General features: G+C 41.1%; 14 protein-coding genes and 1 long non-coding RNA gene across 32 annotated transcripts; 8 read left to right on the forward strand and 7 right to left on the reverse strand.

Moving 5' to 3' along the window:
- Positions 1–14,240: 14,240 nt before the first annotated feature.
- Positions 14,241–55,620, forward strand: l1cama (L1 cell adhesion molecule, paralog a). Of its 3 annotated transcripts, XM_044210879.1 has the most exons (29): positions 14,241–14,411; positions 36,342–36,722; positions 38,092–38,106; positions 39,781–39,883; positions 40,392–40,594; positions 41,643–41,765; positions 42,234–42,404; positions 43,565–43,679; positions 43,986–44,170; positions 44,969–45,100; positions 45,186–45,332; positions 45,420–45,531; positions 45,866–46,026; positions 46,142–46,301; positions 46,697–46,821; positions 47,047–47,148; positions 47,632–47,829; positions 47,919–47,989; positions 48,088–48,313; positions 48,453–48,568; positions 48,913–49,129; positions 49,480–49,602; positions 49,889–50,065; positions 50,171–50,284; positions 50,422–50,571; positions 50,992–51,123; positions 52,102–52,174; positions 52,348–52,359; positions 52,674–55,620. In XM_044210879.1, exons 2-29 carry the CDS (start codon positions 36,593–36,595, stop codon positions 52,933–52,935), a joined length of 3,855 nt encoding a protein of 1,284 aa, XP_044066814.1. In that variant the 5' UTR covers positions 14,241–14,411; positions 36,342–36,592; the 3' UTR covers positions 52,936–55,620. The 3 variants fall into 3 exon arrangements, with proteins under 3 accessions (XP_044066814.1, XP_044066815.1, XP_044066816.1); XM_044210880.1 differs by lacking the exon at positions 52,348–52,359; XM_044210881.1 differs by lacking the exon at positions 38,092–38,106.
- On the reverse strand, positions 54,102–59,462 carry ribc1 (RIB43A domain with coiled-coils 1). 9 transcript variants are annotated; one of them, XM_044210885.1, is made up of 9 exons: positions 59,109–59,310; positions 58,940–59,003; positions 58,634–58,870; positions 58,248–58,465; positions 58,025–58,139; positions 57,645–57,763; positions 56,802–57,038; positions 56,047–56,213; positions 54,102–55,889 (listed from the first exon to the last, which is right to left on the reverse strand). In XM_044210885.1, the coding sequence occupies exons 2-9, from the start codon at positions 58,947–58,949 to the stop codon at positions 55,808–55,810; spliced, it is 1,185 nt and encodes a 394-aa protein (XP_044066820.1). In that variant the 5' UTR covers positions 58,950–59,003; positions 59,109–59,310; the 3' UTR covers positions 54,102–55,807. The 9 variants fall into 9 exon arrangements, with proteins under 9 accessions (XP_044066820.1, XP_044066827.1, XP_044066826.1 ...); XM_044210892.1 differs by lacking the exons at positions 58,940–59,003; positions 59,109–59,310 and adding an exon at positions 59,355–59,462 and having other exon boundaries at positions 58,634–58,852; XM_044210891.1 differs by lacking the exons at positions 58,940–59,003; positions 59,109–59,310 and adding an exon at positions 59,355–59,454.
- A 15-nt stretch (positions 59,463–59,477) lies between these two features.
- Positions 59,478–70,453, forward strand: smc1a (structural maintenance of chromosomes 1A). Its single transcript, XM_044210882.1, has 26 exons — positions 59,478–59,873; positions 60,544–60,732; positions 61,388–61,500; positions 61,968–62,171; positions 62,580–62,818; positions 62,934–63,192; positions 63,685–63,825; positions 63,921–64,003; positions 64,106–64,205; positions 64,592–64,699; positions 64,848–65,033; positions 65,440–65,619; positions 65,782–65,928; positions 66,101–66,238; positions 66,333–66,449; positions 66,536–66,642; positions 66,731–66,872; positions 66,980–67,125; positions 67,241–67,394; positions 67,486–67,593; positions 67,850–68,006; positions 68,134–68,288; positions 68,462–68,613; positions 68,713–68,782; positions 68,946–69,056; positions 69,541–70,453. The coding sequence occupies exons 1-26, from the start codon at positions 59,765–59,767 to the stop codon at positions 69,619–69,621; spliced, it is 3,696 nt and encodes a 1,231-aa protein (XP_044066817.1). The 5' UTR covers positions 59,478–59,764; the 3' UTR covers positions 69,622–70,453.
- A 421-nt stretch (positions 70,454–70,874) lies between these two features.
- LOC122882919 (dihydropyridine-sensitive L-type skeletal muscle calcium channel subunit alpha-1-like) lies at positions 70,875–93,166 on the reverse strand. Its single transcript, XM_044210878.1, has 45 exons — positions 92,719–93,166; positions 91,164–91,269; positions 88,823–88,962; positions 88,528–88,661; positions 88,231–88,383; positions 87,878–88,083; positions 87,597–87,700; positions 87,342–87,487; positions 87,182–87,263; positions 86,940–87,100; positions 86,623–86,848; positions 86,333–86,540; positions 86,011–86,131; positions 85,531–85,645; positions 85,330–85,429; positions 85,160–85,229; positions 84,593–84,725; positions 84,321–84,450; positions 84,173–84,232; positions 83,178–83,284; positions 82,960–83,047; positions 82,412–82,519; positions 82,256–82,308; positions 82,024–82,170; positions 81,566–81,767; positions 81,271–81,429; positions 78,852–78,962; positions 78,681–78,764; positions 77,979–78,026; positions 77,357–77,383; positions 77,136–77,261; positions 76,979–77,044; positions 76,751–76,842; positions 76,494–76,653; positions 76,245–76,372; positions 76,027–76,123; positions 75,148–75,250; positions 74,923–75,024; positions 74,691–74,824; positions 74,353–74,478; positions 73,929–74,137; positions 73,768–73,832; positions 73,466–73,512; positions 73,300–73,374; positions 70,875–72,506 (listed from the first exon to the last, which is right to left on the reverse strand). The coding sequence occupies exons 1-45, from the start codon at positions 92,901–92,903 to the stop codon at positions 72,195–72,197; spliced, it is 5,556 nt and encodes a 1,851-aa protein (XP_044066813.1). The 5' UTR covers positions 92,904–93,166; the 3' UTR covers positions 70,875–72,194.
- Positions 93,167–94,168: 1,002 nt separating this feature from the next.
- tmem9 (transmembrane protein 9) lies at positions 94,169–98,959 on the reverse strand. 2 transcript variants are annotated; one of them, XM_044210895.1, is made up of 6 exons: positions 98,812–98,959; positions 98,524–98,669; positions 97,326–97,417; positions 96,986–97,094; positions 95,937–96,068; positions 94,169–95,794 (listed from the first exon to the last, which is right to left on the reverse strand). In XM_044210895.1, the coding sequence occupies exons 2-6, from the start codon at positions 98,614–98,616 to the stop codon at positions 95,654–95,656; spliced, it is 567 nt and encodes a 188-aa protein (XP_044066830.1). In that variant the 5' UTR covers positions 98,617–98,669; positions 98,812–98,959; the 3' UTR covers positions 94,169–95,653. The 2 variants fall into 2 exon arrangements, with proteins under 2 accessions (XP_044066830.1, XP_044066831.1); XM_044210896.1 differs by having other exon boundaries at positions 98,826–98,952.
- Positions 98,960–119,628: 20,669 nt separating this feature from the next.
- On the forward strand, positions 119,629–130,202 carry c1ql4a (complement component 1, q subcomponent-like 4). The gene is made up of 3 exons (XM_044210897.1): positions 119,629–120,018; positions 120,293–121,641; positions 128,858–130,202. Exons 2-3 carry the CDS (start codon positions 121,096–121,098, stop codon positions 129,035–129,037), a joined length of 726 nt encoding a protein of 241 aa, XP_044066832.1. The 5' UTR covers positions 119,629–120,018; positions 120,293–121,095; the 3' UTR covers positions 129,038–130,202.
- A 2,503-nt stretch (positions 130,203–132,705) lies between these two features.
- zgc:153867 (uncharacterized protein LOC337226 homolog) lies at positions 132,706–139,152 on the reverse strand. 3 transcript variants are annotated; one of them, XM_044210900.1, is made up of 7 exons: positions 139,022–139,152; positions 138,577–138,604; positions 135,594–135,737; positions 135,172–135,345; positions 134,796–134,873; positions 134,350–134,384; positions 133,112–133,284 (listed from the first exon to the last, which is right to left on the reverse strand). In XM_044210900.1, the coding sequence occupies exons 1-6, from the start codon at positions 139,022–139,024 to the stop codon at positions 134,356–134,358; spliced, it is 456 nt and encodes a 151-aa protein (XP_044066835.1). In that variant the 5' UTR covers positions 139,025–139,152; the 3' UTR covers positions 133,112–133,284; positions 134,350–134,355. The 3 variants fall into 3 exon arrangements, with proteins under 3 accessions (XP_044066833.1, XP_044066835.1, XP_044066834.1); XM_044210899.1 differs by having other exon boundaries at positions 134,337–134,384; XM_044210898.1 differs by lacking the exon at positions 134,350–134,384 and having other exon boundaries at positions 132,706–133,284; positions 139,022–139,151.
- Positions 139,153–149,254: 10,102 nt separating this feature from the next.
- neurod4 (neuronal differentiation 4) lies at positions 149,255–152,169 on the forward strand. Its single transcript, XM_044212210.1, has 2 exons — positions 149,255–149,447; positions 150,299–152,169. Exon 2 carries the CDS (start codon positions 150,305–150,307, stop codon positions 151,370–151,372), a length of 1,068 nt encoding a protein of 355 aa, XP_044068145.1. The 5' UTR covers positions 149,255–149,447; positions 150,299–150,304; the 3' UTR covers positions 151,373–152,169.
- A 6,157-nt stretch (positions 152,170–158,326) lies between these two features.
- Positions 158,327–160,238, reverse strand: birc5b (baculoviral IAP repeat containing 5b). The gene is made up of 4 exons (XM_044211103.1): positions 160,026–160,238; positions 159,169–159,278; positions 158,660–158,777; positions 158,327–158,559 (listed from the first exon to the last, which is right to left on the reverse strand). Exons 1-4 carry the CDS (start codon positions 160,149–160,151, stop codon positions 158,470–158,472), a joined length of 444 nt encoding a protein of 147 aa, XP_044067038.1. The 5' UTR covers positions 160,152–160,238; the 3' UTR covers positions 158,327–158,469.
- Positions 160,239–178,985: 18,747 nt separating this feature from the next.
- On the forward strand, positions 178,986–224,204 carry znf385a (zinc finger protein 385A). Its single transcript, XM_044211393.1, is given in 9 exon segments — positions 178,986–179,085; positions 197,448–197,599; positions 203,668–203,778; positions 208,810–208,984; positions 216,152–216,208; positions 216,211–216,501; positions 219,774–219,958; positions 220,319–220,411; positions 220,740–224,204. Coding segments are annotated over 9 exon segments (1,401 nt in total). The 5' UTR covers positions 178,986–178,997; the 3' UTR covers positions 220,989–224,204.
- A 15,193-nt stretch (positions 224,205–239,397) lies between these two features.
- Positions 239,398–242,139, forward strand: LOC122883268. Its single transcript, XR_006379591.1, has 3 exons — positions 239,398–239,890; positions 240,288–240,389; positions 241,689–242,139. It is a non-coding gene; the product is annotated as an uncharacterized LOC122883268 (long non-coding RNA).
- Positions 242,140–244,740: 2,601 nt separating this feature from the next.
- tac3a (tachykinin precursor 3a) lies at positions 244,741–247,234 on the forward strand. The gene is made up of 7 exons (XM_044211687.1): positions 244,741–244,911; positions 245,304–245,419; positions 245,511–245,610; positions 245,854–245,883; positions 245,989–246,042; positions 246,171–246,237; positions 246,570–247,234. Exons 2-7 carry the CDS (start codon positions 245,318–245,320, stop codon positions 246,586–246,588), a joined length of 372 nt encoding a protein of 123 aa, XP_044067622.1. The 5' UTR covers positions 244,741–244,911; positions 245,304–245,317; the 3' UTR covers positions 246,589–247,234.
- Positions 247,235–247,766: 532 nt separating this feature from the next.
- c1galt1a (core 1 synthase, glycoprotein-N-acetylgalactosamine 3-beta-galactosyltransferase, 1a) lies at positions 247,767–253,543 on the reverse strand. 3 transcript variants are annotated; one of them, XM_044211686.1, is made up of 5 exons: positions 253,231–253,543; positions 252,618–252,672; positions 251,705–251,959; positions 250,229–250,893; positions 247,767–248,207 (listed from the first exon to the last, which is right to left on the reverse strand). In XM_044211686.1, the coding sequence occupies exons 3-5, from the start codon at positions 251,913–251,915 to the stop codon at positions 247,857–247,859; spliced, it is 1,227 nt and encodes a 408-aa protein (XP_044067621.1). In that variant the 5' UTR covers positions 251,916–251,959; positions 252,618–252,672; positions 253,231–253,543; the 3' UTR covers positions 247,767–247,856. The 3 variants fall into 3 exon arrangements, with proteins under 3 accessions (XP_044067621.1, XP_044067619.1, XP_044067618.1); XM_044211684.1 differs by having other exon boundaries at positions 252,618–252,723; XM_044211683.1 differs by having other exon boundaries at positions 252,618–252,735.
- A 5,704-nt stretch (positions 253,544–259,247) lies between these two features.
- Positions 259,248–273,464, forward strand: b4galnt1a (beta-1,4-N-acetyl-galactosaminyl transferase 1a). 3 transcript variants are annotated; one of them, XM_044211276.1, is made up of 12 exons: positions 259,248–259,473; positions 261,213–261,427; positions 261,531–261,713; positions 262,553–262,659; positions 262,815–262,852; positions 262,969–263,149; positions 265,229–265,321; positions 265,429–265,616; positions 265,698–265,838; positions 268,247–268,484; positions 268,662–268,922; positions 272,997–273,464. In XM_044211276.1, exons 2-11 carry the CDS (start codon positions 261,213–261,215, stop codon positions 268,871–268,873), a joined length of 1,596 nt encoding a protein of 531 aa, XP_044067211.1. In that variant the 5' UTR covers positions 259,248–259,473; the 3' UTR covers positions 268,874–268,922; positions 272,997–273,464. The 3 variants fall into 3 exon arrangements, with proteins under 3 accessions (XP_044067211.1, XP_044067210.1, XP_044067209.1); XM_044211275.1 differs by lacking the exon at positions 272,997–273,464 and adding an exon at positions 269,132–269,661; XM_044211274.1 differs by lacking the exon at positions 272,997–273,464 and having other exon boundaries at positions 259,249–259,473; positions 268,662–269,661.
- A 1,016-nt stretch (positions 273,465–274,480) lies between these two features.
- slc26a10 (solute carrier family 26 member 10) lies at positions 274,481–280,685 on the reverse strand. Its single transcript, XM_044211273.1, has 18 exons — positions 280,090–280,685; positions 279,433–279,543; positions 279,074–279,231; positions 278,763–278,927; positions 278,521–278,673; positions 278,343–278,425; positions 278,106–278,253; positions 277,901–278,014; positions 277,428–277,505; positions 277,242–277,337; positions 276,936–277,042; positions 276,575–276,644; positions 276,275–276,457; positions 276,109–276,163; positions 275,793–275,881; positions 275,626–275,680; positions 275,364–275,470; positions 274,481–275,272 (listed from the first exon to the last, which is right to left on the reverse strand). Exons 1-18 carry the CDS (start codon positions 280,352–280,354, stop codon positions 275,234–275,236), a joined length of 2,076 nt encoding a protein of 691 aa, XP_044067208.1. The 5' UTR covers positions 280,355–280,685; the 3' UTR covers positions 274,481–275,233.
- Positions 280,686–288,358: the final 7,673 nt, after the last annotated feature.

Here is a 288,358-nt window from a genome sequence, read left to right on the forward strand (position 1 = left end):
CATCATGTGTAGTGACTGATGCCATCCTACAGCACATTTCTCATGCACTGCCCCAAGCCTTTTGGTTAAAACAATCAGTAGGAGCTCATTGCAGCAGTGCTGTCATTTCCCATGCTGACACTGACTGGATGCCTTCCAGTCTCATTGTCTGTACCCTTGATTATGTCACACGCATCCCCCAGTGTCCCTTCTTTGCTGCCTTTTCATTACTGACTAACTGAAGATGACATAGAGAGGACCAACTTAAATTTCTTGTCATGGTACGGGCCACAAAGAATGTGTTTTGATTAAGGGTGCGGTAACGTATTTCATCTGCTCATGTTCATGCAACACATCATGGATGGAAATAGGCCTCTTGGTTTTGTGCATGCTGGCTCACAGGAACACTAGATGGAACTGAGCCACCCTCAACGAAATTTGTTTCACTCTGCGTTTCCTGCTATAACAAGTCAAAATATCTGCCGTGGAAAAGGTCTATTAATTACCTTGGTTTTGACCAGATGAAGACTGAAAATGAAGGTGTGATTTGCTTCTGTTTCCAGATTTTAAGTCAAACGGATCAAGAGCTCCTGGGTTGGGTTGCATCAGCTAACCTAATCATAAACCCATCACTAAGTTTGTGTGTAAAGTCCTTCCTACGTTATTACTACTAGCTAGCCAAGTTAGTGTCAAACTAGTTACTGAATCGGGTTGGAACTTTGGACCGTTAAGTTAAAACTAGGAAGTTTTAAGGTTTAGTGAAGACTTTAGTAACCTAATGTGTAAAATTATTGCCTGGAAACAACTGTAGCGCTGTCCAATCAAAAGGAATCAACTATTCTGGCTAGCTGAAACACAGTAACATAAACAACTGTTAACTGCCAAAAATAACAGTTTTAGGGAGCCAATCGATTCACTAAGCTTAACGCTAATTGCCAATCCTTTGTAAATGTAGGTATGACTTGTATTTATTTATATATGCATAGATGGATGAATATGTGTTTAAGAGTTTCTAGCATTCATGCAGTTTACAATGAGACGGAAATATCCAATTATAGCAAACCTAGCTCATGCTAGCTAGGTTAGCTAGCAGTCATTTAGTCTGACATTTTGTAATTTGAGATATATTGTGTTATTTTTGTGAAGAGTAATTCACAATCTTTCAAGTTTACATCATTATTAAAAGGAATGGAAAGTGTCAGGTATGTATACCATTTTTCATTTTACCTCTTACTCTTCACTCTAAAGGGGGCATCTTAGCAAGCTAATGTTTGCTTTGTCAGTCAGTGCAGTTATTTAGCTACATAGCTAACAGTTACACCTGGCAGCTACATAAGAACTAGTTAGTTCGTGTGCTGCAACCCATTTTAATTTAGTGATGCGTAAATCTCCACTTAGTGAACGCTTTCATTATACCTATGCTATGCTCAGTGGTGGAATGTAACTAAGTTAAGTACATTTACACTCATGTACTGTACTTAAGTACAAATTTAAGGTATATGTACCTTGAGTCTTTTTTTTTCATGCCACTTTCTACTTCTACTCCACTACATTTCAGATGGAAATATTGTACTTTTTACTCCAATACATTTATTTGACAGCTTTAGTTACTTTACAGATTAAGATTTTGCATACAAAGAGTTTATAAAATATATCTTGTAATAAATTAAACTATCGACAGTATATACAAATACAGCTGAAATGATTAGTCTATTGATAAATTGGTCAGTTGACAGAAAATTCTGAATAGTTTAAAATTCAACTTTTTGATAATCATTGTGTCGTTTTTCATACAAAAACATTTCATGGTTCCAGCTTATTACATGTGAAGGTTTGCTGCTTAACCTTTTAATTATTTTGATTATCTTTTTAATATTTTTGAGGTTTGCACCATTGGTTGGACAAACCAGCATTTAGAAGGTGTCACTTTGGGCTCTGAGAACTTGTGATGGCTTTTCTCACTTTTTTTCTGAATTTTTACAAACCAATCAATAAATTAATCAACAGATTGATCCATTGAAAATAACCAATAGGTGCAATCCGATACAAAATAGTTAAAAATTTGCTCCACCTCAACCAACTACAATAGTAAAGTCCTGCTTTTACATTAATGCGAGTAACAATAAAGGAGTAATAATAATATAATGATGTAGCCCTAATATATAGTCTTACTTTTTCCAACTTTTAACTTTCCTTTTTCTTCCAAACTTGAGTAACTTGTGTGTAAGTGTAATTTAAACTACGCTCTTTACGAAGATGAGAGTAGAAAGTGTTTTGGTACTTTTTTTTCGCCGTGGAACAACTTCTTCTGCTACTCGGTCAGGGCACCGCTGCAGATCAGCTGTTTGGCCGCATTGTTTACACCAGGGAACAGCTGATCGCGCTGAAGCCGAGCAGCATGGTGCCCAGGACTACCGATGTCCCCACTGAGATCTGGAGGAGGACACACCGAGGATGCAGAGGTGGAACGAAGCGGCGAGGGAAGAGAGAGAGGGGTGCAGACAAAAGAGACTTAAGAATAAGAAATTTAAGCCGTGTCTGCCTTCCCTCGTCATGGGCAACGTGAGATCACTGGTGAATAAAGTGGACGAGCTAACGGCATTAGCCCGGAGTCAGACGGAGTTTCGTGAGTGTAGTTTGATGTGCTTTTCAGAGACATGGCTACACCAGGATATCCCGGACCATAACGTTTCCATCGACGGCTTTCAGACTGTTCGGGCCGACAGAGATCACACCGGGAGCGGAAAGGCGGCGGGCTTGCTGTTCTGGTTAACAACAGATTGTGTAACCCTTGTCACGTTGCCAAGCAGAGTATCTGTAGCCCGGACATTGAACTGTTAGCTGTGGGACTCCGGCCATATTATCTGCCACGTGAATTTTCATATGCTATTGTTGTGGCTGTTTACATCCCCCCCTATGCTAACCCAGCATCGGCGTGCAATGCCATTCACACCGCCACAGCACAACTCCAGACTCAACACCCGCGTGCACTCATTTTAATCTCGGGTGACTTCAACCATGTCAGTGTTTCAACAACACTAACTAATTTCACCCAGTATGTGAGCTGTCCTACTAGAGAGGAGAGGACACTGGACCTGCTGTATGCTAACGTTAAGGATGCATACAGCTCTTCCCCCCTCCCCCCTCTGGGTAGGTCAGACCACAACGTGGTTCACCTCAAACCCCGCTATGTGCCTCTGGTTAAAAGGCAGCCTGTGACCACAAGGACAGTGAGGAGATGGTCAGAGGAGGCCTACGAGACACTGCAGGCAAACTGGGACGCACTCTGTGAGCCTCATGGAGAGGACATTGACTGGCTCACTGAGTGCATCACTGGCTACATTAACTTCTGTGTGGACTGCAATGTCCCAACCAAGATGGTCCATTGTTATCCAAATAACAAACCGTGGGTAACACAGGACATCAAGGACATTCTGAATGCCAAGAGGAGGGCGTTTACTGATGGTAATAGGGAGGAGGTGAGGGCTATCCAGGCCGACCTGAAGGTGAAAATCAGGGAAGCCAAGGAGAAGTACAGGAGGAAGCTGGAGCAGAAACTCCAGCAGAACAACATGAGAGAGGTCTGGAGCGGCATGAAGACCATCACTGGCTTCAGATCGACTGGCAGCAGAGGAGTTGAAGGCAGCTTGGACAGGGCCAACAAACTTAATCTGTTCTCAAGCTCCTCTGAGTACTCTGCTCCCCCTCCCCATCAGGCTAACGGCCCTCTCCAGACTGATGACCCCCCCCCCCCCCCCCCCCACCTGTAACTTCTGCTGTGTGCCTGACCGCTGACCAGGTGAGAGGACAGCTGATAAAGCTCCACTCAAACAAGGCTGCAGGCCCCGATGGTGTTAGCCCCGGGGTGCTAAAAGCCTGTGCCCCCCCAGCTATGTGGAGTCCTTCAACATGTCTTCAACCTGAGCCTGAGTCTTCAAAGGGTCCCCATTCTGTGAAAGACATCTTGCTTTGTTCCTGTGCCGAAGACGCCGCGTCCCAGTGGCTCCAAGGACTACAGACCGGTGGCACTGACCTCCCACATAATGAAGACCCTGGAGAGACTAGTGCTGGAACAGCTGCGGCCCATGGTCAGACCCCTCCTGGACCCCCTTCAGTTCGCCTACCAGCCCCAGCTGGGAGTTGAGGACGCCATCATCTTGCTGCTTAACCGCATCCACACCCACCTGGACAGGCCGGCAGGCACGGTGAGGGTCATGTTTTTTGACTTCTCCAGTGCTTTCAACACCACCCGGCCAGCCCTGCTGGGTGAGAAGCTAGCAGTGATGCAGGTGGATGCCCCCCTTGTGTCCTGGATTGTGGACTACCTGACTGGCAGACCACAGCACGTGCACCTGCAGCACTGTGTGTCGGACAGCGTGGTCAGCAACACTGGGGCCCCTCAGGGGACTGTCCTCTCTCCCTTCCTCTTCACCATCTACACCACAGACTTCAGCTACCACACAGAGTCCTGCCACCTTCAGAAGTTTCGCATTGAGGTGACCACAAAGTCTAAGGAGCTGGTTGTGGATCTACGGAGGGCCAAGGCACCAGTGACCCTGGTTTCCATCCAGGGGGTCAGTGTGGACATTGTGGAGAAGTACAAGTACCTGGGAATACACTTGGATAGCAAACTGGACTGGACCAAGAACACTCAAGCTGTTTACAGGAAGGGCCAGAGCCGCCTCTATTTCCTGAGGAGGCTGAGGTCCTTCAACATCTGCCGGACAATGCTGAAGATGTTTTATGAGTCTGTGGTGGCCAGTGCTATCCTGTATGCTGTTGCATGCTGGGGCAGCAGGTTGAAGGTAGCAGACGCCAACAGACTTAACAAACTGATCAGTAAGGCCAGTGACATTGTGGGGGTGGAGCTGGACTCTCTGGCGATGGTGTCAGAGAGGAGGAGGCTCGCCAAACTACACGCCATCTTGGACAGTGTCTCCCACCCACTCCATGACATGCTGGTCAAGCAAAGGAGCACCTTCAGCGGAAGACTCATCCCACCAAAAAGCACCAGAGAGCGCCACAGGAAGTCATTCCTGCCTGTGGCCATCAAACTCTTTAACTCCTCCCTCTAAGGGTTAGTCTGTATGACCCTAGGTCACTAAACTGGACATTGATCATTACATCTCTGCCATAATTGAATAATTGTGCAATATTCTGTGTACTACTCCCGTGCAATATTAGTTTTCCCATGTTTTCTGACCTGTTTATATAGTGTTTTATAGTGTATCATATTGTTTGCTAGTACTTTCTCCTGTGTGCACTGACTAAAGGCGAGCTACTGTAACAAAGAGTTTCCCTACGGGGATCAATAAAGTATTTCTGATTCTGATTCTGATAACAATCACAGGGGCCATTTTTCTTCATTGAGTACTTTTACTTTTAATACTTTAATTATATTTACCTAATTATACTTACATACTTTCAATTAAGTAACATTTTCAATGCAGGATTTTTACTATTGTAATTGAGTATTTTTACAGGGTGGTATTAGTACTTTTATTCAAGTAAAGGGTCTGAATACTTCCTCCACCACTGCCTATGCTAAGTCTGAATTTAGGAAGTGCTGGGGAAACTGGCTTATGGATGTATTAAGTAGAAGTGGCTCCTGGTATTTGTAGTCCTCAAAGTAGACCATGATAGCAGTAATCTCTGGGATTTTTTAACAAAGAAAGACAAAAAAAAATACCTCCATACTGCCAGAGTTTCAACTCAAGGTGGTCTGCTAGATGGTTGAAATGGCCACATACTATAGACTTGGGAATGAACAAACAGTGCGCAGGGTTTTTTTTTTCTTTCAGTACACATAATTACTACACACCACCTGAAAACAATTTGGATGTTCATATGCTTCTTGGAAATAGACTTGAATCCAAGGTTTACTGGAATCCACTCCATGCCAATAGAAAAACGCCCACACCGTGTAACACTTCTTGTTTTCATCAAGAAAATCTTTAATGTCACCAGGGATTTAAAGCTAATTACTTTCTGTTTGTGCTCTGTGTAGCCACAATACCCAGTTAAAGAAATACTTCTGTTTGTTCTGCCTCTCTGGGTTTCCTTCCCCTTTTGGCTCTTTGCTCCTCCACTAAAGCCCTTGCATGTCTGCAGTTTGCACCTGTCGTTCCCTCTTTTTCTCTCAATCCTCCTCTGTGTATCCATCTTCTTTTACCTGCTCTTGCATGCTGAATTTGTTCCACTTGAGGACCCACTACAACAGTGGAAATCAAATCCCCACAACCACTACTGCCTGTGTTCCTTTGCTGCTTCTTTCACCCTCCCCCACTGAAAAGCTATACACTGGTTGCAAAATAGGGAGCGTCCATGTCTGATTTGGTGTGTGCTGAGGCATGATAAATGAAATTACAGTGCTGTCATGCAGGGATTTTAGACCCCACAGTAAGCCCTGGTTTTACGGTACATTGGCTGGTCAGGTCACCCCCCACCCCCAACCCTCCCCTACAGATATGAAGCACAGATGCAATTTTTTATTGGCCACGCCTTACTTATTCTGTAAGCATCTGTTGCTGTGTGGAGGCTTTGATTTGCAATTAAAGAAGAAAAATAATTAATTCATGCAGGGAATTCTCTTGGAAAAAATGTCACAATACATTTCCTCACAAATGGGTTAACTTGTCTGCTACTCAGGGTATTTTAGATTTCCTGTTGAGGAAATTATGTGGCAACTTTGGCTGAATATCTGTCGTGTAACTGTCAGTTAGAAATGGAGATATCTGTGGCGCTGCCAAATGAGCTGTTGCAATGTACTGTGCCGGCCTCTCCACTGGGTGGGGATCATTAGACTACACAGACTGAACAGAATGTTCCCTGTTGGGCGTTCTGCATGTCAGTGTATTTTGGTTTCCAGCAAAGTCACACTGTGATGTTTTCCATTTCATGCTCTGGGAATAATTTAGGGGTGACTGTTGCAAGAACTGAAATTATTTGTGTGTTTGGAGCCACTGATGCATGTGAGTAACACTGTGACAAATTTAGAATTTGTCAGACTATGGTACTTTAGTTTTTTTTCATACTACAATAAGAGAAAAAAAGTGGCCAATGAATTGCTTAAAAGGCAGCAGATATCAACTAGAGCATGTCGCAACTACATTAGAAACAAAAACTTGTTGGTAGTAAACAAAGTGCAACGATAATAGTGATCCATCCTCATCAGTGATAGTGGAGCTGAGGAGGAAATGAAGGCCAGTGGAGTTCATTAATAATGACTACTTTGTGTATGAGCCAGAAAGCTCTCAGCTTAATACATTTTACTGCCGCTGTCTTCAATGTCTCTGGAATAAATCACAACAACAGCACTCACAGAGCAAAATGATAAAAGGCTTCTTTAGCACAGAACCCATACGGCCAAGGGGACAAAATCAGTTCATTAGAGTAATTGGTTTAATGTTTCTAATTAGCTAGAGAGATATTTATACTGAAGAAAATTGATGATAGTGTTTAACCTTTTCTTTGCAGAATTCATCATCCACTTCTCTTCCTTCCCAGTTTCTTGATCCTCCAAAGCACCAGAAGGGAAAAGGTGAGGCTTGATGAGTATTCATAATCAGTTAACACTGTCTTCATTTGCAGCAGAAACCAGTTAGCAGTATTGCTATTTACAGGGTGTGAGCGCCACGCTGACAGCTTGTCATTGTTTCTCCCCATTAATTCAGTGTGGTTTATTCATGATAGATGTTCCAAATATAAAGTATCCCAGTGGAAACTTGCTAATCAGACTCATTCTGTTGTCATGATTTTGTGCTTTTTCACATTTCTCTCCATTCTTAGAATTTCTTGCACCAAATGTGAACCTTGTGTTCCAAATGTATAGACAAAGGAGAAGCCTGACATATCAAGGTGGACAGGAGCAGTGTGACAGGTTAGGGAGAGTGTTATGTGCTGTTGCGAATCTGTCGGGTTTGTCATCACCTCCTGATTAGGCTGCTATCTCTGCTCTGCCTGTGAGGACAAGGACCGAGGAGGAAAGCAGCAGAAATGACTGCTTATTTTCAACAGAGGAGCTGATCCCCACGCAGTGACGAATCTTTTGGCTTCCTATTGTCTTTCAAGTACTGATATATTTGTGCATCTGTGTGCGTTTTGTCCTTTAGAGAGAAGTGAAGGGTCAGCTGTGGAAAAAGTTGGGCTCAGGTGGGTGCAGGTAGGCTGGCCTTTGGTCACAGACACATGCACCAAGACCGCAGAGTCCAGACCCAAACCAGAAGTGACAGTCTGTCTACTGTAAAGGTCATAGTCTTTATTACCTCTGAGCGTCCAAGTATCTGTGGTCGCTATCTGTTTACCACATTGCATCTGCAAACCCCTCCCCTTCAAGCTTCTCCCTCACCTCCCCTCAGTGGCACAGCAGTGAGCACCTTGTGGCATTTTAGAGGAGACAAGCCACTGCATGAAATTCTGCCCTGTCATATTACAGATCATGTAATGCAGTCAACTACTGAAGGTTATCATTTGGAGAAGTAATATTGTTGAGCCACTGAGCAAGATGTAATATAGCAGGAGGCAATAACTGCGGTGGGATTTGATGGCACCATTTGAAATAAACAGCTTATTTATCTGTAGATACAGAATGGAAATGTTCACAGTGCAAAAAAAATCTCTTTTTATGGCTACCTCATTAAACTGCATTAAAAAATGAAAATCGTGGGATGATGTAATTCCTACGTAGCGCATTGTAAGACAAGATAAAGGACAGTAAAGGGTCATTTCTATTTTGGGAGGAAAAAGCCTTGGAAGTGAAAGGCAGTAAGTAAGTGAATGTCATAGTCATTCCTTTGCTTTAACAATATGGCCCACTGTTTGCGCAGTAACAAATTCTATGCAAAACCTCGATTTGAATATCAATGATGAAAATTTGAGTATACATAAGCTGCCATTTCCCCTCTGACTGACTGCCCTCATTTTGATTCTCTGGTAACCACAACAATCATCTCTGATGGTGCTCTAACCTTTGGCGTACAACTGCACATTTGTCTGAGGCGGACTCATAGCTATTTACATGCAGTTAACATGCCTAATGAGATGTGTTCTGTTGAGTGAAGTGCTGGTCATATCTGGCAGCCAGGCCACTCTAAGCATGGCAGGAAACTAAATCAGTGTCATTTCCCTTCAATTAGTGAGTGATTAACGCCAGGTCATAGACGGCTGGCTGACCTTCTGGCCACCTAATGACTTTAACTGGATCAATGGATCTCCAAACGGCAGCCACATCAGCCACCCAGCAACCATGCAGTCAGTGGATGGGCCCTGTAGGAGCAGAGAGTTGTTGAATCTGCCTCTGACTGCCCACTTTTCACTCTTGTTCTATCTTTGGCTCTGTTACCTGTCACCTCTCTCTGTCTCTCTGTAAAATAGTCACATCAGTGCTCTTTTTCCCCCTCTTTTTTCCCTCGTAGTGTGGCTCAAAGCACCTCCTCAACACTCTCAACATGTTCTCACTTTCCTATACTTTCTTTTAACCCTGTGTTATCCAGACAACTACTACTATTTTCAACATTGGTTCATTTTTTATTATATACATTTTCTATTGAATTATTTTATCATTTAAAAAACTGTGAAAATGTCCATCACAATTTCTCAGAGCCAATAGACCTTTTTCACAGCAGACATTTTGACTTGTCATAGTCGGTAAGTAAGTGTGGAAAAGTATGAGGGATCGCCATGTTGGATAATGACATTCTTCCGGTAACACTCGTTGACGTCTTGCTTATTCACATGATATTTTGTGTGTATGCCCCCTAGCCTTGCAACGGACAGTGCGTTGAACAGAAACCCCTCTGCATGCTCGCAGCTTTGCAGAGGCACATGCCACGGTGTCTCGCGCAAGTATAAACAAAGCTTAAGCCATGACAGTGAGCCAGCATGCACAATACCAGTACCCTGAAACTGAAGCAGCTAAATAGAATTCAGCCATCATTCATTTAATTTTTCACACTTTTCCTAACAAACATATAGTACAAATGACATCTATGGTTGTGTTGTGTCTATGTGTCTGTAACTAAAGGATTGATTACTGTATCTGATGTAACACTGGTTGCATGGCCACATCTTTCTATTTTTGTTCTAACTTTCTTTTTCATTAGTTTATCTCGTTAATCTTGTCCATTTTTATTGTGCTTTGTGTGTTTTGTTTGTTTGATTGTATACCTGTTCTCTCTCTCCAACAAGTCAAACAGAAACTGTTCTCCCTCTGACTGTGTGATGGGAGGGGGTCAATCTGATGTTAATTCCTGTGTGCATGTTGTTTTTGTGTTTCGTGCTCTTGTCTCCCAAAAACCAAACAATACAAAAGACATAAGTAAAAAATTAAAAAAAACTGTTTATGAACCCTTGAACCCCATGTTTTTGCCTTTGTTATCGGCCAAGACTTTAATACTGATCTCCGATTGCTCATGAACTAGGAATTTTGTTATTTTTTATCATCTGCCATCTGTGTCCACTCAGATTCCTTACATATTGTCCATCTGCTCAAAGTCCCCATTTATTTCTTTACTGTTACAATACACACAGTACAGATGCTTCCTCTTTTGACTCACATTTCTTAAGATTAAGCGTTAAGATCAAATATGTCATTATTGTCTTTGTTTAACTCTTTCACTTAGCCTGTGAGGCCTTTATTGCAGCCAATTGTCATTCTTCACTCCTACAGCTGTTGCATCAGGTTCTATTGTAGAGTTGGCCTGATGTGGCTTTTCTCTTTTCCCCTTTTTAACATTATCCTCCCGTGTCCATACACCCTGATTTTTCAGGACTGGAGGGCTTTTAGCTTACTTTCTTTTTCCAGAGATCCAATGGGCCTTTGAGGACATGACAACAATGTCCGTTTTTGTAGCTTATTTTGACACCTGTCTGTATATATTTGTGTCCACCACACCTTCCTCTATGACACAGTATCCTTTTATCCCTTTCTGCTTTAATCTGTTGTGCTCTCCATCTCAATACTTCTTTCCCTCTCTCTGAACCTCCACACCCATACTGCAGCCATTTACTATATTGCCTCCATCCCCTCGCTTTTTAAGCTGATGGAAGTGTCTCTCTCTCTCTCTCTCTCTCTCTCTCTCTCTCTCTCTCTCTCTGTGATTTGCTGACTGCATCTGTTTTTCCTGCAACTCTGGACTTTAAGTTGTTCATTCATACCCTTCTCTTTTCCTTCTTTCTCTCTCTCTCTCTCTCTCTCTCTCTCACTCCACGCTCCCATCTTCCTCCTCATATATCATTCCATCTCTCCCGCCAGTCTGCCAGCTGACTCACTTACAGTCGAGTCGGGAGGAAGGAAAATGAGCAGAGAGCTTTTGCAAGGACAAGTAAAAAGTCTCTCACAGATGAATGGTTTTGAGTGAAGGCCCGGCCAGTAGGTACTGTATGAGGGAGTGACAGCTGAGGTAAATGTCTCCTCACAGGACAGGAAGGTGGATTTACTCTTCTGCTTGGGTCTCTTTAACATGAAACTCTGGCTATGAGGAGGTGAAACAATCAGAAAGAGACAGGAGATATCTTTTTATTGATCGGTCTGAGTGAGACTTCCTACAAGCTGGATGCTAATTTTTCTCCACCCTCCACTTGCAACAGCCTTCTCAATATTTGTGATGGTTTTAATTTAATAGTTGAACAGAGGCTGTGGAGATGGTATGACTCAGACAGTGGTTCCGATTGAGAATCACGTTGGCTGTTAAATCCTAAATTCCTGTTGATAAAGTTAAATCCAGTTTTTCATGTTAAAATCACCTTTGTTTCCATACTTATTATTATGTCATACAAATACAAGTGCCCAGCCCACATGGACTATAAGACACCAAAAAAATACAGCTGCAGGGATGAAAATAAATAAAATACAAATAAAATCTGCCAGAAAAAAGGTTTCCTTACTAAAACAAGGTTTTTTATAATTATCCATCCAGAAGAACTCATAGAACATTTTATATTTTATTTTTTAACAAACATTTTACTATAAAGTGTAATCCTTAAATCGTCAAAAATTTTAACAATAGAACATGAAATGGACTTCATCTAAATCACCTAAATCACATAACAGTCTTTTCTCCTCAGGGAGACCAGTAAACCCTTTCTCTTCTTTTCATTCCTGACTCTTCAGGGTCTGTCTCAAAGATGTTATAAAAATTGAACTGATTACTTCTTTAACGTGAAAACCAACTGTATGTGATTCCAAATTAATCTAACATTGTCATGTCTATCCCATGTTTTTCTCCAATCTTCCATCCAGCTTTTGTCTCCGCTCCTGGCGTCCATCCAGCCACAGTTTTGACCCTGAACTCTCAGCCTTTCTTTAGCCATCCAGCCTCTTCTGAGGATAATGGCAGAGGTTCTCACCTATCTAAACTGGCATCATCAATCATTATGCTCCTGTAGCAGCTTTTGTCTGCATGCCTAGCATATCCTCGGGCACCAATAGCAGATGGGCACGCTGGCACCCTCAGGTTGGAAAGGCACAAAGAAAAACTACAGCAGCTCAGTGGGAATGGGGTTTTCTGACTGGACATGGTGCTGCCCCAATTACCTGAATTGTTCTGCAAACTTTATTTTTAGGAACAAGTGTGGAAGGAGTGTGTATGTATCCTCATGTCCGCGTGTTTCTCACCTCAATGTTTGTCTTCCTTTCTCTTCTCTTATTTCAGGAACAGATCAATTGATTAATCTGAATATCAGTGTTTGTGTATTTGTTGGAGGGGTCAGTGCAAGCTACAACAGAGTGAGTATCATGTAATTTAACTCAAATCTATTTATCTCTAAAGCACACACTAGCACACACTAACTTGTAGTTATTTGGTCATAAACCAAAAGTATCAGACAAACAAAAATTTTTACCCGATGATGCCGCTAGATTAGTTTATTCATCCTGAGGGGAACTTGAATGTCTGTACCAAATTTCAGGACAATCTATCCAACAGTTGTTGAGATATTTCAGTCTGGACCAAAGTGGAGGACCGACCGATCATGCTGCTAGTGTGGCTATCTAATAAGAATACCAAAAAGCATAGTAAACAGAAACACTAAATAAAAGCAATCATGTAGTCACAACAACTATGTAAACTCAAAAGCACTGCAGTTAGTATTTATTGTATTACGTAGTAGTTAAATCTGTAACAAATCATATAATTTCTTTGCTTTATATGAATGTTTTTGTACATGGGCCCTCACAAATTTAATAGAATAAAAAAGTAAAGATATAAATATAAAAAAGAGTAATCTTAAGACATTATTTGAAAATGTCCTCCCAACACAGAGAGGTAAACTGTTCAACAGTCTGCAGGCAGCAGTGAGAAAAGCTTTGGATTTTAACTGGGAGCGTGCAATTGAGAGGAGTAATTGTTTAGAGGGTTTTTGGAGGTGGAATAGGGACTTAAAATAAAAACTGGCTTTAAAAGTGAGTAAAAGAAGATTCAGTTTTGTATTGCTGGATTTTGGATGAGCTGGAGGGGAAATAAGACCAACTGACTGACACATGAATTCACAGTAATCAAGATGCAAAGAGATCAAAGCATGTAAAATAAAACATCTGTAGATCTCTATCATCATGTGTGCTGGATCACAGTCGATGACATTTATCTTGTCACAACAACAGCAAACACAGCCAGACAACGCCTGGATTACCCAGCCCTTTATTACCCTGAAATCAGGGCATCTCTGCATCTCCTCGACCTCCCCCAGACTCAGATAAGAGATGGCAGTAATTCCTGACACGTTTTTATTCACCGGCGTTACGTAACATTCATCCCAGTCATGCCTTTGATTATACTATAATGAACTGAAGCCCAGCCGATGTCTTAGTGGCAGAATGAATTAAAAGAGCTTATGAAAATTGAGCCCAGTGGAGTGTAGAGATTACTAACACAAAACCTGATATGGTCATTATTTCACCTTTGTAGTCTATTAACTCCTGGATTAATGCAGGAGGAGAAGGGAGAAGAAGTGCTGAGGGGCCATAGGCTATGTGCTCTATGTACAGAATGCATTATTATGCTTGGCACTGCATGGCTGAATATAAGAGCAGTTATAAGAGCAGCTGGACCTACTAATCCAGACTGTATACAGGGAGGAAGAAGATGACAGAGGGAATAGATAGAGGACAGGAGGGAGGGGGGTGTATAATAAAGGAATGGTCAGAATCCACAGAGAGTGAGGTGAAGAGAGAGCGAGGGAGGGAACAGAGGAGGAGGGAGGGAAGCAGGCAGAGAAGAAGGGTGATGTCACCCCTAACTGGCAGCCAATGAGAGTCAGGGAGGGAGAGAGAGAGCGGCCGAAGGAGGGTGTGTTTTTCTATCACTGCAGCATCAGCAGAGAGGAGAGGGGCACAATCAATTTCATAGAGAAGAGGAAAAAAAGGCACAAGTAGCTAAGGAAGAGAAGGGGGAAAAGGACGCAAGGAGTTTGCAGAGCGAAGGAACATCACTGTGAAGGTAAGAGGATCATTTTGTGAGAGAAGAGCGGGAGAGAGCTGGTGAGCGGATTAATTATGTTGGTAGGTGGAGGTGGCTTGTTATGGAATCGCACCTTTGCCTCATCTTCCACTGGCAGTAAAAGATGATTCATGGTTCATGTAAATCACTTTAACAGCTCCTTATTTAAATGTCTTCTCTTTGGCAATTTGTCTTATCCCCATCAGGTGTGTTGACATTTAGGAAAACTATACAATTCCAGCTATTTCACAGTTTGAAAAAAAAAAAAGATAATTAGACAAATGTCAAAACACTTCTTTATTTCAGTGGTAGTGGGGGTTGTGATTAATTATACTACACTGTAGCATTGCATTACTTTTTTTTTTTTTTTTACTGTTAAAAGAGATTTGGAGTATTAAAGCCAGGTGTCATGGATAACCTGTTGGTGCAGATTACTTTAAGAGAAAATGTTTTTGATTTTGTTTTTGTGGATTTATCTTAACTGATTGAACATTCAGTGCATTGCATGCAACAGGGTCTCCTGTGACATTAATATTGAATATACAGCAGTGCTGTGTGCCATTGTACTGCCTCACTGAACACTTAATTAATCAGATTACAAGATTTTTTTCTCTAAAATTTTACAATATGTTATTATCTGATATGCTTAAAGTTGGGATTTGTCTTTATGGATAACTAGATACAATTTGGATTACTTGTCTAAAGATAAATGTGATCGTTAGTTTGTGTTTTTTTTTGATAACTGCAAAGTGTATTGTACTGTACTTTAAATCTTTTGTCCTACCAAATGTGAAAAATATAAAATGGAAATATACTTTAAATCAGCTAATTTGCAATTCATATTGCATTGTGCATTTTTCTGCAAACTGAGGGTAATTTCTCAGGCAAATTCTATGCTTTGCCTCTCCTTCTGTCTTGTTACTTTAATATGAATATTCGTGTTCTCTCCACATTCCCCTCCCCCAGCTAATAGCTGGGTGGCTTAATGTTAAGTACTGCCCATGATTGCAATGTGCGGCTACGATTTTCACTGATGTCTAGGGATGAAACTCACCTCTATGGTAAACAGCACAGTGGAGCAGACTACAGCAATTTTCTAGTCTACCAATCTTATCTCCTGCAGCTGCAATAGGTCTGTTTTGCCAGGGCAATGACAGAGCTGGGTAACCTGAAACTACAGATCTTGGAGGGAAGAAAGAAGGAATTTAAAAAGAACTGAAAGAGGGAAAGACAGAAAGAGAGATTCAGATATCAACAGGATACAGATAGTGAGAGAGATATCTGTACGGAAGGAGATATCAGGGGAAGTACAAATAAGGGTGGGGCAGCGCTCGCAGCAGACTGTGGAGGTGTGCCCATGAAAAAGAGGCACTCACCTGGCTCTATGCCATACACCTGCCTGCTGCCACCCTCTGCGACCTATTACACATCTGTTCTACCCAACGGCAGAAAATAGACAATGTTCCACCAGTTGTGTTAATGATGTAGAAAACTGCATTGCCAGAAGCAGCTGCTAAAGGCTGTGAGCTTGTTTCGTCTGTAGGTCGTTGGTGCGTGTCTGGTGTTTTGTGGGCAAGTATATCTTTATGCATCTGCTCATGTCATGCACTCCTGTCCTAAAGATATGACCAGATTCACAAAAATATGACCAGACACACAAAGACATATTTGTGTGGATACGTGCATATCTTTGTGCATCTGCTCATATCATGCAAGTGCATGTGTGTGCTAGTGGTGTAGTGAACCTGCTCTCTCTCTCTCCCTCCCGCCATGTCTCAGTAGCCTGCAGCTTGTCCCAGATGACCCCGGTCAAGGGACTGGAGGGGAAGGAAGGCAATGCGCCTGACAATGACTTGTTTCCATCTGTACAACATCCATAAACATACTGCACTGCACACATTCACACAATAGATCAAGATACAGCTGCTGCTGAAGAGGGCGTGTTGGAGTGAATGAGTGTGTGTGTGTGTGTGTGTGTGTTTATGTGTGTGCATGTATGTGCATCCTCTCTATGGCAGCAATGCTCCAGAGACCCACTGCTGGTCACATTATCATACTTTTTAATGCAGTGGGGTTTGAATGGCAGTGGCAGCTGGCTCTCTAGACAGTGTTGGGAGCTGCTGGTGTAGCAGGGATGTTGTTGTAGCTGGCTAGACTTGGAGTGTATGATTACCCTCGCAGAATGTAATCTCCCCTCTGACGCGGGCTGGTTAATTGAGCTGTTCCATCAAAGAGATGGATCGAAACAGGGATTTATGTGAGGAGAGAGGGACAGGCACGGGAGGATGGTGTAAGCAACATAAAAAAGATGGAGAAGAAGGTAGACTTCCTTTTGAAAGGCAAAGAACTTTGCATCCTTTAATGCATGTTCACTGCTATAGGTATTGAAGAGAGTAGAGGGAGAGAAGGAGGGATCAACTAGGATATAGAAAAGGGTAAGGTCACAAGGAAGGATTGACTGTAGCAAAAAAAACAGAAATGAAAGGCGAAAAGATTAAAAGGAGGATATCAAAATATTCTATTTACAGATATAACTCTGATAAGGATTGAAGAAGATTATGAGAGAAAAGCCCTGCAATATATGGTCAGATATTTATGCTTTTGCTGTATTCATTTTTATGGGATGGTAATGTCAGAGACTGGCCTGTTTCCAAATGCCTTTAGTCCTGCAGTTGAAGTGGAGAGCTGGTTTTGTGTAGGAGGAGAGGACTGATCTGCTCTCAATCTGCCAGTTAGGAGTAACTCCAGGGAAGAGCAGTGCTGAACTGGCCCCTTCGTTCCTCAGCAACCTGTTATAGCCCCAGGCCACTTTTGCCAGTCATCCTGCTCACCAAACACAGATAAATCAACACACACTCATAAACACATCTGTACAGGCACAACTTCTGCAACACACACAAAAAACGCTCTGCAAATACACACTGCAGAGATCCTGTTGCAGTGCGCCAAATTAAAGATTCTCTAATGTTGCCTTCCTGGCCTGATTACTTAAGCGTCTGCTACTGATCAAAGACCACACTCACCACTTTCTGGGGATTCAGCCATTAAGGCAGCGACGGGGTAAAATAAGGGTTAAGACAGAGAACTATGTCTTAGACTGAAGTGTCAACAATAACTGTTTCATCTTTGGTTTCCTTTTTATCCTCCTTTGAGAATAATAGTTGTAAAGTAACAAACTCACAAATGCAAATTCAAAGGCTTGTGAGTGAACTCTCTTGAGTTATCATCCAGTGCGTCTTTTCGATGCCCTGCACGTGTGTGTGTGCGCAGTTGCATGTGCCCCCCCCCCACACACACACACAGCACCCGCCCCACCCGGTTGCAGCTTGGAGGCTGTTTGATTTAGACTGCAGATGGGAGTCAGCCTACTGGGTGTCAAGTGGGGGATCATGTAGACATGCTGTCAGGGTTTGGAGGAGAATACGTTGTGGTGATTTAGGGAGCTAAGGGTCAGATGGATTGACAGGCCAACCACGGGTAAATGATTATAGAGAATTGAGGAGGAGGGAAGGAGGCCAGCAAAAGGGGAGAATGAAATTTGCAGAGGCGAAATGAGGCAGGCAGGGAGGAAAACCGAAAGAGGGAAAGGATTGATTTGAAAGGCAGCAGGATGGTATGGAGATGGCAGAAAGATAAAGGCTGTTATGGAAGATGAGACAAAGTGGAAGAGGATTGTCATGGCAATTTCTCTGAACCACCGTGTTCCAGTCATCACTTAAGAGTCATATTCCCTCTTCTTAGACAGCTAGAGAAAAGCTTTCAACCTAGGTAATCCATTTTTCCTTTACTGTCTTTGTATATCTGTTATTTTCTTTACTCTTCCCACTATGCAGTTCTTTGGTTTCACTTGTCATATCAGTATTCATACAGTGGTGGACAGAGAAGCCCACATCGGGGTCTTAATCAAAATAATGACTGAGGCTCCTATTAGCCTTCCCAGAAAGAGGCTCTCAGACAAAGACTCATAAATCCAACCCTATTATACAATTGAACCTGTGATGGAGACTAGGGCACAAATAGAAGCGTCATGTTTGGAAATGAATTTAATTTGGCAGAGTGAATTACCTTATTACAGCTTTCAGAAGTGATGGTATGTGAGAGGAGAAATTGTAGAATTCCCCTGGGTAACAAATATATTGGCGGTTAGAATTACAAAACTGGAACACCAGTGGATATTACTTGAAACCAGGATAGAAATTAATTACTGCCAATAACGAAATTGGAGGCCCCAGATATTCTAGAAAAATATCTTAAAATGAGGGAATAAAAAAAACACATTCTTTATCACTTTATGTTATTATGGTGCTAAAATTTAATTTTAAATTACATTTCTTCAGTGCACAGTTTAAAATAAAGAACCAGGGTGGAAAGCAGCAAAGCAATAATGCTACACATAAGATTGAATATGAATTGGGGGAGATACAAACCTCCTTGTCTGACCTTCTTTTTGTATCATTGATGATCATCCTTTTTCTGTCTCTGACAAAATGATGGCTTTGTCTCAGCATAACAGAGAATTCCCCTTAGCGTCACTCCATCTGGACCACAGTCAGCTCCATTAAAGAGCTTTATTGTCCACATCAGTGACTATAATTGGACTAAACTGACCCTCTGTCCAGTGTGTTTCCCAAATGCATCTATGAAGTGTTCTGTTGATTGTCAAAGATGTTTCTCTGTGTATTCGTGTGCGTGCATGACTCATCATGAACATCTCATGATGATCACATCATGAGATGCCCTCGTGAATGTATTAACTATATATGAAATACCAATGTTGGGTTATTGCCTTTCATTTGTGAAAGATAATATCAACTGTCTGATGGCCACATTGCTGAGATTCAGTAAGTAAGTCTAAGTTTAATGGCTTCTGGGTAAAAATAGCTTAAAAATTAGGTTATGTACTACCTTTTCTGCTTCACAGAAAGTTATTAAAGCTTTTATTTTGCCTCACATTCTTTCCACCATAAAGCTCTTCAATATTTTAATTAAAATACAGAAGCTGTGAGTTAATGCTCATCTTTTTCAAAATCCTTGTAATGATTTACAACTTATCTTAGAGTCCCTAAAGATTTTCAGATCAGAAACTAAATTAGACACTAATTTAACCATAAAAGCAAATTTCATATAATATCATTATTTTTATTATTATTATTATTAGTAGTAGTAGTAGTACAACAAACAGCCTCCTGTTGTATTGTATAATATTTTATAGTTAGCTATGTAAACAGCTATTGGTTAGCCTACAGTAAACTTAATCGAAATTTCTAAGAAGTTAATCTGGTAAACCTGACATAATTATAGAGATTATCTATTATGCTTTATGCTGTATACATAAAATGATGTTATTATATAACGCCAACTTTAAATTTAAGTGTGAGATAGCTTAGCCTGAACTAGCTAGTTAACTAGCTATGAACCAAATAACTTTCAGCAGCTATCTTAACGCTAAATTAACATACTTTTGACGGAAATATTTATTTTGTGGGTTGTTTTATAAATGTATTTGATATGTCCATGGAGGAAAGCGTTGTCTCAGAATCAAAATATTGAGCTTCCATTTTTTTCTTACATCTTTTGCTGTGAGAGAAACAACTGCAGATGGTAGGACTACAGATTAAAGGTTAAAAGTAGCTAAATTAACAGTCAATCTCACCTCCGCTATGCTGTCTTCAGGTGCTTTGGAAATTCCAATATAGCAAATTTTGCGCATATAACATTATAAGCTATTAAAGCTAATACATTTATTTTTTTATATAAGCTGTTAAGGACAATATCTCAGACAACTGTAATCATATTGTGATACTTTGGGGAATTATGTGTGATTGTACCATTCTGGCTTTGATTACATTGCACAGGCTGTTTATTAAGGGGACATGACTGTCGTAAGTGGTGCAGTATGAGGACCCAAATGCAGAAGACCAGGAAGCGGAATGAGGATGAATTAGCCGCATGACTACAGTATTTATTGGGGTGACGTAGCTTATAGGCAGGTACAGGCAGACAGACAGGCAACAAACAGGTAACAGGCAGGTAGGCAAATACAGGTTACCGGCTGGCAGAGGCTAAAACCAGGAAATGAGTCCAACAAGGCTAAACAATTCTGACAGGGGGTGTTCAAAGTTCAGAATACAGACATGATCCAAGGGAGACAAAGAATCCATACAAAAGAACTCACGGAAATAAATGCCGGGAAACTGGACACGGGAATGAGGTACAACAAAAACACAATGATCTGACAATGAACAAAGGAAAAGACCTGGACTAAATACCCTAAGGGAGGTGAGACAACGGTGCAAACAATCAAGGAGGGGCCAACAATCAAAACTGCAGGGAAAGCAAACAAAGACAAGAAGCAAAACCACAAGACACACAAGGGGAGGAGAATACTACAAAATATAACAGGAAATATGACTAAAACTCAAACTATAACAATGACAGCATTGGTTTACTAATTTATTGATTTGTTGCTGAGAGGCCATCTGCATTTTTAATGAAACCTGGGGGCATGATATATCAGTACTGTCGACTATTTCAGCACTGTTGCTTAGCTTTAAGTTACATCATACTGTTCTGCTAAACTTTTGACAGGCTTTTTTTGTACTATTGAAATTTATTCTTCGCCTGTGCTCTGAGTTTCCTCGCGACAATGCTTCTCAATGTCCTTTGCATGACTTTCATCCTAGCCCAGTTTTTTCCTTTGCCAAAACTTAAGCTTAGCAAAAACTATTTATTCTGACAGTCAGTAGCCCATTAATAGACTAGCAGTGGCCACCATTCATACTTTCGAGTGCATCTGTTGCACAGGTAGCATAGTAGTCATGCCTGAATGTTTTATGTGAAGGCTGCAAGTCACTGTTTCACCAAGATTGAGCAAGTTCTCCTGAAAGACTTTTACGTTCTGGTGCTGATGCATTATCACAAGTAATTGACATGTTTGGTCCCTGAAAGCCTGGACTGGATTGCAACATTAGGGTTTATGCCAGAGCATTTGAAGCATCACAGACGCACACCCAAGAGTTGATCAAGATGATGTTCCCTGGAAAATTCAGTCTGGCAACTTTGTGCTTCAGTTGTAGATTAATTAAGTCTATACATTGCACTGATAAGATGGAAAGCAATGTTTGGTATGTTGCATCCAAGAGACTCATAGTCAGGAATGCAAACATAAACTGTGTTTTTTGAGGCATTAGAGTAAGTGTGCTGAATTGAATGTGGCTGCTTGACATTAACTGAGTGGCACTAGTCATTTTCTCACAATGAAACACAGTGAGGTTTGATAGTGTTCTGAATCCATCTAAAGGCTTATTTATTTGGAGTGTTTACATTTAAGTGTATTGATTTTGTGTCACTTGGCTCTTCCCCACTCTATACCTACACTTCATTTGAATTAACCATAACCGAAATAGATGGGGCATGAAACACGAGCATCCACAAACTTAACAGACACAGCTTCCTTAAGTACTGCAGGTGATGTAAGTAAACAGGCTGTCTGTATTTGTCTCCTCTGCATGTCTCGGCGATGTTGTGACTGTAGTTTCTCGCAGGCACTTTATCTGCTGTGTCAGCCATGATATATTCATTAGGGTTGGATTACAGAGAGTGGGAGGGGATCAGGTTTTGAGTGGGTTGTAATCCCCATACACTGGCCTAATTTAATCTCACCTACTGTGCCATCCTATTACACACTACACCCACCGCATGCATCCAGGCGCTGGCTGGAGGAGAGCAGATGAGGGGCATGCAAGGTTAAAACAGGGTAATGTTAGACAAGAGGCATGGAGACAAAGAGGGAGGCTTGTAAGAAAAGAGGTACAGAGAAGGGAAATTGATTATGAGCAACAGGAGAGAGATTCAAGTACAGAGAAAGAAACAGAAAATGTGAAGGAGTAAAGAAATGTCAGAGACAAAACTGGAGACAGATAAGATTTAGAGAAGGGTGCTCTTTAAGTTTGTTTTCATGAATAACAACAGTCGTGTTCGCTTGCTTGCTTTCAGAATGCATATGAGGACATCTCTTTCATGTATCTCATGACTTATACATATGGCCACCAGGATGCCCAACTTTTAAACCTAAAGATCACAAAATTTTCTCAACCCATGCAGGACTGTAGACTGCCTCAGCTGGTGATGAGACATTAAAATAGCCAAAAATTGGGAATTTTCAAAATAAAATATGACATGCAACAAGATTATAATAGCATATAGCTTTCTCATTTACGCCATCATAATCATAATTATTGGCATTGCATGTAGTGTATTTAATTTTACCTGTTTTGTCACATTATATAACACAGTCTGTGCCCTCTATCACACTTATTCATCATTATTGGGTTTAAAAGAATAAACAGTTTCAGTTTGGCAACCTGTCCAGTGTGTCTTCTGCCTAGTGTATTTTGGGATGCCTCCCCATCTCATTATATTTATTTGGCCAAGTTGCAAATAATTTGCATGTCAGGGAGACTTCACACAGTGAAGTAAGGGTTTATATAACCTATTCTGCTGTTTTCTTCACCATTTATGACCTACATCCCTCTCATCATCATCCCTCCTTATCTGCTCATAGCCAGAATAAATTAGGCCATGCTAGCCTGCTACACACTGTCTACCTGAAGAGGTAAATCTGTTCCTGTTAGCCTCTTCTGAATGCAGACTTTGTATTTTTAAATCAGGTTGGTGTTGGAGTTGTTTGAGTTTGCTCTCTGAATTGATCAGGGGTAATTGGGCATGGTGCTACTGAGAGCCTCGCACAGTGCCTGAGCTGCAATAATGAGACTCTATATTTAGCTATAAAACTGTCTGTATACATCAGCCATCATGCTCTGTTGCACAGCGGGAGAAATTAAGCATTTGTGTTTTTGTGGCCAAACTTGCAGGGCCCACCTTTGGGTAGTGATTTTTATAAATCATTTGTTGAAATCTGTGCTGAAGAGAGGACTGACTGATGGAGCAGGAAGCGATAAGGAGACATGGGGTGAGGCTTCCTGTTAATATGAGGAAAAGATGAAAGGCGACAATCCCCAAGAGAAAACACAGGAGCAACAAGAAGGAAAAATTTATATATTCAGGGGTACTGATGTCACATTGGGGGAAGGAGGGAGATGAAGAGAGAAGAGACGAAGAGCAGAAAACAAACCACATGGAGATAAAGAGAGAAACTGGGGAGAATAGACAGAGGGCCTGGACATTGTTAACGAGCTTAACGAGGTAATTATACACATAAGCAAAGACCTCATCCTCCAGGCCTTACACAGTTGGGTGGGGCAGGGAAATCAGGAGAGAAAGTGGAATACTAGGAGAGAAAGAAAGGCCGTTTATTATCAGTAACCTTTTAATAATGTTGATTGCGTCATTAAAGTGTGATCCTGCTCAGGGCGACAAGCAAGAAGTGTGAGAGTGTGGAGGTTAAGATGGGAGGACAATGTGGGAAGATAAAGAGAGAAAGATACCGGGAGCAGAGAGAGATGGGAGGGTAAAGGACAGAGATCCTGTAGCGATTAAAATGTCAGTGTGTGCAGAGGCAGATGCACACCTGCCAAGCACACACACACACGTGCAGCTCACCTGCACCTTCTCAGGCTGTGTACAGAGTGACTCTGGATTTAATTAAATAAGAAGAACACAACCCTTAACACAAATATTAGAACTGCCTACAGCCTGAACTGACAGCTTCAACTGGGATGACTTCATTCTCAATGGGTGCCATATATCAGCCATCTTTATACGCCATCTACGTCCTTTTCTCTCCTTCGCTCACCCCATGCCTTTAGTCCTTCCATTTCTCCTTCTGTCTCTCCTTCATCCAGTGGTCCAGACAGTGTTTTATTTATGACTGTGTAGTGAACGCTGTTTTGACCAGCCTGTGGTTCAGAGGGGTACAAACAATCCAACAGTAAATGTTAGTGACAGGGCTGTTACTAGCCGTTGTACACAATGCTCCCTGTGCTTCAGCCCCTCAGCCTGCCTGCATGGCCCATCCACCTCCAGAAGTGTCAAAAAAGCTGATTTCACCTTTCACTTTGAATAAAGGAAAACGTCTCTGAGGTGTCTGAGAAATGTTGTCATGCAAAAAGCTGTGTTTGTTTGGCTAGTGCTAGCTGGCAGGAGTTGCTGACGTGCTGTGTGGGTGTCCTATATAGGAACCTGCATGATCAGCATGTTTTAGGCAACGCTATCATGGGATTGAGATGATTTAGATAACTGCCACTATAGCAGGGGATTTAGTGTGCTAGAATATTGCCACTGGTCTATTTTCTCCTTGAGAAGGTGTGTATCTGTGTGTGTTATTTTGCTCATATATTTAACTGTGGGAGTATGCACAAGAGTATCAACAGCTGGCCTTGAGCATCTTTGTTTTGCGTGTGTCTATTGAATAGATGTGGATTGTCAGACCTTGTTGGCCTAACTCTCTATGAAACGCTCATCAACTGGTTGTTTAGCCACAGGGAAAGGTCACCACAGCTTCCTCTGCATCTCTGTGGCCTCTTTCTCTGTTTCTATCTGCTTTTCTCTCCCTCTCTCTCGCTGGAATTGGGGCCGAACCCTTTCTGTCATCTCTCATAACTGAAGCAAAACGGGAGGGAAAGAGAGATGAGAGACTGCGGTGGAGTTGTGGCCACAGCTGGGGCTTCAGTGTACAGGGCAATACCCCAGGAGGAAGAGGAGGGGGAATGAAAAGATGATGCAGGAGGAGGGGAGCGAGGAAGGAGAGGAGCCGTGATGCTCTGCAAAACAATATAGAGAAGAAATGAAACAGCATCCTCACTTTTTTTGCTTATTCACTCTGTCTGCCTCCTGGAATAGATAATATAAAACCAGATATACTTGTCACTCCCTTTAACTGTCTGACAGGAGATGACACACACACACACACACACACACACGCACACACACACAGACAAACACAGGCGGGACGGAACAGGTTGTTTTTTTACTCTCTTTCATTTTGCGCCTTGCTGAAAATTGCTGTGCATTCTGGAAAATGTCATGTCCTTGATCTCTTTGCACCACTACACACTGGCGCGCGGAGGGGCTGGAGCTGTGTAGAGACGTGGGGAGGGGGATTTGCAGAGACGGGGGTCTGCAGCAGAGACGTGGCTGTGCGCCTCAGATAACACTGCAGCCTTTGATGGAGCCTGGCCCTCCTCTGCTGGAGAGCACAAGCCACTCCGCCTCAAATAGATCTAGTCCGCCACGGACTCCGTTGGTAATGATTAGATTTAGTTACAGAGCAGAAATGGTTTGCTGATGATAATGATAACAGATGCGATGGGAGTTAGTCATCCACTTAGGGTCGATGGATTGTATCGATGCTGTTCCAGCCTGCAAATTTCCCCTAGACTGGATGGTCTCTCTCAGGCTTGATAAAAGTTGATGGTAGAGGTTGATAGAATGCTACCTGTAATTGCACTGTGTATGATCTTGGCTGGGTGGATGTAATGAATATGTAGTGCAGGACATGTGCACGTCAGTGTTTCATAAGCTTCTTTCTATATGGAAGGAGGAGAAGACTAGGAGGGAGGGGTTGGGTAAAGGAGTTCAGGGAAAGGAAAAGGGAAGTTTCATACTGATATAAGGAGTGAGAGGCAATCAGCAGGGAGCAGAGAATAGAGAAAAGAAGTGAAAGAGATAGAGGAGCGCAAATAACAGACTTCCTGCAAAAACGACAGTCAGGATGGTGGAACTCTTTCAAGTATGGGTAGCATGTAGACATAACAGAGGAATTGGAGAAAGCCAGAGATGGGGAAAGAGCAAGAGATGGAGACACAGGAGACAGGAGATGAAGGTAGAAAGTATAAAGTACAGATAGATGAGAGAGAGAGAGAGAGAGAATGGGGGGATGGGGTGAGGAGGATGAACATGTAGGAGGGGGAGGGGAGAGAAATATTTGCTGTGTGCGGCTGAGCTGGAGTCAGGAGGTTGTCATGGTGATAGCGGGATGAGAAAAGGAAAGGGAGGCAGGGGTATTGACACCTAGGCCTAGACACGCGCACACGCACACACACACACACACACACACAGGGACACATACTACAACAAACAAAATGAGCCAGGCATAACAATACTGACTTGTCACATCCTAAGTAAACACACACTCTCTCACTTTCTCACACAAACGCACACACGCACACAGGTGGTGCGTACAAAAAAAACAAGACCATGTAATGGCAATGGCAATTTTATTTATATAGCACATTTCATTACAAGTAAACTCATGTATGAATTTCAGTAGCCATATCACTATGCAAACTCTGTTTCCCATGTCTTTTATCCTCACTCAGCCCTATTTGAATGGCAGGCAAATCCCCTTAAACTGACTTGTCTTGCCAGACTATTGCCTAAACCAACCCTCAGTCTGCTGCTGTGTGCGTGTGTGTGTGTGTGTGTGTGTGTGTGTGTGTGTGTGTGTGTGTGTGTGTGTGTGTGTGTGTGTGTGTGTGTGTGTGTGTGTGTGTGTGTGTGAGAGAGAATCTTCACATATCTGAGCTTTGCTGTTTGCCTGTGTGTGTTGACGACAGAGAGATGAGAGGCAGAAACAAGCTGATGTAGAGACAAGCAGCAGTTCCAGTGGGGCATGGTTTTCTGAGCCAGTGCACACACTTATATAATAATAATTTGTATTTGTATATTGATCTTTTTTACAACAAAACTTATACAGAATAATACTGCAGTAAAAAAAGCACGTCTCCAAACTGTAGTTGCTTCTGTAGAAATGTAAAACTTCACTTCCTTGCATCAGACGATTGTTTAGAACAGCAGATGTAAAGGTTTATATGAACTGAATATAGTTAAATTACTGTGACCTATTAGTAGAGAGTGTGTTTATAGAGAATAACAATTTACTACGATGAAAATTAAGATTTTTTCCTTGACTTGAATCATGTGAACTTTACTGACGTTAAAAGTTCTGCAAGTGTGACTGAAAATAACTTGAATTCACACAGATAAATCTGAAAGATTGACTTGTCATTGCAGTGTTGCGAGAGAGTGTGATATATAAAAGAAATACAGCGAAGTGCAAACACTGCAGGAGGAAAAAAAGACTTCCATATTGGAAAACAAACAAATTGCTCAGTCAGAATGTTAGCACTTATGAAAGATGTGGTTTTAGTTGAGTGCTGGAAGGTGGAGTTAGGTTAGATACATTGTTCCACAGTTTATCGGACTTTGATAATTTTTTAAATTTTAGTCTGGACTTGGGAGACTAGACTGAAGAGAGCTACAATATTCTGTTATTTTCTCCTAACTCCTCTCATTCTTTCTCATCCATACACACACCATCACCCCCTTTTCTTTCTACTCTGTTTCCACACGATAGATATTTACTAGCTGTTTAGGGGCATTACATCTCCTTCCTCATCCCCAGAAGACCTTGTATTTGATTAGATGAGGAGCACTTAAGGGGAAGTACTGCTTTTGCAACTTTTAACAAAGTTAATGGGATTGCCAAGATGCCAGAAAGCCAGAAGCCGTTATCCGACCTGGTTAATCATTTTGAAGATGCGATTCATCAGGTCCTTTGAGCTGCTTTGCTAAAATTACTGTAGTCAGTTAACTTGTGACATCTGATTGCTCAGGAAATTGTTTATATTTCTCTCTTTTGCATTCCTTTGATTAATGAAACAACGGTGGCAGTGCCGGTGTGTGTTTGTACATTCTGTGCATGGGTCTGATGTATGTTTTTATTCATAGCTTTTGTGTAATTTTTTGTGTGACTCCTTCATGTTTCCACAAGCCCAGTATCAGGCTAGGAAAAAAAAATCCAGCCACTTTCTCAGTCGTTGAGCCACTGGGGCCCTTCCATGCAAATGTGTTAGCAAAGCACTATGTGTGACCTTGCCCTGACAGAAGCTCATTTCCCTGAAGTGGTGGAAAAGACAGGATTACATCCAATCTAAGGAGACCTTGACAATTTTTTCTGGCAAAGTCTAAATCTTAGCAATAAGCTAAGTCTGTAGGGAAGTTTAGGGCCAAAAATTACCTTTTTGAAATATTATGAAAACAGAGTACCTGTTGAAACAACCTGGGAAAGAGAGACAGAGATTTCTTCAAAACAAAGACATGTCATAATTTCATGTTAGGCAAATTTGATATTTTTGTTGTTTCTTCAGTAAGAGTGCTTTTTTCTCTCTGAGACATTAAGCATCTCAAATGTCGAACCTGTTGTGGTGGAGGTCGTAGGTCACATATGCGCACTCTGCTCCTCTTCTCAGGGTGTGGCATGCCTATTCTCCCTGCGGAGGCAGCCACGTGTCCTTGCGTGTCACAAGGGCCTCTGGCAGCTGGTGTCCTCCAGCGGTATATGGGTCACTTATCACCTGACCCGAGGGACCACTCCCTCCTCCTCATCTCTGTCTGCTCAATGACTGACTGCACAGCCCCTCCTCAGACATCTCTACCTGCAACAGCCACCACAAACCTGCCCCCACCTGCACACTTCACTTGATGCAACCCAGACACACACACACACACCCCCACACACACACACACACACACACACACACACACACACACACACACACACACACACACACAGAAGTGCACACATATGCTCCCATTCACACTCATCAGGCTCATCATCTCTTTGAGGCTCATACAGCTTTCTCTTCTACTGCTTTATACTGTATGTATGCATGGCTGACTTGAATAACAATATGACCTGTATGAACCATAAAGACATGTAAATACTAATGTGTTGTGCCTTTATATATATGCCATGGTATGGACATTCAAGCATCTGCTTCGATGGCTGATTTCCCCCTGGTGCTGTTGCATACTGTTTGTGTTGTTGTAGCTGGTTTGTCATCTCCAACGGTGTTAAGCTGCTGTATATGGTTTCAGGGCTAACACTGACAGATACTATACTGATGTCAGCTTCTTTTTACTGGCCTGCCTGGCTCTAGTTTGAGCCCCAAAGGCTTCACTAGTGCACACACATAAAATCTCCTTTTCACCCGTCTGATCTCCTTCTAATTTTTCTCTCGATGAATGGCTGCATACAAACACGTTTACTGAAGGATCTCCACCGAGCTTCACTTCCCAGACAGCATATATCATCACAAAGGTAGAGAAATGAAAAAAAAGAAAAGAAAGTGGCAGTGAAGGTCAAAATGCACATCAAAATAAGAAAAAAACACAAGCGAGGCTGTTGGCTCCAGAGGAACAGGAGAAAAGGGGAGAGGCTGACTGTGAGAGATAAAGAGAGAGAGAGAGAAAGCAGGGGCTGTAGGACAGAGCAGGAGACATAAAAGGAAGCAGGGAGGGGAAAGAGGGAAGGTCACTCCTAATAGCTCTTCCACGTAATTTCATAAGGTCATGATTGCCCCTATTTGCTCTAGCTAACACCATTAACCATCTACTGTATGGATACTAAACCATTCTGCCACAAAAAGGTATCTTCATGAGGTGTATGTGTTCATCACTGCATGTTCCTGCTGCACACAGAGTGCATAACAATGTGCCTATGAGGGTCTGTAGTGTGCACGAGGGGTGTTTGTATGCACCACATTTTATATCTTCTGCATGACACTGAGGGCGTGTTCGTAATTACAGCGCTTTTTGCTGCAGGCATAGAATCTGACTGATGCTGCTGCTAATGAAGCACATGACACCCACAGGCAACATTGCAGCAGTGTAAGGAGTCTTTATGCTTGTTTGTATGTGTGTGCAAACAGTGTGCGTGAGTGTATGTATGTGTGCATACAGAAAACATGTTTCTCATTTAGTGTACAGATTTGTTTACTTGTTGTTGTCTGTGTTTATTTTCCCAATGAGACAGAACAGTCTGTTGTCTTTCCATATTTATTACATGTAAATTACAGGTGAATTGGAAGGAAATGGAAAAAGAGATTCAATATTGCAGCACTGCCCACATGTTGTGCCCATTTAACCCTCCCATACAAAAGTCTACAGTCATGATTGTATCTACCCAAACACACAAACCTACCATTCTGCTCCATTCTGTTTATTTTTTCTTTTTGTTTATTGATACCATACATCTCCATTTCCTGTAACTAACTGACTGACAGGCAAGCCATAAGCAAATTACCTTATCAGTTGTGGATTTAAGTGAGCAGCAGCTAAAATGCTAGAAGAAGAGAGAGCTAGAGGCAGCACTCCATCTGCAACACTGGCTCCATTAGCTGACAAGAGAGATTAGCTGACCTGCTGACACAAAGGCTGATCTTTACTGATACACACAGCAACACACACACAGACTCACGTGCACACAAACACACACACACACACAGGGAATCTGATACACTATTACATTAGGGTAACACCCCTGTTTTTGATCGTTACTGAGCTTTTACTGGTCAGTGATCCCATAACCAGATCTCTCTCTTTTCACATCTGTCATTTACACTTCACTTTTTTTTACCCATTTTTTGTCTTTTTGTTCTTTCCATCCCACTTCTTTCCCTATTTGTTTTCACATTCTATGAATTTTTCAGACTTTTTGTTGCAGACTTTGTTGTCAACCCCCCCTTTGATCTCCCGCCGGTGTTGCCCTTCTTTCTTCTCTCTTTGTCAGTTTTCCTTCCTCCTTCCATCCATCCATCCACCTCACCTCTCTTTCTCTAGCCCTCACGGATGTCTTAATGAGTCCACTCCCTTGTCCTTGAATTATTCACCACTTCTTTTATTCTGCCATTCCCATTGTGTCTTAAGGGGAAAAACATCAATAAATAAATCACGCCAGAGGTAGCGGCTTTGCAATAGGAGGGATGATGGTACGCGTGTTTATTGGTGTACAAAGGAGAGAGAGGGAGAGTAGAGATTTGTAGAGGACTTTGGGAATCTTGTTCTTCCTGTTTTGTATTTTAACTTTCAGTTGGAAAAGTCTGTAAATGATTTCACCTTATAAATCTTTGAGTAACTTCAAGACTTTCTGCCAAGTCGGGGTGTTTTGTGTGTCCACAATTATGTGTGGTTTTCCAGTATTTGTACTTACACATGAATGTGTGTGAATATGTGTGTGTGTGTGTGTGTGTGTGTGAGGGACGGCCTGTCAGTGTGCACCAGCAAATGAGTTAGCGTGTATACGTGTGTGCGCATATATAAGTGATACCGCAAACCTGTTAGTGTCCATGTGTGTGAATAACTGAATTTGTATGTACAAGGGGCGATGCTGTGTGGAGACCCTGTTGTCATGGCAACCAGGATAGAGAGAGTGGGCGGATGCCCTCACCGCTCCTTTGACAACCTTTATTTTCTCCGGCTTTGTGTCAGTCCAATATTAACCCCTAATCCTTGACAGAACGGGAGGGTCTTCAAAAAATAAAATAAGGAAAATATGCCATGCATTCTGTTGCCGCATTTGACACTAGTGGGAGTAGCAAAGTATCTAGCGGCCGAGCTTATGCTAATAGCGGTATTGATAAATGTGCTGTCTGTGTACCCTGATTCCAGATAAGCTGTAGCTCTGTAGCTTTTTTCCGCTGGTAAATTTCTGTTTGAGTTGACCATGGATCATCGGTCTTGAAACATGTGTTACTTGGCCTTTTAAACAGAGTACCGGCATGAGGGAGATATTGGTTTCCCACTGTGTTGTAAAGCCCCTTTTCCATTAAAGTTGCAAATATTGAATTAATCAGTCGCGTTGCCTTTTGTCCAAGCCAGAGTGCTACCGCAGCAGTTTATTAAATTGATGGAGAGAAAAGATTTTGAGGAGGGACTAGGAAATGTACTGTGAAAAGTGATCAGAGGGGAATTGAAGAAAGCTTTTAGTGTCAGGTACCAAGGGGGCTGAGAGGGGGGCACTAGAAGACTGATAAAAAGGTGACAGGAAAATGAGCACTCATCGTTCTTGGACATTTCCTATTATAAGGCTCGACTCCTAAGTAGAAACACTTTGCGAAAACATGAGAAAGGCTTGTAAGAAATGCAATCTTCACTGCGGTGAATGATGAAAGACATGTCTGTGTTACGAAGTGAGTTGTGGAGTGGAGCGGAAACAGGTAGCCAGTATTATTGCACATGATTTGTGGTATTTTTCTGCTGCAGCGACAAAGTGGGTCTGAGACTTGTCTCACTGCAACAGGCTCATGCATTAAGTATGACCCTGTCAGAGAGAGGGAAAGGGGAGGGAGAGAAGGAGAGAATCACACAGCCACACCAAAGACACCAGGTATAGATGGACAGCATCAGTCTAGGACCAAACCAAATGTATGGCGAGGGGTGCAAATGAATTATGAATTTGGGTGAATTTAGGGCAAATTGTGCCTACAGGACGGGGATTTCTATGAATAATTCACTCTGTAGGGGGCCTTATCATCTACCCCCCACCAGCATCACCTTGTTTCTCAGACCCCCCTCATCACTTTTACTATCTGTTGAACCTTATAATCTCTCACTGCCTTTCTCCTGTAATGCCTATCAGTCCATTTGTCTTAATGGGTACTCTCTTTGTTTATGTCTAAATCACTATGTCTAAATCTTCTCCCAGTTCCTTGGTCCGTCTCTTTTCAGCCTGATGTTTTTTCAGACAGACGAACCCTGGGGGAAGAGTAGGGGCTAAAGGGGGGCATGTATTCATTTATTTTTCTCCCCCTTCTTCTGTCCCGCATCCTCTCCCCCTACACATCTTCACAGCTGGAGGTAGTTAATATTTAAAAGCAAGGCATGACAGGACACAAGACCTGCACACATGTTTGAACACGTACACAAACACACACACACACACGCACCCATTACAGCAGCGCATCTGATCAAAGTACAAAGAAGCTTTTGGAATTGATATTTGCATGACTCACTGTGTTGAGATAAAATATACAATATACTACATTTATCAACACAGCAGCTCCTCACACGGATACGTGAGAATATGAAGCAAACAGTAAAAGTCTCTCATGTATATGTGGGTGGTTGGCACAATGGGGATCAATATATGCATGAAACTCAGAACATGATTTGGCTCATGAGGTTTGATTTTGCGTGTGTGTTTGCCCCCCCACAGATAAGAGAGTCTATTCAGCACTGGAAAGTCCTTCGCAATGCCTAACATGTCTACTTAATCCTAATTACTACGTTTTGCAGAGGAAGGAAAGGTGCAATTTTCTATCTAATGGATGACAAGGGGGGTATACACCACAATGGTGTGCAGCAATTAAATTCTACTAATGCTAGCAACACTAACAGCACAATACAAAATGTTTGGGTTATTTGTGTTTTTGTAAGCAAAATGCCTCAAAGCAGGAATTCATGAATAATTGAAGGAGTTGCAAAATTGACTTGGTCGATTTGGCTTGTTTGATACATGGCCTGTTGGTAGCTAATTTTCTGCAGTCTGGCTTTCTTGTGCAAAAAAAAAGAAACGACCACGCCCTCAAATCTCAACACAGCGTTGCTCACTCTATAATCTCTCTTTGATTGAACTTGGACTTCTGATGGCGCCCGTTGACATCCCAGCGGTGATAATAGTTTTTAAAAGCACTCAGAAACACTGTGATAGGTCATCTCAGCTCAGCTGCAAGCAGCCATCGCAGGCGTGACCTTTGACCCTGTCCAATGAAGCAGGTAACGGGTCTGGATTTGGATCGCTGACAGCTGCACAGCGGACACCCTGAAGAAGTGAAATCAGGCATCTGCTTCCATGTCAGTGTCTCTCAACCCTGTGATAATGGAGCACCACGAGGGCGCCATGCCGTGCACACAGCTTGGAACAGTGTCCGTGTGTATGTGTGCGTGCGTTTGTGTGTTAGTGTGTCAGGCCACATCAGCCTGTGCATGTTTGGGTGGTTGGGTTAGCCTCATTATATGGCAACCTCCCATGCCACTTCTCTCTCACTCTCTCTTTCTGTCTGTCTCAGCCTCTCTCTGTCATTCACAGTCCCTCCTTTGCACACCCCTCCCAACCCATTATAGTGTTCCTCTTTACTGCTCCTACTCAACATGACTGGAATATTCTTTGGCAAGGTCTACCTCCTGACTGAAGCCTACTGAACCTTGCCCTTTTGTCTGTCTGATGTCTTCTGTCAGACTACTCGAGGTGTGTGTCTGTCTGTCTGCCTTCCTTTCTGTCGGTCTATCCATGCATTACGAGCTTCTTTGTATGTCTGTTATTCCCCACGAGTGTATCTCTGAGTGTGTGTGCTGGCTTGTGCATGTGCACCACACTCCCTTGGTGAATTGGGATTGGCGGCATGACAAGCTACGACGCTCCACATTGTTAATCGGCGTCCTGCTATGCTCCACTCGGCTCAACCTCGCCATCTCTTTGGAGGGGGCACTGATAGGCAAGCTCCCACCTTAGATCACATTAACACCAGTACTAATTCCCTGACCAGCCCCGCTTCATTCATCTGCCTCTAATAGCATTTTGGAGGCTGGTTTAAGACCGGATCACTGTAATTGGCACCCTGTCTCCAGAGAACAACTAAAGCGGCTGATAGAAGGACAAGAAGAGAAGAAGCACAAGAAGAGGAACAAGAAGAAAGTGAACAAATGATGCACACTGATTGGAAGAGCTTGCACATGTGTGTATGTATGCAAGTGGATGGATAGGATTAGTGTCACAGCTGTCACCCTTTGTCATCTCTCTTCCTCCCCTCCTTCCACATCCCTCCACTCCTCCCATCACCTCTCACCCTCCCTCCTTCACTCTGCCTCTCTCCTCCCTCACCTCCACTTCTCCATCTCCTCTGCTCTCCTCCTCGAACCCACTTTTCCTCTTTATCTTCCTCTGAAGTCCTCCACTCACTTCACCCCTCCTTCTTCTCTGTGTGCTTGATGTGCCATTCTTCTGACAAGGCAAGCAAGTTGGTGTAATGGCTCATTTAATCCTAATGCTGTTAGTTTAAACTGCCTTATTAAGGGCTCAACTCTTGTTTTGGTCTTTAATTTAATCTAATTGGCTCTGTTGATGTGGACAAATCTCATATTCCTGTTTCTCTTTTCATATATTGTTCAATAGATTTTTCAATGAGTGACATGGAAATATCCACAGTAATTAACTGGCCAGAAATTACCCACTAGATAAAAGAAAATGAATGATAATCACCTCTCTCCATCCTCTTCTCAGCCTCCACTCTTCATCATCTTCAACTCCTCTCTGACCTTCCCCCACTCTCCAAGGTCACCCATCACTCCGTTGTGGCATTGCCAACAAACAGCGATATGCGGAGCCAAAACTCTTTCAATCAGGCTGCCATTACTTCAGAGCTGCCAAATAAGCAACCTCTCTCTATTATCACCATTTTCTTTTGTCTCACATCTTCGTCGTAATCATGGTGTGTTATAACAGTTCTTTGTGTGTGATACTGAGTAGTATAAACAGTCAGCGGGCTGCGCCACGTGGTGCCGCGGGGGAGGACAGCCTGCATGGTGTGGCGAGGACTGGATCCAAGGGTACAGATGGAGAACGGATAGACTCCTAGCAGGGGTGGCTTGCCTCACTCACCATGACTGATAGTATCTTTATTGCACACTTATCACAGCACTATCACCAAAGTACACTACGAACTGTTCAGTTCGTGCAACGCAGCCTCAACCAGTCAACCTAATTATCAACTATTTGTTTGTCTGTCTTGCGTATTATCTGATTTGACATTTCATCAATCTGCATTTGTCTGTCCACAGCCCATCTGGGAGCTGGGAGGCTCTGTTCAGCTTCTTGTTGTGGTATTCTGTCCATCTGTCCTGCTGACTGGCCCTTCCATATGGGCCACTGGTCATGTAATTAACCAAATGGAGATTTTTTTTTTGTTGCAGGAACAGGTTCAGAGATAGGCATTATTGGTGTTTTTTTGTTGGGATGTGTATTGTTGAATCTTGATTGGTGTGTTAACTCCATGTCTCAGCCTGTGTATAGGTCTGACCACATGGTGCAGGGTAATTTTTCTCCCATTCTGACACATGGCCCCTCTCTGCCCCTCCCTCTCTCTTCTCCTCTTGTCCTCCCCTCACCTCCCCCCTCTCTTTTATCTTTCGCAGAGGAGACCAGCAGGAGGGCGTGGACCTGACTTAAAGAAGAGAGCGAACGGAGAAAGGGGAAAAAAAAGAGAAAAGACAAGAGGGAGCAAAGACGTACGAGGCAAAGCCGAGGCCTCCTGGAGAAGAAACAAAGCCTCACACTTGCTCTGCACGAGTGTGTGTGTGTGTGTGTGTGTGTGTGAGGTTGCCCTCTGTGTGCATTTTACTGTACGTGTGTGTGAGCAGGTGGGACTTTGATGGGACAGTGAGCAATGCCTCACACGCAGCAACAGCAGGTTGGCAGTAGGGGGCAGTGCTCCTCCCCCCTCCTCCCCCTTCTCCTCTTCCTCCTCTCCCTTGCTGCCCAGCCCAGTCAAGCAGCCATACACATACCCTCCAACTGTGAGTACAGATTCATATCGTACCATTCATAACAACGGTAGCTGAATGAGGTTCAAAGATCTATTTGTTGTGTTAATTACATTGTTGATTCATCAAAGCACGCTAATAATGATCTTTCATCATGATTAATTAGTGCAAATGAGCAGAATGAACATGTGTTTCTCTTTCAGTAACCTCAATATTCAGGGTTGGATTGCGCTATTTATGCTCGAAATACTACACTGTCTGAGGTTTCTTTGGTTAGCACTCATCTGTGCCTGTGGTAGGTCTAATTACTTTGTAATTGATCCCCTCATACTGCATTGATTAGTCCCACTATTGATCTGGTTTCCTTGGTGCAAACCAGAATCTGATTGGGGAGTAATTTAATCAACAATTGAGTTATACAACAAAAATCCTGCAAGGTTTTTCTTCACTCGCTCTCATTTCTTCGTCCTCCTCGATGCAATATGTGGGCATTAGAAATACAGCTGAGCTTGTGGCCCTGCAGGGAAATTGATCTTCATCTCCTCTGCTGCTGCTGGCCTGCCCACAGAGCTCCAATGGAGAGAGAGAGAGAGAGAGAGAGAGAGAGAGAGAGAGAATATTGTTTCCACTGCTGCTTTTGTTTTTCCCTCTTTATCTAAGACTACTTGCAATGAGTCACAGTCCTTCACCACCCACACAGACTTCAAAATTGTGTTTAGAAACAAGCAATCGCACACGCATGGACACACATGCGCTCACACACGCATAACCTGTAAATGTTGATGAAATGTAGTAAATCTCCCAATATAATTCCCGAAGGGGCGAGCTGACACCGAGGTGAGAGGGCCGAGGAGGAAGGAGGAGCGGGTCAAAGATGTAAAAGGTCAAGGTGTCCCCTGCCTTTCAATTAGCGAGCCTCTGGCATGTCAATGAGAGTCACAGAGGCAGTGATCAGGATCAATAAAGGAGATGCGTTAGAATCTGTGTCAAGGAGGCCGAGGTTAAAGGCTGCACTCCATTACAGGAGACATAACACTGCTTTATATTCCATGTATCATAATTGTTGTTCAATTATCAGTGAAACGCTATCTATCTATCTATCTATCTATCTATCTATCTATCTATCTATCTATCTATCTATCTATCTATCTATCTATCTATCTATCTATCTATCTATCTGTCTGTCTGTCTGTCTGTCTGTCTGTCTGTCTGTCTGTCTGTCTGTCTGTCTGTCTGTCTGTCTGTCTGTCTGTCTGTCTGTCTGTCTGTCTGTCTGTCTGTCTGTCTGTCTGTTTTTCAGCCTCTCTATATATTTAACTATCTCTTTCTTGTTCTTGTTTACTGTAACTAAAATGTTTTTTACCTCTTTGCCTTTTCTCTGGCCACCGCTATGGACTAACAGACCACATAAGTGATCGTAAGTGCTTTTAATTTTATTGACGTCTATCTGTCTTAATGCAGGTGCTGGCAAAGCTTATTGTAAACACTTTCATTATGCCAGAGAGGTTATTTTTCATCCAGCACACAGTAAAACTCATGTTGCACTGTGCTGCACTTTAATGAATCTGGCATTAGTGTGCATTTGCAGTATTATGCTTGTGTGTGTATCCGTGTTTATGCATCTGTTTCAGTGCGTGTGTTTGTATGTGAGGATGTGTGTGTTGTATTGTGAACCTGTTTCTGTGTGCCTTTTTCTCTATGTGGGTGTGTGTTTAGCTTCATTGGCTCACAATATGTGAGAGCCCTGTAGGAGCAGGGAGGAGGAAGTGTGAGGAGCTGCTGTCTATAAGGAGGCAGCAGGGCTGTCAGATCAAAGACATGGGGAAATAAAGAAGAGTTAAAGCACTAAGCACCGGCTCCTCTCCTCCTCCTCTGCCAATAATGGAGCAGCGCCCGCAGCCCGAACTTCAATTTGATCAGCTGAGGAAATGGGCTTATTTCCTCTATCAGTGGGAATTCTTTCATTAAATTTCCTCACTCTGTGAGAATCTCTGTGAATCCACACCTTGTTTATTTTTTCCCCTATATCGCCTTCTCCCTTTGCTTAGTTTTTCTTTTTCTCTGCATGTGTTCTCTTCTCTCGTTGCTTCACTTCCATCCCTCTCCCCTGTCCGCTTAGCTCTCCATCGTCTTCTTCTCATCTACTGCCCCCCCGTCCCGTTTCCTCCTTTACCCATTTACCTACATAATGTAAATTCATTTCTGACTCGGGCTCTGTCTCCTTCCCTTAAAGTCAAATTAAAGACTCTACCAACAAGTATCAAGCTGTGACCTCTATTCCACTGCAAATAGCCTATGAGTGTAGTTACTGAAGCTATGTGAAGAAAAAGATTCAAATTTCTGTCAATAAGTAGAACATAAAAACACAACATGGGCCATAAAGCATGTGGGACAATCAAACATGCTGATTCAATACAGTAGTCACACCAAATCCCAGCATGCTGGTTTTTATGAGTCTGTTATCGAGGCTTTGCTTTATGACTGTTGCTTTATGGCTGTTATGGACAATGGTGACAGAGAAAGAGAAACCTCTTCTGGTGGTCATTACTTTTTTCCCTCGGAATCCCTGCTTCATTTCCCCACAGACTCTTTCCCTCTCTCTCCCTGTCTCAGACTTACAGGCAGCACTGTGTGTGCATATATCTCTTTTACATGAACTCTCCCTCCCATTATTCTATATCAATTTCCTCTCATCTCAACCCATTTTCTCTGTCTGCTCTCTTACTCTCACTATTTTCCTCGGCCTACATTTCATCTCTTTCTCTGGGGAGTCTTTTTAAGTGATATTGACTGAATATACTTATTGGCAGCTGTTTAACTATGAAAGTGATTAGTTATTCTGTGCTGTTTGTTAAGCCGTTACAAATATCCATAGAGATGTGTGTGTTGTGATAGGGTGATATATGTGTATATGTCATAGCTGGAGTTATTATAGCAGCATGCAGAATGAAAACAGGTCATGTGAAGACTGCAGCACTATTCTGAGTGTGTTTCTCTATCTAGTTAAACCATATCGGTGTGTAATAGCACATACACGCCTGCTTTATAACTGGTATTGTGACAGCACTGACTCTGTTTTTGTTCCTTTCAGTGAAGAGGCCTCCAATGATCACCACACAGCCGGAGTCTGTCACCGTTTTTAGTGTTGAAGACCTCGTCATGAGCTGTGAAGCCTCCGGCAACCCTCCACCAATGTTAGTCAGCACACACACACATACACACACACACACACACACATCCACACAAACACACAAAGTCTGAAGATGCTATATTAGTCATGGAGGAGTCATCTTTTTAGACAACTGAGAACAGTGACCTTCCCTCTCCTTGCTCAGCTGACATCTACATATTAGTATTACATGAGAGCACAGCTTCTCCAAGTCAGATTTCTCATTTCAACAAGGGATAAATGTCATTAAGCCCTCGAGCAATCTTTTCAGAGTGTCTTAGCTGCTCTGAAGTGGAAAACTGCTCCAATTGCCAAGGAAAAGATGAATATCGCAATTACACAGCACAAGCTCATGAGTCCCACCGGGGCATCTCGTATAAATTTTGCAGCAATTCAAATTCAGTGACATGTAAGGACATCTTGTATGTGTGTTTAAAAAATTGCCTTTTCAAAGGCATGGAAAAGATTTTTTGAATTTGATATTTAAGTGAACAGTGAATCAGTGTTACTGATTATTTTGTTCTTTGCTCAAGTTTCCGATGGACAAAGGATGGAGAGGAGTTTGATCCAGGCAGTGACCCAGAGCTGAAGGTTACTGAGCGCTCTGGCTCATCTGCATTCTACACACTAAGTAATACTATGGACACCCTGAAGCAGTACCAAGGTAAATACGTCTGCTACGCATCCAACGAGCTGGGGACAGCCGTCTCCAACGAGGCCATACTCAACACTGATGGTAAGAACACGCTGATGGCTGATTAATCCTGAAGCAACCATTGACCAGTTATTGAGACAGAGTCAATAAATTGTGACAGTTGATAATTAAAGTATTCAAATTCCATCATGCTCAGTGAGTATTTGCTGATTTGTAATCATTTGGCTTTAGCCTTGCGAGACGAATCACACCATGTGAAATAGTACCAAACTAATCAAACGTCCTCTGATGTTTGATTAGTATGTAATGTGATGCAGTTTGTTTGATGTTTTCAAACAAACTGCATCACACTGGAGGAGTTACATGTCTTTTATAGATGTCAGTTTCAGTGTTAGCGCTCCTGTAAATGCCTTCAAGGTCTATATTAGAAGTGAGCTGTGTTGTTGTTGGTTTTATCAGCAATAACAGAGCGATTTATAAAGCTGTGAGCGGAGCCAGCGTATAAACCTTTTCCTTGCCCTGCTTTATAGAGAGCTCATTTGTTAGCAGATGGAGGCTCACACCGAGTGCTCCCAGTGCCGCCACCCAGAATATAATTACATGCAATAACATTATAATCAGCATATACTCACTTACACACAAGCAGACACACACACACACGGGCCCCTGGGCAAAAGTAAAGAGCACCTCTGTATATCCATCCACCTGTGTGACTGGCTCTCTCCTGGGCGACCTCCTTCCTTCACAGTTTCCCTGACAACGGTTTCCCCAGAAACGCTCTTGAGTTGATGTCATGTGAAGCACTCTTCATTAGCTCCTGTGGGGTTATCAGTAATGAACGGAGGGGAGGAGGGAGAGCAAACACATCGGACTCACAAATCACGTCATTCTACTTCTGTAAGACAAAAGACAACCCGGTGCCTTCTCTGAACAGACTTCTCAAATCCTTAAAGTTCGTTAAATGGGGATTTATAGATAATATTCCTTATCCACTGCGTTGTGTGTTTAAGGTGACTTGTGATGTGGAATTTTTACATGACACAGTAAATGTGTGTACAGGTGGTTGTGTACATGTGTGTATCTACGCAGACTAACAGGTGTGTATTTTTCCCCACTTGCCTCCCTTTAGCTCCCCCGTCCCAGCAGAAAGAAAAAAAGGTTAATGTGAAGTCGGAAGAGGGAAACAGTATTGTTCTTAAGTGTAACCCCCCGCAGAGCTCTATGGAGCCTATCATTCACTGGATGGACTGGAGTGAGTACATTACCTTTCCATCTCTCCTTCCATTACATCCTTCCTGTCTCCTCAGTAAATCTGCCACGTAGATTATCTATCCATCCTTTTGTTGACCACTTTTATCACATCATAGAGAGGTAGTTGATTATTTAATTCTGAAACAATATTATCTGTTTTCTTTCTCAGTGTCCAGTCCTTTCGTGCATTTATCTATCCCTGGATGCTTTTTGAAAATGTCTTCAGTTCCTTTTGTAGGCTGAGCAGAGTCTATTCTTACCCCTATTCTCAGACGTCTCTTTATCATAATTTTTCTATTTCTCTCATCCTATTGTATCTCCATGCCTCCCTTTTCTATTTCCTCTCACTATTTTATTCTGCTGTTAAGCTTCTCTGTCTCTCTCTTGTTTATCATTTTTTTACTGCCTCTATCTGTCATAATTTTCTCTCCTATTCTCTTTCTCATTTCCTCTCTCCCTCTCTCTACAGGACTACACCATATCCAGCTAAGTGAGCGGGTGGTGGTGGGGAAGGATGGGAACCTATATTTTGCCCATTTGACTCCTGAGGACAGCAGGGATGACTACACCTGCAATGTCCAGTACCTGACAACACGCACCATTCTGGCAAAGGAACCCATAACTCTGACTGTCAACCCCTGTGAGTTTTGCTCTGGATAAACTAATCTAAACTGATCTGAACTAAACTGAACTTTTATTTGGATTTTAAAGCAATAAAGTGTGATGGGCTTAGTGACTTATATCAATAACGGTACTGCCATACGAGGAACAAAACTAAATCATTACAGGTGTCCGAACGTTTTTCAAAAATGAAGGTGCAGGCCAATAGGAATCACATTGCATTATATGTAAATGTCATACAAGAGGGTCTCATTTCTTTTCATGGATTCTTAAATAATTTAGACACTGTCACTTAAATGACAAAAAAATATTTTCTTGCCTATACCTCTAGTGGTATCTAGACAAGCAGATAGTTTTAGGTTTCAGGTCAGAGGATCAACATAGTCATTAGGATTCATTGTCTGGGAACCAGGGATGTATGTACGAAAGTTCATGGTAATCCATTCAAAAGTTGTTGAGATATTTCAGTCTGAACCAAAGTGGTGGAACTAAACATATGATTTTTGTAATTTGGGTGAACCGTACCTTTAAGATCAAGTTTACACTGTCCTTTATACCTGCATTTTGTTTTGTAAAGTATATACATTTTTAAAGAGAGCATATATGGATTGACAGTAACATCCTTTAAAAATCTTACTGGTTTTCTTTATTTAAGAGAAATCAGTTGTAGTAAAATACTGTATAGGTCTGTATATCAAATTGGCACACATAATATGATAAATACTCAGCAGGACAATTTGTTGAGAACTACTGAGGCCCCATAGTAAAACCAAAGTCAACTCACCCCCCATATGGTGGCATGTTGTCCTGACCAAAGCAGTACCATGTCCAGTAGATGGTCCCAGAGCCGACAGGGGGCCCATCACCTCCTCAACCCAGTGGTAATGAAATGCAGCTCAAACTGAGATGTGGCTGCCGGCATCTGTGGACAAACTAGAGGTCACATGTTAACATGAGACCTCTGTGTGCGTGTGTGTGTGTGTGTGTAGAAAATCTGTATGATGATGTGCTGTTAGAAAAGTAAATTGTTCTCCACACGATTCCACACCCTGCATCTGTGTGTGTATGTGTGTGTCAGAGCCTCCAAAGTGCCTGCTGTGTCAGCAGCACGGCACTTTGAAAATTAGCCATACATATGTATGAATCTTTGTCTTTGTGTTTCCACCTCTCTTTCTCCAGCCAACTCCGTACTGCGGAACAGGAGGCCTCACATGATGAGACCTTCTGGAAGCCACAGTACTTACCATGCCCTCAGGGGCCAGACCGTGGAGCTTGAGTGCATCGTCCAAGGCCTGTGAGTGTCTGTGTGTGCGTATTTGTGTGTTTCTGCCCCCATCAATCAGAAAACTTGAGCCGCTCCTCTTAACCAATCTACCTGTCTCCATCATTCCATTATCTATATTTTGCTGTCTCCTCTCGACTCTGCTTCTTGCTGCCTTCTCATTTTCATGTATTTCTTCTTTTTTCACCCTGCATGTCTCTTTCTCTCTCTTCTTCATTTTATGTCCATGTTCATCTCACTTTCACTTGCTTGCATCCCACCATCTACATCCTCCCCATTCTTATGATACCTCTTCCTCCCCTCTTTCCTCCTCTTCAGCCCAACTCCCAAAGTGTTGTGGCTGAGGAAAGACGGCGAGCTGTCTGAATCTCGGACCGTTAAAGATCTCTTCGACCGCCGCCTGCGCTTCAGTAATATCTCTGAGAGCGATGGGGGCGAGTACCAGTGTATAGCTGAGAACTCCCAAGGGAAGACCACACACACTTACACTCTGACTGTGGAAGGTATGTCACACACACTCATGCACATATATATGTTATATTGCACGTCAAATAAGGATGATTTGAGCATGTACTGTGATTTTAAAATACAGTATATTGGTAACTACAATAATCCAGATTCACAGTTGATCACATTACTGAATCTTGTATTCATTAAGTTTCGCCAAGCGCAAACTATATAACACAATAAGCAATTGATGCAAAATCATTATCTGTCACCAGTTACGTGGTAAGTGAATTCTTCACCTTTGTTCTTAGATAAAAAGTACTCAATCAATTTAGGATTGCGCTTTCATAAAGTTAGGGCACTAAGCGTCTGATAAAAAAAACATTAGTCAGATGGGATGCTGCAGAGGGAGAGATATTCTGACTTTTAGTCCCTAGTATGGGTCAAGTTCCTGCACTCCCCATAATGCAACCCAACAGCATCTTTCATTAGCTGTTAACATTCACATCAAGCTTTAAAAGAAAGCCTGTGCCCTTGTTTGCAGGCTTTCTGTCAATTGAGTAATGTCCTCTTGACAAAGAGAAGAACACATTATACAACTGTCACAAGCTGTGTAGTACTTCCTGTGACTAGTAAATAGACCTTGACTTGTAAAACTAATGGAGTTAAGTATAACAGAACAGTTTGGCGATCAGTTGTTTCAGTTTTGAACTTGTGGGGTGTGACCTATCAATATCAACTCATCAGTCTCACTGAGTATTGTCTTGTGTAAAGGTTTGGTACTGTGTAACTTAAGAATGTTATATTTTGCTTGTAATGTACTGTATGTAATTAATATATTCTGTCCCTTTTAGCGGCTCCTTACTGGACTAAGGAGCCAGCCAGTCAGTTATATGCCCCAGGTGAGACTGTCAGACTAGACTGCCAGGCGGACGGCATCCCCTCTCCTACCATCAGCTGGACCATCAACGGGACCCCCCTCTCAGGTCAGTGCATAGACCAACCTGCAAATACATACCTCAACGCACAACCTCAAACACTGTGTGTGTGCTTACTGCGTGTTTTTAACAGCAACCGACAAGGACTCCAGACGTACTCTGACAGCAAGCAGATCTCTAATCCTAAAGGATGTCAACTTTGGAGACACCGCCATCTACCAGTGTCGGGCCTCCAACAAGCATGGAACCATCCTCACCAACACTAACGTCTATGTCATTGGTGAATGTTTGTTATGTACATGTCACTTATTTTGTGCGTGTACGTCTGTGGTGTGTCTCATTTCCTTTTGTGTGTGTGTTGTTTCAGAGCTATCTCCCCAGATCCTCACTGAGGATGGAAACACATACACATTTGCAGAGGGCCAGAAGGCTTTACTGGAGTGCGAGACCTTTGGCTCTCCTAAACCTAAAGTCGAATGGTGAGGCACATAACCACCTTATTCTTTTCCATTGTGTTCTATTGCATTGTATTGTATTGTATTGTGTATTGTAGTGTGTTGTCTGGCAGATTTTCATGTTAACAAATTTCACGGAGGTGATATTATTGCGTAGGTAGCTCTTCATATGCATAAATTAACAGCCAAACGCTGTTACATCTGGGCTGTGACTATGATTTTTGTCAGTGTGGCAGGTATCCAACCTGGCTTTGTTCTTTTTGGTGAAATAGGCAAAGTGGCAATTGAACTGGTGAATTATTTCTTACTCTGCTTACCAAGTTTCTAATGGGTGCGTGCGTGTGTGTGTCTTTTCCAGGGAGAGCGGCAGCACCTCCTCCCTTCTGGCGGATCCCAGAGTTAACCTGCTCACCAACGGGGGGCTTGAGATTGCTAATGTCACCCACGATGACGAGGGCTTCTACACCTGCTCTGTGCAGAACACCAACTTGTCTGTCAGTGCCGAGCTGGAAGTGCTCAGTGAGTGAGACACGCACACACAGACACACGCGCACTGTGTCTGGTAGCAGCTGATGTTATTTGCCCCAAATGCAGCTTGTCTCAGCACTGTATGTTTCTTTGCTTTCTCCTCCAGACAGGACAGTGATCCTGTCACCTCCTCAGGCTCTGAAAGTGCAGCCTGGAAACACAGCAGTCTTCACGTGTCTGGCCCTTGTTGACCCCAAACTTGGCTCTCCACTCATTCAGTGGAGAAAAAACGATCAGAAGCTCTTTGAGTCCCACAGTGATGAAAAGTAAGACTAAATTCTATACATTAGAGAACTGACAGTAATGAGGATAATGTTAGAAATTACTGACAGGTACACTTATTATATATTTTTTAAAATATTTTATTATATTATAATTTTTGTTTTATCCCTTTGTTTTACCCTAATTTCAAACAACAAATTAGCTTCAGCTAGACCCTTTATACATTACACATTTCTTGTAATAGTGTTTATCTACAGTATATTATCCCTGTTACATTAACAAACAAACAAATAAGTAAGTTACTATGGTGACAAAAATAGGATGATAGGAGAATGAGATGATGAGGTAGAGGTAAACATGATAATGAATAAATAGAGGTGATCATATAATTAAAAGGAGGAGGAAGATGAGGATAACAATGATGATCATATTTCCTCAGATACACATTTGATGGACCAGACCTGTTAATAGCTAATGTGGAACCAGATGATGAGGGCGTGTACACCTGTCAGGTCATCACTAAGCTGGACATGGCTGAAGCCAGCAACACCCTCACTTTATGTGGTAAGATCACTGATCATATACTGTATGATCGCAAGCCAGCAAGTGTCTCAGACTGAGTATACAACAGGCCTAGACAATATATGCAAAATTGTTCAGTAATGAACTATTGAATTGTATTGAATATTTCTCTCAAAATTAGAGAGACCTATTTGTTTGCACTTGATGTTTTGGAGACATGCAGTGTGCAGGTGATTGTGGTGATGACATTACTGTTGTCCCCCTCAGATCGTCCAGACCCTCCTTTCCTCCTCCAGATCACTGAACCTAAGCGTCGTGCAGTCACCCTCAGCTGGACTCCTGGAGACGACCACAACAGCCCTGTGCTAGGTTTAGTACAGACAAACACACATTCTCACACTTACAAACATATCGATCTGCATCTGTCCCATTCTGCCTCTGTTTTTCTTCTGTTTAATACTAAAACAGCTTTTCTATGGATGGTGATTAGATTTTTGTAATTTCTCCTGCTGTGATCCTTTTCACTTTTTCACTTGTGCCACTAGATGAAGATATGCACTGACACAGACACAGACACACAGAATTTTTGTTTAATTTCATCTTGTCTAACTCTAATACTCAGTGCAACAAACCCATATCATTAATCTTCCCCCTGGCAAAATGAAAGGCTGCTCTATTTTCATTACTTGGACAGGATTATTATTTGATCTGCAGTATCAGACTTTTGTAAAGCTCAAAGTGTCTCAGTAAGACTTTATCGCCGCTGAGTGTTTATTTATGTTTCTATTGCTTCTGTATTGTTTACTGCATGTCTTTCTCCATCCACCCTTGACTCTTTGCCTCTCTCTGCAGAGTATGTGGTTGAATTTGAGGACCAAAGTTCGAAGGAGAGGGGTTGGGAAGAGCTGAAGAGAGAAAGAGCAAATAAGATGCGTGCTGTCCTCCATCTGCAGCCCTACATGTCCTACCGTTTCCGAGTCATTGCCATCAATGATGTAGGCAAGAGCGACCCCAGCAAGCCATCTGAAATCCACAACACACCTGCTGAAGGTTAGAGCCAGTGTTTTGTAACCATAAGATTTAATTCTCAAAGTGAACCCCAAACAACACTACACTGAACTTTTTTTTTCCAATCACAGTTCCAGACAATAACCCCGAAGATGTTAGGAGTGAGTCCACAGACCCAGACACTCTGGTCATTGCCTGGGAGGTACATCTCTTACCTGAATATACAATTATCTGAAGCAGCATCAAGCAAATTTCTAAAAAGGTTTTGTGCCTTATCCGCTGCTCTTCCCGTCACTGCAGGAAATGGACAAACGTAACTTCAATGGACCTAACTTCAAGTACCGGGTGCTGTGGAGGCGAGTGGTGGGCAGCGGACCCAACTGGCACACCAACTACACAACCGCACCACCATTCACAGTCAATGACATTGGCAACTTTTCTGCTTTTGAGATCAAAGTTCAGGCTGTCAATGAAAAGGGGGAGGGACCAGAGCCAGACCCTGTCATTGGCTACTCAGGAGAAGATGGTAAAATATTTTTAAAAACGGTTGCTGAGCGGTTTTTCCACCAATACCCTTTTCTTTTACTGGGAATATTTCTGCTTGGTAAAAGATGGCTTGGTATTCTTTCTCACCTATCCCCCTCCTGTCTGTCATTGTCTCTCAGTTCCATTGGAGGCTCCAATGAATGTGGGTGTTGTACTAATGAACAGCACTACCATCAGAGTGACCTGGGCCGCAGTAGACAGAGAGACGGTCAGAGGGCACCTGCTGGGATACAAGGTACTGATCCTGTATCTCCTCCTAATATATTCAGCCCCCGTTCTCATGAATAATACATACTTAGTGTATCCAGCAGAGGCAGCTAGATCTTAGCTTGGCAAGGGCTTCAGAGTTCTCTTTAGTTTCAAGGTTGCAAAGAATAGTCTTTTTTATTTTAGATGATCTCACTGGTTTTCTTTCTCTCTTTTGAGTCTTTGTTGCATGTTCCATTCAACACCCAAGCCATACTTTATCCTTTTCAAACTGCTTTTAGAAATCCCAGTTTTAATGTTTAAAAATGTCAAATGTAACCCAGAAACTAACCCATAATTTCATAATTTCTCTGACTGATTTTGTGGCTCCAGATCTACTTGAACAGAACGGGATCCAGGGGCCACCACCGACGCCGTAGGGCCAGGGAGCCAGAGAGCACTCTAGTGGTGGAGACTGGGGCCAACGAGGAGAAGAAGGTGATCAGTGATCTGAGGCCATACTCCCACTATGACCTGGCTGTCACTGTATTCAACAGCAGAGGAGAGGGACCCCCATCTGAGACCATGTCCTTCAAGACCGATGAGGGAGGTGAGAGGAAAAATTGAGGGTGGAAGAGGGAAGGGCGACAAGGCTGAAATGGGGGAAGGTGACAGATAAAGTGGGTGAAGAGGTTTAATTACAGGGAGAGACAAAGATGGCAAGATGAGAGGAAGGGAGGGATGGATGGATAATGGGTTACAACTGAGAGAATGACACTGATATCCATAAAATGACTGGGTGGAGGGCAGTGAAGAGAAGGAGGGGTAAAATTGATGCAGGGATAGATATGATTGAGCAGGCAGGTGTTGGGAGAATACAGGTGACAGTAGATCAAAATAGTATAATAATGCCTTTTAAGCCTAGCACATTTTAATCAGGCCTGCTTGTGTTGCTGCTAGTTCCTGGTCCTCCTATGTCCCTGATGCTGGACAGCCCATCAGAGACAGAAATGACCCTCCACTGGACGCCTCCTGGCCATCCCAATGGAGTCCTCATTGGATATCTACTGCAGTACCAACAGAGTGAGCATCGTTTACACCCTTATCCCATAAAATAACCATTGGGCACATAAATCCTTCTGTTTAATAAGTGCTTCTGTGCTTCATCAAAGACATCAGTAGTGCAAATGACACCACACAATACATTTTCAGCTAAATCAATAACACTAGAACAATGTCAAAAGCATAGCCTCCTAATGATGCTCATCAGTCAGTCACGTCACCCAGAACAATGTGTCACCCACAACGATTTGTTGAAGATCAAGTAGTGATCGAATGTTATTGGTTTTTTTTGCTGTGCTGCGGTCAGTTGTGGAGAGTGAAGACAGCCCCATGCAGGTAGAGACAATAGATGACCCCACAGTCACCCACCTCACCCTGAAGGGCCTGGACCGTCACAGCCACTACCGCTTCTACCTGAGGGGGCGCACTGCTGCAGGGGATGGAGAACCCATCATGAGGGAGGGTGCCACCACGCTGGATGGAGGTACAAAGCCAATTTACCGCATTCTCCACCATCACAGATCTGACACATAGAGGATCAGGTTGTACTAGATTGAGAATTTGATTCCACTGCCCGAATGTCTTGCAGCACCTCTTGACAACATCATCCTGTCTGTGGGAGAAAACTCAGTTAACCTCAGCTGGGTGACCAAGAAGAGACACAGGAATGTTAGGTTCCAGATCCACTACCTCAACAAAAATGGTATAATATCTACACTAATAAGTTCCTAAGGAAACCTCATTGCGTTCAACCTTTTAAAGCGATTAGTCCATCATGGGAATAGATTCACAATTCTAAATGAGGAAAAGGAAATCAAGGTTCATGTCATGTCTCTGCAGATGGCAGTAAATGGAAGAAGACGGAGAAGGTGAACTCCTCTCAGTCTTTCTACGAGCTCCAGGGCCTGACTCCTGGCTCTCATTATCATCTACGCGTCACCTACAGCAACATCACCTTCTGGGAGAATGACATTAAGACAAAAGGAACAGGTAGTATGAGCATTCTGCCTTCATTCATCCTCTTTCTTTCATCTTCTCTGCTCTCTCCTCTGGGCTTCCCACATCTAAATATAAAGCCTTATCCTACAGAGAGTGTCTTGCAGTTCTCTCCACTGCCTGTGAAGTGCTTTCAGAGACATATTTGAAAAGAGAGCTTGGTTAGCCATATGAAATGATCCATTACTTGTGTTAGTTTAGTGTATTGTTCTGTGTTCTTTGGTTCCCAAGTGAAATGCCACCCTGTCAGAATGCATAATGCTCTGTCTCTTTTGCTCTAGATTCTGCTCCCTCTTTTATCTTGTTTCTCATCTTTTTCATCCTTTCCACTCCTGTTGTACTTTTATACTGTTTCCCCATTACAAAAAACGTACTCTCTCTTCTTTCCACCTCCCTCTTCTTTTCCCTCTGAAGGAGTGACAGAGGTGCAGCCAAGCTTTGCAACACAGGGCTGGTTCATCGGTCTTGTCAGCGCCATTGTGCTATTGCTGCTGATACTGCTCATCCTCTGCTTCATCAAGAGGAGTAAAGGGGGGAAGTATTCAGGCAAGTGCAGCCCCACCATGATGAGTGCTAAGCATTCATCAGTAGAGATGTTGAACTGTTAGAAAGAATATGTTTGGTGTTGATGAATACAGAATAGTTGAAGCCTTGAGCAACTTTTTTTGAATAATGTAATATATATTCGTTCCTCCTTCTAACTGTGTAAGAACAATACAATGTTAGACAACTGCTGTGTCACGCTCTACATAAGCTTTGTGGGTGACACTGGACACTCTGGAGCCATAAAGCGTTTTTGATGATGAAAATGACACTGCGGTCGAAAAAGAAGCCAAGCAGTTACAGGAATGCACCACAGTAAACAAGATATTCTTATTGGAAAGAAGTAAAAAAAGATTGCACCATGTTTAAAATCCTCCCCAAACAGCTCCCTGTGTGATCCTTATAGTGGCTCCAACTCCAAATAATTGGCCAGTTTTCTCGCTTGCAGCCTTCACATCAAACACAGTGAAACATACCTCTAAGCCTCTATGCCTGCTCTTCCTTACTGTGATAGTAAGGAAGAGGCTCTGCCCTGAAAAGGACTGTGAAATAATAATCACAAACCACAAGAGTAACTGCAACCTGCTGGCAGGCTACTGTCTGACTGGTCAGAGAAAAGCACCAGCCTTTCATCCCTTTCCACACAACGGAGAAACAAGTGGCTGGCTCCTTTTAAGGTAGATTTAATTGTCAATGCTAAAAGCAAGGACTAATTGGAAAATAAATACAACCATTCTAAACAATTAATTATTTAAATTGTTTTGAATTTCTTAACAGTAATATTCAAAGTGGTAGTTATTATAAAAACAACTAAAACAGATTCTGTCTAAATCCTTTTGCTCCTCATACACAAACACTTTTTTTCCCTTGGTGTTATCTTGCTGTGTGACAGAATGTCATTATCGATGTCTGAGACAGTGGCTTAGAGAGAAACATGGTTGAGATCCTACTGATAATGAAATCCAATAATCTCCTTCTCAGTGAAAGATAAAGAAGAGGGTCCGATGGACTCTGAGGCTCGGCCTATGAAGGATGAGACTTTTGGAGAGTACAGGTTTGTCATCTTAATGCACATTGTCTCTTTGAGTGTTACATAATGTTTCTATGGATCATTTAAATTCGAACTCCTAACACAGCCCTGATTCCCTCAGCACTGTTTGTTTTTCCTAACCCTTTGTGTTCCCTTCATTGTCCCTCTTCTCCCTAATGCCTGCCCTTGCTATGCAGATCTCTAGAAAGGTATGCTGTGATGTGATTTGCTATCCCAAACCCTTGTATTTATTAGTCCCTGCCAACACCTTAGTTACCTACTGACTTCCCTGTAACATTTGGTACAATCGTAGTGTAATGTATTATGCAGGGCTGCAACTAACGATTATTTTTGTAATCTATTAATCTGCTTTTTGCTTGAAAAATGGCTTAAAAGATAATCGATGAATCAACTAATCGTTGCAGTTCTATTATGTATTTTCAGCTCGCATGTTGGCGTATAGTAGGCTGTATATAATAACATTTCTTGCTTTTGAGCTCCTCTGTGCTCTCCCATATTGTAGTGACCTTGAGGAAAAGCGCACAGCCAGCCAGCCGTCCCTGTGCGAGGAGAGCAAGCTGTGCAGCGAGGACAACCTGGACTTCAACGGCAGCAGTGCCATAACCATGGAGCTCAACATGGATGAGTCTCTGGCCAGTCAGTTCAGTCGGCCCAGCGAGGGCCCAGAGGCGCTCCATGGCTTGCCAGACAACTCCCCGCTCAACGCCACCACCGTTTCCCCAGCCACCAATGGCATGCCCAACTCAGTCACCATCCTTGATTAACCACCACACATCCACCAGAGACCATCAGACCAAAACATGTCAACACATATGTGCCCATACGCTCCTATTCCCTACTGACTTGCTGATCTGTAGTTTAACGACTAATATACAATCAATATGTTGACTATTCAGATGCACCTGGCAGTCATCTGATCGACTGGACTGTTTTGACCAAAGGAGTGTCCAAAGTAGTGGACAGTGTGATCCATGTCTGACTGACCTGAAGATGTCCTTTGAGCCCCCCCACCCTCTTTATCTGTGTAGTTTACAACATATCTTAATGACTAACATTCATTTCTCTCCCTTTCTTCTCTTTCGTTTCTCTCTGCAGACAACTCTATAGAAAGATAAAGACAGAATGTTGTACAGGTCGAAATATCAGAGGGATTGTAGGTACGGTCCTAGAGATGCAGAGTAGTACATTGAAAGAGGAGGATAATGGTAGAGCCTAGTGTGGAGAAACAGACAGCACATGCTGCTGTAAAAAAAAGTCTTGAATCGTAGACATTTATCATGCCTTATATTATTTTGCACATTTTTTTGTATATCTAACGCCATTTGATGTCTCAGATTGTACTTGCTAGCAACATAAAAAAAAGTGTTTGCATACAAAACATCATTTTTTGTTATCAGCCATTTTTATTTATATCATCACTTTTTCATATTGTTTTCTACACTATTTCTATAAAACTCATGACTTCTCTTTATTGACATATTTCATAGATCAAGATGTTTTCATTGAAACTAAGCCAAGTTTCTTACTATAAATAACATTGGATGCATAAGGGGAACTTGCTGTGAAAATGTTGAGTAGCATCTGGTGTATATAGCTGCATCTACATCTATCTATTTAGCCATAATACAGTATTATAGATATGTACATGCTTCTTATAAGTTCCTGTGCCTGCTGGGTCTGCATAGAGCACCAGATTGATGTCATTACTCTCTCGCCTTCCCACCAGAAGTGTAATGTCATTATTGGAAATGATATTGTAATTTTTTGTGTCAAGACATATGTGTAGCTTTCTGTATCTGTCTTTGTCTCTTTCTACACTGTATTAAAAACATTGTTGTCTCTAATTAACAATCTTTTCATACATGTCCATCTCACACTACGCAAACTGTTTGAGGAGCAGTATTTATGTATATTTACAGATCAGAGATTCTTGTGGGCAATCACTCTCAAGTTTTATTTTCAGACCCTCATCAATGCAAGTTGATATTGCAGACAGGTGTAATGATTGCCAGTTGATGTATAATAAAGGCAAGCAGTTGGTATTTACATCAAACACAGAGAATGTATTCTTTTTAGAACTAGTAAGACATTGTATTTACATGCTACTGAAAATCTAAGGTACTGGAGAAATAACAGTGGTTATGAGAAGACCTGAAAGGACAGCTTTTTCCCCCCACAGAATGTAAATACAACCCTTAAAGATTGTTTTGATTAACCCAACCATGTTTGATATAAAAATGTGCAGGTTTGAAACCACTTAACTTAATTTTAAAATGTTCCAAGTTGTCTTTTTTCTTCTTTGTACTATTGCTATGAATTCAAACTTTCCGTTTTTGACTAATGATTGCAGTGAGATTTGGCTCTTTCAGCAAAAATAGTTCATAGTTGAGGGGAAAAAAAATAAAAAAGGGAAAAAAAACACATTGTTCTGTAGATGTTTGCAAAGATTTCAAAATTTGAAAATCAAAAAATTGTACATTAGTGTCATTTAGTGATAGTAGTAGTTACATTACAATGAAAGCTAAGATTGCATTCATGCCCATAACCATCTATCAATGCATTGCAGCGCAGTGAATATCTGTGGAGGTTTTGTCTGATGCAGTTATTAGAGAAAGGGATGCAGCAAGCCACTTTGTGCATACCATGGGGAGTACCTATATGCAAGGTTGCTGCCTCAGTACTCTCTATTCAAATAAAAGCTTGACACTGGCCAAACATCACTGACAGTCCCTGAGGTAAAGTATACGGGATGTCTAAAAAGTCTAGTGGCACTGAAGGAGGTGTGTGTAAGCTCCCTGTTGTTGATTATTCAGACACACTCAGGACAAATAAAGCTTTTAAAAAAATCTATTTTCATACAGGAGCGGTGAATGACACAAAATATGCCAATATTCTAACTTGACTATCTGCTGCTAAACATCTGTGTTTGTCAGTGTTCAGGGGCAAATGTTAGCTTTGAATGAGGAATGAGTGTACACACACAGATACTCACTCGACTGCCACTCACTCTTTGCTTTTCATGTGTCGAGGGGAAAGCTGAGGACACTGGCCTTTGCTTTTCCACTGTTGTTTTTGAACTTTTTTTTATAGTTAAAAGATAAAAACCTATTAAAAAGTGGATTGGTTTGTTTAGAGAAGCTTCTTCAGAACTCAGACAAGCAAACAGATTTTAAACAACAATGCCTGCGTGGGAGGGAAGGGAAGAGGAGAAGAAGGACGGGTAGGGAGTGTGTGTCACTGCCGGGGTCTAGATGTGCCTCTGTGGTGTGTGGGGTGCACAATTAGCACAATGGGATGGTATCTATATGTATCATGGGTGAACGGCAGGAGTTGGGTGGACTTGTACCACATATGGGGCCAATATAACTGTAACTGCATTATGAATCTACCACTGTAACTGGATATATGACTGAAAAATAAAGTATGTGGAACAATCTGTATTAAAAAAAGGGTCCCTTTTTTGTCATCAATATCAGCCAATAAAATCAATGCATGTGTCACTTAAAAATAAGCAGCAAGTATTGATTAATTAGGATTCAATTCACATTGAGTGGATGTATAACAATCAATATATAATCAATATATTTTGTTAGCACATTGTCACAGGAGGACAAGCCTCGGTATGGTGTGTGGTTGTCAGCGGGAGCTGGTGTTGAATTGATAAAAGTAGTCCTTGGTGGGTTTGTTGGTGTATAGCTTCTTGTTCAGGTACTCCTCACTGGGGCAGACAGAGAGACAAATAAACACAGAGTGAGTAACAAAAATGCTTATGTAAATCTGAATTCTACATTAGAGTACTTCATCACCTACACCCAAAATACATTTGCTGACTGCTGCCTGAATAGTCAGTGTGTGTATGTGTGTGCAGTGCGCACTATGCCTGCTGCTCTCTGGCTAGCTGCATGTTGTAACGGTCTGTCTGAAGCCTCTTCTCTCTCCTCAGCTCTGCTGCTCTCCTCTCCTCCTCCTCTGCTTCTCTCGACAGCTTCAGGAGCTGGAGTTCCCAAGCGGCATCCTGAATCTTCTCAGCATCACGTCGTCTCTAAAGAAATGGCAAGAAATAAGAATCTGATTGCTAAACCTGAGTGGAACTGTAGTCTCTAGAACTGTTCTTATGAAGGAATGGTTCCCAACCTGGTGGTTAGGACTTGACCAAAAGGTTGCAAGATAAATCTGAGAGGTTCCAAGATGGTTTATAGGATACGAAAGCAGAAAAAACATTAATAACATATTTCTGCTACACAAAATTAGGTTTATTTTTCTTCTTCAGACAATTTTTTGAAGCACTAGATATTTTTATCACTTTAGATGCCTCTAAAAAGTTTTTTTTTAAATAAGCTGAGAAGGAATAATACCCCTTCAGTCACAACCTTTAGACACATGCAACCTGTGAACAACACCTTACTAAGACCTTTTATGTTAGTTTTTCCTTTAATTTGTCACCCATCTGTGGTTTAATTTTAAGGGGTCACAAGTCAAAAGGTTGTGAACCATGCATTTGGAGGACTTTTGCATAAAGGTAGAACTGAAGAGGAGCTTGGAGCAGAGTAAGATTTGACTTGATCATGAATTGCTCATGGTGCCCCGTGTGCATTGGGAGTTGCATTGTGTTTTAGAGTGACTCCAGTACCTGTTTCTCAAGACGCTGTTCTTCTCTCTCCCTGTGGATGGCGCTCAGCTGCTCAGGGCTCATCCCCTTCCACTTGTCTATCAGAACCCGGGGTGGCCTCCCTCCTCCCACATCTCTCTCCGCTGCCTCCCCACACTCTGTCATCATGTCGGATCTCAGAGTGTGCCGCAGCTCTGCAAGATTCTCCCTTTCCTCTCTCCTGTGCTGATCCTTCAGTTTCTCTGCCCGCTCTGTAGACTGTGGGGAACAGGACGTGGTGAGGCCTTACCACTTATCCAGTGGGACAGTTGACTGATCATTACCTTGATGATTAACTTTAAAAACCCAACCCCTAATATGTGGTTACTACTAGCATTGAGACAGACGAGAGTCAGCCATATGGCGAATGTCCTCCTGAGAGATCCACTCAGTCAGTTGTATTTCTTGTGCATTGTGCATTTGAGTGGTTATTAGAGAAACCACATAATTGTCATGAAAAATACCATGACCTGAAGGATTTATAACGATGCCTCCCAATGGAGGATTCAGCTGAGTGCATTCAGGCAAATGAGGGGCGAGCTAAATGGGGGCTTTTAAAAACAGACAGGGCCCACGCATACATCAAAGCAGTTTAACCATCCATGTTGCTTGGTACCAACTAATATGATGGCTGCATTCCTGCAGCAAGAGTGTGTATGCATCACTTAACATGTTCAATTAGGAATTTTAATTTCAAAATCCCACCTGAGAACAGCATGTCAGAGCACAAAGCCCCAATGGATTTTGCTTTGAGCATCCACATCAGCGGGTGGTGTGTGTGTGCATCTGTGTGTCCATCTGTGTGTGCACATGCATGTACTGTACCAGAGCTTGATTGTAGTTGTCGAGTGCGATGCGGGCAGCTTTCTTACACTCCTCCTCTAGTGCATGTAGTTGAACCCCCCTAAGGTCCTGATGCACCAGGCTTTTGCTCACGAGCATCTCTGTGACACATACAAGTTGGAAATCACCTACTGTGTGTTTTTCACGCCTGCATTAGCCATTACCCATTGTGCAAAGCTCTTCAACGACACACTCACACATAGATAACGGCTCTCTGGTATAAGCATTCATCAATGCCACCTGGCAGTAAGGGCTGTGCGTAGGAGTGTGTGATTGTTTGTGCAGGAAAGCATAAAGCATGTGTGTGATTTACTAGTGTACAGCATGTTAGCATGTGTGCACTTGTGTTTGTCTCTTTTCACCTCTGTGCTTGTCTGCCATGTGCCTTCTCTCTTTTTCTTCAATCTGTGCTTGAAGATCTCTTTCTCTCTTCTTCATTTGTTCTCTACTCTTTTGCTCCTCTCCGATACCCTCTCCCTGTAAATGAAACAAGGACACAGTTCTTCAGGGGTAGCGTGGTTATTTATTTAACCATTCGCTGGTTTCGTTCCACTGGTCTTTGACGCACACCAAGCACCTGCCTACCTGAAGGATTTGCATACTGGCAGGCCCCAGCTCACCCTCTGGAATGGTGATCCTGAATGCCCCCTTCAGGCCACACTTGAGATCAGCATCGCGAGAGTCCTCTACACGCTGATGAGTGGCCCAATACTGGGTCAGGTCACTGTGCAAAGCTGCTTGCTTCTCTCTTTCATCAATGTCTTGCTGCAACAGTGCTTCATCGTGATACTTTCTCAGCTTATCTGCAATGTAATGAAAATAAATACACCTGTGATCAATGCTCATTAGTGGTGAAAGGTGATTTCATAAACAGAGACTGCCTAAGACAATATTCTTATAGGGGACTCAGTATTCATAGTTATGCCCCTGTGTGAACAATGGTTTTGATTCAACTGATTTAATTAATATACCGAAAGCTTTGTCCCGTTGCATGTCCATGTTTTGCTGATGTTTTTTCTCCTGAACCTGTTGGTTGAGAGCATCAAGGTCGAGGCCCATCACACGGAGCCGGGTGTTGAAGATCCGGGCCTTGCGTGTCGTCTCTGCAGACCTTCGCCTCTCCACAGCCCTTTCTATGGACTGGTCTACAGGCAAATCCACTTTGTACATTTTCTCAGTTTCTAATGAGCCTGGGGGGGCAGGATTAACTACAATGCTGATTATTAAGGCTGATATCTTGCTGGAAATAAATTATTGTGTTAAATGAACTATCATACCCTGTTGCATTCATCCTAAAGCCAAATTTGACCCTATCATGACCTGACAACATCACACCAAAACCTGGAGAGGATTCATTGACTGAATATGGAGTGGATGCAAATTGTTCAATTCAGTTGTATTTTCTTTAAAGATAGGCAATGATCACAGATCTAAAGCAGCACTTACCTCTCACGTTACAGATGTGGCCAAATTATTTCAATTAATTTTGGGATTTTAGACCCTTGTAGCACCTCAGTGAATGAAGCTATCTCGCTGCTCGAATCCTGTTGTGTTTGGATTGGATTGGTAACCATGGTAACATCTCAATTTGCCGCTGCGCGCTTTGTTCTTTATTTGACGTAAATCAGCAGTGAGCACCTATACAAAACATTAAGGCTTTCTGAAATCAACATAATTTATTGTGTAACTTACATGCTTCAACGTTAGTGGTGGCATAAGGGGCACAATCCTGGGGTCGTAACGGGGTCGTAACTCCAACAACTCTATTTGGCCTCGCGATACATTGTGAGGTTTCGTGTCTCGCGCGCTCGAAGGTCTTCCTGTTGGATTGTAAAATGGCGCATTGTTGTCACAACCGCATCGCGTCTATCTGATTAAGATTATGAGTCTGTTTAGATTATTAAACTAAATATGCACTTCATAATGTGATTTATACATAGGCCAGCAATAGATTGAACAGACAGGTTCATTCATTTGCGTGCATGCTTCGTCTCTGAGATAGCTTGCCCGGTAAACATTGGTTGTTAGCATTAGCTAGCTAACATTTTACTAGCTAATATTCACTGCAGTTTTTTCAGAACAGCGGCACAAATATAACGAAGATGGGTTATTTAAAACTGATAGAGATCGAAAACTTCAAGTCTTATAAAGGAAGACAGATCATTGGACCTTTTCATAAATTTACTGCAATCATCGGACCCAATGGATCTGGTATGTTATGATTGCCAAAATTAACTCGCGGCTAATGCAAACTGCTTGCTAGCATTGGCTAACGGTAAACAGTGCAGTAATGCCCCGATGTCTTTAGATATCACAACTTGAAGTTTATGGGTAGAATTTATGTCTGCGTAGCGTCTGACTTGCTCTACAGCAGTTTGACTATCTATCATACTAACTATCCTACTATGTAACGTTACCATTCTGCACTCTGTTGTTTATTTCAATGTTATTTGTGTTATGATTTGTGACTATCAACTTGTACAATGTTGTGTGTGTGCTTATCAATTCATTTGTTGCGTACAAGATAAAAACTTAATGTTTAATGTTATCACGTTTTGTCTTGCAAAATTATAGTTTATCATCACTGTGAACACATATAGGTTGTGTCCAATAAGCTTTACATAGGAGGAGGATGACAACATCTTGTAAAGACCCTCCGTATTACGCCATCCATTGCAACGTCACAACAAAAAAAATAACCAGATTTGAATCAACACCTCTTTGACAAAGAGTAAACACTGAATTGAACACAAAACTGCACATTATAAAGGTCATGAAGATAAACTTAGGTTGTACATTGTACCTATTAAAGTGGTAACTCATTTATTGTACTTTGATATTAGATTTGTATAGGTTACTAAAAATGTGAATGCCGTTGTAGGAAAGTCCAACCTTATGGATGCTATCAGCTTCGTGTTGGCAGAGAAGACCAGTAACCTGCGTGTGAAGACTCTGAAGGATCTAATCCATGGAGCACCCGTAGGAAAGCCAGCTGCCAACAGAGCTTTTGTCAGTATGGTGTACCAGGAGGACAATGGAGAGGAACGCTCCTTCACAAGGGTCATTATTGGTATGAACCACCATTGACAGTCATGTTGGAATGTATGATTCAGTCACTTCATTAATGCTTCTCTGTGTGAAATGAAAAACATCTGTCTAATAACTTTCTTCTGTCACTTATACCAGAAATTAAAAGGTATGAACTCTACTGTTCATGTATTCTGTGTGCTTTCGACTTGACCTAAGTTGAAGAAATTGAATTGAAAGTAACGCAGCGCAGGAAAAACATGAGTGTAATGTTATATCAGTGCTTCTATAAGCACATATGTCCAAATACAGTATTAACTATTTTTAAACATTGCCTTAAAATCTTGCCAGTACCCTTTGCATATAAAAGTGCCTCATTTTCAAATCATTCAGCCAGAGACCTTGTCACACTTTGCCACACTGCTCACATTTAACTTGAATCCATCCTAAAATTCACCCAAGATGCAGTTGAGATATGTAATCAGCCTCTATTGACTGCTTTGCAGAACTTTATTTTTGTCATTACATTATCAAAGCTAGTCAGGCAACACATTATATTATGCCAATATATGTTTATTATTCGACTGTTGTCTTTCCTTGGACAAGTTTAATGAAACATGCATGCAGCCATCTCGTATGTGCTTTTGATAAGCTAATCTTTCTGATGTTTTATCTCCTTTATGTGGCGTGTGTATCAGGTTCCTCCTCTGAGTACCGCATAAACAACAAGGTCGTGAGCCTGCCTGAATACAGTGAAGAGCTAGAAAAACTTGGTATTCTGATCAAGGCTAGGAACTTCTTGGTCTTCCAGGTGAGATTGAAATTCTAAAAATCTTTTCTAAGAGAAATGTATTCATTGGTGTTCTTTCATAATACTTCTGTACTAAGCCACAGGTTTGCTGTCAGACAGCTGTGCTTTGCAGTGTTGTTCATCATGATTTGAAGTTGCTTATTCCATTTGTAAGATGAATATTGTACAAATGTAATAAATTGATTATTTTTGAAAATATTGAATCATTGATAATTAAAGGTAATTCTTCTGACAAACAGCTCTGGATCCAGGCTAGCTTTGTTTTCTTTTATGCCAGTACTCTTTGTGGTGTGGTTAATGTAGCCATACATGTGCCTTCACTGGATATCACAGCTTTGAATGTGACTTGGCCAATTACAGCAGAGGCCCAAAATGTAAATCTTCTGGTTTTAAATTAATATCTGGTAATATGGTGTTGGCAGTTGCTCTTGTTAACCCAATTTTATTCCCTGCTTATTTCCCTCCAGGGAGCTGTGGAGTCGATTGCCATGAAGAACCCCAAGGAGCGTACAGCTCTGTTTGAGGAAATCTCACGTTCTGGAGAGCTGGCTCAGGAGTACGACCGCAGGAAGAAGGAGATGGTGAAAGCAGAGGAGGACACACAATTCAATTACCATCGTAAGAAAAACATTGCTGCGGAACGCAAAGAAGCAAAGCAAGAGAAAGAGGAGGTATGTACTTTGTGTTCTCTCTAAATACATTATCTCTGGAATAACATTTACTTCTATGTATTTGTGTCCTGCTTGAATTGGAAATTAAATGGTTAATATACTTTTGCCCCATCATTTTAAAGTTTATTGTCCTGTGTGAGCAATTTGTCCTGCAATAGGGGTTAGTTTTTAAGATATACTTCTCATTAGTTTCGTAATTTGGTTATGTTGATTTGCTACATATGTTATATGTTATCTGTCTTATGTTATTTGTCTGTACCCACTGTTATTGCTGCCTATTCTGGCCATGACACTCTTGAAAAAGAGATTTTGACGCTTTCCTGGTTAAATAAAGCCATCATTATATAAAACACACAGAATTTACTTCATCACACTGTCTGTCTCTCTTTCCTCCCATCATTCCATCAGGCTGAGCGTTACCAGCGTCTGAAAGATGAAGTGGCCAGGGCTAGTGTTCAGTTGCAGCTCTTCAAGCTGTACCACAACGAGACTGAGATTGAGAAGCTGAACAAAGAGCTGGGCCAGCGAAACAAGGAGATTGATAAGGACCGTAAAAAGATGGACCATGTGGAGGAGGAGCTGAAGGACAAGAAGAAGGAGCTGGGCAGGCTGATGAGGGAGCAGCAGACCATTGAGAAAGAAATCAAGTAAGTGACAATGACAAGATGGCCTTCTCACTTGATGTACTTTTCAGATGACCTACTGTATAACTAATGCCATTTAAAACCTAGGGCTTTGTTAATCACTTGACTCTGCCCACAGAGAGAAAGACTCTGAGTTGAACCAAAAGAGGCCGCAGTACATCAAGGCCAAAGAGAACACTTCACACAAGATCAAGAAGCTCGAGGCGGCGCGCAAATCATTGCAAAATGCCCAGAAGATGTACAAGAAACGTAAGACGGACATGGACGAGCTGGATAAAGAGATGAAGGCGGTGGAGTTGGCCAAGCAAGAGTTTGAGGAACGCATGGAGGAAGAGGCACAGAGCCAGGGCCAGGACCTCACCCTGGAGGAAAACCAGGTCTGATATGTTTGAATGTTGTACAGATTTAAGGGCCCGTCGATTCATTTTGAATAATTTATTATTTACAGGATTTTATATAGTTGATAAAACCGAAATACTGACGCTCACATATTCCTGTAAAGAAAAAATAATAATTTTACCTTATTAACCTATTTGAGTATATTCTTGTAATTCATCAGGGAGTCATTTATACTGTATACTGTACTGATTGCAGTAAAAATATCTGACTAACATACTAACCTATGTCCTAACTGACTGTGTAGTGGTCAAAACATAATTTTTTTTGCATAGGCAGTCTTGGCTTCTCAAAATCCATTCAGTGCTTTAACATTAAGGTGGTACAATTGGACAGCTAGCGCATGCAAATCCCAGGTTTTGGTGTGTGTGAGTTGCATTTCAATTTCATTTTTGTTATTGTTTCATGACATCAGATCGATCTTAAAATATAGAAGACTTTACATGACCCATTGTTTCTCTCTCTCCCCCTAGGTCAAGCAGTACCATCGCCTAAAGGAGGAGGCCAGTAAACGTGCTGCCACCCTGGCGCAGGAGCTGGAGAAGTTCAACCGGGACCAGAAGGCCGACCAAGACCGCCTTGACTTGGAGGAGAGGAAGAAAGTGGAGACAGAGGTAAATAAGATAATGATGGCAGGTTTGCATGTACCAGAATAAATAGATTTGAACTGATTTTGCATATGACCATATATTTTGTTGTTTCTCTCCAGGCCAAAATCAAACAGAAGATCCGTGAAATTGAGGAAAACCAGAAACGTATTGAGAAATTAGAGGATTACATTTCCACCAGCAGGTATGCTGCTTTTATTTTTGTATTGTTTGAACTGTGCTATGTTCAGCTTATTGATTTCATTGTACTCCTTCATTCACACTCTTTTGTCCTGTTACCCCTCAGGCAGTCACTTGATGAGCAGAAGCGCATGGAGGAGGAGCTGACCGAAGAGGTGGAGATGGCCAAGAGGAGAATTGATGAGATTAACATGGAGCTCAACCAGGTGCTCAATACACACACACACGGAAAGAAAAGCAAGTGACTTCAAATTGAGTCATCTTGGCAGACTGTAATGGTTTCAGTGTGCTGTAGTTGTTAGAGACCATTCTCTGGAAGACCTTGAGTTCATTTTACACGTGTTACCGCCACAGTGTCCTTATGCAAGACTTCAAGCTACATCTATAGCTAACCTGTGCCCTGGAAGTGAGCAGCAGAAAAGTACATTTCTCCATGTGAATCAATAGATGTTTCTCACTGTAGACAATTTCACATATCAGGGAAAAGCACATGTGTGGCACTGGCACTCCTATTGTTAATGTTATTAGCTACACCTGTTTTTGAAGTGAAAAGGTCTGTAACAAATCCTATTATTATTGGCTTTCACTGTAGGTAATGGAGCAGCTGGGAGACGCCAGAATCGACAGGCAGGAGAACAGTCGCCAGCAGCGCAAGGCAGAGATCATGGAGAGTATCAAAAGGCTCTACCCTGGCTCTGTGGTAAGGCGGCTCTGTGTTGTGACAGTATTCAGTACAATATTATCTAATTTTCTTATGCTTGCGAGACTACCGTTTTTTTGCTTCCCTGCTACATTTAGTGAAAGCATTGAATAAACATAAAACATGCTGCTCTCCCTTCTTTCTTCAGTATGGTCGTCTAATTGACCTGTGCCAGCCCACTCAGAAGAAGTATCAGATTGCTGTGACCAAAGTGTTGGGCAAGAACATGGACGCCATCATTGTTGACTCAGAGAAGACTGGCAGAGACTGTATTCAATACATCAAGGAGCAGAGAGGAGAACCTGAGACCTTCCTTCCTCTCGACTACCTTGAGGTGAATACTAGAAAGTACAGTACTACTCAAGAGTCTTTGGAGCGGTTACAATATACAGTATCAAAGTCGCAATATTGAATGAAAACATCAAATTTACACAAACTTGAGGAAGAAGAGGTTTATATCAGAAGTGTATAATCCCAATGGCACTACACTTGTCAAATGAAAAAAACCCAGCATAATTAAATTTGCTTTAAAGCATCTTTTATCACTCTGATGCTACTAATTAAAATACTATTCATACGGGTGCATAGTTTACATGCTAAGCTTTTACAGCCATCCATCTTAGGTTATTAATTTCTTGCTCACCATCAGACACTCACACAAAAAAAACCAACTCAATTGGAATTTTAAATAACTTTATTTTTAATATTTTCCAATATGCTTTTCTCTTGTCTTATCATAGGTGAAACCAACAGATGAGAAACTGAGAGAACTTCGAGGAGCCAAACTGGTGATTGATGTGATTCGCTATGAGCCTCCACACATCAAGAAAGCCCTCCAGTATGCATGCGGCAACGCCCTGGTCTGTGAGAACGTAGAGGATGCACGAAGGATCGCTTTTGGAGGGCCATACAGACACAAGGTATCTGACTTCATTTAGGTCACTAACTGAGGTTTTATATATTGTCATTTTCGTGTCATGAAGATGGAAAGATTGGAACGCTATCATGTCTGCCCGATGATTTGGTAGATATGAATTTTGTCTATTCTTCCACCTAACCTCTCCATGTCTCTCTGTGTACAGACGGTAGCCCTCGATGGTACTCTGTTCCAGAAATCTGGAGTCATCTCTGGAGGAGCCAGTGACCTGAAGGCCAAGGCCAGGCGCTGGGATGAAAAGGCAGTGGACAAGCTCAAGGAGAAGAAAGAAAAACTCACAGAAGAGCTGAAGGTAACTTTAATTATTAATACCTCCATCAAGGAGGTTATGGTTTTGGTCCTGTTCGTCTCTTAGTTAGTTTTCAGGATATCTCAAAAAGTGCTTCAGTGTGAAGCAGGGTGTGCTAACTGGAATGCAGTTGACATCCATCCAACCAATTTCTACTTAATGTTTTTCTTTGTAGGAGCAAATGAAAGCCAAGAGGAAGGAGGCAGAGCTGCGTCAGGTGCAGTCTCAGGCACACGGCCTACAGATGAGACTTAAGTACTCCCAGAGTGATCTGGAACAGACGAAAACCCGCCACCTCTCCCTCAACATGCAGGTACAGCCTGGTTATAGCTCAGTATTTTCCTCTCCCTGTTTGTTATTGCTGTAGCGACTGTCGCATTAAAACTTGATTCATTTCATTCATGCAGGAGAAGTCTAAGCTCGAGAGTGAGTTGGCAAACTTTGGCCCTCGCATCAACGACATCAAGAGGATCATCCAGTCCCGTGAGAGGGAGATCACTGACCTGCGGGACCGCATGAACCTGGTGAGACTGATGCAAAGTGAGGTTCATTTAGAAGCCTGTTTATGAATGTGTGTCATTGCAGTAATATAAATGTTTTTGTCGTCTAGGTGGAAGATGAGGTGTTTGTTGAATTCTGTAAGGAGATTGGAGTGAGGAACATCAGAGAGTTTGAGGAGGAGAAGGTGAAGAGGCAGAATGAGATTGCAAAGAAGCGGTGAGTTTAGTAACAAGTCAGTTCAAGTGTAGGTCAGTTCTTTCCACATTGTGTGTGGTCTAACCTGACACGCATTATTTTGCTTCAGTCTTGAGTTTGAGACCCAGAAGACCCGCCTGGGTATCCAGGTAGACTATGAGAAGAATCAGCTGAAGGAGGACCAGGAGAAAGTCATGATGTGGGAGCAGACTGTGAAGAAGGACGAGGCTGAAATAGAGCGACTTAAGAAGGTAAAAACATAAAGTGAAGGATGAAAACGTATCTTAATATCAATCAATTTTGACATCAAGTTAATTCTCACTCGTGTCTTTTTGTCATCTTTCTTATATTCCTGTAGGAGGAGCACAGACACATGAAGATCATTGATGAGACAATGGCCCAACTGCAGGACCTGAAGAACCAGCACCTCACGAAGAAGTCTGAAGTCAATGATAAGAACCATGAGATGGAGGAGATCCGCAAAAAACTGGGTGGCGCCAACAAGTCAGTGGCTGCAAACGCAAACATAATTTTTAATATTTCTTGTCATATGAATATAAATATAAATATTACCTTTTGAGTTGGTTAGTCCTACAAATGTTGTTTTTGTATCTTTCAGGGAGTTGACTCAACTCCAGAAGGAGGTGACAGCCATTGAGACCAAACTGGAGCAGAAGCGCAGCGACCGTCACAACTTGTTGCAAGCCTGCAAAATGCAGGATATCAGGTTGCCTCTTCGTTCTGGAACAATGGATGATATCAGCCAGGGAGAGGTACACAGAAACACGCTCATACAGGTTCTAACTTTTATACCATTGGGATTGAAACAGAAAATGACATCCTTCTTTTGTTTTGCAATTCCAGGGGAGCTCCCAGACAGATGAGTCCAGCAGCCAGAGGACGTCCAGTAGTGTTCTCGCTAAAGAGGCTCTCATAGAGATCGACTACAGCAACCTGTCTGAAGACCTTAAGGTAGCTAGTCCACACGACACCATTCCAACTTGATCTCCTCCCCTCATTTTTTTTAAATGTGACTTCAGATTTGTGTTACTTGGTTTTCTAGGTGACAGTAGTAATAATAATAATGATAATAAAATTGCACTTTTCTCTACACAGTTCCAAAGTTCTTAACAATATACAAAAGAGGAAAAGAGCCATTTGCAGCAAATATGACATCTATAGTTTAAGGTACACTTAAACATATTTACTCCTGTTTGACTTCCTACAGGATGCACTGTCAGAGGAAGAGATCAAGGCGGAGACAAACACACTGCAGCAGCGTCTGAACGAGCAGCAGAGTATCCTACAGAGGATCAGTGCACCCAACATGAAGGCCATGGAGAAGCTTGAGAGTGTCAGGGACAAGTTCCAGGAGACCAGTGATGGTGAGATCGTAGAGGCTGGGATTAAATGAGAGAGAAAGGAAGTGATGCAGGTTTACAGTACCTTTCTAGAGCTCTTAATAACGTTAGCTCTGTGTGATCTTATGGTTTGTTTCTGTCTTTCCCTCAGAGTTTGAGGCTGCTCGTAAGAGAGCCAAGAAGGCCAAGCAAGCCTTTGAGCAGATCAAGAAGGAAAGGTTTGATCGTTTCAATAACTGCTTTGAGTCTGTGGCCACCAACATTGATGAGATCTACAAGGCCCTCTCACGCAACAGCAGTGCCCAGGTGTGCCTTCATTTAAAATTTTTTTTTTTACATTGAAATTCAATGCCACGGTACAAATTGTGGTCAGTGCGCTTTATGCTAGGTAACACACAAATCATAGATCACGTACTTGAACTTTTACGTTATATATGAAAAGCAAAACCTTTTACAATGAGTGTGTCCCTCTTCTATAGGCTTTCCTGGGTCCAGAAAACCCTGAGGAGCCATATCTGGATGGCATCAACTATAACTGTGTGGCTCCAGGGAAGAGGTTCAGACCCATGGACAACCTGTCTGGAGGAGAGAAGACTGTTGCTGCCCTGGCCCTGCTCTTTGCTATTCACAGGTGAAACTGAGGAGTAAAATTTTATTTGAATTGCTGTAAAGCTGATGACGATGTCTGCACCGTTGGAATATTGTTAACATCTCTTCTACTCATCTCTAGCTACAAACCCGCCCCCTTCTTTGTCCTGGATGAGATTGATGCGGCTCTGGACAACACTAACATTGGCAAGGTCTGTTCAGAAATGATATTTGGTTCAGTGAATGGAGCTTTTTAATCAATGCTGCTTGTGATGTAAATAGTGTTTTATTTGTTTTTTTTGTTTGTTTTTTTTTAATGCTGCTCATCACAATAAATACCAACTACAACTCATAATTTCCCTCTTTACCCTCAAGGTGGCCAATTATATCAAAGATCAGTCGGTGCAGAACTTCCAGGCCATCGTCATTTCTCTGAAGGAGGAATTCTACACCAAGGCAGACTCACTCATTGGTGTTTATCCAGAGGTGTGTTTCTCAATATTGTCTATACAAAATACAGTGCAAAATACTAAATAATATACAGCCATGAATCTTTGAAAGTTGCAGGTCTAGAATAGTCTTAAAAAGACAAGACAGTTCCCTCAAAAAAGGCCTTGAAAGGTATTAAAACGTATGAAAAGAAATTATTGTTATATACAGCTGGGAAGTAATGACAAAAATTTAATTATAAATGTCAATAAGTGCATGTACTTTATGAACAATAGGCCTTATTGTCTCTATTGGTTTTTTGTCATTCTTTGACTGGCATGACCTTGAAAAAGGTATTAAATAGTAAATACTGCAGAACACATTTAGTATTATAGATTTGGATTTAGTCATCATAAGCCATATTTGGTACATCTAAAACATATGCCCGATCCTGTCAGAATCCATCGGAAACCTGTCAATAAAAACAAAGCGTCTTGAGCTGATCAGAGTATTAACTGTTTTTCTTCTCTTCCTTTCACAGCAAGGAGATTGTGTCATCAGCAAAGTGCTTACTTTTGACCTCTCTCAGTATCCTGATGCCAACCCAAATCCGAATGAATAGGACGAGCACTCTCAACACTGGCATTTTGGCAAGCTGGATGTTCATTTGCTACCCTCTCTGGATTGTTAACGTATTCTGTAGTCACCGATCATGTATCCATTAGGTCCCACATGTTATTTCCTATTGTTTTTTTTTTAATGTTTATGTATATTTTTTTTTTTGTATATGCTAGAGTAGTGAATTAGTGAGGGTTTTTTTTAGTTGTGGGGGGTTGTTCTTTATATACAGCAACAACCAGGATGTATGTACATTTATACAAGCCAGCCCTTTTTCCATTTGGCCGTACAAGAGTGACTATAATAATCAATAAAAATGAATTCAAATCAAGTGAAAATGAGAGGGATTCAAACCTTTTTAACAGACTGTAGAATTTGTATCACATGGTAAAATGTCGAATATACCTGAAACAAGTTTTTGTTCTCAGCTTTTATACTGTTTATGGCCCTTTTTCATTGGTGTGCTTTAAAGCCTTTGCCTGTCCTCTGTTGTGTGTACTAAAACATGTATTTGCATTTTCATGTGCTACCTTTTTTTAAAGCTTAGTCAGGAAACTGTTGTTACAGTATGGTGGATACATTCCCATGTGTGATAGCTAAATAAAAATCCCTAGTTAGCTGAAACTGGCAGCGCTATAATGAGATCATGGAGCTTTGTCAAAACTGTCATCAAATTATGTCAAAGGAAATGTGCTGAGGTTATATGGCTATATGAATAACGACAGTCTATTCCTTAAGTGATATTCTGAATCAGCTTTAGGTGAAAACTCAACATGAGACTATTCTGTCAGGTCTGTTTTATTGATTGCTTTGCTCAATAAATAAAATTTGAATTATTTAAGCTCCTTTCTTTTACTTTGTAATAATGCAAGCATTCAACTCCTACACAGTTTTCTGATTTCAGGTGCTGCTTTTGACAGCATTGTGCATCAGTTTTTAGGAATTTGTTCCCTTTATTTGAACCTATAATGCAGCATACATCTTGCTACATTAGTTTCCATTCCATAAGGGGGAGTCTGTCTGCTTTGCTAGGCAAAACTATTTATAGAGGCTCTCAGTTTTCACACTGTAACTTCTGCAGGGGGCAGCATGCACCTATCTTCTCATCAAGGCTCTGTATGCACCGTCTCATTAGTTTTGATTATTATTTAGTGGAGTAACTCACCTGTTGTGTAAGGGTTTTTTCCTTCTCCAAATTACAGCCTGTGTTTTAAGATCATCTTTGGCTTGTTTGCATAAAGAAAACTAACACAGAAATTAATGTTTGGATGATTTATTTCTTTTGCCATGGTGAAAACACCAGTGTAACATCAGCCATAATGGCACTGTGAAGGAGACTCGAGGTGAGAGGTTGAGACATAAGGTTCACTCAAACTCACTCAATCTCCAAAACCTTGCAACATAATGTACGTATAACAGCAAAACACATGCTGATCAGAAAATAATGTAAAAAAAAAAAAAAAGTCCTCCGGAAAGCCTGTCACTGTTTGATAAAAACATGAAACAAGCACAATAAATTATGCCCATGCAATTATTAATAAAATGTGTTATAAGCCCAGGTGAGCTATAAAGCTAAATCCACCATACTCCAGGTATGCTGAAGTTACATTATCTGTACGGGTCAAACTAAGTGTCCCTAACTCAAATGTATGACATATTTATGTAAATGAAAACATAAAAGCTGTAGCAGTAGAGTGACTTAAAGTGACTTGGAAAAAGATCACATGCACTGCTTGACTACAGTATGGCTTTAAATTGAACTAATACTTTAATACAACTAAATCTTTGGATCATTATTTAATACATTAAATGTACCTCTATATCCAAAATTTAAAAAAAGATGTTTGCTCTTTAAAATCTACTGACACCAACGTCACACAAGAACTCTGGTGCGCAGGAGAAAACTGAGTAAACCTCAGTAATAAAAGACTAAAAGACAGCAAGTCCTAACTGATCAGAGGACGCTGCTTTACCAACAAAGAAAAAATGCTTTAACTTGCATTGTTATAGTAGCACCAGAACCCTTTTTAAAAGTGTGAACTGAATATTCAGTTCAGTTCTTTTCTGGGCCTGGATGCACAGAAACTCAGTCGTCGTTTCCCCAAAGTGGAGTCCTTTCCCGCTGTCTTCAATGAACTGCTGCACAATAAAGACAGCTGCCTGCTCCCTGTTCAGTGAGTCATTTTAGTCACCGGTCACTATCTAAACCTCCCTCAGTGAGGCTTCAGTAAGACACTCAGCTCACTGACATGGTTGTCCCATAAGTCATATGGAATGGATAACCTCAACAAACAAAAGAAAGAAGTGTGTCAATCTGTTCGCTCTGAGATAAGTTAGTGTTTTTATTAGTTTCAATAAATCTGAAGATTAAGATGTTTCATCATCAGATATATTGTTTCTCCTTGGTTAAGTTTCAACCACATTTGACAATATATTAAACCTGAGCCAACCTGCCTTTAGGCCTTGAGCCAGGCTAGTAGATACAGATTGTCACAGGGGGCAACAAGCTTGGTAAAGTGAGGTGAGGTGGAGTCACCTGCAAGTGTAAAAATCCATGTAAACTAAAGTGACAGCCTCTTAAACTTTGGAGTCAGCCTCAGCCAGCTCCTGTACGGAGGGAATCGTGGGGATCGGACATCTCTTTCTCCTCACAGCTGGATCTGGCTGGCCCGTTCCCTGTGCTGCCACAGCAGCGGCAGGAGGAGGGACGGGGATGGGACGTCTCTTTTTGCCAGAGGTGATGCTGCCAGAGCGTTCGCTGAGGATGCCCTGAGCCACGCTCTCCATGTCATCTACAGTTGTGTGCATGGCATCAGCCATCTCCTTCTTAGTCACAGAGACAAAGTCGGGGTCTTTGGCCAGGGAGGCCAGACCACCCTTTACAAGAGCCTGGAAAAGAAAAAAAAAAAGCAGTGGCCTTATTATTTCTTTATTACTGGTAATGCATCAACCTTAAACCCACAGGTCCTGTTGTATTATATTGTTATTATGCATAATAATGTTAATGATAAGGAGATATTTTATTGAACCCTGCAGATAAAGGCATGCAGGCTCAGCTACATGAAAACATCCATGAAGTGCAGTGAGTATCTTTCTCAAAGACACCTAAAGGAAAAATCCTGCCTAAAGTTCAACTAAATAATTTCTATACCACTTTACAGCTCAGCTATGATGTTGATGTGATGGATTTTAACAAGTCTTTCCTTACACTGAACAGCAGAGATTGAAATTTATTTTGGTTTTGTAAAAATGAATCATCAGTATGATATAAAACTCATAACCCGTATAAAACTCACTTGGATCTAACATCTCAAACAAAAATTCAGTTGTTCACAGATTCAAACACAAAATCTGTGTCCATCTGCTGAGTTTTCCGGCTGATTACACAGGCGGGAATTATGTGACATTGTTGCTCTTGAAGTTAGTGCACTGAGTTCCCAAACAAATGAAAACAAACCTTAACTGTATTTACTTGGAGAAATACAGTAAATGTGGTTCAATCCAGAACTCAGCTTAATTTGTGCCCAGGAAATGAGCCTGGTACTGAAAAAGGAGTTATACTTATTATCATCTATCTATGACAGATCTGACAGTGGATCAGGACATTTCCTGCTGATAGAGGTGGTAATTAATTAGTGTGAGATAAAAAGATGCGGACAGTCAGAGATCCTTCCTCACTTACCTCCTGGACGAGCTGGTCAGCCGCAGTACAGGAGCTCTGACTCTGACTGTCGCCATAGTTAGGGTCATAAGGGAACTGCAAAGAAAAGATATGCATCCATACATTATCTATGTAAGCTGTTAATCATCTTTTACACTGGATGAGTCACCTGTCAATAAAATATTACCTGCGTTTTGTCTGTTCTCACTGTGAAGTTCCAGGAGCGCAGGTTGTCTAAACAAGGGTGAATAAAGAAAAATGTAATGAACAAATATGAAGTACAGAGAAATCCATCCCTTTTTCAGTCTGCAGGGTTCCTACTTATTTGCCAGATTTTATTAAAACATGAATTACTTACTTTTTTATTACGTTTATATTTGTACTGTCTTATTATCAGCTTGTTGGAGCTTGTCTGGAAAGCACTTTGAACTGCACTGACCTGTATGAAAGGTGCTAAACAAATACAACTGGATTGATTGATTGACATACCTGGCTCTGCATCCTCGCTGGGATCGTAAAACTCTACGGGACTGCCGTCTCTTTCGAATGAAAATCTGAAAGACAACACAAATTGTCACCCATCGGACATGTTCACCCTGAGCATATGTCATCTAGTCTCCTTGACAGGTAGGAGTGTGTTTGGTACTCACTCTGCGAAGGCGTTGTTGTTAGTGTTGCTTTTTGGTGCGGTAGTGGGGAAAAATTCGGTAGTGGGCACCAAGGCAGAGGAGTTTGGTGGAGACTCAGGCAGGCTCTCAGAGAACTGGAGGGGCCGCTGGCTGGTCATCTGCTGGGACTGAGTGTTGGCGGGCTCAGAGGAGAATGAGTCCACCCGGTTACCAAACAGACCATGTGTACGCTGGAAATACCGACCAAGACAAGCACACATGCAGGTAGAATCCCGTATTAGTGAACACAGTTAATTGAATAAATATGTATATTAAATAAATCAACATTCACCAAAATTAGAGCTACAAGATTTCCCCCTGACAATGATCATGCAGAATATGTGCATGAATACACTGTATTTCGCCTGTATGTCTGTTCTGCCAAACTGCAGTCAATGTCTCTCACCTGGTAAATGCCTTCTTCTCCAGCCTCCTCCATAGCTCTGTCTATCTCTTCCTCATTCTGTAGGTCTCCTGAAATGGCTCTGTGCATCTCTGGAGCCACCTCTTCATCTATACTCCTCAGGCCCGCCTAGAAAGACATGGAAGATGTGGAAAAATGGAGCAAAGGCAGCGTTATCACAAGGAGAAAATTGATTTAAGTCATAAGAGCCTTAGCATAGCAATAACATGCTATTCTGAAAAATGCTTGATGTGTCTCGAGTGATTTTCAGCAGTAATATCCTGCTGTCATTTTTAACATTATAACAGTGATGTGATTTTGACCCCAAATTTACTACTCACCTGGATCTCTGGGCCCGAGGCGCTCTTCTTAGTGGGCCGGTAGCCATAGTACTCCTCCTGACGCTTTAAGAACTTACGGAAATGGTCCTGAAGCAGGAAGGTGGAGTAGAATTTCCCCACAGTCACCTCATCATCTATAGCCAGACAAATCACAGTGCTGTCAGTGTGACAAATACTGGAGTATTTTGTAAAGGTGAAATGTAACTAATTCTATTTATGTTGATTGACTCACCTCCTATAGGGGGAATGACCTGGTCCAACAGTTTCATACTGGTGCGTTTCCAGATTTGCTTTATAATGGCTCTCAGCTCCTCATTGGCCTGCTCAAAGTTACCTGTTCAGATCAATCCATAAAAAAGTAATGAAAAACAGTATGTACATCAAGTTGAAGGAAGCACATATACTGTAAATGAACTGTAATCAATAATGGTATGAGACAAGTTTTGATGCTCTGTACCTTCTGTTTTGATCTTGAGTGCAGTCCTGACCAGAGCAAACAGGGTGGCATTGAAGGTGACGGTGCCATCACTGTTGAGAGGCATGTTCATGCCAACCAAACGCTGCGGACAGGAAGTTGAGAGAATGTGGGCACCAAAGAGTAATAGAACAATCAAATACAGTACACTTTATTAATACACTGTATTATTCTTTTTATAGTTTTATCAACTCGCATTTTTATTGTTATCGTCATCATCAGTATTATTATTCATTAATATTATTTCAGGTGGAGGGGGGAGGCTTGAGAAGGAGAAGAAGTGAACATGGGAGGGCCTTGATGGGTGGGAGATAGTGTGTATAATTTTTCAAACTTTCTGTCACAATCCTGTGTATTGATATTTTCAATCAAGATAATGTGGAAAACACTTTTTCAAACTACTACTCCACCCACTCCATCTTTTTAAATCATGTATTATCCCATTTAATCATTAATGCTTTACATGAATTAACTTTGACGTGTAATATTTTTTCTTTTAACCATTTTTTTCTCTTCTTTTTTGGAAACTTATTTATTTATTTATTTCATTATCTAAATATAAATCAAATTTTTTACACTTTTATACTACTTTGACTTTAATTTTTAATTTAAATGTAACTTTAATTACATTGTAATACACCTGTACACTATTAATAGTTTTATTTGGGATATTCAATATGTTATGGTCTCTTTTTGTGTGTGTATGTATTGTATGTATTTAGTACAATGTCCATCTACAGTGTTTTTATTGTATTGTTAATGTTATCATTCAACATACATAAAACTGTTCTAACTGCCTGTCTGATGAGTTATATATGCATGCACTACAAGGCCTTTGACACTGTTTATTAGTGAATGTACCTTGCATGCAGCACGATGAGGGCAGAATTTGCCAAAACCCAGTGGAGGCTGGATGCGTCGCAGCAGCGTCACCACGTCCAGATGTTTAATTCTCCCCCTGTTAGATCAGACAAACATCTTATACTCATTTTAAGGGGCACCCACTTAAATATGACCTAGTTCCTGCGTGTTCTGAGCATAAATAAATTAATGGTTTCACAAGTGGTGTTCAGGCTTACGTGGCTTCAGGGTCATATTCAGCCCAGATCTTCTTAAACTCATCTAGATGGTGTGGGCCAAGAAGAGACCAATCACGGGTCAGGTAGTCAAAGTTGTCCATGATGACAGCTACAAACAGGTTGAGGATCTGACGTAGGTAGGAAAAAATACCCTTATATTCTAACATTCATGGGCAAATGATCGTTAAAATACAACAACAGATACTAATGGAGCTAAGAGATCAATTTTGACTTTCTGCTGTTGCTCACCAGGAAAGCACAGAGACAGTAGAAGCTGAGGAAGTAGAAGACAGCGAAGTTGGACCCGCAGGTGTACTCCTCTCCTGGCAGGAAGTCAGACTTGGGGTCGCACTTCTTCCCATACATCGAAGCCATCATGACCTCCTGCCAAGCCTCTCCAGTAGCACATCTGGATACGTAAATTATGAGAGTGAGATCTTGGCCCAGTTTTTGATCTTGCAACAAATTACCTTTTAAAAACCAATGATCCTGGCTTAGAGACTCACCGGAATAACATCAGAACAGCCTGAGGGAATGTCTGGAAGTTGTTGTTGCGGTTGATTTGGGTGCCATCCACTAAGGACACCTTTCCAAAGATCTGAATCCCAGTCAAAATCGGTGCACAAATGACAAATACAGAAAAAGACAACGGCAGGCATTTAATCAGAAACATATTAACAATCCACAGAGGTTTACAATGTTTTCATCCAGAAAATAAATATTGTAGACAGTGCCTGCATCCCGATGACAGCATAGATAAAGAACAGCATCACGATGAGCAGAGCTACGTGAGGGAGAGCCTGTAGACACAAACCGAACAGTCAGCTCATTAAAAGTGTGTTAAAAGTTGAGATAAAAAATGAAAATGATGATGACCACAGCGAGACTGACCTGGAAGGACTTGATGAAGGTCCACAGCAGGTTTCGGATCCCCTCCGAACGGTTCAGCAGCTTGACCAGACGCATGACACGGAAGAGTCGGAAGAACGTGATGGAAACTGAAGCATTTTCAGACGCCTACATACAAAAAGAACCAGAGGATTTGATGAAAAGAAAACATTTAAAAAAAGAAAAACATTAATGGTTTTAATACTGGGAAAGTTTAGGCTTACCGCAATTGCTTGCATAGGATTTGTCTCCTGCACAGAGTAGATGAAGAGATGACATACTGTAGTTACATGAGTTATATTTGATAGAAGTTATTAGCTATCATTAATAAGAGGCACATAGCAGACATAGCACTGATCAACTGTTAAACATTATTAAGGTATGATTTACAATCACAAAATAGGGTTAAAATTAGACATTTTTTCCACCACTGATGAGTTACAAAGCCTCCAGGTCTTAGTTGCTGAAAACTAGATGAACAAATACAATTTATAACTCATGCGAAATAAACAATATAAACACACTTTTTTGTCAAAATATTAACAGTTTTCAGCCAATCCAGCCACCATTAATACTTGCTGTGCTGATATAGTCAGTGCTGAGTTGTAGCCTTGTGTGTATAAACTATTTGAGCCATACTGGAACACAATATAGCAAACACCTTCAGGTCTTATCCTACATTTGCTCTGTAAGATTAGACAGACAGTTGAAATGCAATGTTTCACCAGCAGTTTGAGCCACACACGGTGCAGTACAGTAGTACTACAGTTTAGCAGAGAACATAGTGGAGTGCTCACACAGCAAGGCCCATGCAGCAGTGCAGTGCAGTGCAGATCAGATATTTACAGCACAGCCATGGAGACAGTACAGTCCTCCACTGGAGGCCAGGGCAGTCTGTAGAGGATAGACAGATGAGGAGTGAGGTATGTGGAGGACAGAGGGATTAAGAAGAAGAAAAGGAAGCAAAAGAATAGGAGATAGTGAGAGGAAGTGAAGTCAATTTTGTATGGAGAAAATTGAATTTGCTACAAACTTTATGGATGAAAAAGACGATGACAATGCAGTGCAACAATGACTGTGACTGGCCAGAGAAGACATTGAGTTTGTGTAGCATTACCACATAAATTAACACTAAAATCCTTAATATTGATATTGTGCTCTTTTTAAAGTGCTCGAATAACACAGAAAACATAACATTACTGAAATATTGTTGTGGGAATAATGGAAATGTTGGTGATGGAAATGGCAATGCGCAAGGCACTGAGGAGGGTGGGAGCGGGAGAGTTGGGGTGAGAATGGCCAACAAAAGTACTGACCATGTCCTGTGAGCTAGTTCTGCTGGCACCAATCACCTGTTGGGCCGCGATTATATGCTTCTGGTTCAGAGCATTGAATAAATACATTCAGTCACTTAAATTCAAATCACACTGTTGACTGGGAATGTCTCATTAAGACAACACCAGGGACTTTCATACACTGAACCTGCAATGATAATTTGTGGAATTCATTAGGATTGAAAAAATAAAAAGTTTTATCATATGTACTCACATCGACTTCACTCAGGATGACATCAACGACGCTACCGATGACGATAATGAAGTCAAAAACGTTCCAGGGGTCTCCAAAGTAGCCCTGCACAGAGAGGTAAAGCATTGCTGAGACAGTAGGACACTAGATTGGGTGGATGACCATTCCAACAACAAACATTAGAGTCTTTACTCTCGCTTTGAAGGCCATGAGCTTGAGAATCATCTCCACAGTGAAGAGCACGGTGAAGATCAAGTTCAGAGTGTCCGACAGCTTGGTCACATGGTCCGATTGGTTGCAGTGCTGTTCAAAGTGGAAAGCAAATATTAATCTCAACATGTTACAACTATTAATTTGATGTAGCATTATTAGAAAATTAAGTTTTAGTGAAGATAATTACATATAGCTAAAAAACTGAGCTAATCTGCTTCATCAGGACTGTGTGGGTGTGGTTTGATATGATTTGTTGCTAAATCCTGATTGGTGAGCAGAAATATATGACATCACATTTTCCAACTGAGCCCTGCCCACTTAAAACCAGTGAAAAGAGCACAGATTAAAAAAAATGAAAGAAATACAGAAATCTTTTCATGTGAAATAGCTAAAACTGTTGTAACTTTGACAGAAAATAGTGTTCTCATTTAAGATCCCATCACTCATAGTAAGATCTGATTGAGAAAATGGGTTTTAAGGGCCTTATACAGGGAGACAAAAAATGTGTAAATGAACTGAAAAGGGAGCTGAAGCACAAAACCCAGCTGCCCAAGCTCCGATACAAAATAAGATGGAGGAGAGGTTCACCAGGGGTAATGCCAGGGAGGCGTGGCAGGGTCTTAACACCATGATGGGCAGAGCTCAGAAACCAGCCCAGATACATAGCCCAGACCAAGCCTCCTTCGCAGAGCACCAGAGCACCTTCTATGCCAGGTTCAACAGGACTGACCACGTGGAGGACTGGACCCCGACCAACACCAGCTACGCCCCTGCACCAATCAGTGTGGAGGAGCGAAAGGTTGTTTCCATCCTCTCCAAGTTACATCCGAGGAAAGCTCCTGGACCAGATGGGCTCAAGGGCTGTGTACTGAAGGAGAGCCATCATCCCTGTTCCCAAAAAGCCCCATGCCAAAGCCATGAAAGACTTCAGGCCTGTGGCACTCACCTCCATCCTCTGCAAATGCATGGAGAGGGTGGTCACTGCTTCCAGCCTAACTCTTCTGGATACAGTGGCTAGGCACCTCAACTCTCCAAACTCATATGTCAGGATTTTATTCATGAACTTTTCATCTGCTTTTAATACAGTAAACACAAACACACTTCTGCACCGCCTCCAAGGACAGACCCCAACATGTCAGAGTGAACAGTTTTAAATCCAGCAACATTGTTTTAAATACTGGTGTCCCACAGTGCTGTGTCTTGTCACCCATCCTCTTCTCCATATACACAAACGAAATCACCTGCAATAGCAACGGACTGTCACTTTTTGAATATTCTGATGACATGGCCTAGGTGGCTCGTCTGACAGACGAGCGCTCCCTGTCTACTTGCAGGTGGTGGAACAGGTTGAAATCTTTAAGTACCTGGGAAGTGACATTGACCACCACCTGTACTTCACTCAACATGCGGAAGGGATCTACAAAAAGGCCCAACAGCGCATGTTTCTCTTAAGGAGGCTGAAAGGTTTTAATGTCAGACAGGACATTTTAACAGCAGTATACCGGTCACTCATCAAATCAGTCCTCACATTCAACATTGCATCCGGGTACAACTTCCTCACAAAGAAAAGCAAGAAAAAAACTCACAAGAATCATCAAGCATGCAACCAAAATCACCAGCACCACTCAAACCCAACTCTCAGACCTTTACAGTCATGCAGTAAAAAGAAAGTCAGATTCCATCACTATGAACCCCTCACACCCCCTTCACCACTCCATTCAGCTACTCCCATCAGGCAGCCGCTTCAGAGCACCTTTGGCCAAAAAGAGAAGTTACAAAAACTCTTTCATTCCCACTGCAATATCCATTTTAAACAAAGCCAAATACACTGTCACAAGTTTTTAATGCATCTTTTCACACCTGCTCTTATTTATTTATTTATGGAATTATTTGCATTTTAATGCAATTTTATGTGAGTCTTTCATTTAAGACAAATTTCTATCATCATGTGATACACAATTAAGTTTTTTGAATCTTGAATCTTTAAAGGATAAGTCCTGTATTACAACAGCTTTGGCCAGTCATAATTAAAGTCATAATTAACTTGGTGAGTATCAGCATAATTATTGTCCAGACCTATCTTAGCATAGTTACATAAAAAAAAATGTACATGCAAAGTAAGGTTTTGTAAATTAATTGACAAAAAAATATGTAGGGCACCCTGCATTAATGCGGTCCTAATCCCCCCCCAAAATTAATTAGTCTGGGATTTTACTGGAAAGTTGTCATGTCCCATATTTTAAATACAGTTTCAAAGTTTCCACTTTGTGATTAATTAAATGCACACGGAACACGGAATTCTCTTTCCTCTAAAGATACTGAATATTGACACTGAATATTATCTGCCTCAATACAATCTCAATGTTTTTAGGTTGCAACATGACCTTAATTTACATACCTGCATCCCCAGACATAACGTGTTGAGCATAATTAGGAAGAACATGAGGTACTCAAAGTAGCAGGAGGTGACAATGTACCAGACCCTGTACTGGTAGGGGTTTTTAGGGATGTAGCACCTCAGAGGACGAGCCTTCAGGGCGTACTGCACACACTGACGCTGAAGGGGAGGCAGAAGGTAGGTTAAAAGAAGAATAATGAGTGATTCTATACTTACGTAACATGTTTTAGATTTTACTGGGAATGATTGGACTCTCTCACTGTCCTAAGCATCATCTCTGAGGGTCTTAGCATACCTGGTTCTTATCCAGCTCGCAGTCCTTATACTCCTGCTCGCCCTGCTCCTGGAAAGTGACGATGACGAAGCCCACAAAGATGTTCATCATGAAGAAGGCGATGAGGATGATGTAGATGATGAAGAAGATGGACACATCCACGCGATTGTTGAAGACAGGACCCATGTCTTCTTCGTCTGAATCAATGGCTCTGTATAACAGTCTGGGAAGTGATGGAATGATGTTGAGAGAAGATGGGTAATTGTCAGAAAAAAGGTCAAAGATCAGAGATACAATAAGGCTAATTTGTATAGATGAAATGTATAATTCAGGGGATTAAAGAGGATACATTTCCTCCATTACCATCTCTGGCTCCAGCCAGGTAATGGAATTACTTCCAACTCAATATTCACGTAATAAGATGTCTTCTAACTCAATCAAACAGATAGGATCAAAACATGCCATTTATCCGTGCTTACTTTGGCCAGCCCTCAAATGTGGAAACAGTAAAGAGAGCCAGCATGCCATAGAGCACATTGTCAAAGTTGAAGTCACTGTTGAGCCATTCTCTCTTAGCCAACACTGTGTCCTGTAGGGAATTCTCCATGTGCTTCAAGAAGAATCCCCTGAGAGCAGACACAGAGAACGGTCACTCTAGCATTACAGTTTTGATAGATGAAATCTATGATGTGTGAAAGATGTTTGCCTTACTGGCATTCCTCCCCAGTCATTTTGGACGAGTCTGTGCAGCTGTAGAATTTACCCTATGAGGGAAAGGATTAGTGACACTTTTAATACATCTGGAAATGTGACCTTTACAGTATCATGCTACATAAAAGGTGTCAGCATCTTCTTTTAAAAACTTACCTTGAAGAGTTGCACTCCAATACAGGCAAACATGAAATTCAGCAGCATGGTGACCAGGACGATGTTGCCAATGGTTTTGATGGCCACAAACACGCACTGGACCACATGCTGTCATTAAAGAAACAATGACCACTTAATACTGTTAATACAAGAACTGTACCTAAGTACGAATTTGAGGTATTTGTACTTTACTTGAGTATTTCCATTTTATGCTACTTTATACTTCTACTCCACTACATTTCGGAAATATTGTACTTTTTACTGCACTACATTTATCTAGCAGTTATAACAAACAATTGATAAGCTTATAAAATACAATGCATTGCTAAAGCTACCAGTGGTTTCCAACCTTAATTGCTTGTGACCATTTACAAAAAAGCGATGTCTGGTAGGGCCCCTTGTCAAAAAGCTACTTATACATTAATGCATCAGTATTAACAATCTAATAATGTCATATGAGTCACAGAAAAGAAAAGCACTTTTGATACTTTAATTCAATTTTGCTGATAATACGTTTGTACTTTTGTGTATGTGTGCACGTGTTGTACCTTTAACCCCTTGGCTCTATTGATGGCCCTGAGAGGCCTCAGCACCCTCAGAACCCTGAGAATCTTCACCACAGAGATAGCACTGGATCTGCATACAACACATGGCAAAAAGCAGTCTTGATATGCTCATCTGGGAACACTAAAATTTGTAATTTAGGAAAAAAATAACGACATGGATGTTCTATATCTAATATGGCAATCTCAAAATATTTACTCACTCCATTCCCATGGAAAGAAGGGAGACTCCAACCACAATGAGATCCAGGATGTTGAAGGAGTTACGGCAGAAGGAGCCCTTGTGCATAAATGCTCCATACACTGTCATCTGTCAGTCAGATACATCAGAGTCCAGAATATTGAAACAAACACATTTGCGTTTAAGCTTTTTTTTTTTAGACAGAGGAACAGATGTGTTGCATTGAATGTCAAATAGAGCTGAGAAAATTAGTTGATTAATCAATTAGTCAATAGACAGCAACTTAATCTGAGACTATTGACCTGATAATCATTAATCGTTTAGTTGATGGGCAAAAATGCCCAAAATCCACTGATTCCAGCTTCTGAAATAAGCTGATTTTCTTTGTCTTGTAAAATATTAAACTGAACATCTTTGGTTTTTGAACTGTTGGTTGGACAAAACAAAAAATTGTGACAGAGATATTTTACTTTCTGACATTTTATGGACCAACCGATTAGTCGATTTATCGAGAAAATTACGACTAATCTGTAATGAAAATAATTGCTAATGTCGAAAATGTCTTAAATGTATTTCCACCAGTACTTACACACAGATCACTAAATTTAGTGATCAATTCAGCAGGGAAACAACTACTATCATTGTGAATTAAGTAGGTTCACAGTGATTCTTTCAGGCTCTGATTATATCTCAGTGGAAACATGTAAGACCTGCAAAGCAACCTGCCTCATCCTGCTCCGACATGCTTCTCTCCCACATAAAACAATTTCATTATTACGAGGGAAGACTCTAGTGGCCTGTGATGCTCATGGTGCTGTTTCAGAGGCTTTTTAAAAATCTGCCAATAAATAAATAATAATAAAAAATTATAACATTAAACACTTAGAATAACAGAAATATAGAATATCATCAGCTTCAGAATAAAAATATCAATATCTGTTATCCGGTATCTTGACTTTAAAGAACCACATCAGTCAAACCCACATAAGGCAGAACATGAACTATACAGCTCATTACCTTTAGTACAATCTCAATGGTGAACACAGTTGTGAAGACAATGTCAGCATAGGCCAAGATCTGGCGGAAAAGCACAAAGGGTTGTTATCAAATTTGGCCTTCTTTCAAAAGTTAAGGCTCAGTCTGTAGTGGTAGAAGTGTTTATCACCTTGTTTCTGAAGGACTGGGGATCAATGGGGTCCTCAGCTGCCAGGGAGATGGAGGAGAGCAGGATGAACAGAAGAATTAAGTTGGTGAAGGACGAGGCGTTGATGATCTTGTAGCACAGTTTACGGAACCTGGATACCAATGAATATGAAAAGAGATCCAGTTATCGGTGAGTTCAATCAATTCACTGTTGTGTTATCATGATACAGTATGACAATATACTGTAACCACTCTGTGATCTGTTATTCTCAGTTTGGTATGCCTGGTTCTTACTTGTTCTGAGGGCCAAAAATAAAAAAGGAGCTGGCTTCAGGCAGTGGAACAGCTTCCTCCTTCAGCTGCAGGTCGGCCATTGGTCGGGGACGAGGGCTGATGGGGATTTCAGGCTCTTCCTCCTCGTCATCACCTACCATGTGGAAGAAAACAGACTCAAAGTTCTATAGTGCAATGACAGATCTACTTATTGGTAGTAGTCATGTTACAGCACTACAGAAGAGAAAAGCAAAGATCCAGAAAATTAAATAAAACTAAAATATTTTTGGAAAAAAGGAAATCTCTCTATACTGAATCACGTTGTAGACTTTATATGGTAGTCACCAGAGTACTGTGAAAATAGCCTAACTTTAGACTCTGCTATAAACTCAGCTCAGGGAATCGGTTGAGTCTAATAATAATGGGGGGTTACTATATTTATACTGTAACGTAGCCAAGAGAGCCAAACTCATAAACAGCCAGTAATGAATATGAATTCCTGCAATCTCCTTCTATTACAACTACATCGCTAAGAAATTAGAGTTAGAAATGCAAGAAAAGTAGAGGTTTAGACATTTTTTATGTTACCGGGGAAGTCGTCAGGTGGGAATGGATCTTTCACTTCATTGACATTGGACTCAAACTCGTCAATTTTGAGCTGAAAAAACAATATATATGTATTATAGCTACTTATGCTCCTGAATAATATGAAATTGCCAAGAGTAAATATGTGATATGATACCAGAAACAACGCTAACCTTGGCTGTGGTGGGCATGCCCTCCATCTTAGCTCTCTGCTCTGCCAGTTTCTTAGCTAACCTCTCCCTCTCCTCATCAGTCTTGTCAGGCATTTTGGACCTAGAGGGTAAGAGAGAAAAGGGAATGGAGTAGAGTTTCACTGTGAGAAGACAGAGCAGATTATCTCACTTATGTTAAACTTTTGGTATTCTTTTATTCACCTTCGTAGCTTTCTCCTCAACTTCTCCTCTGCCTTTTCTTTCTGAGCTGAAGTTAAACTCTCAGCCTCTGCCAGGTTGTCGACGGCGATGGCCAAGAAGACATTGAGGAGGATATCTGATATCTGAGCTCAGGAAAACAAACACCTTGATTTTTTAAAATATTATGGCTCTAAGGGTGCCAATGGTCACTTTGGTTTATGACCAAATACCTACAAACCTAATGACATTCCCATCAGCTTCAGCTGCATTGTATTTAGTGCTAATTAGCAAATTTTAGCATTCTAACACGCTAAACTAAGATGGTAAACATGATAAATATTATACCTGCTAAACATCAGCATGTTAGCATTGTCACTGTAAGCATGTTAGCATGATGATGTTAGCTGTGCCTAAGTACAGCTTCACAGAGCCACTAGCATGGCTGTAGACTCTTAGTCTTGTTAAATCCTAGATGACAGTGTGAGTGTATGTGAAGGATACAGTTTCCACAGACAAAGAGGACGATAAAGTAGATGGCAACCAGGATGCCAGGAAAGACAGGCCCTCCGTAGGCCATAATACCATTGTACATGATGGAGGTCCAGTCCTCTCCTGTTAGGATCTGAGAGATAGTAAGTGTTAAAAAGCAGGCAATTATTCATTAATGTCGGGTATGAAAGGATAGGTTAGATGCTGCTACTATAAGTGCACTTCATTTACAGCATGGATCATCAAAATCAGGCAAGAAAGGTTTAACTAAAATCAAAGCAGACATTGCCAAGAGTTTAAAGCAGAGCATCTATGAATCTGTGTCTAGCCTCACCTGAAACACACTGATGAGGGCCTGAGGGAAGTTGTCAAAGTTACTGCGTCTGGGTCTGTGGTCGGAAAAGTTGAATTTCCCCCCAAACACCTGCATGCCCAGGAGTGAGAAAATGACGATGAAGAGGAAGAGAAGAAGGAGCAGGGAGGCGATGGAGCGTACAGAGTTGAGGAGAGAGGCCACAAGATTACTCAAAGAGGTCCAGTACCTGCAAAACAGTTGGAAGAAGAGAGGTGTTAAATTACATTAAATCACATCACAACATGATCCTTTGAGGGGATATGACTTACTTTGTGACTTTAAGGATCCTCAGCAGTCGGATACACCTGAGTACAGAGAAACCCAGAGGAGCCACGGCTCCCGCAGAGAACATGATCATCTCCAGGATACCGCATAGCACCACAAAAAAGTCAAAACGGTTAAACAGGGACATGAAATATCCTCTGGGACCCAGACCATACATCTTCACAAACATCTCTATGACAAACAGCACCAGCAGTACACGACTGGCCACGTCTGTTGAGATAAGAGAGACGAATGAGATGAAGCTGGGAGTGATAGAATTGATGTAAAAACATATTCACAATATTATATGTTAATCACCAACCTTGTAGGGAAGTGAGCCAGTTAGGCTGGTGGTGGTGCTCTGTTGCTATGGTCAGGGTGTTGAGTAAGACGAGAAACATCACTATCCAGTAAAAGCCCTTGGTTTTGACATACACCAGGCACTTCATCCTGAAGAAACGGTTCCAGCGACGAGCCAGTCGGCTAAACACAAAAATAATCCTGGTTTACTGTGCCAAGTCACCTTGAATATTATATACAATATATACAAAACTGCAGACTCACTAGTAGTAGACGATTCGACTCTTGCCTTCCAGGTCGTACAGGCTGTCTGTGTCAGAATCTCCGCTGGTTAAAGGAAGGAGTCCTGACAAGAGAATAACAGTTGTAATTCAACAGTATTTGCATATACACTATATATGCTGAGGTGGTTTATAGTGCTGACCTTTGCCCTCTCGGTCGGCATCCAGGACTTCAGCGTGAGTGATCCACTCCATGTAGCCATGCAGGTCTTCATCCAGCTGCTGACGCTCTCGCAACTTCTGGAACTCTCCACGTGACCTAGCCTTCTCTCGCTCTTTGGTAAACTCCCTTAGTGGAAAGACAAAGAAAAGTAAAACAGAACATTATTTTTTTGTTTGTTCATGTGAAGAGGCAAGATGCAGACAGTAGAAAGGATAGAAGATGATAGTTGTCTTACCCACTGAGCACGCCCAAAACCAGATTGAGCACAAAGAAGGAGCCCAGGAGAATGAGGGGAACAAAGTAGACCCAGGGCCATTCATTTCCTATGGCATCATTAATCTGAAAGACAACTCTGGGTCAGCCACAAACAATGTATCCTGTTAGGTATACTGTATACTTGTATACACAATAAACACCTAAAATGTAGACAAATGTAATGGTTTTGGAGGAAAGAGCACAAATTCCCCAACACTGAAACTGAAAAACAACTGAAACAATGTGCAAGCAGTCACTGACCCAGTAGAGAACTTTGGTCCATCCCTCCATGGTGATACACTGGTAGACTGTAAGCATGGCAAAGCCAATGTTATCAAAGTGGGTGATGCCATTGTTGGGACCTTCCCAGCCTGGCCGACACTCAGAGCCATTGATGTTACAGCGGCGTCCGTTACCAGCCTGAGCACAGGGTGCAGGCAGCTCACCTTCTGCTGTGGCGTAGATATCTGTGGGCCAAAGAGAGGAGATAGTTTGTTTTTATTTTTATTTAGCTTCAAGCAATTATAACTGATAAGATATCAGGTATGACTGTACATGACAACATATATAAAAGCCCAAGTGAAACAATGTCTGATTGTGCCCATTATATATACTTGTGCCAGTGTAATAGCAGGTCTTGTGCATTTTGCACTTGAAGAGCTCCAGTCCCATGATGGCATAGATAGTGACCAGTAGAAAGACCAGCAGGGCGATGTGCAGCAGAGGCAGCATGGCTTTGAGGATGGAGTTCATCACCACCTGCAGGCCTGAATGTGAACAGTAAAACCAAAACATTACAACATCACAAAATCTGGTGTGTCTCCAGAAAGCTTCTTCACACATACAGTATTTCCAAATTAATCAAACAGTGTGACATAGACACAGGCAGTATTAAGAGTATAGGCTCTTACTGGGGACTCCAGAGACAAGACGTAAGGGCCGCAGCACTCTGAAGGCTCTTAGCGCCTTCATGTCAAACCCTCCGCCCTTCTCCATTGGCACACCTGCTATCTTATTGATGGTATCCAAGGCAAAGGTGAAGAGACTGTAGGAAAAGATTATACAACCATAAGTTCCTACCCCTACAAAATGAGTATAAAATTTTCAACTATTAAAATGAAAGTGTCAATGGCTTAGATGTGGTCAAAGAGAAGCTGTGTCCTTTGCTGGTAGAGCTGTCCACCTGCAGCTCAGAGCTCATCTTACCCCATGAAGACGATGACAAAGTCCAATATGTTCCAACAGTTCCGTAAATAGGCGCCTTCATGGAACACGAGCCCATACGCCACTATCTTCAGAAAGCACTCTAACGTGAATATGATCAGGAAGATATACTCCAAACTCTCCTGCAGCAAGACAAACACAAACCACAAAATTACATTTACATATAAAGCTCATAACCTTCAGGTTCAATTCTCTAGTAAAATATGGAATGATTGGAGTGAATGACATTTTTGGCATTTAAGCACCTGCTAGGGGGAATAGCAATGGATGTTGCTGGTATTAGATGAACACATTAGCTTTGATAGCCTCTTAGCTAAATTTGACGCAGATTAAACATGACCTTAGAAGGTTTTAACAGATGAGTGGCCCATGAGTCACATTGTGATTAAAGAAACAAGTTGAGCCACAATTTAAAAAGAAAGGGCTTTGTCAGACATGAAGCAAACTGTCTGCAGAACATTTAAATGCTTAGTTCAAAGGAAGTAAACAGATAAACGCCAGGGTGGTTGAATAAAATCATCTGTTTTCAAATCAGGCCTGTATTTGTGTTTTTATAATCAGTGTTAATATTTTCAGAGACAAAGGAGGTCAACACACAGCAGATGGACACAGAACTGAGTATGGTTTTTCTCAGTAGTGACTGCCACAGACAACAAACAGAGGACAGGGAACGCACACGAGTAGGACTAATATTTCCGCAACGTCAGGGTAGCATTATTTTGTGACCAAAACACTCTATCGCGCATATTTGCTTACAAAAGCAGCTTGAAATTGTCATTATTGAATAGACCACTTCTTCTTTTGCTCTTCATTGCTGATGTAACTACAAATGTTGCAGGAGAAGAAGATGTAATATGAGAACAGTATGATAGAGCTCCCAGGGAATTCAGTCCCAACTTCAGGTATCATCAAAATTCATTCATTTCATTTGAGAAATTACCAAAAATGATATAATTATCTATACGTTGTAGTGTATCAATGTTACAAATCATATTTTATGAATATATGAGTATGAATGTGGTTACAGGAGGCAACATTTGTGGACTCTCCTGTATCCACCTGCGTCAGTGGGGTGACTGCCTTTGCCGACCTACTTCTGACAGCAACAGGGGGGGTGAAGTTGACCAGCTCTTCTTACATGGCTCACCTCTGAGGAATGGCAGAGTAAGAAGTAAGAAGGATTTAGGAGGAGACTGGTGAGTGGGCCAAAGCAAAGATATTAAAGAAATGGGGTCACTTTCAGGTCCAGATACCTGATGACTTGTTGAATCTCTCTGGGTTATATGTCAATCAGTTGGGTACCCACAAGATTAATCGCTTTAACTTAGTGATGTGCAGAGTTTATTGACTGAATGGTGAAAAGCAGGTGATGGCAGGCTATGGGTGTTATATATTGACATTTGAGCTGGATGTCAGGCCTCTCAGAGACAGCGATCCACATATCCAGTCTCTCACACCAGTGTCAATACAAGATCAAATATCTAGACATTGGCAAGATGTGTACACTGCACAAGAGCAAACATATATCTTTTGCTCACTTTGATCATCCCTGGGTTGTGTCGTTCAGTCGCAGACCTATAATACGCTATCGACATCCTCACAGCAGTGTAAACACACACCTATGAGGTTGAAATATAATAACACCTGAAAACAGCAGGATCCAATGGTCAAACACCTGCCACCAGCTAGTTTACATAGTTTACACTACTTTCACATGAGATACTCTGAATCACCTGCCATGTAGAGTGAGAGGAGTCATGAAAGCCTTAATTTTTTGGGGCAGAATACATAACAAATGTTTCCATAATTATTGTCTGTTTAGCAAAAAAAACAAAAACAAACTCCACACACATCATACCCCACGGTAGTTAATTCTCATGCTTTTCTACTATTGTTTTTTTCAATAGCCAGTTTTTGATCAGAGAAGGATAAACTAATAGCACAGTTGTTTGATGACATGTTCCTGTGTGACACAGATGGGACTCCAAATAAAGAACTGAGTTGTGTCTGGAAGAATTTAAACAGGGCTTGGCACTCAGAACAGTGACCAGCTGAAACACTTAGCTATGAAGTGTCTAACTTTGCTGGCTCAAAGCAGTCATATTCATTTGTTGAACACAGCTGTGCAGTCATCTACTGGTAATGGTAAAATACTGATTTCTTGAGATACAAGAGACCACGAATGAGACGTTTTGTTTCTTTTCCATATCTAGCGTACTATGACAAACAAATATCAATACAACATTCACCCATCGGCCAAAGCTCCTCACAGAGTCCTGAGTCATACTTTAAAGAAAGGGTTTGTGCTCGTACTCATACTCACCAAGCTTGAGTTGGTGTTATTACTGTCTTCTTCAGGCATGGGAAGGAACACAGCCAAAGCGATACAGTTTGCAAAGATGGTCAATAAGATGATGATCTCAAAGGTTCTGGATGGGGAAACTTAGGATCACAACAACAATACATGTGGAGTGGTAAATCTCAGTTACCTCCAAAAGGAATATTAACAAAGAGATACAAGTTATTTTTTATTTATTTTAATTCATAATGACAATATTTGAGTTAATCGTGTGCATGTCCAGTAAATACTAACAATGGAAGGGTAAGTAGAAATTTAAGCTAATCTGAGTTACATAAACCCTGCCCTCAGGAGGGAATCTAAATTTTCACAATTTTCACAATAGAGAATGACTTCCGGATGGGAGCCGAAACGTCTTGATTCTGAAAACAGTGTCCAGATGACTACGACTGAAACCTTTTCTACGATAGAACACTCCTGGACGAATGAGGGACTACACCGTCTTAATGGAAGGGTAAGAAACACTTTTAGAAAATAAATTGTCCATTTCTTTATCTGTATGAGTTGTTCTGTATTTCTTGTGATGTATTGTAGCAAAACACATCAAATAAACAGCTCTACAACTCTGTTAACACTGATCAGTGCCCCTAAATGCTGCCTGAAACATCATCCCTATAACAGCCCATTGGGTAGCCAGCAAAGCGGTCACAGTAAATGTAATCTTGTCTGCTGTGCTGCTTCATTCTTGTCCATAGGGGGCTCTGTAAGAGAATTCCCCTGCCAGGTCAGCATCATGTCTCTCTGTGATGCCATGGGACAGCTGCACAGCCCAAGAATATGACCAAACCATTTAAACACAGACTACTCATCAGGATTATGTGAAATATTTATTTATTCTTAAATCTGTAAGCATTGATAGAATTGTATATACTTATTTTATATAATAAGAAGGATTTAAGGGGTTCAGTCCATTTCGGTAATTTTGCCACTGGATAGACAGCATTCTATTTTCGATGTAAAATATGTATTATCCAGGAATGGAGATCAGGCTAAAAGCAGGAAACCCCCTATAGGGGCCATAACATCACTCAGCAGCCTGCCTTGTGTTTGTGCTTCAAGCCTCAGTGCCAGCATTTCAGAGCGGCTATTTCCACATCAAAAGTAGAATGTCAGCTATCAGGACAATAAGAGGCAGCTTCATTAATTGCTTCTGTCTGCCAGATGTAAATAGATCAGCTTAAGAAGGTCTCCAGGTGAAAATATGAAGACTGCAAACGTGACTTTGACAGAGGGCTGCCAGATACATAACAAAAGTCTTAACACTTCAAGGATCGCCTTAACACAGAATTAAGAGAGACTTTGCTTGTCCGTGCTTACCACAGATGAACTACAAGGCTGATAATTCATTGGCCTGCAGACACCTAATTTCTGTATACCCTAGCTGTCAGTATAAGAGTAAAATACTTCTGTTTAAATGGCACATTTTTTAAGTCAATGTCTACTTAATATTACAAACACAAAAGTCTGTGTGTAATGTAGGTAGGTGTGTGTTTGTGTTTGTGTAAGATATAAAGGATACTTCCACTCCACAATGTTGATGCAGGCCTTGCGGAAGGGATTTTTGAGGGTGAAGAGGAAGAGGGATCTCGCTGGTCGAGGGTTTCCCCCCGTGGCCTGTAGCTTCTTCAGCTTCTCCCTCTGCTTCCTCTTCAGCTCCTCTTCATTCATGATGACCGGCTTGGCCGCCTCTCCGTTGGCTGCCATCTTTATGCTTCCACCTGAGACAAGCTCCCAGTCCTCTCACTGAATAATCCCAAACTTGTATAATCCCAAACTGAGGCCCCGTTTAACTCCCTGTTGCGAAAGGCCCCCTGGTTTCCAGACCTGCCGATCCTGCGTGCGCTCCTCCGCGACCCTCTCTTCCCTCTTCTCTTCTCCCTCTGACTCAGTCTCCCTCACGCAGAGCCACAGGCCTCTCCTCCTGTCTGAGGGCCTCTGACAGAAAAAGCCCCCTCGGCAGGGAAAAATAACAGGAGCCCAGAGTGGCTGGAGGGGCAGTTGGCCCTGCTGTAGTTTAATTTTAGACTGTGAACCACTGACAGGCCATGCTTGGGGATGGTTAAGAGGGTGGAAGGTGGAAGTAGATGGGATCAAGGGGGGGGTTGGGGCAGGACAGCAGAGGCAGACGAGAGCACAAAGAAGGGGAGAGATACAGTTTGGGGGGTCTTGCAGTAGCAGAATGTCACCACTAGGCCCAGCTGGGTCTGTTTTGAAAGAGAGGGCAGGTTCAGGGTCCTAGCAAAAGATATATGTTTGCTCTTGTTGAACCCTCAACTGTGAAAAAAATTGTGAGCAGAGATGGGGGGAAAGACGCATGGATGTTTTTGCCTCCAGTGTGACATTGTGCAGGTGGAAATATTTCTTGTTTTCCAATGTGGGTCACAATATAGAAAAGGCAAGCAAAAATAACATACAAACTAATCAAACTGACATTCAATGAAATAAACTGTGTTGCACTGTTATGCTACACATCCCATCACAGACAAGAACTTCAGCACCTCATTTTGTGAATGTATGATTAAAATGTGCTCAGAATCATTCATTTGGACCACAAAATATGCACATATCATCACAACACAATTTAAATTAAAGTTGATAAATGATAATATCTATCTTTATCGCCCACCTCTAAAGAAATTAATCTGGATAGTGCTACATGTGATTTTGGTAATTAAATACTATACAGACGTAGGATACAACAGCTTATGACTTTTCAAACTGACAATATCATCTTCGATATGACAGAGTTGAAATTCTTTAAAGTTTTCCCAAAGGCTGAACACCACACCAAATGTGAGGATTCATTTGATGATAAAGCAGTATCTCTGTACAGTACATAAGTAGGATGAAAGCTGAGAGCCCACATATCGTGTACTCTGTTGCCCCCTAGTGCCAATAATCAGCAGCAGTAACTTCTGCAGCAACCAAAAGAATATTCCCAAACATCCAGTGGAATGAAAAAAAGAATCTTACACGCAACCAGAGTATTTTTATTTTTTTAAATTTCACATAAAGCCGAATGTACAGACATGAGCAGTGTAATATTCCAGTTAGGCTAGAGATAAATATAAATACAAAACACTGATACCAGTGATATGAAATTCTACTTAAATCAATCAATCAAAATCACTTCAGTGATAAAACAAACCATTACAGACAAATAAACAGTAGTTCACATTGTGCATGAGGTAATGTGAGTCAGTGTGCCTTTCCTTGTCGCATAAAAAATTCCCCAACAGGGAGCTTCAGTAGTGCGAGGGGGAATTCACGGACACACAATGATGCACACGAGGACCCTTCAAAGCCATGAGGCATCCTGATTCTGCCACACATAACCGCATTATCAGCAGCTTTACTGATTTAGGACATTCTCCAGTGGCAGAGATTTGATTCAACTGAGGGTGGCTTTGAAGCTCTGTTAAATGCCCCGTTCTCCATTTCTCTCTTTGCGTGGGAAAGTATGTTCCATCAAACCTGACAGCAAAATACAGGAAAAAAATGTGGCCTTGTGCCTCCCTCATTGAAATGTTTACCAATCAGGTTCCCTGGTAAATTCAAGATAAAATATTTAATTTATACTACTTGGAGGACGATATACCTGCCAAAATTTATTGGTAGACTTTACCATCTGTCATGTTTTAAAAGCTGTGAACTGCTAACATTTAAGAGCCAAGTTTTGCACCGGGGTTTGCTGTCACACATTCACCCACACAAGGAGAGAAACAGAAAAAGGCACATATTGGGGCTATCTTAAAAGGTAGCAATTTCAAAGCTTTAAAATTACAAAGCCCTAAATTGAAGATGCTAAACATGCCCAGGTTACTATGCACAGCAATGGGGGACAAATAAATGATAATAATAATAATTATTATTATTATAAATAAATTATTATTAGTGCTAAACTAGGACATGTGCAATGCTTGGCAGTAGCACAGGTAGGGTACTCTTTCTACCAAAATAGCTAAATTGACCATTCACATACATAAAGCTTACCTGTTCTGAGGTAACTTGATAAATTATGCTACAAGAAAAACAGCTTGATTTCATACCAAATAAGCAAGTAGCCAGCAAGAAAACTTTTCATGAAGAAGCTTAAAAGCTATTCAGTCTGGCTAAATAGACGAAAAAGGTTCTTACTTTATCAAGACATTCAAAAGCTGTTGCATTGCAAATTGCTAAAATGATTGAGATGATTTCTAGCTGTTAAGAGTGTGAAAACATGCAGTTTTTTCACAACTGCAACTTAGCCTAAAGTGTTACATATAATAAATAAAAAATATATGCTTCTTAGACCAGTGTGTTTAAATGTTTCTTAGTAAGGAAATACTTATTCAGAGGGTGCAGTGCACAGCAATGACAAACAGGTTAGTAATAGTGGAGCTGGTGACAGTGTAATAGTGCTGAGCCCAGGGAAGTTATCTACTCTAAACCTGGTTTAAGGTCAGCTGTAGGGTTTAACTAAGCATCTTGTGGCGGTCAAAAACAGTCTTGCGCTGTTCCTGGACCTGCTTTTTCCAGCGCTGCTGTGCTCCCTCAACCCGCTCCAGCACTGTGTTTCCTCTGGCCTGGGCATTGTCCACCTGCGGACGCATCTCCTGAACACACACACACACACACACACACACACACAGAAAACAAGAATAAATGAAATCAAGGACTTCACATTCAACTGAAATGAAATAAATGCACGTACTGCATGTGTTTGAGCACACGTGTGTTGTTTCTTTGAATGGTTACCTCAGAGTCCTCCTCGTTGTGCAGTGGCTGGGTATAGGGGTCATGTTTGCGAATAAGAGGATCTACCAGGAGCAGGAACAGCATGTAGAGCAGCAGTGCACCCACAACAGACAGGTAAATGATGATGGTTACCTTGGACAGACAGAATGGAAAACTAAATACTAACATAATTTGAAGTTACCAAGCTGGCATCAACCCCTAACAACACTGCTTCCTGCTTGTCACCTGGGGCGGCTGTGGCTTAGTGGTGTGTGAGCGTGTGTAAATGATTAGTTAGTTTCATCTGATCTTAAAAAGGTACAGTTCACAGACCGTATCCCTGCGCAGAAGGAAGCGCGCAGCGATACTGCTAGGTCACCTAGCACCACTGAGCTAGCTAACATTACAGCTCAGCCGAGGAGGATGCCATTAATGTTTACATCCTGTGCTGTCCCGAGCCTCTCGTCCATTGAGTAGATGCACGTTTCCTTCTGCGCTGTGATACGGTTGGCGTGTGTAGTTCGGTAGAAAGAAAGTAGTTCCTACATGGAACTGCCCACAACAAAGTCTGTGGATTATCTTGAGTAACCGGGTCATGATTTATGGAAAGAGACATTGCTGTTGAGTTTTTCAAATGTATTTTATTTGCCGCATTGAGCACCACAAGCCGAGTGCCATCAAGTTATTATATTATTACATTATATTCGAGAGAAGGCAGACATCTCTACGGCCGATATCTCCAAAACTTGGCAACTTACACCAAACCAATCTAGATGGATAACTAGCACTACAGGTAAGAGGAAAAATATGTATTTTTGATTTTGGGGTGAACTGTCCCTTTAGGTCAGCTTTTTCATAACACTGACACTATTGCACAATTTCTCATAATTAAGTTTTCTTTTGATTAAGCAGACAAACTAAAGAGACTTCATACGGTTTTAAATGACTCATGTTGTGTGGCATACAATCACACCAACCCTGTTAATCTTGGATAGTGTGACTCAAGATTAAAGAGTGAATGAGGTATGTTTCCAAAAGTCAGAGTAAAATCCAAAGAAAGCCAGTGGTACCTTGATGGTGTTGCTACTTCGTTCCTCATACTTGCATTCACACAACAGGCAGTAAGCTTCCACATCATGGCCAGGCACTGGCATGGGCTCCACTACATGGAGGCAGTTACTGTAAAACACATCAAAATGTCCATGTGTTAGACATTTCTACACAGTACCAGATGGGTGGGGGTCTGTCCAAGGTGTGCCCAGACTCTCGCCCAATCAGCTGGGATTGACTCCAGCCCCTGTGACCCTCAAGGATAAGCAGGTATAACTAATGGATGGACATTTATACTGTACAGGGCAAAACAAGATGAGTGTGTTATGACTGAAAGTCTAAATAAAGGGTTTCTCTTACCAATCCTTCTGGGAGACGTTTCTGTTATATATGTGGCCAGTGATGTTTCTGTATGGTGGGCAGATGCACTTGCAACGAACATCCTCAAAGTTCTGTAATTGTCAAGAAAATTAGGTCAAAGAGGCCCCAAACTTAGCTAACTGCTTACTTAATGTTATAGCACAGCTATCTATTTCCCATAGCACTTTCTTTTCCTTATTAACAAAACTGAGTTGTACAAAATGGTGGGCATGTATACTAGGAGTGTGCCATATCATATCATTCACAATAATACCGGTATAATGTTTTACCTTTATGCACAGCAACAACAAGCATGGCTGAAAGCGAAAGTAACATTGCTATCGAGCCCACGGTGGAGGAGTTGATTCCAAAAAGGGGAACTACTTCAATAGTGGAAGTGATATGGGTACAAAAAACAAGCAGTGTTTCCCACACATAGACTTTACTTGGTCAGGCCGCACAGGTATATTAACTGCGTCATCCGCTATCGATTATCCAGTGGACAATCTCCCCTCGCTCTACCCCGCCTGTGCAATGGCACATGCTCTGCAGAGAGACACACAGAGACAGAGTCTCCTACTTATGCCGTTGTTTAGTAAAAGCTTGTAAGTGCACCTGTTGGTGCCGATGTCATTCGGTACCACGGTGGTTTTGATCATTTCACGCAAGAAGCCAAACTTTTCTAAAATGATTATCTATGTCAAACAACACATTTCATCTACAGCTGAATGTATCAACAAAAAAAGCTGCTAAAACATGTAACACATGTGCGCTTGACAAGGTTTTCATCTCATGTATACATACAGTACACTACTTATATTGTTTAATTGCTGTAAACTTGTTAGAGCTGTCTCTATTACGTTTACTGAAAGAAGACAAGGTGGGCACACATAGAAGGTTACTGAGCATCTTTACATAAACAAAATAATAACAATTTATGAGACTACTGTATATACATTACAAAATGACAAGACGTTTGTTTTTGTTTTTTACACGTTCCTGTACTTACATTGCAGATAAAATGTATAGGGATGTAAACAAAGGGATTTAGTTTTAGGAAAACTGCCCCAAGTAAAGTGACCAAAAATAACATTATCTCTACTACCGAACGGGAAGGGAACATATTTGTCACCAGCCAGTTTATGAATGTCACTACTGAGAGTTTCTGAAAGTATCTTTCAGGTGCTGAATATTTTACCTTCGCCTGTGCAAAACCAACAACATCCAGCAGAAATAAAGTCACTATTGCGGCTACAGCAAATGTCCAGGTTCCTTCCCTGCCAGACGACATTTTCCCACAGGCAAGACGATTTGCACGACGGCTGCAGAATCACCAGCAGCGCTCTGTCAAAACACAACAGGCAGGTTAACAGATACAGCGTTAGCTTGCTAGCTAGCTAGCAAGGAAACCAGCGAAACAAAGGACTTCACTGCGGTAACACTGGAGTTAAGTGCAACCTTATGACTAGCAATACAGTTAACTTACGTTGTAATACTAACTTAAGTATTTGTTTTTGCTATGCATTCAGGATGTAGCGACACACTAGCTAGCTTGAAGAAAGATCGCCCAAATGTATTTTGGGCTTCCTTTTTCCGGGTTGTCGTCACGCATGAGGCAAGATGAAACATGCAGCGACGCTGCCACCTACTGGACAGAAATACAGAAATAGAGTTTAGAAAATGAAATTACATAAACTGAAATAAAAATTGTGGTTACAGCGGTGGAATGTAACTAAGTATATTCACCCAAGTATTTGAGGATTCACTCTACTTGAGGACTTACATTTTAATGTTATTTTCTACTTCTACTCCACTACATTTCAGAGTTAAATATTGCAGCCTATTTTTTACTCCTAGTTATTTCACAGTTTTAGTTACACGTTAATTTAAAGACTAATAGTTTACATGTAAAACATATGATCATCTAATAAAATATATTCAGGGGCATAGTAGTGAGGGGTATATTGGGACTAACTACCCAGGGCCCCAACATAGGTAGGGCTCTTAAAAAGCCTGGAATTAAAAGTTTGTTTTTATATGCAGTTTTGAAATTTTATGTTATTAGCATTATAAGTGAACAAGTAGTGTTGGGCCAAATAAATAGTTTGACAGATTATTTCTTGTTTCCAAACAATATATATCTATATATATATATATATATAGATATATATATATATCTGGAGTAATCACCTGTTTAATGCTTACTATAATTATTTCTAATATCATAACATTAATATTCTGTTTTTTGACATGACCGAGGAATTTGTGACTAATCAGAATATTTTCCCATATCTTACAGTCAACACTGTTGTTATGTCAAATCCTTTCTCCATGGTGGAATTTAAAATCTAAGCCCCAGCTTCTTGACCCAATCAATACCTCTATTTCCTGGTAATCCTACTTTCACATCTCTCTGTATAGTAAGATACTCATACCTTTAATAAGCCATAGAAATCAATGGCTCACAAATTCAGCCTGAACCACTTGAGCTTGTGGTCACAGAGATCAATTGAGACCATGGTTATTTCTTTAATGAGCTATGACATCAGTGTGAACAGCACAACCCCATCCTCTGTGTAACCTCAATCATTCATGTGACCCTTGATTCAATTCCATTTGAAACAACTGCAGTGTTGCCAACAACTTGTTTACTGCGTGTATAGTGTAAGGTATTGGGATTTCAAGTTTACAAAGGGCGTAAACAGATTCAGTTCAGGTCTATAACATGTTTGTTGGTTGAAACAAACTGTAAATGTAAGTAAATTGGGCTATTTGTACGAGTAGACAGTGGCATAAGTTAGTGAGTATGAATGATACATACTACATAAGAAGCTACTCATCATGAACGATTCAACTTTCAAGAATCTTGAAGGAAAACATCAATATTGACGTGATTAGAGATTTGTTTTTTTTAGTGGTTTACTTTAAAAGAAAAATGGCCTATTCGTGCCAAGCTCAGGTGAAGGATATTGCTGTTACATCTGGAAAGCAGATATTTGTATTGAAAGGCTCTGCCATATGCACAGTAAAAAAACCTGAAAATTAGATGCATGTTTTGTATCATATTAGAAGAAATTAGTCATTTAAAAAGCCCTTAACAAGCATCCCATTGTTTGTGCACAAGCCTGAAAAATAAATGACATACTCAAAATAAAATGGTTACTGTTCTTTAACATTTTTGATAATAGTCATGATCCTGGTCTCTTCTGAAAGGTACCTTTTTGAAGTTTACTATCAAGCCATCAAGTCATAAAGTGATACTTTACATAGGCACAAATATAGTAACACAATTTTGCATTTTTAGTTACATTTTGAATGTTACTTTTCTGTTTTGTATGCACTCCTCTTAAAAACTACGCAGCTGTTGTTGCAGTAACATTGGGATCTTAAAATGGTTTGTAGATATACAATTGTGAGACTCTGTGAAAAGGACACTGCTGCTTGTTATGAGGTTTTAGTAAGATTAAGAAAAAAAAAAGATTGTGATTATTTAATTGCCAGTAGAGATTTAAATAAAGAATTTGTACATTTTTTTGCATTCAGAGTATTTTGTGAGATTAAGAAAAATATGTTGTATAGGTTGTTTTTTATGTTGTCAGTTTGTAGGTTCTACTGTATGCTATTAACGGTAGGCATAAAACAGATATTTTCTTTTTTTTCTTTGTGTATGGTATACTATGATGCTTTGTTGGTCAATTTATTTTCTTTCTTTTGAATGTGAGTGCTGAATGCTAAAAGTATGTTTAGATGTCAATGTGTCCCTTGTGGAATAGCACTTTGATGGTGTGACAAAAAAAAACACAAATTCATTCATTCAATCAATCATGCATGCATTTATTCATCTGTATAATAAGCACCATGTCTTTTTTGTAGCCATGATGCATGATGTATCATAAACCAGCTCATAAACCCTCTTCAGTTTGTCACTTATGCAAGCCCTCTACTTGTATTTCGTTCTCTCAGTCCTGTCATTGTAAGCCACTTAGTTCTCTGTCTTCTCTGATGCATGGCTGCCCTTTACACCCTTAGGCCAATTACAGCATAAATGACACTGACCAGAGCTCAGTGCCAGGTCTCATTATCGGTTCAGAGCTCTCATGAAGAAGAAAAGGGGATTCAGTTCCTTTTTAGCTAGATGTAACAAAAATTATTTATTTGAAAAAGAAAAGAAATCTAGTTTCCTTATGTACAAATGTTTTGACAAAGTCTGTGGGAAGTGGACTGCGCACACACTCTGACTATAAAACAGCAAAGGAAAATGATCCATAATGGAAACACTGCAGAGAAATCCACTTTATAAACAAGCCCAGAAGATGTCAAGTTCTCTTATTTGTCAAGGTACCTGAAGGTATTGACTGAATCACATTATTCAAAGCATTCATTTTCACAGGACTGAAAACAGCGGGCAGTTTGCCCACTAGGAGATGCTATAAGGCCCAAGGCAAAGAAAACCGAATCCAGACCAGCAGACTTTAGTCAAAGCAGAGTGGTCGGTAGGGATACAGATAAGATGTAGGGGGGACATGTAATGTAAAACAACACTGGATATGTTGTGAAATCCACAGGCGCAGCTACATAAAAAGCACATAAAAACAACCTTGATGTTGTTTAAATTATTAGCTAAATTACATTAATGGCAGGTCTGCAGGATTACAGAATACAAAGAGGCCAAACAGCTTTTAGTGTGAAGGATTGTGGATATATACTGTAGCTGAAATTTTATGTGGTTTATAGCATCCAAATAAAGTCATACATGTCCTACTGTAGGAAGATACCTGTGTCTGTCCTTATTCTCCCCCTTTCAATACACCCCTCAACCTCAGCATTGTTCTTTTTGACCTTTATCACATCATCTGCAGTGTGTTTTTTTCTCTCCACTCTTCCTGTGTATCATGCTTTTGTAGAGAACACTGTTTGAATAACAAGGCTACCTCTGGAAAGTGTTAACTCTGCTCTCCTCTTGGCTGAGGTGATACATTGTGGGCAGCAGGACTATTCTAATAGACACACATGGTAATTACAGCAGTGGGAGGCAGCAGACAGTGGTGGTCTAGGGACAGCACAAAACTATAAATCACAACTCCTGGTTCCGCCCTCCTGAGCGTAGCCGATCACGCTCAACCAAAAAGCAATTCTGCCAACATGTGTTTGCACATTTGTCTTCATCAGCCACTGGCTTGTTTTGGGCCCCTGCGACGGAATTTTCCTTCCCGTGATAATCAAACAGGGACTACTTTTCAAGTGTTTGAGTCAAAGTCTGCTATATTAGGCTCAACAATTAGCAACACTTGAGATGTGGTGAGCAGAATTATTCTACGTTAGCAAAAAGCAGCGACATGAAAGGGTGAGGAGGTTATTCTGTGTTTACTTTGGACATTATGAGCTGCTGAAGTAAAAAAACAAAACAAAAGAAGAATGAAACTACAAAAACAAAAACTAAAAAACATAACCTGCATAACCTTCAACCAAACCTGAATAAAAACAAAGAAAAACATCACCTGAAAGGTACAGTTTTATTTTTGAGGTAGCGAGAGATGCATCCAGGAGAAGTGTCTAAACCAAAGAGGTGGCAATAGCAAAGGTGTTAGAAAAGGAGGCAGTGATGGTGACTGCCTACTACAGTGTGTGTCCTCTTCTGCTTTATCTGTACGGACAGCTGCCTGTCAGCCAGCTGAGCCCATGCAGGGAAGAGGTGTCTGCTGAGGAGCTAGTGTCAGCAAGGTGAGAGCAGAGCCCAGCTACGCTGAGCTGAGCTGAAATGGATGCAGAGGAGAGAGTGTCTCCTCCCTCTGAGGGACAAAGATTTGCAGCGAGGAAACAGAGACTGCTGGAGCAGGAGACTCAGCCAGACAGAACATGAAAGCCAAGAGCGGCCATGACACATGATGGACACAAACGCAGGAAGAGAAGCTGCCTCCTCCTCCTCCCCTTTTCCCTGCTGCTCGCTATTCTTCTCCTTCAGCAGCACTGCTCAGAAACAGGACCCTTGAAGAAGATGGGAAAAGGGAAAAGGAGAGACAATGCTTGATCGCAGTGGCTCCCGGCTGAACTCTGGCCCCCGGTAATGCGTGGTCTTTGATGTTGCCCAAGATGTTTAGAGAGATGCAGGGAAGCTTCAAAGAGAGCTTCATAGGCCAATCAGAGAATCGTGGTATGTTGGTAGGAAAGAAAACCCCAGCAAGCTGCCAGAAATCCACATGCATCTTCAACAGAGACCAGGGGTCATGCAAGAAGACAGCTGAAAACAATAGCGAGAAATGAAAGGTGACATGAATTGAAAGGTAGATAAATAGCTCCAGGGAAGGAAGGAAGTTTGTTGTTGGTATAAAAGGATGCGATGTAGGCTTTAGTCTCGGAAAAGCTGCCAGTTGGTTTAACATGTCTTGGCAGGCCAGTCAATAGACTGTCAGCCATTAATGACCACATTTCAGTGACACCAGCACCCAGTGTAAGACTGATTTATACATCCAGTGATGCATAGAATCCTTAAGGATAAAAATGCCACACACCTGGTTGATCAAGACAGTGTGCACAACAAAACATTCATGTTTGTCGCCTATGTACCAAAACAGACCCATATAGAAATCATATGTGACACTTCTTTCTATGTCAGCTGCCTCACAGAATAATGGGGGAGAACAAGCTAAGTGGTCAAAGGTCACACAGAGTCAGGGTTTTTTCTGACAAAATGGTGACAGATCAGAAAACGTTGTCAAGTCTAATCCTTTCGAGAGGGACCTCACCCATAGTTTCTCCTGTCTGTGGTGGCGGTGGGGGTCTTTCTGTGGTAGAGGGGCTTTCCCATGATGGGACTGTGTTGAGTTGCAGTGATCTAGTCGATGCCACCCCCTTACTCCATCTCAAGCGATTCCCTTGTTGTGGCAGTTTGTGATCCACCTGCCAGCTGCAGGCCACATCTGCAGGCATAATGAATTTCGTCTGCAGGGGCCTCCTACTCTAAATGCCACTGTGACTCACCTTCTTCTGTTTCGGCATTTACTACAATCTGACCTGGCAGCTCAGTGGTATGCCACAATGGACTAGCCCCTGGCAGCTTCACAAACACAAACCTAAATAATAGTACACTTAAGACATAGATGATATAGAGTATACATTCCTGTACATGCAGCATGACAGGTAACCATCCTCTTTAGACAAGGGAAATATTGATGCGTTTTCTCTCTTATTCCCTACTGTCTCCCTTTCTCTGAGACCACAAGCGGCTTGCAGTGAGTCAGATGTAAACAGGGGGATCTGAGACCAAACATGTCATCTCACAGCTTCAGAAATCAATAGAGCCCCACGTTCTCCCTCTAATCTTGGTGCACGAGTGAGCTTGGGCTGACTGGGCCTGAAAAGGAGGCAGGGAAGCAGAAAGAGGAGTAAAGGAGGCAGGGAGAGAAGAAGAGAGGTGAGGATGGAGGAAGGGGATGTCTGCCAGGGAGAAAGTGAGGGTTAATCAATTCAGATTGGGAAATGAGAGGCTGAAGTTAAGGGGTTGTTTTAGCCAAATTATGAAAAACAACATATTATCTCACTTTCCTGTATTTGTCCAGGATTTTAGATATCCATGTCTGAGATTTCTGCCTCCCCCCTAATATAGTGGTAGTGAAATACATTTTGTTTGTGGTGCTCACAGCATTGAAAAGTTACAGTAATACAATTAATCAGTAATGTGTCTTCCCAAAAAGTAGTTCCCATTACTCTGGATAAACAATTTTCCTTAGAATTACTTTGTACTGAAGAAATAGTCCTTGTGAAACCTGTTGACAGTAAGGTCTTGTGGCTTATCCAGAGTAACATGACACTGTTTCTGGGAAGAGATATTGCTGTCATTTTTCAATGCTGTGAGCACCACAAACAAAATTCCATTCACCTCCAATGTATTGGGGTAGCAGCATAAATCTCAAAGACAGATATCTCAGAACCTGGGAAAACTAGAATTACCACCTCGCAGTTGTATGCCTCCGTCATGTCTTTCCGGACTCATAATATATGTTATGAATACTTGGAAGGAATTGAATAAAAGGTATAAAGTGTATTTTTTGGGTAAATGGAAGTTATCACTTAGATACAAAGCCTCTCTATGAGCTTGTAGGTTAAACTCACTCACTCACAGGATCATGATTAGCTAGGCGCACTCCAATACGTTGTTTTCAGTCACGTGATTCCGATGATGCTCGAAATTCAGAATTAGGCAGGAAGTAAAAGGCAGAATGGACGAAATGGAGGAAAGCCCGTACTGTGCTAGTTATTGTTTACTCATTGTGTCGTCCCAGTCAACATGTGTGTGAAATCTGGAATTGCCAAATTCATTCTTAAATTATGGCTTAAAACCTATTTTGAGGTCACAGTGACCTTTGACCTTTGAGTAAAACGTGTCACCTATTCAGTGTCCAACCAACTGTGAAATATTGTTACGATCTCCCCTTCTGTCCCTGAGTTATAGTGTTGAATAATGGCCAAAAAAGTGTTTTGCCAGGACATTATGATGTCACAGAGAAAATGACCTTTGACCTTTTGGTTAAAAAATGTCATCACTTCATCGTTGTATCCCATTAAACATTGTGAAATTTTGTCATAATTACTGCATCAGTACTTAAGTTAAGTTTGTCAAGGTCATTTTGAGGTCACAGTGACCTTTGGCGTTTGAGTCAAAAGTGTCACCAATTCATTGTCTGACCAATTCTGAAATGTGATCATCAATTCTTGAGTTATGGCCAAAAACGTGTTTCGTGAGGTCACAGTGACCTTGACCTTTGACCACCAAATTCTAATCAGTTCAATGGACGAAATTTCCTCAAGGCGTTCCTGAGATATCGCGTTCATGAGAATGGGATGGACCGAAAACCCGAAAACATAATGCCTCAAGCCACGGCTATCGCCGGCATACTAAAACCAAAACTATCTGCATGGCAAAATACCACTGGGGTAAATATGAAAATCTGTTTCCAACATCAAAGAACCAGACCAGAGATGTTGTCTTTTTTATTCCATGCATTCTTCTTCCTTGTGAAAAACCTAGTGCCTACATTACCTACAATGTAACTCAACTGTCGACAGTTCAATCAGAGATTTGTTTGTGTTATGCTAGTGGCGGCTAATGTAGCTCTCTGGCCTTTATTGACTTTATCAATAGGCTTCCCCTTAAAGATACAGTATGTAGGATTTAGTGACATCTAGCGGTGAAATTGCAGTTTGCAACCATTTGAATGCCGCTCGCATTACCCTCCCCTTCCAAACATGTAGGTAAAACTACGGTGGCTGCGAAAGTCCAGAAAAAAGCGAACGGACCTATCTAGAGGCAATGTTTGGTTTGTCCATTCTGGGCTACTGTAGAAACATGGCGGTGCAACATGGCGACCTCCGTGGAAGGAGACCTGCTCCCTTGTAGATAAAAACGGCTTATCCTAAGGTAATGAAAACACAACAATTCTTATTTTCAGATGTTTATACACAAATTAAAACATACTTTTAATTATTATATTCCATTTCTGCAAATAGCTCCTCCTAAATGTTACATACTGGACCATTAAAGGAGGAGAAAAGAGCCTGTTTAACAGACTTGAAGAAAGCAAGAAACAGGGATTGTGAAAAGACAAGGGAAACAGAGCAAGAGAGAGAGGTGAATGTTTAGAGAGAGAGAGAGAGAGAGAGAGAGAGAGAGAGAGAGAGAGAGAGAGAGAAAACGAGAAAGAAAAGGGGTTTAGACAGAAAACCAGGAGGAGGTGGGGTTAGAGGGAGACGCTCCACTGCCTGGCTGACAAACAGAGGGTCCCTCCAGAGCCAGGCAGATGAGAAGGAGAGGAGGAGAAAGGGAGAGGGGTGAGAGAAAAGGAGGGGAGTTTGATGTGGGCAGTCAACCCCACCACCCTCCAATAGCCTTCCCTCTCTTCCTCCACCCCCCAGCAGAAAATCTATGCCTGCTCTCTTAGTATTCCTCCCATCACTCGTGAAGGCTCTGCGGAGGGGAGAGCAGACAAGTGGACTGCTAGTGAGGCCCTGGCCAGCCGTGTGTGATGCTAGCTAGGAGTTTTTTTCCCCTTCTTCCTTTTTAGGATGGGGTGTTTGCTCAGGGCTGACAGGACAGACAGAGCGCCCAGCCACTTGAAAACCTCCACCAGGGACCTGAACTGGACATATCTGCCCAGTACACCTCCTTTTCCTCTTCCCTCCCTCTGTTTTTTAAAACCGGTAGATCATTGGGTGTGGACCGCCTATTTCCAGACTGGACCTGAGAGTACAGATGACCAGGGAGGGCGCTGTGATGAAACAATCAGTGCAATTAAGATGTCTTCTTGATGGAAGCTGAAGTATTAATTTTTTGTAGTTACTCAATAGTCATATGCTGATCTAAGTATGACCTAGGCCTGCTGATGTGAGTCCTCCATGACTTGTGGAATGACCAAATACAAGAGGACCACCTGTGTTTTTTTTGTTTCAGCCCATCAACTACAAATTGCATAGTTTACATAAATGCTGACCATTTTCAAATTTCCTACATTACAGGTTGCTATTGGGTTTCATTTATTTCAGTACAGTATGAAAATCAACATACAAAAAGTTACTTATCCTGGAGAAGAGTCGTCAGACTAATTTAATCTAACGTAATTTTAATGGACTTCACACTGATCTGCCCCTTGCTGTGCGTTCGCAAACTTTGAAAATTTACATATTTTCACATGCAGGTGGAACCAGTTTGAAACTGAAATTTAAAACTTGGTCTAATTCAGGGGACAAATAAAAAGCAAACATGGATAGTGTGTAAAGGAAAATGTAAATTTGGTCCTGTTCTCTATCAAAGGTTTGCTTCTCAGCTGGCAACTCCCAAGAAACAAATGTTGGTTGGTGTTTTTAGTCATGCTAGCAGCATGGCTCTAGGGATGGCAATGACAGTCTGATGACAGATTGGTTGGTGGTTGGTCCACCACTTTGGTCTAGATGAAATGTCTCAACAGCTATTGGATGGATTGCCATGATATTTTGTACAGACATTCATGGTCCCCAGAGGATGAATCCTAATGACTTTCATGATCCCCTAACTTTTTCTGTAGTGCCACCATGAGGTTTGGTCCAAATGTAATGTCTCAACAACTATTAGATGAATTGCCATGAAATTTGGTACAGATAAATGTAATAAGACAAAATAATAAGATGAACTTTTAGAACTCTGGTGATCCTCTGGCTTTTCATCTAGCTCCATCATCAGGTCAAAAGTTCTATTTGTCCAATACTGTGTACTGTACTCTGTACTTTGTGTTTAGCAAATGTTAGCATGCTAACACACTGAACTAAGATGGTGAACATGAGACTTGCTTTGCATCAGCATGTTAGCATTGTCATTGTGAGCATGTTAGCATGCTGACATTAGCATTTAGCTCAAAGCACTGCTGTGCCAAAGTACAGTTTCGCAGAGCCACTAGCATGGCTGTAGACTCCTTGCATGCAAATGCATCACTACATAACAATACCTCTGGCAAAAAGAAGGGTGACAAATGATCCACAGTGATGGATTTCCTGTCTTCACCACATTGATATTTTCATATAATAACGATATTTATGTAAAACTATGGCTGCCTGGAAAGTAAGTAGGAAATCTTTAGAAAATTGTCAGCAAATTGTAAACTAGGCTACATGCAATCGGCAGGTTGTGGGCACATTGGAAAATATATTTGGTGAAAATGATTGACAAATCCTCTTCTGCTTTGCCGACTGCTGTCAAGGTACCCTTCAGCAAGGCACACAATTCCCAAGCACCTCAGTAGCAAACAGAAAAAGAGTGCGTGTGTAAGCGTGTGTGAATAGCGGGCTGTATTTCCAGTAATGTGAAGTAACGTGTGTGTGCACATTTGACTTTCCCTGGATAAATAAAGGTTAAAAAGGTAAATATTGTTACTGCTTTCCCACACAGTTGCCCTGTATGAGTGAGCATATTATCTTGAATTTACACACAGTTAACCATTGTTCTCTGACAAAAATTACAGTGTTATTAAACACTTGTGTACCTATAATCTCCATTACCACTACTGCACCATGATGGCTAAACCACAGACACACAAAGCTTTGTTGTCCTTAACATCCTCTTCCAAAGTAGCCCGTTTCTCTGTCACCTTGAGCCTGGTTCGTCATGCTCGTCTGATTGCTCTAAAGGTCACAGCTTGTAGCTACTGTCATTAGCTGTCACTCTCCCAAACTTCCTCCCACTCCCTGCCTCTCTCCTTCTTCAAGTTGCTTTCTGTCACGCATTTCTTTCTTCGGCTCTAGAACACAGATCTAAGTGCCATCCTTAGTTGGACTTTGAAGGTTAAGAGAAGTGAGAAGCGATCCCAATGAAGAATGAGCCTGCTATTTGTCTGTGTGTTGATTTGTCTGATGTGCAAATGTGCAGTGAGTGGAGACAAGTTGCTCAAGGTAGTTTTGCTGGGAGCACAGTATCTCTGTTACGTGTTACAGCGTATCAGACAGTATGCCTGTTGCAATTACAGTTGTGTTTGAGACAGAGTCTATGGCTATCTGAGGATCCACTGCCTGAGGGGAGAATAGGAGAAGAAATGTTTTTCAGCACTTCAACAACAGCTAATCAAGGTCTAATATTTGGAATAGCAGTTAGAACATAGATTAATTGCATTTTTCATCAGGGACATGGAGAACAGTAGCACAATACTGTTTTCTGAATACAAAACACAGCATTTAATGAACTGAATTTTGCTTGAGCATGCCTAAGAATGCACATGAAAGAGAGGAAAGTCATCTTGTTGCTGGAAATCCAACTGACAAAGGGAAACAGCAGCAATACTGAAGTCTCTTACGTTCCACCACACATAGTGTGACCGCATGTGGTTAATTGAAGCATGTTTGAGTGAGAGGAAGGAGAGAAAGGGGACAATAAGTAAAGAGACAGCAAACACAGGTGTGGCGTTTTATCTGTTGGGGAGGTGAGGGGTAATCACGGCAAATTTTAATCAGTTCAGATCAATTATTCATGGTCAGGGGCCTAGCGAGCTGATTTCTAAAATGCCCCTTCTCTTTCTCTCTGACAGCCCTGTATGAATTATTCAGACTGCATTTACACAAAGAACTCCATCTCTGATACCTGATCAGTCAGTTAGAAACATTATGCAACAGGGAATGTCAATTAGAAATGGGTCTCCTGGTATGTACACAATAAAAAGGAAAACAAAGCCACTCAAGGAGAAGCAAGTCTTGAAGAATCCCAAACTTATGGTTATGGGAGATTAGCATTCATTGAGAGAGGACTTCAAAGCTTTAATGGGCTCAAAAAAAGTCAAGATTGTCCCTGCACCGTGTGTCCAGTCATCATCCATCAGTTTATCTATTCGCAAAGTGAACTCCACCTACAATGTGCGCTGCATCAGACTCAGGACTCAACACAGCTCCATGTTCAAGCTTTAATCATGTCTCTTGCAACTCCCTCCTCCTACTCCCTCCAAAACACTTCTTTCAGCCCCGTGGCTCATTCAGAATGATGCTGCTGCCTCATTTTCATCCTCACCAAATCACCCTTGTCCCCTTCCTCTTGCAGTTTCTACACTGGCTGCCGCAGGCTGTTTGTAGTTGGATTAAAAACCTGGTGCTGGTCTGCAAGCCCACACACCCGTCGTACCTCAAGGCCAGGTCTGTACGCACCGGCCACCTCCAGCCATTTAGCTCTCCTTTCCCTGGTCACCTTTCCACATGGTCACCACTCTTCTCCCTGCTGGAATGTGGCCAAAAGTGGAATGACCTTCCCTCTCTGGTCTGAAAAACAGAGTCACACCCCATCATCCATCATTTACTGAAAACTCATGTTTTTAAGCATCTCCATATCCGCACTGAAACATTTTGTCTCTGATTTCTCAAAAAATTACTTTTTTAGTTTTTATCTCACCTCTTAGCTTGTATTTTGTTCACTTTCCAGACTCTTGCCCAGTTTCTTGGCTCTTCTAGACAGTATTGTCGGGGCACATTGGTCCTAATTCTTGCTTTCCTTGTAATGATGACGGTGGTTCTGGATGAGATTGTCAGCCAAATGCTTCAGTTGTAAGTGAAAAGAAAACTAGACTAAGAGTCTACGGCCCTGCTAGCAGCTCTGTGAGGCTGTAGGCTTTTAGCTAAATGCTAATACTAGAGTGAAAAGAAACTCACAATGACAATGCTAACATGCTGATGTTAAGCAGGTATAATGTTTACCATGTTCACCATGTTAGCATATTAGCATTCAAATTTTTTGCTAACACAAAATAAACACAAAGTACATTTGTACATTAGTTTTGCAAGAATTTAGTCATGAACCAAAGTGCTGGACAAATTCTAATTTAAACCTGATGGTGGCGCCATCAATCATGACAAAAGTTATGACAAATCCAGAGGGGGACATAAATGTCTGAACCAAATTTCATGGCAATCCATTCAATAGTTGTCGAGACATTTCACTCAAAACCACAAGTATCAACATCAAAGTGAAAGGATCACCATAGTCAGTAGGATACATTCTCTGGAAACCATGAATGTCAGTACCAACATTTGTGTCAGTCCATCCAGTAGATGTTGAGCTATTTCACAGGATAAGTGAACACTTTGACCTGCTGCTACCACTAGAGGAAGGGTCATTAGGATTAATCCCCAGGGCACCCTGGACATCTGTACCAAATTTCATGGCAATCCATCTCATAGTTGTCAAGAAATTTCACTAAAAAACAAAAATAGACGTAGGATGGCGCTAGATAAAAAGTCAGGGGATCACCAAAGTCATTAAGATTTATCCTCTGGTGATCATGGATATGTGTACTAAATTTTGTGGCAATCCATCCAATAGTTGTTGAGATATTTCAATGTGGCCCAAAGTGGTGGACTGATCGACCGACCAACTGACAGATCAACATTGCCATCCATAGTCACGCGTGGCTAAAAAACACTACACTCATCATATATGCTGCTTCATTACAGGACGTTTGAGGACACACTGCCCCAAATGTCAGTCTGGGAATTTACTAGCACAAGGATAGAGGAGGTAGAGGGATGAATGTACGGTAGAGAAGGGGTGGTCAGGCAGAGAAAGGCAGATAAATAGACAGCTGAGAAATGAGAAAGTGTAATTCTTGCTTGGCACAATTTATCATGCAGTACCTGACAGCCACCAACCATAAGTCACCAAATAATCGCTCTCAATAATTCAGAGGGATCTCTTGTGTCCTCCCTTCCCCTCTACCTGCCCTTGTAACGCATGCCCATGACACGAGGTCAAACCACATACCCATTGACACTCTTCATAAATGCAGTTTGACTAGACCAGGTTTGACTCCACTGACTGTATTGCTGCGGTGCATGACAACAGGTTAGAGGGACGGGTGGAGGGAAAAGCAGGATGTGTCATTCATTCCTTCCAGTGTTTCTTAGCGATTCTGCATCCTCCCGGCTGGACTAATACGCTATCGGAATGGACATCTCCATGGGAACGTTCCACTGCATCACTAATACACAATACACTGCTATTTCCTTACATTCCAATAATATCCTCCTGTACTGTGGAGATACTCAGAGTCAGCCAATACTGTTTTTTCTGTTTCCACTGGTGCCGTTTTATAAACACCACAGATCGATGCCAATTTTGTCAGGGGATATGAATTCTGCAGGATTAAAAGATGTCACAATATGGGGGTAATTGTTATATATAGGTGAAATTAGAAATACATGTTCTTGATTGCATGATGTCTGACCCCAAAATACTGTACATGTGTACAAGAACTGAAGAATAATTGAACACAGGAACTGAAGTACTTGATCATGACTGAAAGAAATTATGAGGCAGATAAATGTATCATTTCTCCAACAGCATGTGTCTTGGTTGGGATAGCTGGCCAGTCCATTCATCCTCGTCATGTTGCTGTCAGAGCCCCGCTGCAGACGAGTGATGACCACCCTTGTCAGACCAAGTGCTGTCTGTCTCCCTCTGAATGATAGAAATGTAGAGTGTGTCTGTACGCAAGGACGGATCAATTTCTTTCACTCTGTCCTCTACGTCTCTGTGCTTTCCCTTGTCATACCTTGAAAATCATTGTAATCTCTTCTCCTCTGAAATAGAAGATTTGGATGTTTTTTTCCATCACTATCTGAATCTTAATCCACACCTTTCATACATCGGTAGGGTTTTCACTCTGACATCTGTCCCTGCTGTGTGTCACTTCTCGACCTTTTCTCTGTGTGTGTGTCCATCATCTCTTTTGTCTGTGACTGCTGGCTTGGCTGATCATGTGTGCGGAGTGTGTTTATTTCACAGCATGGGACAGGAGGGAATCGCCATCGACTTGGGGATGCTGTGAAAATGTCATTGTTTGGTTGTGCTCTGCTTTATGACGCAGTTTATACAGCAGCGATGATTTTTCTTCCCCAGCGTGGCCTTCTGCTTTGTCTGCCTGGAATCAGGAACAGTAAATAAGTGGTAATGGGAGTGAATGGGAGGGGAAGTCGGCCAACGTCTTTCTGTCATCACTTTAGAAGGTTGCGACCCTAAAGCACGGTGGCACAGAGCTGCTAAATTATTCAGGCTGTGTCTCAAGCCCCGATCTCTGGAGAAGACGGGCCTGTGATTGCTGGGAGCGGACTGACTGACATTTGCACATGAAAATCGCCTCTGTTTCCCCCAAACACCCGTTCTGCTCAAAGAAAACAGTAGAGAGACCCTGGTTCTGTATGATGGGGGCTGTGATTTGTGGTGGGTTGTGGGAGGGTTGGTGGCAGAGGAAGCATTGCTTTTTAGATATGCTGCTGAGCAGTGAACAATCAGACTCACTCAACATGTTAGTAACTTCTGGAGAAACAAACTAGGAGAAAAGTTCTGCTGTGAGGTGAAATTGCAGTTCAGGGTAAATGACTAATATAAACTAAGACAGCCTGCCTGCAGGTCTCCTCTGTAGGGACGCTTCTGGCGTAGGCTCCGCTCTCAGGGCAGCTCCACTGTCAGGACAAGAAATGCACGCAAAAATCGCGTAGACACTTCCGGTGGAAGCGAGTTTGTTGTTGATTTATATTTAATTAATTAGTCAACATTGTAACGTGAAAACTTTTAATTCCTATATGTATTGATTTTGCCTATTCTGTCTACGTAGCATGTAACGTGGGTATCTATGTCAGTGTAGCAACATATATCAATTCAATAATTCTAATAGTAACGGTATCTTATTTACACATGCTATTGTTGTGAGTTGCTGAGTTTTGGAGATATCGGCCATAGAGATGTCTGCCTTCCCTCAAATATAATGAAACTAGATGGCACTCAGCTTGTGGTGCTCAAACGCCAAAAAAACCCAACAAAAAACATTTGAAAAACTCAACAGCAATGTCTCTTTACAGAAATCATGATCTGGTTACTCAAGATAATCCACAGATGTTGTTGTTTCAGTTTCATGTATTTTCTCTCTATCGTTCCTACATGAAACTGCTCACACCTGATTTGGTGTGAATACAGCTTAACAAGCATAAACGCATCTTGAAAATTGAAGTGGCAGAGCAGGACCTAGGGGACTAGCTGACTCATAAATCATCTTTCTGAGTGGGGTCAAGGGCCATTTGACTGAGACATGAGCAGAAATATGATTTTAGTTATGGGAATATTTTCTCACCAATAATGCAATAATACAGTGTGCATATCCCAGCATACATATTGATTAAATGCCAGCATTTTGTGTACATATAAATTCCAGATGGTTGGGATTAATGCAAAAGAAGAGAAAAGAATCAATTGTGCGCCACTGCATGCTATCTCAGTGAATGGTTGCACATCTCTATAATGAAGAATTACATTGTACAAGTTTTATATGTGTTGCAAGGCCAGCAAAGAGAATAACTGCAAATCCATAATATAACAATTTATTATAATAAATCTATAGTTTACAGACTGCTAGTACTGCCTTGTACCGCTCTAAGTATACTTGTGTCTTTAATGAGCATAGTGCCTCTAAATTCATCTCTTCATGACCTGGCTCCAAATTATATTTTAGACCTTTTAATCCTTTATGAACCTTTACGTAGTTTGAGATCTTTGGGCAGGGGTTTTCTGTCTCTTCCAGAATCCAGGCTGAAAACTATAGGGGACAGAGCTTTTGCCATCAGGGCCCCGAGACTCTAGAAATTAGGCTGTTTGAGTCAGTGTCTTCTAAAAACTTTCTTTTATTGGAAAGCATGTACTGATTTTATCTGAACTTCTTGTTTATTTTATTGGTTTTTAATTTCTTGTTTTATTTTTTTGGCCTTCATGTATTTTATCATTCACCGTGGTATTTAATTTAATCTTTCTCTCTGTGAAGCACTTTGTACTTTGTTTTAACAAGTGCTCTATAAATAAAATGTATTATTATTATTATTATTATAGATTGTTCCCAAAACAGTCCAAAAAAACTTGTTAACTGTTATTTAGCCAATTAAAGCTGGAGAGCTTTTGATTAATCAGGCTCCTTCCAGAGTGCAGTTAAAGTGAGCGAGCAGGAGAGTGTGTGTGAAGGAGGAGAGTGAGAACATCCCTCTGTATGCTGGACCATGTCTCTGAGCTGAAGGCGAATGGAGCTGGGGTGAGGGGTGGGAGGAGGTGGGGATGGGGAGGTGCAGAAGATAACTGGCCCTGCTGGGAGGGAGGAGGAGGAGAACACAGCTAAAGAGAGGGAGGGTGAAGGGGAGAAGGAGAGGGTGGAGCATCGGACAGATGACAAATTGTGATTAATAAATGTGGTTCAGGACAGCAGTGTGGAGGGTTGTTATTAATAGAGAGAATTAGAGTGGCTGTGCAACTCAATCTGCACACTGTCACTCTGCATCAGGCCCCATAATCAGAGCCTAATGAAACAGCACAGCACCAGGATGTAGACACATCCACACCTGTGCACTCTGCTTACAAATCTACACTTACTCTACAGTAACCACACATGCTCAGTTAAGTCAGGGAGAAAATAATGCATTTCATGTCAGAGTGCAAGAACAATGTGACGCACGGACTAGTGGGCCTGAATAAACAAACTTCATATTCATTATCTTGCTAAAAATATAAAATTTTCTGTGACACAAGACCTCCATTTCGTTTCCTTTTTACTCCATGATATATCCCACAGCAGCCATATTTTCAAGGGTCAAACCAAATACAAGCATCAGATGATCTTCATGTTAATCTTCATGTACAGACATAACTGTAAATACAGCAGTGTGGATGGCTTTTCCAGCATATTTTTCCTCAACTGTACAGTTCTCATAGATTCCCTGGTTTCAGACTTGCACCTAAATCACCTCTTTATATCCCTAATGACCTCTAAATTGATTTACAAGAGAGTAATCTACATGGCAAAGAATGGGAGCATGATGGCTGGATTCCTGTTAGTGTTAACTGTGGAAGATGTGAGCAGTGGTCCCCTGGGAGTGACGGCCCTCTGGCAGCTACATGCCTCTTGGGGACTATATATCATCATCCCTCAGAGCAGATGCTCAGTATGTGTTGGTCACACTCCCTGCGCTGGTGTGGATTGTGTGCGGTGCCACTATCCTAAAACAAAAGACAATATTTAACATATACCTTAACATGATATGTGGCATACAATATAGCATATATGACTGAGATAGATGGGATTGTTCCACCCATTACTACTCTGCTTGCAAGAAACATTTGGTTTGTTTTGTGCCATGCATTTCATAAATTTAAAAAAAGTTAAGTATGGAGTTATTTAAAAGTTACTGTCAATGGTGTTGTGGAATTTTCTGTAATAAAGACTCACAAGAAAGAAGACAGTCACAGAAAGCTGTCTCAGGCAAAGCATTCAAATTCACTCTTAGCAGTCACTTTTCATACATTCAGCAGTCCGATACACCCCGTTCATTGGGATATTCTGATTCTGTTATGATAAGTCATGCTACTGAACAGAAAACAAGTTACATGATACTTTGTGGGAGGTCAATCGCCTGTATAGATTGGAAGAAACACATCACCTCATTTGTTCTGTATACATCTATATGATTGTTCATTTACAGTGGTGTGAAAAAGTGTTTGCCCCCTTCCAGAACAAAATGAAGACTTTGGAGTGGCCTAGTCAAAGTCCTGACCTGAATCCTATTGAGATTATTAGGTTTAGGGGGCAATCACTATTTCACACAGGGCCATGTTAATAATAACAACCTTAATTTAAAAACTACATTTTGTGTTTACTTGTGTTATCTTTGACTAATGTTTAAATTTGTTTGATGATCTGAAACATTTAAGTGTGACAAACATGCAAAAAAATAAGAAATCAGGAAGGGGGCAAACACTTTTTCACACCACTGTACGTAGTGTCAGTGTGCTCTCTGCTGACAATGCCAGCATGTCCCAAATTGCTCCACGTCTCAAATCTGTATTTGTCTCAAATCTGTATTTTTCCACTACAAATGGCTGAAATGAAGAATTAGTATGTCTTTAAGAAACTATGTCGACAAACCAGTCATAGCAGAAGAGAAATATAGCATGAGTAATGTAGCCGTAAATAAGTTCCTGCTCCTCTCTTACTTGTTTACACAGAACAGAAGAGAGAAAAGCTAGAGCTCGAATTATGCAGGCGTGTGCACAAAAGACAGAGATTTATTCTTGGTGTATCACAATATATGAAATTAATTATTAAACAAACTAATAACTCAAACAGCCCAGTACTGATTCTCCTATGGCCCATTTTCTCTTGGTGACAGTGGAGACTGTGTGAGTCACAGTGAAGTCAGAGCAAGTGACATGATAAAGCAATTGCACAAAATAGAAAAATGACACATTTCATCAACATAATGTATAATGCTGAAATCTTAGGTGAGTGTCAGTTCTAAGGGGAACAAATCAAGAAGAGAATAGGGAGATAGGGAGACAGACAGCTGAAAGACATGCGCATATTTCAATATTAATCACCTCAGTAATATTTTAACAGGCTTTAATAATCCAATCCTGAGCATACTGCCTGTGACTGTTGGCAATGAATATCTGCCCCATGCTGCTTAGAACCTCTGAGCACTGTTCTAGTGGGCCAGACTGACTGACCCGCAAACTGGGACTGACACAGCATTTAACTCGTCCCTGCTCAGCTATACCAACATTTCCCAATGGAAATATTACAGCCCATCGCCTCACGTCCTCCACCTCAGTTTCTCACAAAATCCAACCCATCCTTGGAAAACCACCTTAAAACTTGATGATTACCCACCTCTCCATGTCTGGTGGGATCAAGTCGGATGATCCCTACATTGCCAGACAGGGGTCATCATATCAGAGGAGAGAGAGGTCGAAGAGGTGGTGGTTGATGAAAAGGGAGTCATCAATACTGTATGTAGACCTATTCCCCTTGCTCCCACTGCTTCGGCCATTAAACTTTAAACACGCAGATCTGCGATTGTGCCTGTCAGACAGGTGACACAAGACTCCAAGGAAATGAAGGTATGAGCTAAGGATGTTTCTGAAATGGAAGGTGATTACCAGTGAATGTGACTTGGTGGTAACTTAAATTGTAGGAAGCATATTTTAGCCCACATGGCATCACGTTATTTCCCTACTGTCATTGCAACAGTGAGAAATGTTGAATACAAAACATGGCCTTCCATTACTAATGGCGTAAAAACTTGTCTATGTATACCTGCATATGTCTATGTGTGTGCATGTGTGTTTGTGTGTGTAGACCAGAGTGAAGGCATTGTAAAGGAAGAAGAGCAGCACAATGTGTGGGGCAGGGTGTCTCACTAATGAGGCTTTATAGCTGTGGGATGCGAGTCACACACACATACGATGGTCTGGGGAACATTTAGTGTCTCCTCTCCATTCCTCACACATCATGCTGAGGCAGCTTTTACTTAGTCACCCTCCTCTGTCCTCCCTTTCCCGGCACACAGAAGATGAAAACATCTTCCTTCGTTTTGCAACACTTTATCAAACATTTTGCTTGCAAAGAGTGTGCCTCTAACAACAGGTGAATGTCAGGCTACCAAGCCACAGAAGGGAGACTTCAGTGTGGTCTAGCCCACATTTGTATCAGTGTTCAATGAAATACATTTACCATTTGATTTTGGCTCACAAATAATAATAATAATAATAATTTAAAAATAGAATAACAAATCAGGAGTGGATGTTAGCCCTCACTATAAGCTGCCAATACATTTCTATATCCGTAAACATGGCTGTGGACTACAGTTTTTTATTAGAGACAGAAGAGCAAAATAAAAATGCTGGTATGATGTAAAGGAGTAAGGGAGAGCGAGAGGAGAGCGAGAGAGAGAGAGAGAGAGAGAGAGAAAGAGAGAGAGAGAGAGATCGATCTAACAGGTGTCGACTAGGACTGCCCATGGACCAAATACTGCGATAAGCGATACAGTGGACAGCCACTCTGAATAGGAGCGTCAGATTGCCGTGCGTCCCTCATTTGGACTTGCGTCAAAAAGTGTTCTAGCAGGTTTTTTTTTCTGGGCTTCATTTCCTCCGAAGTTAGCGGTATTTACACTTGATTTTCTACCTGGAAAGAAAAGAGGGGATTAAGCGCTGATTAAGAAACTCTCGTCACTTTCCTGGCATCTCCTGCGCGCCCGTCGGCTCTCTCGCTCTCCATTTGGCACTCCAGCGGTCCAAAGTCTTTCAGTCATTTTGGTGGGACGGCGGACTGAACTGATGCACAGAGAATTTCATCCTCCAAAAACATTTTTGGATTATAAAGAGCAGATGGTGAGTATTTCAGGTTCTTTTAACAGTTTTGTGAACAAAAAACATGGCGCATTGTATCATGTTTTATGTAAAACAAATGTTTTCTAAAAAAATAATTTAATTATTTTTTTAGAAAATATTATTTTGATATTTATCTTTATCATTTCATTTTAAACAATTGTTGAATTAAAGCAGATATATTACAGTTAAATTATGTAGGCTATATAACAGTAGTAGTAGGAAATAAGGAGTAAATAAGGACAAATCAGTTATTAAGTATCTTTGCTCTTTCCAGATGCAGACATAGCCAGAGGAGGAATCTATCAAAAGCACACCCAGGTTGACAAAAGTGTCACTGGTTTCCTGAAAACGGGCACCTTTTTAATGTGGACAGTGGAAACGAGACAAAAGTGAAGATTCATAAGATGATTGTGTCAGGAAAACATCTGTGATGAACTTTAGACACTTACGGCCATGGCATTAAGTGAGATTGTCCACATGAAGTGAAATCCTGTGCTTTGCAGGGGGGGCTTGAAAGAAGATTCTTCTTCTTTAAGAAAACTGTAAATCATACTTCATCCAAGAAAACAAACAATACCTCCACTCCCTCCTCAATGAGCTGAATTTGGCACCAGCCCTGGTTTCTGTTTGATGCTGAAAATTAAATAGAGGACAACAGATCAAGTCAAAAAAGGTGAACCAGACTTCATTAGATAATGTTTTTTGTACTGTGTCACCACAAATCTGAGACATCCAGATTTTTGTGTTTATTTCCTTAAACACAGTGGTGTGTAAAGGTTTCATCTTTTTAACCACAGGCTTTTAAATATCTTGTACCTGGTCCCTTGGACATCTTTATCATTTCCCTCCTGGCTGTCTGCCATTTTGCGTTTTCTCTCATACTTAGCCCAGTGATACACTGTTTTCCCCGCACTCCCCTCCACACCCTTCTTCACCTTTTCATACCATACTGGTTCTCTGAGAGGTTTCATCCTGGCCGGCACTATTCCAGCCAAGGGGGAAGAGGACTTCCTGACGCTGGCCGCTTCGCGGCTCAGCCGCAGGAAACGTGTCATTGGAGCTGCTGTAGGTGTGGCTATGGTTCTAATACTGTTGGTGGCAATTCCCTTGCTGGTCCACACAACCAAAGGGAGAAACACCGGAAATGCAGGAAGCCATTATGAAATGCTTGGAAGCTGCAGGATGGTATGTGACCCCTACACTACATCTCAGCCTGGCCAGGAGCTGACAGCTGTGTCTCCACCGCCCCAGGATTACTCTGGGAAGAAGATAAAGTCTGGGTTTCGTGGGTCTCCAGGGATCCCAGGCCCTCCAGGAGCGCGTGGACCCCCTGGAGAGCCAGGCAAACCAGGGCCACAGGGGCCCCCAGGTCCAGGTCCTGGTGGCTATTCTCCCTCGCTCTACACTCCCAAAATCGCCTTTTATGCAGGCCTACGCAAGCAGCATGAGGGGAGTGAAATATTGAAATTTGATGATGTGGTGACCAATGTAGGTAACTACTATGAGCCCAGCACCGGCAAATTCACCTGTCCTCTGCCTGGCATCTACTTCTTCACCTACCATGTTCTAATGAGAGGTGGTGATGGGACCAGCATGTGGGCAGACCTGAAGAAGAACGGACTGGTTAGTAAATGTGTCTGTGTGTGTGTGTGTGTGTGTTTGTATGTATGCACACACACGACCATGCAACAGATTTTTTCTCACTGTTGACCATCCTGTGCCTCCATTGACTCGCATTCACCTTTGTAACATTAAGCTCTTCAGATTCAGGGCACATTCCACTTAGCAGGTGGCAACATGACAGCCGAAGAATGAAATAGCAATCTTTCTCCTCATTAAGGGGAATTCATGCTATACAGTCTAAAATCACAGCTACAGATATTTGCATTCCCACATGTACTGTGGCTAAATGACAAGTGGCAGAATGCAGCCGCCACTGCCAAAAGGAACAGTCTAATTAGTAAGTATCATACACAGAGCTTGATTATCACCTAAACAGAAGTGCAAAAGAGCACAGGAGAAATGTCTGTCAGTACGTGGACCAGTCAGTTTACACCTCAGCTAAATAAATAATGAATGTAAAATTGACAGTCCACTCATCCACTCCCTCATTCCCCAGACACTAATTAAAGACAGAGGGGCTGATGGGGGGAAGAGGAGAGGAGAGGTGGGATAAATCACAGGGATTTCATCAGAGGACTCCAAATTCAGGAAACATTCTTCAAGTGGCTTTTTACATTCATTCATTCATCAAGGACTTTAAATGCAAATACTTTCTTCTCAGGCCTCCTTCTCCAGACATGCAGTGTACCAAGGACTGCTTAAACAAGTACACACGGGCTAATGTAGGTTCATACATACTGTATGGTTCATCACCACAGTTGTTAATAGTTAGTATAGCTCATTTAGACTTGATTTGGTGAGATGTAAAACTGAATGTTTAAAATCGTTCATCATTAACCACTGTTTGACTGTACTGTATATGCTTGAGACCACAAAGGTGAATATGTGTTTAAGACTGCCTGCCTAATGTCCAATATTGTCATTCAAGTCATCTTAGCCTGCTTAATAATTTACACATCTTAGATTAGATCCCTGTACACCTGCTATACTTTTCTCTGACCCCTCCCCAGCTTCTTCATTGATTCTCCATTAATTATCTTTTCACTCAACTCAATCATTTAACCTCACCCAGGTCCATCTGACACTCATGTGGCCTCCTTAAACAGTTCTGTTAAATAGAGCACTCACCTAACAGGGATACCCAAACAGAGCTGCTGGTAGATTAAAATGGAGTGTAAATGAAGTGCTGCAGAATGCCTGATCATGTTTGGAGTTATTGAAGCCCCGAGGCAGGCGGGTAGTCAGTGGCTAGGGTTTACTAAATGGGCGCTATGTCTGACAGGTTGCATTTCTGACTGTAGAATCACACAGGTTTTTTTACCATGGCCGTACGTGCCAAGGTTTTATTGAATATTTTGTCTGCCCATTGGGGATTTCTATAATCCAAAGAAAAAACAATAAAAGGATTGCCATAGCCACAAATTTGCTACCTTCCCTTTCGGCTTGTGTTGTAACAGATAAGGTCATTTGTAAGCTTAGGTTTGTGAGGCAGCCACTCCAACAGATTCAGTACTCAGACAGATTCAGCGAGAATGAATGAAACACAAGAGACTCGACATGACAGGGACATGCTAAGATGTCCACTTGGAGACAGTGAAAGGGGGAGCAAAACAAGACAAGTGGGTTGATGGAAAGATCAGGGGTGGAGCAGAGGAAGATAGATGACTTAATGGAAGTGTGGAGACAGTGGGCTGCTAGACGAGGCATCAGGGAGGCTGGTAGTGAAGGCCAGGATGAGATCAGGCATGATGACCAATGGACACCCACTCAACACGTCTCGGCTTGACAAGTGATCAAGGCCGGCCAGAGAAAGAGAAAAAATTGGTTTACAAACTATGTTTATGCACCGATTGCAGATAGAGACGGTTTGAAAGCAGTGAATTAATTAATTTTGCATACCAATAGATTTCCTCTAGGAATTTTTGATGTATGACTCAAATAATCTTTGCTAATCATGTTTAAATAGGCACACTGCATTGGCTGTTGGACTTGTGTCATGTGACATGAGTGTGGTATATTGCGATGCCAGTATCTCAGGAGGATGTGCTGACTGTGGCAGGGCTTCCATGGGATTCCTATAGATCCAATACCTATTACAAATCCCCACTCTGTAAATCTCTGTAAAGATTTGTGATTGAAGGGGATCACACTTCAGTTGCTTCGCCATTTGTAATGTGATGGTAATCGACTCACAGTACATTTCCAATGTATGATGTGGATGTTTGCACACCTATTCACCTATTTTTGTTCAGCTGATCAGCCCCAGTTAAGTTATTTGCACAGTAGGGAAACCAAATTTGATAACCCAGTTTGAAAAATGGTGGATCCATATTATATATTTATGATACTTAATGATTGAATATTGATTTATTCTTGCTCAAAAAAAATAGTTATGAATGCACTTCTCATTGGTGCCACCGCTATTATAAACACGTTTAATCACTCTATTCCTTAAATCACTGTCAAGGATATATGAGTTGAATGCTACTTAATATTCCAGCTTGATAGCAAATGTTATTAAGACAGTCAATGCTAATGTTGGCATGCTTTATGCTGTGAAGGGTGGAAATACGTCATGCATTCCTTCTCAACAGAACTTCTCCCTTTCCCCTCATTAACTGGTAGGTGAGCGGTTCACCTACTCATTTATATTCCCACAGTGCACCGCTGTATATGTATATTAAATATTCTTAATACAATGTGCAATGTAGACAAATAGATTCTGGCTCAGCTCCCATTTAATCTCTCCCTTGTTTTTCACCTGTCATAGACTCTTTTAATAGCTCAGTTAAAGGTCAAGTTATTTCACACAGTAGTGTTAAAATGTCATCACTTGCTGTAATGGCCAGTACCTGTAATAACTTTGCCAGTACAGAGACATAGATATGCTACAGGTGAAATATAATTAGCCTCAGAGCGGGTGGCAAGAAAGAGTTAGATACATAGCAGAATTTGTTCTATGAAGACAAGTTGTCAAAAGAAAAAAATAAAACAAATGTTGTCTTTTTAGTCCATAAGAGATCTAAATAAAACATATAAAAGGTGCCTCTGATGAAACACAGTAATTAAAATAAGTCAGTGCCTTTCACACTGTGCACAGCTTTGACCATTATAGTGCAGCAGACTACACTGAATGAGAGGCAATAGCAATCTAAGGTATGTTTCAATGCTTCAGTCGCTTGTCACCATGTAATCCCTTGGCTCCCAGAGGAGAGGGAAAACCTATTCAATAAATATCATATTTCCTCAACATAGCCCCCCCACTCATCCCCAACCCTCCTGCCATGTGCTGGAGTCCCTTAGGTAAGTTTAACAGCTACTTTTCTATTGTCTCCACTCTAAGAGGTCAGTATATCACAGTGAATGAATCCTGTCAGTTTTATTACCAGTGGAGCGCAGCACCACAGATAAAAACAAGACTTCATATACCCCCACATCTCCCTGGTCTCACAAAATAGCCTCGCTTGATCAGTTTGTAACTCTAGCCCCCCTCCCTCCTCTTTCCTCAACCCTGTGGCCCTTGTTTTTTTTTTTCTCCCTCTCCCTTCTTTTTGTCTATCCTTGTCTGTCTTCTGCGCTGCGGCTTCACTTGTATAGAAAATGACACCACAGCTGCTCCCCAACACCACCGCCCCTCCCTCCTCCTTCCTCCTCGCCTGTGGCCCCCTCTGCTCCCAGGCATGTTTACTGGAGGCCCTATAATGAAAGGGCTAGGCGGAGACAGAGACAGCTACAGGCAAGCCCTGGGGGCCCCTGCCTCAAGGCTCACAACCCTTCGAGCTCCAGGATCAGCACAGTGTGCAGCCTGGTTCACACGGATCAGTCTGTGTCCTCCAGCCGTATCCATCTCCTCTGTCGGCTTCCTGTCCTAATCCTACCACGACTCCCCCATGCCTCTCTGTCTGGTCTGTCGTAATGGATGGCTTGCATTATTCCTTCACGCACAAGCTGAAGAACCAATTCATATATCATATATTGGCAAAATGATTTCTATGCTGAGTGATACTATTATTCTGTTGTACAGAAATCAACTGCACTTCCATGCATTAAGTCAAGAGAATCTGAGAAGATCTAAGGGGGAAAGATCTCACTACATCGCCCTCCGTCACACTGTTTGGCCAAAATAATGAGCAGGATGACATATGCCTGGTGTCGATAGGAAGTCACAACAACTCTCAGCTGCAGCCAAAGATGCAAATGTGATATTGGCTGTCACTACACATGTCAAGCAGAACAACAATATAACCTTTACAGATGACAATAGATTGGTGTCATTATTTGCGAGATGGTCTTATGAGGGCCTAAAAAAGGGTAGATTATCTTCAGTGTTTAATTATACTAAAACTTCTACCAACAATTTATATGGGTCTGGTCATATAAAAAACTAATTAGATTTAAATGCTAAATATACATTTTGTACATTCTATAAATGCTGTTAAATATGTATTGATAACTGGTAACATACAATTTACGTGCCTGCCACCTATGAGTAAGAGAAATTAGTTTTTTCGAATTTGCTCTGAATAACATAACATAAATAGATAAAAATGTAAAAGATGTCAGATTACATTAGAATATTTGTATCTCTCCATTTGCACCATATTTTCATGAAGGGATCAAATAATTTAACCAGTTAGCTAGATTTGTTAACCTTTTGCAATACATTTTATAGTGTTTACAGACAGGATTGTTTTTGACCATTTTGGTGCTCTAGGCCAGATTACCACCCGTGCCCCTCAGTGCTCTGATCTTTTCAAAACCAAATGACTAATGATGTTTTAGTTTCAATCAATGTTATTTGACTTCACTCATTTCAAAACATAGTGGATGTAGCAAATCAGTAGTATATAAACAGTTTCTAGGAGACAGGGTTACAGTGAGCATGCACACCATATATGAGCCTCATACTGGTTCTATTTATACTCAATACATTATGTTTATATGAAACATACAGTAACCTGGTTATTCAGGTTATTTAAGATTTTATTGATCCCTGGGAGGAAATTCACATGTTACAACCACACAGACAGGCAAAGAGGTGAATGAAATAAAAGATGTGAATGAAATTAAAGAAATTAGAGCAACATTAAAAAGCTATATAGAATATATACATTACAATACCTTAGACTATATAAGTGAATTAAATATGTGATTTTAGTAATATACAGGTTTCTGGATGTCTGTGGAGGCATGTCTTTCACTAATTCTATTTTTGTTTAACTTTTTCTACATGATGCGGCTTACAGTGCACACTTATTCTACATATAATAGCTCTGCAGTGAGAAATATAGCTGTTTAAAACACCCATGAGGACTACAGAATCTGAAATCTAATGAAACAAGACTGTTGGAGTAGAGCAACAATAGCCGTGGTTGATTTTACTGTGTGGTGGTTGAGCTGTGAAGCCTCAGGAGATATCTTCTTCTCTGCTCCCTTAATCATTCTGGTTTAGAGTGGACAGGGACATGCTTTCACTGGTCACCAACATGCTGTATGTTGGATGCAGAATCCATGACCTGCATCTCATGTAAGCAGCCCTACAGATAGTGTCCAGGAAATTGAACACAACTCCAGGATTGATAGATGATGTGCTCAGACGAAGGCAAAATGGATTGGTGCAAGGCGAAGAGAGTGTATTTTTTTAGTTACAGTAATTCAGGCTCTGTTGCTCAGCAATTGACTGTCTTCAAATTGATGCATGCTGGTTGGGGAGAAAGGGGCCCCAGTGATGGGAATGACATGATGGTAGTTGAGTTGCAGATCATATTCTGTGGCTGTCATGGAGATGTGCGTGGCTTGTCTGGCTTCTGACACAGATGGAGTGCTCCCATCGTAGATGGACACTGAGCCAGACACAAGGCCACTGATGGCTGACATATGTCTGTTGATTGGAGCTGCTTCACCAGAATTATTGATATATGCTACTTGGGAGGTTTTTAGGAATGCAACCTAGTGTATTATCTATCTATCTATCTATCTATCTATCTATCTATTTAGACTACAATCTGAAAGGGTTGTGCAGCAAAAAAAATATTATTTTAGATCACACTTTTTTAAAATTGTTGTTCAATCATATAATACATGAAGGGCCTCATGAATCTACCTATGTATACTATTTATAGTATATACTTTAAGCCCCTGTTATGCCCCACCCTTAGGCGGGTTTGGGGCAAACAACATTCCACCACTGACCCATAACAACCAAATCCATGGGATTTATTAACATAAACACATACCCAGGCTGAGAGGCAGTAAGACAAACAGTCTCCATCCCACTAGCCTCGCTCTTCTGATACTGGCACAGGAGCTTTTAAGCACTTCATTCCCAGGCCAGGTGCACCTCATTGAGCAATCAGATGTAGCACACGTGTGCAGAACTAGAGAAGACAGAAGAGGAAAAGGGACAAACAGCACAGGAAAAATCATACAGCCGTAACACCCCTTACATGTACATGCCAGTTTAAAAAAAAGTAATGCAGCAATATATGCTTGGTATGTTGCCTATAAGATTAAAAGTACAATAATAAATAGACAACTCCTTTTTCCTCTACAACTGTAACTCAATCTAGGCACGTGTATTTAAGTGTCTACAATAAGTAAACCCAATTAAATGTGTTAACAAACAAGTAAAGATCCACTGCTGCTGGGTCAATAAGACCGAACTCACACAGCATGCGAATGTGAAACTGTCTGGCTTCGACATAGCCACTCAATATCATGCATATTGAGCTGGCCCAGGATCATAAGCAACAGGTCAATAGCTGGTGTGGATAGTGATGCTGTTTCTCAGCTGAGTTAGTTTCCCCATAGAAAACCTGTTGTCCCCAGTGAGTCCGCTTATTTCCACAACCCAATCAGATCTCCATTCTCCGCCCCGGAGCCCCAGCCACAGCTGATCAATATGAGGCAGAGTGGCTGTGTTCTCAGTCAACCTCTGGGGTCACAGGTCACAGTTCCATCCATCTGTTTATCCAGCATGAATGTGGAGGTGATGCCATACTCATGAGTGTCTCATTTGAAAGCTGTTAATTGATCATGACCCAGCCTAAAAAAAAATCAAATGTGATAAAGGAATAGAACGAGATATGGTAGTTTTAGTTTTAAAGAGCTGCAGAGTTCCTGGAGCTGTTGAGTAAGTGGCGGTGACATTTGCAAGTGTTTGTTCAGTTTCGTCCATGTTCTAATTGTCAATGCGTATGTCCTCTGTGGGTGACAGGTAAGAGCCAGCGCCATCGCTCAGGACGCTGATCAAAATTACGACTACGCCTCCAACAGTGTGATCCTGCATTTGGACGTGGGCGATGAGGTGTGTGTGCAGCTGGACGGAGGGAAGGTCCACGGAGGGAACACAAACAAGTACAGCACCTTTTCCGGCTTCCTCATCTACCCAGACTGAATCGAATCCTTACTCATGGGGAATGGACACAAACATACACATAGATGCATTCACACTTACACAGGCATGTACGTATGCAAATTAATGCACATACACAGACATGCACACGCACAAAAATATATACACACAAATGCAAGCAAACACACACAAAGACACACATACAGACGACCTGAGATTACAAGAGACTACAGACGCGTGGATTGAGTGAAAATCAGAGATAAGTGGAATTAAGTTGAGTTATATGATTTTGAGCCAATCATCATGAGCAAGTGCATTTATTGGTGCCCTTTGTGTGCAAATATGAATTTCAGAATCTGTACAGTATAGGTGCGCATAACAATTGCACGTTGTGGCTCTGAAATATCTAAAATACTTTAATGTGTTCCATATTAACTGACATTGTGAGAACTAGAATATAACAAACACCATCAGTCTAATTGTTTTTTAATGCAATAATGGTGTTGAGGGTGCCATTAATCAAGATGACTAAGCTGATGCAAATGCACACCTACTGTATTCCAGTCTTTACCTATACAGTATTTACCTTATACATTTCTGCTCACCATTCCAGTGACCTTTGATCGATTGGCCTGCACATATTTTGCAACTCATCATTGTAAAATATTTTTTCCTAAAGTGAAATACGCCAGATGAAATGAATTAAACCCCTGTTGTGATCCACCCTGCATTGGGGCAGTACTGATTAAAATAAGGCCATCTGAATAAACACAGATGTTTGACCTTTCGTTCCTGTTTCCATCACAACACAGGATATCAAACAACAAAATAAAACAAAACATATTACAAGGCAACACATTTTATGGATGGTACTTGTGTGTGATGAAGTTTTAATTGCCAAGTGCATTAATGACAATATTGTATGTTTGGGGGGGGGTTGTATGCCAGTATGTATGAGTGGATATACAGATACTGCAAGATATTGAGGCAGAGAAAAGTAACAGCTGCAGTGTTTTACTTACATTAAATGTTGTACAATACATTACAGACATGTTACTGTAATTATACTGCCATACCTACTTTATTTTTGAGAGACCCTGTCAAAGTATCATCATATGTACAGTATAAACACAGTAATCCTGGGATGGGCTATCTGGTATGTTGAATAGGTTGAGTAGACAATTGCTATTAAAATATCTATACCTACCTTGCCTGTGTTCTTGCATGTTGTTTTGGTGTGGAGAAGGTCAGGGCTGAATAAAGGCATGTACGTTCAACAGTCATTAACACATGCAGACCCTTGTTCAATTTTAATTTGGAGTGACCACTTGGACTGACTGTGGAGAATTGGATGCATGATATGGCTGCGTGGACTTAACAGCTGAGATCGAAACAACAGCCACTTCCTACTACAGCATGGATTTCCAATATGTCTTAAGACACTGTCTAAGACACAAACATTAATACCGCTATATTGATCTCAGCTTATAATACACCCAGGATCTACAAAATCCAGCCAATGCATTCATTTCAAATGTAACAATATAGTGATCAATTGTACAAACACACCAAATTGGTTCAGTGTTCGATGAGGCTTGACATTGTTTATCAGGGTTTTGAACCAAGATAATTTGTTGGAAAGCCCACCAATAACAAGAAATACATCCAGGGAGTTGCTGAAATCTTCCTTAAATATTATAATATATAATACATTTCTATGAATTTATTGATAATCCTACAGTGATTTTATGGAAGTCATGCTTTCTCTCACGCCCACTCATCCAGCATCTGAGTGAATTCATCTTTCTGAATACATACCGTATATTTATAGTGCTATGGGATAAAGACTAAAATACCCATCATAATCTAGGGCTGCCACTAATGACTATTTTCATTATTGATCTATCTAGCAATTATTTTCTCAATTAATCGACTGATTGTTTTGTCTATAAAATGTCAGAAATAATTAAAACATGTCCTTCACAATTTCAGAGTGCAAGGCAAATGTCTTGTTTTGTCCAACCAACAGCCCAAAACCAAGACATTCAATTTAATACCACATAAGACAAAGAAAAGAAACAAATGCTCACATTTGATAAGATGGAACCAGTGGATTTTTGACATTTTTGCATGAAAATGTAATATTTTGATAAACAATTGATCAATTATCAAAATAGTTGCCACCCTGTTATTGTTTCTTTGTCGATGTGCTAATAATCCATCAAATCAGAAATACTTTATTGATCTCCAAGGGGAAACTCTTCAGTTACACCAGCTCACTATCACGTCAGTGCACACAGGAATAGAAGTACTAAGCAAAAAATATAATACACTACAATCAAATTAAAGAAGAAAGGTAATTGGAATTCAATTCAATTTTTTTGCTATTTAATTAGCTTACCATTACCTTGAATAGACAGCTCTTTGCTTAAAGGAAATATTTCTGTGACACATCTTCAGTGTGCCTTATGTGTACCTTATCTTGGTATGAAATGACTGATACACACTACATATATTAAAACTATGAGTATCATTTCATCTGATATGAACTATAACAATGTTTACAAATCACAACTATGTGTGATATAAAACTAGTCTATGAATATTTCCACACTGTGTGTTGTTTTTCTATTTGGTTAATATCACCACTTTATTCAAGTGACCATAATTTTCAATATAACCACTTTAACAGTTCCTAAACCAGAGAGAGAGAGACATCATGCCCATGTTAAAGACAATTAATCTTAGATTACTGGCAAACAAGAAAGTGTCTAATTAGAGTAGAGCTGATGGCATTCTAGACTTAAAGGATTTGGTGAATCTGTTGCTCCTGAGCAGAGAAAGAGGGATGTAGCCACGCCATGCCTGGGCCCAGCCCCCGGCTCTCTCCTGGCAGATTCCAGTTGAAAGTTAATTGGACGGGGAGAGGTCTGAGACAGGCTGCGCTGAGGCCCATTAGTGATTCCCCTGTCGAATGCAGAGCCACGAGGATCACAGACTCACAAATAGGAGGATTAAAATAATCAATAGCCTTGACTTCCATCGACCACACACACACACACACACACACACACACACACACACACACACACACAGTGTAATTAGTGGACAACCTATTCAGCAGTGGACTATGACACCCTCCTGAACCTTACCCCACACACATAAGCTCCACACTCCATTTGCTGTGGTGCCTAATGAGGGGAAATAGTTGGGGGTGCTTGTGAAGAAAATGAAGAAAAGGTCAGGAAGCCACCAAACAGCCTTCTACTGCTCATATCCTAGTGCTTTGTCACCAAATAATTTCTCTGAAAATTTAAAGCATGTCCACAAAATATCTAAAAATATATTTTTTAGGCTGAAATTTGAGTTTACAATGTGGTTAAATAATTGAAACGGGAGAAAGCCTAAATCGTCTCAGACAGCCAAAAATGGTTTATATTGACTTGAGCACCAAAGCCGACACTCGAGATTAAATTCTTCATTTAGCTCAAAAAAGCCTAAAGAGCAGATCAAGATATTCCTCTTATATTATACACTGTATTTTTGACAGTGAAGTGGCCCTTGTAGCAGATTCCAGCAGCAATAAACACTGCCATCTTGTGTCAAAGGAGAAACATCAATGCATTGTGCAAAACCTAATAATACAAGGTAGTAACAAATCTTGTACCTCATTCTATCAAATCAGATAAACCTGCTAAAAACAACCAAGATAGGTTTTCAGGAAAAAACATTTATTTAAATGCAGCAACAAAATTGTGGTGAATTAAAAACATGGGAACCCATTTGAAATGTTTCATTCTACCTCATGATAGTATGGCTTTGAATATACCATTTAACTGCAGAATAGGAGGAACGTGTTCCTCAACCAAAGCAAATCTTGTGCCAATGATACAGTAGATCGCTGACAGTTATTACGTTTACGTATATATTAATGTCCCATCCAACATTGACACATTAGTATCAATAGTTACAGTATATCATTATCAATTTATGTCGTCTTAAGTGCTGCATCTTGGAATGTTATTGCAAACAATGCAAGCACAAAGAATCCTGAATGCATACAACTTGGTCACACAAGTGAATGGACCTGGCAACAATAGCCAGGGTCATTTGTGGTCTTTTGTAGGGAATGTAAAGGCACTTCTTTCTTAAATTAAATGTGGAAAACTAATCCATGGAAAAGGCTGGGTGAGGGGAGAGAAGCTAACTGCAAAAAGAGGGTATATGTGACAGGGTAAAAAAGTGGGATGCTCTTCGTCTTCACCCGTTCATGACCATCCTGACCAGTTCTGTAAAAGAGAGATGAGAAAGAGACAAATGTGAGACTCATGGTCTAGGATTTTGGCAGAGACCCACTCCAACTACAGCATGTGGCGCTAAGGCCCCCTCCTCATCCAGCTTTGGTGAGTCTGGGTGGGAGATGCTGCATTTGGAGGCAGATCCCCCATATTCTGCTCTTCCAGAGGAAAGAAGGGTTGAAGAGGGTATTGAGAGAAAGAGGTGAGGTAATCATCTCTGTCTCCTATACAGCCAAAGCATTTGGCATTGTCTATGATCCAAGAAGAGCTGGTTAGAGAAGCCATCCTCGCTGTATGCTTTCTTGTAGTTGAAAAGCAGAGAAAAAGGGAGAAGATCAAAAGAGCTACAGTCCAGTCAGAACGGCCAGCTACAAATTCAGCTTCCATCAGTACAGAGGAGAAAACAATCAGCACAAGAGCAACTCATTGCAATTCTCTGGTTAGTAGGAAAAAGGGACTGGTTCACTCTCCCAAAGATGGTGGCTATACTCGAATGTAAAACATATCTACAATGTAATGAACTGATCGTCTATTTTATCTGTCTGTGAAAAGAGCAGCACCTCTAACACCAACAGAGGAAAAAGCCTATTTTAATAGCAGCAATGATGCAAACGAGATTAGAAGAGCTGCCTTGTGATCTCCGCACCCATCAGCTCAAATAACTTGACAGTGGCCACCAGGCTTTCCCTGAATGAGACCAGTCACTTCCCTGTGTGTCCAACATATCCCCTTATAAACTGAGGGGAGTCCCAGACACATGCAGAGTGGCATGCTGCAGCCAGGGGCCAAGACAGAGGGCTGCAGAAGAGAGAGACAGAACAGCAGGAGGCTACACATGGGTCAAAGCCTCAGGACTAAAGGTGAGAGGGATCACCAGGCTTTCCCACAGGCACCTAAGGGTCAAATCTACTTTGCAACAACATATTGTTTCTGTTTGCCAATGTAAAGAGAACAACTACAGCCGATTAGTGTCAGGGTGGCCTAATGGGGGTGGATTATTATTAAAATGCAGGAAAGCCTGGAGGTGCCATCTCATGGCATACCAAATGCCCATACCGGCCCTCAGCCTGACATGATGTGGCGGACAAATGCTGTAGAGGAAGAACAGGTAACACTTTCAGATGTTGACATTTATACATGACCTCTTAGGAAAGTGTAAAGAACACATACTAGACAGTAGAATGTGACATGAAGAGACACCCACCTCATCATAAGACTAAATCAAGCATTATTGTAGTAGTAGTAGTATAGTACTGTAGTGCCAGTTCAAACTGAATTTTTTCTCAAATAACTTCTCATGGCAATTACACAATATTTCACATGTCAACACAGCACACATACAGTGTAATTCATGACAGAGGTTTCATTATCATATTGCCAAGACTGGGTAAGATGATTACATTGAATAGTTTGCAGGTTTATGGCAATGGCATCGCCACACCCCCTGAGCCTAAAAATAGCAAGTATCCCATTTTGTTCTTGTATATTTCTTTTGCTCTCACCTTCATAATTGATGCAGCCATTTGCATCTTCGTGTCCCGCCAAGAGTGTCTCCACTTCCTCCTCTGACATTTTCTCACCTGAAAATGGAACATAAAAAACATTGATTCATATTATATGGGTGACATTATCATGATTTTTTAAATGTGATAACAAAGGATTTCACACTTATCGAAAAATTTATATTAAAAAAACATTTGCACACTCGATGATACCACATTAATTTAATTTAATTAATTTTGCACTGATAATACACATTGAGGGGATTACAGGATTTTGCTGGAAGTGAAAAAATGTAAATAGAGTGCATAACAGATATAACCCAAAATAGTCTTTGCATCCAGATATCTATTCAAGGGTGATAAAAATGTAACTTGCCTAACGTGGTGAGGACGTGACGAAGCTCTGCTCCCATTACTGTGCCATTGCCCTCCTTGTCAAAGACTCGCAGTCCCTCCACAAAATCCTCCATGGAGCCCTGATCTTTATTCTTAGCGATGGCCTGGAACATGGGCAGGAACTGCTCAAAGTCTAGCATCTTGGTGTTCATCTCTGAAAATAAATCATGAGTCAGAATAAGTCAAAAAAAAAAGAAAAAAAGAAAAAGAAAAGAATTTCACAACAGAATAAATGAGGCAAGTCTCTAAGCCTCCAGCTGCAATACACAGTACAACATTGCAACTAAAAAATTTCAATTATGAGAGAAAAGCTTTTTTGTGATTTTTTCAGCACTGACAATCTAATGATTTATGCACAGTAAAGACCTATAACTCCAAGTAAGTTAAATTTTCTCCTCTCACCCTCAGCCTTGGGATTGCCCAGGACCTTGAGCACCTCAGCGTTGACAGGGTTCTGTCCCAGGGCCCGCATGACGTCCCCACACTGGCTGAAGCTGATCTTCCCATCTCCTGTCCTGTCGAACAGCAGGAATGCCTCCTTAAACTCTGCAGGATATACAGACACATAACAAATTAGAATATAGATATGAATTATTATTATTGAAATGAAAAGATAAGCAGACATGTAGGGAGGAATGATAGGGAAATAGGAAGTGAACTGGAAATAGATGAAAACATAAAAGCCAGACAGATTGTGAAGAAAATGAGAAAAAGCAGACGAAAGAAAGCACAGATTTCTTTCATGTGAATGATCTGGTTTTCTGCTAGTAGGCCTAAATTTGAAGTGAGCAGACAGGGCACACAGCACCACACTGAATAACCTGTAGGTTTCAAATGCCACTCCAGGAGACATAACTCTAGCCGGTCTATCCAGGATAATAGATGTATTGATAAATTGTACACTCATGTTGCACAGACAAGCTTTGTTCAAACACTCAAAACTTGCATTTTAAAGCTGAAATCTAAAATTATTTTATGTCATTTACGTGATAGTGTGGCGCAATCAAAAAAACTTGCTTGCTCTCTGTACTCTGCTGGTTGACATTGCAAACACCCCTTCCTCTATTCAGCAAATGACGTATATTCGTGTTAGTCATCTGGTCAGTCTATGACTTTTTCACTACACATCAACAAAAACAAGGTGAAAAAACTTCATCAATGCAACACTACATGCTCTTTGCTGTAGTTTGAACATGCAAACACTTACGGAATAAGTTTCCAAAGATATCAAATATATCTGAATTACAGAGAAATGTGTTAAAATGTAGTAGTAAATAATGTATGTCATAGCTTAAATAAAGCACCAGAACAAACAGGTATGGATATAGTATGTCACAATTTTATTTAATTTTTTTAATAAATCTAAGGTAAGATAAGGTTAAAAGTAAGGAAGATCGTCACTAGGGCTCAACTATTTAAAGAGATTTTTTATCTTGAAGAAAATGGTACAGGCCATCCTAAATGTTGTACATCTAAACAGAAGTAAACTAAATTTCCTACAGACCATCAACAAAAGATAAAAGTTGCAAATAGTCCTTAGAGTACTTCACTAGAGTAACCTAAAAGGACAAGATAAGTTTATTACAGTTGTATCTATGATTTATAGATAATTTAACAAAATAAAATTGGAGAAAAAAAACCCACTTTAGCTTGAAGTTTTAATTGTAATGGTTAGAGTAAAACAGAGATACAAATGATCTTAATGCTTAATTTGTGTGATCAATAGTCAAAAAAACAAAAAGGTATTTATCAAATGTAGACAAGCAGGCAAATCTTAACTGAAAAGCTGTAACCAATAAAATCTTTGGCAATTTCACTTGATAAACAAGACAAATGTAATTAATCAACTAATTATTTCAGCTATGTTAGCTGTCAGGCAGCTTTAAACGAAGAAATACCATAAACTGTGCATATTTGAAAACATTCAGTCAATCACCTGCAAAAATATCAAACAAACAAAACATTTGATTAAACAATGTGAAGGATTTACTGTTATGCAACTTGTTTGTTCAGTTAAGGTTCGTGTCATTCCAGTGTCACCTGTAGCAAACAAAAGATTAATGTGTCAGTAGTTCACACTGTTTTACTTATTAGGTTTTCCACATTCAGCAAGAGTCTATCTGGCAGAATGGTCTTGCAGGTGGCTTGGAATAGTTTCTTTCCAAAACTTTAAACAGCTTCATCTGTTACCCCTACTGTTTGCCAACTCCAGACTTTGACATCAATATTTCGAAGTACTGTAGAAAAGTCAATAAGGCTGTGAGCTACCCGAGCCTTCTAAAGCATTCACATTACCACTCATTGAGTATTTTTTGTTGTTGTTTAAGTGGAATTACCCAGGCGTTATCAACTGTCAAGAATGATGAAATCTTGTCATTGATCACAAGGTTGATTAATGTAGCTTTGATCTGACATTAGGCATTCTAGTTAGGCTCAACAGCCAAACAAAAAGCTTAGCTAAGATCTAGCAATCAGGGAGAAATGAAGTTGGATTGCACAATATCCGGGCAGCAGTCTGTTGCTAATGTTATGGGACAAGCTATTACCCAAAAAAGCTCAGGCACTGTTGTGGAGTTTTTCCTGTTCTGAGGAATGTGCCTCTTCCCTTCTGGTGTGTGAGCACTTTTCCCAACACCATATTTGGTATTAGAGGAGTGGAGGAAAGTAGGAGGAGAGTGAGAGTAGCTATAGCCTATCATGTCAATGTCGATTAAACAAAGCAGCCCTAGGACAAAAAACATCCACCGATATATCCAGCACCAAAAAAGGGCACACTCGTGGAGATGAGCCACTTGGAAGATAACAGGCAAAGTTTATGGCAAACTGACACAACCACGAATGACTACAGTGTAACAGAACAAGACTTATGAGAACGGATACGAGCTTTGGTTATGTTTGGCTTTGTAAGTACTGCTACTGCATGATTGACCACATACAAAAACACTGCAACACACGGTCAAAGCTGTTAAGTATTATAGCGTTGTATGCAAAATATGACTGATTTTGACGTACCAAACAGTGCAAAGCGACTCTCATTCACATTTAAAACAGATTTGGTTTATCCAAAACCATCATGCAGATCACACCCTAAACACTCCGAGATAGCCATCAGTTTTGAGCTCAGTTTTTTCACTGACTTACCATGAATTTGATCCAGGTTAAATTCAATCTGGAAGGGACAAGCAGTTGCAAGTGGAAAGTGATGAAACAGTACAGAAATAAAGAAGGAAAACCTAGCCTAAAACCACGACTACTTTGACAGGCGGGCATAGAGCAGGGTGATAGTGGAAAAACAGGGCGAAAGTGTCATCTGAATCAAGCAAGAATGAAAGCATGCAAAACAAGCGGGATCTGGAAAATGGTACAGCACAAAATCAAAACTCACCAAGGATTTGATCTTCCGAGAAGTCAGACTGTTCAAAGAGAAATTAGGCTACATGAAAAATGGTTCCTTCTGCAGCGCAGTGCAAAGCTAGCTCTGGTTAACTTCAAAGGCTTTTGAACATATTTTTCAGTTAGTTAGATTTACTCAAACCAGAAATTCCCTAACTATAGCACATTCAGCAATGATTGATGTACTCGCAGGTACTTTGGTGACATTAATTAGCTTATCGTGTGACTGTTAAGCTTATCTACCGTGCAAGCTAACGTTAGCTTCTCATAAATTGCACTTCCGCTAGCAACCAGCGAGGCAATTCAGATATTCAAACCCAAGTTAACACTTTAGCTAAACAATTTTCTTGAAACAAGAAGCTAGGTAATTACACAATAACGATGGTAATGCTAGTTAAGTCGAGTGGAGTGGAGTGGAGTGGAACAAAAAAACCCACCATGGCTGTGTTGGCTGAGGTGTGTCCGTGAAGTCGGCAAACCAAAGAATGTGTGACGGCTCTCAGAGAAGGGCAGGGTGAGAAAACCCTAGCAGCAGTGCGTCATGACGTATAGCACGCACAACGTCCTAGCAGCAGTGTAGGCCGAACAGCCACACTCCATATATAGGAATATAGCTCTAGGTATGATTTATGATTTACAGTACACGAATTATATTTCCTGAAACTCCTGAAACTATTAATTTTATGATTGAGGTGACAGGTACATGGAATAAGTAACTTTAGGGGTAAAAGCTAAATTTAAGAGCAGAATTTAATCCTTAGCAGACCAAATGTAAGAAGGCTTAAACGTCACTTATTCTGATCAGCCTGCCCTTAGATTGATAATTAAGTAATTTAAATACTTAAAGCCCCCCTCCACTCAAAGGTGTCTCTGGCTTTGCTCCTTGTGTTCACCTTAAATCTGAGTTTAAGGCATGTACCTACAAGCATGATTTTGTGAAGTAGTGCGAAAGGGAAATTTGAAACCTCCAATACAACTAATGGACTGGAGAATAGTCTCAGTGAGGCAAGAGACATCTTGTGTCAAATAGTTACACTTTTGATATGACAATATTTGCATATTTATGGATTCTGGATGAAGAATTTTTAACGAGGTAATTGAGCTTTTTTGTTGAAAAACCATATCGGACACAAATCATCAGGGAGATATGTTCTGATTAAGACATGATTTTTAAGATGTTTTAAAGGATGTTTGTCCCTTTGTGGTGTGTGTTTGACTTTGGTGATTTTGACCCCATTTGGGTAAATTAATGCATGATTGCACTGAATGACTTTGCTAGGCTTTAAGGATGTGAGTGTCTGGCCGTGTGGGAATGATGGATTACTTTAGGCCTATGACATCATGGACTGATGCCACATCTCTTAAGAGCCTGGCTAAAGCACTGTCTTTGCTCAGCAGGAGCTCTGGCCTCCTATCATGTCTGTGGTCCCACTGTAAGTAAAAGCGAGTGTCTTAACATGGCCCACATATCCTCACAGGCTAAATGGGACAGTTTCAATCCATAAAATGATGCAGTACACACAGTGTAACACTTAAAGCACATGAGAATGGCAGCAAAGCTAAAGCACCAACAAAGCTAAAGCACATTAGTACAAAGTCTTATGAGGGCATCAGTATAGATTGAGATATTGAGTTTCTTCACCACATCTTAACATTTAAAACGTTTGGTCTGATTGACCTATGCCTGCTTTTGACTTGAGACCACTGTAATGGTTTAGACTTATGTAATGTTAACATGTTTTCATTGGTCAATATACCTACTTAGTTTGCTAAATTCCTATATTCACTGACATTTTATATTTACTAATGAAATGTATTAACTGATTTATATTTCCAGTCATTCAGAGGGTTGGAGAAATGGGACTAAAATTTTTGATGACCGTAATAATTAAAAATCCAGTAGCATTATTGGTTCTTTTTAACATATACATATCAAGAAATAATTTAATATCTAAGCCGTGCTGTGACAAAGACATGTATTGGAGGCAGGGAACAGACTCTGCACCATCATCTACTCAGCTGTGATAGACTACTCTCCAAAAATAGATGATGCAGAGTACTGTTAATAATGGAGTACAGAATTTGCTGCTGGACAAACTATGAAATATTGACACAGTTTCTAAATAACCTCATGCTCTTCGCTCAATGCCTTATTGCCTTATATGTTGTATTTTGTATAAGGTAAGGAGCCAACATTTGCCACTGCTAAGATACAGGCTATTGTACTATATCTGTGATATGGCAGTGATGACCGATAAACCTCAGGTTGGTCACGTTCTATTTGTAACTCATCTCACAAGCTGTTATCAAAGGCCAGAAGCATGAGGAGGTCTATTCTCTTTGCAGCCAGTTTGTAGTTTTGAAAAATAGGGCAAGTAAAACCTCTCTAAATTATTAATCCAGTTAAAAATAACAATTTCCTCACTTTCAGTTATGAATTAGAATTTAGTTTTGTTATTTTGCTTCTTGTAATAATCACAGGTGTACAGGTCACAAGGAGCAGGTTATTAATTTCCTGGACCTTCCTGATGAAATAAATAGCACACACTGTAGCAGGAAACAGCCTCTTTATCCCTAAGGAGGCCACTGACTGACTGACAGCCTCACTTTCAGTGACCCATTTCTTTGCTTAGATTTTGTCTCATTCCTGGCAGCTTATTAGTGTAAGAATTATAGAAAGCTACTTTGCAAATACTCAACATCTGATGTTTTTACAGAACTAATTGACATCTGACAACAAATTTCTATTGCGTATCTCTAGCTGAGATTTACTATCTTGGCTAAGATTACTAAACACTACATAAGACTGATTAATAGGACATGAGATTTCTAAATATAGCCCTCATTTATGAATGCCCCACATAAGCTTTGTCATAAAAAGTATACTATAGGTACTCCACTCACCTCCAAAGTACTGGGGTCAAATGGTGAATCCGAGGGACGCAGCATCCTAGGTTTCTGCTCTGGAGCCAGTTTTGGAGCTGCAGGAGCCGCAGGGATGCAGGGGTACGGAGGACCCAGTCTGGGTTGGATCACCGGTGAAGGAGACTTCTTAATGGAGGGTTCTCTTTTAGGAGCCATTCCTAATGTCCTGGACAACCAAAGCTTAGTGTCAGATCTCTGCACCAGCTGCCGCTATGGATGCTGAGAGGAGATATCAAGCTATGAAGTAAAGCGTGTCAGTTGTGAGTTTCCTGTGGGGCGGGGGGATGAGAAAAGCAGGTTGATGATGCTGATGATGCTCAGGGACTGGCAGGTGGATGAGGCAGAGGTGGATGTATGGAATAGCATGTGAGTTAATTTTTTAAGCAAAGCGTCGGTGGAGTAGAGATGAAAGAAGAAAGAGGGCTCCGCTGTATGACTCCAAGCACATGCTTTTATTTGGGTCAGAGATGTGTGTGTGTGTGTGTGTGTGTGGGGGGCTCTAACATAAATGTTCTCTTTGTCTCTGCTCCCCAGATACTCTCTTCCTCCTGTTTCCTGTAGAGTTGCTGACACCGATGCTGCATGCTCAGAAACAGAGGAATAGGACACTAGGTGTGAAACAGTTCACCATGATTAGAGCCAAATTTAGACTCTAGAATATGTTTCATTCTTGTGAAGGTTGAAGATTGAATGCCAGTGATTCATACAGAATATATTGCCTGAACAGTGCACAAGGAACTACAAGTGGCCTGTCATATTAAATGTGCCAGATTTTTTTCGCACTACATTGATTACCATTTCACATTACACTGATTACCATTATTTGTAAATAAGCAAAGGTTGCCATTTGGCTGAAAATGGATCAAAATGCATGTAAAATCTAAAAATTTGAAGCTTCTGAGGAAATACAAGAATATAGTTCGCTTTATTTAATTTAATTTAATTAATTTTTTTCAGATGTCCATGTCGGATTGAATCTGTTTTTGTTTCTGCCCCCCCTTACAAATGTATAAACAAGTGTGTTTTGTGCATGATGTTTATGACAGCTCAACAATACATGTATTTCTTTTTACATTTATGTGATTTATATACAGAAATGGAATGTAATTAAGTACATTTACTCAACTGTATACAATTTTGATGGACCCGAGTATTCCCATTTTATGCCCATTTATTTTTATACTTGTACTTCACTACATTTCAGAGGTAAATTATACTTCTTACTCCACTACATTTATTTGTCAGCTATAGCTATTTTGCATAATTTGTCTGCACATTAAGATTTAATATACAAAAGCTATGATCATCTTATATCATATGGTCCATTATCACAGGTTAGTCCAAGTGTATAAACATGACTACATTACTGCTGTTTACACATTAATGCATAAAAAACATGAATTAATTAATATAATTATACTAATACTCCACCGACAGGGGTCATTCTGCTGACAAAAGAGTACTTTTACATTTGATGCTTTAAGTAGATCTCATAATACTTCCATACATTTAGTTAAGTAAACTTTTGGAAGTATTCTTTTTGTGATGGGGATTTTTTTTACATTCTAGTACTGTAGTTTTTCTTCCACCACTGTTTATACACACATCATGTAAAGTATGGAGAAGCCACAGTCCAACCAAAGGGAGACAGTAGTTCAAACCAATGCCACTAGATGTCGCTATTACACAACAGGAAAACATAACACACATAAAGCTTTTGTCAATTAATTAAATCGCAGGTCTATACAAGACACTGTGACAAAAAAAACCCAGACATTTTTTATTATTAATAATAATGATACTATAACGATAATGATGATGATGATGCATTATCTATCTATCTATCTATCTATCTATCTATCTATCTATCTATCTATCTATCTATCTATCTATCTATCTATCTATCTATCTATCTATCTATCTAAAATAAGGCTTTAAAAATTGCATACTATTTCGATGTTAAATGATTGAATTTAACGTCACTGTGCAGATCAGATTTACAAATTCTGGCGTCACTCTAGCCGCTCCTCCAATAATCAATGCTCTCCACTCCTCAGCGGATTTTGGGCACAATCCATCGCGCGCTCAATGAGCCTTGAAATCACCGTTTATGTGGCTCAAGCGTAAAAACAATAGCAACATAAGACCCTTGCTGCGAGACCAACGGCACTTCTGGCGCTTTAATAGCGGATCGAACATGCAAAATGAGGAAAAAAAAGACCTCCCAACAAAGTCACCCCGACTAAGCCCATTATCAAAATAACAAGAAATCAAATCAAATAAAGGTACAATATAGTTTATTTTGGAAATGTTAATAGATTCTGTCAGCCTACAACCTATTCACAGCTGATTGCTGATGACTCTGCCGAGCAGACAGCTCAGTGTCAAGCAGTTTAAGAAGATTAGCAGTGCATCACGTTTTCCTCTTCATTTACAACAATAATCCACCACAAGAGGCTAATAATAACAACAGGAATATCCCACATGTTTGCTTTCAAATAGATTACCTACAATGTATGATGTAATTAGGAAATTGAAATATTATCCTATTATGATATTCAGGTGTCTGCATAGTTCTTAACATGTCTGAAATTAATTTTCAAAATTATTAGACACTTAATTGGAAAAATTACCATCATCAATTTCCCTTGCTTTCATTTTGTATGCAGTGTTGTGAAAGCAAATTCAATTACTCCAACTTTAAGGAAACGTTTCAGCAGATACTCTGAGGTGCCCCAACTGACTAATGAAATTATGGCAGTTCTCCCAACTAATGTCATTCAAAGTCCCCCCTGCTATAGCAAATCTCCAAACCACCTGATTTATTTTTAATGATATTACACCCCTCAGTCGGCTGTGTCATGGTAATAATCGGGGCTGCTCCAGCTGCCTCGAGATCACATTAGCCAGGCTTAATATTGACAGTGCCGGGCCCACTAAACAATGAGGCTATGGGGATAGGGAGCTTAGTGGCTGCCTAGCCAATGGGCATACTGCAGGAGGTAGAGGAGATGCAGGCCAGGATGCTCCTGTTCCCTATGCCCCGGAGGACTGGCACCATCATTAAGCAGCTTCTTCTAGTCCTGTGGAGCTTTAAACCCACCTCTACCAGATCCAGACCCCACCCAGGCCTCAGACATCAAAACCATACTGACAAGGGACCATGAAACTAGTGGCAACTTGATTCCCTGCTATTCTTTCACTGGATGGAGAGACCTGCCGGGACAACAGCTCAGCAGCTGCACCTTGTGTAGGTTCCTGCTGTGACAAAGTCTTTGGAAGGCTCAGAGAAAACTGCTCTGCAGGGCTCACCTTGTGACAGCATGAAATCAGCTGCTAGAAGTTCATCTTTAAGACTAAAGACAAATGAAAACAATTTCTGATTCCTGTTTACGGAGAAGACATTTTTTTTGTCTAATTAAAAAAGCTCATGTGAAACTTGACCAAATAAAATGACCAATATTTTGTTACTTTGGGTCAAATACATCAAAATGCAAGAAAAACCTTCTGCAATCTGATTTGATTAGAGAAGTGCTTTTATCCGTTAGACTAATTTATGTTGCAGGCTTGTCTAGTTGCTGTATTTGCATAATGGTCACACTGGGAATCAGACTGGGCCACTTGTGGGACACTTGCACCTGATCACAGAGACACCATGGCTCTTTGCCAATAACACCTCCACAGTTCATTCTCCCAATTAAAAAGCACCTGTATTTGTCCTTGGATTTGTCAGGTTGTTCAACATCAGTTAGATGTCACTGTACACTGAGGTTTTATCTTCTGTCCCAAATTGTTGTTTGGATCGAAGAGGATTTTGTACGGGGGCCCGCAGATTACCGTCGTTGATTAGTGGTTGGGTGTAATCCTTTCAGCTCCTCTCTCTCCAAAACACCCCTGGGATATGCCTGTATCCCCGAGGACCGGCAGCATGGCAGATGGATCCTCCTCCCCCTTCTTCTGCCCCCTCTAACAGCACACCCAAAAACACTGTTGATGTCCTGGGACGGAGGTTGTAAAGTATCCTGAATATGAAACCACAGGCACCTTTGTTTAATGGCTCTCTCCCCACTTAGTGAGAATTGCCCTCAGGCCTGATTCCCATTCTGTAGCTACATTTCTGCCCGATTGGAATGTCTTCCAAATCCATTAGCCTAAAGGAATAAGCTGCAAACAATCTGCTCATATTGCCTGGATGAAATGCTGCTAGATCTTATCAAAACTCACTTTGTGAACCAGAAGACTCTAAGTTGTTGACATCATAGTTTTATGGACATGGAAAACCATTTGCCAAAAAATGTGTATGCTGGTGTGAAGTCAAACATGGGATTATATTCGCACACAGTGAGATAAAGATAATCATCAATTTGTCTGTGGGACATCAATTCTCACACATGCCTTTTAGTCTACAGCTATAATGTGTCATGTGTGTTCATGTGCAAAGATATAATGTACATTGGCTGCAGGTGGCACAGTGAAAACTTGCAATTGCAAACTCCCATTATTGCAGTAATCTCCATGATTAATATAGTTTGATTTGCACATAGAAAGAAACACCAATTTTGTCGTGAGGTTCAACTTTAAAATGATTCAACACTTAGACTGATCTAAAATGTCTTCTTTAAATATGTTTTACAATGAAAAATGAACAAATGGTAGAAGAATCAGTTATCATCAAGAGATTTAACTGAGGTTAAAAGTCCATGATTCATGACTGTGTGTGTCAGTAGGCCTGTCAGTCTCTCCCTCAGGAAAGTCTCCTATGTAACCATATTCAGCCTCAGTGAGCAGCAAATCTAGAGAACTGAGCCCTGGGACTTTTTAACACACACACACACACACACACGCGCGCACACACACACACACACACACACACACACACACGCTGATATTACCAAACTTAATTTTAGTTAGACAGCAATGCAATTTCATCTCTCTAGTCTCACCATCCTGTGCCACATCACCCCACCCCTTACCACGCCAACCCCTCTCGCAAATCCACGCTCCCTCCATCTTTTATGATCACTACAAGGGGCTCAGCTTTCAGGAGCGGTCCAGGGAGCATGTGTGTAGAGCTTTAATTCCTATTGTATTCGTGCAGTCTTGGTGTGTGTGAGTGTGTCTGTGTTTTAGTTAAAGAGGGAGATAGAGATGAAGAAAAAGACAGGAACAAGGACCCATCTGTCAGCACAGCGTACGAATCCCTCCCATTCCACTCTGAGTCCCAGGGGACAAGAGTGAGAGACAACTCACTTGTGGCAATGTTTTTTGTAAGGAAAGGGGTTACCCCCATTGATAGCAACAACAGCACTAAGATATATGTAAGACTGGTACTCTTTTGGTCAAATCTTTCAACAAAAACTTCTTTAGGCTCATGCCTAAAGTGAATGTGCATCTCAGTCAGTCTTAGCCACAGAATCTAAAAACTAAACAATACAATTTTCTTCTGAATCTTTTCCTATACATACTTTGAATATCTTAGGAATGTGTTAAATCAGTAATGGACTGCATCACTTTGTTAAAAAGTACATTTGTTAAATTATTTTATTAAATAGTACCCAGGTTAAAATCATGCAAACTCATCAAAAGTTGGTTCAGATCAGATGTGTCCACCATGACCTCTTCCAGAAGGCTGGCTATCTATGTTACTGCTAAAATGGGAGCAGGACACAATTCCCTCTCCGTTAGTCAGTCAGTCAGTCATTTGGGAAACCGATGGGGATTGTGGGAGACTGCCAGGCTCCAATTCCCCATGCAGGCTGCAGGTGTGGTGGAGGCCGTGCTCACACCCATGGGACAGAAGGGTAGTGTATGTGTGTTTGGGGGGAAGGGGTGCATGTATCTGGGGATATTTGGGTACATCACACTAGTCTAGTTGTTGCTGTACACATGCAATGTCTAGTTCACATGGGGCTACAAACACACACACACACACACACACAAAGGACAGGGCTCCTCTTTCTCTCTGCCCACATGCCTTTATGGCCAGTGCACTGACCAGGAGTGATTAGGGCCGTTAGCGAGGTGGATAAATGCTGTTTCAGCACGAGACATCCTCTTGGGCAAGCGGTGACGCGTGAGCATCCAAGCAACAGATGCCCCCACCCCCAACGCTTCTTATATCCAGCCATCTGTTAGGGTCTGTTCAATAAATCGTTGGACAAGTGGCTGTTTTTACGCGATGTTGCCGATTAGCCACGTGACCATATCTTATTTCCAAGACACGGAAATATATCGCGCACTCAGAAACACGGAGAGCCCACAGTGCAGTTGGCAAAGTTCAGTGTCTGTCTCGAGCACAGCTGTGCGCAATCGCGCGCACAATGGGATCAATGCGGGGGCACGTGCGACTCGCGAGACCCCGGCTGTCAATGGCCAGTGATGACAATAGACCCCCACTGCGCTGCGGCTCGCCACGCACGAGGACTGGCGGGCGTTTATTATGCCGTGGCATTTGTAGTTAAAACTGGGGAAAATGCTCAATATTGAGATACGATTAGTGCATAAACAACAAAGGCCATGTAGTTGTTTCAAGACCTTAATGGATTGCGTCGAAAAGTCAAGACTTAGGCCTATAATCACTGTCAGTGTTAATGTGTTGATGAACTTTTATCATAAAAAACAAACAATTAACAATTAATAGGCTAGTAGATTCATAAATACGGTATTACAGCACGTTTACAAGTTCCCTTCCCTTGCCTTTAAGCGTATGCTATACAGTATAAAGTACCTGTCTGTTCATCATTGCACCAATAGATTTAATAATCAGAGAGCCCTTGGGGCAGAATATGGCTCTAAAAATGGAAAAAAAAAAACAATTGAATGACTGGGTGAACAACGCACACACCTGCTCTCTACACACTAAGCTGTCAAAATTACTTAAATGCGCACACATGGAAGAGCGTCTCTTTACTCAGCGAAGACCAGGCCTACACTGTGTTTAATTAAGTGGAAAATTCCTAATCCAACCGACTAATGAAGAGAAAGACAATTGATTAAGGTAGTTAACACATGGCATTAAAACAGAACAGTGGGCTTTTATGCAGGACTTAATTTTTGCCGGATCTGGCCGCAACATAATCATTGGGACAAGCGTTTGCACCGAAATCTGTGATCATATTCTATGACATACAGTACATCACAAAATCCAGGGTCCAAAAAAAAAAAAGAAAAGAAAGATTGATGGGTTTGAGAAATAATGACAGGTGATGTGAGGAGGACATAATGGCCCTCATTTCTGCTGTTAGCTATTAAGAAATGTGATTTAATAAAAACTTGAGCAGTGACACAGTTAAAATTCCTAAATTCCAGGTAACTTGTAAAGAAGACGAAAACACAAATATGCAGGAGTCCATTTTGGCAGATTACTAGTGTGAGTGCGGTCGCATGGATGTTGGTGCGTCTGTACTGTAAGCTCCAGTGTAACATCAGAAATGCTCTTTAAAAAGGCTACCAGGTGTCCTCAACATCATTTATGATGGCCATATTTAGGATCTAAGTGTTTTCCCGTGTGCACGCATTTTCTGCGTTGAACAGTCAGACTATCACCCTCAGTGTTTCAGGACCCCCTGACTTCCAAATAAAGCATTGTCTACACATCCACCCGGGAGCGCGCCCTCTCTCTGTCCCTCACTCATTTGCTAGGGTGAAACTTCTGGCCACGAGCCCGCCACGCGCGTTTGGTGGAATTGATGGTGGGTGTGGCGCCCGAGGGAGGGGCTTACCCGGCTAAAGGCAAAAAAATCAGCCCGGTAGTGCCATTTGGAGATGAAAGTTCCACGCGCTCTAATGGCTATCTGACGGAGCAGAAGAGTTTGGGACACAGTGGATGCGCGAAGAGAGAAACGCAGTGGCTCTGGACTAATCACTCTGTTGCTGAACTTTTAAAATTAGCCAGGCTTTTCTATTATTTTGGGCAAAGCGAGCGGTGAATTCAAACAGGTGAGTTTACAAATTTGTTCATTAGGCCCTATTAATCCAGTACAAAGAAAAAGATCCAAAATAGATCTTATTAGTGAACCAAATCTGAGCTACTAAATTCAGCATTCATGCACCTATATGCGTAGAAAAAAACCCACTAAAGCTCATTTATACAATTTATAGTGGATTTCAATAAATAGAAATAAATCCTATAATTGCAGTGCTCTTGTAATTATGTTCAGTAGTATATAGTTCAGACACAAGTGCGTGTCTAAAGTTCTGAATTCATAAACTTTTATGCATTAGTGCACAATAATCAACTGGGACAGTTTTTATCAAAACAATAGCAAATTCTATGTCCGACGTCTGCGTTTCACTTCAAATTAACAATATATTTCTTTAATTCCTCATAACATTTGGGCTATATGCAATTATTCTGCAAGATGTAAAAAAATATATTTTTTATAATCTGTCCCAGATTGACAGCGTCTCTGTAGCGATTGCAGCATAACAGCAGGGTACCATTCAGCCACCTCATTCTAAAAACAGCCATCTATACCTTAATATCAGAATATCACAAAATAACATTTTTTAAATAGTTACAGAGGTCTTTTCCAAATAGCTTTGGTATGTTGTTAGACAGAGCGACCAGCTCTTGAGTAACACCAGTGAGCTGTCCACACTGCAGTGCTGAAAGTCACTATAGTCACTATATGTCAGGTACTGCTTCTAGTTCCTGTTCCTAATCAATCACAATACAATGTTTTATCATTACATATACATTTTAGGGATCATGCATTTACATTTACAGATATTAAACTTTTGAGATTGTATGTGTTGATTGACCAATTTTTTGTGCTGTGTTTCTTCAGATCAAAATGATGGCCAAACCATTTGGAAAGAGTGGGGATGTGAGTGAGCTGGTGAGCTCCCTCGGCTGGCTGGAGGAGGACGGCAGCTCTCAGGATGGAGAGGAAAGCCCAGAGATGAGGGGACGCCATGGCTTGACTGTAGGGAGCCGAATCCACTCCTGCACAGAACTTGGCAGTGAGGATATGGAGGAAGAAGAGGAGGAAGATGATGAGGAGGAGAGTGGGCCAAATGGAGAAAACACTCCAAAAAGGAGAGGTCCTAAGAAGAAGAAGATGACCAAAGCTAGACAGGAGAGGTTTCGTGTCCGGCGAGTCAAGGCCAACGCCCGAGAACGTTCACGTATGCATGGGCTGAACGATGCCCTGGATAATCTGCGCAGAGTGATGCCCTGCTACTCCAAGACACAGAAGCTGTCAAAGATTGAGACTCTACGGCTGGCCCGCAACTACATCTGGGCTCTGTCGGAGGTGCTTGAGAGTGGCCAGTCCCCAGAGAGCCATGGCTTTATGGAGATGCTGTGTAAAGGTCTGTCTCAGCCCACCAGTAACCTCGTGGCCGGCTGCTTGCAGCTGGGACCCAGTCCGATGATGCTCAACAAGCTGGAGGACAAGTGTGGAGGCCCAGGGATAGGTGGTGTGGGGGGTCAGGCTGGCCATCCCCTCACCTACCCTTCTCCAGGCCTTCCCAGCCCCCCCTATGGCTCCCTGGAGTCTTCCCACCTCCTCCATATGAAGGGATTCAAGGGGCCTGTGTATGACAACTCCTCCCCTAACGAGTGCAGCAGTGGCACGCCACCATACGATGGGCCCCTCACTCCCCCCCTGAGCATCAGTGGCAACTTTTCCCTGAAGCAAGAGCCTTCTCCCCATGAGTCAGAGAGGAACTACGCACCTCACCACCATGCCCACTACCTCTCGTCCCACCATTACCCTACTTCTACGACTGGTGGCCTACCAGGGGGGCCTCAGGGCCACCCACTTTTTCAGGCTTCACGCTATGAGCTGCCCCTGGATGTGGCCTTTGACTCCTTCACTCCCTCTCACCTGATCACCTCTCAGATGGGCACCATCTGAAATATGACCATGAACAGTTGAGAGGACCAGTGATTGACTCTGCTATGAAACTGTCCAGGGGAGAAGCACTGCTCTTCAATAAACTGCTGTAAAAATGATGGCCGTGGTACTGACTGTATAGAGAAAATGGTTTGCATTTATGTTGTCTAGTACTCTGGGAGAGCACTGAATGCTCAGAGAGACTCACCACCTCAACTCAATCTACCTGATACATACACGCACCCATAACTTTTAATATTTTATTTATTCTTTTTTTGTTATGATTATATGTTGGTATTTGGATTATAATTATTTCTAAAGACGTTGCCCCCTCAGTTGTTACAGTGTGAGTAAAGATTATTTTACCAAATCAGATATTCATGCTAAAGCATTACACAGATGTGTCTGTGTAAGTTTAGGGATTGAACAAAAACATGAGAACTTTGTCAAAAGATCTGCATGTCTGCATATCAAAATAAGTTCATCAAAAGTCATCCAACCTAAACCTAAACTGTGCCCTGAGGCCCACAACCAATGCCCCTCTCGCCATAAGAAAAAGCAATGCATTTATTTATATTTGTATTTAATATTTATTTTGATAACGTCTTGTCCTTTTTATATTTTTCTCAGCACAGTTTTTGTTTCACTGTCTTCTTGGTTTATTGTCAGTCACTGGCAGCTCTACTGTATTTAAATTATTTATTTGAGGTCTTTCAGGTACTTGTTCATTTGGTGTCACAATTTTTGTCATACTGTACTGTTGTAAATATTTTGCTGTTTCGCACTTAATTGAATAAATATTCTTATATTATATGCTATTTCCATAGTAACAATATTTGCCATGTGTTTTCTTCTGTTATGCTGTCATCCTGAACTTTCAGTTCAACATAAAGTTCATGTCTCCCAGTAGAGCTGAGGGTACCTATATGTAGCCCCAGTACATCAGTTCATGTGGATACTAGTTGAATATTAATAATGTAGTGAGGTTTCAATTAAAATAGACTTCTTTTTGCATTTTCACATTGCACTTGCCATGCGGTAAACCTGAAGTATTCCTGCTTTGGCAGAATATGTGACAGTCCCCAAACCCAAGGCACCACAAGTCAGAAGAGTATTGGTTATTTTCTGAAATTTAACAACAAAATCCACATTAAGAAAATTAAGTTCCAATTATTGTAACTATTTTTAACAGGGAAATCAATGCCAGCTCACATATCACACTCACCCTATGAAAGTTCCCTTTGCACACATTCAGTTCACATTCAGTTTCGGGTGTTTACTAAATTCACATAATATGGCAGTGATTATGTGCAGGTTTCTTACAAGTAGTGTAAGAACAGCTCTCAGTACTTTGATATGAAGGCATATTGGTATATGAAAAAAAAACTGCATTACACTAACACAACAATAAGAAACTGAAAATGGAATCTCAGACTACAGAAACTGAACGTTAAGTGGCTCCATTTCATTTCACAATAACTAACATAGGCACACTGATATCAAAACCAATGACAATTCATAAGACTGGAATAAAGGAGTATTTTGTAGCCAGGCAATAGAGATCTGTTGCAGGATGTGTGAGTGAGTGTGTGTGCTTGTGTATGTGATGTCATTCAGAGGCTTGCTCCAGGGTATCTATCAGGCTGACCTGATAGACACCCTGGAGCCTGGAACAGGAGGCTGTTGTGGGCCATGGGAAAACAGCTCTGGGGAACAGGTGAATGTGTCACAGAGGCTTTTCTGAGTCTCTGCCGTTCTCTCTCTCTCTCCCACATGTCCCATTTTCCCATCTAGCTCATGCCAAAACACTGTGGGGCAAGAGCTCATTTTCAAAGAATTCATCCACATTAATTCAAAAAAAGAAAAGAACCAAATTTCTGTTCAGAGACACAGCATATGCATATGGATGTTATAAATGAACTGATTTGATACTTATTATTATTATTAATTATTATATTATTATTAAAACAATATTATTTTGAAAATAATTTAACCTCAACACAGTACATATAATAAAATGTTTTTATGTTGAAATTTCAGCATAGAGGGAATTAAATATACAGTATTCTGATACCTATTTCAAGTTCAGCTCAAACTGGCAAGGTTCCTTACACATATATATTACTCAACTAATGACAAAAGTCTCAGTTTTAACTTTAATGATCATGTTGAAGGACATGATGGCTCTTGAAATAAACAAAGAAAAGGGCAAAGTGTAAAGATAGAGAGGTGAGAGCAAGAGCTGGTGTGTTCGAGTGTGTTTATCATTGTGGTCCTTTAGGCAATTGTAAGGAGGGGAAGGTGCCTCGGAGGCTGTTGTCCAAGAGGACTTCCCCCCTCTTCAGCTACCTCTCCAAAAGTTTGTCTTTTCCAGTCCTGGCAACAGTGGAGAAAGGGTGGAGGAGAAAAAGGGAACGATTGTTTTATTGGGCGCCACTGGTCCATTGTGAACGCAGCCTGTTCTTTCTCTTGACCTGTGACCTGTATTGTTGTGGGGCTTCTCGTTTGGGGAGGGCAGACAGCTGGGAGAACTGCGGGGGGGCTGACGGACAGCTGGGCCAATTTGGGAAGAGAGAGAGAGAGAGAGAGAGAGAGAGAGAGAGACCATGAGAGAGGGATGAGAGAGGGAAAGGGAAAGGGGAATTAGTGCGTTGGGGGGAAAAGGAGAAGAGGAAAGAGAAGGAGAGGGCAGAAGAGGTGACTGAGGTCTTTGCTCCTCATTCACAAGTTTGTCCTCTCTGCTCCTGTGTGTCAGCCTTGGCATAGGAATGACACATAGCTTTACACGCATGCAGACATTTGGCCTGTGAGAAAGTACTGGCAGAGTTAGGTGACGCACACCCTCTTTGTGTCTTTGCTGTTTTGTTCCGGCAAAAACGGTGGGGGCAGGGTATGTGGATTATCCTCCTGAGTCCAAATACATGAGTGGGTGGATATGGAAATAATCCACGTAAATTAACTTTGGATACAAGATTACAAAACACAGAGATGCATGACAGTCTCAGGAGATTGAGGCATGGTGGTAGAGAGGTAGTTTGATAGTTACATGGAAGAATTTAGGAAGATATAGAAACGTTATGAACTTAAAATACTTTAAGGTTTAGTATTTTGTACTCAACTTGTTCATTGGTGTGAAGAACATTTATCATGTTAAACATGATAGAAGATTTCAATCTGTAAAATACTTTACATACTTAAAATAAAAAAAATCCTGACTTTATAGTACAGGCAGCAAACACAGATTCAATGTATCAAGTGGCTTTTATACATGATAAGGGTATGAGGGTCTCTTAATGGGAAGGGAGCACATGCTCTGTAATGCCATCTTGGCTGAGATGGCAGGCAGCAGAGCGCGACCTCTCCCCTGGGAGAGTGAGGTCATTATCAGATATCAGCCCACAGAGAATTTATGGTGCTGCACTCCAACTCTTGATTTGCTAAACTTTTGTGGTCTTTGTGGTTTTTATTTTTATATATAATATGCAGTAGATGCCAACAACATGATGGCATCTTATCATTTTATGGCAACACAAAATGATAACCTTGAAGTTAATTCATTTTGGCAGAGGAAGCTGGCATCACTGACAAAAAAAGATCAAACTAAACCTGAGTTAACAAGAGTTAGCTTGCTCTCGTTCCCTCTTGTGCATATTTTCTAGTTTCTGTGTGCAGCACACTTAATCCACTGGCCAAACAAGAGTGGCTCCCACTAAAATGAAAAGGTCCTGATCCATAGGAGCTAGATAGAGGGATAAAGCATTGTGATGAAGATTGTATTAATGGGGCCATAGGAGGCTGGAAGGCTTTAATCAGTGTCTGTGTGCCGATAATCCCTCTGCCTTTAAGCTGGGGCAAACACAGTGATCCCCCCTCCTCTTGGGCCACAGTGCGCATGCACACAAACACACACACACACATGCCTCTGTGGGGAGCATAGGGATATGAGTGCCCAGGTTGAGAGGTGGAGCACCCCGAAACAGAGACGACCTAGACTTAGAGGAGCAGCTGGTAGAAGAAAGACTGAGGAGATGGATGGAGAAAAAGATGTGGGGAAAAAACAGAGGACAACAATGAAAGATGGCAAGGCTGCCATTATGAGAAGATGTAGGGATTGGAGGAAGGGGGAATTAAAATGATGACGATTGGGTTGGTCAAGGTCAACATGGTGGAAGCAATTAAATATAAATTAATTAAACTAACTTTTCCTGACCTTGCTTTTATCTATCACCACATCACATCACACTAGACTATTGTTTATAGACTGAACTCTAGTCAGACAGGAATAAAATTGATTCCAAGTTTAAGTAAGTAATAAATATCCAAGGATGGTTCTCTACATCATCTCTTTTAATAAAAACACCCCTGCCCCCCCTGTAAAAAAATAAGGAAAGTTCAAATAACTATGTTAATGTGGCCAGAAAAATAATGCTAAAGAAAATGATAAGAGAGCTTGTTCTACCGATGCATGAGAAAAAGAAAAAGGGAGATGTACATGGGATGGGAGGAAAGAGGGCTGCTCGCGCACTCATTACCGATGGAAGTGGCTGTAAAAGGTGACATTGTGTGCATGAGGATAAGGGGTGGGCCTTCTCCTCCCAGAGTTCTCTGAGAGTATTAGGGTGTAGGAGTTAAAGAGTTTCTAATGGGATCTGGATGCTGTCGTGTTTACCCTGCCCCCCACCACACCCACCCCCCTCTGCACGCCCATTGCATTGTGGAAGTTGCTGGGCTTTGGGACACCACAATAGACTGAGTGTAGGGACAGATGGAGGTCCCTTTCGAAGAGGGCACACAAAACAGCCAAGGTAGGAGGGCTGTGGTGTCTGAGAGAGCAAGCAGGCAGCATGCCATACTGCCAGAAATGTGGGAGAACATTAGAGGAGGAGGAGGGAGAGGAAAAGCTGAAAAGGGATCTTAGATTCTTCCTAATTATAATGCAAGGAAGAGTGTAACTCGGAGTGTCCCTTTGCTCTGGTAATCTGTCTGTGATGTAGACACATTGACATGGCTTTGGTTCAGGATCACTGTGCAGTAGGCCTCTCTGTCAGCTGGCCTGTGCACATGCCAGCCTTAATAATCATTTATCCTGCTTTGTATATGTCCATATGTACTTTTCAGAGTGGAACAAGCCAGCAAAGCAAAAACAGAATTACAGTGAGAACGATCTAAGATGTTTAAATCCTTACTTCTCAGATGTGATATGTTGTTCATTAATCCTTTGTTTATTAACGGTTAAACCACGTCAGGCCAGAGGGTAAATGCTCTTGTCATTCATTTAGGACAGTGCGGTGTATGGAGCATCAGATGAGAGGGTTCGGTGATAGATGCTGATGAGGAGAGAGGAGAAGCATTGGAGGAGGGTAGAGGGAGGTACCGGACGCAGGAGCAACAGATGGGGCCTGATGGAAAGCTCAGGTTGTATATGTTCTGTTAGTAACATCTGTCCGTTTGTCCATCTGCTACACTCACTGTTTACAGTTTGTTTAGGATAAACTCATCAATTAGAAAACTGCAGTAGAGGCCATTGGTGCATCCTTTGTCACAGTATATTAATTAGATCAGAAAAGAACCAAATCTATGTGCAGTATTGCAACGCAGATTCCTATTAACGTAATGACTAATTTATTAGACTATTTACTAATACATTTTATTACGTTTACTTATAACTGCTATAAAACTGAAGTGGAGGAAAACATATGAAGCCAAGCCCCCACCTCAGTTATGATCCAATCAAACAGTTTTGCACCATTCCCACAGATAAGCCCATCTATCACATCTGTGCCACTCAGGGACAGAAGTCTCGCCATGCCATTCTCTTTGTTCATTTTCTGGAGCACACAAATAAGTGGATTGACATGTGATGTGGGTATAAGCCCTGATTAGAGTTACATTAGCAATTACTGTAAACACGGTCCGTATAAATCTGTGTATTTAGGTAAATACCACACCACTTACCTAACTAATTGTCAAAACCAACATCTCATCTGTAAACAGTTTGGAATCTTTATCTGGTACTTTTGGTGGATGTTCCTCTCCATACAAGCTGCAAATATCTAAAATTAATTCTTTAGGCCATGACAGCAAAATATGACTGATTTAAGAGAATCATAAAAATAAAAACTGAAAAAAAATGAAGCATAACAGTTTCATTGGAAATGTTACACCACCAATGAGTAATGTACTTTTTTGGCTAAAAATATTCTCTTCAATTTTCTGCTGCGAGCGGATAAAGGAGAATTAAAGCAGCTGATCTGGGCTCAGTGACAAGAGTGTTACATTAGACATTAATCCAGAACAGTGGATGGTTGGAGAAGAGATAGCATCTTTTAATCCTGCACTCCATCCAGCCAACCCTCCCATCAGACACAGGGAGAGATGCACACAAACTGAGCCCAATATCCTCTATTTCTGCTGCATAAATGACATGAAAAATCTCAAGACTTCACACCAACTTTGGTAAATGTTAGTGTTAAACCTTTGTTCTTGAAATGCTAAATAAGAGCAGTGAAGCATTACAGTGTGTCAGAGCTTTCTTGGAGTGTTTACTGTATGAGCATCAATTCCACAATTTCCATTGTGAGCTGCAGCATCCTTCAGTGTTTCCTAAATGTCAGTCCTCCTCACAGGGTTACGCAAGTGTCCTGGTGAGCCCTCTCAGTGCACACTGTCCTCCTATATGTAACAGATGTTACTGGGGCAACAGTTGGTATTGAAAGGGAGGGGCTTCAGGCCATCTGTCCAGGGTCAAGGTTTGAAAAGGGGTGGTAGAGATGGTGGCACGTTCAGGAAAATAGTATTTGGTTGAAAAGAGGAAATACATCCCCTCATTGTAATCCAGCTCACTGTGCACCATTTCAGATTGCCTTTGTGAAAGGTTTTCAGTGTGAGATTGTAAAGTGCTTCTGTGACATGGGAAAACTGCAGCTTTTGTGCGAAAGCACCATCTTGTGGTTAAAGACAATACTACAAACAAAGTGCAATATTCCTCAAAAAACTTTATTGATATTTTAAACTTCCATTACATCAAACTATTGAGTCAAGACTATAGGCTGTTGCTACACCCTTAAGATAAGTGTGGCAATAAAATCACAGTTTATAGACAGGAATTTTGATTTCACTCATATAGAATCCAACTGAGATTTAAGGCTCTCAAGCGTATGGTCTATGTCATCCCGCAAATATGCCATCTTCTTGTGACAAACTTTTCTCTAGAAAAATAAAAGCAGAATGTGGAACAACCCCTGTATAAGTATTTAAGCAATACCTCACTTCAATGCTCACACTCTACACAGATAGTCACACACTCACAAGGTAGACCTTTAGCCTCTCCTTTTCCATATTGTAGAATTCAACCACAGTTAGCTCGGCAAAGTCTTTCCTCCCGGTTAAGAATCCACAGTTAGGGGAGCGTTTCACGTGTTCAGACCTGGGCAGAGAAAATGTAATGGAAGACATTAGTCGAAGACATGATATCTGAATGTGGCTCATAGAGAAATGCAATGTTATCCTTAAGTAAATTTGGTATTACGCTGATTGAGATTAAGAAACCGCTGCACTATTTGCATCCAAGTAAGGTTTTGTAATAGGATCAACTTTGTGGCAGCCATCTTTCCTTTTCATTATCTTTGGTGATGTATTGTATATTAAAGTTTGTCTGTTATGGGTAACACTCACTTCGGAGTAAAACAGACAAGAGAATCTCGGATCTGCACCCAATGTACCCCCTTATACTAATGGCATAATATTCTTCAGTGACTTATACAAGCTTATATGAAAGTAGGTCAGGTAAAGGTAAGGGCCTGACATGCTTTTCTTACCAGGGATCGTCATCTGGCTCCCAGCCCTCAAGCTCGATCAGACAGAAGAAACAGCAGGCAACATCAGGCTCGTTCTCACTGGGGCAGTGGACAAACCCAGCTTTGGCCATCTGCAAAGACAAACAAAACAGCAACAGATGCCTTAATGTCTGTGGCATTTGTCTTTCTGACTAATGCAAAATAAACATGAAGCACTAAATTAAGGAATTGTATGAGCTAATAACTCAATGAAAAAGATGACAAGAAGGATTAGTGTCAGTGAGAATCAAACCAGAAGATGATCTCCGTTTTGCTCTTGGAGGGGTTAGAGCTGGTAACATGGCATATAGTGTTGCTCAGCATGGGTGGTGTCAGCATCCCATCCATCATGACAAGACTAGGTTGGGCAAAGGGTCTGTGCACACTGAACACCTAATGCATTGAAACTGAATCTGGCACCTGCTTAACTGTTAATCACATGCTGTCACAGCATTGGAGAAAAGGCTGTGGTATAAAATTGCTGTGTAAATAAGTATGGTAATACCAATAATTATTTCCACCAGCCATAGTCATGTACTGTGTATGTTAATGCAAATTAGGCTGTATTTTTAAAAGGAGCATAAGAGCTGTCTAACACATCTTAAGTAAAATTAGAGGAAAACATCCCACACGTGTCCAGTCTGACCTCCTGCTGGCCCTGTCTTTCCTATAAAGAAGTTAGTGCCGTCCTTGTAGACAAATTCCAATCTTGATTAAATACATTGTGCCACTGCAAAAATGAACTATCAATCATAAATATTATTGAAAGCATTTTATACTTCAGCAAGTGTTCTGAAGACTTTACAGGCTCTCCTGCTGCAGCACAGCAGAATTCTTACCTTTTCAGGTGTGCAGTTACATCCCTCTCTAAATGGCCAGTCTGCAAAGCTTTGTTCACGTAAATCCTGACTGTACATTTTGAGATATGCGTAAAACCTGGTTGTCAATACATCTATGCTGGCCATGCCTTCAGCAAAAACAGGCTCAAGCAATTCACAGTGTGGTTGCTGAAGTGGACATGTGCACACTTCCACAGGTGTTTTCAGTTTTTGGTTGATTAAACTCTGCTCAGGTTCAAGGTGGACAGGGCTATTATGGGTATGTAAGGTCACCCGGCTCCATGTACAATGGGTCTAATCAGGCAAAGTACAGCAGGGCTGAGCTCCGACTGCATTGTCATGTTTTTACTATTGAACAGTTTTAAAAAATGTATTCTCTTGGTCTACATAATTTCTCAGTTACTTTACACTTCAAATGTGTTTGTTTGGTATATTCAACATGTATGAAACCTACAAGTCAGTCTGTCTCAGTGCTGCACTAGACCTGTATGTTTTTCATGTAGTGTGGTATGTGTTTACTCTACCTATTACAGGATCTGCATACTAATTTGACCAGGATGTATGTAGGACATCTGATGAGTTGAAAATATGCAACACAGACATTATGATTTGTTGGGTTTGTTTGTTTCTGTTCTGATGCAGATTCATGTTGTCCACTACAGAGGACATTCCATAAGAAATAATGTTTTTTAAATAATATAATAATGTAATTCCATTTAAGGCACACAATTTTATGTAATAAAAACATATCCACACATTAATATTGGCCTCAAGGCATTCCTCATATTACTAAATCAGAATGTTTTATTTCTTAACCTAATTTCAATCCTTTCCAAATGCACCAACGGAATTTCGGAGGTCAGTAACACAGTTGGAAACCAGTCTTTATTGTACACTTCTGTATCTCATATCTCTTGTCCTTACCTCCACAATATGTCCACAAATCGAAAATTTTGTCTCGTACTTGTAAGTATTATTTTAAGACAGAGTTGAAAAAATGTTAACCTATACCTACTATAATCCATGGCTGTGAAGTGACAATTTATTAATACATTTTATTTTTTGATCCCCTGAAGCATTGAGGTTACATAAACTTATTCAAAAATATATTGTGATTTTTTAAAAGAATAAATTTAATCTACTTAAAATATGTACAGTCACATAAACTATGATGTGTATTCCTCATGTAACACCTGGGAAAGTGGAGGAACTTAATGCCCCCTGTTGGCAGTTGAGAGAAATTTAAGGATGCTGTTTGTAGTAGTGATGAATACTCCCTTATTTCTCTTCTTCTGTCTCGTTATGCAGTGAACTATCCAAAAGAGGCTGAGTTTAAGTCTGTGGAGACTTATTCATTTCTTTGACTTTTTCCTAATGGCAGAGAAACAACTTATATTGAAAGCTGTGCCACATCACGTGTTTTCCACTCAGTCACACAGTACAAGTATACGAATACATGACTACAAAGCCACAAAAATGATCAGGCATTCTAACTGAAACACACTTTTCAGTCTTGAATTAGAGTTTCCAGCTGAGTATTTTTAAGAAATGTAAAAGTAAACATAGACATAATAGCCAGAAAGACAACTGTCCAATTTAATGGTTAGTGGTGTAAGCTAGCCTGTTTATTACTGTGAGAGACAGGGGCAGTCCTGGTGCGCAGTGTGTCCCTGTAACACTACCCTCAGGCCCCTGGGTGCTGAAATGTGCTTACAACTGTAAACTGCTGTCCTTTTCCCCTTCTAACCTTATCTTCCAGCAGAGTGCCTGGGGGAGCGTTGAGACGTAGTATGCCTGCTTATAAGGCTGAGAGTGTGTGATTTTTATATGTGTATCACACTCAATGCAATAGTTGGCAGCCCTTTGAGAGATGATGCTGTGTAAAGACTTACTGAGCAGGAGGCCCGGAGTGAAATGGACATCTGCTGTACATTTGATGTGATGTGTGTAGCTCCAGGTGGCATGTATGGTGAGTGGCTGCTTACTGCAGACAGTGCAGAATAAAATCTACCCCTGAATTTACACGTGTGTGTTACTGTTGTCACTCGGCATTTTTCCATATGTTCAAATCTTTCGCTGTTTTTCTCAACTTTCGTTGTTTCTCTCAACATTGCTGTTCCATAAGTGAAAGGTTTATCAGTTTCCTCCTTCATTTACAAGTTCGGTGCTAAAAGTGGCCATCCATTATGTTGCACCAATGAAAATGTTTGTGCAATTTCAGCAACAAAGTCCCATGATGGTTATTTACAGAGGTTTAATGGGTGGTCCTTTCTGAGAGACAGTGTAGCAAATGCTTTGACTGTTAGAGAATACATGCCATGTGTTGTACAACCAATTCATTGGTTGATATTTGTCTTCCCTCTGTGTACTGTATCACTTTTACTCCACACAACTTCATTGACATTTGATTCTTCCTCCCCTCATAGCCTCTTTGCTACCGCCTTCAACTCTTTGCTCTCTCCTTCTTCTGATACAACTGCCCTCACTTATTAAGGTCTGCCATGATTAGCTGCTGGAATCTCCTGCTCTTGCTTTTTTTTCACACAGGGCCGAGAGTGAAAGAGAGAGGGAGGGAGGAGATAGGATGTAGAGAGGTGGAGGGGAGGTGATAGAGGCAATGTGTCTGTGGTCGCTATTTCCACAAGTCCTTTACATTGCCATTGTGGGCGTAAGGTTATGCTGTTTGCGTACGCAGCTCTTGGAATCTTTTCGAATTAATCAGAACAGTTGAGGATCTTTCCGGTTATTTTTCTTCTCCCTGAAGAGCCCTGACCAATTTCATGCTGGGAAGGATTTCACAGAGGAAATAGTTGTATCTGTGTGCCTAGTTGGAGTATAGGGTTGGAGATTGGACTCACTCAGTAAGAGCAGCAGGAGGACCAGAGGTGCAATCAATGTGGAGCACAGGTAAGAAAGGAGCCAATTACCATCTACTGCTACTGTATCTGTCTGCTTCCATTTTAAAAGGATGCAGTACTGTCTTTGTGGAGAGCAAGAAATACATATTTTTTATCTAGTATATATGTACGGTCAGCTGATTATTGTGTGAGTTTTTGGTGCTGCGTATAAATATTCTTTGATGCAGCACAAAAAATTACATATATTTCAATGAATAACTGGACAAATGTGTGTGTGTAATTGATCTTCAGACTTAGTCTTCATTCTTGGCTCAAATATACATGCATGTCCCCTTGGAGCTGACAACTGTCCTGACAGCTCCACCTGTCTCACACCCAGACTCAAACACCGCACATTTGGGCAAAGCTGATTTTATCTTGTGTGTGTGTGTGTGGGTGTGTGTGTGTGTGTGTGCGCGCGCGTGCGTGTGTGTGTGTATTTGTATACAGGGCTAAGGAATAGTTTGTGTAACTTGCTTATGTTATTGTGTGCACCATTTGTTTATTGTTAGAACAAAATGAGATAAAAATGTGTGTCTGATGAGTCTGTGAAGGAGACTGAATTTTGTAGCAGGGATGTGGTTGACCCTTGACTTGGAGACCATGGAGAGATTATATCATCTGCCACATCACTGTCAGCTGAGGAATGTCTGAGCTTTAGAAATAGACTATGATCTGTGGAGAAGATAGTTACTTCAAAATGCTGTCTTCTAAAATACATTGCGTTATAACGTCTTGGAATGTGTCAGCTTAAAGTATTTTGTCTGGTTAGGGTGGCATAACAGAAATTATTGTAGTGAAGTTTCAACAAGTATGCACTGCAAGTAGTTGTGGCGCAAATGTGTGATCTGAATGTGGTTGGAAAGAAAGACGTCCTGTCCTCTGGTGCTGGTGGAAAAATGTCAAGGACGTGTGAGAGTGTGACAGTCAACATCAACATTCTCCATCTCTGTAGGCAGGAGTGGATTCACAGGACAGGCACACCCACCTGTGTACACACATCCATGAATCCTCAAAAACCTACAGTCTCTATTTCTTTTTCTTTCTGTGAAACTACTGGCATTTTGATCAAAAAGCATGTTGCTAAAGCATAAACACAGACATAAAGTAAATCATACATACAATGTAGGGCAACAATCGAAACCCAAAGATATTCAATTTACTATAATGTAATCATTGTCTAATACAATAAAAACATAAAAAAGTAGTAATACACAGTGAATTAAATGGAACAATTAGTATCTGATAACACTTAAAGAAAGTGAGAAATAGGCTACTCATAAATGAAGGAGGGAAAATTCTTTGTTGTAACATGAATAAAGAAAAAAAGTCTGACGGCATATTTTTATTTATGACAAGTAAATTTGGGGAAAAGTAAACATTTTTATACAATAATGGACTTCTGTTCACTCTTTTTTCTTTAACAATGGGTTTCTATGTCGACCTGTCTACAATACCTAAAGGCTTGAAATTGCATCAGTTAGTATAGAAGGCAACAAAAATCCCACTTCATTTGTAACAATCAAAGCATGTGTATCTTGATTTATTAAAGTATTTCCTGGGGGAAAATGAATGCACATGAAACATGCTGCACAGCTGGCCACATTCCCTGCACATATTCACACCTGATCAATGGTCTAAATTTACTGACAGTTAAACCCTCACAGTTGCAAACTGATATGCTTAACTGTCAGACTTGCAGGCTCAGGCCAGTTCAAGGGGAATGCAGAGGTCCTTCCGTTCATACTGACTGGCTGGCTTACTTGTTATGTGCTATGCATGCTCTTAATGAAGCCGTTAGATAGAGTGTGTGCCATGACAGGCACAATTTTTGGTATATAGAGAGAGATGAAAGAGAGAGAGATGATTTAAAGTTACCTAAGATTACATAGCCTAATAAGCTGTGATTTATTGCCTGGTAGCTTTAGTAAATGCTTTGCCACATTATGAGGGGGAGTGCAAGTAGGCTGATGCCTGATGCTTGCCTTGCCCCCTCACCTTTGACCTTTATAGGCAGTCTCTAAATTCACCACCACAGTGCCAGGAGACACACAAAGCATGATCTATGACCTAGGTGCGGACTCTGTATCAACAGAAATCTTTTTCATTTTCATTTCAAACTATAGAATAACAAAAAGGGCAAACTATCGTTTTTTTTTTAAATGGTGCCTGCAGGCCCTGTCTCATGAAATATGACTAGAATTTATGAGCAACAGAAGTTGCATTTTGACACTGCGTTTGAGCTGTTGTAAGGAAGTGAGTTACAGTCTGTCTGGCAGATTTCAGTGAATGTAGACTTACTGTGTTTTTCCCCTGCAGGAAAGAATGACAGATCATAGCATTATATGAATGGAGGAGTTTGATGTTCTCTCCCTCTGGTTTGATATATCTCTCACAGGCTGTTGCTGCACATCAGCTGGCTCCTTATAAGTCATAGTCAGCAGTCATTCCTTTCACATTTGACCTGCTGCACTCAGGCTCTTTGCACTTTGCCTAATTCACCATTCCAGTAAGGACACTGGCCTCAGCAGCTTTGTCAAGTCTGTTGTATAGATAGTTTTCTGCTTGAGTAAGGTATTTCTGATTCAGTCTGACAGGCCATCAATACTATACCAGCTGTGCCTCATGTCTGTTTGGTTCCCTTATTTACCCCTGTGTGTGTTGACATGGCTCTGGGAACATACAAGCCTCTCAGCTTACATGAGATTGTTTTTCATTATGGAACTTTTCCAGACTGCTGTCTAGTACCAGGGTCGCTAAAGCTGGAATACTTCGACAGATTCTCAGTCTGTTTGAAAGGGAATTAATCCTGTGTTGACAGGGGTACACCAGTAGAAGGCAGCATAGGTTAACCACTAATCACCATCCAGGCTCAATAGTGGTATCCAGAATATTGAGTCCTCTCCGTTCACGCTTTCACATTGTGTGTGTGTGTGTGTGTGTGTGTGTGTACATGTATTAATCACATTGTGGGACCCCACCTTCAATGTCCAGTCCTCATAAGGTTGAGGTTGGGATACGCCTCCAGAGGATGAGTGTGATGTCCTCACAAGTAACAAAAACTAGTCTGTGTATGTGTGTGAGCAGAAAGGTGGCTGACAGGTAATGTAATGCTCATGCCGCAGAGTGAGAAAGTCATGTATGTTGGTTGTATCCTCAAACTCACCATCATCTTGTACGGTGGCCCTGAGGTGCAAAACACGACAATATTGGACATGACACAACAACATTTTAGAAAACATAACAAAAACAAAAAACAACAACGTTTTAGAAAACACATTAACAAATTAGAAACCACAACATTTCAGACTACAACATTTCAGAAAACACAACAACAAAACAGAAAACACAACAACAACAGGAAGTAAAGGAAGTCAAAATAAAAGTCCTATTCATTTTTCCCATTGACAATTTTATGTGACTCACAGTTGGAGCACTTCCACAGCTTGGATCAGCACGAAACTGGTTGAATCATCAGTCCATTCTATTTTGTTACTGTGGTTATCATCATGTAGATATGCACACAATACACACAAGGGACCTATTTTGACTCTCTCTTTTGCCTGTTTCTTTATTGTGACTACAAAGTAGAATAATTCCTCCTAGTTTAGTTTATTTGTTTATTTAGCATGGAGTGCCTGCTGATCAACATAAAACACTGTATGTAAGCCAGAGTTTAAAGTTTAATCTTTTGTCCCTGGTCAACCCCCCCCCCCCAAAAAAATTAGTACCAAATTACACAGTTCTTAGAAATTATCCTAGGAAAGGATTTGGAAATTAGGGACCTGTAAAATAAAACGTTACAATATATACTATTTGTCCCGTTGCTTTTGAAGAGGCATTTGTGAGTGAAGTACCTCTAGCAACTCAAGTGGGTGGTAAATTAAATCATGCCATTATTAATTTAAAATATTCCCTTAGTGGCCATTTGACATGTGTCCCATGATGCCTGCCCATCCAAAGGTTATAGAGTTCAGCACATCATCATCTTCAGAATGACTGATCTATAGCCAATTACAAACGAAGGGACCTAACAGCCCAGTTTCCTCCCCTCTTTCCTCTTTTTCTTCCTGTTTCTCTCCATCACCCCGCTGCTCACATACCTGTCCAATAATGCCATCTGTCCTCCCCCCAGTGGCCTTCACCCCACCTTTGTCTCCTCACTCCTCTCCCCTGCCCTGTCCTCTCTCCCTCTTCTTGCCTATAGATGATACAGGATCTCCATGCTCCGATTTCACCCTCTCATCATGACATCCATTAAAGTGGCACTGGGCCCTGGGCCCCCGTTGGCCCGACAGCACATTAGCACTCGGCCCATTGAACGCCAACAAGGACCGGCTCTGAATTATTGATACCAACACAACTAATGAGGAAACCCTATCTCAGCTCTTTTGCTGACACACAAACTCACACACACACACACACACACACACACACACACACACACACACACACACACACACACACACACACACACAGGTGCTCATGGAAGGACTTGCACGCATAGCTGTATTGATGATAACTATTGTTCCAGTTGCTCCCATTTTCAAAAACTAATATTCTCAGTGCTGAGTCCACTTCCTGCAGACATGATGTGTGTTTGATCTACAGACCCACAGGCTCAAATTCATTTTCTAATCTGTCTGTTCCTCCTTTTATGCTATAAAATGTTTGTTCCACATCTCTAAGTTCATTATTCTGTCTGCATAAATGCTTATTTTTATTGCTGCAGCAGGTGTTAGATCTTAGTGGTGTTTGTGAAAGTGGGATTTTTGTGCACCTTTTGTTAAGAGCTACCATATGTTTTATAATACCAGCAGCTCTTAGTCAGTGGATTTTACCCGAACTTAAGAATTTGTGTGGGTGTTTGTGACCCCTCAGTCTGTCAGTGTTTACATACAATGGCTTAAATGTGTGCATTGGAGCTGCTGTGCAGAGAAGTATTGGAGGTGTCAGCCGCTCTCCTTAGTATTCACTCCAACACCCTGTGACTCACAGCCTCAGCCTGAGAGCATGAGAAGGGTGGGGGTGGAGGGGTAGAGATAGAAAAGAAAAAGAGATAGAGTAAGCAGGGCAAGAGGAGGCACTACGAACATCAGGCAGCATTTTCTGTAGCCCCAGGCTCACGTGTTTGTATCTGTGTGTTTGCAAGCATGGGGATTAATTTTTTGACAGCTTCGTTAAGTCTTCTCTTAAGCGCTGAGCTTCTCAATAACATTGCGGCTGTGTGATTTTCAAAAGTCGCTCTCTAACTATTCTGGACAGAGAGACAGAGAGTAGTGCTCGGACATGACATCAGCCGTTGTTTGAGTGGCTTCTTGGTGTGGAGGAAGTGGACCATAAGAAGCTGGCTGTGAAGCTCCTCTTCAATTAGTGACTGCATTGCTATGGTCCACAGTTTAATTTTCTACAGCCTTTCTCCTGTGTCTGACTCTGTCTGTCTTTGTCTCTGTATTCCATCCTCCCGGTTGTCTCTTCTTGTCACTCCACATCTCTTCATCCCTCTGTCAGTTTGTATTTAGTTTAATATCTGCCCCTCCTTCATCTGTTTTCTCTGCTCTGTCGCTTTCTATTTCATCTCTCCTTTTTGCTTGCCACCCACCCCCCCACTCCACTCCCAGTCTAAATTCCATCCCTTTGACGAAAACACAGAGGTTAATAAAATGCGTAACCTTGCCTGGGCAGGTTAAGAGTTAGAGGGAGAAAAAGGGAGAAGGACGGAGCCACACAGATAAAAGGTTAATCCTTTAACAAGTCCACATACACATGGAGTCAAAGGACAGGGAGTTGGGGGTTAATATACAACAGACACAATAAACAGATCTGACAATCAAGCTCTCCGTAAGGGGGAGATGGGCGAGAAGAATATGGGAAAGGAAGAAACAGTGGTTGGGGGAGACGGCATTTTTCAGTCAAGCTCTGTCGCTCCTTCATGACTTCCACTCTGCATGATGACAAGTGTCTGCTGCTGTTCCCATTGGTCGAGGCTGCCACCAATCAGAGCAGAGGCATGTAAGGTGCCTTTAGGTTATACCCAACCCCAAAAACAAGAAGCAGAGAGAGGGAGAGAAAGCCAGAGTGGGAAAGGGAGTGTGTGTTTAACAGAGAAAGACCAAAGCAGGCACCGACTTTACAGTGCATTGAAGACCTTCCTTGTTAATCTCCCTGTGAAGTGACACAGTTAAGAAGAAATTGCTTGTCAGCTGTTTGTTGGAGACCACTGCAATTCATCCTGGCTGCTGTGGAGAAGAAGATCTCGGCTCTGTAGCCACCCCCTATGATTGGCTGTCACACTTTAGGCTCCCCCTCCTCTCTCTGACTCCCTCTTCTCTCTCTCTCTCTCTCTCTCTCTCTCTCTCTCTCTCTCTCTCTCTCTCTCTCTCCCTCTCTGCTACTAACCCCCTCCATACTGTCCTCAGGCTTACCTGAGCCACAACTGCAGAAACGCTGGACCCCCTCCTCCACACACACACACACACACACACACACACGCTCTCTCTCTCTCTCTCTCTCTCTCTCTCACACACACACACACTCAGCTTTTCACCTGGAGAGGGCAGGCGCAAGAGACGGCATGTGCAGCAGCAGCAGTCTCTCCTCACATCTAGCGCTGCCTCTCTGAGTTGCCTCTTTCTGGAGAGTGGAGAGGAACTGAAAAGAGATTTTGGAGCCATTGTCCCTTGGCGAAAGCAGGAGAGACGGGGGCAGTGAGGGAGCACTTGTCAAGCCAGAGACACCAAAGGCAACACAAAGCATGATATTGGGTGAGTTGTCGCTTTTTGGTGCATGGGATTTTGGAGAGGTCAGTCATGTTGTTGGATCACTAATCCCTACTTAAACTTGGCCACCAGCAGCTCTTTATTAATAGTGTGCTCTGCTTGGTTTCCATTCCACACAGACATCTGTCAATACTAAGCGCTGGGATGAACCTTTAAATCATGGTTTGTGCTTGTAATTACGAAAATAGTGTGTCATTAATATGGCAGTTGTGAGTGATGACAAGGAAGGTCAAAGTGTCTGGAGCTGGACTGTATCATTATGGCTGTTTGGTCACATGACCAGACTCCACCATTCTCTGTCCTGCCAGAAGATGTGAAGTGACAACCTACTGATAACTGATTAGATGCAAGTTTACACAAATAACTGTTTTCAAATACAGAATTCCTCAAGTATATATGCATTTCTTTAGGGGATTTGTTACACTACCACCTAGTTTCTACCTAACCTTTCCATATAACCCTCCCAACCAATGATGAGCAAACATGTTGTCGCACAAATGACTTTTGAAATGACAAACGATTTTTTTAAAGAAAAACATAAAAGATTCAGTCCTTAGTTTGCAGCACAGTATAGCTTTTAGTTATCATACAGGGTTTTTCTGTTCTGAGTCAGCCTGCGCTTTCTTCTTTAGTATTCCGGTCTCATAGTGGCCATGTCTGAGAGAGGGGACTCTGTGTGGTCTCTGTGCTCTACATAGTTAGCTTGTACATTCACACAGAGGATGGGAGCTTGCCACTGTAAGTCCAGTGATATGACTGCTGTGTGGATAGGATAGGGAGAACGTGTGTGTGTTTAATAAGCGATGCAGTGCATGCCAACTTATGAAAGTGTTCTAGAGTCTTCTCATTTGTGTATGGTCGTGTCTGTGAGACTGTGTGAGGTCACTGTGTGTGTATTTTTTTAAGTGTGTCTGTGTTGCTATGTTCTCTGCCGGAGAGGCCACTTTGTTTTAACGCATGCCTGGGCTGATTCAGGCGCAGCTCTGCTCCTCTGCTCTCCCGGCAGGCATGTTTTTCAAGCAGACATCTCTAATGATTATAGGGAGTCATGTAGTCTGAGGTGTGCAAGTTTGAAGCGTGCACATTGAAGAGTATGTATTCCAGTGAGCTTAAGGCTCTAAGCAAGTCAGTAAAGTTCACGTCTATCAGAATGACTGTTAAATGGGTAACTTTCTCACTCTCACAAGTTTTTCTTTTGTTTATTTTACATGGAGATTTGTGTCATTTTGTGTCTGTGTCTGTTTCTGCATGGGCTACATTTCCAGTTTCTGTTGCTGGACAAAAGTGAACAATTACGTGACTTGAGCCTCATTTAACAGTTAGACAAGTCCTGTCTTGATCAGGTTGCAGGTGGTAGCGTAAATGACATTTGGCCAGGACGTGTTAACAGTAGCATTAACCCTCAACCACAGCTGTCTTACTGTAACAAACAGTAGGTAAACTCTTTCATCAGAGCAATGGTTTGAGCTTAGGGTAGTTATTACAGTGCATCTATTTTAACAGTTTAGCACCACAGTTGTGGTAGGAGTAACAAAACATGTGACTTCTGTTGTGCAGTACCATGAATTCTGCCTTTGCAGGAACACTGAATGCTGTCAGTAACGGCATGTATGCAGATTTTTATGGCAGAATGAATGGTGTTTAAACAATGATGATGTGCTGTAGGTCAGATATACCAAATCTGTGTGTTTTTCATCACATCTAATGGTCTGTAAAATCTTCCCCCTTCACACCTGCCGAAAAATCTGACCTAGACTTCTCCTTATTAAATTGTCACTCAGATAGGGATCTTCCATTGTTTCTGTCCGAGCATTGAGATTTTCCAGTGCCTAACATTCTGCTCCATTTGCGTGATGATGTGGCTGCTGAGCGATTTGACATTTCTGGCTTTCCTCCTCTGAAAAGGGTAATGTCATTGTAATGACCTTTACAATTCTGATGCTGGCTGATCTGGACCTCCAATCAGCAAATTTCCTGATTCATCTCACTGATATAAATCTGCAAGGTTGTGATAACATATCTCTGACAAATGGCAAAATATATCTTTTAAAAAAGAAAATGTGTGTGTGATATGTGTTTGGTATGCCGGTGTAAACCACATGCATCACCAGCTCTGTCTGTATAGCCATTAGTCTATTCCTATGCTTTGCTTCGTATGACCTTGAGAAAACAACCTTTCCCAGTGCGGCTCTGACCTTGACGTTATATTCACTATCTTTGTAGACAATCCGGTGCCCTGGCAGAGGTCTTTGGCCGCTGTGATAGCGATGACAGTCCTGATGCTGATAATGGCAATGGACGTGTGGTTGTGATGTACAGTGTGCTCTATACCAAGCCTCAGGCTGCCAGCTTAGCTCTCTGCCTGACATGGGCTCTGCACCAAGTTTGGAGTATGGGGCTGCTGTTGATGCTGTGTGTGTTTGTGTATTAAAGTGTGTGTGTATTATCTTGGCAGAGAACAGCGAGATGGCAAGCTAATAGAGAACATGATCACTGGGCTCCTGTTGACGTGGAGCCTCTCGATTGACTGTGGTGTCATTGTGATCAGCCGCCATGTTGTCTAAAAAAACCTACTATGCTTTCAGCTCACTGATGCCTGGAGGGAGCTTCTGGTATGGAATCCACTTTTAGATAAGAAATGTCTATCATGTCCTCTCACTGTCACCAAAAATGTTGCACGATGACTGTCTGACAAGCATTCCTGGGACATTCCACTTTGTTAGCTTCATCGCAAAGTTTTTGGGGGAGCCTCAGTCACCATCAGTTAATGTTTGAGTGTTGTTTTATGTCTCATCTGTCTTGTCTGTTTGAGTCAGAGCTGACCTCCTGAGCTCAGGGCCATGCAGTCTATCTGTCTCTTTGTCTTTGTGTTTGTATGCCCACTCTGGCCTTATCTGTCTTCATAAAATCTGTCTGTCTACTGACCTGTCTGCATAGCTACTGCTCATTCCATTCACCCAGCTCTCCAGCCCCCTCCTCTAACAGCCTGCACACACTCACCTGGTTCCAGAGGTCAGCTCAAAGAGACACTGGAGAGTATGTCTTTGAGAAGATCAGCAGTCCCCCCCCCCCCCATTTTCTCCATGACTGCTCTGCACTCTTTGTTTATGTCAAAGTGACACAGTAATTATAACTCCTTAATGAGCCAGATATTTGGTATGCATGGCACAGTTTGTTCCTTTAGGCTTCTTTGCACATCCAAGAAGTAACTGGAATGTTTGAGTGCAGCTGAAACTTTGGCAATACTGAGATATAAACTTTCATAAGTGATTAGCACCTGTATACACTATATCTCACTAAATCACCCTGCAAACTCATGGCTCAATTGGCTGTTTTGTTATTTTAGTTAAAACTCAATGTGCACTCTTTACATTTATCTAGCAAGTGGGCCACTGGCCCACACATTTCACTAGGTTTCCTTTCATTTTTTTCTTATGGCTGTGACATAGTGCTGTGTAATGAGATAGTCCACTGCACTTGACCTAGTTCACCTTTCAATAGCTCCTATGCACTCATTGAGAAGACTTATTCCCATAATCATAATTAGAATAGGCCACATATCTCAGGAGTGACCTAGGATGCAAGATTAATGTGATACTCATCTGTATTGTGTGTGTGTGTGTGTGTCTGTGTGTGTGAGATGATGTGGATGGGTAGAAGTGGCAGTAGTGGCAGCACTCTTTCTCTTCTCTCTTCTTTCTCTAAGTCTGGCTCACTCCTGGTTTGCGGAGAGGACTCCTCAGTCACAAAGCCACTAAAACAGGTATCTTCCCTTCTTCCCCTCCCTCCCTTGCTCTTCTCTATTGCTCCATTTGTTTATGCTGGAGTGACTGTGTGTCAGCAGGTTGTCAATACTGTCTGTAAGAGACTCTAATGAATAGGCCTGTTATTGGACTGGTGGGAAGGCAACCCATTGTGTCGGTGAGTGCGTGTGTGTGTGTGTGTGTGTGTGTGTGTGTGAGTGTGTAGCACTGCAGAGCAGAGGGAGGTGGAGGTGTCTGTTCCTCTGACTCCCACTGCTTCATTGGCCTCACTGCAGTGCCCTCTATCAAAGACCATTCACTAAAGGTAAAGGCCAGAAAGAAGCAAGTGCATGCATGGTTTCATTTTGTGAAGTAGAGTGATGAGGTCTTTTTTACTCAAAACACAAATGAATGTAAACATGATGCAGTTCTCCAGCACTTGCATACACTTGAATATAATGCACAGTTTACAGTGACACACGCCACCTGTCACCACCAACAGCCCGGTGCTGTTGCTCTGTGAAGCACAAAAATGCACCTATGTGTGATTATGGTGTCACATTAGTGCATTCGCCAAGGCAGCCTGGCTGACTACTTACTGGGAATCCTGGGGCTACAAGACACCTGGGAGTTGAAGCCTGGAAAACGTTCTGTATGCTTCAACAATCACTCTGATCACAAAGTGGAAAGAGGCACAGATGATTCTTCACATTGCAAGTCTCTAGTGTTTGCAAAGAGGCACTGTTGCCTTTATCATATTGAACGTTTATTGTCATCTACTTTTCTGATGTCTTTGCAATACTTATACTCTACACTTTAATTCAGATATATCTTAGTGACAGCTCTTGTTGCTTTAATTCTTAATATCTTGATTGTCATTTGCCTTTTGGTTTGATTTATGTTCATTTATTGTGACATGCTGTTCATCCTATGTATTTTGATCTTGGGAACTACAAATGAGTTTAACATTTCCCATGTGTATTTGCATAACAAAGCACAGGTGTTGGATTAGCTTGTGTCAAACATTTGCCCTGATGAAAGTCTAGAGATCAAAAGTCTGGCTTTATTACTGAATGCTTGCATTGCACCTAAGTGTGCACAACCTTCTTTTCTTCTTCTTATTAACAGAAAGACATTTTAGAGAGTTGGACAGTGAGGACAGTGCAGTGACATAATTGTGTTATAAGGCCGATTTAATACTCTCTGCATGTGGCTATTGACTCTGTGATGTATTGCTGATTTTGTTTGCACACACTAGCATTAGTACTCAAATACTGACTCAAATATAGACCAGAGACCAACATTGTAAACTGACATAATCAGGTTTAGTATCGTACAATGTCATGAAGTGCAGGGGCACTGTAAAGATATGAAAAAAACATATAACCTAGCTTCAAAGCACCCATGCGTGGCCACTTTTAAAAGTTTCACGTTGTAATTTTTTTCCAGTTGCATTTTACTTTTTTTAAATTAAATGTAACAATCTGCTGCTGCTGCAGACAGTACTTGAAACAGGAGAATGTTAGCTACAATGCTACATGTCAGATAGATTTATGAATAATTTAAGAGGTGCATGTTCAATCAAAAGTTAAAAAGTTTCATTGATCAACTAATGTGATAATTCTGTAACAGCATTGGAGGGTGCATGAATAAATATTTCCCAAACAGCAGCCAAGCATAAAAAGGTTGAGTAAGGCTAACGTTTGGTGGTGATAGATGTTGCATTAATCATGCCTGCTCTATTTTTGTGTGCTCAGAAGAGAAGAGAGGTAGAAGAGGAGGGGGAGGGGAGAAAGAAAAAAGCAGACAGATAAAATGGAGTGAAAAGTGTCCTCATGAAAGAGAATTTGCTCCATCGAGCTCTGGGGGGAAGAGGAAATTCCTCTGAGTGCCGTTGAGATAGGGTTCCACACAAAGACCAAAAGAGAAATCAATTCTCCTTGAGATGCAGCAAGGTCAATTCATAGGGGCATGGCTAGAAAGGAGGAAGTTGAAGCGGAGGAGGAGGAGGAAGTTGATGAAGCAATCAAAGAATGGGAGAGCGGGATTGTGCGAATAGTGTAGGAGGAGAGAGACATAAGGGAGCATTGAAGGGATAAAGGCAGAGAGGAAATGAGCAAACAGCGAGATGAGAAAGACTGGATACGGGGTGGGATGACAATCTTTCGGTTAAAGCTGGCCTACAGGGAGAAATAGATGCTTCCTTCCAGCGGCATGCATAGCTGTAGTCTCTTTGTATTGTCTGACTCATGCAAAGAGGAAATGTGAGCAGTATATCTGACACATTGTTGGGAATGTCATCCTACAGCCCTGCATGAACTTTACTTATTGCCACAAGGACGTCTCCTCACTCTGTGACCTCATCCATCTAAACAGCTCTCGCGTTACTACCACAGGGTTAGCCAGGCACACAGACTGAATGAATAGTACTAGCTTTTGCTTCCAAGAAGCCTTAAGCTAGCTTTTAATTCTTAATGTTACATGAACAGCTCAAAATAGCCTAAATCTCCACCCCTTACGCCTTCCCCCAGCCAACTAAATCTGTTCCAATGTGTTTTAATGGTGTGTACAATGGCTGATGGGATGCAGAGAGGTCTGGTGATAAAAAGTTGGCATTAGGCTGAGCTCATACCTGCCCTCTGTTGCGTCTTGTCCATTGACAACTACTGTAGCTACAGCTATCAGAAGGGTTCTTTGGAAAAGGTTTAGTTCAACGTTGAATGAGAGCCAGGGAAGCCACACTAGCAGGTAGTTATGGGATCCGTGTGGCGCAGAGCTTAGTGCAGGCGTCTGGTATGCACACCTGTCTTCACACAAGTTCTTCCCTGAACGAGGGGCCCTACCCCTCAAAGAAAGAGAGAAAGAGAGAGAGAGGGAGGAGAAGGGGCTCTGCCAGGACCTGCACCACAGCTCCCTGCCCCAGCCTGGGGGGAGTGGGGGAGGAGAAAGGCAGGATCAGGAGGGTGAGGTGCCAGAGGTGTGGATTAGAAGGATGTAAGGGACACATGGGTAATGTGGTATTTGAGGTCATCCATTTATAGTATGTTACCATGTTTGTTTATCTTGTTGCTGATGTTTGTCACATGCTGAATTTTAGGCTCTTGGGCGTCAGTTCTTACAAACGTTTAGTGGAAAGATTTGTGTGCTTGTGCTGTATGAAGCTCCAAGAGCAGATATTTGCAGTACGAGTGGAAATTGTAGCTTGGACTGAATTTTCAATTTCTCACTGTCATCTTAATGCAGTAGCAGTCTCTGTTAAGGGACACATGGATGGATGAACTCCTGCTTGCATGTTCAACACAGCTCTCAGCTAACACTGAAACTCAGACAGTGGCTGTTATTGTGGTTCAAAAGAGCTCTGATGAAATGTAACAAATGGGAGGCAGAGAGGAAGGATGGAAACAAGCATTTCCATAAAATTTGCATAGTTAGGATCGCTGCAATTGGCCCAATGAGACAGGAATAACAGCATAAACATAAGCAACTTCACATTGCATTCTTCACATCTGAATAATGTCGGTTAATGTTTGGGCTGGTAATGGGATTGTTTGTTAATTTAGCATCAGGGGTTTGACAGCGTGTCAGAACACAGCAGTTGCCAGCCCATATACATTGTAACATCATTGTTTCTGCCTCTAGCCCAAATTTTCTTATTTGTGCCTGTGATGGCTTGTGTAAATGTGAGAGATTGTATTTACAGTAGCACCGAAGATGGTTTTTGTCTCTGTGCTGGGCCAATAATCACCAGCTAGCCACTGCCACAAATCTTCATTAGTGGATTAGCCGGCAGGGAGACAGCTTGTGTTCTTTTGCTTTTATTGGTGGCCCTGCATCCAGTGCTTTCAGCCTCGGTGTCTCCCCGCCCGGTCTCCTCTGCTTAAACCTGTGAACATGGCCGCAGCTCACCTGAGAATTACACACTCACAAACACATGCACACCACATGCACACCAATACATAGACTTTTTCTTTGTGCCTTTTTTGGTCTCAGTCTTTACCCTCCTTTTTCTATCTCATTCTGTCTCTGTCGTTCTCCCACATATGCTAAAACCACATGTATATAATGCTCACACATCCTGTCAATTTGTTCCCTTGAGGTGCATCAGCTGCCCAGTGGGTACTCATACTCAAGACAGAACAAATTAAGGTCACAGTGGGGAGAGCAGAGTCGGCAAAGGACAACACGACCTGCCAAGTGTATCTGTGTGTATGTGCGTGTGTATATTTTATTAGTCTCTTCCAACCTCTAAACAGTGGCATAACTCCAGAGAGAGCCATTGTCAAATGGCTCCTGTCCCACTTAAAGGAAAACTGACCCTCATTGCACCATTTTTACAGGATAAAAGGTGCCATCCCCTCCCTTTGAATTCAGGCTGGAAAACAGAGTGATGAATGCTCTTTTGAAGGCTCTTTGATATCACCTGATGAAGACTACGTGATTTGACTCTTGTGCCTGCTGGGAGTGTTGTGACTCATCTAGGGCTGTTGTTTGCCCATCAATGCTGTTCTGATACCTTAGGATTCTTTTTCACACACTGTGGCGGTAAGCACACACAGCAGCCATGGACACTTAGTAGGAGCACACTGATGTCTGTTTTTCTTTTTACCTGCACTGAGATATATAGACAGACAGACAGACAGACAGACAGACAGACAGACAGATAGAAATAATGTAAATAGATCAGAATCATAATCTTGAATCCAATGACTTTTTATCTTTTAATCTTTATATGTCCTGTTGCTGTGCCTATTTTGCTCCTATCTACCCATCTACCTTTCAGCACTTGACTAGAGGTAGCTATCTTATCATATTGGCTGGTCCTGGTGGGGTCCAGAAGTTCCAGAGGGCTCGTCTCTGCCAGCCCGAGCCTCAGACCTCCCCTCAAGGGCAATATCGTATTCTGCCTGACTGTGCGCCTGTGTAATCCATAGCTGCAGGGAGGGTGACCTTCACAGCAGGCAGCCTCACAGCAGGCTGCGACACAGGCACTCAGGGATGAGGACAGGCTGGGCAAAAAGGGTGCTGGGGGCAGGACACGGCAGTTCTTAGATAATTACACTTTCATATTACACTCTCTACATGTGGCTGCTCTCTCTCTCATGCAACAGCTATGATGGATATTAAAGTGCTCTTTTCTAAAAGGCTATGTTTTAATTTCAAAAAGAAAAAAACACATCACCTGCATCCATTTGATGCCTCTAAACTGTAGCGGATTCAGTTTTTACATACATTGTCATTTTGACAAGCATAGATTTCACTTGCATTATTTCCCTTGATTATTATTATTTCCCCTCCTCTATATCAATCATGTTGTTAGTGCCACAGGAGTATAGACCAATCTGGAACTAATCCTGTTGGAAAGAAATGTGTCACTAACCACTCAATGTTAAAGCAGCTTCCTGCAGTGTATTGGAGAAAAATGATATTTATCATTTAACATTTGCTGTGCATCCAGTGCACCCTGCTGTCTGAGTAAAGGTGAAGCCAGAGCCAGGAAAAGTTATTGACAGTTATGTGAGGAGATGACGCAGCCAAATAAGTCCCTGCTCATGAATGATGGATGTCCCCACCAGTCCTGATGGAGAAAGAGAGCGAAGCTGGATGACAGCTGGGGTGCTGTGTGTGCATGGTGCAGAACAAGGTGAGACTCTTTATAGTACAGCCCAGCTCTCTCACTCTCCTTCTCGCTCTTTTTCTCTTTCCCTCCTCTCCTCTCCTAACCCACTCACTCACAAATATACACAAAATCAGGAGTTCTCAGTGGAGCTGTTACTCTCTACAAGTCTCCACTGAGCTTCTATAGCCACACAGTGACCTTAAAAATGGTCTGCTCTGTCTCTCTCTCTACCTTTCCTCCATTCTCTCTTTGATTCCCTCTCTCTTTCTCCTGCGTTCTTTTAGTGTCTCCCTCTTCCTGAGCCCCTCTATTTTCGAAACAAACACTGTATTTTCCGTCTCACTGCCCTGCGCTGCTGCAGTCTGAGACTCTGATAGCAGGCTGGAGAGAGAAGGAGAGAGATGAGAGTAAAGGGGGTGGGCGTGGGTCTTGTGCAGCACGCAGAAACAGGAAAGGCTACATAATGGTTTGTTGTCGTCGTCACTGTAGCATCACATCAGTCTGCCCTTTCAGCAGCAGTGGAGCAGCAGTTAGCGCACAAATGCACACTGTCTGCCAAGGCTTTCCACCACAGTATCAGTGGCCTCACATACATATGCACAGTGACATGTATAAGCATGCAAACTGCATATGCATACTGCATCATTGCCATTGAGTCGAGATGCTTAGAGTTGCTGCCACAGTGCCTTTGGTTATTTACCTACACCATACATACCCAGAATAAGAACAGGCCAAAGATATATATTTTATCCAAGACATGATCAAATCTTTAAGTCTGATGCCATAGCTGTATGTTGCTGTATGCTGTGGTCAAATCTAGAATTCCTCCAAGAACTACAATTGCAGCCTTTGATATGCACATGACATTTTAGCACAGTACACATTTTCAAAATAGTAGCAACTGGGCAAAAAACGGGGAGTGAAATGGAAATGAACACAGCACTCTGCTTGTTTCCTGTGGCTGTTTGTATTGTTACAGATACAAACCAGTCAACCAGCTGATCCTTTTTGTCCTCTTCTTTGGACACATTCACAAACACACATATATACATACTGTATGTCAGCATTGGCCTTAGGGGCTGCATCAATATTCATTGAATCTGAAACTCTGATTTGTCCCATTTGCTTGGTCCGAGACAGACGAGAGAGTTACTTGGTGGATAATTACTGGTGATAAACTACCTCTTCAGACATGGCTACATTGATTTGGATGGAGCGTTTGTGTAACGGAAAGTAACAGTGATAGATCGCAACACTTTACGAACGGACCCAACAAGCTTTTGAATAAAACATTGTGCATGGGAACAACATTGTTGGGGAAAGCCATTAAGTCACAGATTAGTAGCAAGCAGCTAATGCAGTCAGTCAGTGTGTAAAGCTGCACCACTCAAACAAACACATCAATCTGACTAACAGTGTGTGTCAACATGCTCCATGATTGCCATGCTAATCCCGGAGCAACACACAGGAGACCACAGGAGATCATTACAATCAGACAAACTCAACTCAAATGTAGAATTAATTTTCACACACACACAGACCCACACCCACACACACTAATATTCTCCATTTTACATGCCATTGGTAAAATTATGTTTTTGGCAATCAGCACAATGTAAATGGGTGCTGAAACCCCTGTTGTGCTTTGCTATCACACGTACACACACACACACACAGTATACACACATACAAACAATGCATCTCTGCAGATGCTATTCAGGCACTAATTTTATAGTACTTCAGTGGTAATGTCATGTAAATGTTTTCTGAGTGTTAGAGATTTCATGGTGTGTGGGGGAGTGAGTGCATGCAGGGTAGAGTGGAGGGCTATGGTGTGCGTGTAGGTGTGCATGAATGTGTGTTTGTATGTTTACATAGTGTTTTTTATTTTATTTGATCATACAAGATGATGCAAATATGAATGTGGGAAAAAGAGAAAGGAGAGATGTAGGATATTGAGGTGGGGGTTATCCTGAAGATGAATGTGATTGACCTGGTTTAAACTAGTGTTTAATGTGAAATGGCAGTGTTCCCATGAAACTATGTGTTGCTACCTGGTTTTCACACCTGATGTGACAACATGTCATTGTGAAGAGCAAGGTTTCTGTTCTCAATGGAGGATGTTTCTGTGCTCTTCTGCGTTCTTCTTGTATGAGACAGATATTTATATTGACTTGATATTCCACCAGTTTTTGCGGCCAAAATTAAATTAAATTAGTGATGGAATGTGATGGGTAATGGTTTACTTCCGGTGTTTGGTTTGGTTTGGTTTTATTCTGTCCTAAAATAAACATCACATAATACACTTGTCTAAATATGCACAAAAAACAAATAAACAAACACAGATTCAAGCCAACATGAAACATGGACATGCAGAAACACCAAACTAAACAAAATAAAACAAACTATAAACAGCATATAATACAAGCACTGTGTTATGCATAAAATTTAATCAGGACACAGGATAAAAACACTAAAAGTCAAAATAACTTATTTCCATAGTGGCCTTGAATTGTCTATTTAGCCAGGTTTTTATTATCTTTGCCATGACGAAAGTGTATGGGGTCAAATGGTTGTCATTTCAAATCATGAATATGTCTCACTAAATAATGGGGTTCAATATACATTTTATCGTTGCTTTGACTAAGAGGACTAGAATGTTTCCTTGTTGACCTTTTTTCATTTTCAAGAGTACTGTAAGGTTTCCTGGGTTTACTACTATGTGAAACCAACTGAGCTCTTAGCCTCTGCACTTCTAACTAAATTAAACTTTGAAATCCATATTTACTTTTACGAAGCATGTCTGATGGCACTCTTGCACTGAAAGCAAACAGACATTTTTAACTCCAGGGACGAAAGAAGGATAAATACATTTTTAGTTTGTCAGAACTGTATGTGTGTCAGAGAACCCAAAATTACATAATTCCACATTGTCATACCAGAACCTGCCGAAAAACAAACAAAACTGAAATATAGCAGAAAATATCTGCAAGAATGGTGATGGTTAGACCATAGCTGTTTTTATTTACATAAACCACATTCTGATTCAAATAAATCTCTGATAGCAGCCTGTAGTTGATGGATTAAGCTGCTTTGTATGACAGTAAGACCTGAAAGCATTAATCTAGCACATTAATTATGTCATTAGTAAATCTATCCAGTCTATTTGAAACAGACTTTGTGATAATGTGCTTTGTGCATGTCTTTTCTGAAGAGGAAGCCCCATTACTCCCACATATTTTATTCTGCTGTATGATACTACACTTCATTCAAATGAATCCTGATAAGGCATCAAAAAATAAAAACAACTTCATACAGCAGTGACATCTGGACAGTTCATGCAGCACGGACTAGCATGAACTTCCCTTTTGCGATTTAGCAGATTTGGGGTATGAGTGTTTTGGTGTGCTTGACATCTTTCATTGTCACCTAGTCTCTTTAGGATTGGAAATGTGCTGCTGCTGCACATCCCAGTTTCACACACACACGCACACACACATGCACACACGCATGCACGCACACACACACACTCACGATGGTACCATTGGGCTGTCCTCCAATATCAATACACAAGGCAAACGATGCTGTGGGACTGCATGCATGTCACACTGTCACAGCAGAGCAGAGGAGAACAGAGAGCGAGGGGGTAATCGGGTCTAATTCTGGATGCATGGCATGTGTGGATAACCATCTTTTCTGCAGCTCTCCTCCACCACACTGTTTGTTCAATTACCGTTTACTGCAGAGAGTGAGAGGAAGAGGGACAGAGAATAAGGGAACAGAGGAAGAGAAGAGCAAGGGCGACGGAAGGAGAGGAGGTCCTCAGTGATGCAGGGGATATGGAAGTAGATGTAAAAGAGTTGGAGCAAATAGAGTGAGTACGAAAACATGTGTGTTGGGGGGCGGGGGAGCAAAAACATTCTGCATACAGAGGCAGGGAGAGAGCAGAGGACATGATGAGGTGGTGAGATGTGGTGCAGAGCTGACAAGAAGAAGAGCAAACACACAGTACATGACAAGCTCTGCTCAAAAATGCCAGCAGTACATACAACAGAATCTCATGTGCACTTTGCTTAGGCTTGATCATTAATAAACATAAAATCGGTGCAACATAATTTCAGTAGATGCAGGGCTTCTGTTATTAAACACTGTCACTGCCACTGTTTCTGCTCTGATAAGTGTCATGGGCTGAGTGTAGCTTTAAAAAAAAAAACCTTATTCAAACCGACTATTCCAGCTCTTTGCATGGGGTCTCAGCCATACCAAACTGAGATATACAGAGATGTGGCTCGATCCACCAGCTCCTTTCATCAGTTCTCCCCCTCTTTCCTGCATCCCCCCCTTTTAAATCCTAATCCCTCCCTCCCTATCTTTCTTCACCCCCTTCTCTCTCTCTCTCTCTCTCTCTCTCTCTCTCTTTCTCTCTTCTGGATGGCTCTGGCTCCAGTATACAGAGCAATTACAGAGATGATATCCACTGTCAGTCAGCAGCTCACAAATGAAGCTGGGCCTCTTTAACATGCTAATGGAACGCCAGATTCAATCAGGCCTTTGTATGGCAGAGGGGAGGGCAGCGCTGCTCATTAAAAAATAAATCATAATAACAATGAGGCCCAGGCTGCAAAGGCAAGCAGCACCTAAGCTGTGGCGTTGAACTCGCTCTTCCTCTCTGCTCTCTGAAAACTCTCCCGGTCCGTTGTCATTCTGTTCTACCACTTCCTTTTCCCTCCGATCTTCAGACACACCAAGCCACCAAATAGTAGCACTGGTGGTGTGTGTGTATGTGTGTGTGTGGGGGGGATGTTAGTGAGGAGGAGGGGGTGGAGAACAGGCAGGGTGCGTGAGGGTGCAGATTTCCTGAATCAACTGACAAACAAAAAGAGATTATATCAGCGCTCTGTCCTATCCACCTTTCTCAATCTTTGTCTATTCCCACACTCCCATAAGAACTCTGTCCCCCAATCCTCCTCCATACAGGCATACATGCACACACACACATCTAATTTGTGTTCTTTCACATCACCAATTAGAGCACAAGGTCATCCCCAGGTCTTACATAAGGTCACGATGCACTCCAATTTTAGGATTTAATAGCAGGAACTGTTATTTGTTCATCCACTGAGATACACTTAAATACTATATTTACTGTGCGTGCGTAAACACTTAATCAGAGGGCTCAGAACTCAGTGGTAGCCAGCTCAGGTCGAGGTTAAAAGAATAGTTCGACATCTTGGGAAGTACGCTTATTTGGTTTCTGCCAGAAAGATGTTAGATGAGAAGATTGATACCATTCTCATATTTGTCTGTTTACAATAAGGCTACAGCCAGAATCTGGTTTGCTTAGCTTAACACAAAGACTATAAACAGGGAGAAAAATGGCTCTGTCCTGCGATAACAAATTCGTCTACCAGCCCCTCTAAAGCTCTTTGTTTAATCGGTACGAAAACTGACAATCTGCGACCAGTAACTTCCTAGAGTCTGCAGTTGCCTGGCAACTGCTCTGAGCCAAGAAATAGTCCAACTCATAACCCCTTTGTAAAATGGCAAATTGTCGTTTTTCACTTCAGTTTTTGTACGGATTAAACAAACATGATGTAACTTGTTAATTAGTGAGCCTTAGATGTGCCAGTAGACACATTTTGTTGCCATTTGACAAAGCCAGGCTAGCTATTTCACCCGTTTCCAATCTTTGTGCTAAACTAAGCTAACCAGCTGCTGACTCGAGTCTTATATTCAACAGACAAATATGTGAATGATATCGACATTCTCGTCTACTCTCTGCCAGAAAGAGAATGAGCGTATTTTCCAAAATGACAAACTATTGCTTAAAGTTTAATATCTTGTTTAAAATAGCACTCCAGTGATTTAGTATTTCACTTCCATAAAGTAGGGAGACTCGCAAGAGAGAGATTATAAAAGAATGGTCAAAACTGATGTAGCAGAGGTATCCTGGCTTTTAGTTCTTAGTATGGGTCCAAAAATGCATTTGTCCCATAATGCAACTCAATCATCCTTTCACTAGACTCTCCTGGCCTGGTATACACCAATGTCTCTAATGCAAGACTTTTGTTAAAAATATATAGTCTCCAAACCCAATATGACTCCCTCCAGACCCACACAAGACATTTTACAACTGTTTTCACAGGCCGAGTAGTACTCCCCGTGACAAGTTAACTCTTTTTGATATGACGGTGTAGTCCCTCATTTGTCCAGGAGTGTTCTATCGTAGAAAAGGTTTCAGTCGTAGTCATCTGGACACTGTTTTCAGAATCAAGACGTTTCGGCTCCCATCCGGAAGTCATTCTCAATTGTGAAAAATGGACCGGGAACTCAGGAAGGAGTCTACCTGAGTATCTGTTGATTACTCTGCCTAGTTTGATATGTAAATTCTGTGGGATTGCCCTTTTTCTCTCTTTGAGGCTATATGATCCTATGACCCTCCAGTTGCGGACCAGTGTTGCGCATCGCCAGGTGTCCCTGCTACCCTTGTTGTAGGTTATGTTATGAGCGTGAACACTTACCTACAGTAAGGTGTCCTTAAGTATCTATGTGAGGAAATGTTCGGCCCTAGGACAGAATATTCAGCAGTGTTTTGCTTCACAGGGGTAAACCTCTGATGTAATTCAGCTGTCACATTTAACAAGCATATTGCACCATGTTCAGCATCTGATATCCTCATTACTCTCATTACAATGCAGCTTTGGATAGCTTTTCAAAAGCACAGCGCTCCTTTCATCCATGGTACGCTTTGTTTAAGATCTCTCCACGGGGGTGTGATTCATAGATGCTCACTTCCTCTTTATTCATCGTGCATCAACACTGGAGAATGCAAGTTTGTGTGTGTAAGTGTGTGCAGGTTTATGTCTACGTGTCTATAGACCAGAGATTTATTACAGCCAAGATCAACCAGAGTTACTGAATAATGCATCACCTGCTATCATGGAAAAATGTGCTGAATACTCCTCAGCTGAACTTGAAGATGTGGGAGGTGGTATAAAAAAAGCATAAAGCTTGCTCTCGACTTAGCTTCTATGTATGAGACAACAGAGGGAAAATATTGCTCTCTACTTTGATAAATGAGCTCAGGTCTGGTTCAAGGAGGTTTCCCTCTTTCAGATAATAAGCTATGCCAGGGGAATTCGCATCCATGGGGGGACTTTTTGCGTGTTACAATTACAATATGTTGGCGCACAATTTCAGCCCAGCATTTTAAATTTCAGATGTTTTAACCTTTAAAAATTCTCTGTGGTTTGCCCTGATTCTCGGAGCATGCACACTTCCCTGCAGCTGCCTTGAATTCTTTACAGAGGCAGTTGATGAATGCTGATTTAAACAAAAGTGTCATTTATGGTCACACCAATGACAAGTGACATTACAGAAGAGACCCCCCAGCACTTAAAGAGATTGGGCTGTGGTTGGATTGCTCAGGGATGAACAGAGAGCACCATGTTAGAGGACATGCTCATTTGTTGGCTACTCCATATTCATAGACCATACACTGCAGGGCTGAAATGAAAGCAGTGGCTGTCAACCACATAAAGTCTCCTCCCCCACTCTATTAGGCTGATAGCATATTGGGAATGGAAGTCAATGAAATGGACTGGTAAACATTGGGGAGAGGTACATTATGGTTGTTGTTCTTCAAAGAGCATAGGTTTTTTAAATCCCCACAATCCCCTTTCACCAACCTATCATGTCTCTTCCTTTTCTCTTCCCTTAGAGCTAGGGGTCTAATCTCAGAGAGAATCTGGTGCCTTTGTTGCTGTCCTCCGAAGTGTATTTGGGTTGATCCACCTGTTTGTGGCTGAGTGATAGAATTCCATACCTGAGGGCACAGGTTTCTGGGAGGTGCATGGGAGTAAAGTCGCTGGCTATTGTTCCACCTGGGTGTGTGACCACTGCCTTGAACAAGGGAAGAAGGGGAGGAGATGGGAGAGAAATGTGGGTTTGTGTGGGGGCTGGGTGGCAGGGAACAAGTGGGAGCAGATTTGAACAGGCTGCAGGGAGGAAAACAACGGACAACAGAGGACAGGTGGAGACGGGGACAGGCAGAGAGGGTACATGTTCTGGTGTGCTGCCTTCTCAGACGAAGAATGTCACCTTGTCCTCTTTCTTTCCCTCTCTCCCTCTTTTTCTGGTTTTCTCTCTCCATCTCTTTATCCATCTGTTCCTGTTGCAGTGCACTGATATACAGACAGGATTTTCCTTCCCTTTTCTGCTCTAAGTCTAATCTCCCTCCACTGCAGTGGATCACTGTCTTTCAGTAGACACAACAAAGAAATGCTCTGGTTCCTCCTCCTTAGCATTCCAACAGTCCATCCATCACTGACTCAGACATTGCCTACAGCCAGCGACATTCAGACATATCTCCCAGACACATCTCCACTGGACAACTCTGTGATCATCTTACAAACCTGACTGGCCCTCGGCCAAGGGAGGAGCATTCATTACAAAAGGAAAATACATAAAAAGATAGAAACCTGAGAAAGAAAGAGGACACACAGCCGGGAATTTAAAAGAGGAAAGGGGAGAAATATGGAATCTGCTGAAAAGCTGTTTGTCTTTTTACAGTAGCTGCTGGATGATAGTCAGTCAGTTTATTCCCCATTAAGGTGTGGTCACTAAAACCAGTCTTGTGTCTTGTGCTTGTTCCTTTGTTTGTGTGTACCATTTTTTTTTACCTCAGTGCTCCCTAGGTTGTCATAAGTATGGAAATATACAAACACTTAAAAAAATACTCCATTGAAAATCGTTTGAATATCAAATACTCCCGTCACTTGCTCCTTTGCTGAGGATGGCAACTTAAATTGGCAGCTTAAATTCACAGTTACAATGTATTCTAACATTGAGTCACAGCAAAAATTATCAAATGTCCACAGAAATGTCTCATACCACCCAGCACTATAGCAAAATCCACTTTCCTGCCTACTACATCTGCCTTTGTCAGCAAAAAAGAAAGCTACAAACTTTTCGGTGCTATCTTTCATGCCTAAAGGCACTGAGTATTCATTACTCGAAAGATAGAGTATTCCTTAAAGGGTCCAGGTTTATATTAGAATTAAGGTTACATAAAATAGGATTAGCTATGTAACCATGTGTGTCAGGGTTAGTGCAAATGGATGAAGTTAAGGAATGAATGTAAGCCAGTCCCTGACAAGGGTAACCACACAAAGGTGTGTGTTTGCGCATATTTGTGTGTTTGATTTGTGCTCTCATTGTGACCCTCTCTCTGTGTGAACACTGTAGCAGCGCTGTATGCCTTGTCTCCACAGCCGGACTGCATTAAGCTGTGCTGCGTTGTTCTCTCTGTGTTCCCATCATCCCTGGCTGTCCCCTCCCATTAGCCCTGACAGCTATTTGTCTGTCATTACTGACCTCAAAACAGCACAAACACTCTCCGTCACCACCACACACACACACAGGCTGCACACTAGCTGAGCCTTGCACTGCAAAATCATTTTGTGCCTGCGCTATAGTTCAAACTTAATTACATGGTGTGCTTTTATCACGCTAGGTGCTATAGTGATAAATATCACATTGGAATGTAATGAGACTGAGGCAAATTCAGACATATTTTCATTAAGTCTATTAATCCTGTCCTGGATGGGTTAGCGCAAGTTGCAACAGGAAGCCCAACATACAGCTGCTCCCCCAAAGTATCATCATTATCAAAGCAGTCATTGATTTAAGGTGGAACCAGAGACAAACAGGATATCAGTCATGGAAGGAATAGAGCTGTATCATTTTACCGGCCCACCTTTACTGCCCTTGGATGGATAGATATTACAGATCCAGTGTAAAAAGAAAGGGAATATTACTGAGTCAAAGGATTTGGCTTTGCAAAGCTGATCGCAACATATCTACAGTATGAATCAGGAAGGTCGCAACCTACTCTTGAGAGATCAGCCCACTAGATCTGTGTGCATGTATGTGCATGTCAGTGTGCGAGCACTTCTCTGTGTTTGTGTGTTGTACCAGCACACAATCCCTCCCACAAGTAACAAAAGCCTCCAAAAGTTCAGTTACTGCCAGACGAGGAGCCAGGAGGAGATTTATCTGAAGGATTAAAGGGGTGTGCATCTGCTTCTGTGGCAAGCACGTGCATTGGCCCTAGTGTGTATTCTGGACACTGTGTATTGTGGAGGTGAGGGTTGACAGGCAAGGTAGGCAGGGGCATCAGAGGCGGGCTGTCTTCACCCTCATTCCATCCCCTTATTTTTGCATCATACCTCCTCCCTTAGCTCCCATCTTTCTTCTCTCCGTCACTCTTGGAATCCCCAGTCAGCTCCTCTGTCTCTACCAGAGAGACAGACTGGCAATTAAATCCTCCCAGCCTTGATTCAGTTACTTAGGAGAGATCAAGGTATGATCTTTTGGGGGGATTTTTGGGGCCTGCCACTGTCATATTATCCCACTACGGTGTCATTACCACCCCATCCACTCTGTCATTATGCACAATTCTCCCCTTCGAGAGAGACTGAAGGTTTACCCTGCCTTATCTGTGTGTAGTGTGTATGGGTGTGTGTTTTTTGAAGAGCTGGTGTGTCTGATGTTTTTTCTTATAATTTGATAATATTTTGGAAGCCAAGCTGCTCTTGAAATGGACCTGTCTGGAATTAAGTTCTCTGATCAGATTGCAAAGGGCAACAGATTGAGTTTCTGGTGTGTGTATGTGTGTTGTGGAAGGATGGGAGGGGGATGATGAACTCACACTTGGCTGTCCTTTCACCTAAAAATATAAACTATTCGTGTGAGATTTGAGGTTTTGGAAGCTTTGATCATTCATTGGAAGCTGTTTTAACTTTGTTTGACCTTCATGTCGTTGCTGCTCGGGCATTTTTATTTTTTAATTCCAGCCACAGAGCATATTTCCACACATGCTACAGTCTGTACTTTACTTGTACCTTACAGTGTAATGAAATTAGCAAAATTGCTGTTCTCCAAATTGGTAGGTTGGGTAAAATCTAAAAGACCTACAATTAGCGGGGAAAGTTTAACACCCTCCCATCGATGCAGAAAAATGTACACAGACACAAACATGTTGCCTGTGCAGTTAGGTAACACTGATGCTAAAAAAAATCAGAAACAAAGCCAGTATTCTTTGTAAGCAATTTATATAACCCATCATATTTCACTACTGGCACTGCAATGTACAGTATAGGGTCGTTTGTGGTTTTGTGAGTGTGTGTGTGTGTGTGTGAGTCTTACTGCAGTGCGTATATTTGGATTAAGGACTGAGACATGTTCTTACTAATACTTAACACTGTGCTGAAGTCTGGAGCAGCGACTGCTGTATCATTTCACAGTAACTAAGCTCTCACAACCTTTTTACACCACCTGACATGCACACAAGCACGCACACAGTCAGACAGACAGACAGACACACACACACACACATACACCTTACATGCAAAACAAACGCAAATACAGAAGCCAACTAGCATTTGAGGCAATGAAACAAGTTTCAGTTTACCCAGCTTCCCCCTGCATAATCCTCCCATTAAAGCGTAGCATAACACCAGCAGTTCCAGGCAGCAAATCAAACAGATCTTTATCTGCATCCACCTACCTTGTATGCATGTATTAACCTTCATAGGAAGCTTGAAATTAGCATACCATGATTAGAAAAGATGGGAGAAATAAAGTTTGATAGGAATATGTGGTTGTTACATTTCATAATAATTTTTCAGGCGCTAAAATAAGAACTTGAAGTGGCTGCTTTGAAGTTTACAGAGGGGCTCAACAGCACACTCTTGTGGTCACTTACTGTCCTACCTGCTTAGGTTTTGGGAGGTTTTGCATGCTTGGCATGAAAGTGGAAAGCATCACTGTGTGACTCCCAGCACTATGTGAGCCTTGTTGCATTCTCTGATGAAGAGCATGTGAGTCAAAGGCTGTGAGTCAATAATTCATTCCTAACAGAGGCTGAGGCAGCTATCTGGAGGAAGGCTGCTGCTGCCACAGCTGTCTGTGAAGGGAGCATCCAGGAAGGTAAGCAGCTCAGGATAGAGCCGCCAGACAAACACTGTGCTGCAGGATCTTGAGGTGACAGGTGAGGCATCAGGCTGTTCCTGTGCTTTAAATGAATGAGAGAGTGTGTGTTCATGGATGTGTGAAGGCAAACCTAAAATAGAGTCAACTGCTTTATGATGGACACAAGTATAAAGGCAGAGAGACATGTGAGTCAGAGCAATGTTGCCTTTCACGGGCCTGGCTGGATAATCCTCCACATGTGTAAAACTTGGTACATTGAGGTGTAAGTGTGTGTTAGAGAAAAAGTGAATTAAATCTTTTGGAACACTGTGTGTGTGTGTGTGTGTGTGTGTGTGTGTGTGTGTGTGTGTGTGTGTGTGTGTGTGTGTGTGTGTGCACATACTTGTGTCTTTGATGTGTGTATATTCATGCATTTGTCTGTTATGTGTGTATGTATCCGCCAACCTGAGTGCTATTTTCTTTGTGCCTTTGAGCGGGGCTTTTGGCTAGGCCTGTGATCCTGTTGATTGCGCTTGTGGTCAGGTGAAAGGGAGGCACACTGTCCTGCTGGGCCTGAGACTGGAAGGGAATACTGAATGGAACAGGGCCAAATTTTCATTCTCTTGCTCCCTCTTGTACCCTGTGTCCGCACCCTATCATGCTGCCTCCACTGCTGAAATGAATTGGCTATTCCTGTAGGCTCGGGCACAACTGTGTACAGCACAGAATACACACTGAGCTGATCATGAGGGAGGAAAGGAGCGAATGAGAGTGAGAGATGAGAGAGATGGTAAGAGAAATGGAGACAGACAGATGGCCAGCCATTCGTCACACACTACAAACCATATGAAACAGTAGATCAGCAGGGACATAACAGAAAAATCTGACAGCTTTGCCTGACCACAAACACTGTAATAATAATGAGCCAGTCATTTTAGGTCATGAGAATTCCTCCTCAGTGGTTATGAAATAGCCTGGCAACCCCAGTTTGTATCTCTTCCATGAGTTAGTCAATGTGCAGACAGCCACCATCCTCTGAACTGTCAGACTTGGTCTGAGGAGCTGCTAGTGGTGTTTCCACAGTACAAGTCATGGTGTTCTCTGTGCATGGGAGAGAAAGAATGAGAGAGAGAGAGAGAGAGAGAGAGAGAGAGAGAGAGAGAGAGAGAGAGAGAGAAAAGAGGTTTTATGAAGGAGAGTATGTTGGAGGTTATATTGAGGAGCTCCCAGTGCAGCCCCCGGTCTCTTTAAATCATCTCACTGCCTCAGAGTTCTCTCAATAATGCATACATAAGCCGAGGGCAGGTTTTCTCAAGATTTAGAGCTAGCAGTTAGTCTGAAATCTCAATGCACCGCACACACTAGGTTGATAAAGTAAATTATGAACGCTGCATAGATAATCACTAAAGCTGCTGCGTGGCACAAAACTTTGAGGTGCCAAAAAATATTTCCTAGTTGTCATTTCATTATGTTAATCCCAGTCAGGTCCTGTATTATCAAATGTATTGAATCTCATCAGCCTTTCTGTAGGTAATATTCCAACATCAAACATAGCAGCAGCACTGGCTATAAACTGAGTATGTAGTCCTAATGTCTCCCCTCTGGGCCATGTGGAGGACAGGTGCCCTCCACAGAAAGGCAAGTTGGCAGCCTGACTGTTACCACCTCCTTCTCCCTGCCTCTGCTGCCAAGGACCCTGGCACATCTGTGCCTGTCCAGTGTGCCTGGTGCCAACTACCCTGCTCTCATTGTTCTCTCCTGAATGCACCCAACGCCCATGGGAAAGAAGGCTGAGCACAGTGTGGCACAACCTACACAGCCTGTTAGAGAATCTCAAGACATGAAAAGATTCTCTTAGCCTAGATTCTAGAAACAGCCTTTTGTCTTGCAGCATAGACAAGGAAAACACCCGATGGTGATTTTCATAAGATTCTTCCTTTATCAGCTTCAGTTTCTAAAGTTAGACATTCACTGGAGTGAACACAATCCAGCATGAGCATTATAACCATACATAGTATTGATGGAATAATACTTTATAGTATACAAAACAGTATTTTCATGTGAAAATCATCATGCGAAACCCCTTTAAACATCATATTTTTACTTTAATTTTGATTGATTGATTATGTGGTTGTCTCTTAGTTTGGAATAGTTTCTGAACTTTTGTTTTCATGATACTACATCAAATTATGATTGTTGCATGAGGTGGGAAACAGGTAGAGGAAACACAAAATGCAGGCAGTAACCATATGAAAATGCTATGATCCTCCATCTGTTATTTGCATTTTACTTGTGTGTTATTTTCCTCCACTTGTTCAAACCCAAACACACACACACACACACAAACACACACACGTATAAAGTTAGGAAATTACAATGAGTCTCATGGAGAAATAGGATTGGAGGGCATTGATTTGTGTGTATGTGTGTATATATGTATTTCCCCAGTGGAGGCGGAGATGTGGCCAATAGCAGATTTATCAGGGCCACGCAGGCTGGCGAATTATTCCAAACAGGAGAATCAGTCACTCTCGCCTTTGATCTCTCTTCTGCCTGCTCTCTAATTTTAACCCTCCTTCTTTTCCCCCCTACACTCTGTCTATACTGCACCAGTTTTCATCTTTAACTCTTTCCCCTCTGCTTCCACCTGCAGTTTTGTCCTTTGTCTGTCTCTCTGTCATGGCGCTCAATGCCGACCATTACAATGCATAACCCAAACCCTTCCTCTAACCATAATCGAAACCTAAATCAAATTCTAAACAAAAATTCCCAAAACTCAAAATGGTCCTCACAAAGATAGAACCATCAAAGCTCACGCACACACACGTTTCAAGCAAGCCACTGGCTGCAACACCAAGCCCTCTGGCGGTGTCCCACAGGCCGTTTAAGAGCTCTGATTATGGCTCCTGCGAGCCTGGTAGGATTCCTGGCATGTCAGAGGGTTTAACAACATCCAAATCACTATCCAAGTCCTCTCAGCTCTTCCAGACTGGCCTGTCTGTCACTCTGTCTCACACACATTAGGCTCCAAAAGCCAGAAGGGAGAACAGAGGGAGGGAATATGGTAATACACAGTAAAAACACAGTTTTGTCCTTGCTTACTTCCACATGCAGTAATTAGCTTTAGCTTTACTTAGGGCTGCAGTTTACAGTTATTTTCATTATTGATTGTTGATGATTTCTGTCCATAATTGTTTCGATTTATCAGTTAATCATTAATCACTTAGTAAAATCCAGAAAATAATGTAAAATGCCCATCACAATTTCCTGAAGCCAGAGGTTATGTCTCCAAATTGCTTGTTTTGTTCAGCCAACAGTCTACAAGCCAAAAATATTAAATTTGATGTAATATTAAAGAGATTTTGAGAAGCTAGAGCAAGTGAATGTTAGGCATTTTGCTTTTTAATCGATTATCAAAATTGCTGTCAATCAATTACCTGTCAATTAATCAATGAATCCATTCTAGTGTTACAGCTGTATGCGTAGTGTACATTAGCAATGCAGTGTGAACATTCGCTGTGGTTTTATTGTGTCATGTTGTCTTTAAAAAAAAGCTTATCATTTAATTAGCTTTGGCTCTAATCCAAGATTTTGTCAATGTTCACAGTAGAGCCTGGTGGGACCACATGCAGTGCAAACATTCACTTATGCACACACTGCACAAACACATATATGCACAAAAACTTGCACATACAGACTTGGTCATACAGGCACACTTGTGCGCCATACAGTGATTTGTTTGATTTACACTGTGAGAAGGTCCCCAAAGAGAGGTTTAAATTAATGGTGTAATTATACAGTGGAAGAAGAAAGCAGCCACACTCTGATTTATGCACACTGACAAACACACACATGCCTCCACACACATACACATGCACACAGTGTCCCTGATGGGAGAAGCTCTGTCTTTGCTCCAAGGACGTCCGCTCCACTCTTTCCTTTCTGGTCCTCAGATCCATTCACTTCTTCAGATTTCAGACACGTTCTGTTCCCAGGTCAGCCAATCTCTCTGTTTGTCTGCCTGCCAGAGGCTGGCTGACCCACCGCCAGTAACAGTCTCCATGTTCAAGTGCAGACTCACTGGGGAGCTGCAAACATTACTACTGTGCAACTTCAGCTAACAGAGCGTCGCTCCTTCCAAGCAAAACACACACACACACACACACGCGCACACATGCTTGCGCAAAGAGCCACAGACACGAACATAGGCCATGTATCAATATGTGGTATAGTGTCATGAGAAATGCAGTCAAGAGGCAGTGTATTAGTCAAGTTGTTAGTGGTGCAGCCCCAGAGGAGGAGCTGCCTCCTCTGCCACACCAGTCATCGAGGTAGAGGTGGAGAGAGCAGCTACAGGACCTCCCATCCTCTCTCATCACAACAAACAGCGTCTAGGAGGAGCTCAGCTTAACAGACTGACTGAGGAAACTGGATGTTTGTATGTCCAAAACTAAAAGAATGTGTTAGACTTTCTAATTTGGAACAACACACAAAGACATTACATTTCAATATTTAGACTGAAACTTAACACAAATGTTTTTGTACAATAGTGAAGAGTTTAAGAGTGCTGAGTCAGCCTGGGAAGATGAGACGAGTACAATCCACCAGTTAGAAAACCAACAGGCACAAGGCCACAAAAATGTTTCTCGTGGTGTAAGAGTAGTTGCGTGTGTGAGCGTGGGTTTGTGCATTCATACGTGTGTGCATGTGTATATTTGTGGTTTGTTCAGAGGAAAAAACTTACATGCCCAACTAGAGGTAATGATGCAGTCCTCTCAACCTCGAGGCCCACAGATGCGCAACAGAAGGCAGCTGGGCTTCAGCTGACACAGCACTTTCTCTCAGTCTGACAGTCAATCTCTCTCTCTCTCTCTCTCTCTCTCTCTCTCTCTCTCTCTCTCTCTCTCTCTCTCTCTCTGTCTCTTTCTCTTTCTCTCCTGCTCTCTCTAATCCAAACTTTGGAGACTGCTTCCGCTAACACCATATTCCTCCGTGCGGCAGCCATATTATTTTCTCTGATCACATTCAGTTGACATAAAGCTTGATGAAAACGCAGAGGTGCCAAATAATGCACAAATTACCATGTGAAAGTGTGGAGGCAGGTAGAAACGAAAAGCAGTAGGAAGCAGAGCGAGGGACAGCAAGTAACAGAGCGAGAGAGTAGCTTAGAGCAATCCCAAAAAGGAGAGCAGCAGAGCTTTAAATCTCGGGGGAATTTGAAAGCCACAGAAATCCAGTTGCGGATATTAAGAGGCTTAATCTAAGAGCTTGCTGAGGCTGACTTTTGCTGTGTGAGCCCCATCACTATCATCCTTGACAGAGGTTAAAGAGGAGACGAGGGGGGATAAGGAGGAGAGGAAGAGAAGGCAGATGGGAGCAATGACGAGAATAGAGAGCTGTGTATCATTATGACAGCCATGCAGGCTTTTATAGGAGAATTAAACATTGACATAGTGCACAAATGTGTGTGTGTGTGTGTGTGTGTATATATTTGTGTGTGTGTATGTAGGATACCCTTGCAGTGGTGTTCATAAATGACTGTATTTTTCAACCCCTGTGAAAATCTACTCAAACAGCATGTTGCATACAGTCAAAGCCAGGGAGCATGTGTCAGACGCGAGTAGAGGAATTAGAGTCTATGATTCATTCATTTCATAATCAGACACAACCAAGTGATCCAACTCTAGCGCACGAGTCAGGGTGACATAAAGCAACACACGCTGAGATGAAACTCATTATCATCAAGCTGCAGATATCTTCCAGGAGAGGAGAGAAGAGAAGAGACTGGCAGGCAGGTGGATAAGAGGAATCCCCTACTGCCTCTATGGCATTCTTTTCTTCTCCGTGGCATTCCTGGTTCATTTGATGTGAATTTTTTAGTATAATGAAATGCTTCGGTGATGTGAATTCTACAAAGCCAGCAAAATCCTCAGAATCACAGCATTTGTGCATAGCTGTGCCGCTGCACTTTGGTGCTCCAGTCTTGTCAACTTGTCAGAAAAACCAGAATGTCTGTCCACAGCAGTCACAGTGTCCTGAATGATCCAAATGCTGTTTTTTCTCGCAGTTTAGAGATTGCATGTTCCGCTGGGGTTCCACATAGCTTTGCTCTGTCGGCAGAGAAATAATTGCTTTGCAGTGCAATTATTGCTCATTGTGCTTTTTGGACTTCTGTGGCACGTTCCAGGAAACAACAGCGTGCAATCTGTAATAAGTTACACAATTCAGTTTTTTCTTTCTGTCTCTCTATTTTTATTTTATACTTTATTCAAATATATCACCAAAGACATTTATTGTTATTATCTTAATTGTCAAATCAAACATGGAAGCTGTTTCAAAATTCAGTTTTATACATATGAGTTATAAGAATATGGCATGTATATTTATTTATCTTTGTCTCTGTCTGTGTGTAGGAGGCATAAACCGGGCCGGGGCGGCGGTGCCGACTTTCTTGCGGACCCCCCCAATGCTCCAGCCCCACCTGGACATGAAGCCCTTCCTTCAGTTCCCCATGGAGACCCCCCCTCCTCCACACAGCATGAGCCTCTTCCACAACTTCAACACGGTGAGAGTTGATGCAGACACACAGACACAAACAAACACATACTGCAGTCTTTTAACCCACTCAGTGCAGTAAGGAAAACACAAAAGAGGGACCTGTTCCTCCACAAAATTTGGGAAACTTGGTGACGTCTTTCTATTTACCTCTATAATGCTTTCACATGCAATGTTAATGTTATTACTGCCATGTGTAACATGAATTTTCCTAATGCTTTAACTAGCTTTAAAGTGTGTCTTTAAATTGTTGAGGTGCTGCTGTACCCACATCAAGAATGGATGTTGTGTTTGACTGGCCTTAGTATAAGGGAAGCAGGGTATTCCTAAGAATGTATTATTTCATGTACACACACTCTGTCCCATTCCTTAATTCAAAGTACAGAAATAAAGGGGAGTTCTAAGGCTATCTTTATAGCTGTGCACTTCAAACACCACAGTTTGTTTGATGTGGTATTTATTTTAACGGAGAGGGATCTTCCTGTTTCCCCAGGCTCTGACTAACATCTTATCATTTAGATTAGACCGTAGAGACATTTAGCATTTCACCAACTCAGCATAATGTGCCGCCTGCTTCTCCAGACGCCATTAGGGAATGTCAACACATTTCTTGTCAGCAATATGTAAAATCAGTGAACTTTGTATGTACTGTATGTGGAGCAATGCTATAATTGGACAATGTCTGCAACAGAGTTATTCTCTGCATGTGTCAGCCTGGTGTATTTGGCTGCCGTTTGCAAAGGGACGACGTAGCAATCTCCTGTCACTAACAGGAAATATCTGGCATGTGCTTTGACCACGTATGGTACTGCAGGGATAGTAACATGAGTACAGGCACTGTTAAACACATTTTAACGATACAGTAATTTTAATAGCCCTCCATGGGCCATGACATAAGTGAAAGCATTCTCACTGATGTTAAAACTGCACTGCACCCAGCAGACATGGATTAATAGAGATACTGAAATGATGCAGGCACTCAGTTTCCACTCTTGCGTCTGCTAGCACAGCCTTGAAATCATTCTTGCTTGCTCTTTCTTCATTCTGTCTCGCTGCCTCTGGAACACTCCCTCTGTATCTCTCCCTCCCTCATTCTGTAATATCCCACTGCTCCCCATCCTCCTCTTCAGAACGTTAACATCTGAAGGTCCACAGGGATGCTGTGAATGTTAATAGCTGTTTCTGCTGATGACTGCGAGCCTGCCCCGAGTGGTGTTTAGCTGCCCTGTGGCCAGGAGATGGGGCCATAGGAGAGGCTTCTGACCTTATAGCTCCACTGCATACTGGCACATATACATGGACAGTACAATGCTTTTACTGCACTACAATAATAACAATGGAGAAATGACACTCACCCTCATAGTACAATTGATATTGAAAGGTCTTGGGGAAGAGCATGTGATGCCTGAGGTACAGTATAGTGCACAGTCTCAGTTGTTTTATCTGTGGCATGTGTAGTATAGCTTTAGAATGCATTTTCGAGCCGTAAAAATGCAAAAATAAAAGATACAACTTTGGCTGCTGCTAATGAAGGCTCTGTCTTGATGTTTTCTTACAGAGGAAGACATGGCCCTCAGCTTTCCCAGAGATGTTTTTATGTTTAATTCAGTGATGTATAGTTGAGTAAATTTATACAGGAAGACCTAGAGTAATAGATTAAGTGTTGGCAGCTCTGTTTACATCAGTACCTATATTGTATGGCTTGTTGGGCTTTTAGGCAGAGGAATGTTTAAACAATCTTACAATGAGTCTGCTCTGGTCTAATCTCTTTCATATAATTGTATGAATGGAGGGTGAACTAGGATTATTTCACATTTAAGGTACCATTCCCAGTATCTTAGATGCCTCCTTTCGTCTGTCTGCACTAACACACTGTGATAAATATGGATATGCACAATACTTCAATGAAGACACAGCATTATAGCAGCAATAACAATGAAAAATGTCCCTGCACTAAGCTGGCAGCTAGTTATTCTATCGCTCTTTCTTAATAAGTGATCTGTGATGAGTTTGTACAGTCTTAATGAGGTTCACATTGAGGGTTATTAACCCCATAGTAGAGGAATGGCCTCTCCTAAAGCCATATACAGCTTTAATGGTTCTATAATGTGATTTGTCCTGTACCTGCCTGTCTCGCCCAATGTGCCACTAGACAGTGATGAGGCTGAATTATTTATCTGCAGCAGCTGGTCCTGATATAGACGCACGCTCACACACCTCTGAGCCGAGCTGCCTGCCCTGTTGTGGACTTGCTCAGGCTGCAAAGTCAGGAATTTTCGATGAAGGTGTCTAATCATGCAAAGCCGCTTGTATACTTGTTGAATCTCACCTGCTGTCTGTCCTCCTTTCATCTCTTTTTCCCACTCTCTTCCTGAACAACTTTCAAACAGCATGGGTCCTCCTTCACAACATTTTTATCCCAGCACTAATCTTCCCCAGACTAATTGACTGACGTTTCATCATACCTGTTGCCTATACAGGTTTCAGACTGAAGCTGACCAATCAAAATAGTAACCATTTAGAGTATGTCCATTTCCTCATGAGGCTTTATCAGATCTTATGTGTACTGATGTCTGGCTTAAACAACTGTTAGCAAGAAACCAGAGAGAAAGAGTACTGTGTGGGAGTGTGTATTCATGTGTGGTTTGGTTGGGGATTGGTGGGTTGGGCAAAAGCTCCAGTGGCTGATGATGACATTTGATAGATGGTGTTAACTTGGGGAAGGGGTTGTCGAGCAGGAGGAGAGTGGAACACACAATCCTGGCTGCATCTGGACAGATCAAGTATGCATGGAGAAGGTGGAGAGAGAGAGAGAGAGCGAGAGAGAGAGAAAGAGAGAGCGAGAAGGGGAGGAGAAAACTGGAAAGCAGAGTGAGGGAAATGCACTACAGGGAAGCGTAATGCAGAGAGAGAGAAAGCAGCTGAGAGGAGAGGACAGGGAGGCTGAACAAAAGGGACAGATACTTGTAAGGTGATGTGTCATTGAAAAAAAGTAAGGGAGAGATTTGAGAAAATCCTTACAGCAGACACTGACTTCTTTCAAAGAGAAGCAGAGAGTGTGCCAATAGAGGAAAAACAAAGAAATCTTTACTGGTAATGCATCACTAGGCACAGGCCCTATTTCTTCTAGTGAGTTAGTTTGTATTCAGCATTGACAAGCAATTAGGAAGCTGAATGAGTGAGGAAGGTGCACCACATACTCTCAGTCTCGCACATGCTGAAACCCAAACACACACCTCGGCCAGCAGCACACACACAGGAGGACCAATGCAGCTCCAAGCTTCTGCAGACACAGAGGAGAGGAAGGTGAGTACCTAAATGCTTGGAGCTTTTCGCAGTTTTTCTGTTTTTTACCCAACCGTGTTTTAATCTGGGCACAACTCGAAAGTACTGTAGAACTTAAAGCTTCAAAGGCTGTTTTTTTCAGCACAGTGCAGACTTTACTGTGACTGCCAGAGTGGTCCCACCGAGAGTCACAGAGGAGTGCATTCCTTGTTGCTGGAATTCAACCCTTCCAAACATTTTGTTGCAGGGATTTGATCAAACACAATAGAAGAAGAGGACAGAAACAAAGAAAGAATGAAAGAGTGGGGAGTAGTGAGAGGTAAAGAAAAACAAAGACCACAAAAGAGGATGTTGATGAGTTTAGGTGCATGCCGTTGTGCAGGGAGATGCTTGGTTGCTCTTTGGGCTTGTTTCTCCACAGAAGAAGCTCTGTGTTAACAAAAAGCATTAAGGTGTTTGGGTCTTAAGGCCCTGTGGAGCATGCTGACATGACCGCTGAGTGATGCTAAAGTTAGTGGTCTGTGTAGTTTACCACATTCAAACAGCTCCATACTCGAACTGACAAGAAAGTTTCCAAAACTCACTCAGTTTACTTTTATTAATCAAGATGATGATATATATTATTTACTGATTAGATTTTATAGATTAAATGGATTTAATAATATAAAAAATAAATACTATTTGTGCAGGAAATGCAGCCAGTTGATTTTATCAAAATTATTCTAAGTGACTGAGTGAGTTTTGGAAAATCCCTCTTCAGTTACATCACAACGCTCTGCTCCTATTTCACAAGGACACATTTAAGAGGCCATTTGGGTAAGAGGCCATGTGAACTGCCGTCCAAAAAGGCTTGTTGGCAGCTGGACGGTGTTTTTAACAGCTGAATCAACTGGATTGATCATAGCTGACCCACACCCCGAGTACAGCACTGACTGGCTGGCTGGAGAGAAGCCCATGATTCATGTGTACAGTTACTCCACCAAGCCTGTTCAGCTTCTTATAAACTTGCCACAGAGGGTGATGATAGGTCACAGCTTGGACAGCTACATACAGGATTTAACACAACTCTTCAGTTATGTTTGCTTGTAATGTGGGAGTTGGGGTTACAATGGGCAAGAGTTTGAAAGATTTGATAAAAAAGCTGAGTTGGTTGTTTTGTTGTCTTCAGCAGGCTAATAGTCATAGTCACTGCTTTGCTATTCATGCAGTTGCACAGATATTTATCATCCTCCGACGTCATTGCTCAAAATCTGCCCCTCCCCCTTCTATCATCTGAATTCACAGCAACAGCAGCAGTAAAGCCTACTTTGTGCTGTTTCTGGGGAGAGAAATAGAGGGAGTCATGGAACGTGGAGTAAGGGAAAGAGCCAAATGAGATAAGAATGTGCAATGTGAGGAAGTCTGGCCTGGGTCTCTCTCTCTCTCTCTCTCTCTCTCTCTTTCTCTTTCTGCGCGTTTTCCCATTTCTTCCCCCCCTTTCTGTCCCAATTCATCTTCCTCTCCCACTCTCACTCACTTGCTCTTCCAGATGGTGTATTTCTGTATTGTCCTGTCACCCAGCTAAAAGTCTCGGGCCTCCTCCCTATTTCTTTTTTTTCCCCTGTTTACCCTGTTTCTTTGGAGTTGCCAAGTAACAAGCGCTGTGCAGAAATTCAACTTGTTTGTGCTTGAGTTATGAGAATATTAATTTTAGCCACTCTTTTCTCTCTGTCACTCCTCAGGCCAAGGTCTTGAGCCATTCGTGCATTAGATGCGACTATGGCTCTGGGTGCAAAATAGCTTAAGGGAAAGCTTGGTGATTAGCCAAATTAAACGTATTGATGAGCCAAATTGAGTCATTTAGAGTCTGTCGGGCTCTCCAAACCAACAGGCTTGCATCAGACTTGGAGGACTCTCTGGAACATTCTCTCACTGCCTTATGAATTCAAAACACACAGCATCATATCCATTTTGTTCTTCAAACCTCATTCCTCATTGTATCTTCTCATTTGCGTACCCGCACAGTGCCACATCATCTTATAAATTTTGCCGGCTTTAGCTGTAGACATAGTGCCAGACAATTGTCTTTGGTGGAAATCCACACCAGCCATGAACTCCAGACTAATGCTAAGGTCAATTAACAATGATCACTAGATGAATTCAGCTTCAAACACAGATAAATAGGAATATTGGAACAGAGCCCTTTTAGATCACTACAGGCAGGGTCTTTTGTGTCTGGGACAGAGTTTAAGTGGTCGGCTTAGCTATGATATGTTGGAGAGTGGCTAAAGCGAGCCAGTTAAATTTTTATGAGGTGCTTAACACCACATAGATGATGGACGTCCCAGCTGAAACAATTAGCACAGGGACAGTATGAAGCTACAACCTGGTCAGGATCAGAAGCCTGAGCTTGGGTAGGATGCAACATGTGTCTCAGTTGTAGCAACATGCTGTCAACACTGTTGACCACTGTTTGCTGAACATCAACACAGACATACAGTAAACACTGGATAGACACTGTAAAAACTCTTGTCTGTGTACTTTATCCACCCCTGCATGTGGTCATTTGGACTTTTAGGTTTAGTCTTTTGGGCAGAAAAACTGTGGGCCTCTCTACTCAACAGGCCTCTACCATCTGTGGTAGAGGGCATAGCTTATTCACCCCTTACATCATTATGATGGACTGGCCTGTCGACTTGTAGCACTGGGACGTCTGGAGCACAGAAGGGTAGTAGTAGTAACTGAGTATGAGTTATAGTTCACAGATTTCTACTGTTCTCTCTCTGTCTCTTCCCCTGTCATGTTCTCTGTCAGATGGACCCGGTGCAGAAGGCCGTGATCAACCATACCTTTGGAGTTCCACTGATCAAGACCAAGCGGCCAGTCATCTCATGTAACGTCTGCCAGATCCGCTTCAACTCAGAGGTATAGGAACATAAAAAAAACAACACACACACAGTATTGCTCTCCCTCCATCTCTCATGATGTCTCGATTTCCCACGTGGCAATAAATATGCTGTATCTTGCTGTTTATGCACATTCACCTTTCACCTCATACACATTTTCTTCAGGAATGTCTTGGAGGGTTTATAGCCTGTTTGCTCTCCAGAGAGCGGGTATTGACACAGTGGATGTGGTACATTTGTTTGGGCTATGTTTTGGCAGTTGCGACCCCATTGGAATTTAATTTGTTTCAGTTACAGTGTAGAGTTAGCAGAAGCAACAATCACAAAGTCTCAAGAGCTGCTGCAGAGGCCGAGAGAGAACTGGATTTTTGACTGTGATTTCAAAGAGGTTTTCTCTTGCCCATCAACACCGACATAGCTTGATTAAGATTAAGATTAGGATGTCATGAAGTAAAAATCTCTTTAGAATTAACAACAAGTTTTTTCATGCTTTTGCATAATTCTATCAATTAATTTTAATCTGTTTGTCCATATGGTGTAGTAAATCTAATCTAAACTCATAATGGGAGTTTAATGGCATGTTATACCCATGGGCAACTTGCATAAATGACTGATGACAAATTAACAAAAATAAAAATCATATGGAAGTATTTTATGTGTAGTGGTGCTAACCCATTCTCAGTCTATTCTTCTAACTGTAGACGAATAGGATAGACACATGACAACATCAGCACCAAATGTCATGTGTGCAGTGTATAATTTGGCTGTGATTCTCCCTATTCAGTGGTGCAGACTGATGCACGGCCAGGGCGTACATCCATCCACAATGCATAACATTAAGGAGTGGACCAGTGCTATATATACTCTTCAGGTCTACAATCATGGTTTCCATGTGGTCAGGGAGTGGCAGGGCTGTAATCTTGAGCCTACTCTTTGCAGAGTTTTCTGCTGTATATCTTCATAGGCACAGGAAACTGTTAGAGATGTTTATATGATGAAATACTCTGAGCCCCAAGCTAGTGATCAAATAGAGGCTTCTTTAGTAAAGACATGTCCTGTTGGAAAAGGTTAGAATTTACAGTAAATCTGTGAAGAATTTCAAGAATTTAAATATTTAACTTAATGGTTAAAATGCTGTTTTAATAATGACAGTTAAAAGGAAAAGACATGGAGCAAAGTCACAAGAGAAGCACCTAATGTGTCCAGAATCTATTGTTTTTACCTTGATATCTAGACTAAAATATAACCAAAACAAACACAGTACTGTGTGTTGTCATGCAAGGCAAATCATTTCTGATTGGAAATCATGTGCAGAGTGGAGGGATAAATTATCTTCTATTTTATTCAATCCCTCCTCCTCCTCACAGTGCCATTAACACTATGAATCATTGGTCAAGTAACTCGAGATAAGACAGGCTTAATTTCATTTTCAGTTTCCTTTATTTAACCATGTAAAATTCTTGTTAAGATCTCTTTTTTTAAGAGAGACCTGGCCAAGAGGGCAGCATAAAACATTAACATAAACAGACTAAGATATCACTCAGATGTCACAAACTATGAGAAAAAGAGAATACAAAACAATCAGTTAACATGCAATAAAATAGTTTAGTTAAAATCCATTTACTGTAAGATGCATAAACAGGTAAGATTTTCCAAAACTATCTAAGATAAAGTACGAACAATAAATGTGAACGCATCGGTTTAGGTTTCATGAGCATCCCACTGAAGCTTATGTTGTGTTTATTTGTGGATGTGTGAGAGGTAACAATGGATGACTCCTAGAGCAGCCCTGGCTTATGTCCTGACTCCTGACAGATAAAAGACATACACATACACACTCTGCTGTCATTGTCACTTTCACTTCCAGTGTACACAAGAAAAAAAAGCACCCACTGCAGTTTATCAGCAATGTCAAAGCAGGCTTTACTAAGCTCTGCCAGAGAAAAACTGCCCTCCATAACGACATAGAATGACTGCCCACCCACACGGTTCCCTTTTACATAATGTCAACTCAGGATGAATATTTCATGGTTGAAAATAATACAGTGGGAAACACTTTGAAGAATCCTGTGCTGCATCCCCTGCCTCATTTTTTCCAGTGTGGTGCTCTGTCTTGAGAAAAAAAGCTTATTTTGCCCTTGATGTTGACACTTCTCCGTCTTTATCTGCCATCTGTGAGTTGATTTGGTTGCTTAGGTCAAAGACAGTCATGGGGGCTTACCATATAATGTCATGATCAGTGTATTTGTCTTCAAAGGATCCAGTTCTGCCTTCCTGCTCCCACCCCGTGCTCCACTCATTTCACGCATCATTTTGCCATCATTCATTCATCCCATTTGATCTTTCTCTCTGTGCCTCTCTCGTTCTCTTTCTCTGCCTGTCTCTCTCTCAGCAACCTTCTTCCCCTCTTTCTATCTGTCTCTCTCTCTCATGCTGCATTACAGCATGGAAATGCCTAAAATTGCCTGCCACTACTTATTATAAGATGCATTCGTCAAGGGCATGGATTAGTGTCTGGCTCTGACAGCCCCAGTGCATCTTGGGAAAGTGGGAGAGAGGAGACTTGGAGGGGAAGAATATGAGAGGAGGAAAGGATGGGGGGAGGGTTTGTGCCCCACTGTCCCTGCGTCGTGTGGTGGTGTGAGGTGTTAAACTGTGGTTTATGCAGAATAACCTTGGTGGTGTGCTGCATTAGTGACATCACAGGCTCTGTTGCGCTGCATTGACCAACGTCACAGCTGCTGCAGCAAGACTAGGCTGATATATCCCTTATTCTCTTCCTCTCTATTTCACTGGTCTCCCCCTAGTTTTTTCACCCCCCCACCACCACTTCCCCCACTCTGTTTCCTGCTTGTTTATTGTCCCAGTCTATCTGTTTTTTTCTCTTACTTGTAACTTCCTCTCCTTTTTTCTTTCTCTTTGTCTCATCTGGAGGTGCAGCTGTAGCTATGCTGTAACATCACAGCTTTCCCCTCAGAATGATAGTCATGCTGGAAAGCACTTGTTCAGTTTGAACCCTCTGCATAATGAAACACAGGCATCGCAGGCTGATGTGGTGCAGCTTTTCCGCTCTGAGATTTTTGTCTCTTTTATATTATTCCCATTCTCACACCAGCTCTTTTCATCCTCTTCCTTGTCTTGTAGTTCCCTGGCAAGGCACAGTTTCTTCTTCATCTTCCCTTCATTCTCTTTCCCTTCTCTCCAGCCAGGAACTCACAATAATCCTCAGCTGCTTGGCAGTTGATCCCCTTGGTTTGGTGGGAGAGGTTAAGAGAGTCACCCCTTTTGTACCCACAGCTCTCTCCACCTTGAGCTGCAGGTTTTGCTAAAGCAGTTTCTAAAGACTCCTTTGACAGGGTACAGTTACAGAGGGTCTGCTATATCTAGAGCGCAGTTTGTCATCATGATTTACAAGAAACACGTGATCTTCTAAATCACTGCAGCCACTGTGCCAGCTCACATCCTGGATGCCACCAGACACACACATACAGTAAACATACGCAACTGGGCTCACAAATATTACTCATCGCCCCCTGCCTCCTTTGCCAAGCCAGTCTATTCCCACTTCTAAGCCTGTGGTCAGTGTAATGTCCTAAGTGTCAGTCAAATTCTCCAAGCCTTTCAGCACCTATGGCAGCTGTCAGCTGCTCTTCAAGACCATGTCTCTCCCTGGCAACTAACTTTAATCCAGGCACTTAATAATCATCTTCATCATTGGCCCCTTGATGCAAACATTATTTGGCCAGCGCAGCACATGGCATGGCACATCTGTTCAGTTGACATACTTGTTGAGATAGCAGGGAGCTATCCGACTCAAGTGCAGGACTGACATAATGTGTCTGTATCAGCAAGGGGCCTGTTTGTGTTTTTAATTGAGGGACACTTAAACCATGATAGAGGTGACATAAAGAACGAGCGAACAGATGGCAAATAGGGTTACATTAATGCCCCGTGCCAACCTATGTGCATGTCTGTGTATATGTGTGTGTTTTTGTTTCACAGTCACCATACTGTGAAGCTAGACTGCTGGCGACAGCTCAGTATAGCAATCCTACATCTCATCTGCCATGTTGTCCCCGACTCACATACCTCTGTTCAGACAGATAAACATACACAGACTAGAGACAGACTCCCCTGATGTCCTGGTAGTCTCCTGACTCACCTCTGTTGTTTACTCTCTGAACAAACACATTAGCTAGTAGTAAGTCTTTCATTGGGAGATTAGCCACACTAGCTTCTGTAATTGATCTCTGCACCATTTTTCTTTCCTGGAATTCAGGATGATCTTCAATCCCTGAAAACCTCCAGACTCAGAGTCCGCTTCCCCGTTTTATCTTTTCATGAGACATTACAGGGGCTTTGCTGCCTGGTAGCATGTACATTTAGATTCTGACCACTCCACAGGCAAGCAATTAAATCTGTGATTGTACAAGTGAGCAGCTGAAGGCGATGAGAGTGTTGTAGGAACCCAAGTATGCCAGCCTCTGATTGATAATGTCTACTATAATAATGTGTGTGTTGTACAAGGGAAGATATAACTTATGGGCCCTCCAGGCAGATAGTGTGGCATCCCACTGACTGCAAGTTCAACTCCCCTTGGCATGTCTGTCAGCATGGCTCTAGTAATGAAAGCTGGAGCCAAGTACTGTCAGGGTGTATGTGGAGGTTTAGACTGCAGAGGATGTATGTCAAAACTTTGAGCTGAGCAGTTATGTCCAATATAAACAAACAGATAATGCCAAAACAGATACGGTTAGTCTGAATATACTGCATGATCAATTATTGTTAATTTGAAAACCTGACAATAAGATGACTAAGGGAAAAGGGGGACAGACAGATCTATGTCTTGAACGCATCCATCACTGCATCATTGCATCTTTTTGTTCCCATGCTTGTAATCCATCTATCCACTGTAAACCTGCCTGCTGTCTGTGGCTCCAGCCCCCAGAGTATATTGAATAACGATGATGGGTGTCACAGTAAGTCTAATCTAGCCTGCAATGTTTTATTCACATGTTGGCATGTTTTTTTTCTCTGTGTTTTCCTATAGAGCCAGGCAGAAGCCCATTACAAAGGAAACCGCCATGCCAGGAGAATCAAAGGCATCGAGACCTCTAAGAGTCGTCCTCAGGAGGGGGACAAGAATCATACTGTTCCCCCCACCTCCTCCCCATCTCCGCCCGGAGCCACTGCTACTGCCCCAGACAGTGAGCCCAGCAAAGCGGGTGAGAGAGCAGAAAATAAGACGGTGTAGTCCCTCATTCGTCCAGGAGTGTTCTATCGTAGAAAAGGTTTCAGTCGTAGTCATCTGGACACTGTTTTCAGAATCAAGACGTTTGGCTCCCATCCGAAGTCATTCTCAATTGTGAAAAAATTGGGCGGGAACTGGAAATTTAAACTACTCTGAGTTACATAAGCCCTGCCCTCAGGAAGGAATCTGCCTGAGTATCTGTTAATAGCTAGTTTCACCTGAAACTGACCTAATAGTTTCAAGATGGCCCAGTAATCAGTAATCAGGCCTATTGTTCTCTGGCTGCATCTACTTCATCACTGCTAAGTGCCTAATTAGCATGTGATAGGCATGACCAAGGTGATAATACACTCTGATAGACTTTGGGCAGATTAAATCTCAGACCACCATTTCTGTTCAAAGAGGGGTTCTCTTTCTTCACAAAAATGGCTTTCTTGACGCCCCGTTCAAACCAACTCTTCTCTCTACTAAGAATCTTCACCTCGCTGTCTTCAAATGTGTGGTTGTAGCACAGAAGACTTTATCAGCACAGGCGACACGCTAACTCAGGATTACAGAGCGCCGTGCATTTGCATTTAAAAGCTACAAACCACACATTTGAAGACAGCGAGGTGAAGATTCTTAGTAGAGAGAAGAGTTGGTTTGAACGGGCGCAAGGAAGCCATTTTTGTGAAGAAAGAGAACCCTCTTTGAACAGAAATGGTGGTCTGAGATTTAATCTGCCCAAAGTCTATCAGAGTGTATTATCACCTTGGTCACGCCTATCACATGCTAATCAGGCACTTAGCAGTGATGAAGTAGATGCAGCCAGAGAACAATAGGCCTGATTACTGATTACTGGGCCATCTTGAAACTATTAGGTCAGTTTCAGGTGAAACTAGCTATTAACAGATACTCAGGCAGATTCCTTCCTGAGGGCAGGGCTTATGTAACTCAGAGTAGTTTAAATTTCCAGTTCCCGTCCAATTTTTTCACAATTGAGAATGACTTCCGGATGGGAGCCGAAACGTCTTGATTCTGAAAACAGTGTCCAGATGACTACGACTGAAACCTTTTCTACGATAGAGCAGAAAATACTGACACGAGTAGAAAACGAAAAAGTGATTGTGTGAGTTTTGTTGTAGAAATAATCATTTCAATCTGCACGGAATGTTCAGAGGCTTATTGTTTTGCTGGAAAATGAAATGGAAAATATGCAAGAATAACAAAGGCATCTAATCACCGGCTTTGCGGTGTATTGTTTTTCTTGTGAGCATCTCAGCTTTCTGTGTGGTCTGATGTGGTTGCAGCAGAGCTTATGGTCAACAACACAGCTCAGAAACTATTTGCACTGATAGTAGTGTCTCACATATTCACTCACATTCAGAAATGTCTCTTTCATGAAAGATTGGCAGCTGAACAAAAAACATTAGTTGCCAGGATGCCTTTAGATAGTTTAATAGTCAGCTTAATTTTGAGATAACTATTTTTGATGATAGTTAAAGTGTATTTGAATTCAGAATACTGAGGAAGTTACTCTAAAAGTGGGACGCAGATGAAACAAGTTCCTTTCTGAGACTCTGGAAATATTAAATCACATTTGTGATATAAACTTGCTTCATTAGTTTACATCACAGGCTTTTTGGGGGGTTTAATTTAGGACAATAGTGATGCCAGAGAATCACCTTGGATTGATCTTGTCTGGCCAACAGCTGATTAGCACAGAGAGAAGTTGACTAACCAACATGAAAAGCAGACGTCAGGTGTCCTGCTTTCTGAGTGACAGGTTGATCAAAGTAGAAGCATCATTACCGTACCACAGATAATCCTCTGTATTAGTCCAGTCTAACCACAGCAATGCTTTGTTCAGCTGAGCAATGTAAAACTGGTTTGGTGGCCATCCATTTAGACTGTGAGCAGGTGAGTTGGCACACACATGGCATGGCAACATGGCAGTTTCTTGGCATCTTTTCAAGGAACCCCACTGTGGTGCATATGTCTGTGAGTGTGTGTTTGCACACTACTGAGTGAGTCATTGAGAAGTGCAACACCATTTGCTACAGAGTCAAAATAGACCATGTTGCTTGAGCCCAGGGTGGTGGTAATGAGTACTAAGACTGATTGAGAAAAATAAAGATGACACCATTGTGGAAGAGTCTGATAGACCAGAATTTAAGCCAGCATCTGAAAGGACAGAGACAGCAGCTGATCATCTTTAATGTAAAGTATTTCACTGTTGGTAGATAAATGTATTAGTTGGTAAGGATGCAGGGCATGGTTGAGGCGTTGCAAGCTCTTTCTTTAGCAGTTTCTATTTAGCTGTGTCTCTGTTGTCTCAGTCTTACTTTCTCTCTCCCTGTCTTACTCATCTTCCTATTTCAAGCTATAATTCAGAGGCTGGGTACTGTGTGCCTCTGCCCTTCTCCTTTCTCCACCCCAAATTTTCCATTCCCTCATTGTCACTACTCTGGCCTTGGATCACACACGAGGCAATGGATAGCCTGGCCATGTTTTGTTGATATTTATAAACGTTTCTGTAGCTGACTGTTTACTAGACATTTCCACCTTATTGACGGGAGGGCACAGAGCAAACAAGATGAATTAAAAGATGAAACTCAGGTCCACTAAAGGCCAAAATGTAGTAACATACCAGAGCAGAGGCCTTGGCATTTCACTGTCTTTGACTCCTTTTCTATCCATAAAAATAACAAATCCAAGAGTAGTAAGAGGGCCAGTTCTTTTCACGCTCCTTCCCTCAAGGGGGATCTGAGATCAGCTCCAGGCCAGTCGCCATTAGTGAGACTTCCCGGGGTGAACTCCAAAAGCATGAGGAGCCAAAACAAGCCTGCCATGATTGAGATCTGAAAGTAGCAACATGTGAAAGAATGCCTTTTTCCATCCAAGCCTCTTTCTCGTGACCCTGAAACCTTGTCTCTTCCTGGTCTGCCTGCATGCTTGCTTGCTATGATTGTGTGTGTGTGTGTGTGTGTGTGTGTGTATGCATGTCCTCAGTGTGATCCTGTCCCTCTGCTCCATGGTAGGGGGACAGATCTATGGGAGCAGGCAGATGTGCATGTTCTCAATTGGGAATGCAGCATCTGGAGGACGGACACAGTGGTTTGGCTTGTGGAGACTAACACAGGTCACTCTGGGGCAGTTACTTTGAAACTGACAAAGATATATAGGCTATACACATAATGCATGCACGCACATATACACACATACACAAACAATGTGGTAAGGCCCATGCAAGTGCACAGATGGAAGGACAAGGAAAAGATTTCCCACAGTGCAAATCCCTTGCAACACAGAGCAGCATTTGTTGTTGATGCTGAGTGATTTTTCCTGTGAATGGTCTGTTTGTTGATCTGAGATTTTACACAATATCATAGTCTTTTCTGAGGCATTCAGATATGATACAGTAGAAGTACAGTCTATAGCATTGGCATGATGGCCTTCTCTTTTATACTGCATAATTTCTAATTAACATATCAAATGCAGTCAACAGTGAAGGACATAAACAGGACACATTAAGACCGTGCTGTAGACTAAAACAGTGGAAGGTCAGTTATGCTGCACTGTTTAAATGCTGTTGGTTCCTTAACCTTACAGCTATGAGAACAGGGCACAGGTTTTATAGCCCTCAAAGGGTTTGTGGTCAGAGTTGCCCCTGAAAATTAGGCCCTTGGCTTTAAGGGATTTGGCCTGGTGAGAGAGTTTGGCTGGGCCTGCAGGTGATGGAGAGGCAGCTGTTTACTTGGAGAGTAACTCTGCTCCTCCCTCCCTTCCTCCCCCCCTCTTTATTCCTCTACTGTTTGACACTCCCACTCTAATGAAGGGCCCTGTTAAAACCACCCTGATATTATAGTACTCTTTAGTCCACACAAACACTGGCAGGCGTGCACACACCCAAGGTCAATTAAACAGATGACTTTCATGTGAGGGCTTGGGTTGCATGGCTATGAGGGGACTATAGTATTGAGTTACTCAGAGCTGAAATGCTTTTCATGCTCTGTCTATATTTGTTGTTGGTCTTGGAGTTTAATTTTCAGTGAATTCACCAGTTTCTTTTTTCTCTTAAGTGAGCTATTTGATGAAATCTACCTGAAATAATTAACAAAAGCATCCAATAAACATATTTTGCATGTCTGTGAATGTGTGTGACTCAGAGTTCAGATGCAAGCCAGACAGGGAAAAAGCCACCCAACTGCATTATGAATGAGGCTCGGCTCTCGTAGGGACAGCATTGGGTTTCGAAGCTTGTTAATCATTAAGACTGGGCATGGGGGGGTGGAGTCCTTCAATTACCCCTGATCTCTCACACACACCAACACACACACACATAGAACATACCCACCTACAAACTATCATACCCACACAGTCAATAGGCCAGTCCTGTGGTAAACCTCCTAGTATTTTTGCTGGAACAGTATTTTGATGACTTGTAACTCACAATAATGCAAGCCTCTGTAAACTGTTTACCATGGTTTGGATTGCATTGCTTTCATTTGACATTTAGAATAAACAAAGCGTATCCATCACTGCATAATGTTCCACCTACACACGGGATTGATTACAGCAATAACTCTGTTGTTCTGCTTTCAACTTTACATTTTATATAACAACAAAAAGCTTACGCGTTGTGTGGTTCCCGACCCTATGAGATCACTTATATTCTATGAACAATAACGAACATTTGCTTACATAGGCATTCCTTAATATACTGCCTTCCACACTAATTCCACAATCAGATATTTTCTAAATTTCCAAGAAGATATCACAGACTAGAGAAAATTTCACACTTAAGGAATCAGGATGAACTTTGACTCTTGCAGCAAACAACGGAAGTTATTTTGGTCTGAATTTGAATTAGTCTGTATTAAATCCCACGGCTTTATCAACAAAACTTCTCCCATGGACTGCATACTATACATAGCTTTAATTTCCTGAAGTGGATTAGGGCTATGCAGACACACCAGGCTATAGTGTGAAGCATCTGGACTGAGTTATCTCCCTCTGCTGACCTCTCCCAGTGAATAGTGCCTTCTTCTGTTTGACTATGAGGCCAGCTAGCATGGAAGAACGTCTGTTAACTGCCTTATGAATGTTTAATTAGACTTACCGCATAGCCCCAGTTTTGAGAGAATCAAGTAACTCTGACAGCGGAATTCTCAGGGCAAGAAAAATAAAGCAATTTGTCTTTGCTCCTCTGAGAGAATACCAAATATAGAATGAAACTTTCAGGCTTTTCATTTTAGTCAGTAAATATGACAAAAAGAAACACTTTGCCGCTCAGTGAGATTCGTAATTTTGGATTGCTGAGACACTGAATTACTGTGGCTATGGAGGCCCCAAGGTTTAGCCTCAAGCTGAACTTGTTCTAAGGGGGATGAGTGTAGGAGACATTCACTGTGGTATGAGGTGAAACAGTGACTGGATGTGATAGTTTGGTATGGCAGACCTCCATCATGGATCATGAAATCCCTCATTATTTGGCCAACCACCTCTATTCTTCCCCACTTGCTTTTAACTCAAACCACATGTTATGGATGCTGTGGATTCTGGGATTGTTTCTCTGCACTGTAATAAAGTCATGTGCATGTGTACGTGCATGTGTGTGGGCAAAATATAACAAAAATACTGTAGAGAACTACTTTAGCTTCTCTGTCATTCCGCCTTCCTGCACTTGCAGGTACAAGCTCTGCAATCAACTTAACCAGCTCAGTCAGCAATGTGGCAAAATAAGCACATTATGAGTCACAAACATCTCCAAAGAGCACTTACCCTCACACTTCACTTTGATCCAGGCCTGGTTTATGGACTCCTCAATGCCATACAGAGTTAGAGTAAGAAATATTCTTATTTTTTTTCTTTTTAACAAAACATCTGTTTGACAAACACTGTGCAGCCAGCAGCTTTGCACCTGGAAAATTCCAATATGGAAAGAAAGGGAATTTTGATCTTGGAAAGCAGTGGAATGGAAAGCACTCACAATGGCATCTTCATCAGAGATGATGCAATGGAGTAGCCAGAGCAACTCTCTGGATTTATTACACATCTACACAATACAAAAATGATCATATGGTCACATAAGATTCACAGAGTGGAACAAATACATGAATATACACACCCCTATGGACTCAATGTGACAAAATGACAAAGCATGTGGGAATCCTTAAAAGGAAATTGAGCAGTTACGGTCAATATTTGTTTTCTTCCCAGAAATACTCCGTGTTATCCCTTTAATACCATAATCCAGCGGGGCTTTTCCATTGCCTGCAGTCGGTGCTACATCCTGTGGAGTTTGGAGAAGGGCCTGCTGATCCCTGCTGAATACCCCACCCAAATTTAGTGGGTCTTTTTTCAGCCAAGACCCATTGCTTAGTGAATACCAAAGGCACTGCGTATGGGAGTGGCTGACCAGAAACATGTGTCTGAAAATGTATGTATAAACATGTTCTGTGAGGAAAAAAGAAAAAGTAACCGTCATACAATCAAACACATGCAACAATAAGAAATTAAAACTACAGAGAGTGAGCAGAGGTAAAAGTGAGCAGAAAGTGAGAGGGGGGCTCACTTAATGATATTTTCTTGCCCTGTGACAAAGCAAGTGCTATTTTGCTTCAACCTCAGCCAAAAACAACAGGTGTGTGGGAAAGAGTCAAAACATGCATAAGCAGAGGTGTGCTATTTCTCCCTTTGGAAACATTTCAATAAGACAAGACCACATCAGTGAAAGACTGGCTACAAAACTTCAAAAAGCCTAGAAACTTATTAAACACGTGCCCATCCCTTTACACATACGTGTTCCTCCTCTGAGCCACTTTATACATAACTTTAATTATAAGAAACTCTTTTTAACCAATTATAGCCTATACATTAAAAAGCACTTCCGCTTATGTTGGTTTGTCTGATCTATGCAGCAGACCAAGCCGTCCGTCCACATTCAACTGGGAGTGGTTAGCGATGTGGTTTGACATAGCAGAGAGTTTTTTTTCAGGGGGACTCTGCTTCACCACAGATTTTAAAGACAATGAAGTCAATAGTGACACTTTATTGTTTGAGTTATGTACTTTTTGGACTACACAATCAGTTCTCCAATTGTTCTCTGCATTTGACATTAATTCTGTTTCTTTCTTTGTTTCTCTCTTTGTTTTTGTAGATGAAACACGGCCTCTGTCACAGTTAAACGTGCCCCTGCTGGCACCGGGGCCCCTTCCCCTCTTACTACCCCACCTACCCCGCCCATGGACTCCCCCGTGCCCTCAGTGTGCCCCCTCCTGCCCACCCCCACTACTCCCCTGATCCCCCGTTCCTCCTCCTCCCCAGGCTGTGGCAGTGGCAGCGCAAGCTCAGAGCAGCCCGGATCTGGACCCCCGGTTTCAGGAGCCACCGGCTCAAACAGCCCGTCCAATCCAGAGACAGAGGAGGACAAGGCCAAGAAGCTGCTGTACTGCTCACTCTGCAAGGTGGCTGTCAATTCCTTGTCACAGCTGGAGGCCCACAACAAAGGTGGGTTAATCTGTGAGCTCTGATACATTGAAATTGCTGTAGTTCTTCTGCACTTTCAGGCAAGTAGCTGGCAATCAAACCATGTGGGATTAACTGTGATGTTGTTCTCCTTGGATCTTCTGTTGATTAAGTATGAGTTTCTGGAGGTGGAACTTTCTCCCTCATCGCTGCCGCTATGGTTGGATTCTTCTCTGTTCACTCAAACCACACTGCCGTTGTTGTTTCTGGAAACAAAAGGTATCACATCCTGTGTGTCAGAGGAATTTTGCAAAGAAAGCTGCTCACAGTTGCACAAAGATACACAAACATGCAGTCCATTACCTGACTGCCCTTACTGTACTACCATCTCAGTTAATGACTTGACTGTGAACCAGCAGAGGGTACTGAGAAGAACACTGATCAGCAGATAACTGATCTGTTTGACAGTGACAGGCTCGACCTATGTAACTGAGCACTGATCTCCTGGTTTCAGGAACTCTGTAAAGGTGCCTCACCCGCGTGCGCCCGCTCTCTCATGCAGCACTCTGCTAACACACTCCACTTTCTTCACCCACACAAGACATAATTATTTAAAAGAAAACTCTCCCCCGCTCAAATATTCATGATTTGTCTTGTCAATTGCGGCTCGCAGCATAAAAACTGTTCCCCATTGCCTAAAACCTTCCACTTGAAAAAGTTGCAGAGGAGGATGGTTACGGCTGGTAACCATTGCATGAGGGATTCAAAGCAGGGGAATAAAAGAAAAATAGGATGTTATGTGGGTGAGCTCACCACAATTCCATCTTCAACATTCTGTAAGACAGCTTTCACACATGACGACACTTTCTCAGGGCTCCAAATACCCCTCAGGTACCTGCTGCCTGCTTTAATCTTTTATGCCAACTTAGCTCTTCGCTTGACCTTGTTTCCCTCTGAGGACATTTTGTATCTGCTGACCACCACTCTTTATTTTGAGTAGTTATACATACTCCTATACATAAAGAAACTACAGAGACACAACAGGCAATGAGCGACTGACTCGGTGTAACTGTATCCCACTTGCCTTGAGTAATGTTTGGTGCAGCTGTCTCAGCCAGACATGAAAGCATGCAACAAATACCTCTTAATGTTGGATAAAGTATTAATCAATAAAAGTGCAGTCCCTGCCACCATTAGAGTTAGATTAACCTCTGGAAGGCTTTTGGAATTCATGCTTTATTGTGCGCTGATTAATTGTTTATCAGTCTAACAACAATACATTTGCATTACATCTGCCTACTAGCATGTATACAATACACATGCACATGTAAGTATAAAAAGAGATAACGCACACAGAGGTCACAGCCTGCTGTCAGCCAGTTGGCTTCAAAGTTCAACCCCTGGATGACTAAGAGAAACTAAGAGATCTGGAAGCAATCACCATCACTCATTCTCCAAATCAAAACTGTGCATGTTAGCAGGGTTCAAAAATAAAAACATATGTCCTGCAGACATCAAGACATGGAACAGAATGAACAGAAGAAAAGACATAAAAGTGGGAAAGTATGTTATGTACGTAATGTTAATTCAACATTTATGCAACAGTTAAACCATTGCCTATTTTTGTGTTTTCAAATGTGCCTTGTCTACTTGTGTGTTGGTTTACACTATGAGTCAACCTTGCAAGACAAATCCACTAGGCCATCCATTGTCAGACCAAAATAGAACAAAGGCAAAAACAGACATCCCAAGAGCACATTTCTGGCCACGAGCGAAATCCGTCATTTCAGCCCCTTCCTCCCCAGTGGAGCCCACAGCCTCCATGTTCCCTACCAGCCACCCCACCCCGATGATTTCTCTCTCTTCTGTAACCTTAACTCTATTCAAAGGGATTTTAGAGCATGACTCAAATTCAAAGTCAGAGCTAGTGACAGTGGGATACTTTAATTTGAGAGCAGAGAGACATAGAAGTAATGGGGGGTGGGAAGGTAGGGGGTTGATGGGAGGGGCATGACTAAAATTTTCAGCCAAGAACAAAATGTGTGATTATTTAATGAGAAACTATTCTGGAACATTTTTTGGCATGCTGCTTTGCAGACCACTTGAAAGGGAAAATAATGTGCAAGAGCACCTCTCTGTATACAGTCGCCTTTGCAAATTCAGCCACCTGGAGTGGAATTTGTTTAAATTAAGAAAACACTGCATATAGAAATACTACACGTAGCTGTATGAAACATGCATCCTCACAGTTTAGAATCTCTTGTAAATTCTTTTTAGCAGGTGGACATCTGACAGAATATCATTTTTGAATTGCTGAATATTTGCTAAGTTTGCTTGAATCATAAATGGATATAATGGATATACAGTATAATAGCAGGGCGTTGGGTGGACTCTGGGAGATCAGACCATCAAGAGGCTTGAGTTCACATGTAACTATTTATTACTTGGTATTGCCAAGAAACACATCTATTGTATTTTTGATTTAATTGTTTTGTGCCTAATGTTACACACCCATTTGTAATGAAACAAGCCCATATTTTGATTGCTCAGCAGTATTAATGATTGACAGAAACATTGGCTGTTTTACCAGAAACATGACCATATCAAATGTTATACAGCATGAGCCTGACTCAGAATCAGATTTATAACTTTATTTGTTCCCAGTCCCAATCCTGCTTCTCATAATAACCCAGCCTTAAATTTCCAAACTTTGACATTTACAGTCAGAATTATTTATTTATTTATTAATTTACAGTCAGAATTATTTATCTTGACAGTGAGGTCCAGCACTGTCATTGATGTTGGCACATAATTTACTACAATGCACACTGTATAACCTTCTCTCACCCACTCCACTGAATCAAACCATTATCAATCAGTTATTATAACGTTAACATTAGGGAGGGCTTTGAGTTCATCTTCTAGATCACCAGCTGCACAGCTATCTGACTACAGCCCTCTAGTGGTAAATATTCAGCACTACAACTTTACATGGCGACATGCTCTGTATGTTGTGCATATGTCTTCATTTATTGGGGAATCAAGCCAGTGATACATTTTCTTTTCTTTCAGACCCTGATATTTATCATTGTTTCTCCATCAGAGTTTTGTGTTGCACAGAAATACTGTCCAGACTCATTTTACTTCAGACAGATGCAAGCAGCATGACTCATATGTTATATAATAGTGATTTGGCTTCACTGTATTTTTTCATTCTATTCTATTAACTTCTAAACATGTAATTTCTTCTTCTTTCTTCTTTCTTGGTTAATGGCATTGCTGACAAGTGATTTTGCTTGTGTGTGTGTCTGCAGGTACCAAACACAAAACTATCCTGGAGGCACGGAGCGGGCTGGGCCCCATCAAGGCGTATCCTCGCCTGGGCCCCAAGCCCAGTGGAGAGCAGGGAGGGGGGCCAGTGGACCCCAACACTCAGGAACGAACCTTCCACTGTGAGATCTGCAATGTGCGGGTCAACTCTGAACTGCAACTCAAACAGGTAGGAGGAAGAAGTTATGTATGTATGTACTGTATGTATTTTTATTTAAAAATATTATGAATCAATTGGATCTGTAAAATTCTTTACATACTACATAACTGACTCTTTGGAAATAAGTCTTAAGATGACTTCTTCATGCATTTTGTGAGAGTATTTGTAATTGCCATAATTATTTTATTATGGAGCAAATTTTCTTATCTTTACAGCACATAGTAAAATCCAGAGTCTCAAGATATAATCAGTCCCAATACTGTAATTGCTTTTTCACATGGCTGGATTCTTTGTCCATTTTTGAAGGTCTAACATGGGAATTATTTTCACTTAGGGAAAGTGGGAATAACTTGTGTTCTTTCCTTTCAGCACATATCAAGTCGAAGGCACCGGGACGGCATGGCGGGCAAGCCTAACCCCCTCCTTAGCCGACACAAGAAGCACAGGGGAGCTGATCTGACGGTAACCTTTCAAGTTAAACTGCTAAATTCTGACATGACACAGTCAGCAAACCTTAAATCCACAGATCAGATAGACAGTGATAAGTCTGCAAGGCCTTGCAGTGGTTAGAGCGTGTTGATTTGATCCCTGCAAAAGCCCGCCAGTTGTTCTGTTTTTGGCTGGGTCCTCCTCCTGAAAATATTAACTGAACTGAAACCTCTGCATTACGACAGATCAAAAGAGTCTTGTTTCCCCCCCATGTGTTGACCTTCTGGAACTAATCATTTTATCCCTCTCTCTCTGCTCTCTCTTGTCTTGTTTCTCTTTGTGCACCCTCTTCTGTTTATAGTCTTCTTTGACCTTCTCCAAGGATCTCACCAAAGCTTTGAGTGCAGGGCTCTTGCCCAGCCCCTTGGCTGTTGCTGCAGCAATGGCCGCTGCAGCTTCCTCAAACCCGCTGGCTCTCCGTGCAGCAGCTCCTTCGCACCACCCGCACCATCACCTATTGCAAGGCCCGCCTCTCAGCCACGCCATCCTGAGACCCGCCCCCGGGCCCATCCGCACCACCCACGGGCCAATCCTCTTCTCCCCTTACTGACACATCACCCTCTGACTTCGGCCAGTCAGGAACAGCCACTCCAAAAGCACACTGTGAAGATACAAATATGATCAACAAACAACAATTGATAGGGGGAAAAAAATCCAACCATTTAAATATTGAACTGAGAGAAAAGCGAAGGAAAGGAGCAGCGGAAAGATGTAGAAGTATGTCTCTCTTTCTTCCCTTTACCTGAAACTCTCTCTCCATTTCGAAGACTTATGAGTGATCCGCAGATGGAATGAGCAGAGGAGAGATTTTCATTATGCATTGAACTCCCTTGTACATCTCTCACCTCCCCTGGCCCCTCTCCCTTGCACTGTGGCCCTGTCATGGCCACCTCGATAGCTACAGAAGAAACACATGCAGACCTTTCTAGAAACATTAAACCACATGTAGTGTTACATAATTATTCTGGGCCAGGTTGGTTTTCTCCTGTCATCACGGCTCAACGTGTTCTTCTCATCCTATGCACCTCAAAAACCAAGACAATAATGTCATGTCAGTAGGGTAGCTGCTTCCATCGGTCTTTGCTGTATGCGCCACATGTAGCTGTGGCGGCCTCCATGGTACTGTACATGTCCCCTTCTGCGCCGGAGGCCAGCAACTCTTCAGTTTGTGACACTAGGTCCTCGCTAGAAACAACATGACTTCGGCTGACAGGCAGGTGGTAGCTGCATCTGAACATGTCTGATGGTTGGGGGGATAAGAGAGCAGAAAAGTGACTGTGGGGGATTGCATTCTCCTGTCATTTCCTGAGAGGGTGAGGTGAGAGGAGGGCTGGCACGGGTCAGTGGATGGATTGACCCCCAGCAGTATGCAGACACACACAGGCTCTAACAGATCTATGTTTTAAAATAGACTGTACCAACAAAATTCGCTACAGGGCAAATCTGCCAACCTCCATAAGAGTCAGAGAAGGGCCTCACTAAAGGGGAGAAAGGGTGGGAGAAACAGCAGAAGTCACACATTGGTACATACTGTACTGCTGTATTTAATATATGATCCCTACCTTAGCTTAGATTGCGTTTGATGGCAAGAATCTGTTCTTTTACTTACAGTAATGAGACACACTGTGTTGGAGAGAGCATAGTTCATGTATATTTGGTGAGACTTCTGTTCACATTAAGCCTTCACAAAGAAGGTTATCATCATCCTCACATCTTCCCGGTTTTCATTTACAGGCTGATTCACTGTGTAGGTGGGGAGGTATGACTTAGGCGCGACCCTGTGTACTGATGTATTTATGTCATTTCTGCATGCAGCCTAGCAATAAGATCCTACAGGGTCAGGCTTCTACATCATTGGGTTGAACTCTTCCATTACTGCCCTATCCTCCTCCTCCTCACCTCCCCATCTCCAAAGGTTCATATGAGTCTATAGTAGAGGGCACATCGACACTGGCAACCATAATGGTCAAAGGGAACAAATTATAGAGAGAAAGATGAAAGCCAAATACATTCTTCGACAAATGATCTTGAGCTGGAGTGACAACCGAGCACGAAGCCCAGCAAGGCCGCCCAGCTCAAGGCATCTATCAATACTTCCTGTCTTACAATTGAAAGCCATGAAACACACCATGATTTGTTTTCTTTTACAAAGACTGGTGAGCACTTTGTTTTGTTTGGTTTGGACTGTTGGTTTGCATTTATATCACACATAAAAAAGAGCGACATAGAAAACACAATAAAATTATTTTTGTAGGTAGGAAATGTTAATAACTGCATCCATGAAGGGAAAAGAAGAAAGGGGTGGAATTATTGGATGGTGGATTATATAAGTGTTGACTCAGACAGACTGACATACAGGCATAGCAACTGACTCAGCAGGGCGCCACAAAAGCTAGCTAAGCAGCAGTAGACAACCTATTTTGCTCGACAGCTTGAAACTATCACCCTTTTCTGAACGAGATGTACACTGTGCCCTTTCATTGAGAAGCAATGAGCTCTAATGTCTTACCTTTGTCTGAATATTGCAATGCAATGAGCAATTTTTATCAGAGTGACTTGTTATCATTGTGACATGTTGTGACATGTTGTCTGGAGTCATGTGAAAACTGGGAGCACGCCAGCTGACAGACTTTTCTGTTCTTCCATGTGGAGTATAAGCCCTCAAAAGGGATTGAGAGAGAGACAGAGAGAGGCAGAGGTGTAGCTGGGCTTAGGGACCGACCCTTCATATTAAAGGGCCTTTTTACTACGGTAATCTCTGCTTGGGGAACAGGGTACAACGCCCGGTATCATGGGATTAAAGCTAGATTTGTTCAACAGGCTTATTTTTTACATGGATTTACTGAGTTGAATTATTTTATTTCTGTGTGTGTGAGAAATGTGTTTAAGTGAAAATCCTGAGGAACATTATCAATGCCATTACTTAAAGAAGAAGCTGGCTTGGTGTCAGCTTCCACCGTTGTGCTCTTTTTGTTGCTGAACGAAACCTTCTTTGCAGAGTTCATTTTGTGAGTGAGATACTATTCCAGGATCCGTGCTCTCTTTCCTGCTGGTGTGTGTGTACCATGTGTATTCTAGTGTGTGTTGGGACCTGCTCTCTCCCCACTTCCCACCAATCAGAGACAGAGGCAACCTGGAACTATAAAGTGGCCTAACACAATAATGGAGACAAAAACCTGCACGTTTGGTTTGGGAAGATTGATCAATCATCCTGGATTCTATTAGAGATTTGATCAATGACCCAACCTAAGTGAAGTACTGCAATCTTGTCCAGGTTAAGTCAGTCAAGTAGCAGCACCACAGATATGTTCGTACTGTCCTTCATATGTTCATACTGTGGTAATTTCCACTCACTCATCCTCATTATTCACATATGGGAAATAAATGTTAGATTCCTATTTTCTGGGCAGGTATTTCATGTTAGCTGTGTTTAGGCTACTAGCCTTAGCCTTATTCTGCCCTCAGCCTCTCACAGAACAGAGAGAGAGATGGAGAGGCTATGGTGTAATTTTGTCTTGCCAATAAAGTTATTTTTGAATTTCATTGTCAGAGGGGACAAAGAGTTTGTATGGCAAATTGTAGCAATACCTGACTCATTCTGGCTACTCTTGTTTATTGCAATAAGAAAATTAAACAATAAATGTGTATGTGAGTAAAACATTATAAATGTAATTTAAATGAAAAAGAAACTTTATGGTAAATACTACTGGTATCAAGAGAAACCATGGTGGGAAAAAAGTAAATGTCAATAAATCATTAAATGAAACAAATGTCTTTATGAGTTTTTATGAATCAATCATTGTGTGGTCCAATACCTTCTATCAAATGTCATAACTCATAAAGAAAAATACTAGAAATATCTCATATAATATCTAAAACATGTATAGATGTCCATGTCCTAGTACACATGTATGCCACAAATACATTGTTTTCAGAGAAAAGGCACCCTAAAACAGATTTTCTCTATGTTAGTTCAGTTCCAGTAAACACACTACTAAATAACAAATCAGATATGATGTCATTAGGTGAGAATTTTTGCAGTGTGTCCATTGACAGGGAATTGGTGACTGACTCATAGATTTTGTCTTTAGCTATTACATCAAAGAGTTTAAAATACTGTAAATGCAGGGCTTTCAGCTGTAAATCACAAAATAAATTTGGAGTTGCTCTATGTTTAACTGTCCGTGGAGAAACTCCAGGATTTGCCCCAATTGATATCATCACTACAATCTCTTCACTGTGCCTTTCAAACAAAGTAAAGACTTGTTCAAATTTGATCAAAAGATACCCAACTTACCAAATATAACATCACTGCAGTGCGAATTCATAAAATTGCTTTATGTTCATGTTTTATCGCCAACAAAATTTAAATTTCCTTTAAATTTGTGGTTCCCAATCTGGGGGTCCGGACCCCTCCAAGCAGTCACAAGATAAATCTGAGGGATCACAAGATAATTAATGGGAAAGAAAAAAAAGAAAAAAATTGTTCTGATACTCAAATCTTTATTTTTTTCAGATTTTTCTCTAATTTTTGCTGATTTCTTGTGAAATACTGGAAAGTTTTATCTCTTTAGGCATCTGAAAGTTATTTATAAGGCTCTCAACTCGTAGACAGATACAACCTACCAAAAAGTTTGGGAATCATTGCCTTAAAGTATAACTTAAAAGGTAAAAAATAATTTTCTCCCCACACTACTTGACAGTACCACTATCTGCTTGTTCCGAATGAAAATACTCTGAATGTATTTTGCATAATTTTATATACATTTCCCAATAATTCAGCCTAACATATGCACTTTATTAGGTACACATACATGTACAATATAATGCAACCCAATACAACTGTTCTATCATAACGTATCTTTATGAAGCTCATAATCCTCAACTTTTGGTGACATTGTCGGAAATGTATAAATTCAATCATATGTTTATTATTGGCGTCATAGTTAAAGAAGGTGGTATCCTGGTCAACAACATAATGACAAGTGTTTAAAATGTTTTGTCCTCCCTATTTACATACATAAGGACAGCAAACTATTAGAAATACCTCTCAATATAATGCAGTCCAGTAAAAAAACATCACTAACTATGACCTCAATGCTAAAACATAACAGTTGTTCCTAATAGGTGTACCTAATAAAGTGGACACTGAGTGTATCTGGTATCTATGGAAACTTTGAGATCTTTACTACAATTGCAAACATTTTTTTATGAGTTTGAACAATTGAGCATTTGTTTGCTTTTGTAATGGGTGCAGCATAAGCACTGTTACTTTTTAATGAATCATTCTCATCTCAACTGCTATCAGACATTGCTGAATCTTCTTCGTGAGCAGCATATGCAGCTAGCAGGATTAGCTGACTGGTGCTGCATTGTACTGTCTGATGAAGAGCAGCATTGTACTGTCTGGACAGCTGATTTCTGTAACAGACAGCCCTCATGTTTTTCCCCTGGGACTTTTTTCAAGCATTCCTAAACACAGTGACAGCTTGCCAGCAGTTATCTGAATCTTGTAAAAATGCACAACTCGGCCACTAGATGGTCCTACTGTCATGACTGGTAAGCAGGTCCACTGGAAACAATGCAGTATAGCTGAAAAGAGATAGCACAAGCAGTCATAATTATTCACATATCAAGCATGTGTAACACTTCAGTGCTTTTGATGTAATAATGAAGACTGTTGATCAAGGACATTCATTACTGATGCATAAGCACCCCTTAATGGTTCTGAATATATACAGTACATTATATTGAGCTGCCCTTTCAGCTCTGTGAACATATATAAAAAAGGACAATAAATATCATACTACTTTTTGTGTAATGTTGTACAGACATGATGGTTCTCAGTGTTGAATGTGTAATACCTCCACCATGGCATCTTATTTAGCCAGATATTTATACCATGAATTAGTTTACTTTTCTTAGAACCAGATGGAAAGAAGACAGAAAGAGCTCTCACACTGTTTGTTCCTCTTTTTAGCACAACTTGTTTTTTCATTTCTATAGATCACGATTCCTGAAAGCATGGACTTAGTTTTGCACTAGACAGATGCAGCAGCTCTTTTCTTGAGAGCTCTATGCATTGAGATGTGGCAATAACACAGTGAGATGGTCAGACAGGGATCTTCAAATGAAATCTGAAGAGGTAGAGATGCGTACCTGCACTTTTCTCTAAATGGAAGTCGGCACCTGAGAAGAGAGGAAAGGGCATGTTTTTTGGTCTCCCTTTCTTTCTTCCCCACTAGCTCTTTCTCTCTTTACAGAGTTTTGCATCACACATGTTGTATGCGAAGGGAAGATATGAGACTGGTCTTTGGTTTTGATGTGACGGCAATTTCTGCATGGTAAAATATGATAAGCTTTCTACAGTTGTTTGCTAACTGGATACAGACAAATTGATTTTGGCAGTTTTGCAGCCACAAAGAAAAGAATGAGATAAATCAATCTGGATCAATTTTGTGCATGACAAAAATGTATAATTGCATGCTGTGCACACATTTCCAATCTAATTTAGATAACACATCCTTTTCAGGATGGAATAAGATCAGACAATAAGTGATCTAAGACATTTTCATTAGAATTATAAGAAAACTATAGAAAGAAAAGCAGGAGATAAGAATCTCACACATTGTTGACTTACATGTTAAAGAATAATTAATACAAAACATCTAAATATTAATCCTCTGACTGAACCTTTGTACGGAATATTGTAGGGGTTTAACTATTACTACTCTCCAAGAGGAATGAATCATCTACAAGATATTAGTCTATAATCTGAATGCAGACAATGACAGAAGGGTCAGTGTTAAAATGGAAAAGGGGAGTTGTAGGCTACTCTTCAAACTACATTCATTTAAGCAGAAAAAGTTTTAAAAGCTTTTACAGATGGGGGGGGGGGGTCATGAAAGCCATTCATTTTTCGAGATATCTTCTGAGCAAATAGATGTCTGAGTGAAAGTGTGTACAGACTCTGTGCTGCATTTTAACAGAGTGAACAAGCTCAAGCATGCGATCACAATGCAAATTGTTGAAACCCACCGATGATACCATATCAGATGCAGAGTGAGATGGAATAGGACATCATCAGCATTAAAATTGATCTTTCTCAGTGTTACAGCTAAGGTTAATCCAGGCGTGTGCTCTCTTGTCTGTCTGCTCCTCTGCATCAGTGAGGAGATAATTAGTACAGGCTCCGCAGACAGTCTGGGAGTTAAGTGAGAAGACACAGCGGCACAAACTAGTCTATAATCTAATTTCCTTAGCTAGTCACAAAATTGTGTTGAGACCAACTGTAGTACTTGCTCTTTTCAGTCCAGCTTGTTTTTTTCAAATGTATGTTGGATGTCATTATCAAGGTTTGTGCGCTACTTGAGGTGTAACACCTGCTTATATTCTCCATAATTACATTGTAGGCTACGATCATCATCTCAGACAAAAACAGCTGCTTCTCATTAGCATCTCAGACTTGACTTCACCTCCTTCATTCTGTCCAACTGAATCACACCTGTTGAATCTACCCCAGTTTTCATACATGATCTTTGTCTTTCTATATTCTTACTTTCTGGACTAAACATCCAGCAACATCCTGCTGTGACAAACATTTAACAATCCTCCCTTGGCTGTAGCATCTCTGCAGAAACCTCACAGCACAGGCATCTGAGGAAGGCAAGAGATAGAGGGATCAGTCCTTTGACAAATATCTTGTCCTCTTCAGGGAAATTAAGTCAGTTATCAACAATCCATGCAATAACAAACTCCAGTCCCACTCAGGGTCACACAAAATAGCCATATTCCTTCAGGTAATCTCTGGATACAAGGAGACCATGCCATACAACATTAATTTAGATGCGGGGAAGTAAACCTTGAGCCTACTCTGGTCGTCATTAAGGGCTCTAAAGTGACAGTTACCCAATATGTTGCTCTCACAAGGCATCTTAGTAATGTCTCAGCAGTTTGAGGGCTGAGCTGACAGCAGCTGGGCGGCTCAGTTGTGTTGGCATGGCAGCAGCTCAAGACAAAAGCCACAATTGTGAGAAAATGGTCTGCCGTCCTTCATGCTGGAGTGGGCGGTCAAGGCAAATTGCCCTTCTGCACTGACACAGCACAGACCATGGCAGGAACGAATCTAATTAACTGTTTTCAAATAGTGAATGAAGACACTTCAATAAAATGTGTGGCGGATGAAAATTTACACTGCTGCTTACATGGATTTTTGTCCTTGAGCGAGAACGTGACTTTAGGAAAAGAATAAAATGTACTGTTAATTAAATATCTGTCAAATGACAGGAATTCAAGCTCTGTTCAAACTCACTATATACAATTATGTAAACACTTCATTGAGGACAAAAGTCAAATAGTGGCATTTGAAAACTGGCAATTATGATATAATTATTCAAAACAAAATTAGACCAAAAAGTTACAAACAAGCAAGCTTGCAGGTGCATCAGTCAAAATACTGAATCATTATCTATTACTCTGTAGAAAACTATGATAACATATACCAAACACAGACAAAATGTATCAACAAAGAGAAACACCAGAAGTTGAAACTATGACAAGACATCAAAACAATGTATAGAGGTTTTGTGAGCTCATATTTAGTCTTAGTTTTAGACCTGAGATAAAAAGTCCATGTTAGTTATATTTCATCAACTTCAGCCTTTAGTTTTAGTCGACTAAAACTCTGGACATTTTAGTCAAAGAAAACCATGAACATTTTAGTCTGGTTTTAGTCAACAAAAACACTTGACATTTTAGTCATCAAAATATTAGTTGACTAAAATGTTGAACATTTTAGTCTAGTTTTAGTCACAATCAAGAAGGCGTTTGTACTGGTGGCGGAGCGCTGTTAGTGTGCAAAGTCAATGGGAAGGGAAATGTGTCGCCATCCAACGACAACAAGATTTGGATTACACGATTGTTTGAAAAGAACAGTCAGTCCAATTTCGTCTCCATTTTTATCGTCAACGAAAACAAAGCGAGATTTTGCTATAGTTTTTATTTTTAAATTCCATTTCAGTTACCTCTATTTTGTATGGAGATTTTGTCACAGTTATTGTGTAATGAAGTCAGTTTCATTTCGTCAACGTCTTGTCTTTGTCATGGTATAAAAGGTCTGTGACGAATATATTTCAAAAAACTTAAGATATTAAAGGTTCCCTGAGGAGTTTTATACCTCTAGTAGCACTATGGAGCTGTTTCTATAAGGGTGTCCTTGCTTTGCTTTTCTCGTGTACACGCACACGGATGCACATGCATGCGCGCACATGGGTGACGTGACACCAGTCCTACCAATGGTGTCATACTGATACACTGATATCAATAGGTGGCAGTAACATGTCATGATATGCTGCAATGTGCCAACAAAGACAGGAAAGAAGTAGACTGCAAGTTAAAAAAACATGTAAACAATACTGGATTTAAAATACCTACAAAATCGGCTTTGAAAATATTTTATGTTTTACATAACTTTTGTTTGTTTTCAAGAAAACTCCACAGGACCCCTTTCGAATTAGCTCCTTTAATGCCAATGACATGTTCCAGTCTCTGTAATAGGATGTGATGGTCAATGGTGTCGAACGCAGCACTAAGATCTAACAAGACAAGTACAGAGACAAGTCCATTGTCTGATGCAATTAAAAGGTCATTACATACTCAAAACTTCTTCTTGTAGAGTAAGTATGTAGTGTGGAATTAGACACAATTATTTTCTGTGGCACACATTTTGACATATTGCAGGAAAAGCACAGGTGAAATGAATGACATTAATTTCAGGGCCCTGGTATTGTGCATGGTGGCCTGCTAGGACACTTAATATGCATCATTAATAATGATAGCTCAGTTTCATTAAGTGTCATTTTCCTTATTTGAAAAGACAAAATTGCTGTGAAAAAGGTCAGTTCCCAGTATTGCTCTACCCAACCTCAGCCAAGAATAACTGAAAACACCTGTGTTGGTTGAACAGAATGGAGGTGAGCAGGAAATATATAACGATGACATTCACAAAGACAAAACTGTGGATTGGTGAGCGCAATAATGATTATTGTATCTTTTGTTAATATGACATCTATGATTCCATTAAAATCTATGTAAAATACTGAAAAGTAAAACACTGATTAGGTAGAATTTGTTTCAGCTGGGTGTAGCATGTCTGAAACTATGAGCACAATAAGGAAATTTACTTCGAGAAAATCATCCTTGAGAATGATAGATAATTTATGCATATTGCAATGAAAGTTGCTTTGTATTAGCAAAATATACATTATTCTCTTCTCTTACGTTTTGTTTCCTCTTACATATTTAGGCACTCCATGTTAACCTTCCTATCCTTTATCTCTTCATCAAGTCTCCCTTATCACCTCAATTATAATATTTAGTATTATATTTGATTTCAGTGTGAAAGTGAAATATTGCTTTGGACCCAAGGAAAGGGAGACACAGGCATCAGAGGATAGAAAGATAATTAGTGAGTGGCTGTCACAACAGGATACTGTTGAATGACATCATTATTTGTTTCTTTCTGCCAGTAACTCATCTAATTAAAGGTGGCACTCTACCCTTTCACATTACATTCAGTGTCTGACCATCAAGCTTCAGTGACACTGTTTCTCCCATCTCCCACTCGCCCCACCATCGTTTTCATCAACATCATTTCCTGAAATGCTCCAGGGTTTACACTTCATGTATTGTGGGAGATTTAAATAGAACATTCTTGGGAGGACATCTGTGACTCACTGTGCCTTTTGGGTAATCACGTCAGCAAGGAGCTGTACAGTATGGACAGTTGTAGATCAGCTGGACAGGAGCTTGAATGCCAGAGGGTTGGTGTGTAAAAGTGATACTTTCTCGTTTTTTGTTAATTGTGGATAAGAATTAATTACATTTCAAAATAAAAAGTAACAACATTGAACTATAAGAGGTACTGTCATCTGCTCCTGCCTCAAGTTTCCCTATTCATCTATGCATCCATTTCAAACCTGCCACTCTGGATCATCCAGTCCACCAAGATGGATATAATCATTCCACCCCTGCCTACTACCTGATCTGCCTCCACACCTGTTTACCATTAGTCTTTAGTATCTGTATATGTACTGTTCCAGTCCAGCCCAGGGTCTTCATTTGTTTATCTGACTGCCTTTGAGTTGCTGACTTTTATCTGCTAGTAGGCCAGAAGATATGTTGACATGTAGCAGATTTCCCAGAATGCATTGCTTGAGTGTTAAAACTCTCCAGACGCCATTCTTTTTTGTAGTTTGAAAAAACAAAATGTCCGAAACTTGCTGTGTGTCTTAAATACATATTAAGGTAAGTCATGGCTGTTTCTTTTCATAATATTGACAACAATGCTTATCACAATGAAGGTTAGTCCCTATTCCCATACACTTCTTAATTGGCAGAATTAGTGGAAACAGTCACTTATGCTAACTTTGCATTATCCCACAGTGCAAAGAGGCATTAACAGATGCAACTGTGAAATTATGTCAAATGAAGAACTGAGTCTTCAAACTGAGTAAATTGAAATGGAAATCAAGCATTAGACAATGTGACTGAGTAGCAGTGTTGTGGAAGTTACTGAAATATAGTAATTAGTTACATTTACTATTTACTTCTCTCAAAAGTAATTTAATCACTTTACCAATTACTGCATATAAAAGTAATTTGTTACTAGGGAAAGTAACTTTTGCTTTATTTTTAAATGTCTGCTTCAATTCTTATATTAATGCACACAGCTATATTATTTATTTCAAATTGTATCTATCATTTGAACCCATTATGAATGATGGGAGTTATCAATACTCCCGATCACCAGAAGGCAGCAACAACTAGCTTTCCTACCTGTAAGCGACGCTTGACAGTAGGATTTGGTAGAAGAAGACTCACATGAAGCTGGATGTATGTTAAGCGTTGCTACAGTAACTAGTTGATGAACCCAAGTTTCTTCAGGTTATATTAGAAACATTACAATCACAATGATGGAGCAAGTTCACACTGAGGTCGGGTGACGTTAGATCATAAACCGGGAATAGGCTAGGTTTGTATTGTGCTATTCTCTGCAGTTGTCCACTAAGCTGGTTTAAATCCTATCTATCAGATCGATCTCAGTTTGTACATGTTAACGGTGAGTCCTCCGTTAGTCACAAAGTTCCACAAGGTTCTCTGCTTGGACCGATTCTATTCACCTTATATATGCTTCCTCTGGGCAATATTATTAGGAAACACTCCATAAACTTTCATTGTTATGCAGATGATACCCAATTATATCTATCGATCAAGCCAGATGAAACTAACCAGTTAACTAAACTTCAAGCATGCTTTAAGGACATAAAGACCTTGATGACCTGCAACTTTCTGATGTTAAACTCAGACAAAACTGAAGTTATTGTACTTCGCCCCAAACACCTCCGACATTATCTAATGATATAGTTAGTCTAGATGGCATTGCCCTGGCCTCCAGCAGCACTGTAAGGAACCTCTGAGTTATCTTTGATCAGGATTTATCCTTTAACTCCCACATGAAACAAACTTCAAGGACTGCCCTTTTTCACCTACGTAACATTGCAAAAACCATGCACATCCTGTTTCAAAATGATGCCGAAAAATTAGTGCATGTATTTGTTACTTCTAGGTTGGACTACTGCAATTCCTTATTATCCGGCTGCCCGAATAAGTCCCTTAAGACCCTCCAGTTGATCCAGAATGCTGCGGCACGTGTACTGACAAGAACTAGGAAAAGAGATCATATTTCTCCAATATTATCTTCCCTGCACTGGCTACCTGTAAAATCCAGAACAGAATTTAAAATCCTTCTCCTCACTTACAAAGCTCTTAATGGTCAGACACCATTGTATCTTAAAGATCTCATAATACCTTAATACCCCACTAGAACACTGCGCTCCCAGAATGCAGGGTTACTTTAGGTTCCTAGAGTCTCCAAAAGTAGATTGGGAGCCAGAGCATTCATTTATCAAGCTCCTCTCATGTGGAATCACATCCCAATGTAGGTTCAGGAGGCAGACACCATCTCCACATTTAAGAGTAGGCTTAAGACTTTCCTCTTTGATAAACCTTATAGTTAGGGTTGGCTTGGGTGAGCCCGGATGGCTGCCCACCATTGAGTCTGGTTCTGTCCAAGGTTTCTGCCTCTTAAAGGAAGTTTTTTCTTGCCACTGTCGCCAAATGCTTGCTCATAGTGGGATTTGTTCGGTCTCTGTAAATAATATTATAAAGAGTACAGTCTAGACCTGCTCTATAGGAAAGAGCCAATAGATAACTTCTGTTCTGATTTGGCGCTATATAAATTAAATTGAATTGAATGTAGCATGTTCAACCAAATTAATGACCAATGACCAAATTAAGTATACTCAGTATGCATGCCAAAAAAGATTTGATTTTTGAATGTGCTGTTAATGTACACTAATGTCCCACAATGCAATGCACAAAGGAAATGAAGGAGCTTATCTAACATAGCACTGTCAGATAAAAATCTCATTATACAGTCGTGCCAGATTTATAATGAATTATAATGCATGTAATTATCAGATAGTGATGTATAACGGGTTTATAATGTGCTCTCCATGCTCACAATAGACTTTAAGTGTCCTCCTCCTAGTATCTTATCAGTTTTTATCATACTTGGCCGTCTCTGACATCCTGTGGCTCAGACAGTCACAGTTTCTACAGTAAGTGAGGTGGAATATAGGTGTAGTCCATCCATCTGCCATGTCGATGACAACCCTCTGTTAAGACAAACCTAAAACACAATCCATAAATTTACATGGACTGAGCAATTTGCCCTCATGTCTAGCGTGACAGACATGGTGCCAGCTGTGTTTACCAGGACACAGTGTGTTATGAACGTAATCACTTTACCAGCCCCTGCCTGCCTGTTATGGATGGCACTTGTCATTTACAGAGGAGAGCCCAGGGCCATCAGTCATCTATATGTGCAAGTGTGTTTCTGTGTGTGTGTGTGTGTGTGTGTGTTTTTTGAGGGGGTGGGTTTGGCTTTTATTCGTCCATCTGTGGTTCCATGGAAGACAACAAAGTAAATGCTCCTCGCATATAATCACTGAACAGAAAAATGCTGTACTGGGAGCACACACAATTACACAGACAAGCACGTGAATGATCATTTACATACAAAACAAACACAAAACATTTGTGACTGGCTGCAGCAAATTCCAACCTACTGCAAAATATTTAATTTTTCTCACAGCTGTGATCTTTTAAAATCCTTAGCTATTTTAAAATCCGTGGTGTCTATGGGCCGAGCAGGAACTCGCGGGCAGGGCCAGTGGGAGAAACAGTACTGCGCATATTCAGTGGGCCGCGTACCCCAGAAGTTAACCCAGAAGCTAGAAAACTTTTTTGATGTATGTGCCAGGCGAACAGTTCTCATTGGAATGAATAGGCGCCATTTTAGGGTCCGGTATCCAGTTCTTATAATACATCCATGGTCCTGATGAGCAAGGTAATGTGATCCAAAACAAAGCTGCTTCAGCTGGTAACTAGGGCTTCGGTTCAGCTGTACATGTTCCAACAACCTGAACCAGCTTCAAAACCTAGACTGGAGCAAGACGTTTCAGAGTGGTAAGTTATTCATTTGTAACTAATTTATCTTTCATATGTGACGTTTTAACTGCACTCTCTCTACATCACAGTAACAACTTTATGTCCATTGATTGCCTGGAGGGTATCTAACATTACTTTTATTTCATATTTAGGTGTACTTGTGGAAACTGCTCAATTCGTGCATTATGACGCGTGTTACATAGTGACGTAGATACGTTATGGAAGTAAAGGCTGAACTACAATTAAGCTGTTTTCGGGCAGTTCAGGAGCAGTATTTTATTTTCTGTGGGAGAGGGTAATTCCATTTGGGGTGGACTTAAGGCTTTTTCACTTTGCAAAAAAAAAGATATATAAGACAATAAAGGAAAGGGGGAAAGCCAAAAGGCATAATATGATCACTTTAAATATGAATGCACAAGCTGAAAATCACCATTGATACTGTACACAATGACAGCAACAAAGACTCGACAAATTTATGTAAACACCTCATGAAAAATTATGGTTGAATAACTTAATCACAATTACAAACATTTCAAAGTGTGAGTCATATGAATATCAGTTAGCAGCATTTGACAACTAAGAGATATTTGGTGTGTAAGTTTGCAAAGCATAAAACAAGAGTTTCTAAATAGTAGAAATATGGCTTTCAAGTCACAAAGTAATCTACCAGGAATGTGCACTTGCACATATTTCATTGGCCAATACAATATGTTGCAGGATGACATCACATTGGGTTCTGGCAAAAGTTGAGCTAAATTCAACTGTTCTGTTGGAGCCTTCTGCACTGGCATGGAGTGGACCCATTTAAATGAATGATGGGGCTGCATTTTTTCCATGCAGGGCTAATGTCTGAATGTAGCCTTACCCTGTCCAGACCTCCTTTCATTTGACCAAATTAGGATTTTTTGGCTAATGAACATGAACATGACTGGCCACTTGGGGGCAGCGGAAGAAACTGTAGACACATTGACATCATTATCATCTTGTAAAGTTGTTATGGCAAATATGTAAAGAAACAATTGGCTATTTACACATTCAGCATACACAGAGCAAAATTAGCATTCATTTGGAGTCGTGTGTCTATCAACCTCTCTCCGCCAACTCCTGTGGGAAATATATGGCTATTAAATGCTCCACTATGTTCACTAGCTACTCTGTAACTTTTGTTCTCAGTTCTCAACGGCAGCGAGAAACTTACTTGCGGTTTGGGAGTTCCAGCTGAACTCGTGGAAGCTATTGCCATAGGTGTGTGGTCATGCCAGAGGCTTTGGACCAGACATCGGTTTCAGGAAGAGTGAAGTTCTCTCCTTAGTATGCAGATTATATGGAAATCACTCTCTCCTTGCCTCCTTCCCCTCAAACCCCTCCCCTCCACACCAAAATGGTGACAGAGAATTGAAACTGAAAATCAGTGTCACTAAAGAGAAACTGTAAGAAAAAAGACAGACATGTACAATACAACTTTTTCGAATACACATAGTCATTTGATCCATTGTTAATATAAAATATTCATTAGTCTAGCTTAAAGTCATTTTATAATTCTGTCTATACCTTGTAAATCTCTTAACATATTACTTTTTAAAATCCATAATATGAATATATTCTACTACCCCAAATCAAACCTACAAAACCTGAAGCTATTCTAACGTCACTCCAGCGATGGGACCTCTGTTTGTGTTTCATTGACGACATGGGCTGGTGCTGTCTTCAAGAGGAACACAACTGTTTCGATGTGTCAGAATTGATCAATAGCTGACCCCTCATACTGTGAAAGCAATAACAGGTAATGCGACTAGCAAAATAGGTGAGTGCTCCATGAATAATGTCTTTCCTTGGCTTGGTCTCCTGTGAAACGAGACAAAGTGGAGCACAAAAATGCCAGCAGTCATTCACAGCCCAGTTTTTTTATTGTCTTTTAAATTACCTTGCCAGATTCACCTTTGGTCCAATCTTATCTTTGCAGCAATCTATAATATGTATTCTGTTTTATCATGAGCGTACAATGGGCATCTGCCAGTGGTGGATCACTCAACCCTCCTAAAGCTCATGTCTTGAACATTGAATTGCTATAGAAAAGAGCTCAGATCATTGTGGTCTACAGTATTTACAGCACTGTCATGGGAAATTTTTGTATCTTAGAGTATCTGTCACATCACAACTGAATAAACATGTGCAGTTTGTTTGGTGTTTGTATGTTTATGTGTGTGTCTATGCTCTTTAAATTTTCATGCCGTCATTATTGCATTTATAAACATTAGTATGCTCACACGGAGACACACATGCACAGACAGTAGAACAAACACAGCAGGAAGTGACAATTCACAAAATTCCTAATAGCAAATGTTCAAATTAAATTAGTGGGTGAATAATGCAACCTTGAAGTGTTTCACGGTTTCCAATTTCTGTCTCAGTCACTATGTTGCATACTTTGATCTCATGATTCCATAATTTCCCTTGACAAAATTTTATGAGCAGGCGGGACAGAATGAAATAAGCAGAAGAGAGAGGTCATGACCAGGCAAGTTCAGTCAGTTTAATATCCAGGTGTGATAGAAACTCAATTGCAATATTGCTGGCTCATTCACACCACAGTAATGAGCTATAAGCCTCTGTTATATCTCCATTGTCCACCCAGAACTCCAAAAACGGACACTTCCAACATGGATTCAACACAAAATATCAATTAAGAGCTTGATCTCAAGACAGTTATGACTCCTCAAGAAGTGCACATTTTTCAGTGACGTCGACTGCAAATTCAGTTGTATCACTGTATCAATTTGAATCACTTTTGATTCAAATTGTTTTGTTCAGTTCAACCCAGACGTAATTCGTTCACTTTTTCCCCCCCAAGCTAAACAATTGCATCACTGTTTTTCAGGTAGCCTGGGAGCTGAAAAATGGAACTGGGGAGTTCAGGCAGATGGCATGGGGGCTGTACAGGGGCAGAGCAGGAGACCTCAGGCAGACTGGGAACCAGGAGCAGCAGCAACGCTGGGCAGCTGACTCTGCCAATGGCGTCGGGAGCCATGACGACCATGTCTCCTTCTGTGGCCTTCAAGGGACACCGTGAAAATAGCCAGGCGAGGACCCTCAAAAGGTGACAGCTGGATGTCAGGGTGGCTCCTCGAAAAGTTCATTGATGGCCCGTAGGATTCAGGGAAGGCAGGCATTGGGGTTGCCTTATAAGGAACAGGCTCACAAACCTGAGCCTAATTGATTGAGGAGATCTCATAATACCTTATTATCCGACTAGAGCACTGCGCTCCCAGAATGCAGGGTTACTTGTGGTTCCTAGAGTGTCCAAAATAGAATGGGAGCCAGAGCCTTCAGTTATCAAGCTCCTCTCCTGTGGAATCAGATCCCAGTTTGGGTTCAGGAGGCAGACACCATCTCCACATTTAAGAGTAGGCTTGGGTGAGTCCTGAACCATCCCTTAGTTATGTTGCTATAGGCCTAGACTGCTGGGAGACTTCCCATGATGCACCTTTTTCCTCTCTCCTTCTCTCCTTCTCTCCCATCTGTATGCATTTTTATCCCATTACTGCTTGTTACTAACTCTCTCCCGTAGTTTTGTGCTTTCTCGTTTCTCCTCTCTCCTTCTGTCACTTTCAGCAGGTATTTCTGCCTCTGGAGCTGCAGAGACTGGATCTGTAGTTGTGGGCCACCTGCTGCCCACGTGTTCCTGCTCGACAACTGCTACCACAGTTGTTGTTATTGGCTCTGTTACTAATACTGACATTATTTTTCCTATAGCTGTCATTCCTATTATTACTAATTTATTAATATTAACACTACAATTACTATTCTACTATTTAAAAAAAAAATCTAGGTAGTATTTGCATCTCTCAAAACCTAACATGGCAGCGGCGGATGGCTGCCCACCATTGAGTCTGGTTCTGTCCAAGGTTTCTGCCTCTTAAAGGAAGTTTTTCCTTGCCACTGTCGCCAAATGCTTGCTTATGGTCTCTGTAATTAATATTATAAAGAGTTCAGACCTGCTCTATAGGAAAAGTGCAATGAGATAACTTCTGTTATGAATTGGCGCTATATAAATAAAATTGAATTGAATTGAATTGAAGTGCAGGCTGGTTGCTAGCATGCTGGAGGCTAAGGCTTGAGGATAGCCGGCCGGAGGCTAGGTAACAAATTCCTCAGCAAAGGTTGACACTTCCCTCCATGCCTCTTTATACTCTCTACTAGGGGCCCTCTTCCAACAACCTTGGAGGTACAGGAGGGTGTGAGACAAATCATACAACTCATCCTCAAAACATCCATCTGCTGGGTCCATGACTGGCCAGATTGTTCCGTCACGGCTGGTATGAGTGGAGCAACAGGGGTTGGACCCAAATACAGATTACAGAGGCAGAGCTGATGCAGTTCAATGATATATTTACAAAATATGTTATGTTAAAGGCTTACAGGACCATGAGTCAGGCAAGAGTCAAAGCCAGAGAGGCAGTCCAAAACAGGCAAATTAATCCAACAAGGAGCAGGCAGGAATCCAGAGTCCAAATAATTGGGCAGAGGGTCAGTCGGTCGGGGTTCCAGTTAACAGGCTTGAAAGCAATGAAACAACCAAGCAACAAAGAACAATCTGGCAAGGAGTGAGTGGAAAACGGCTGGTTAAGTACTGCAGGGCTGACAAGGGAGAGTGGAAACAGATTAGCAGGGAAGGTCAGGTAACTGCAGAGCTGATGAGAGAAGTGGGAACAGGTATGTAAATGGGAAATGGGTGGGGCAGTCAGGTGATGTGGAAAGAAGGGAGAGTCCAGGGCATCTAGTAGACAGATGGAAAATGGCAATGAAAGGGCCTGGGGAACCGGGAAAGTGGTTGAAGAGGGGGGACAAAGAGACAGACTGTCACAGATCTTCAGTTCAGTAGTAAGTTAAGTCGGTTGCTGGTTCAAGCTGTTATGTTCAACTCAGTAAATTTTTTTCAGTGACAATCGTGACTCAGTAGAATTAGATCAATTTGAAGATTTGGTGTAAAAGATTTGTTCGTACATGTACAGAACACTTCTACAACGAAATTGTTTTTTGTTGGCTAAGTAACGCAACTAAGTAGAACTGAATATTAAGCATTGGTTAGCGCTGGATTCAGCCATAAACATGACATTTTCAGTGTAAGTTCAAGCAGCAAACAAGAAAATTAATCATTCTAATTTCTTGATCGTAGCAGTTCTATGCCTCTTAGTGATTATCCAATCAGCCCAATGGAATATGTTTGAGGGTTTTTCTGTCAGCCATCTTACCTGTTATGTCTTTTCTGTTACTGAAGTGAATGGTTCACTCCTTCGCTCCACTGCCACCAGTGTCAAGGCCCTGTCTATGCCTCGCCTTCTGGATCTCTGATCTGGCCACAACTAAAGTTGTCTGTAAAGTAAGTTTACAGACATGGTAAAATCCAACAATCTTTTTATTTATCAAAATTATACATCTGTATTTTGTGCACTTATTTGTGTCCTTGATCCAACAATATATACATGATTGCAAATATTACAAATCCAGTGAGTGTCTGCAGGAATACAGTGGGTTAAATACCAACAGACAATATTCAAACTGAATGCAAAGACAAAGCTGTGAGTGGTAAAACTAGTAGCTAAAATATTTGAAAAGTTGACAGAGGAAATAAATTTAGCATGAAGCTACCATAGCAGAAAAATGGCAGCATTCAACATTCCTCTACAAATGAAAAATCTTTTTCTCAGATATGAACATGTTTAATAATAAATTGTCAAACTGAAAAGCAAAATCCTTTGGCAACAAATTCTTCAACAAACTTACAATGCCCCAAGTTTGTCTGATTTACAATACTGCACTTCTTCAGGATAGAAAACCTATTTCTAGGGTTGAAAACACAACTCAAACATCTGATTGCAACCGTTTTTATCAACTACAGTGCAAATAAAAGGATATAGACAGGACACAGTGTAAGAGACACTGATTGCCTCTGTGATGAACAGGATGCTAATGTATGTTCTAGAGTATTCTCACAGCATGATGAGTAGAAAATAGGCAATACTGTTACAAGACAGACCAGAACAGTCCCCCCAATCTTACAAAAAGAGAGATTCAAGAGCCTAAACAGCAGCTTCTTATTTTTTCCCCATAGGCGTTAGTGCCCACCATTGTGACTGAGAGAAGATTAAATAGTACAAAGAATTTTGACAAGAACGGAGCAGAAAAACACTTTTAAGAGCTCTTTGGAAAACACTGAAAAAAGAAGAAGAATGGGTTTTGGTTTAACGACACCACAGCTCACAGTTTCAAATACCCGACGTGGTCTAATGCAAATAGACTTTCAAAGCATATCAGCATCCATGCCAGTCTTAAAGAAACAGCCATCAAATTAACATTTAGATGGAAGTGACACTTGAGGACCTCGCAAGTCAGAGATCGGGGAGGAGTGGGAGGAATAAAAAACTGCATCCATCAAAGTCATTTTGCATGCCCCAAGGAAAAGTATAAAGTGGACTCTAAGTTAAATTCCCCCTATTAGATTAGCGCCCATTAACTCAATTACTGACAGGTGTGTCTTACGATCTACCGTGGAGAGGCCTGGAATCATCTAAATCTGCTTATTTTAGTTTTCATGTCGCCACAAGCAAGAGTGAACAGCAGGGATGGCCACTGAGTGTGTGAAGGACTGTTTTCCTGTTATTTGTGTTCACACATGCAGAATCCCCTTTGGACTTGTTGGCCAGAGAATCCAAGCAGTGCATCCAGCCCCAGCATCTATACAAATATAGCTAAATCTACACCCTGCAATTTCTCACACATCTTTGCAATCTCACTCTCTCTTCTCACCCTTACGCACTCTCCTTTTCTGTCTCCCTCTGGTCGTCCATTCTTTCATAACATCTCTCCCATATAAGAGCTGCCACGTCACTGTCCGCTCTCAACTCCAGGGTGGAACTTACTTTATCTTCTCCCTCTCAGGCCATGAAAGCCTGCACAAATGGATGATTGGCACCTCAATTAGAGAGACAGAAATAACAGTGTGACTGTACTCCAGGCTCTATCTGCTGCTCTCCTCCACTGGAAACACAACTACACAGAGGAATGAATCTGTATTCTCTTGTCTTTACATGGACCTCCAAACAAACTGAATTGCCATACCGTGTTTTCAAGCTTGCATAATCAACTTTTTGTGGCCTTCTACAGACTTAGCCATGTTGGAGAGTTGAATAAATTATGTGAAATAAAGATACATACAACATGATGTGTCCAAAACACACACACACTGTCTTATTCTGGGTCCTTTTTAAAATATTGTTCTTTCTCTCTTTATATGTGTTCCACAGCAAGGTTATCTCTATCTATTCAGCCTGTTAATTCAATATGCGAGTACAGGATAAGCAGGATCAATGGGCAAAATGATTTAATGAAACTGTTAAAGTAGGTAGGGGTGGGAACAAAGATGCTGATATTCAGACAGCCTGCTCTTTACACACATGCTGATAAATGTTTAAGAAACATCTGAATAGGAGAATGATGAAGCCAGACAACTTTAATTAACTTTTTACAACATTTAATCATCAGGAAGATTTAAATGTTTTCAAGTGGCCAACTGACAAATTGTCACAGTGATAAGTATTAGACCTCAACGTAATGCAAATTTTGCGCACAAAGAGACACACTCCTTCATATGCATTCATATTAAATGATCACGCTGAGCTGTGTCTTTTTGCTTGTCTTCTTTCATTCTGGTCCATCTTTAGCCACCATGGGCTCCCCTGCTGTTAGTGAGCCAACCGTGAATGTCCTGCTCAATGTCAGGGCCAGATATTGTCCGATCGCCTTTGCAATACATGCAGAGGGTGCATGTCATTTTGTTCAGCAGTGTTTAGGGCATGTGACTACCTGTGATGTATAGCAGGACATCCATCTAGCCCTGCAGCACATCTGAGCCAATATCCATTTGCCTTTCGGTTGGATGAGAAACTTCCCCTGCCATGGCATGTGGTGGATAAACATCCCCTGGCACTCTTTCCCTGTGCTCTCTGTTAGTCCAAAAACAGGACTGCTTTGATTACCAAGGGGGATAAAAAAAACACTCATCAATAATGTAAAAATGCAATTAATGACTTCCCCACTTCTGTCAGATCTCCCATCCCGAACCCCTGCACTGCTGCAATCCTCTCACCTCACCCCCACGCTACTACATACAGGAACAGGACAAATATGGAAATGGGAAGTCATTACTAAAACATAGCAGTGTTAACCTTTTGTGAAATGCACTATTTGGATTATTGCCTGCTGCTTTGTTGTTGGTGTCATACCGTCCTCCATCAGGCCTCAGTCTCCAGAGGCCCCAGCCATTGATATCTGCAGTAGTTCCCCCTGCCTGTTTCACAGCTATGATCTCAAACTTTACTTTGCTTAAATATTCATGCTTGTTTGCATTCTGAATGTGTGCACAAACACCAACACAAGTGTAATTGCTCGGGTAATTGCAAGAAAAATGATAGGTTTGATATGAGCGCTAAATTTGAGTTGTTTTCAGCTGCTGATGTAGGGAAAAGATTTTTTCATGATGCATATAAATATATTTTTCAGGATTTACATGAATACTAAATGTTACCCACGAGCTGTTGATGTTGTAAGAAATGATAAAGTATCTTTACTACAATGCCAGAGCTAACTAACTAACTAACTAAATCTTGTAGTCGCTGCTTGGAGGTAACTGTATAAAAATGTGTCACACAATCGGTGCTTATACAATTGACAAGACAGACATTTCATCTCACCAGCTGTCAGAGCCGTTTAAGACAGAATTTAGCAGCATGAAAACAATTTCAAGAGACCCTCTGAATCACGTGTTACTCATTGTGTCAATACTGGTATGAAGATGTGTCTGTCCAAACAACACGTCTGTGTTCAGTGGCTGTACTGATAATATTCACTTCTTGATTTGTGTTCTCTACTAATATTGAAGCGTTTTATTTTGTATCAATAAATAAAAACACACCACATATTAAGTTATGCTCTTGAACATTTTCAAAAATATATTTTAATTTTAATTCATTTAAATTCATATAGCATGGTGAGAAATTAAACTGTTTAACCTTTCCATTAACTAAGCAAAACCTGCCCAGATGTAGGTGGACAAATGTTTGTTTTCATTCCACATTTTCTGTATGAATGGGCATTGGGTGGTCAATTACAAACAGCTGTTTGTACACAGCTGTGTGGCCTATCTACTTACATGTTGTTTTGATAAGTGCTCTATAAATAAAGTTTTGTTATTATTATTATTACATACATCACAGTCTTCTATAGTGACATGCAGATGCAGCTGCTGTCTATATAATTACTTCCTAAAAAGAGTAGTATCTTGACAGTGACCATGTGGACTGGTCAATGAAGAGTGTAAAGGCACCTAGAGGAGCATGTGAGCAAGGAGGCAAAGAGATGGATAAATGAGACTGCTGTACTTTGAACACACAATTTCAGGTTTTAACTCATATTTAACAATATGATCAGCTGCAATTAAACATTTGTTATGTTTATTTGTTCCCTTCTTAGCCAAAGCCAAATGCAGTTGGAACATAATTTTTAAGAAAATTGTGTCCTCGTGACGTTGCCTAGACATTTTTTATTTGATGGTGAGTGTGCGTGCGTTTTTGGTGGGGGGGCAACAGCTCTCAGCAGCATCATGACCAGCAATGAGTAGGCTACATAGCCTTCAGCACAACGTGATATAAGACCTGATACCCCGCCTACGCTCTAGTTGCTGATTGGCTTTACGCAGGTATCCAGCTATTATTTATTACCCCAAAGCTTGGACGCCTCATTTATCCTGACCTGATCTCACTGCAGGATATATCCGTTCCCACTTTCCTCTGCACCTGGCCGCACGAAGCTGACTTTTTCAAAATTATCTGCTCGACAGAAAACAGGTAAATGCTTAAAGTAAAATGTTTACATATTTATTCTATATTCAACAGTTGTTTCTTCCTCTTTTTATTCTAGTTATGAATAAGTGAATTTAAGGTTTTACATGACTTTTTGGAGAGGAATCACTAGGATACAACGTGAAATTATTGCCGTCATGTTTTTTTCTTTCTTTACTGTATACATACAAGAGAATCAAAGCAAATTACATAAAAATAAGTTTCATTAACTATATCTTTGTAAACCTTACACCCCGCACTTTTACGCAACAATTACGCAGCGGGTTATGATCAACAGGTATAATTGGTTCCTTGATGAAAAGGCAGTATTCAGCGATGTTTTTGCCTAAAAGGAAACGACATGATAAAACAGGATAGCTGTAAATATTCTCCCACAGGTGGTGCTGAAAAAATGAGGAGAGGTTTGCTGCTGGTGACTCTGTTCCTTGTCATGAAACTTCGATACAGCCAGTCAAGATGCGAGGAGCCCGGATCGCGCAGATCAACTTCCGATGTAGGTTTCCTGGCGCTTAGCCTAATGACCAAGCTGATTTTCAGACCATCTTTTAACAGACACTGATTTCTTTTGCTTCTCATAATTGCAGCAGAACATAGGTTTGGACACCGTCAAGCGGAACATTCTAAAGAGGTATAGCGATTTGGATTATGACAGCTTTGTGGGTCTGATGGGCAGAAGAAATGCTGGTGAGTCTTCATTTCGACTGACAAAAGTAGCCCACTGATTACATTAATAAGTTTATAGTAATAATAATAACAATATTAATATGATGATAATACACTGAAAAAACAGACATCAAAATGGCAATAGACATTGTGTTGTAAATTCTTAGATTTGGTTATTTGGTTAGGACCCCCCCCAAATGCTCTTTAACTTCTATTTCACAAAGCTGTTTTCTTTCCTTTTTGATTCAATTTTATTTTCATCAGATGCAAACGATGTACAGTCACCACAAAAAAGTAAGACCTTTTTGATTTAGCAATGATATGAAGTGCTTTCTTTCTTTTCATTATTTGAAATCATCATAAAACACACATTTTAATTGTTCTCATTATTCTTATCAGGGGAAATGAATGACATTTTTGTTGGTCTTATGGGAAGGAGAAACTCAGAGCCTGGTGAGTGTGGCAATTCACAAGAGTCAAATATCCACAGGAGCCCTATTGGCATTTGTGGGCATTCAGATCATTTCATCATGAGGACAGCATATCTTTATGGGACTATCTTGTAATGTCTGCTCTCACAGATAATGGTCCCTGGAGGAGAGAGTATCCAGAGAGGAGAGGCATTTTTCTCAACAAGTGCAGGTTGAGGTGAGTACCTCTTCTTTTTCTCTCAGTAGATGGACCATCACACAGTCTCCACTTGGAAAAATAAAGTTAACACTTAACTTGGCTAATAAAGGATAAAACCATATCAGACAGATGAGGCTCTGAAGATTTCTGCTGTTCAAGGTTTAAAGTCTCAAATGTTGACTCAAATAAATTTTTTTTAAATATATATCTTCTGTGTGCTTTTCTTTTCTAAAAAGTAAATCTGTAGTTGCCCTTATTTTTTGTGTATTAAATTATTGATTTTACACATTTAAAAAGCTTGAGTGTAGGAATAATACTTATATATGTATGTATGATGTGTTTTGTTGCAGGTTTCTTCAAGGGCTGTAGACATTCATACTGAAGCAACTCTCTGGCAACAATGACAGAAGATCACAGAGAACACAAACAATGAACTAAATGTCTGATGAAAACGACTAAATGACTAAATGATGATCATTCTCATTGTAAATCTGCCAGCTGGCTTATGAAAGTGACCATAAACTACACAGATTGTATTTGTTTTCTCAGAAGACAAAACATCATTAGAAGTAACAGCTGATACATTATATTTCTTTATCATGTTATTCTTTTTCTTCAAAGTTCAAAATAAACATAATTTTTTATACATAATTTATTCATTTAAAATGTTGGTGCATTTTCCTACAGCAGCGATGGCAGTAATGTTCAATCACACCTGCTACAATGTTTACTGTTGTTATATAAAATGACAAGACAAGAGGGATTCATTCGCGTTTTGTATAATACTGTGTTCATCAGAAGCTACAGTGTTCTCAAACAGAAGCACAGGGGGTTTCAAGCACGCACTTCTACATCAGAGCATCTCATATCACTCAAAGGTAAAAAGAAAAGACATTTTCACAGCACAGTTGTTGCTTTTCTTACTGAAACAAACATTGTATCACTGTTGGCTGCATTAACTATTTAACCGCAGCAGATTCAAAAGGAAATTAAAAGGAAAAATTAACTCAAAGGCTAAAAAATTATAGTAATTTCAAAGTCATTTTGCATGTCATGTCAGAAAGCCCCCAAAGAAAAAACGTTTTAAATAATTGAAATGTAATTCAGAAAAATAACACAAAGAACATCAGATTTAACTCCAGAATAGCAAAGAGGCCCTAAAGAAAAGACGCTAAATATTTTGAAGTTGTGACACACACTGCCATTTGTTGCTGCTCTTCATTTCAAGAAAGAAATTGAAAATAATGACTTAAAATGATAAAAAAAAATCTTTTCATACATCTGGTACTGAATTAGTGGCTCAGATCAGGTATTTGTAAAATACATTGAAATATTCTATGTGCCTCTTGCTGCATCACTCCAAGCACTGACTACACTGACTGTGTAACGTCACAGATACATACATTTAAATGCTTATTATGTCAAACATAATTAAGATAAATCAAATGTTTATCCTGGTTAAAAAAAGCCAAGCCACTGAATCATATTCAAATTCCACTTACAGTGTCATACTGGCTGGAATATACTGTGATTGGATCAAGGAAGCCCTGTCAGAAGAAAACATTAGTCAGCCAACATACTGCACAGAGTAATACACCTCTCAATTGTGCACATTCAACCCCAGCTGAAACACAGAATCAGCGGTGCCTGCTTTGTGTGACTGCAGTCCTGTTCTCACTGACGTGAGAGTTTAGATTGTCTTTCCCCCCACTCTCTGACTCTGTCTCCGCTTCAGTTTGGTTTCCACTGATAGAGAAGACTGAAGTTGTGTGACTCCTTCCATCTGTCACCTCCCGAATACCTTTAAGTCCCACCGTCATGGCTGTCTGTGAGAGTGGGCCGGGGCTCAGACCCTGGCGTAAGGAGGGCCGGTAGCGTGGCCTGTAGCCATACGCTCTCAAGTGATAGGTGTAGTACTCCAGTATGTACATCAGCTCTGTTTCAACATAATGGAAAGATACTGCCAGGTCAGAGCAGCACTGCGGACCCTGAGGAATTATAAACACACACACACACACACACACACACACACACACACACACACACACACACACACACACCACACATGCAAACACACAAATACATACATGTTAGCACATAGGATGGCGCACACACACATACATATAAAAATACAAGTTAGAATAAAGATTAAATTACATATATTACATCATCATATATTACAACAAGATTATAACACACTCGAAAGATGCTACATGTAGCATTTTGGCACTAATAATTATGAGACATATAAACAAACAAAACCAATTGTCAAAACGAGTGGCAGCCTCTATCATCCACCACACTGCCATCAGATTTTACTGCACAAATGGACATTGCTTAACAGCACAAAAGAGAAATTGACCACTAATCATCAAGTACAAACAAGCTGTCCAAACAGTTTTAGGTTTGTAAAGTGAAAAGTCCTTAGAATACTCACTTCCAACAACTTCATCTATTAAATAAAGAATAAGAACTAATATAATGCAAGGGAGAAATTCACGTGGGGACATTTTGTATGCAAACAGGATAATGAGCAAATATGGTCTCCATCCAGTAATAACTGACAATTCCATTGGCATAAAGAGTCCAACAATTGCCTAAATGGTTGCTCTAACTAGTACCAAGTCATTGTAAAATTTTTAAAATATGATCTATTCTTGTATGAAAATGCTACATGTAGCGCCTTTCATGTGTTTGCATTTTGCATTAGTGTTTGTTTAAAGGATAAGGCTGGCATTATTTTAAAAAATCCCATAAAAAGACTGAAACCAACAATGTTAGTCTGTTCCCTCCCCTGTTTGTGGTACTCAGCCCCCAAGCCTGCAGTACATCTATAGTACAGTTCACAAATTATATATATATATATATATATATATATATATATATATATATATATATATATATATATATATATATATATAATATATATATATATATATATATATATATATATATATATATATATATATATATATATATATATATATATATATAAGTAATTTCCTAAAACAGCTGGGCACTGAGGTTTTTAGCCAACATTACTCATGCAGGAGTAAATAGTGCATTTGTTGGGGACTATTTTCAGCTGCGGATTAATACACAGCAGGATGTATGTATACACAGTGTATGTAAGTTTGAGTCAAGATAAAGTGTCCATGTTCATCTTGATGAAAGCTGCTACCCAGTGCAACAGTGTGCCTCATTTATTTGTTTTTAACTGTTTTTGGACAACAGTGGTCTATGGCACAGAGCTACAGTATAACCTATCAAGATTTGGTTGCAAAGAAAGTACTTGTTAGGTCAGAATAAGTCATAGATGGTTTTGGCCTTTTTGTTTTTGATCACAATAAGAAGAATACTTATTATCACCAGCCTTATCCTTTGTTATTTTGTCATATTGTCATTGTCATATGCTGACAGTTCTGAAACTACAAATTTCCATTTTTACAGTCTGAAAAAAATTACTTTAATATTAAAAGTGAATTTGTTTTCTTGTTTGCCTTTCAAAGACAGAGGACAAAGCTGCCCCATACCCAGGCAGTCAGTGTGTGACAGGATCAGTAATGGACCTATCTCATTTTAATTGCAAAGTACAATAAATTAGTTGCATCATCAGCAACAAATTGACCAATTTTCCTTTTGTTGACATTTTCTCTGCTGCAATCATCTACTTTAAAATGAACTCATTTCTATTTCAATTCACTCATTCTATGTGGGGTCAGGTACGGAATTCGAAAGTGCCACAATCACATATTAATTTATTTAGTTATGATACCTCTGATGAGTCATTTATAGCAACACCTACATTTTGTTTAATTCATCAAAAGCAAAATAAGCAAAAAGTATATTGCGCACTACTCACTTTTAGTTAGAAAATAGGTCCCTGCTGTACATTCCAAATGTACAGGTATGATGTATATTTGTTTGCTTTTACCATTTTTACCAATTCCTACTGTAGTACCATTTTGCAGCACTACTTCACAAGTAAATCAGAAGTGAAGGGACTTGCCTCAACAATTGGGTAGTAACAATAGCTCCAGTACCAGAAGCTCTTGGAGAACTTGCCAGTTAGATGGTGCTCTGGCACAAACGGGTGGAAGGTTTCTCGATGCAGAGTATCTCTGGAGTCCCCCGCCAGAACGCCCATCTTCTCCAAACACTGCCCCAGCGCTAGGTCTTCTACAGGCGTAGTGTGTGTGCAAACTTTGGTCCGAAAACCTTCCACAAATCTCTTGAGAGCCTCTTTGCTAAGCACATAGCCTGCCCCTCCACTCATATAGCCTTGCTTGGTGTAAGGCTTGAAACGTTTGCCAAAGTAAATGGGCTCTTCAGTGGTGTGGTTGGACAGAATCCAGCGCAGGTTGTCCACCACCACATAGGTGTCATCGTCTGCTTTTAAGAACCAATCTGCTTCATTCGCATAGTGCTCGTAGACATAGTGGAAGGCTCGAATGGTCTTCCAGTAGAGTTGGTCACGGCCCTCCTTAGTGCCCAGGCCCACAGTGGGGAAGTCTGGGTCCTCCACAGAGCTCATGAACACCACCATGTTGCAGTGGCGACTCCAGGTGGCCCTGACATGGCGGGCCCTGCTCTGCAGGTTATTCGGCCCTGTCATCACCCAACAGAGAACACGTACCTTGTGGTACAGCACATCTGCCACCAGGCTGTCTTCATCTAGAGGGACACAGCAAACAGTGCGTTACATACTGTAACAATGTTAACTTGTATGCAGTGGAGCTATTGTATGTGTAGCTCTACCAGCAATGCCACACTACCCTGGCACTCCTCACACACGAGATGACGTCTCCATATCCAATCAGTTTACTCCACATTCTTCCTATGTTTTTTTTCCTTTCACTGCATTTTGCTACGTGAACGACAGTTGAGTAAGAACTCAGACAACCTTTCCTGCAGTAACGCCTAGAAGTCTAAATGCCTCATTAGAAATACATCAAAGACAAATAGGAAAAAGTGACACATGATCATGATCATATGAGCAATGTTCAACAATTTAATATAAATAAAAATTGATTAAATAAAATGTGAAGAGACAGTGCAGTGGAACTGTTTCATCACACTGATTGAAAGGTAAAATAAATATAGAAACATTTTTTGGTCTCCAAGACTACTTCCAAACCAATCAAAGCATCCATGCCAAAAAATATTCACCCTATCTGCTCATCATATCAGTGTCTTGTAGTGTGCCATAATGATTCTTCACTTCACCAGCATCCAGGACCTCAAACGGCTTAGTATCAGAGGTCACAACTTATGTTCCAATCCATCATCTCACCTACATAAATTTGCCTGCACAATCACTCATTTAAAAAATATATTATGTTTGAGCCAATGCTGGAATTTTAAGCAAAATAGTATGATCTGTAGATCTCAGATATATGGAGACTAATAATTACTTTAAAAACTCTCTATTTGTCACCCCATACATACTAAATGATTATATAAGTAGAGGACCAGTCTAAAGCACCTGCATGGTGAGGGTGGAGCAGGTTGATGAGAGCAGCTCCCTCCTTCTTCCAGCTGGTTGGTCTCTCCCACACCGCTGTGGCTTTTTCTTGAGCCTCTGACAGCACGGGGTAGCTCGTCTCAAACCACACCTGGTGCAAGAAGAAGTAGATGCTGCAAGCCCCCACAAAGAAGCCCAGGGAGAAGGCCCATCTGGAGCTGGAGCTCTTCATGGTGACACCGTCTCCAGCACCGTGATATCCCAGTTACAGCATGTCTACATGGAACACAACACACCAGATCGATTTGATGGACTGACAAACCTGAAATGAGTTTGTAAATTTCTCTCTTCAGCTAATGATCATTGACACTGCTCAGTATTATTTGTATAAAATGCATGATTTTGAGCTGACTGTATGTAGTTACACATTGTATTGTGTTCTGTCATCAGAAAAAGGTTTTAAGATGAGTGCTGTTAGAACTTCAAGTACCTTCAATATTATTTTCACAAATCATTGTGTCAGAAAAGGCAATGAACTCCAATGGTATTTGCACGTCAAGGCGTGTTTTTGATGTGTGCATTAAACATGAAAAGATGTGATGTGGTTTGAGTACACTGTGTTAGCTTTAAATCATATTGGACCCACTTTTCAGACCCAGACTACAACACATTTTGAGTATTGCCCCCTGGAGCCTAATCTCCCCCTCCCATATTCAAGGGGTAATGTTGCCTTCAAACAAACTTTGTGTGTTGTGTGCTATTTGCAATACATTTGGACAGGAAAATCTAAAACCACAGATAACTGTCTCACTAAGCTAAAAAAATTAAAGTGTCTCGACTCCACAGGGTATTTGAGTAAATACACACTGAACTAGTGACTGACTCTGAACTTGTAGAATTTGTGTTCCGATTTTAACTTGAATGTAGAACTTACCGTAAATCAGAAAGTGTGCTCCAGTAAAATGGTGCTTTGTCCCACTAATCACTGTCTGTGGAGAAGCTCCAGGACATCATCACTTCTGCCTCCTCCTTTTGTTTAGCTTTAAGACAGACTGATTTAAATGCATACATGCTGTAATATAACACATTAATTCAGTTTTTCATTTTGACATGAGGACTTTATGGACATGGACTTCACACTTGACACAGCGTCAGTATGTCACTGCCAAAAATATTGTATTTTGAGTCTGTTTCCTCACGGATGAGGTTAAAGACCCCAAATCTGAGACAGATGTTAACGATTAACATGACGAGAGTTGTTTTTGGCAAACATGTACTCTCCGTGTTTGATGCTTCCCTTCATCATCCTGGAGATAAATAAAATTAGACGACAATCCAGTTACCCTAATCGAGGCATTACATCCGTTAATACCAAAAACTCATGACTAAGATTGCTATGACGACAAAATAAGGCCATGTGGAATCCAGATCTATAGCTACAATTCTACTGAAATGTTGTCATTATACACGGCGGCAGCGGTGTGTATACTTCCAATCAGCAAAAATATGTTTGATTGAAGATCTACACCCGTGTGTGTATTATTTACCTTTGCTGGGGGATCAGTCATTTGTGAGCACGATATGCTTGCAACTCCTTAGGCAACGAAAGATTTACTGTTTCTGAAAACGGCACACGCCTGCTACACCTGTCAGTCACATCGCCACATGCTGGTCACATTCATCCGATGCATTGTTTTTTATCTTGCGTCGCCAAATACAGTGATTAGTAAGAGGAAAGCCACTGAACAGATTTACATTCTTCAGCAGCACGGGCTAAGCTCTGGAAATGCGGCCTCTCATTGGCTGGCTGACGGTGACGTGTAGAGGAAGCCGCCTTTCACGTCCTGAAATGCATGAACAGCAATTAACTGATGGTTGTATTTATACAACATTTATTTATTATTATTGAAAATGGAATTTAAAGATGATGATCGAGAAGGAAAGAAATAGAAGTAAAGCTGTTGTTCTATCAATCCTGGCCACTAGGTGTCACCCTACACAAAGTTAACATCTTAAAGCCTTCCTACACATAGCAGGTAAAACAAATATTGACATCACCTTTTTTTCAGTAAATATATTTCTAAAGGTGCTATTGAAATGAAGTTTTCACCAGATGTTGGTAACAATCCACACATGCAAAGAAATCAAACCATAGATGTCCATAAATTAAGTTATGTGTTATAATGTTAAATGACACAGGGAAAAAGTATTGAACACATGAAGAAAGGGAGGTGCAAAAACGCATAGAAAGCCAAGACAAACAGTAATTAGAAAGTAGTCCTGCCCCTTGTCAGTACAAATTAATATCAGCTGGTTCAGGCCCAACTCATGGCCTATAAAAAGGTGTCTCATTACCAAGGTGTCATAGAAGAAGCATTTCATGATGGGTAAAAGCAAAGAGCTCTTGCAAGACCGCTGTAACCTTATTGTTGCAAAACATACTGATGGCATTGGTTACAGAAGGATTTCAAAACTTATGAATGTTCCAGTAAGCACTATTGGGGCCATAATCCGGAAGTGGAAAGACCATCATTTCACCATAAACCGGCCACGACCAGGTGCTCCTCGCAAGATTTCTGACAGAGGAGTGAAAAGAATTATCAGAAGAGTTGTTCAAGAGCCAAGGACCATTTGTGGACAGCTTCAGAAGGACCTGGAATTAGCAGGTACAATTGTTTCAAAGAAAACGATAAGTAATGCACTCAGCCGCCGTGGCCTGTATGCATGCTCACCCAGCAAGACTGAAGAAAAAGCATGTTGAAGCTTGTTTAGTTTGTTGCACAATATTTGGACAAGCCCGTGACATACTGGGAGGATATAATCTGGTCAGATGAGACTGAAATTGAACTCTTTGGATGCCATAATACACAAAATATTTGGAGGAAAAATGGCACTGCACATCACCCCCAAAACACCATACCAACAGTGAAGTTTGGAGTTGGAAACATCATGGTGTGGGGCTGTTTTTCACCATATGGTACTGGCAAACTTCATATAATTGAAGGAAAGATGAAAAATGTTGATTGATTGATTTAAAGAATCTGCTGCCATCTACCAGGATGATATAGATAAAATGAGGGTGGACATTTCAGCAAGACAATGATCCCAAACACACAGCCAAGGAAACTCTCAATTGGTTTCAGAGAAAGAAAATAAAGCTGCTAGAATGGCACAGCCAATCACCTTACTTGAATCCAATTGAAAATCTATGGAAAGAACTTAAGATCAGAGTTCATAGAAGAGGCCCACAGAACGTTCAAGATTTGAACTGATTGTGTGGGAGAATGGTCCAAAATCACACTTCAGCAATGCATGCAACTCGTTTCTCCATACAGGAGGTGCCTTGAAGTAGTCATTACCAACAAAGGCTTTTGTACAAAGTATTAAATTAATTTCAGTTCCCTGTCATTTAACATTATAACACATAACTTAATTTATGAACATCTGTGGTTAGATTTCTTTGCATGTATGGATTGCATAGGTTGTTACCAACATCTGGTGAAAATTTCATGTCAATAGCACTTTTTTTTTTTTTAGAAATATATTTACTGAGAAAAATGGTGTTCAATTCTTATTTTTCCTGCTGTATACATCCTTAGTCATAATCACTTGAATCCATATACAGTGGTGGAAAACAACTAAGTACATTTGCTTAAGTATAATTTCATGGTACTTTACTTAAGTATATCTAATTTCTGCTGCTTTATACTTTACTATTACATTACAGAAAATATTGTACTTTTTCTTCCTGCATTTATTTATGTAACTGTTATAGTAGTTAGGAGTTACTTTGATTTTTACATACAAAACATATGATCAACTTATTTAATGATGCATTGTATAGATTAAAGGCCCCACATACCCTTGTGGTGTATTCAGTTACGTTACTTATTAGACCTACTCAGGTTGCAGTTGTGCAAAGCTCTGCTGGGACTGACATGAGGTTGACATGACACGAGTGATAAAGTTACCAATTGAAAACAGAAGAGCTTCTGAAGTCGCCCAAAACATTTACATTTTTTTGTTGCAAACTATAACGTGTGTGTACAAATTATCTTGTGTGCATATGATTATTTCACCACCGATGAGAATTTCTAAACTAAAGTTCTCTAGATACTGACACAGAAAGGGAATTTTTTTTTAAATTTTTTTGAAAGCTGCTCTGGTTAAAAAACCAAAGGGTTTTTTGAGGGCAGTTTCACTTTGACAGGGTTGTGGTATGTTTGCAGCAACAAAAGATGGGCATTGTTTTTCAGTTTAAGAAGACTGTCATGGGCAAGGAAGTGCACAAGGCTGGGATGACGTTGTCAGAGCAACAGCCCATTTGCCTCTTTTGGCTGAGCTCCCCCTCTGGAGGAAAAAATAAGTAATGTAAAAATGTTGCATCATGTTACACAATATTGCCTTATTTTGCTATGAACCATATCATGAACCAATCTTAGCTGGCTAACATTTAGGCAGCAGGCAACATGCAAGATAACTCCTCAGTTACAAAAAGAGCTTGTTTACTGAAGAACCAAATGTTTTTCATAAGGCTGATTACAGTTGTGAAACTTTGAGGATGATGTCATTAGAGAGAGAAATGGGCTGTTGCTCTGGCAACGTCATCCCAGCCTTGTGCACTTCCTTGCCCATGACAGTCTTCTTAAACTGAAAAACAATGCCCATCTTTTGTTGCTGCAAACATACCACAACCCTGTCAAAGTGAAACTGCCCTCAAAAAACCCTTTGGTTTTTTAACCAGAGCAGCTTTCAAAAAAATTTAAAAAAAATTTCCCTTTCTGTGTCAGTATCTAGAGAACTTTAGTTTAGAAATTCTCACCGGTGGTGAAATAATCATATGCACACAAGATAATTTCTACACACACGTTATAGTTTGCAACAAAAAAATGTAAATGTTTTGGGCGACTTCAGAAGCTCTTCTGTTTTCAATTGGTAACTTTATCACTCGTGTCATGTCAACCTCATGTCAGTCCCAGCAGAGCTTTGCACAACTGCAACCTGAGTAGGTCTAATAAGTAACGTAACTGAATACACCACAAGGGTATGTGGGGCCTTTAATCTATACAATGCATCATTAAATAAGTTGATCATATGTTTTGTATGTAAAAATCAAAGTAACTCCTAACTACTATAACAGTTACATAAATAAATGCAGGAAGAAAAAGTACAATATTTTCTGTAATGTAATAGTAAAGTATAAAGCAGCAGAAATTAGATATACTTAAGTAAAGTACCATGAAATTATACTTAAGCAAATGTACTTAGTTGTTTTCCACCACTGTATATGGATTCAAGTGATTATGACTAAGGATGTATACAGCAGGAAAAATAAGAATTGAACACCATTTTTCTCAGTAAATATATTTCTAAAAAAAAAAAGTGCTATTGACATGAAATTTTCACCAGATGTTGGTAACAACCTATGCAATCCATACATGCAAAGAAATCTAACCACAGATGTTCATAAATGAAGTTATAATGTTAAATGACAGGGAACTGAAATTAATTTAATACTTTGTACAAAAGCCTTTGTTGGTAATGACTACTTCAAGGCACCTATGCAATTCTAAAAGTTCCGTTTTCTGTAATTTGTATGTATGTCTGTAGTATCTTTGTGACAAACACTTTGTTAAAGCGCTATAGAAACAAAGTGGAACTGGATCAAAAAGAATGATAGCATTTTGCCTGGCTCTGTCTTTACATTATTGTCTCTGGAAATTTCATAGACAAATGTTTATATTGGTAATCCAGACAGTCTGTGGTATTCATTTATGGAGATATGAATACAATCAAATACTTGGTTTTGGATGATACAGTTCAGTATATTAAATTTTTAATGATTCAAATTTGCAAAATCCTTTAAATTTTTACTTTACATGATGTATACAATGTCAACTGAATCCTATGACTTCAAACAGTTTGTTTGAATAGCAACAGCCCGTCAAAATGTCTGTAGTTACATCACAGCCAAACATGTTTCAGAATGTAATACTGAGTCTAATGTGTTGCTGGGACAAATTTCAATTGGTAAACCTGGTTAAGGCTTGCCTTCCATGGGTTTGTACAGTGCATCCAGAAAGTATTCACTGCCCAACACTTTTTACACATTTTATGTTGTTACAGCCTTATTCTTATGGATTAAAATTCTATAAACAATACCCAATAATGACAAAGAAAAAAAAAAAAAAATCACACACACACACACGTATTCACAGCCTTTGGTCGATACTTGAAGCACCAATTACAGCCTCAAGTCTTTGAGTATGATACTACAAGCTTGGCACACCTCTTTTTGGGCAGTTTCTCTTCATTCTTCTTTGCAGGACCTCTCAAGCTCCATCAGGTTGGACGGGGAGGGTCGGTGCACAGCCATTTTTCAGATCTCTCCAGAGATGTTCAATCAGGCTCCAGTCTGGGCTCTGGCTGGGCCGCTCAAGGACGTTCACAGAGTTGTCCCGTAGCCACTCCTTTGTTATCTTGGCTATGTGCTTAGGGTCGTTGTCCTGTTGGAAGATGAACCTTCACCCCAGTCTGAGGTCCAGAGCGCTCTGGAGCAGGTTTTCATCAAGGATGTCTCTCTACGTTGCTGCATTCATCTGTCCCTTGGTTCTTCACTAGTCTCCCAGTTCCTGCTGCTGAAAAACATCCTCACAGCATGATTCTACCACCACCATGCTTCAATGTAGGGATGTATTGACCAGGTGTTGAGCGGTGCCTGGTGTCCTCCAGCCATGATGCTTGCCATTCAGGTCAAAGAGTTCAATCTTTGTTTCATCAGACCAGAGAATTTTGTTTCTCATGGTCTGAGAGTCCTTCAGGTGTCTTTTGGCAAACTCCAGGCGGGCTGTCATGTGACTTTTACTGAGGCGTGGCTTCCATCTGGCCACTCTACCATACTGGCCTGATTGGTAGAGTGCTGCAGAGATGGTTGTTCTTCTGGAAACTCCTCTCTCCACAGAGAAACGCTGGTGCTCTGTCAGAATGACCATCGGGTTCTTGGTCACCTCCCTGACTAAGGCCCTTCTCCCCCGATCGCTCAGTTTAGCTGGGCGGCCAGCTCTACGAAGAGTCCTGGTGGTTCCAAACTTCTTCCATTTACAGATGATGGAGGCCACTGTGCTCATTGGGACCTGCAGAAATGTTTCTGTACCCTTCCGCAGATCTGTGCCTTGGTACAATCCTTGTACTTCATGTCTTGGTTTATGCTCTGAAGTGCACTGTCAACTGTGTGACCTTATATGGACAAGTGTGTGCCTTTCCAAATCATGTCCAATCAATCAAATGAATTTACCACAGGTGGACTCCAATCAGGTTGTTGAAACTCTCAAGTATGATCAGTGGAAACAAGATGCACCTGAGCACAATTTTGAGTGTCATGGCAAAGGCTGTGAATATTTATGTACATGTGATTTTTTTCGTTTTTTATTTTTAATAAATTTGCAAAGATTTCAAACAAACTTCTTTCACGTTGTCATTATGGGGTATTGTTTGTAGAATTTTGAGGAAAATAATGAATTTAATCCATTTTGGAATAAGGCTGTAACATAACAAAATGTGAAAAAAGTGATGCACTGTAAATACAACTCCAGGAACACAATTGCTTTTCTATGCCGCTTACACACAGCTGCCTACTATCCAGAGTGAAGAGGAGTGGCTCCGAGCCGCCGCAACTCACTGAACTCACATCCGCATGAATACGCCCGTCCCGGGCCAAACTCAGCTGTCATACGACAGTTTCTCTCCTCTGCTCAGAAGTTGGAAATATTTACCCCACGGAAACAACAACAGTAGGAAACATGTCCATCTCTCTTCCTCCTGTCTTGTTGTCTACTATGAATGGAAATGTTGGGACTTTTTAGCATATTGCAAATAGCCTACTGTTTTCGTCGCTTTCTTCTTGATAGTCTTGACACATATTTACCAAAGAAAATGTAGGAGTTTGGAGACGGGGCTATTATCTGGTATTTTGGAAGAACGTGAAGGGCTAACCTACTTTTCACTGCTTCAAAATATAACATCATCGTACTGTGACAACAGATTCGTGAACAAAAATAATAAAAAAACAGCCATGTAGGCAGTTGTGGAATGATTAAGCCTGTATTTTAATCTTTACAATGGGTGCATTAGGAGTAAAGGTCGATCCTTTTGACAATCTTATTCATCTGGAGGGCAAATTTACATAGATAAGCTTTCTTGCTGAGATGTTTAACAATACAAAACACAGCCCCAGTTCACTTGAACAGTTGGGCTTGTAGGCAGAGCAAAAATAGGATAGAAAGAAACAGTCCATGCAAAAAATATTTTTATCACACATGTAACATTTTGAACTACATCCATGCTTATGTTTTATTGTTTGTTTCTTTTTACGGTCTCTTTTTTTTAAAAACAATTTTACTCTTATGAAGCACTTTGTGACCTTTGTGAAAGGTGCGATACTAAATAACCTTTACTCACTTATTCACTTACTTGAATAGGTTCTGGTAAGGACTACTACCTAGACATTGGCCCATTCTTTGAGAGCAGCATTACAGGAATAGTCACCTTGGGCTCACGCCCTAAAATCACTGAAACCTTCAACGTGATCTCTGTTGTCATTGACCTGGATTTATGTTGATTTTGAACAGTTTAATGAAGGTCACGACGTTGTGTGTAGTCTACAAGGAAACAAAAAAATACAAGATGTACAGAGAACAATCAGGTTACATAGAAAACAGTATATCCATTAAAAAATTATATAAAATAAATAATTGACTACACACTACACATTTAATATTCAAACTGAGTCATAACCTAATTCAAACAATTGTACTGCATATTTTAGCTGTTAGGAAGTGACACAAAATGATATGAGCTTAAAAACATAGTTCAGACTTTTTTGATTTTCATAAAAGGTGGTATAAGTTCTCTCCCGTACTGATGTATGGGCAGTTATGCATTACCTTGTTAACATGTCACACCACCAATAAGCTTGATTTGTGCATTGGCAGCATGGTATATGAATGGGATACAGTTCTAGACTTGACAACTCAAATTAAGCTAAAATTCAGCTGTCATAATTTCAAATTTAAGACAGTTTAGTAATTTTTAATATTTGTATTTTACAATACATGATCCAGCTAACTTCAAATGAGCTTGTAGCCTCAGCAGGTTTAAGGACTTGTTGGTCTGATAAATAACAGGCTCATGTCTGAATTGTCATTTTTATCTTTAACTCAATACCATTTATTTCGTCATTTGGCTCAAAATACATGTGTGTGTCTGGCTGATAAGGACACGTTTCAAGTGCCATTCTCCAATCTACTCTTTCCACCCGTGTAGGCCCACAACCTTAATTTTGCCTTCCTGGTTTAAGGACTTGTTGCGCTGATAAATAAAAGGCTCATATCAAATTGTCAACAATCCAGTCAAACTCAGTTATTCCCATGTGAAACACAGGGCCTCTATCTTTTACATGCCCCTTTGTTTTCCTTATCCTGTGAGGCCTGCATGTATACCATTTTGACATTTCCTTTAATCTTCATTCTAGATGCGCACCACCTATACGAAGTGTCTTGGACTGATTTTGGTCAGTGGACTACTGCTGCTAGTCCTGTTTTATGCTCATAGCCCTGGAACCAGCTCAGTAGTTGACATACGGCCAAGACAGGGTAGTCCAATAAAGAAACTCCTCGATGAGAAAATTCAAGACACAATCAGTGGCTATCATGACATTGCCTACCATATAAAGGAGGATGTGGCAAGGTGTGTTATTAGTCAGCGTGTCTTTTTTTTTTTTGGTCTAAATTATGCTCTGTATTCTCATTATTATCCTTATTAACTCAATACCATTTCTTTCCTGACACAGTCGTTTGGCTCAAAATACATGTGTGTGTCTGGCTGATAAGGACACCTTTCAAGTGCCATTCTCCAATCTACTCTTTCCACGCGTGTGGGCCCATAACCTCGATTTTGCCTTCCTGGAGTCCCATCCTGACCCTGAGGGCGTAAAGCATCACAGAGCTAAGGAGTACAGCAGCTTTCAGAGCAGGTAAAGTTCAGTTGGTGACACATGATGATCAGTGAACACACCCTTGTGTTGTCAATAGCTCTCAGCTTGACTATATTAAGGTTTTTATTTGTTCTGATGAAAGCATTTACTAGTAAAAGAAAATGTTACAGCTTCTCAGACATTAGCTTACCATTGTCCTTGCACTCACTGCAGCCAAACAACATTCCCAGCATTCCAGCCCTCCTTATCTGCTGCTTGTATTATTTACCCATGCAATTATATAAACAAGGATATAAACTTAAAAGATATTTTAGTTGCAAACCTCAGATCAGCAGGCCGACTGTTGCATACTTCAGGAGCATAAACACGGAATGCTCTGGCTGGGATTTTGGAGAAATCCGTTGTCCTCTAGCCTGGGGAATCTGTTGGGTTGATGGGTTTTGTGTTGTGTACATTGGTGCGTGTAAACATACTGCATGTCTATGAAGATTCTTAATATTGGTGGAGCTAATAATTAGTGAATAGAGAGAATATAGTGAAATGTCCACAGTTTCCCAGAGCCCAAGATGACATCTTCATATTGCTTGTTTTGTCTGACCAGCAGTCCAAAACCTAAAGATATTCAGTTTACAATGATAGAAAAGCAGGAAATAACCATTCAAACGTGTTTTACTGTTTGATGTAGTACATCTAGATGGGTTTCTCATTTTGTTACGTTGTATTGACACAGCCAGGAACATCCTAAAGACTAGAGCCATACAGCAAATTCGTGTCTCTTCTTCCAATTCCTGACATAAATTCGGTTGTTGAAAGTAAATAAGTAGGAGTATGGTGTTTATTGCAGGTACTTTACTTTCTAATGTGTTCTGTACGTAAAGATCCTACAGTCCTGCAGATGTGCTTATTGTAGCTGAAGCCAACAATCCTCTTCAGTATCCTACCCAGGGCGTGGCGGTGCGACCCCTCAAAACGATCATCATTCCTGGTAACAGCATATCTAAACATAACACATATCAGAAACGGATGGCTTAAACATTATGTCTTCACCGGCTTTTGGTGCTGCATTTGTTATTTAAGTCTTAGTAAAAATGCTTCATCATCCCATGTTGATAGCCCCAGTAATAATTGCTCTGTCTATAGGTTTGGGTCTTAAGGAAGAAACAAGATCAAACCATATGGTAATTTCCTCATTTTGGGGTTTTCATTGTGGTTGACAATGATTTCTTTCTGTCAAAATGTTTGAGTTTGAGAGTTTGTTTATTCTTTCCCCAAAACCATGCCAATGGTTTAACAGGTACACTTAACAGCAACACTGGGGACTTTTGATGTCGCTGCTACAGTGGACAAGGTCTCTGTTAAAGGAGAGGGGGAGAAGCACATGATACTGTCGAGTCCTCTTCTTGCCGCTCTGAACCGGCAGCTGCAATTCGTCACCTATACAAACACTGTTTTCCATCCCAAGACAGCAGATACAGGTGGAGTTAGCATCTTGATACTAAAAAAAATCATGTCATGTTTACCTTGTCAACCTTAAAGTTTCATCCTAATGAACACTTTAAAATCAATATAGGGTTATTTTTATCTGTGAAATACTATATTCAGATATCTCCCAATTATTAGATGGTAAAATTATGGTATGGTAAAACTACCTTGAGCTCCATTCTGCGTTCACAATGTAAAAATAAATCTCTGAACAGGAAGGGGTGCAGGAAGTTATTTATTCATTTTAAAATCAATCCTGAAATAAACAGGCAGCTAGTGCAAAGATGCTAAAACAGGGGTGATATGGTCACATTTTCTGGAATGAGTTAAAAGCCGAGCTGCAGCATTGGGACTAAGTGTAGGCAGTGTTGCAGTCAGCTCAGGAGGCAGACCAAAGAGCAGACAAGACACACGGGGAACTGGTAAAATGAACGAAAGATGACTTTGTGTTCCTCCATAGTAAGTAATAAACAATTAGGTGTGGTTGAGAAGTCCAAGAAAAAGTCCAGCAAGAGTAACAGAAGTCCAAACAAATTATAATCCAAAAAGAGTCCAGGGAGCAGGGTAACACAGGAAGTCTGTGTGTCATCAGCGTAACAATGAAACTGGGCATTATATTTGCAGATGATGTCATCAAGAGCGACCCTGGGGGTCACCATAGAGCATGTTCGTGGGGGATGAAACTGAGCCGACCATAGTCACAGAGAAACATCTATTTGATAGGTAGGACCTGAACCAGTTTAAGGCCACATGAGTGATTTCTACCCACCTTTCCAGTCTGTTGATGAGCATGTTATGATAAACTGTGTCAAAAGCAGCGCTGAGGTCCAAAATAACTACAATAGAGCACCCACCAGCATCTTCAGCCAACAGAAGGTCATTACAGACTTTGAGAAGAGCAGTCTCAGTACTGTGAAGGGATCAAAAACCAGACTGGAACAATTCGAATAAATTATTATCTAAATGTGGTACTAATTGTTTGAATACAGCTTTTTCTAGAATCTTGGATAAAAATGAGTTTTGAAACAGGTCTGTAGTTATCCAGAGATGAGGGATCTAAGTTGGGTTAGAGGTCCCCAGATTAGTGATGTAGTGATTTGCATCAATGTTTTGACATCCTGGCTGGCAAATTTGTTTAATCAAATCTGCCCTCAACTCAATAAGGTCTGTTGGAACCATTTATGCAATAGTATGAAATATAGAACGTGGGCTAGCTAGTAGCAGAAAGTATGTTGTTTAGCCAAGTTCAAAATCCTCAATTGCCCTTAAATATAATAATAAAAAACTGATAGTCATTAAAATGCTAAAACTTTCTGTGTTATTAGACTTAATGCTAATATTCCCACCCTATTGGGGTGCCTCTGACAGATTTAGCTAAAACAGCTTTCAAACGGCACCCACTTTCAGGAACTGTCTCTTGCGCTCAAGACACTCTCACAAATGTCACACCAGTAAACAAAAAGCCACCCCGTGTGCTTCTAAATAAGAAGTAATGGAAATTCCATGCATTGTTAAGTGTGTGTCTGCAAGAATGTTTTGGACAGACGCCTGTTCTCAGCATGCAAACTGGTAACAATGCAGCCACATTATCACAATTATTCATACTTAGCAATGAATCATCCTGACTATGTGCTTCAGGAGGGGAAAAGTAAGAAGAGGCTTTGGGTCATGTTTATGTGTTGGTTTCAACTCAGTGTCCCCAGTTCAAGTCTGTGTGTGAGGGGGTGGGGGGATTATTAGCTAAGGTTGTTAATACTACCACCAGATGTCAGGAAATGTGTAATTCTGTACATAGGAACTGCCATTGTCTGGTTTCATGAAATAATACACAGTCGCAACAAACTGAAATTGAACTTTTGGAGAGAAATCTCATCCATGTTGCTCCACTAGCAACTCCCTTTGACCACCTGGTTTAGTAACAGTAACAATGGCAGTGACAAGGTCTGCAGTGCATAGGCAATTACAGCTTTACATGACAAATATCTTAACAGTGATAGAAATATCCATTGCTTAATTTCCTCCCCTGAAATCTTAAACCTGGATTTACCACAGTTGTTGTTTTTGTTCTGCAGTTCAGTTTGCAACTGAAGGTCACCAGTCATTTTTCACCATTAAAGTTGGACATGGGACCATCCCGACACTTTACAACTCTGGATACCAAAAAGGTTTGTGAGCAGTTATGTCATTATCAGTTTTATTTTGATGTAAAGCGTTGAATGTCACAGAAGGTCACTTCACTTTTGTTTTTTTGTTTTTTTCTCTTTCTACATAGAGTACAATATTAGTGCTCTTGTTACTATTGCCACCAAGACCTTTCTACGCTATGACAAACTCAAAGATCTCGTTGATAGCATACGGCAATATTATCCCACCGTCACCATAGTGATAGCAGATGATAATGAACACCCTCAGCCAGTGACCGGGCCTCACATTGAACATTACATCATGCCATTTGGAAAGGTAAAGAAGTTTATATCTCTATGAAGTATCATGCATTGTAATTATTAAACAGTGCAATTCATGAGTTTTGATTCCCCCCAGGGTTGGTTTGCGGGAAGAAACCTGGCAGTGTCTCAAGTGACCACCAAGTATGTACTCTGGGTGGATGATGATTTTATATTCACTGCAAACACCAAGTTGGAGAGGATGGTAGACATCCTAGAGAAGACCACTCTGGATCTGGTGAGATGCAGTACAATGTGTGTGGCAGATATCTGCTGCGTTGATGCCTAATATATATTGTTTTATTACTAAACAATATGCTCCCAAATACATGCGTGACCTTTAAACCCCCCTACTCTTTAGGCAGTTAACTAGGGTCCAGGGACAGCAACTACAGGAACACTGAACTAATGCATGAAAACTGCAAAGAGGAAGAGGGAGCTGAAACAGTATAGTTTATACACTTCACTAATAAACCTGAGAATTATACATAGTTACATAAGGCTTCATGTTCAAATGATCATTTTTTTGTTTCTTGTCTCCACTGGCCATATGCATGATCTCTCTCTCTGCATGGGAAACAGACGTCAACATTACCAAAGCATGTGTAAAATAAAAAAAAGAAGGTCCCTCAGGTTGTGGCATGTTGATATATATTGGGCAGCAAGATATGCCCTGCCTCCTTCTCCTAGGAGTATTTTTAATTTTGAGAGGTCATTTAGTTCTTTGAAATCTGAGATTACAGAGTTTGAACTCACTCTCTCTCTCTCTCGCTCGCTCTCTCCAGGCAGTACAGGCTATATTTAAACATTATTAAATGAATACTCTGCCAAAGCTCAAAAACTTAGAGCAAGCTCTAGTTACTAGATATATTTCATAATCTAGATCTATAACCAAATCACACATCCTTTTGTACTAATGGCCTATATCTACAGTGGCAGTAATTGTACTTACTGTCATAGTTTTGGGGTTTTGTCCTGTTTTTTATTTTGTAGTGTTCTCCTCTCCTTGTGTGTCTTGTAGTTTTACTTCATGTCTTTGTTTGCTTTCCTTCCAGTTTAGATTGTTGGCCCCGCCTTGATTAATTGCATCTGTGTCTCGTTGTCTCCCCTACCTAAGTGTATTTAGTCAGTTTTTGTCCTATGTTCAGTGTTAGTTCATTGTTATTTATCATTTTCATCAGTAGTGGTATGTGGTTTAGATGTCAGGGGTCTTAGCCTTGTTTCCTGTGATTCTCTGGAGTCTGTTGGATTTATTTCTGCATTTGCTTGGAACTTGCCTGGACTTTTGGATTTTGTTTATTGCCTGCTCCTTGTCTGATTTGTTTGCTTGTCTTGGACTGCCTTCCCGATTTAGACCTCTGCCTGCCTGACTATCCATATAAACCTTTCCCTGTAATAAATTAATGAACTGCATCTGCTCTGCCTCTAGTCTACATTTGGATCCTATTCCTTGTGTTCCCTGCTCCCTTGAGTGACATCCACTGGGACATTTACCGTATGTACTTTAGCTGTAGCTGGCTGGAGTTAACTCTCTGGTTCTGTCTGACCATATGCCCTGACATCTTTAGTTACTTTGATTCTGTGGGACACTCTAAACTCCCTAAAACATCTTAATGTGTTAGCGTGTGATAGATCCTTGCCTTGCCTTGGTTGGAAATGAGGCTGTTTCCGTGTTAAAGACTACTGATACATATTAATGATAAACAACAGATAAAAAACAAAGTCAAACCTCTTTCCTACCACAAAGGGCACTATGCATATAAATCCCAGTAAAAAAAGTTTTTGCTATCCTGGCCCTTCTTTTGAGTGTTTTTAAATGTTGTTTGTAAACCTCAGTATGGTATTATGTTGTGGTACTTGTTAGTCTTATGTTTTAGTCTTGTGAAGCACTTGCTCTAGAAGGTGCTACATGTAGTGATAAACTTTACCTTACGTTAATAGTGAGAACTGCTTTTTAACTGCCCAAGGTTTACAGTCTATAGACATCTGCAGACACTTGATGACTTCCCTGGTGAAGCTCTGTTGGTGGGGGGCCCTGTGTTTAAGGATCAACAACTTCCCTTTTTCTGTGTCAGTTGAAGAGTTGCTTCCACATTATTGTCCACTTTATTTGGTTCCCCATTAGCCACTACCAAGGTAGCAACTACTCTTCAACACAACTAAACATTACATCAGAATGTAAAGTTATGGCCATTACTCCTATATGAAAAATTATGGTATATGACATTCAGGACAATGAAATATTTCTTATAAAACAGAGCAGAGAAATAACTGTCCTTTCCCCCACCCAATGACCAACCTAAGGTTATGTGCATTCAGATGATGGGGGGAGGTTGTTGGGTGGGTCCAATATTTTGGAGCGCTGCTGTGTTTTGGTCTGTTGCAGGCCTTACTTGAGGAAGCAGAGTGACTAAACTTTACTTTTTACAGTAAAATACCTGAATATTTCAAAATAGCAAGGAAGGATGTGTTGAAAACATTCACATTCTCAGGGTCAGGCTGCTTTTGTTTTCTTTTTTCCCCATCTGTATTATAAAGTGTTATTGTTCACTCTGCTGTGTCTGTGTGTATCTATCTACATATTCTTATTTCTTGTGTTTATAAGTGTATTAGTAGTCTCAACATTTTTGCTCTCAATGACTTCAGGTTGGTGGTGCAGTGAGAGAGGTGACAGGTTACACTGCAACATATCGTCACACCATTTCAGTGGAAGGAGGGGGAGAGGATGGCGACTGTTTACATATGAGACACGGCTACCACCATGTCATCGACGGTTTTCCTAACTGTGTGGTAGCTGATGCTGTTATCAACTTCTTCATGGGGAGGACAAACAAGGTGCAGCAGGTGGGCTTTAACCCCCGCCTGGCACGGCAGGCTCATCTGGGTGAGTCTATCTGTAATATCTGCTATCAAATATATTAACAAAGCAGTTTATATTAGATATTTTATCTATGCAGTACAGCTGTGATGACACTGTTGAGTTGCTTCAGATTGGAAAAATGTAAAAGAAATAAACCCAAGCAAGGATTGTTCAAAACAAAATGTTCTTTTAACACTGCAGAGTTCTTCATCGACGCTCTTGGCTCCCTCCATATTGGCTCCTGTAGTGACGTCATTGTAAGCCACGCATCGAAGATCAAACTACCCTGGAGTAAAACAGACTCACAAAAGGCCTATGACAATTTCCGCTATAAACCTTCACGTACTGATGATAACATTCATAAGGAAGTCTTCTACTTCAAGAACAGGTTCAAGTGCATGACCAGTCAGTGAAACCTGGGTTCCCACATGTCTGTTTGCTGCCTTAATTTGAGGAAAAAAGGTAAATTCTAGTTGTTTTCAACAATAATTATCAATATTTTTTTCTGAAAAAGGAACAAAACTATACTTTCAGCACTTGAGACTATGTGGTCGCCCCACCAATTGTACACTGGACATGCAAAGATAAGACTCGATAAGGATTTATCGAACAAGTTTGTTGAAATTGTGTTGGGTTTAATACATTGGATGCCATGAAATACTGCTTCACAGGGACACCTCAACTGAAGGCAAGTGCTACAGCTAGAAGGCCTTCATGTTTACTGCTTGGAGAAGAAGTCTCTGCTCTTCACAACATTGGGGATGATGGTGTCGCTCTCAGGTTTCCAGCCAGCGGCACTTCTTCATATTTGTCACTGTACTGGATTGCCTGATCCCCAGTATGTTCCAGGTTGCATTTGCACTACAACCACCTGGAGTAGAAGCAGTATTTCAGCTAACTAGTTGCACCACTTGGTGTTAAGGTGCACCGTCTGACTCAAGTTGGTGTCTCCTCTGTTGTCGGCCTATCATAGCTGGAACATTAGTGTTTAGTGTTAGAATAAATTTACTTAATATCACACCTATTTGTGACCATATTATAGTGTTGATTTTCCTCCTAAACACAAATGTTGGGAATCACCAATCTACATCAATGAGAAGGTGTGCACAAGTTAATTTAAAGCTGTCGAATGTGTCTTACCAAAAACATGAGATTCAACCCTACCAATGTCTTTATAATAAAACCACAAATTATAATAGTAGTCTGAAGTCCCATCACAGTTGCATCCATTGTCCTTTTTAGTAACATTTAAATTCCCTATTTATTTTGATATTATGTCGTATGATGTGTACCCAAATGCGGATGACAGGAAGCGGTATGGGGGTGAAGTAGCCGGAAGGCTATAGTGTTTATTGGGGGTGATGGTTTACAGGCAGGTAGACCGGTAGGCCGACAGGTAACCAACAGGTAATAGGAAAATGGGTTACCGGCTGGCAGTGGTGGAAACAGGGAAGTGAGTCCAATGTGGCTAAACAGTCCAATAGGGAGCAGGCAAGGTACAAAATTCAGAATCCAGCCAAGGTCCAAGGGAGACACAGAATCCAAAACAGAACTCAGAATGCTGAGAATGCTGGGGAACTGGGCACAGGAACCAGGTACAACCAAACTGCGACACACACCAGACAGGAACAACGCCATGCAGTAACAGCAATGATCCAACACTGAACAGATGGAGATGAGACAACGAGACACAGGTGCAAACAATCAAGGAAGGGCCAACAATCAAAACTGGAGGGAAAGCAAACAAAGACAGGCAGTAAAACCACAAGACACACAAAAGGAACACACTACAAAATAAAACAGGAAGTGACAAAACCTTAAACTACAACATTATACTTATTTTCATAAGCAGTTGGTAGGTTATATGACGTATATAATTAAAATCAATTGAATTAGTCTTTTATTGATTTAATTTAATATAATTTTACATACATAGGTTGTAGAAATTCAATGGTTCCATTTGTTTAGCTAAACCTATATGTGTATCTTTCAAATGTCAAAAGCTACCGGTATTTCAGTCAACTGCATCTTCACATTCTGAAATTGTAACATTGCTGTATTGGTCCCTCTAAAGAAAGGATTAGCCACTTCTGATAATGATCTCACAGACAGTCTAAACTTAAAAGCACTTGGTATTGATCCAGCTAGTGTAACTTTTAATTTGCCTCTATGTTTGCAGCTTTCTGATATAAAACTTGTTGCACTGACAACAGCTCAACATACTGTATGTTTTATGCTACACAAAGGTTCCAGGCTTATTATTAATCAAATTCAAATTCTGTTGTCCCCATAAAAAACATGGTCCATCAAGTCAAAGAAGAGTCTGACCAGACCTCCTCTTCTCCTCCCTTATCTGTCTCTCTCTATCTCTCTCTCACACACACACATGCAAATGACACCCTCTTTCTCTGGCCCAGTTTCCACTTGGTATTAATATGCATCCTGCGTCATCCAATCACAAGTGGAGAGCTAGGTGCGGGTGTGAATGCACCCACCCACATTCAGAGGTGGTAGCCACATACTTTTCGCAGTATGTGTTTGAGGAAGTAAGACTTTGTATTCTTTCTGTTAACCTAGTTTGAATAAATGTAAATGAGTTTTCCAGTCAGTCAATAATATCCAGCTAACATATCTCTGCACATTTCCATGATGAATAGTATAACTCTGATCGTTGTACTGTAAAAATGAGTAAAATATTAATTCAGGGAGTTAACCATGTTTACCATGTGACAACATTGCCATCTACTGACCAATGGATAGAAATTTCTATAACAAATAAATATGCCAATATCATGAGTAGGACTGCAATTTCAAAGTTTATTAGGTAAGCAGACTAAATGTTGTTTAACCTTCTGCCACTTTTATTAGTAGCAGTGAATTGATGTCCTGATAGTAATGTCAAATGGTTGAATGATCTGCTAAAATAGTTGCTGAATAATTTTTTTCTTTGAATGTTTTATAACCACTATGCTGTTTTTATGTCTCGAATCATGATTGATTGGCCATAGTGTTGGTTTGAGAGTATGTGAATTTTGCACGTGCGACTTAAATTAAAATCAGTATCAGTAAACGGGAGAAGACGCCATTTTATTTTGTTTTAATAATCAGATCACATAGTCTGCTTCACTATTGTCAGTAAGATCAGGTATTTCATCACCTTAGCCTATCTGCTATGCATCTGTTGTGTTTGTTTTATTTTCTTTATAGTCATCACTAATCCTTCATTTATTTAGTTATTAGGCATATAGCTATAAATAAATGTCATCAAGTATGACGTTGTCTGTGTGTTTTCTTTGAAGCAGAATACAGAGGTCAATCTTTTGAAAATAATTAAATTCCTTCTCAACAGACTGATGAATTTAATGATTTATTTATTTGTTTTACCAGTACCTGTGCCCTCAAACAAGTTTAACTCAATGATTTTATTTTAAGGTAGTTGATTGGCTACACAAGTGATGAAATAAGATTATAAAAGGCATGGATTGCAATTATATGCTTTGAAGACAGACTGAAAGTGAATTCCCTTTTTGCCAAATAAATGAAATGTGCAGTATTTCAAAGTAATATTTAAATGTATCCACACCTTCCAATTTTTTAAAATAATTCACTTTTATTCAGTTTTATTTATATAGCGCCAATTCATAACAGAAGATATCTCATTACACTTTTCATATAGTGCAGGTCTAGACCATACTCTTTATAATATTATTTTAATTTATATTATTATAATTATAGTTCATGTATCATTTTATCATACCCCACATTCTCCATTTCCTTGGTATCAGTGTTTGTGTACCTTTCTATTGACTGTAATTACTTTACCCAGCCTTCCTCATTTCATATCTGACTGACTTCAGGTGTGTCAACATCCTCTTTTACTCACAATGCTGCTACATCATCCAACTGACCTTCCTAATAACATAATGATAATAATAATAATGCATGCCTTCTATTGAGGTGTCTCACTGCCACAGGTAAATGTAATAAATCCATTAGTAAGGTTAATCATTACACCTGTGCTTTTCCAGGATCAAAGTGAATTGTTTTTTCAAAGTGAAAAAATGCTTTCATACAACATACAACAATTGTCAGCAATCATGCAGTCAATGTGCAGTTGCTTCATGTGCAGTAACCCTGTGACAAAAACTGTACCTCTAAGTTTATCTTATTGTTTATGTAAATATTATCACTTTTTAAATCTACCCACGCTGTGCATACTGTGTATTCTGTCATATCCACCTACCTCATGTACATAAAGCAACCTGTTACATTAACCATATTTATTTCAGCACCATTTGCACTCTGCACCATTGCACTAATTGTCTCACCATTTACAAAGGCTACTTTTGTTGTTTTTTGTACTTTAAAATACAAATCTCTATATGCTTATAGTAGCTTGGTGTTTGTTTGCCTTGTTGAGCTTGTTGGCCCTGTTTTTGGCTGTACTTATGTCTATTTCTGTGTATGCACATTGAGAGCAACAAAAACAGGCCTGTTAAAATCCAATAAAGCTGATTCTGATTCTGATTCATCCAGGATAAAGAACCTACTGAGAGACTGTTATGCCAACATTTCACCACAAGATGGAAACAAAGAGCAGAGAAAAATGCCACACCAGTTGAACGATCATCTGCTTTGTCAGAAGGAACCTAACAATATCATTACTATTAATAGTATAGTGTGTGTGTGTGTGTGTGTGTGTCTGTGTGTGTGTGTGTGTATTTTCCAGTACATTTTAACACTTGCTGTTTTTGCTGTTTCTGTAACAATTGCATTAATGAGAAATAATAGAAATTACTTGACTATTTTTTTGTAGTTATTATTCTACTGTAATCCACTGTTTTGGTTGTTTTGCTCCATTTGTTATTTGTTTTTGTTTTTTTTCATTTGGCTATGTGTGGGTCAACTAACATAACTGTAAGCACATGCTGTACACATTACCTGTAAGGACTTTTTCACAAGTAAATCAAAGCTTTAGGTCATTAAATCAGTGACCTTCCTGGAGGATTTTGCAGGGCTACTTTTTGAATATGTGCCTGTGTGTGTGTGTGTGTGTGTGCACATGTTAGTAGGTCTGCCGGTAGAATCTGGCTTAGTAAACATTTGGCCAGAGCCTTGTGTACCATGTTCTAATTGAAGTGGACTACTTCTCGCCAATTAGTGAAACACTCCTTTAGCTTTAAAGGGAAAAACCCAAAGGGTACAGTGTCTAGAGGCCTCTTTGAAATATGCACTGAAAAAAATTAATAACTTGGCTATCCAACATCAAGCAAGGAAATAATTAGTTTTTTTCCCTTTTTTGTCCTGGTTTTGAACTCATACTACATATAGTTTTATCAGGTCAAGGTAACAGGATTATGATGAGGAGCAGTGGGAAGAAAACCTAACTGTTAGACAGCAGAGGGCAGCATGGTGGTAAGGTAAGACATCACTTTCAATTAGTGTAATGGAATTTACAACCTCTGGTAAAACCCATCTTAAACATCATATAACAAAAGGTTTTGTCAAATTTGTTTTATGATGTGCAAACTCTTTCTTTCTGCAGAAAGTGATGCACTGGACCAATAAGTTTCATTTAATGTAGTAGCAAGTTCATCTATTTTTAGGTGTTAGCTGATATGAAAATATACATAAATTGACACCAGTGTAGCTTGCATATTGCATGGTGAATAAACCAGAATTCTGCAGGACTGATGACCTGTGGTCTTACTTTCCTGATTTTACTCCTTGCTGTGGCAAAAATCTCCTTTGTCGTTGTTGTCAATTGAATCCTGTATTTTTCATTTTTCATCATATCTCAGTGCAGACACAGAAGTCTACAGTACCTCACCAAACACAAAGACTGCTCTTCTTCTCTCTTCAAAATCTGACAGAGTGGCGTGCTTCACATTCCACACAATGTTTCCCCCTAAAATATATTCATACTTAATAACCACGGTAACCCAAGTATTGATGTTCATACCCATGACCCAATTTTCTCTGACGTTTATTAAATTTAGTTATGATTCACAGAGAGGTTCTGTTTTTTGAGACATATTTATTGTCAAAACAGCCACTGGATGGCACAGTTGCTGACAAATACAGAAGTCATTCATAAAAATATTTTGTGCAGTCTCTCTGGATAAAAGACACAATATTTTAAGGTAGTATGGGATGGCATTTACTGTACACAGTTGCATATTCAAGCACATATTTCAAAAGATATAAATATACAAAGTACTTTAGCAAACTATTCAGTGCACATTATAATTATCTGTATTGCAAACAACAAACACAAACTAAATAAATATTACTATGGTAATATTCCAGCATATATGGCAATAAAGAACAGAACGATTCCAAACCAAAATAATTAATATCTGTCATATACAGTTTTATAGTCATAAATCAAAAATTACACATTTGTTTTTCAGATTAGTTTACACTAAATATATGACAAGATTGTCTGTTGTGGAGTTATTCTGTCTGCTTGATTGAAACCTCTCTGAATTTGTGACTGTTTAATAATATCAGATTAAAGTGTGCCAGGAGTGAGTCCAATATCTGCGAGAAAACTGGTAACACTGTAATTTAATAATTATTGTAATTCATGACATAGTGCTACAACAGGCTACTGCATCTTTGAAACACTGGTATACAGTACAGTCTGGACCAAATGCTGGAGTGCTGCTATAGAGCTGAGAGACGTGGTATCTGCTCATAAAACAGAAGTCCTAATGCCCTCTGCCATTTTAGTCCCAGACACTTGGTTCACTCATCACTGCCCTCCTGCCTCATACCCAAACAGTGGTGGTGTTCTCTAGAGGTTTTTCCTACGGCAGACGACAGCAGTATCATCATTTGTTTACGACACTCAATTAAAAATCTATGTATATTTGTGAACATCTCTGTTTTCTATCTTACCTTCTGCTGTTTAATATACATCACGGCATCATGAACAGTGACGAAAATATGTTGAGGGTTCATGTATTTCATTAGACCACTTGATGTGAGGATCTTTAAGACACTCTCTAAGGGGAAAGAAATCATTGATTAGTATTCACAAGTGACTTTTGACAAATGTAATAAGTATGTATCATCCTTCTGAAAATGTAAAAAACCTCTCCATAAAGTAGTATAAACAGAGAATAACAGGACAGAAATCATTCGGATACATAGGCCTTACCATTGCAGTTTGCCAAATATACATGAACTCCAACTTTCTGGCATTCAGTACACATCTGCAAAAAAACAAAAGCTATCAATCACATTGACACAATGCACGAAAGAAGAAACGGAGAGAACCATCTACAGTGAAGTTTGAAGCATAATGTCTTCCTTTAGCAGACTAACCTGTGTGAAGATTCTTGCTCCAGCAACATCAACAAATATCACACTGCTGCAATCGATTAACACTGCCTGAACATCACTCTCAGATGTTTCTACAGAAAAGAAAAAAAAAGAAAATGACAGGAAAGCTTTCCTTGAAATTATCTGCAGCACATGTCTAGAAAAAATGTAAATTGAGCAATCTAGAAAAATGTAATTTGTAATGGCCAAATGACTGTTGTACATGTCCTTATTTAAAATCTATAGTTTCTTGTTTTTGGAACAATATGCATATTTAGTATCGTCCACACAGAACCACCAAAAAGTTTTCATTACTTACCAGATTTGAAGAACTCATTTTCTGAAGAAAACGATGTGTTTGCAATGCCTCTTTCCTAAAGAACGATGGAGGGAGAAAAAACAATAAGATACGGAAATTAAATTGGATTTCACAGTGTGAACTGTTTACTCTAACTCAGCTCATTCAGTGATTGCAGTAGGCGTACCACAGTGTTGACAGTGGTCTCTCTCTCCCGTTTCTCCAGGGATTTCCTGGCCTTTTCCCGACTGCGGATCTTCTCTGGCGTCAGGCCCAACAGCCTGCTCATCTCCTCCCTGAAGAAGCTACGGTTGCCATAGTAAATAGGCCCGTTGTAAGTCAGGATTTTCACTCCAGGCACCTCATAGCACTGAAAGGAAAACAAGATTGTCTCAACTTCAGATTAATGTGCCTCAAATTTAGAGTGTTTATTTGCACACATATTACATTTTTTAAAAAGTATTAAGCAGTAAGAGCATCCACTCACCTTGCTGTGGTTCTCCATAGGTCTGTAAATTTCTGTGTTGCTGGCCCGACCAAGCACTGAACAACCAGCCCTGTTGAACCATGGGTCATCAATTTTAATTGAACACATTATAACATAATTTTCATAGCTTCACAGGTATGAAGTTATTCTCTGTTTTCACAACTTCAATACAGATGTAACTCTCAATGTCCATGTCAGTTAAGACTACTACTTTTACACAGTTCTTGCTGCAGTTAAGTGTGAGCTTCTTAGTTCATGCTAAACTCGCAGATGTGCATTGTATTTCTTACAATAGAGCATTTGGCAGGAGCAGTAGCTGGATTGCGCCATAGTATTCGTGCAAAGGGAATGGAAAATGTACCTTTGTGTGCGGCAGATGACGGTCATCATAGAGAAAACCACCCCAATGGCTAGGCCAAGGTCCACGTTAAGTACCACAACAGACAGCCAGGTTACCACCCAAACCATCTACACAGAGACATGGCAACAATAACATATTGTCATGTCTGGATATCACAATTAACAATGGAAGCATGTCAGTGAAAATTATGGTTAATTCCAGCCAAGCAAATCAGTGTGAAAGGGGAAGGATAAAGGCGGTTTATCTCATGTGCTGCCTTTCCCCCAATGTCTTATTATCTATTGTTATACCAATCAATGCCCTTACAAAGTCAATCTTGCTGATTCTCCACAGCTCAGGTAAGTCGTGGAACTGCAAGAACATCTGCCTGAGGCTGGTAACATTTATGCACGCCAGTACTGCCTTGGGAGAGAGATAAAGGGTGAGATGAGTGCACTTTCCTTCACTCTTCCTCTCTGTCACGCTTGTAGAGATACACACATATAAACACACCTTGGGTAGGAAGTAGAACAGTGGTCCAATCAGCAGCAGGACAATCAGAACAACCAGACTAGTGAACAAGCCAGAGAGCTGCAGGAACACACACACGACACACATCTCTTACTGGAAATCCCAATGTGTTTCATAATATTGGCTCCTTACTTGGAGCATTTTCTGCACTGACAATATGGAAGTTCAATATGCAAGCAAATCCTAAAACATGTGGATTAGAGTTTATAAAATCACAATCTGTACTTTTTTGGCTACATACATTTAAGGTACATTCACATACATAACTGAACAATGACTTATAGATGAGGTGTCAGCATTTCATATTTCTCTGTTGATCATAATTGAATATACAGATGTGTTTTGCTGCTGTGTTTAAAGCATCAGTAAACATAATAACTTAAATGTATTTGTGATGCTTGTAAGTGTGATACAAGATAAGATGCACAGAAGTTACTGTATAGCATGTCCACTACCTGTGTGTATCCTCCAGCACTCTCGAGTATATTAGTGGTGGCTAGAGTGGCTGAGCTGGGGAAGCAGTTGAAAAACGAGGACACTGTGTTGGAAACGCCATGAGCCAGCAGCTCCTGAAATCAAACACAAGTTCAATACAAAAAGTTAACAGATTGGTGCGAATCTAAAATTTCAACAAGCAGCTGTGACATTCTCACACGTTACCTGGTTGGGATGTATGGAATATCCATGCTTATCGGCATAGATCATTGCCAGTGAGACCGACACAGCGTAACCAACAAATGTTATGGCTACTGTGTCTTCAGCAATGTCAGGGAAAGTGTGCAAGGCAGGCATCCGTGGCCTTGGGAATCTGGGGATGGGAGAATTTAAAGTCAAACTACTGGAAGCTACTTGAGAACTTTGAGATTAAAAAAAAAAAATTCTAATCTAAAAAATTACCCAGCTGGGATGTGGCCAACTATCTCAATGTTGTAAGCAGAGTCCAGCGAGGAGGCATAGGCCACACCTGTAGCAATAATCACCTGAAGAATGAAGTACAAAACCACAACTTGTAACCTGTTAATTATATTTAAAATAGTAAATGTACCCCCGACATTCATAAATCCAGTTGACTAACCGTGAGGATCTCCACAGGGATAGGTGTACGCAGGCGATGACGGTACCGCATGTTGATTTCTTTGACTGGCACCAGGACAGCCAAACACACCAAGGAGATCAGCAGCTCAGCCATGTTGGTGTGAGGCAGGTTCTCCATCACTGACGCTAAAGTCTGGACACACAAGTCAGTGAGCTGTGAGCAAACAGCACCAAATGCCCAAATAATATCATGTTGGATTAGACCATCAAGATGTCACTCACTTTGAAGAGGGAGAAGGTCCCAGTGTGGCGAGGGAGCCGCAGCCCCAGCATGCTTTGCAGCTGTGAGATGGTAACATGAAAGGCAGCAGCACTGGTGAAAGCCTTAACAATTGGCTCTGACAAATAAGTGGAGAGGAAGCCCAGCTGAAGACCAAACATACAGAGCTGGGGCAGAAGAGATTAACATAACATTGTGAGCTATGTCAGGGAATCAAGTCTGCTAGTCTTAGCAAAAAGAAAGATCTCAGTTGCATTATAGTTTCATTTTTTGACTTTGCGTTTAATCCATAGACTTTGTGCATCTGTCTTACCATAATAATTCCTGAGAGGAGTGCCACAGCTGAAGCCACTCCAATCCTCTGGCCCTCAAACTCAGCCGCTTCAGACGAACTTGAGTTCATGTCCAGAGGAGTGGGAACCAGCTGTTCCACCACAGAGCCAGTCATCAGACTCACCACAGCAAAGGTACCTGAGAATAGACCTATCATCTCAGTGCCAGTAGAAAACATAGTAACTGACACTTGACAATGACTTCAAGCTGCATGCGTGAAATGTTGTAACCATTTATAGTACTGTCCATATGGCAAAGACATCACCCCTGTTGATTTAAACTATGCTCTCTATGCTTTTCTAGAATATGCAATAGATGATATGTTAACACAAGTCTTACCTGTGGACACGTGACGACCTGTGCCAAAAAACATATAGAGGACCACCGGGAAGAAGGAGGTGTAAAGGCCAAATATTGGTGCCACCGATGTGAGCAAAGCAAAGGCCATGCCTGTTCAGAGAAGGACATTCAAAAAGTTTATCAGTAAACACATTTGTTTCTAATCTATGAGAATGTAAAATATGTCCTTATGTAAGCATATAATGCTGAAGCATGCAAAGTTAACTGAGGACAAAACAATAATAGAAGTGACTAAGCCAACAACAACAGATTACATTTATCTCTACTGTGACAATGTAAATTTTATTACAGTTTAGCCTTTTATTTGTAGTCATTATTTTGTTTAGTTTTTAATCAAATCTAAACACTTATCCTAACCTTGCAATACTTACTCAAATTCTTTGGATGATTATAATATTATCATATTAACAATAATTACATATATTGTTGTTATAAATATAGTATTATTATTGTAATTATTATTTCGATATTGTTAGTATTATAAGGTATTATTATTATGAAATACTGGCTCAATTGATTCTAAAATGATTTAATAATTATAATAAACGTAATCAAACAATGTAAGAGAAAACAATCTTTCTTTTCCCTTTTTTTGTGATTGACAACGACTTTGATCCTGATGATGTGTTTACTCACCTTGCGGAATGTGAAGAATACCAACTGTCAGTCCCGCTATAGTGTCTCCTAAAATCCATTTTTTTAGTCTGTATCTAGGTAGCCAGTTGAAAATGGGCACTCTCTCCCTCAGCAGGTGAAGGCAGGCTCGCCTTGAACACCTGCACCTCTCGGCGAGCTTTTCCCGGAGCCGCAAACTTCCACTCGTGTCATCATCGGAGCCGTAGGCCTGTTTGAAGCGGTCCTCCGTGTAAATATTCCTGTACACGGCCACAGAAGCGCTCATATTGTCCCTGTAGAGCTGAGTGATGTTAGCTCACCATGCAAGCGCTGTTGTAGAGTCAGAAAAGGTGTTGTCTGTTGTAATACATATATAGCAGAATCTGCCCTGACCTCAAGAGCCGTTGCATTTTCCTGTCAGGCTCTTCTTAGCCAATGACATGGCTCAAAGCTCAACCTTTTTTGTTACAGTGTTGAACAACTTTTTTCACATCTTTGTCCTGCCTCAGACAACATAAAGGTGTGCTGGTCGATTTTTTTCCCCCAAATCTTCAGGGTCCTACTGCTAAAAGTATTTTTTTCAACAGAACGTAGAAGGTCAGGGATACAATCTGTCTGCACAACCCCTCCCCTCCAAACACACACACACACACACACACACACCATCCTTTGCACTGCACAGTCCTATCTTCCCTTATATCCTGCCTCCAGAGAGCCAGGCGGGAGGTACAAGCTCAGAGGAGGCACAATTAAGTCATACAATGTATACCGCTGTGAAATCCTTAACGAGATAAAAGTCATATTGTTGGTGGAGCTGAGGTGTAACCTCAAACCATGTCTGTTAGCGAGGAGTTCATTTCCGAGAAGGATGGATGTCTGTAATGGGTGGGTGTTTAAACTGTGTAGCCATAAGGAAACGAGTCTGGTACCCATGAGACCCCTGTGAAACTCAATCACACATGGCAGCCTGGTTCATGGATCAAACCACACCTTGACTCTGAGATCAGAGATTGTGTGTGATGAGTGAGATGTTGTTCTTTGTCAGACAGGAGTGAATACAAGGGAGCTTTGGATAGATACAAGATAAAACAGGATATGCGTGACTACTGGCCATGACATATTGTTGGAGAAATGCAGCTTGGAAAATTAACCATCATATAATCAGAATAGAAATTGCCTTTGAGTTTGAGTGAGTATGAGGCAGAAGGAAATCACAATCTCAAGAGAGGTTCAGTCTGACTCTGGTGAATATAAAACAAAGGAAATGGAGAATTTATATCTGGTGTAAGCCCAGTATTGGGTGCTGTGAATGAACCTCTCCCATCTCATGAATGACGTCTCCCATCCCATGAAGCTACGTGAGGTAGTGCAGGCAATGCCACAGTTTTCTATTGTTGCACAGGACAACACCCACGGATTTTGGCTTGATTGGGCCTAGACCTTGGCTAGAAGGGCAGAAAGTTTAAAGCCGTACCACACGTTCACATCTACCTCAAAGATGACTGAGCCTCTAGCATTGCATTTGTGAAGTCGTTTTACCCTGTTGCTATATGAGGTGAAAATGTCATCGACCATCCAGCCAGGTAACATGAATGCATACAGAGTATTTTACTGGCATTGTCAACTTGACAGGTGCAGGTCGCTCTGATACGTACGCGTGGCTGTTTCTTTTATACTTGTATGTAGTATGTTTACGTTTGTTTTCGTCTCCGATTCGAACCGACAGGAGTTCAATCAACCAATCAACTTGCTTGACGTACTGGTTGAGATTTTGGAGGTGTGCGTGTCGGCCCCCCCTGCGAGCCTCTGCGACCTATGGTTACCCACATAACACCCTTCTGTACGTAGGTTTGTTTGGCTGACGTTATATCACCTTAAAAAGTTGTGATGTGTAAACAAACAATTACCTACTTACACATGCAGCAGACACTGGGCAACAGAAACATTAATTAAGAGTTGTGTTTCTGGCTACCTGATGAATTTAAGTCCAATATTCACTCTCAGTTTAGCTCTGTTGAAAGATGTTCAACTTAATTTACAAGCAATCTTTGCAAACTTTGGGATGGTGTAGTCCCTCATTCGTCCAGGAGTGTTCTATCGTAGAAAAGGTTTCAGTCGTAGTCATCTGGACACTGTTTTAAACAGTTCAAAACAGTGTCCAGATGACTACGACTGAACCTTTTCTACGACTTTGCAAACTTTGTCTCTCTGTCATTTGGAGCTGGGTAGTTTATTTGTATTTATTTTTTGACAAAATTAGAGGCCATGTGTTGCTGCTGTGTTGATGAGCATGGTAAGACTGAAGCATACAGTAAAATGTAGAGCTGCAGAGTTAGATGATAACTGTGAGTTCATCACTATGAGAGACCTCTGACACCTTACATGTAGTTATTTGATTCATTGTTAGTGTAAAAATCTTCATTAGTGCAGCTTTAATATTATGGATATGAAATCATTTTTATTTTTTTACTGCGTGTCCCATCTTCAGCCCAGAGGAAGCCATAATTAGCAGGGGGTGTTTGGTAATCCCACATACAGCGACAATGCTGGAGTCAGGTCAAATGATTTAACCCTGATAAATGTCTTCATTTCTTTCTAATGACTATTACTGATTCTAAATTTAAAAAAGGAAAACAATGGCTAATGTCAAACAAACTTTTGACTTCTGCTGTTGTTATTCCATGGAAGAGAAAACATTGCTAAAGATTTCACTGGAGTCAAACAGAGTGTAGGTGAGAGGTCCAGTGATGCGTTACAAAGGTAAAGCACTGGATGGACACCCTCCCAAAGTGTGATGTGTCCCTGTCTCACTAATGTTTTAAACTAAATGAAATAAACAGACATGCATGTAGAGAGTTGTTTTTGTTCCAGTGTCTCTCTGTGTCTCTGTTGGAGAGGAGATGCAGTGATATAAGGGACTTTAAATGCCAGGAATGTGGGCCATTGTGTTGATCAGCTCCAGAGGATTTATGAACATACCAACGGCATGGTGTGTTTGTGGGCTGTTTAAACAAGATATTAATCAGTGGTAAATGGAACAATGCGTTGAATGGAAAAGGATATGGAGCGTTAACCCCAAACTAGACGAAACCCTTCTGCTCCATCATAACACAGACACCTCTTTATAAATGTAAACAACAAAAATGTGAATACCTGAGTGACACACCAAGCCGCAAAGTATGTCTCATTTATACCTGTATCCAATGTTCATTCAATTAGATTTAAAGCAACAACAAATTGTGATATGACCATTTTTGTGTGCACATTTCAAATGTGAAGTCACATTGTGTTAAATGTGTGAAATTAGATGAATATCGATAATTTTCTGTTACTCTGTAGTATGCCGTCTTGTTTCCATTTTCAGTGTTGTATGCAACATTTTCTTGGAAGACAAGCAATTATCTTGACTCGTGAAAAGCACTTATAGAGTGCTATGAGGCTTGTAAAAACACACACTTTGGTGGCAACCGTTGTTATGTCTGGCAGCATACCTCATGATCCCACTTTCCTTGTTGCATTAGCATTAATCACATTATAAAAATATCTTATCCACCCTGTCTCCTTTATGCTGAGTGTGTGTCCTGATTTTACAGGGTCTTTCTATTATTCTCATCCAGGGAGAGGCTCCAGTCATTTTGTGGCCTATAATTCCTGCTATTGTTCTTTATCTGCTTTATGGGATGCTTGTCCCGACCCCCCATGGCATGTTACTTTGGAAATGACCTTGTCAATGAAGCTGACTGCTGGCAGCCAAACCTCTCCTTGTGTCTCCTTACTTCTCCCATCCCTTTCCGTTCGCTGCTCCTCTCCATCCATTAGTGCCTCTCCTCATGCTGTCCAGGTATTTACATTGTCTGACTTCATGAATCATGTCTCTCTGAAGAATTCTTCCTGTCGGTTCATGAATTTGTTATAATTTGTCACTCACGCTATACAAAGTTCCTGCAGGGGTTAAGAGCTGACCACAACCCAGGAATTTGTCTAACAGCCCTTTGATGTGCGTTGAAAAGTGTATATTTTATGGTAGCTTGTCAGGCTCTATTATTTAGGCAATATAATTAGGCAATACAATAATCAAACAAACGTTGCATTCTTTAGCCAATGTCAAACACTTTTTTTCTCTGCTACTTCTTCTGTTCTTGACTGTATCTGTAATTAGCCACGTCTTGATTTCCCAGGGCAACACACTAAAATCTAATTATTTTTTGTCAAAGATCTGTGGAGATTTTCCCTCCCATGTTCACATTTATAATTCTTATACATCTGGGGCCATGGTTGTAAAGTATGAACACCGTTTTCACACCTTCCATTTTAAAACTATTTTTTAACTTTGCGTGAGTCCAGTAGGTTTCGGAGTGTGTTGCTGATTTCCTGTTCACTCTTGATGAACGTCTCCTGACCTCCACCACACCTAGACTAGTCATGTCCACTCATCAAACATCTGGGTCATGCATCTCCTGGGCGGGTAAGGCAGTACCCGCCTACATCCACAGGCTCCCCAAGGAACTGTGCGCTCATGAAGCATCCTCCACAATTAAGTTTTATGTTCTCATTAAGGTAACACCAAAAATGATGACTTAAGGACGTAATGTATTTTAACCTGGGTTAAGCACATGATCACTACCATTGCCATCTGATTAAGTTGTTTATATACAGTAATTGTTTGGTGTGCTGCTGGTGAAGAAAGTACTCTTTAAAGAGCACTATGTCTTCTGCTCTTCCATGCTGGAAACCAAACATATCAAAATAGGCAATACAAAGGTCAACACTTTGGCCAAGCAGCGTGTCTATTATCTGAAGAGAACAAAAGGTGAGACCTGGATTCCCATCTGACCTTCCCTTCCTTGCTGATAGTCACTGTCCTGTCTGTCCCCTGTCAGGATATGGTACCACACATGAAATAAACAAAACAATCACTTGTGTTTAGTCTCATCTGGAGTATTTCTGTCTGACAGTCACAGTTGCCCCACTTGCTGATTTACAATCCCCACTTTGCTTTAAGGTAGAGTGAGGCATATGGTGTCATTCTTTGTATATAATCTGCCATCATGCACTGCAGTAGTTTTTCTCCGCAGCTTTTATCGCCTCCACAATAACAATTAGATTTACTAAACCATGTAGGGGAGCTGTTTTGACCCACAGAGGGCCTGGGTTGAGTCTGGTTATGGGATGTGTCACTTCCTAGCCCATGCCAAAGCATTGTGCAGCTCAAGTACACAATGGCGACACAGCCTTGAACCACATTGAAAGAGCCGCTGCTGCATTGTCTGCTTCACCTCGACACTTTTGTCAACACTAGATTCACTTTCAGCCTTAGAGCACTTATAGCATTCAACACAACGAAGAAACAACATTTCCCTGTGTTGTCACTTGAAGCCCTCAGGCAACACCCTACTGTAAATTTCTCATAACTGGTGTATGTATACTAGAGAAGAAACTGCATCTGAAATGGTGTGTTGACATATGTCAATAAATTTCTGCCTAGTACTAAAAGATGCATGTTTCCTGAAATCAGTGATGGGGGTTGAAGGGAATGGGATTTTGCGTTGATCCACTACATTGACTGCAGTATTTCGCCTTGTGCGTGAGACTCTGATGGAGTGGGTCCTTGAGAATCACCAGTGCAGCCAGGTTCACCTCACACAGAGTTCAGGGCAGGTATGTTGTGCTCAGTGCCTAAAAATGTTGACTCAACAACTTTGAGAAGTTAGAATTTATGTGCACCAACACAGTGATCCTCAAGGTCTGTGTCTACATATTAAGGGTTGGTTCAATCAAAATACAAAAAAATATTTTTTTTTCTGTAGCAGTTTTAGTTTAATTTATTCAATTTTTAAGATATTCATATCTGCGATTTCAGCATTTACTTCAGTGCAATGGAGGGGAAAGGAATTTAATCTATGGTGCAAAATTTTATTTCATTTTCTAACAAAACATCTTTTCCCAGAAATCACTCTGGATAATCCACAGACCTCCCTATTAGTCACTGACCTCACAGTTTTCATAGGGACTTCATAGGAAGTAGTTCTAATCATAGTTTAGCAACTGTAACTAGCATGACAGGCCTGTCAAGCTTTGGATTTATCTACATGCTGAAGCAGTGTTTATCTGCCCTCAAATTTGCGGGCATAGGTTTCAAGCAGTATAAAATTAGTAGGCTATAAGCTGTAGGTGGGTGAGGTGGGTAGGTTTCAACATATTGACCCAGGGAAACACACATTGAACATTTGACATAGTAAAAAAACAGTGCTAAGGACATCAAACCCTTCATGTCAAGAGGATTTTGAGCTGGGAAACATAGGACCAATAGAACCCTGAGAAGATAGACACGGTCCCAAGCACTGGCTAGAAACGAGGAGCCTGCTTTTATCTACCTCTTTGTGAAATCAAGAACCCATAGTTTCAGTTACTAAGAATTTTGAGTGGTAAAAAGCTGTATTGGTGTCAAGCAATATTAGAAAACATTGTTTTCTAATACATTTTACCATTCAGGAATATTCAACACTGGGTTTTCAGCCTGAGCGCTCTATAGAGTGGTTCACAGGACTGCTGAATCAAAACATACCCTCTATAGCACGTACCAGGCTGAAAGCAGCAGGGTGGAGGGCAGAGAGACGTGGACCCAGAACTGTACAGGCCGGTCACTGCCAGACGACCTTCCTGCCACGCCGTGCCATCACTCATGCACACACATCTGAGGCCAGACAACAAACGTGAAACAAGAAAGAGGGATTTTGTATTACGTTACATTGTGCTAGAAGTAAGTACTATTTAAGTAAGTATTTTGGATATATTGTTAGGCAGAAGTTCTTTATTTTTTTTTTACCTTCTGAGACCTGCATCCTCTCTTATCTTTGCCAGGTGATTGTCACATGCCTAAAATTCAAACTGTCAAGCCAAAGTAGCATAAATAGTGGGCTGCAAAAATCTTAGGTGACCAGAAAGAAAGATGAATGATGGATGGATTATTTGGCAGAGTTTAATGTGTACCTTGTAGCTGAGAAATGATCCCAACATACAGACGGGTAACAAATTAAAGGAAAAACCAACAAAAACCAACATGTGTCTCAGTAAGGTATTGGGCCACCACGTGCCGCCAGCAGCTTCAATGTGCCTTGGCATTGATTCTACAAGTCTCTAGAACTCTACTGGAGGGATGGAACACCATTCATCCAAAAGATATTCCCTCATTTGGTGTTTTGATGATGGTGGTGGTGAGCACTATCTAACACGTCGTTCCAAAATCTCCTATAGGTGTTCCAATTGGGTTGAGATCTGGTAACTGCGAAGGCCATAGCATATGATTCACATCATTTTAATACTCATCAAACCATTCAGTGAGCCCTCATGCCCTATGTATGGGGGCATTGTCATCCTGGAAGAGACCACTCCCATCAGGTTAGAAATGTTTCATCATAGGATAAAGGTGATCACTCAGAACAACTTTGTATTGATTTGCAGTGACCCTTCCCTCCCTTCCCGCAAAATGCCCCCACCAGCATAATAGAGCCACCGGATCCCCTCACTGTTGGGATCAAGCATTCAGGCCTGCACCGTTCTCTTGGTGTACGCCACACATGCACTCGCCCACTTGTCGAGAATATGGTGAAGGATGACTCATCTGACCATATCACTTTTTTCCACAGCTCTGTAGACCAGTGCCTATGGTTTTTGCACCACTCAACTCTCAAGTGTGCGTTCATCTTTGTAATGAGGGGTTTATGCACTTCAACCCTACTATACCCTACTCGTCTATATAAGGCCAGGTGAGTGTCCCGTGCATGACGCAAAAAAAAGGCCCATCATTGATGAACCAGAGAGCGAACAATTGTATCTGTAACAATGATTCTCCTCAGAAATGATTACAGTGTCTGATGGTTTTTGATTTCATTGTGCAAGCTCCTGTGAGGTGCACACCTGAGCGAGGTTCGAGTGTATTCTGGCACATTTTCACCCTTGTATGCCGATGAGATCAGCTTCAATATTTTATGATTCCACTCCTGGAGGCCTTTTTTTTCTTATTCTTCATTTTCATCTCCTCTCCTTTCCTCATTTCCTTTTCCCTCTTGCCACCACCTTTACTTTCTGTTTCTCTCCTCTCCTCTATATTCCTCTCCTTTTACTACTCCATCACCTTTCCCTTGCTCCCATCGCATACTTATTCAGCATCAAAGGGCACCCGTGGCTCCAGCTGGATGGCCACTAGCTTCTCATTTCCTCCCATGCTCTCCAGCCATTCAGCGGTGGCGTGCTCCGTCAGGGCTGAGCGGACCCCAGGGAGTCCACCAGA

Source organism: Siniperca chuatsi, linkage group LG10 (assembly GCF_020085105.1).
Source record: "Siniperca chuatsi isolate FFG_IHB_CAS linkage group LG10, ASM2008510v1, whole genome shotgun sequence".
NCBI lineage: Eukaryota > Metazoa > Chordata > Actinopteri > Centrarchiformes > Sinipercidae > Siniperca > Siniperca chuatsi.

What these genes read in the sequence shown, in the direction of transcription:
- l1cama (XM_044210879.1), top strand. Translation starts at nt 36,593, where the DNA reads ATGCCTCACACGCAGCAACAGCAGGTTGGCAGTAGGGGGCAGTGCTCC. An exon ending in CTCTGGTCATTGCCTGGGAG is followed by an intron (nt 47,990 to 48,087) that starts GTACATCTCTTA and finishes CCGTCACTGCAG; the next exon opens with GAAATGGACAAACGTAACTT. An exon ending in TCTACTGCAGTACCAACAGA is followed by an intron (nt 49,603 to 49,888) that starts GTGAGCATCGTT and finishes TGCTGCGGTCAG; the next exon opens with TTGTGGAGAGTGAAGACAGC.
- ribc1 (XM_044210885.1), bottom strand. An exon ending in CCAGTATGCAAATCCTTCAG is followed by an intron (nt 58,140 to 58,247) that starts GTAGGCAGGTGC and finishes TTTCATTTACAG; the next exon opens with GGAGAGGGTATCGGAGAGGA. An exon ending in ACAACTACAATCAAGCTCTG is followed by an intron (nt 57,039 to 57,644) that starts GTACAGTACATG and finishes TGTTCCCCACAG; the next exon opens with TCTACAGAGCGGGCAGAGAA.
- smc1a (XM_044210882.1), top strand. Translation starts at nt 59,765, where the DNA reads ATGGGTTATTTAAAACTGATAGAGATCGAAAACTTCAAGTCTTATAAA. An exon ending in TCACCCTGGAGGAAAACCAG is followed by an intron (nt 63,193 to 63,684) that starts GTCTGATATGTT and finishes CTCTCCCCCTAG; the next exon opens with GTCAAGCAGTACCATCGCCT. An exon ending in TGCGGGACCGCATGAACCTG is followed by an intron (nt 66,450 to 66,535) that starts GTGAGACTGATG and finishes TTTGTCGTCTAG; the next exon opens with GTGGAAGATGAGGTGTTTGT.
- LOC122882919 (XM_044210878.1), bottom strand. Translation starts at nt 92,903, where the DNA reads ATGGCAGCCAACGGAGAGGCGGCCAAGCCGGTCATCATGAATGAAGAG. An exon ending in CCATTGAGATTGTACTAAAG is followed by an intron (nt 83,285 to 84,172) that starts GTAATGAGCTGT and finishes TCTGACTGACAG; the next exon opens with ATGACAGTGTATGGAGCATT. An exon ending in CTTCTTTCCATGGGAATGGA is followed by an intron (nt 83,048 to 83,177) that starts GTGAGTAAATAT and finishes TGTTGTATGCAG; the next exon opens with ATCCAGTGCTATCTCTGTGG.
- tmem9 (XM_044210895.1), bottom strand. Translation starts at nt 98,616, where the DNA reads ATGTCGTCTGGCAGGGAAGGAACCTGGACATTTGCTGTAGCCGCAATA. An exon ending in TTGGTTTTGCACAGGCGAAG is followed by an intron (nt 97,418 to 98,523) that starts GTAAAATATTCA and finishes TGACAATTACAG; the next exon opens with AACTTTGAGGATGTTCGTTG. An exon ending in GAAGTAGCAACACCATCAAG is followed by an intron (nt 96,069 to 96,985) that starts GTACCACTGGCT and finishes TGTCTGTCCAAG; the next exon opens with GTAACCATCATCATTTACCT.
- c1ql4a (XM_044210897.1), top strand. Translation starts at nt 121,096, where the DNA reads ATGGTTCTAATACTGTTGGTGGCAATTCCCTTGCTGGTCCACACAACC. An exon ending in ACCTGAAGAAGAACGGACTG is followed by an intron (nt 121,642 to 128,857) that starts GTTAGTAAATGT and finishes TGTGGGTGACAG; the next exon opens with GTAAGAGCCAGCGCCATCGC.
- zgc:153867 (XM_044210898.1), bottom strand. An exon ending in TCACGTCCTCACCACGTTAG is followed by an intron (nt 134,874 to 135,171) that starts GCAAGTTACATT and finishes TTCCATTTTCAG; the next exon opens with GTGAGAAAATGTCAGAGGAG. An exon ending in TGGCTGCATCAATTATGAAG is followed by an intron (nt 133,285 to 134,795) that starts GTGAGAGCAAAA and finishes TCTCTTTTACAG; the next exon opens with AACTGGTCAGGATGGTCATG.
- neurod4 (XM_044212210.1), top strand. Translation starts at nt 150,305, where the DNA reads ATGATGGCCAAACCATTTGGAAAGAGTGGGGATGTGAGTGAGCTGGTG.
- birc5b (XM_044211103.1), bottom strand. Translation starts at nt 160,151, where the DNA reads ATGGCCAGCATAGATGTATTGACAACCAGGTTTTACGCATATCTCAAA. An exon ending in GAGCCAGATGACGATCCCTG is followed by an intron (nt 158,778 to 159,168) that starts GTAAGAAAAGCA and finishes TTCTCTGCCCAG; the next exon opens with GTCTGAACACGTGAAACGCT. An exon ending in AGAGGCTAAAGGTCTACCTT is followed by an intron (nt 158,560 to 158,659) that starts GTGAGTGTGTGA and finishes TTATTTTTCTAG; the next exon opens with AGAAAAGTTTGTCACAAGAA.
- tac3a (XM_044211687.1), top strand. Translation starts at nt 245,318, where the DNA reads ATGAGGAGAGGTTTGCTGCTGGTGACTCTGTTCCTTGTCATGAAACTT. An exon ending in TGTACAGTCACCACAAAAAA is followed by an intron (nt 245,884 to 245,988) that starts GTAAGACCTTTT and finishes TATTCTTATCAG; the next exon opens with GGGAAATGAATGACATTTTT. An exon ending in AAGGAGAAACTCAGAGCCTG is followed by an intron (nt 246,043 to 246,170) that starts GTGAGTGTGGCA and finishes CTGCTCTCACAG; the next exon opens with ATAATGGTCCCTGGAGGAGA.
- c1galt1a (XM_044211686.1), bottom strand. Translation starts at nt 251,915, where the DNA reads ATGAAGAGCTCCAGCTCCAGATGGGCCTTCTCCCTGGGCTTCTTTGTG. An exon ending in GCTCCACCCTCACCATGCAG is followed by an intron (nt 250,894 to 251,704) that starts GTGCTTTAGACT and finishes GTGTCCCTCTAG; the next exon opens with ATGAAGACAGCCTGGTGGCA. An exon ending in GTTACTACCCAATTGTTGAG is followed by an intron (nt 248,208 to 250,228) that starts GCAAGTCCCTTC and finishes ATAATTCCTCAG; the next exon opens with GGTCCGCAGTGCTGCTCTGA.
- b4galnt1a (XM_044211276.1), top strand. Translation starts at nt 261,213, where the DNA reads ATGCGCACCACCTATACGAAGTGTCTTGGACTGATTTTGGTCAGTGGA. An exon ending in TACAGCAGCTTTCAGAGCAG is followed by an intron (nt 261,714 to 262,552) that starts GTAAAGTTCAGT and finishes CTGTACGTAAAG; the next exon opens with ATCCTACAGTCCTGCAGATG. An exon ending in TCCCAAGACAGCAGATACAG is followed by an intron (nt 263,150 to 265,228) that starts GTGGAGTTAGCA and finishes TTTGTTCTGCAG; the next exon opens with TTCAGTTTGCAACTGAAGGT.
- slc26a10 (XM_044211273.1), bottom strand. Translation starts at nt 280,354, where the DNA reads ATGAGCGCTTCTGTGGCCGTGTACAGGAATATTTACACGGAGGACCGC. An exon ending in GAATCAGCAAGATTGACTTT is followed by an intron (nt 277,043 to 277,241) that starts GTAAGGGCATTG and finishes GTCTCTGTGTAG; the next exon opens with ATGGTTTGGGTGGTAACCTG. An exon ending in GTCATCTGCCGCACACAAAG is followed by an intron (nt 276,645 to 276,935) that starts GTACATTTTCCA and finishes ATGGTTCAACAG; the next exon opens with GGCTGGTTGTTCAGTGCTTG.